General features: G+C 42.1%; 24 protein-coding genes across 63 annotated transcripts in view; 10 read left to right on the top strand and 14 right to left on the bottom strand.

Moving 5' to 3' along the window:
- Positions 1–1,992, bottom strand: part of LOC144204405 (uncharacterized) — a 2,181-nt gene extending 189 nt beyond the window's left edge. The window contains exons 1-8 of the mRNA XM_077728391.1: positions 1,622–1,992; positions 1,395–1,513; positions 1,148–1,208; positions 1,007–1,074; positions 801–903; positions 535–653; positions 307–455; positions 1–107 (exon numbers count right to left, since the gene is read on the bottom strand). The exon at positions 1–107 is cut by the window's left edge and continues 189 nt beyond it. Of these exons, the coding sequence (XP_077584517.1) occupies positions 1–107; positions 307–455; positions 535–653; positions 801–903; positions 1,007–1,074; positions 1,148–1,208; positions 1,395–1,513; positions 1,622–1,682 (787 nt within the window). The 5' untranslated portion in view covers positions 1,683–1,992. The remainder of the gene's footprint in view (positions 108–306; positions 456–534; positions 654–800; positions 904–1,006; positions 1,075–1,147; positions 1,209–1,394; positions 1,514–1,621) is intronic.
- Positions 1,993–2,271: 279 nt separating this feature from the next.
- On the bottom strand, positions 2,272–13,407 carry med14 (mediator complex subunit 14). Its single transcript, XM_077727406.1, has 29 exons — positions 12,967–13,407; positions 12,248–12,274; positions 12,071–12,176; positions 11,823–11,996; positions 11,592–11,721; positions 11,367–11,495; positions 11,178–11,285; positions 10,456–10,588; positions 9,971–10,121; positions 9,787–9,898; positions 9,549–9,674; positions 9,403–9,481; positions 8,781–8,940; positions 8,509–8,703; positions 8,165–8,299; positions 7,989–8,065; positions 7,505–7,665; positions 7,286–7,432; positions 6,927–7,171; positions 6,337–6,606; positions 6,025–6,268; positions 5,219–5,341; positions 4,851–5,027; positions 4,543–4,781; positions 4,072–4,251; positions 3,851–3,958; positions 3,637–3,762; positions 3,371–3,560; positions 2,272–3,232 (listed from the first exon to the last, which is right to left on the bottom strand). The coding sequence occupies exons 1-29, from the start codon at positions 13,140–13,142 to the stop codon at positions 3,159–3,161; spliced, it is 4,302 nt and encodes a 1,433-aa protein (XP_077583532.1). The 5' UTR covers positions 13,143–13,407; the 3' UTR covers positions 2,272–3,158.
- Positions 13,408–14,821: 1,414 nt separating this feature from the next.
- usp9 (ubiquitin specific peptidase 9) lies at positions 14,822–33,997 on the top strand. The gene is made up of 46 exons (XM_077727405.1): positions 14,822–15,333; positions 18,291–18,554; positions 19,542–19,687; positions 19,796–19,875; positions 20,207–20,319; positions 20,424–20,642; positions 20,744–20,859; positions 20,943–21,194; positions 21,275–21,407; positions 21,484–21,636; positions 21,755–21,859; positions 22,095–22,301; positions 22,421–22,557; positions 22,648–22,781; positions 22,859–22,949; positions 23,016–23,129; positions 23,208–23,436; positions 23,738–23,833; positions 23,932–24,143; positions 24,224–24,464; positions 24,677–24,826; positions 24,996–25,116; positions 25,195–25,325; positions 25,439–25,717; positions 25,793–25,918; positions 26,031–26,168; positions 26,259–26,425; positions 26,513–26,621; positions 26,692–26,838; positions 26,917–27,063; positions 27,254–27,461; positions 27,614–27,834; positions 27,914–28,101; positions 28,170–28,343; positions 28,494–28,635; positions 28,709–29,465; positions 29,671–29,794; positions 29,878–30,103; positions 30,177–30,306; positions 30,386–30,571; positions 30,943–31,163; positions 31,245–31,333; positions 31,406–31,562; positions 31,705–31,917; positions 32,128–32,226; positions 32,310–33,997. Exons 2-46 carry the CDS (start codon positions 18,459–18,461, stop codon positions 32,562–32,564), a joined length of 7,779 nt encoding a protein of 2,592 aa, XP_077583531.1. The 5' UTR covers positions 14,822–15,333; positions 18,291–18,458; the 3' UTR covers positions 32,565–33,997.
- A 253-nt stretch (positions 33,998–34,250) lies between these two features.
- rpl8 (ribosomal protein L8) lies at positions 34,251–36,002 on the bottom strand. Its single transcript, XM_077728506.1, has 6 exons — positions 35,847–36,002; positions 35,284–35,427; positions 35,070–35,211; positions 34,781–34,999; positions 34,597–34,712; positions 34,251–34,522 (listed from the first exon to the last, which is right to left on the bottom strand). Exons 2-6 carry the CDS (start codon positions 35,419–35,421, stop codon positions 34,364–34,366), a joined length of 774 nt encoding a protein of 257 aa, XP_077584632.1. The 5' UTR covers positions 35,422–35,427; positions 35,847–36,002; the 3' UTR covers positions 34,251–34,363.
- A 467-nt stretch (positions 36,003–36,469) lies between these two features.
- On the top strand, positions 36,470–47,393 carry ddx3xa (DEAD-box helicase 3 X-linked a). 4 transcript variants are annotated; one of them, XM_077728502.1, is made up of 19 exons: positions 36,470–36,803; positions 37,904–37,955; positions 38,147–38,194; positions 40,026–40,130; positions 40,380–40,518; positions 40,701–40,805; positions 40,882–40,981; positions 41,043–41,178; positions 41,250–41,347; positions 41,413–41,511; positions 41,594–41,754; positions 41,841–41,985; positions 42,296–42,440; positions 42,607–42,657; positions 43,169–43,350; positions 43,734–43,851; positions 43,923–44,076; positions 44,149–44,270; positions 44,645–47,393. In XM_077728502.1, exons 1-19 carry the CDS (start codon positions 36,759–36,761, stop codon positions 44,728–44,730), a joined length of 2,091 nt encoding a protein of 696 aa, XP_077584628.1. In that variant the 5' UTR covers positions 36,470–36,758; the 3' UTR covers positions 44,731–47,393. The 4 variants fall into 4 exon arrangements, with proteins under 4 accessions (XP_077584628.1, XP_077584627.1, XP_077584630.1 ...); XM_077728501.1 differs by having other exon boundaries at positions 36,471–36,803; positions 40,026–40,133; XM_077728504.1 differs by lacking the exon at positions 40,026–40,130 and having other exon boundaries at positions 36,471–36,803.
- Positions 47,394–47,891: 498 nt separating this feature from the next.
- On the top strand, positions 47,892–51,175 carry nyx (nyctalopin). The gene is made up of 5 exons (XM_077728505.1): positions 47,892–48,805; positions 48,901–48,965; positions 49,209–49,501; positions 49,616–49,920; positions 50,052–51,175. Exons 2-5 carry the CDS (start codon positions 48,944–48,946, stop codon positions 50,860–50,862), a joined length of 1,431 nt encoding a protein of 476 aa, XP_077584631.1. The 5' UTR covers positions 47,892–48,805; positions 48,901–48,943; the 3' UTR covers positions 50,863–51,175.
- Positions 51,176–51,339: 164 nt separating this feature from the next.
- On the bottom strand, positions 51,340–83,031 carry caska (calcium/calmodulin-dependent serine protein kinase a). Of its 18 annotated transcripts, none has more exons than XM_077727753.1 (29): positions 82,380–83,031; positions 69,473–69,585; positions 68,712–68,817; positions 68,484–68,561; positions 68,334–68,406; positions 63,396–63,498; positions 63,102–63,277; positions 62,317–62,424; positions 62,163–62,246; positions 61,778–61,877; positions 61,532–61,549; positions 61,302–61,423; positions 60,773–60,850; positions 59,025–59,075; positions 58,532–58,612; positions 57,783–57,971; positions 57,448–57,526; positions 57,282–57,367; positions 55,720–55,788; positions 55,087–55,155; positions 54,687–54,722; positions 54,081–54,122; positions 53,715–53,911; positions 53,521–53,636; positions 52,955–53,035; positions 52,807–52,887; positions 52,542–52,744; positions 52,381–52,464; positions 51,340–51,894 (listed from the first exon to the last, which is right to left on the bottom strand). In XM_077727753.1, the coding sequence occupies exons 1-29, from the start codon at positions 82,436–82,438 to the stop codon at positions 51,718–51,720; spliced, it is 2,859 nt and encodes a 952-aa protein (XP_077583879.1). In that variant the 5' UTR covers positions 82,439–83,031; the 3' UTR covers positions 51,340–51,717. The 18 variants fall into 18 exon arrangements, with proteins under 18 accessions (XP_077583879.1, XP_077583875.1, XP_077583876.1 ...); XM_077727749.1 differs by having other exon boundaries at positions 62,317–62,460; positions 82,380–83,030; XM_077727750.1 differs by having other exon boundaries at positions 52,955–53,020; positions 62,317–62,460; positions 82,380–83,030.
- gpr34b (G protein-coupled receptor 34b) lies at positions 64,800–66,624 on the top strand. Its single transcript, XM_077728533.1, has 3 exons — positions 64,800–64,945; positions 65,460–65,994; positions 66,090–66,624. Exons 2-3 carry the CDS (start codon positions 65,483–65,485, stop codon positions 66,622–66,624), a joined length of 1,047 nt encoding a protein of 348 aa, XP_077584659.1. The 5' UTR covers positions 64,800–64,945; positions 65,460–65,482.
- Positions 83,032–85,263: 2,232 nt separating the features above from the next.
- Positions 85,264–94,826, bottom strand: mao (monoamine oxidase). Its single transcript, XM_077728698.1, has 15 exons — positions 94,700–94,826; positions 92,081–92,175; positions 91,857–91,994; positions 89,754–89,858; positions 89,605–89,696; positions 89,381–89,522; positions 89,142–89,291; positions 88,915–89,074; positions 88,589–88,685; positions 88,336–88,389; positions 88,204–88,261; positions 88,019–88,116; positions 87,833–87,944; positions 87,242–87,304; positions 85,264–87,171 (listed from the first exon to the last, which is right to left on the bottom strand). Exons 1-15 carry the CDS (start codon positions 94,752–94,754, stop codon positions 87,013–87,015), a joined length of 1,578 nt encoding a protein of 525 aa, XP_077584824.1. The 5' UTR covers positions 94,755–94,826; the 3' UTR covers positions 85,264–87,012.
- A 1,103-nt stretch (positions 94,827–95,929) lies between these two features.
- On the bottom strand, positions 95,930–97,549 carry ndp (norrin cystine knot growth factor NDP). Its single transcript, XM_077728462.1, has 2 exons — positions 97,339–97,549; positions 95,930–96,175 (listed from the first exon to the last, which is right to left on the bottom strand). The coding sequence occupies exons 1-2, from the start codon at positions 97,546–97,548 to the stop codon at positions 95,951–95,953; spliced, it is 435 nt and encodes a 144-aa protein (XP_077584588.1). The 5' UTR covers position 97,549; the 3' UTR covers positions 95,930–95,950.
- Positions 97,550–102,230: 4,681 nt separating this feature from the next.
- efhc2 (EF-hand domain (C-terminal) containing 2) lies at positions 102,231–108,518 on the bottom strand. The gene is made up of 15 exons (XM_077728604.1): positions 108,474–108,518; positions 107,932–108,117; positions 107,704–107,854; positions 107,404–107,627; positions 107,069–107,320; positions 105,870–105,977; positions 105,650–105,788; positions 105,204–105,369; positions 104,897–105,039; positions 104,621–104,817; positions 104,414–104,547; positions 104,153–104,347; positions 102,911–103,003; positions 102,578–102,677; positions 102,231–102,356 (listed from the first exon to the last, which is right to left on the bottom strand). The coding sequence occupies exons 1-15, from the start codon at positions 108,513–108,515 to the stop codon at positions 102,231–102,233; spliced, it is 2,256 nt and encodes a 751-aa protein (XP_077584730.1). The 5' UTR covers positions 108,516–108,518.
- Positions 108,519–108,720: 202 nt separating this feature from the next.
- fundc1 (FUN14 domain containing 1) lies at positions 108,721–111,359 on the bottom strand. Its single transcript, XM_077728043.1, has 5 exons — positions 110,876–111,359; positions 110,300–110,453; positions 109,829–109,904; positions 109,621–109,749; positions 108,721–109,317 (listed from the first exon to the last, which is right to left on the bottom strand). Exons 1-5 carry the CDS (start codon positions 110,892–110,894, stop codon positions 109,240–109,242), a joined length of 456 nt encoding a protein of 151 aa, XP_077584169.1. The 5' UTR covers positions 110,895–111,359; the 3' UTR covers positions 108,721–109,239.
- A 256-nt stretch (positions 111,360–111,615) lies between these two features.
- Positions 111,616–142,217, top strand: kdm6a (lysine (K)-specific demethylase 6A). Of its 8 annotated transcripts, XR_013327847.1 has the most exons (33): positions 111,616–112,144; positions 112,296–112,359; positions 114,011–114,119; positions 114,216–114,265; positions 114,445–114,503; positions 115,382–115,502; positions 118,420–118,474; positions 118,841–118,875; positions 119,737–119,830; positions 119,982–120,108; positions 120,232–120,330; positions 120,491–120,710; positions 120,961–121,101; positions 121,857–121,949; positions 122,058–122,129; positions 122,517–122,624; positions 122,695–123,045; positions 124,131–124,927; positions 125,012–125,141; positions 125,252–125,357; positions 125,836–126,041; positions 126,153–126,205; positions 126,287–126,355; positions 126,489–126,637; positions 126,719–126,833; positions 126,906–127,093; positions 127,180–127,321; positions 127,422–127,548; positions 127,626–127,796; positions 129,135–129,217; positions 133,401–133,518; positions 133,737–134,049; positions 142,130–142,217. XR_013327847.1 is itself a non-coding variant. In XM_077728035.1 (30 exons), exons 1-30 carry the CDS (start codon positions 111,957–111,959, stop codon positions 128,134–128,136), a joined length of 4,263 nt encoding a protein of 1,420 aa, XP_077584161.1. In that variant the 5' UTR covers positions 111,616–111,956; the 3' UTR covers positions 128,137–128,805. The 8 variants fall into 8 exon arrangements, 7 of the variants coding, with proteins under 7 accessions (XP_077584161.1, XP_077584159.1, XP_077584158.1 ...); XM_077728035.1 differs by lacking the exons at positions 129,135–129,217; positions 133,401–133,518; positions 133,737–134,049; positions 142,130–142,217 and adding an exon at positions 128,113–128,805; XM_077728033.1 differs by lacking the exons at positions 129,135–129,217; positions 133,401–133,518; positions 133,737–134,049; positions 142,130–142,217 and adding an exon at positions 128,075–128,805.
- LOC144204207 (uncharacterized) lies at positions 135,349–150,505 on the bottom strand. Of its 4 annotated transcripts, XR_013327848.1 has the most exons (5): positions 150,316–150,505; positions 146,176–146,295; positions 140,608–140,725; positions 136,694–136,751; positions 135,349–135,719 (listed from the first exon to the last, which is right to left on the bottom strand). XR_013327848.1 is itself a non-coding variant. In XM_077728042.1 (4 exons), the coding sequence occupies exons 2-4, from the start codon at positions 140,643–140,645 to the stop codon at positions 135,507–135,509; spliced, it is 309 nt and encodes a 102-aa protein (XP_077584168.1). In that variant the 5' UTR covers positions 140,646–140,725; positions 150,316–150,505; the 3' UTR covers positions 135,349–135,506. The 4 variants fall into 4 exon arrangements, 3 of the variants coding, with proteins under 3 accessions (XP_077584168.1, XP_077584166.1, XP_077584167.1); XM_077728042.1 differs by lacking the exon at positions 146,176–146,295; XM_077728040.1 differs by lacking the exon at positions 150,316–150,505 and having other exon boundaries at positions 146,176–146,681.
- Positions 150,506–165,619: 15,114 nt separating this feature from the next.
- On the top strand, positions 165,620–177,143 carry ccdc80 (coiled-coil domain containing 80). 2 transcript variants are annotated; one of them, XM_077728025.1, is made up of 11 exons: positions 165,620–165,634; positions 168,463–168,602; positions 171,167–171,364; positions 171,516–172,018; positions 172,305–172,598; positions 173,521–173,677; positions 174,307–174,443; positions 175,313–175,464; positions 175,835–175,938; positions 176,117–176,200; positions 176,374–177,143. In XM_077728025.1, the coding sequence occupies exons 3-11, from the start codon at positions 171,178–171,180 to the stop codon at positions 176,682–176,684; spliced, it is 1,929 nt and encodes a 642-aa protein (XP_077584151.1). In that variant the 5' UTR covers positions 165,620–165,634; positions 168,463–168,602; positions 171,167–171,177; the 3' UTR covers positions 176,685–177,143. The 2 variants fall into 2 exon arrangements, with proteins under 2 accessions (XP_077584151.1, XP_077584150.1); XM_077728024.1 differs by lacking the exons at positions 165,620–165,634; positions 168,463–168,602 and adding an exon at positions 169,594–170,969.
- slc35a5 (solute carrier family 35 member A5) lies at positions 175,598–183,207 on the bottom strand. Of its 6 annotated transcripts, none has more exons than XM_077728029.1 (15): positions 183,139–183,207; positions 182,441–182,580; positions 182,276–182,374; positions 182,059–182,192; positions 181,807–181,874; positions 181,476–181,664; positions 181,220–181,390; positions 181,025–181,152; positions 180,681–180,934; positions 179,298–180,554; positions 179,158–179,212; positions 177,381–177,503; positions 177,092–177,132; positions 176,027–176,266; positions 175,598–175,934 (listed from the first exon to the last, which is right to left on the bottom strand). In XM_077728029.1, the coding sequence occupies exons 2-10, from the start codon at positions 182,556–182,558 to the stop codon at positions 180,489–180,491; spliced, it is 1,227 nt and encodes a 408-aa protein (XP_077584155.1). In that variant the 5' UTR covers positions 182,559–182,580; positions 183,139–183,207; the 3' UTR covers positions 175,598–175,934; positions 176,027–176,266; positions 177,092–177,132; positions 177,381–177,503; positions 179,158–179,212; positions 179,298–180,488. The 6 variants fall into 6 exon arrangements, with proteins under 6 accessions (XP_077584155.1, XP_077584153.1, XP_077584154.1 ...); XM_077728027.1 differs by having other exon boundaries at positions 176,027–176,236; XM_077728028.1 differs by having other exon boundaries at positions 177,092–177,503.
- Positions 183,208–186,200: 2,993 nt separating this feature from the next.
- On the bottom strand, positions 186,201–201,093 carry map3k13 (mitogen-activated protein kinase kinase kinase 13). Its single transcript, XM_077728048.1, has 15 exons — positions 200,988–201,093; positions 197,777–197,851; positions 191,517–192,211; positions 190,644–190,827; positions 190,380–190,571; positions 189,693–189,851; positions 189,464–189,622; positions 189,267–189,375; positions 189,062–189,171; positions 188,688–188,804; positions 188,435–188,578; positions 187,564–188,308; positions 187,420–187,490; positions 186,987–187,278; positions 186,201–186,869 (listed from the first exon to the last, which is right to left on the bottom strand). Exons 3-15 carry the CDS (start codon positions 192,148–192,150, stop codon positions 186,771–186,773), a joined length of 3,015 nt encoding a protein of 1,004 aa, XP_077584174.1. The 5' UTR covers positions 192,151–192,211; positions 197,777–197,851; positions 200,988–201,093; the 3' UTR covers positions 186,201–186,770.
- Positions 201,094–202,040: 947 nt separating this feature from the next.
- Positions 202,041–211,122, bottom strand: trpm2 (transient receptor potential cation channel, subfamily M, member 2). The gene is made up of 32 exons (XM_077728697.1): positions 210,788–211,122; positions 210,553–210,721; positions 210,222–210,402; positions 209,572–209,735; positions 209,330–209,507; positions 209,089–209,150; positions 208,829–209,029; positions 208,662–208,764; positions 208,169–208,290; positions 207,732–208,097; positions 207,340–207,477; positions 207,107–207,236; positions 206,887–207,032; positions 206,361–206,473; positions 206,054–206,152; positions 205,757–205,973; positions 205,559–205,677; positions 205,365–205,497; positions 205,125–205,296; positions 204,871–205,051; positions 204,611–204,792; positions 204,357–204,489; positions 204,191–204,278; positions 204,019–204,106; positions 203,788–203,933; positions 203,653–203,708; positions 203,548–203,577; positions 203,387–203,473; positions 203,240–203,318; positions 203,044–203,145; positions 202,638–202,751; positions 202,041–202,559 (listed from the first exon to the last, which is right to left on the bottom strand). The coding sequence occupies exons 1-32, from the start codon at positions 211,000–211,002 to the stop codon at positions 202,443–202,445; spliced, it is 4,431 nt and encodes a 1,476-aa protein (XP_077584823.1). The 5' UTR covers positions 211,003–211,122; the 3' UTR covers positions 202,041–202,442.
- Positions 211,123–211,465: 343 nt separating this feature from the next.
- Positions 211,466–213,938, top strand: tmem41aa (transmembrane protein 41aa). Its single transcript, XM_077728228.1, is given in 6 exon segments — positions 211,466–211,699; positions 212,154–212,304; positions 212,372–212,424; positions 212,426–212,519; positions 212,585–212,723; positions 213,243–213,938. Coding segments are annotated over 6 exon segments (819 nt in total). The 5' UTR covers positions 211,466–211,541; the 3' UTR covers positions 213,467–213,938.
- Positions 213,939–214,383: 445 nt separating this feature from the next.
- igf2bp2a (insulin-like growth factor 2 mRNA binding protein 2a) lies at positions 214,384–243,021 on the bottom strand. Its single transcript, XM_077728386.1, has 19 exons — positions 242,924–243,021; positions 242,229–242,557; positions 241,932–242,103; positions 240,393–240,637; positions 239,428–239,488; positions 224,989–225,037; positions 224,532–224,583; positions 224,380–224,443; positions 223,873–224,166; positions 223,671–223,805; positions 223,098–223,220; positions 222,121–222,256; positions 221,076–221,213; positions 220,679–220,747; positions 220,069–220,185; positions 219,912–219,986; positions 219,666–219,797; positions 219,486–219,599; positions 214,384–219,133 (listed from the first exon to the last, which is right to left on the bottom strand). Exons 3-19 carry the CDS (start codon positions 242,057–242,059, stop codon positions 219,035–219,037), a joined length of 2,031 nt encoding a protein of 676 aa, XP_077584512.1. The 5' UTR covers positions 242,060–242,103; positions 242,229–242,557; positions 242,924–243,021; the 3' UTR covers positions 214,384–219,034.
- Positions 243,022–244,041: 1,020 nt separating this feature from the next.
- Positions 244,042–245,233, top strand: LOC144204580 (uncharacterized). Its single transcript, XM_077728638.1, has 5 exons — positions 244,042–244,160; positions 244,357–244,457; positions 244,667–244,810; positions 244,891–245,012; positions 245,098–245,233. Exons 1-5 carry the CDS (start codon positions 244,146–244,148, stop codon positions 245,148–245,150), a joined length of 435 nt encoding a protein of 144 aa, XP_077584764.1. The 5' UTR covers positions 244,042–244,145; the 3' UTR covers positions 245,151–245,233.
- Positions 245,234–245,542: 309 nt separating this feature from the next.
- On the top strand, positions 245,543–250,246 carry ankzf1 (ankyrin repeat and zinc finger peptidyl tRNA hydrolase 1). 3 transcript variants are annotated; one of them, XM_077728414.1, is made up of 16 exons: positions 245,543–245,654; positions 246,022–246,175; positions 246,247–246,341; positions 246,418–246,520; positions 246,780–246,994; positions 247,089–247,198; positions 247,394–247,547; positions 247,637–247,859; positions 247,948–248,049; positions 248,174–248,365; positions 248,430–248,537; positions 248,673–248,940; positions 249,058–249,169; positions 249,246–249,413; positions 249,485–249,555; positions 249,631–250,245. In XM_077728414.1, exons 2-16 carry the CDS (start codon positions 246,049–246,051, stop codon positions 249,755–249,757), a joined length of 2,175 nt encoding a protein of 724 aa, XP_077584540.1. In that variant the 5' UTR covers positions 245,543–245,654; positions 246,022–246,048; the 3' UTR covers positions 249,758–250,245. The 3 variants fall into 3 exon arrangements, with proteins under 3 accessions (XP_077584540.1, XP_077584538.1, XP_077584539.1); XM_077728412.1 differs by having other exon boundaries at positions 248,670–248,940; positions 249,631–250,244; XM_077728413.1 differs by having other exon boundaries at positions 245,553–245,654; positions 246,040–246,175; positions 248,670–248,940; positions 249,631–250,246.
- il7r (interleukin 7 receptor) lies at positions 249,633–264,395 on the top strand. 2 transcript variants are annotated; one of them, XM_077728417.1, is made up of 10 exons: positions 249,633–249,775; positions 260,144–260,277; positions 260,714–260,837; positions 261,041–261,195; positions 261,302–261,453; positions 261,519–261,675; positions 261,744–261,849; positions 261,923–261,995; positions 262,209–262,293; positions 263,999–264,395. In XM_077728417.1, the coding sequence occupies exons 2-10, from the start codon at positions 260,181–260,183 to the stop codon at positions 264,139–264,141; spliced, it is 1,092 nt and encodes a 363-aa protein (XP_077584543.1). In that variant the 5' UTR covers positions 249,633–249,775; positions 260,144–260,180; the 3' UTR covers positions 264,142–264,395. The 2 variants fall into 2 exon arrangements, with proteins under 2 accessions (XP_077584543.1, XP_077584542.1); XM_077728416.1 differs by lacking the exon at positions 263,999–264,395 and having other exon boundaries at positions 262,209–262,861.
- Positions 249,662–253,869, bottom strand: glb1l (galactosidase, beta 1-like). Its single transcript, XM_077728415.1, has 16 exons — positions 253,655–253,869; positions 253,277–253,446; positions 253,057–253,207; positions 252,723–252,780; positions 252,565–252,659; positions 252,309–252,489; positions 252,173–252,231; positions 251,955–252,076; positions 251,840–251,880; positions 251,641–251,759; positions 251,484–251,558; positions 251,273–251,359; positions 251,074–251,187; positions 250,885–251,016; positions 250,587–250,805; positions 249,662–250,516 (listed from the first exon to the last, which is right to left on the bottom strand). The coding sequence occupies exons 1-16, from the start codon at positions 253,724–253,726 to the stop codon at positions 250,313–250,315; spliced, it is 1,899 nt and encodes a 632-aa protein (XP_077584541.1). The 5' UTR covers positions 253,727–253,869; the 3' UTR covers positions 249,662–250,312.
- Positions 264,396–275,294: the final 10,899 nt, after the last annotated feature.

Genomic DNA, 275,294 nt, shown 5'->3' with positions numbered 1-275,294 from the left:
AAGACGCAAACTGTGACATGAAAGCCATGGCCTGATCAAGGTCATCAGTCAACTCATCCGGAAGAGACAGCACTGTGGATGTCAGCTTGTGAGTAATGTCCAATATCCTACAAAAAGAGAAAGAAAAATCAACGTTTTACATTTAAAATGTGTTGTGTTCAGGCCGATCACGTGAATTAGGTTTTTAAGATGTATTTATAACACATTCAAACTGGATTAAACTAGCTGTTTGTCGGACGGCCATTGGACACCCCTGCTTTCAGTGGTGATGAAGATTTGTGTTTTACAGGAAACAGTTGAACTCACCAGTGGACATAATGCGCAGCCAGTTGAGGTTCGTGCCTGGAGCCTTCCTCCTCCACCACCAGAGACTCTTTCATCTGCTTGAAGTTGGCCTCAATGTTCTTTTTTATCTCCGAAAAGACGTCGACGCCTCGGAAGGAGCACACCACTTGCTGTGTGTGTGAATTACGAAGGGAAAAAGTCACTTTATTAGCCAGCCTCTGGAAAGTAAAGCAGCGTAAGCCATCTTACGTATATGACAGAGAGTTGGTGGGCGATGTATTTGTGACTTCCGAGGTGGCGAATGTCCTCCTCCAGCTGCTGAGTCAGCACAAGCAGCTGATTCAGTTTGGCGATGTGGGAGAAATAGTCTGCAAAGGAGGAATCAGTTTGCCCTTACTGACTGTATTTCCATGCTGCGGCGACAAGACACTACAAGGTGGTATCAAATGATCACATTTTGTATCAAGCAGTTATTAAAAAAAATACAAACGTTTATTCTATAGAGAAAAACTCACCATCCATTGGCGGCCTTTCCAACATGTCCACTGGGCTGCCTTGAATGAGGAAGACCTCTACGCGAGGAAACATGGCGGACAAACCCACCATGTCCAGGTAGTCCTGTAAAGGGAACACAAAGATGAATTCATATCCTTTATTTTTTTTCATATCTAATAACTGCATTGTTAAAAAAGTAATTCTTATAGCATATTTGATATGATACCTCGAGTTGTGGCATGGGTTTTGGTAGATGTTCAAGGCACTGCAGCATTTGGTCAAGAATTTCCGATCCTGTAGGACAGCAGCGAGTACATTTAAATACAATGTTCATACAAAATATGTAAAATATGGAGTTGATACCGACCTTGGGCCTGAAAGGCGTCTGACTCCTCTGGGCTACAGCCTCGTCTTAACTGCTCCTGAAACTATCCAGAAATTGAAACACGGTGACAATATGTGACTTGATTACACAGGGAAATCACACGATTTCCTGCAAAATAAAACTTGCAATATATCTTCAAAACTAATCATAAACTTGCACACATACAGTACAAATACATGCAGCACTGCATCCACAACGATGCGTTCACGGCCAGTCGGTGATTCAATACCTCCTGCATCTGTGCTCTGATGAGGAGGTCCAGCTGCCCACAGAGACACAGCATCTCCACAGCCACCTGTTCTGGACTCAGTTGGAGGGGCATCAGGGGTCTTTTCACCTGTAGCTCCACTAATAAAACAGAATAGAATATACGTAAACATCAGCAATACAACACAACACAATTGGCATCAATGGGATCAGTGAATGCATGTTTTCTTTAAGCTAATGTTGACTCACCTTTAAACGCCTGATGGTAGACGCACGGCTGACAAAGTGGCTCTGATAAACATCCTGCCATCTTCAAATTCACTTTAGTCAAAATGAAAGTAGAGCCATAAAGAGGCTCGCAAAACTAAGATGAAGCTTCTATACTTAACGCATGTCTGGGGCGGTGATGGTGCGTTCCGGTGTGCCACCGTCGAAAAAGCCTCGCGTTTTTTTAATTCTTGACAAAAGTCTCGATTTGGTAGTGGAAAGGCGATGTTCGGTGTTGCTATACAAGCAGTGAGAGGGGGGATACATTGAAGCGACACCCGGCTAACCCACGCCCTGCGATTGTCAGCCTTCAAGCCGCAGTCTCTCAATGGGGACCCTGAACGCCCCTCCTCGCAACCAATGACGTAATGTTTAGAAAGAGACAAGCCCTGTTTGGATTTTATGTATAAAATATATCATATGGGGCAAAAATCCATATTTGACAGAGAAAAATACTCTGAATTTAGTCAAAATGAATATTGCAGAAACGTTGATTTTTTTGGCATGTTGGAAGTCTTATTTTTTCTCCAATAAAGAAAAATCTGAATTTAAATGAAATTTTTGTAAAAAAAAAAAATGTTTTCCTAATATTCCTATCAAAAAGATATCCAACTCACCCTGGGATAATCCTGTAGTGCAGAAAAACAGATTTATTCCAATTCAAAAAGGAACAATATCATCAAATATACTTTATATACAGATGTACTGATTTATTTTGACATGCTGAACTCATTCACTACCAAAGAAGCATGAACAATTGTTTATAATGCTCAACGGCTTATAACTAAAGGACAAAAAAAGAGTCAGGGCCAACTACTGTTTATAATTAAAGATGAAAATGTGTTCCTATAGATATAGAACACAATACTTGGAGACGCCTGTAAAAAAATGGTGGTCTGGAGACATTTTTGGTAGTGAATGACTTACTGAGGGAGCATCCTCCAAGAATAGCAAGTCCATAATTTTTGCTGGTACATTATTGTAAACAGGAGTAAAGTGATCCATTTTTATGTGGCGTTGTCTCAAAATAAAATGCGTAACTAGCGGTGGAAGAAAGCGCCGCAAGAAATGCGCTTTTATAAACAAAAGATGATCTGGATTAAAAAAAAAAGTGTAGCTCAGAATTACTGACAAGTAATCAGGCTCCAGCAGTGGAAGACAAAAGTCAGCTTTTAAAAAGCAAAGTTCCAAAGTATCCCTCAATCTTGATGAAACATGGTCAATTTATAGTGCGTCGCCATTGTGAAATAAACATGAAAACGTCTCTATACGAAAGACTAAGAAATCGACTGATTCGAGATCAGAATGTCGCGAAAACAAAAGGGCCTAAACTGAAATATACAACCATGTACATATTTTGTGAACAAACTCCATTTCAATACATAATATTCTGTTTGCCCCACGAATAGGGGAAAAAAATAGGACTCATATCCAAAATATACCTCATCTGCTCATCTTTAGTCAAGTACCGAGAAGAACAAACCGGGTGTTAAAAGCTGAGCTCCGATTGCTCATTTGTTCAATGTCGGGGGTCCTGGGGCAAAGTAAAGTTGGCCATCAACTCGTGGACCGATGCAAATATGGTGCATTCTCCTGGAGGAAAGAAAACACATTAGAAAAGTAGAGTGACATAGACCTGAGAGCCACTTAAGTCTGTAAAATAGAAGTTTTTTTTAAATGGGCAAAAATAGTCATGCAAAAAATAAAAATAAATTGACTAGGAGGACCTACCTGGCCTGGCAGGATGTATTTCATTAAACCTCTTGAGGATATTGGAAACCATGAGCGCCGCCTTTCCCGAAGAGCTGTGCTGCCTGGGAATATCAGCCTGCTGGGTGAGGCCAGTGGCCATGTCGTACACTATAGGTACAATGATGCTCGATGGTTCCTGCGGCACGGGCACGCGCTGAGTCAGCTGCAACTGCGTTGGAGAGGCAGACAAAACAAAGAGTCTCAAGCGCTTTCCAATTTTTCGCATTAATCTGGCAAGGACCTACAAAGAAGAGCATCTTGGTCTTGAGGACCACAGCGATGGTTCCAGGGGGAGCAATGGGGGGAGCGCTGGGAGGTATGGTGAGGCAGAACTGGACGTTCCATTTGAGTTGGCCGGCTTGATCTGGAAACTGCAAGAGAAAGATGACCAGAACGTAAGATTTAATCTAATAAAGTACATCTTTTTAAAAAGGGGAAAAAAAAGAAATTTCAACCAACCAGTTCAAGCTTCATGATGCGCACACAGTCCCGGAGTATATGTGTATGTGCCCCCAGAAGCTTAGTAAAGGCATTCAAAGTGTTGTACTTGAAGGGAGGCCCGGCGACCTTGAAGAGAGAACAGTGTGAGTCCATGCTCAAGGGTCGCTGAGGGTGCTGTTTTTTTTTGCCTCGACACAAATGCAAATTCATCCCTCTAAGAGCAATGTGAAGGTACATACCCTGGTTTCAAAGAACCTCTCGAGCACCTGAAGTTCCTCCTGGGACCAGGGACCCGCATTCTCTGGCGTGACTTTGAGCTGCAGGGTCTGGTAGTTCTTTGGGTTCAGAGCTACACGGCATTTGAGCACGTCCGTCTTGAACATGATGACGCCGGGTTCGTTGGAGTTGACGACGGATAGCTGCATGGAAGGCAAATAATCAGTGTGAGCAAGGAAAAGGTTTTTCTCTCTTATTTGTTTGCCAATGGAACTTTCGCAAACTCTGCTTCTAATCATATTAATCTAACAGCAGGAAAAGAACATTCATAAAAATGGATAAAAGCTGTGGTTACTGTTATTGAATATTATATTTTACTATCGATACAAAATTTAGCTAAGACATTAGCTTAAGTTAATTGACATGTTGTTGTTAGCAACTGCTTTGCTTTCAGTTCTATGAGTGCGCTATCATTGGCTCAAGCCCAAACTCACGTTGGCTTCCTGCTGGATGATTCTCAGCAGGTGCCGCCTCATGATGACTGAACCTAAGAAGCGCTCTAGTGGCGAGCACAGATAGCTGCCGGCCAGACCCGGCACCTGGCACGGTGTGGGTGAGGGCAGCAGGAGTACATGGAGGGCATTGTGGGTAAGGATGGTTGGGATGGAGGCAGCCCAAGAGCGTTGAGGTAGCTTGCGGGGAGGAGGCATACTGCTGGGCATGATTTGGGAACCTAAAACAAAAAGAGTGCAAACAAAACTGTATTTTGGACAAACTACTTTCTTTCACAATGGCTATTTACCAGTTCCGGCACGCGGAGAGTGGGGGTCAGGGATGGGTGAATGCAGCGACGGGTTTCCAGGCGACATGCCGTGGATCCTCGCCCCAGGCGAAGGACCTGAGACCTGGGGAGAGCCCGGCCACTGTCCCCTATGGCTCGGAGACACCATGGCATAGGGTGAGCTGGGATCCAGTGCGCCTGGTGAGATGAATAGCCACATATTAACTGCACATGAAAAGCAAACAACACCAAATAAATGCACAACTGTGGGTGCCTGTTTTTTTTTTTTTTGAAGCCTTGTGCGTATCTGTCCTCTACACAGCCTAATCGAGAGCTGGGCAAAAGGAGATTGGTGTTCAGACAGGCCCCCAGATCTGTGCCCGTCTTACCGTGGGGGCTGGCAAAGCTTGTCTGACCCATGGCTATGCCCAGAGAAGATGGAGACGGGGTGGGGCCGAAAGGAGAGGGAGCCCTCAACGCTCCGCTAGGGGAGCCAGAGGCATGGATGTTCCCTGCACATACATACACCACATCTGGTCAAACTGAGCAGCTCACACACATACACTCATTCGCTCACTCGCTCGCTCACTCTCTCATACATAGTGTTGCACTGACACCAAAATGAGCATTGAACTGGTTTCTCGAAGCAAAGCTAATCTGACGTGTGGTGTTTTTGTATTATGCACATTTACACGTCATATTTTCATTGCAAGCACCTATACTTGAAATGCTAGATAAATGTTAAACAGTGATACCAGTCAGATTTAACATACTACAAATAAAAGATATGACCAGCCTTAAAAACTGGGAAAAGTAGGCTAGCGAATTTCTGGCTCAAGTGATTAGCAATTGAGCTAAGATAACATACTAATGTGGCATAAAGCATTCTAAGCAGGATCTGACATTCAAGTGTATACACAAATTTAGTATTTGAAAAATATATTTATATTTTGTACTGTCTGTCAGAAAACCCGCTATTGGCCATCAGAACACAGTCAGGTGTCGGTGCAACACTACTCATATGCACACGCTAAAGCTCGGCAGCGCGGTCGGAGGGCTGTGATGGGGCAACATGGCAGGGGCGGACTTCTTGCGTGCATATTGAAACAGCAAATCAGCATGGTGGTGACAATTCATGTCGCGCCAAGGAAGCTAGCGTGAATCAAACAGCCTGCACAACTTTCTCTGTGAATACCTGGCGATTGCGTGGGCATCATAGAAGGCGAAGGGGCGACGTTGGCATGGTAGTTGGGTGGAGGCGATGTAAGTGGTGGGTACACGCCGCTGCCAGATGGCCTCATGGTTTGCGGCTGAGCCTGCAATTGGCTCATGAGCGTGTCCATAATGTCCACAGCAACCGGGGATGGCGGATTGTCGTCTTCGTTGACGGACCGCCGACGTGCATCCTGGGTATTGTCTACAAACATGCTCAAGAATGTCTGAAATGGGAATAAAATGTTTCTTTTAGCATTAGATCATTGGCTGCCATTGATGGCACTTATGTTACCTTGAGCCCAGGGGCCGGCTGAAAACCCTCCACAATCTTGGAGTTGTCAAAGAGACTGTAGGCGCCGTCCCGGATGGCCACCACGCCACGGCTCCGGCAATAGATGTCGATGCAGTATGTGTTGCGGAACGCTAGGCGGATGTGCGTGGGCGACTGCGGTAGGATGGAGAAACACTGGTATGCGGTGTTGGTACGCTGGGTAAGGCCCAACATGGGCACGGTGGGTAATTTGTTGATGGCATTCAGCGGGGCCTGGGTGTCGTAAAGCACCTGCAAATAACAAATGATCAGTCAGAACAATGGATATTTGGAATGGATTTGAAAGGAAGCCCTCGAGATAGGCTTTAATGCGCCATATTGTTGATTTATTGATTAGATATATAAATAGTCAACACTGAAGAAGGGCTCATATTATGACTTCTTAATAACAAACCAATAGCGCCCCCTCGCGGTTTATTAGTATTAACATTTTGGAAGATGTAAAATTTAAAATTTTTACATTTTACAAGCCACACCCGAGTATAAGTCGCAGGCTTGGCCATAGTATTAAAGAAGTGGGACTTCATGTCCAGAAAACACCTTTAAGCTACCTGCAAAAGTTGAATGACATTGGGGTTCTTGTTGAACATCTCCTGCAGCTGATGGAGGATGATGTTGTGGCAGTTTGAGCAACCCGAATTGGGTCCCACTGTCCCGAGGGACAAGTGAAAGCGTTGGCTGTTGGAATTCCACTGGATGGTGACGGAACTTCCCTTGGTGGTGCCGTAGCACAGCACCAGTTTGCGAAAGTTATACAACCGCACCTCCGAGAACAAGCTTAGGTACGAGGGCAACTCTGGGATGTCACAAAGAGAAGATAGGAGGTTTATAAAAGACATGAATTTTGGTTACATCACTACATAGTTGCAACGGATTGTGCTGTAGCCATTTTGTGAACAGTTGCTGGTACCTGGCAGTGCTCGAGAGAAGTGAAGCACACATTGATAAAGCTGACTGATGGCGCTCCAGTCGTTGAGAAACATTTCAACGACTTTGCGTCCACCCACGGGTTCAGACAGGGGATTTTCGTAGGTGAGGTACACATGCCGTGTGGAAGCTGTCAATGGAAAATTCAAGGATTAGGGGTATGCAGTATTAATCATAACGTATGGGAGAATATAGTGTGTACCTTGCTCTTTGCTACTGGTGCTGTTCAGGGGGCAGTTGGCAAGCACAAGCTCGGCCACCCATGTCCGGTTATTTCTGCCCTGCAGACGGAAGGTGCAGTCTAGAACAGAGCGCTCCAAAGCTCTTCTGGTCTCCTCTCCGACACTTTTGCAAGGAGGGATCCTACAAGAATATGACAGTTATCTTCATGTGTAATATTGACATTTAATGTGCTCTAAATGTATATGGTGTGTTCGGGTAGCATCCAAAACTATTATTTGAAACTGGTGTGTAAAATGCAGTTGTAATTAGAAAAAAAATACATTTTCCAATGAAAGATGAGACTTTAATCTTTCTTTTTTTGGATTATTTGTCTTGAATGGGTTTAAAGTAAAATAAAAAAAAAAAATCTATTTAAATTGAATTTTATCATTTACTGTTATTTCCTTGTGAAAAAAAGCAGTGTATAACTGTACATGCATGTTTGTGATGTGTGATGGTTTTACTTAAGCAAGCGGATGGCGTGACTGCTGCCGTCCCCTTCCACTTCAACACCTTGGTTGGGAATCTCCATGTTTGACAGCTATATCACAACAGACACGTAACGAACGTCGGCAAGGAAAGTGAGTTTGATTGAGCAAGACGCGGGAATAAATTGAGCTCTCAAGTCGCAACAACTCACCTCAGTCCTGAGGCCAACAAAGGGCATGTTGGTGTCACACATAGCGACGAGGTGTGCCAACTCTTTGTTGAAGGCACTCATCTCCCCTGAGCGCTTGGGCTTCTTTGGCTCTGTTTCTGCAGGCTCTCCGGTCATCTATGCAAAATTATGGTTAAAAATAATAAATAAATAATACATTTAATTATTTAGAAGCAGGAAAATGTGAATAATAGTTGAATTGCTGTTTTGTGTTTTTTTTATTTCTTGTCAAGAATTAACTATTGAAAAAAGCATTAGAAAATGAAATAATATTAAGATTTATTTTGTACGCCTCACTGGTAAATGTCACTAGGAAAAATCCTGACCTTTCTCTTAGAGGCAGCTCGGTGTAAGCGTATCGACGTGGCATCTTGAACGAGATGTTCCAGATTAGGCTTGAAATGCTGCAAAAGCTGAGCACACATAGGCCCGTCGTCGCCTTCCAGCTGGGTTACAAAAAGGAAGGAGTATTTGTACTGCAAAGCTGTGGGATTGCTGGGCATATCAAGCATCTCCACCACCTGAGGGACAAAGACAAAAATTAATATGTCATGCCGCGGAAACTTGATGCGTGCGTCAGGGAGAGAAGGGGCCTCACAATGTAGTACTGCGGAAGACGCGTGAGCTTGATGAAGAGCTTGTGCTTGCTCAAATTTCCCACTGGGTGTGAAGCAGTGTTGGAGAGGTGGAGGACGTCGGTGCACACGGTTGGAAGATGCTTCACGGATTGTCTGCAGCGCTGCTCACCCAGCCAGAATCTAGTGACCAGATGAAGATATTCTTTAATTCATTGCTATCAGTCAACCAATCAGTTTTGTGTTCACAAAGACATAACGTTGCTAAAATAAATTGCTTTTTATTCGGTAGAGCAATAAATTTGAACAGTTTCATTTAACTTTACGGGATTTTAGTAATAGTACTCCAATAAAACATTCTTTTAGATTTTTTTTCCATAATATCACTATGTATGACTTTATTCTAGTAGTATTGTGAGTTTTGTCTCAGTACTTCAATGCATGATTTTATTCTCATATTGTGAATGTAATCTTGTAATATGTCATAACATGCGCTAAATAGTCTATTTCCATAAGGTTATGATTTTTTTCATAACCCTTAAGAATTTAATCTAATAATATAACAATGTATTACTTCATTATTGTGATATTGTGACTTTTGGGTTCTCTTCATAATACAATATATAACTTCATAGGCACACTGACTTGAGTTGTTGAAGCCAAGACAGGATACGCTTCATGTCGTCGTTGATAGTCTTCTCAATGTCGTCCAGCATTGATTGTTCTAATGGAAGAAAGCGCACCGTTGAGAAAGCACAGTGGGACGAGTTAGGGGGATGGCTTCCGCTCACCTAATCCATACAGCATGGGTTGCAGCATGCCAGAATGTAAATCCACAAAGATATGTAGGCACTCCGAACGACCGCATGGCTCCAGTATGGGAATGACGAGAGTGGGTAGAGCTGTTTCAATGAATGCTGCAGTAGAAAAATACAGTTATCATCTGGGAAAGTACAAATGATAAATACTCCCAAAAAAATTTAAATTGTATTTTCTACTTCAATAAGAATCTACGAATGCAATACATACAGCTGTCAGTTGGATTGCTGCCCTTCAAAACGGCTTTCAATTCCAGCAACTTTTGGTGAGAACGTGCATGTACGCTGTCAATCAGAAGCTTCTCCACAGACAAATGGTCAATCTAACGACAGAAGAGTTCAGCATTATTAATGTATGACATGTAAACTGCCATTAAAGGGGCAGTGCAACTGACTTTCATTGCCCTCTCCATCAATCTGGAGTCGCACGCAGGTAAAGGCGGGTCGTGGGAGATCTGCAGCGGCTTCGATCCATCTGATTCGTCAATCTTGATTGTGACTTTATGAACAGAGGCCGTCCCTGTTTTCCTACCCAGCACCTGTTGGCTGTGGCAAGAACATTTTTGCTATCATTGAAACTGAATATGATGCAACACATTTAATTCAATGACAACTATCCAAACTCTGCCCCAATGCCCGGATTTAATTGGCAAATGATGAAAATATCATTGCATTGGGCCGCACAAGACGCTTGAATTCAGCCTACATTATAGCTTTCATGCTATACGGAGCTAGTCACTGCCGCTCCATTACTTGAGGGATCAAAACATGTTGAAACAAATGTAGAACACTGCAGAATTTCAGTATTATGTCTTACATAATACTTCTCCCTCAATTCTAAAAATCACCCCGCCTTAGTTGAGGCAATATCAAGGCTTACTTCCAGACAGTGAGGATGAGGTATTTTGCAGGCATATATTGCTCCTCTTGCACCAGGTCCCCCCAGCGCTCCCTAATGAGCATCAAGGTCTGTGAGTGGAGCACCTCCAGCTGCAGTGAGAGACAGAAGGAGTCTGGACGCAGGGCCAGTTAAAGAAAATGCAGGCGGTCAAGTTAAGTGTCAGGCACATTTTCTCATTGGCATTCAAGACGTGCACTCGGGCACGTAGCCTTCGTCACAGCGACGGTAAAAAAGAGGCGTTTGTCCACAGTACAGACTGCTCTTTGATGTGCCGAGATGCAATGCTCGGACGGCTCGCAGGAAAGGCAGAGCTGAGATGCACTCATTTGCATTGATTAGTGCAGTCATGCAGCACTCTAAAAGCAGATTAAGGCTACTTCATTTTTTTTCCTCTTCTAATTTATTTCAGCTGTTACAACACATTTGGTCCATTAACATAGTATATAAAAAATACATTTTTGATGTTGTGGGACAGAATTTGTTAAAATGGTATCTATGCAGTGATCATAAACAAATGGGAATTTTCCGCCTGTGCTGGCAGACATGAGCAAGATAGCGACCTTGGGCAAGGACCATTTTTTGCAGACCATGATTTGCAATTTTTTGAATGCCTAAAAATGATAAACTCATAAAAAGATCATTCACGTCTCTTAGCAAAATGGCCTAAATATTAATAGGGTGTACACATTCAGAAAGGATACGCAAACAGTTGTACATGTCTTGCAGTGGTTTCTCATCCGCACATAGACGTGCTTGCACGAGCTCGTGGATATAGTTTACTTGAAGACTGTGTACCAAAGCTCGGCCATCTGGTGTCAAAAGAGGTGCAGTCAGCAATTGAGTGGGCCAGAAAAGAAAAATCTATCACAGTACCCTTTATCAAGCCTTACCTCCAGTTTCCTTATCCTCCACCAATATCTCCAACTTCAGGAGCCTCCAGGGGATATCTGGATCATCGCCCATCACAGTAAGGGTGGCCTCAAACTCTCCCTCCACTCGAAACTTCACGCGGCCGTTAGCTGCATGCAAACACGTGATCAAAACAATAATAGAAGAATCATATACAATAGAATGTGGATCACTACTAAACACATTGACAGATTATGGATGCTTACCGACTGTGAGGTTGGCTAACTGCGGAGGCAAATCTGTGGTGACCAGGCGGTGCCGTAGAATCTGATTCAGCTGGTTCAAGGTTGTCAATTTCTCAACTTTAGTGATGGGGTCAGGTGGAATGATTTTATCCTATTAGAAAAAAAAGGCAAAAACAATCAAAGTCATATGTTGTCAAAAGTCACATCATTAAATGCATTACTACAATGTGTATTCGTGTGAATCCGATTTACTCGTATGCAGGTGGGCAAGCGTGGGTAGGAACCAGTTGTGAGGACATCGATGGCAAATGGGATGGCAAAGCTGGGCAAGCGTGCATGCACCAGGGCGTCCCGTGCCAACGACGCCAGTCGGTCTGCTGTGTCCACAAATAAGATGGTCTGCTGATCCAAGAAGCTGGATATCATCTGTGGCCACAAGACAAAAAGTTACAAAAGTGCAGTTTCACAGCTATATTTAGAAAATTTTCAAGCACACTTACAGCACATTTTTCCACCTTCCCTGCGTTACTGGCCCACTTTACCAGGGCCAACAGGCGTACAAATAGCTGCCTGGTACGACTGGCAAACTGGACAATCTCGATTTTCCTTTAATGGAAAGTGACATCAATATAAGATGTGAGGTGCAGGGTAAAAAAAAATAAAGATATTCGGCATACCTTTCCATATCTGTTTTTCTTGGAAGCCTAAAAGAAGAACATGGAAACTGTATTACATACCATGTAAACAGTTTAAACTCTTTCATCTATTCCATAATTAAACAGCTTAACTCAGCCCAGGTTACAGTGTGTGTGTGTGTGTTATTGAAGGACTGCACCTATATTATGTCAAAGGTCAAGTCATCGAACAAGACAAGTATGTAGTACATAAAATTCACGTGTTGAACATTATGTACCGATCACCATATTTAAAAAAAATAACATTTGGAGTCCTTATATCATATTGGTTAGGGCTTCATCATTGTCTCAGTGAGCCAAGTAAAAAATTAAAAAAAATCCTAAATAACTATATTTTTTTATTTGGATTTATTTTATGAAATAAAAAGGGTTATTAATATTAGGTTATTGTTGAAGGTGTAAAATAAAATACTTCTGGAAAATTAATGTCGATTAAATTTTCCATATGCTTCTACATCACAAGTATTTGTTGTGAATTTAAATAAGACTATACATTTCTCCAAACGTAAATACGAATTGGAACATTGTCCGATCTTAATACCAAAAAATAGGATGGAAAAGGTCGCCCACACTGCGTAAAATCTAAACTTTTGATGTTGCATTTCATTCAATGTGAGCTGTCAAATGACTTATATTACTCCTGTTATGAGGGATGGTCTTATCCTAGCCTAGCTTAGCATCGGAGGCCTTAGTCTACTTACAGCTCTGCCAATAGGGTGATCTCATGGTAGGTTCTCTGCAGAAGGAAGTCGATGAGCAAGCTCAGGCGTATCCCATGCGTGGCCAGGGTACCAGGGGCCGGAGGCTGAGGGCCCGAGACCACCGGCCCCCCAAGTGGCACCAACTGCCCGTCAGCGCCGATCTGCACTGGAGCCATTTTACAGTACGGAGGTAGCCACGAGAAAGCTAACGGGGACCGGCGCGAAAACGCAGGACTGTGGGCTTGTTCCGGCCAAAATGCTGAGCATGAAAGTGTCAGGCTGTTGGTTAACTACATTCCGATCCGCGGAAGAGTTGAATTAGTTCATCGGAAAAGTCTGCACAGTTCACAAAGAAGTGCAAACGGGGTAAGGGAAAGTAATCAAAACCGCTCGGCAGCCATCTTTGCTAATGATGGTGCTCATTAATAGAGAACCGGGAAATGAGAAAACCAAAACAAGAGTCTCGAGGAACAGGAGTCAAAATACACATCTTTCATCGCTTTAATACTTGCTAAATTTTAACTGTCAAATGAACTGTAAGGGCTGCTTTTAGATAAATCAAAGGATGCAAAACCAACTTGAAATCCTTTTCACTTTCATGTTAAACAGAGGATCAGAATTGGCCCCAAAACATTGTGAATAGTTTGAAATGTCAGCCACACTGTATTATATTTAAGTACTTAGACTATTAAACCAAACTTGCAGAATAAAGACAAAATGACTTGTTTAATGTATCACAATGGATCATCTTTTAATACAAATGTATTTATGTCAAACTGAAACCTACATTGATATTAACATGCTGTCACATGAATAGGGAGAAAAGTGTGCAGCCAAATGAGATTGCTCCAACACACTCACATTTGTAAGGGTATTATGTTTATGTTTTGGCATTTCTCATCACGCAAAGAGGTAATTGTTTACATTTTCAAAATATACACTGTACAACAGTCTGAATGATTTGCATGAAAACTTTTCAGAAACGAGAGGACGCATCTAAAGAAATCCTGTTATATAATAGTTTGTCTATTTTCGAATTAGATTGCATTGTATAATTTCTAGTGGTGCGACGTTCCATTATCCTGGGAAAACAAATATTCCTCTTTCACATACACACGCACACGAAATAAATAAATTATTAACGGTTTCCATCAGTATTTCTGCTCTGCACTTGATAAAACTCCACTGTATCCGTGTGCGTATGCAAATATCCACTTATCACAAAATAGCTGCAGAAAAAAAGGGAATACGGGGGTAAGGCCACAATCACGTCCGCGTTATCACCCGAATACACATAAAGCGAATACGCAAATGAACATCACAGGCTTGAAAGAATTCTACTACGGCTTGTTGTAGTCGCTGAGCATACGAGGGTGAGCAAACAAATGACACAGCCGTTAGGCATCAACACTTTTAGTTGGAGAGTTGAAAGTGCTTTTATTGTGTTTCGTTTGGAGATCTTTAAAGTTTGGTTTTCATTATTCTCCTACGATCATTACGCTGGAATAGCGGCGACTTGACAGGTAATAACGCGTCTTTTACAAGTTAGGCATTGAAACACAACAGGTGCATGATTAATTCTGTATGATTTGATTTATTGAGACAAAATCAACAAGATAGATTCGATAGGGTTAAAAAGAAAAGGAAACATTATGGCTTGGTTTCACTTGCGCTTGAGAGGATCTGTGGCCATTTTGCATGTTAACTTCAAAGTCCCTCCGTCTTTTCAGAGTTTCGTAATGGCTAAAGCCGAAATAAAAATGAAATTGTCTACTTTTCCTATGTCACCAGAACGCAACGTGAGTGTGTTTAGTGGGCGGGGGTCTTCTTTCGCGCAATGACTGAACTCATCGTCCGGGTTTAGCCAAACCACGGATAGAGAGTATTTTGGATCCGGACTTCTTGAAGCTATCAGACGGCAGAGCAGTTAAATGCACTTCCAGTTCAGCTGATGTTGTGTTGACTGGGCTGTCCTCCTCGGCTGCGGCGGAATCGCTCTTAACAGACCAAGGCCGGGGCTGACTCGTCTGGCCTATTTTACAAACGGAACACCGCTCGCACCCAATTGCGCTTCCGCCATGTTGAACTGATTCAAGTTGTGTGTGAGTGACTGCTGCTGGGACCGAAGTGACAAGCCCCAGAAATTGGTCGAGAGTCAGGGGGCTGTGACTGCACCGGTGACGCAGGGAAAAACACCCAGAAGCGTGAGGGGGGACGTCGGCTTTAGAGATCTTTCTAGCAGCGGGTCGGGGTCTCCTGCGAAAAGCCGTCACCGATCCCAGGCCGCGTTTAGATAATATACGACGACATCGCCGCTCAGCGCTGGACGTAGCCGGTGAAGAGAGGGGAAGTCATATCAAATTCCTGGTGAGTTGCTATCCAACTAGCTCCCTGGGCTAACGCTAGAGGGGATTGTTAGCCGATCGGCTAGCGAGTTACTAGCGTCAGCTGCTGTGTTGAACGGCAGGTAACTAACTATTGCATTTGTGCGTTTCGGTGGCTGACACGTTGTCCGATCTCGGCTATTGCTTTCGGGTTGTACGATCGTGCATTGGATGTGGCTAAAATGAATTTTGATGTCCTACCATCACCTTAGTTCCCACGAACTCAGCCGATTTCACTAACCAGAATCAGGCTAATGCTTGCTTGCTACTCCGTCAATTGTCGACATCGTCTACCGCCTGAACCGTTTCTAGAATTGTTATGCCTTGCTGTGTTTACTATCTTTGCTTGATCGCACCGAAATCCACAATGTAAAAGACATCTTTATAGCCAAGTACTACAGTGTATGTCTTCCCCTTTGGATGAAACGTCTGAAGGACTATCATTGACCTACATTAAAAACTTGGATGATAGAAGTATGAACTCTTGTTTCGGTTCAGGAAATAGACGACTCCTGTGTTTAGTTTTTAGCTCTTATATTCGAGCAGTGGATGCTTTTTCCCCGATCCGCGAAACTACGGCCCTCCGATTGTTCACCAGATCATATGTTTGACGTACGATTTGGTAAAAATTGTTAAATGTCGAGTCATTTGAGCCTATGTGCTTGTCAAAATACAACGGCGTTAGCGAACTGCACCAACTTGGGATGTAGAGCTAGCGGCTAACATCGGCGGCTAACCCCTTCGTTCGGATGTTCCTAACTCTAGCTAGAAATGGCGACTCGGTCAACTGAGAAGGCCCGGTAGTCCCACCGAGCCTTGTTTGCGAATAGACGGGGGCGATCGTCAAATTGACTTACTTGTCATTTCAATTGCATATCAGTGCATACGCTATGGGAGCGGGGAACGTAATGTCAGGCCGGGCCGAGTGATGATGAGGCCTGCACGTCTCAACGCAATTCGCTTTTGACGACAAGGCCTTCCTCCACAACTCGGCGGAGGATCGGCTTTTTTGGGGTGGATATCCTCGCACGTTCGCTAACCTCGACCTCTAAAGTCAAACGTCAAATATGCCAGGCATTTGTAACAAGTCATAATTTTGATGCAGGCTTAGCCTCCCACCATTGTCGCTGTGGACTTCTTGGGGGCTGCGCTGCGTTCGATCGCTAGCAGTTCGCGCTGTGAATGTTGTAAAGCCGGTTCAGTCCAAAAGGCCGGCCGACATCAAGTGTATTCTAGAATGGGCTTTTAGCATGCCAATTGCCGTGTCAGGTGGGCTACCAACATCGTTGGATGGTGAGCAGGTGCGTGGTTTTTGCTTTGGCACTTGTTTGGCTTTTAGTATTTTTGATGAGCCGTAATGTTACTTTGGAAAATGATGGGTCAACTATTAAGGTCATTACAAAATGTGTCTTCACATGTAGATCGGTTAAATTTGGAAATTGGGATTCGACAAGTCGGCAATTGCAATTACAGTTATGTTTGACAATTTCAGAGCGAAAAGTACATAAACAAGAGTAAACTGATGCCGATGTTTATATCACTGAGTTAAAATGCATTACATAGAACATTGAAAGATCACTATCAGAGGTATTTACGTTTCTTATCCGACTGGAAGGGTTAGATCGCTCTCTTGCCACGAACACATAACAATACAATTCATATGACTGAGAGGGCGAAAACTTTTACCACAGGCATAATTGTACAATTTGAAATTGTGCCCAATCCAAAAAAAATCTAATCAAAGTTGACACTGGATTTATCTCATGTGCATCATAGATTATGAAATTATATTTATTTGGTTAATTTGGGTGCCATGGGTTGGATGGCTGACAGTCTTTCTGACATTTAAACACGATGTCTTGTACCTTGACAGTGATGTTTGGGACAACAAAATCCAAGTCTAAAAGTCATCATCGATTGTTTCTTTGTGACACGTTTGTTTCATTCTCGCTGCAGACAGATTTTAGACATCACGCTCTTTATGTTCCCCAAATGAGCAAGAATGTTCAGTTTAAGCATATAATAGCAATGATAACATCTCACCATACATTTTTGTTGGGGATATTAAATCGTGTTAAACTTGAAAGTGTCACAATCACAAAAAATGCTGTGTAAGATGCATAAACCCATTTGTGTTTTATATATATACACCCCAGTGTACATTGGTTTCAAACACTTAAAATCAACTGATTTGTTTCCCAAATGTGTTGCAGGCATGCAGGCTGTCTATGAATGTAATCAAGTGTTTGCCCTCAATAAGAATAAAAGCGCAAGTTTTAGCTATTTACCCAAAAAAAATCACCCTAAAATACTGGCTTTCCATAATAAAGATTTCAAAGGGGTCTTTGAAGTTGGTGAGCACAGTCAACTGAACATCCAGCTATATTTGCCTAGGCTAAAGTTGACTAATTCAAGATTAGAAGTGCGCTTTGAATACGGCTACAAAGCGACGCTGTGATTGGACGAAAGTCAATACAAATGTATTAACACTTGGAACTATGAAAATTGTCGCAGGGATTGCATGATTATGGTAGAAAATATTTCCCCTTGCTATGCAGACCAAACTATGTACCAGGCAGTAAACAGGTTTCTCTGATGGTGAAATCAGGTAATTTTTAAATACAAGTGAATTGGGGCGTTGCTCTGTTTTGAAGTCAGCCTCCAGTGGCAATATCTGGTACTGCGAGGTTTTGAGTTGTTGTTTTTTACTTTCTTTTAGTTTCTGTTCAGCTGAAGTAGTTTTATTGTTACTGGGTGAATATGTTTTAAAATAACAAAATAAATACTATTGTAAGTCTCTTTTCCCCTCTCGGTAACTAATAGTAAGCTGGACTCAAAGTCTCAAAATGTACATTTTTAGATGGTCTTTTTTTGCATTTTTATTATATGTGATTTCTCGTCCCCTACTGACTAATTTCAACCTGGATCTCTTCTGTTCAGGTTATGCAATGGTCTCAGCGGCACTTCCAGATCTTCAGGTGCTTGTGTCCCTCTCTCGCTTGTTTGGCCTCTCTTCCCTCCGCTCCACGGCTGAGGCGGCTCTGATTTCCATCCTGGTCAGCGCTGTCTAAAGAGGCCAAGATTGCCAAGATCTGCCCCGTGGCGAGCATGACGGCCACCACGCGTGGCTCTCCGGTGGGGGGCAATGACAGCCAGGGCCAGGCACCCGATGCTCAGAGCCAACCTCCGTTGCCACAAAACCAGGTGAGCATTTCAAACAACAAGTCTTAAAGAAGCAATTTATTAAATCCTGTTTATGTCTTCCTCCCTTTATCACTTATCAATAACAGTCAGGACAAACACCACCATTTTTTAAAATCAATTACTAGCCGAGAGCATCTTGTTGTTGCTAATGTTTACTATAAGATCAGCCAGTATAAAACATTTCAGAAGATTTAAAGTGATATTTGAACATAATATAAGTTGCTCTCAGTAAAAGTATTAAAAAGGTGAAAATCTAATAGCTTTAATTTAGTACTGAGGTCTTGTTGCAATTGCACCATATACATGTTGCTCTAAGCCCCCCACCACACACACACACACACACACACACACACACACACAGATGCCCAAGAGGATGAAAAGAGAGGGGTGCCGGGAACGGAAAGAGGGGGGAAAATGAAGACAAGGCATCAATGAACAGAGCCTCCTGAGTGATGGATGAGGGATGTGATGGTGTGTGTGTGTTGTGAGCTGTGGTGATACGTGAGAGGCAAGCTGTATATGTAGGTCAGCCAGGCAGGAGTTTGCACCGCATTTCATATATTTCACTTGTGTATCTATTGGTCGTGCCGGCTGTCACTTCCTTGTTTGACACCTGGGTCCATTTTTGCTAACATCCATCCTTGACCATATAAACTTGCTCTTTAACCACCATTGATGGTGATTGATACCCAATCCGTTTGACATCAAGCCTCTCGCTACTTTGTAACTGGTCGGACTGCATTTTTTCAGGTTATTTTCTATCAAAGATGCATCTGTGCCCATGTTTTTTAACTTCCTGGCTGAAGTCTTGAGATGTTTAGCAATTACACACATTTCTTTTCCTCATGATGCAATTCCAAAGCACTCCAAAGCATGATGGTGCTCTATCCACCATATTTTGTATTTGTGACCATGTTCTTAGGCTTGCATACCTCCGCTCATTATAGCCAAATGCTAATTTTGTTGAATTTGTTTATCATATTTCAGACTTCATCTCCAAACTCATCTAATGAGAACTCTCCTATGAGCCCACCGGGTGAGCACGGGCAAGGAGATGGACCACCTCCGATGGAGGAGGAGGAGCCAGCCTTCCCCCACACTGACCTAGCTAAGCTAGACGACATGATCAACCGGTACACAAAAAACTACACAACATCTTCTCTATTGTCATCATTGTCTGTATTAGATATTTCCATTCACCATCTAAATTGTATTTTCAATTTTCACTCTGCTACTTCCAGGCCTCGTTGGGTGGTTCCAGTTTTGCCAAAAGGAGAGCTAGAAGTCCTCTTGGAGGCTGCTATAGACCTTAGTAAAAAGGGTAAGAATCTTTATACTTGGTAAGGCCATTCCAGGCCTGGAATGTGCACCCGACTATAAGCTTGAAATACAAGGTAAAAAAACATCCAGGCCTAGTTCTTCTGTAATGGAATCAAGCATCAGATGGAAACAAGCTTGACATAATACTCCTGAGTACTGCACTACGCACTAAACATTTTTGTTGCATGAGCTGAAATGACACAGATCGTATGAGGCTGACTGTAAATTGTGCAGCAGTTGAAAGCGTAACATGTAACAGACGCTTCCGAAACTCCTGCAGTTGATAACACTTCTATGTCTGGTATTTCAGAAATCATGTTTTCTTCCTGCAGGACTGGACGTCAAGTGTGAGGCATGCCAGAGGTTTTTCCGTGATGGGCTGACGATCTCGTTCACCAAAATCCTGACGGATGAGGCAGTCAGTGGCTGGAAGTTTGAGATTCATGTGAGTAACTTATTGAAAAGTTATATGTCATTTGTTTTGGCTGTTATGGCAAAAGTAAATGTGAACCATGTTTGTTTCTCTTATCCCACAATTGCCGATTTCAGCGGTGTATCATCACGAACACGCACCGTTTGGTGGAACTTTGCGTGGCCAAGCTCTCTCAGGACTGGTTCCCCCTATTAGAGCTTCTGGCTATGGCCACCAACCCTCAGTGCAAGTTCCACATTTACAATGGCACACGGCCGTCAGAGACCGTCCCCGCCGTAGCGCAGCTGGCTGATGACGAGCTCTTCGCCAGACCACCAGACCCGCGCCCCCCTAAGGTTGTCTATGATCTCCATGATTGCCATGAAAGCATCTCAATGTTCGTTTTTTTTAACCCACAATATTTGACGTTGTCCTGTCGCTCTTGTGTCAATTGCAGGGCTGGTTGGTGGACTTAATAAATAAGTTTGGCACGTTAAACGGGTTTCAAATGTTGCACGATCGCTTCATGAGTGGCGAAGCACTGAACGTCCAGATTATCGCCGCACTTATCAAGTAAATGTTTGAATGTTCTTGAATTGTTCTCCTCATTGGCTTTTCCCTCACTCTTGACTCTGCTTTTTTTTTTTGCATTGCAGGCCTTTTGGCCAGTGTTACGAATTCCTCACCTTGCACACAGTGAAGAAGTACTTCCTCCCCGTCATTGAAATGGTTCCCCAGTTTTTGGAGAACCTCACGGACGAGGAGCTTAAGAAAGAGGCCAAGAATGAAGCCAAAAATGACGCACTGTCCATGATAATCAAGTCTCTGAAGAATCTTGCGTCCCGTGTTCCAGGGCAAGAGGAGACTGTGAAGAATTTAGAAATTTTTAGGTTAAAAATGATTCTTAGGTGAGGATAATGCATTAAAATGGGCAATGATTTGAACTCACCCCCCTCCCTTTTTTAACTTTGAGTGGATCTTTCACCAGGTTATTGCAAATTTCCTCTTTTAATGGCAAAATGAATGCACTAAATGAAGTCAACAAGGTGATCTCCAGTGTCTCCTATTACACTCACCGGCACCCCGAGGAGGATGAATGGCTGACGGCAGAGCGCATGGCGGTAAGCTCACTACTCGACCCCGTTAAGGCTTCCTTTTGCCAGATGCGCTTAACCCTGTTTATTTTTGGGGCTTTAGGAGTGGATCCAGCAAAACCACATCCTGTCTATCGTCCTGAGGGACAGTTTACACCAGCCTCAGTATGTGGAGAAACTGGAGAAAATCCTTCGTTTCGTTATCAAAGAGAAAGCTCTGACCATGCAAGATCTTGACAACATCTGGGCAGCACAGGTGGGGATTTCTGCATTGTTTTATAAAACTATTGTTGAACTGTACTGTCAATTTTCTGGGTTAAATTTTGGAGCCTGTTTTTGTTTTGTCCTCATTTTTCTTTTCCCTCTCTGTACAGGCTGGCAAACATGAGGCCATTGTAAAAAATGTCCATGACCTCCTGGCTAAGCTAGCATGGGATTTCTCACCTGAGCAGCTAGATCATCTTTTTGACTGTTTTAAGGTGAGTTGGAATCTTTATGTTCTTGTGGCATTGTTTTTTTAGAAATTATTTTAATTTAAGAATATTGTGTTTCCTATTTTGTCTAAATTTCTCATTACATTCACATACAACAAGGCTCTCTGTACCAGGGTGGCTAGTGTATAGGTTAAGCTAATGGTAACTTTTGTATAGATGGAAAGGTTAATGCGAGGCTCATTCTCGTGGTAACCAGCTGTCATCACTGTTTTCCATGCAGGCAAGTTGGACGAATGCCAGCAAGAAGCAACGTGAGAAACTGCTGGAGCTTATCCGCCGCCTAGCTGAAGATGACAAAGACGGTGTGATGGCCCACAAGGTCCTCAATCTGCTGTGGAACCTGGCCCACAGCGACGACGTGCCTGTAGATATAATGGACCAAGCTCTTAGCGCGCACATCAAAATATTAGATTACAGCTGCTCACAGGTATGTGCATTCTTTGTCTTCATATGTAGGCAGACCAAGCCAAAGTACGACAAAGCACATAGTCACTTTTGTATGAAGCTTGACACGACTGACAGTTTTTTCCCATTTTCTATTCACAGGATAGAGACACGCAGAAGATCCAGTGGATTGATCGCTTCATAGAAGAGCTGCGAACCAATGACAAATGGGTGATTCCTGCCTTGAAGCAAATCCGAGAAATCTGTAGCCTTTTTGGAGAAGCTCCGCAGAACTTGAGGTCAGATTACTGATTGATCAATTGGATTACTTATCATTACCAATAAGAAAACAGCCAATTTTTAATTTGCTGGATATTTTCTTCTCTCAGTCAAACCCAGAGGAATCCACACGTGTTTTATCGCCACGACCTTATCAACCAGTTGCAAAACAACCACGCCCTGGTCACGCTAGTGGCTGAAAATCTGTCAGCCTACATGGAAACGATGCGACAGTTTTCCAAAGGTATACATTGTAGAGACCAAGATGATAAAGTGAATTAATCTGAAAAACTCATATTGTTATTTTTGTATCAATCACAGAAGAACAGGCAGAGTTTGACCCTCAGATAGTTCGACCGGGAAGCCGTTACAGCCACGTCCAGGAAGTACAGGAACGACTGAACTTCCTGAGGTAATGAATAGTATAAGGGTGGCGTTATTTCCGGTTGCCATTAATGATGATTTTTGTTCATGACAGGTTCCTTCTTAAAGATGGCCAGCTGTGGCTCTGTGCTCCCCAAGCTAAGCAGATCTGGAAGTGCCTGGCCGAGACTGCGGTATTCCTCTGTGACCGAGAAGCCTGCTTCAAATGGTGAGACCTGCGCCAGTTCTGTTTTTTTGCCTGCCGTGCGCATTTCTGCTAAATAGCATTCCAAACGCTGCCTTGAAGGTACTCCAAACTGATGGGCGACGAGCCCGACCTGGATCCAGACATCAACAAAGACTTCTTTGAGAACAATGTCCTGCAGCTGGACCCATCCCTGTTGACGGAGAATGGCATGAAGTGTTTTGAGAGGTTCTTCAAGGCTGTCAACTGCAGGGAGGGAAAACTGGTGGCCAAACGTAGGGCTTACATGATGGATGACCTGGAACTCATAGGCCTAGACTATCTATGGAGGGTGAGAACTGTTCTTTTTGTCTCAAATAATGACTTTTAAAGCCATTGGCTGAACTACACGAGTCTAAGGTTATCCAGTTTCAATGGTCCAAATGGGGGTGTGGCTTATATGTGGGTGTGGCGTATACGTGGGTGTGGCTTATACGTGGGTGTGGCTTATACGTGGGTGTGGCTTATGCGTGGGTGTGGCTTATACGTGGGTGTGGCTTATACATGGGTGCGGCTTATATTCAAGAAAATACACTCTGGGTCCTCCAATGTATTTTTAGGCTTAATAATCGCTTTTTATTATTTTGCCTCAGGTGGTAATTCAAGGAAGTGATGACATTGCCAGCAGAGCCATAGACCTTCTGAAAGAGATCTACACCAATCTCGGACCAAAGTTACAAGTCAATCAGGTACACTTGATCACTGATCCAGCATTATTTTTTTTAGGCTAGATCTACTGTAAATTTTTGCAATGACTAATTTGCACTTGACCTTGTGCCGCTGGCAGGTGGAGATTCACGAAGATTTCATCCAGTCGTGTTTTGACCGCTTGAAGGCATCCTACGACACCCTGTGCGTGTTGGACAGAGACAAAGATGGTATCAACTGTGCACGGCAGGAAGCAATTCGCATGGTGCGAGTTCTCACTGTGCTCAAAGAGTATATCAATGAGTGTGACAGCGACTACCACGAAGAAAGGACCATCCTGCCCATGTCAAGGTGGAAAAATGAAGACTGGCACTACATCCATTTTGCTGTCTTGTGTGCTGTTTTTCATTGAGATTCCATTACTCTTTCAGGGCGTTTCGTGGAAAGCACATCACGTTGATTGTGCGCTTCCCAAACCAGGGTCGTCAGGTAGACGACCTGGATATCTGGTCGCACACCAACGACACCATTGGCTCGGTGCGTCGTGGCATCCTAAACCGCATCAAAGCCAATGCCGCGCACACCAAAATAGAGCTCTTCATTGGAGGCGAGGTGGTCGACCCTGCTGATGACCGGAAGCTGATTGGACAGCTCAATTTGAAGGATAAAACTGTAATTGACATATTTTCTTTTCATTTAGTTTGATATTGCCTCTATTAGAGACCGTAATGAATTGAATTGGAATTGATAGCTGTTTTGTCATTGTATGAGTAGAACAACATAATAGGAATGAGATGGTCGACCGCACAATAGTAAAAACAACAAGTTTGATGTGGAATGTTCCGACTGAATGCCATTATTAATGATGTCATCTATTTGTGTAGTTGATCACGGCCAAGCTGACTCAGGTGAGCGCTAATATGCCCTCCAGTCCGGACAGCTCATCCGACTCATCCACCGGGTCGCCCGGTAACCACGGCAACCATTATGGCGATGGCCCTAACCCTGAAGTGGAAAGCTGTCTTCCTGGCGTGGTGAGTTTGTATTTGGTCACTTTAGAAAAAATCTCTCTATATATAAATATATATATGAAATCAATTTTGAGATGTTCATTGAGGCTACGCCATATAGTGCGGAAAATACGGTTCTTTAAATCTTGGCTTTTGAAGAGCATTTCTAAAGATAACTTTCCCTCTTTTACAGATCATGTCGCTGCACCTGCGCTACATCTCTTTCCTGTGGCAGGTGGCTGACCTGGGATGCCAACTCAATATGCCCCTCCTTAGGGACGGAGCCCGAGTTCTAATGAAACTCATGCCTCCAGGTACTTGCTGTTCATCAGTGCTTTTGTTGTTCAACTTCAAACTTTCAGTGGAAAGCTAACTTCTTCCTTCCATTATAGACAACACAACTGTGGAGAACCTGCGTGCTGTGTGCTTGGACCACGCCAAGCTTGGGGAGAACAGCCTGAGTCCATCACTGGACTCTCGCTTCTTTGGCCCATCACCCTCTCAAGTGCTCTACCTCATTGAGGTGCTGCCCCCACATTCATTCTATCCACTGCACACTACTTGTGTGTGTGTGTATAGCTATGGTAATTGTAGGGGCCATTCCTGTTTGAGACGATCCCACTGCCTGTTTTCCAGGTTGTGTATGCTTTGCTGATGCCAGCCAGTGCCACACTGGGTGAGGATGCGAGCGACTTCCAATACAACTTCCTGAAAAGTGGCGGCTTGCCGCTGGTGTTGAGTATGCTCACGCGAAACAACTTCCTGCCATCGGCCGACATGGAGACGCGGCGCGGGGCTTACCTCAACGCGTTGAAAATCGCCAAACTTCTCCTAACCGCTGTTGGCTTCGGGCACGTGAAGGCTGTGGCGGAGGCCTGCCAGCCCAATGCTGAGGGAAATATCCCAGTTTCCCCGGTGAGGAACCTAAAGAAATTCAAAGTACTTCCTGAATGTTGAGTTAAAATTTTGACTTATGATCTTTTCTTCCAGATTAATCAGGCTACTCACGATCAGGCACTGGTGCTGCAGAGTGCACTGCAAAACATCCCCAATCCTGCCTCTGAATGTATGCTGCGCAATGTAGCCATACGCCTGGCACAGCAGATTTCTGATGAGGTAACTTCAAAATAGTCAAATGTGTCCATAATGTATTTGGAAACTGATACTTCAATATGTATGTACGATACATGTTAGTGACGATAATTGTATTTTGTCTTGGCACCATCAGAATTTTTTCCAGACGTCAAAGTCCATTCCTGACATCTGCGTGATCCGGGCCGTCCAAAAAATAGTTTGGGCCTCAGGCTGCGGCACGGTGCAATTTGTCTTCAGTTCAAATGATGACATCAGCAAGATATATGAGAAGGTAACTATCAAACAAACCCAACTGGGAACTTCTCACTGGCAACTGATTTTCATATCTAACATGTGTATGCAATCTTGCCCTTCTCATTAGACGAACGCCGCAAAGGAACCAGACGGCGAAGACGAGCAAGTGTGTTGCGAAGCCTTGGAAGTGATGACATTGTGTTTTGCCTTGATGCCCACAGCCCTGGACACCCTCAGTAAGGAGAGGGCTTGGCAAACCTTCATTATAGACTTGCTACTACACTGCCACAGCAAGTAAGTGCCTCCGTCATACTCAAAAAAATCTGAAAGGGCTGCCAGTGTAGTTTTTGACGGCACGGTTTGTTGCGTTTCCATTGACAGATCTGTACGTCAGATGGCCCAGGAACAATTTTTTCTGATGGCAACCAGGTGCTGCATGGGACACCGACCCCTCCTATTTTTCATTACCCTCCTTTTCACTGTGCTGGGGGTGAGTGACAAAAATGCTGCATGCTTATTAGTTGCCAACTATGTCTTGACATTTATCGGTCGCTTTGCAGACCACCGCCAAGGAGCGAGCAAAGCATGCCGGGGACTACTTCACTTTACTTCGGCATCTTCTAAACTATGCCTATAACAGCAACATCAACCTGCCCAATGCCGAGGTGCTGCTCAACAATGAAATTGATTGGCTCAAAAGGATAAAGGTAAGCTTTTTCCAGTTTAGCATCTGATTTATTTTTGGAGTCTTGGGTGGCTCGGGACTGATAATGTCCGTCTTCTAGGATGAAGTCAAGAGGACCGGGGAGACTGGTGTGGAAGAGACCATCTTGGAAGGCCACCTTGGCGTCACCAAGGAGCTTCTGTCCTTCCAAACTCCAGAGAAGAAATATTATATTGGTTGTGAGAAGGGTGGAGCTAATCTCATAAAGGTACACTGGAGGGATTCTTGTCGTCATTGAAAAGTTTATTTTCAGCACAAATGAAAGGCTATGCAGACCTTTTCTGTCGACTAACCGTATTTTCACAAGTTTTACTTGGAATTTTACAACAAATTATGCTTAGTAGGCAAATATGTTGTTGTCCAACAAGCATTTCATTATTTTTTTTTATTCCCTTCAGGAACTGATTGACGATTTCATCTTCCCGGCATCAAACGTTTATCTTCAATACATGAAAAGCGGCGACTTTCCGCCAGAGCAGGCCATCCCAGTGTGCAGCACTCCGGCTTCTATCAACGCTGGCTTTGAGCTGCTAGTTACACTCGCCGTTGGCTGTTTCCGCAACCTGAAGCAGATTGTCGACACATTGACGGACATGTACTATCTGGGTAATGATAAGTTTTGGATGTATGTCGATGCCAGGTTTTTATAATGACAAAACAATAGAACAGAAGCCATGATTCTTCTACCATGACCCAGTAAAATCCCTTCAAAATGTCTTGACATGTGCATCCCGTGGGTTCTTTCTTCTGCCTTCCAGCCTGTGAAACGCTGACAGAGTGGGAATACCTGCCTCCGGTGGGCCCACGGCCCAATAAAGGCTTTGTGGGTCTGAAAAACGCCGGGGCCACCTGTTACATGAACTCGGTCATCCAACAGCTGTATATGATCCCACCCATTCGCAATGGTATCCTGGCCATCGAGGGCACGGGCACCGATGTGGACGATGACATGTCAGGCGACGAGAAGCAGGAGAACGAAGTACTGATGGCCGATAAATTGTTCGGGCTTGGATGGCCAGGCGACGCTGGGTCTTAACTTTTAACTTTTGTTCTGACAGACAAATGTCGATCCTCGGGATGAAGTGTTCAGCTACCACCACCAGTTTGATGACAAGCCTGCCAGTAAAGCAGAAGACCGTAAGGAGTACAACATTGGGGTATTGCGTCATCTGCAGGTCATTTTCGGCCATTTGGCCGCTTCCAGGCTCCAGTACTATGTTCCAAGGGGCTTTTGGAAACAATTCAGGTATGTCGTGAAAAGTTGAGTCTGGTTTGACTGAGTCTTTGAGGTTCTTCTATTTGTTGGTCTTGCAGGTTATGGGGTGAACCAGTAAATTTAAGAGAGCAGCATGATGCCTTAGAGTTTTTCAATTCTTTGGTGGATAGTTTGGATGAAGCACTGAAGGCTTTGGGACATCCCGCTATGCTAAGCAAGGTGCTTGGAGGCTCTTTTGCTGACCAGAAGATTTGTCAGGGTTGTCCTCACAGGTATGGGTTTTTATTTTCCAAACAAGCACAATTTTTTTTCTTGTCACATTTAATGGCCCACTGTAATGACCAGTGAATGTTTGGGATTATTGTGACTGACACTATTGGTAAGCAACTGTATTATGCCTAAATGTTTTTGTTTGTTTTAAGATACGAGTGTGAGGAGTCGTTCACGACACTCAATGTGGACATTAGAAATCACCAGAACCTTTTGGACTCCATGGAGCAATACGTCAAAGGAGATCTACTAGAGGGAGCCAATGCATACCACTGTGAGAAGTGTAACAAGAAGGTAAGATTAAAAAAATAAAAATAAAAACTTTGTGCAGTTATTGACAGTTTCAAATGCTTCTTGTTGCATTCAGGTGGACACGGTCAAACGTCTCCTGATCAAGAAGCTGCCGCCAGTCCTTGCCATCCAACTGAAGCGCTTTGACTACGATTGGGAGCGGGAATGCGCCATCAAGTTCAACGACTACTTTGAGTTCCCAAGGGAATTGGACATGGAGCCGTACACCGTCGCCGGCGTGGCCAAGATAGAGGGCGACGACATCAACCCGGAGAACCAAATGATCCAGCAGAACGAGCCCTCGGAAGCCACGCCCGTGGGCAGCTCCAAGTACCGTCTGGTGGGCGTACTGGTCCACTCGGGCCAGGCCAGCGGTGGCCATTACTACTCGTACATCATCCAGAGGAACGGAGGCGACGGCGAAAAGAACCGTTGGTACAAGTTTGACGACGGCGACGTGACGGAGTGCAAGATGGACGACGAGGAGGAGATGAAGAACCAGTGCTTTGGCGGCGAGTACATGGGCGAGGTCTTCGACCACATGATGAAAAGAATGTCGTATCGCAGGCAGAAACGCTGGTGGAACGCCTACATCCTTTTCTACGAGCGTATGGACTCCCTAGACAAGGACGGCGAGCTGGTCAAGTGCATCTCGGAGTTGACCATCTCCGGAGCCAAGCCGCATCAGGTCAAGATGCCCGGCGTCATCGAGTGCAGCGTCCGCAAGCAGAACGTCCAATTTATGCACAACCGAATGCAATACAGCCTGGAATATTTCCAGTTCATTAAGAAACTTCTGACCTGTAACAGTGTCTATTTAAACCCTCCTCCAGGTATGTGTGCTTTTGGTTCAGATATCCGATATATTGTCTCTATTAGTGGATCAATTGAAATATTACATTGTCAACTACAACTTGTGCTATTGAGCTATCTCCATGCAAACTGGCATTTTCGCTTTCAATTTGGAAGCTTGGGTCAAAAACTGCTTTTAACCAATGGACAGGTACTTTACAAGCCTTTTGTCTCCCGCTTCGACAGGACAAGAGCATCTTCTGCCGGAGGCAGAGGAGATTGCTATGATAAGTGCTCAGCTGGCTGCTCGCTTCCTTTTTAGCACAGGCTTCCACACCAAGAAAGTGGTCAGAGGTCCTGCCAGTGATTGGTAAGCGCTCTCACTTCTGCCTTGGTTCCCCAGCCCTCTCCATCTTGTCCGCTTCCAAAGCTGATTCTCTTCCTCTTCTCCAGGTATGACGCTCTCTGCATCCTGCTGAGACACAGTAAGAATGTACGCTACTGGTTTGCACACAACGTCCTGTTCGCCTACCCCAACCGCTTCTCCGAGTACCTGCTGGAATGCCCCAGCGCTGAGGTGCGCGGGGCCTTCGCCAAGCTCGTCGTCTTCATCGCGCACTTCTCGCTCCAAGATGGCCCCTGCCCCTCCCCAGCCGCCTCGCCCGGAACCTCCGCTCAGGTTTGGCTCGACATCAGAAAATATGGGCCTGCGTTTCCGGGGTTCCAATCATTCTCGTTTTCTGTCCCATCAGGGTTGCGATAACCTCAGTCTTGGCGACCACCTTTTAAGAGCCGTGCTCAATCTGCTCCGACGAGAGGTTTCGGAGCATGGCCGTCACCTGCAGCAGTACTTTAACCTCTTTGTCATGTACGCCAATTTGGGTAAGGAGCCGGCATGCTTTGATGGCATTGATTGGCATTTATTTCATCCAAATCTATGCTTTCCCTTTCCGGTGAGCAGGCTTGGCCGAAAAGACCCAGCTGCTGAAGCTGACTGTGCCTGCCACCTTCATGTTGGTGGCTCTGGACGAAGGTCCTGGGCCCCCCATTAAGTACCAATACGCTGAACTGGGCAAGCTCTACACAGTGGTCTCCCAGCTAATTCGCTGCTGCGATGTATCCTCGCGCATGCAGTCCTCCATCAATGGTGAGTGGGTTTCTAAAGTTGCCTACATTTGGTGTGTTTTTTCCACCCTTGGAGACAAATGGATTTTTTTTGGTTGAAAAATGTGTTTTTACCACAACCATATTTTTTCTTGGAAAGCAACTCTCATTGACTGAATGTAGTTTTGACTTGACAACCCCATAAATCACACAATAGGAGTTATTAGAGAGCCCAATGAAGAGAATCATCCTTGCTCAGGATGTGGTGACTGACAAGCTAGCCACTTTGAGTATCTGTGCTGTTTTGCCGGATCTTGAAGCTGAGGGCTCTATTTAAGAGGAAGAAAAAAAGGCTTTTCCATTTTTTTCCCTGCCAAATTCAATGAATTGCTTCCCCATCCTTCCTCGACACAGGTAACCCCCCTCTGCCCAATCCTTACGGGGACGCCAACCTGACCGCCCCAGTAATGGTGGTGCAGCAGCTGGTGTCCGAGATCCTATTTGTTCGGACCAGCTACGTAAAGAAGATCATCGAGGACTGCAGCAATTCAGAGGAGACGGTCAAGCTGCTCCGCTTCAGCTGCTGGGAGAACCCCCAGTTTTCCTCCACCGTGCTCAGCGAGCTCCTATGGCAGGTAACGCTTGCTCGGCCATCATCCAAACCATCCACCCCATCGACTGGACCGGATCTAAAAGTGGGACGCCCCTGTGCGCAGGTGGCGTACTCCTACAACTATGAGTTGAGGCCTCATTTGGACTTGCTGCTACAAATTCTTCTCATTGAAGATTCCTGGCAGACACACAGGTCAAACTCCATTGCCAAACTAATGACCGTAATGGCAACCAATGACAGAATCTTGTTGTTTTGACCATGTAGGATCCATAATGTGCTGAAGGGAATTCCGGATGACAGGGATGGTCTGTTTGATACCATTCAGCGTTCCAAGAACCACTATCAAAAACGGGCCTACCAGTGTATCAAGTGCATGGTGGCACTCTTCAGCAACTGCTCGGTGGCGTACCAGATCCTCCAGGTAAACATAAATAGGTGGCTCTAAATACATGTTCATGCCCTTAAAGTCCTACAAACAAGTGGCTGTGGTGGAAAATATTGATTAAGGCCAGCTCAAGAAGCTTCAATTTAGCCTTTTTTGACTCCACGTCTCCTCACTACAGAGCAACGGCGACCTGAAACGAAAGTGGACGTGGGCCGTAGAGTGGTTGGGCGACGAGCTGGAAAGGAGGCCCTACTCGGGCAATCCGCAGTACGCCTACAACAATTGGTCACCGCCGGTCCAGAGTAATGAAACTTCCAATAGCTACTTCCTGGAGCGCTCGCATAGTGCACGCATGACCCTCGCCAAGGCCTGCGAACTCTGTCCCGAAGAGGTACAAAATGTGACTTTCTTGTAATATTTCATACACAGCTTAAGTATACTCAGGGAAGGTCAGTATTCCTGGCACTGCAATATAAGGAGAGAAAATAAAACTGGTTATTTCATGATAAACTGACCTCCCACACTGTGGACAAACATGCATTTCCAGTTGTGCAAACCCTTTCCAAAGTTGATCTCAGTCAATGAATGTCTATTTTGGCAGGAGCCCGATGAGCAGGAGGTCCCCGACGACCATGACACCTCCCCACCCGAGGACACGTCTCTGTATCCAAATTCTTCGGGAACGGTGCCGTTTCAGCAGGTAATAATCGTCACGGATACAAGACGAAAACACCATCCCTCGTAAAAAAATAATAGCCACCATCTCATTCCCTTTCTCTGCAGAACAACCACCCTCACGGTCAACCGTACACCGGACCCGCCGCGCAGCACATGAACAACCCCCAGCGCCCCGGCCCCGCACAGGCCCCCGCCCCGGCGCAGGGCCCCGCCCCCGCTCCCGCTCCGGGCCCCAAGGCGCAAGACAACTGGGAAAGCCCAGAAGAGACGGTCACCGCCCCGGCGCCCGCTCCAGCTCCGGCTCCGACTCCAGCTCCGGCGCCCACCTCCGCCCCGACTCCCGCCCAGCCCGCCGAGTAGCGCCGCCCTCCCCTGAAAAGCCCCCTTTGCCGCCGCCGCCTCCGCTCCGCCCGGACGTCGTCGTTCCCTTTCTACTTTCTTCTCTGTTGGGTTCTCGGAGCGCGGCTGGCGAGGAGCGAGCGAGCGGACGGATATCGAGTTGTGGGGGAAGGGGGGAGGAGGTCCAACAACTATTAACCCAGACCTGGCCAAGATGGTGAAAGGTGTACATAATATTGACGTCGGGACGGCCCGGTAGCATCGCCGGCGGGGAAGAGTTGGCTGGCGCTTGATATGGAAAAAGCTCCCAAAAAAAAGGAAAAACCCAGTTTTGCTTGCCCACCTTCGGCCGTAAGAACGGGACGCCATGACTGCCGTTCTGCCGAAGAAGGACGCCGCCGCCGCCGCCCTCGTTGTTCTCACCATTGTTTTGTTGTTAGAATCGCTTCGTTCCCCGGGTGAACTTTAATGCTGTTTGGCGTGGAAAAAGCAGGAATACAAAACATTTTGGGTCGGAGATTCATTGCCTTTCTTTTTTTTTCCCTTTTTGTTTCTTTTTTTTTTTTTTTTTTTTTTTTTTGGAAGCTCAGTCAGTCAATATGCTGTAACATTTAGCATGGCTTGTCATCACAATAGCATAGCCCGAAGGAAGGAATTGCTCTTACTCAGCTCCACAACAGGGGGGCATGTTTTCGTTTTGGTTTTTCTACTCATCTACAACCGGGGCAACTTTTTTCAGCCAATGTATGACAAAGTGGCTTTTCGATTGCACACGTAATCCCCAGTGGGATAGACGGCTTTGATAACCATACTCCTCTCCATCCTCTGCCCCTGACCCGCCTTAGGAAAAAAAAAGAAACATATGCAACAGAATTGCTGCGCCGGCGGCCATCTTTGTGGTGTATCATAGAGCACGTGGTATCTTCCGTGGACCCTCGACGCGCCCCGTTTCAGACCGGGGGCTCGTCACTTGGCAGAGTGGCCACTGGGGGTGTTTAGTAAGTCACGTTGCAACTTGAACTAACTTGTGATTCTGTAGTACAAAGGTAAACATCAGTAAATACTGTATTTAATTGGTAACTTGAATACGTGTTTTTTTTTTTTTTGTCTAAAACATACCAAATACTCCTGCAAATGAAAATATTCTGCCCACCGTATTTAAATATTTTGCTCTTATTTTATAGAATTTATTTTGTTGTATTTCACTAAAAAAAATAGAATTTGATTTAAAAGGAACATTTTTGTCCTTTTGTTATTTTTAAAGAAGATATTGACTGTACAGAGTTCTAATCTGCGCCCTGTTTTTTGCCGACTTTTGTTTTGGCCATGGTGAGACGTCGAATTCTGGAGCTACAGTCGCGATGTGGACTTTCACTTTGTGAGGTTTTTTTGTGCACAGAAATATAACAAAAAAAAAGCATTGCGCCCTTAGCAAATAAAGAACGTTGAATCTTTGTCTGTCGATGTTCATCTCCACCCCATTTGAACCGGGAACTTCAATTGTACCCATTTAAAAGTTGACCCTTCAGTCAATTAAACTTTTACAAGGCAAAAAACTTATTAGTTGTTTAAGTAAAACTGCTTAAGCCTTTGATGCTTGATTTTTCATATGTATAAGAAAAAAAATACTACTATGTAACTCTCTAGATTTGATTCTGTAGTATATTTAGTTAATCATTCAGGAAATAATTTATGGCAGATAGAGAGTAAGTTAATATCCATTGAGTTATGTTTAATATGAAAAAGCAGTCTTGACATTTGAATCCCAAGAAAAATAAGCAAGTATTTTTTTTTCAACTTTGTATTTTATTATGAACAACTCAGTTCTCCCTCTCCTGTACGGTCTTGGTTCCACGCAGCCTTCCAGTACGTCTGGCAGCGATGAGACCGACTTTGCGACCAGCTGGCGCGTCTCTCCTGATGGTGGAGGGTTTGCCAATATGCTGGTGATTACCACCACCGAAGGGATGCTCCACAGGCTGAAATAGGGAAAAGGCATTAAAAGACAGCCAGCACCACTTCGGCGGAGGGTCGGCACCGAGCCGCTTCTTACGTTCATGGCCACGCCTCTGACGCGAGGCCAGCAGTTCCTCTTGGCCTTGTACTTGTGGTAGGCACGACCGGCCTTCAGGATGGGCTTGTCGATACGACCGCCTCCCGCCACCACACCTGTCAGGAACGCACGTTCAGACAAAAGCGGAAGGATTGGCACAGGCGGGATTTTGCCGTTTCCTCACCAACGACAGCCCTGTTGGCCGAAGCGATGACCTTCTTGGAGCCGGATGGCAGCTTGACTCTGGATTTTTTGGTCTCCGGGTTGTGCGAGATGACGGTGGCGTAGTTGCCAGAGGCGCGCGCCAGCTTGCCGCGGTCGCCAGGCTTCTCCTCCAGGCAGCAGATGATGGTTCCCTCGGGCATGGTACCCACGGGGAGGACGTTGCCGATGTTCAATTCAGCTGGAAGGGAAAGTGGGGTTGCCGATTTAAAAAAAAAAAATGATTTGAGGGAGACCGCTCTGCTGCTCACCTTTCTTGCCACAGTAGATGAACTGGCCCGTGTGGATGCCCTCGGCAGCAATGAAGAGTTCTGTCCTCTTTTTGAAGCGATATGGGTCACGGAAAGCCACTTTGGCCAAGGGGGCACCACGACCAGGATCGTGGATGATGTCCTAGGAGAGAGACAGGGTGGGATTGTCAGGTCAAATTGTTCCACGCAGAAAACTGAAGATTCCAAGACTTACCTTGACGATTCCCTTGATGTAACCATGGCGTTCAGCAAAGTCAATGTGGCGGAGTTTAGCGGCCCCCTTCCTGTGCTTGACGTGGGCTTTGAACACGGAGCCCGCGCCTTTTCTCTGTCCCCTGATCACACGTCCCATCGTGGACTGAAAAACCAAAGACCAGTCAGTCGTATAAATAGGACGCAGTAAGCAAGTTAGCTAGCTAGTTAGCTATCGGTCTTATAGCACAACACCCCTACTCCCCTTGTCACAGATCAACCTAATTGCCAACTTGGACAAATATCACCTTTTTATAACACTATCGATTTGACACCGGACGGAAAATTATACACTTTTATTACACTATAAGATCGATCAGCATACGGATACGCCATGTCATCTCGGGGACACACATAGCTCTGAAATAAACATTCAATTTATGGTTTATGCTTCTGAAATAATCTACCAGATCGCTTTGCGGACAAGTAAAGCATATTTTGAGATGTTCGTTTGTGTCGGATGATTTGAGAAAATCGTGGGTTGAAACAGATTTAAAGACGACAGTTGTATGAGAGTTACCCTACCTAAACTCCGTTGACGGAAAGAGGAAGCAATAGGCACGAGCCGGGGTTATTTTCCGGAGGATTCCGCGAAAAGGCTTATGGGAAATGCAGTCATCGTGATTGGTAAAATAAGAGCTTTTATTGAGAACTATCTTCTTTTGCCAACCATTTGTAAAATATTGTTTTATACTTGTTAAAGGAATTGCTATTCCCTATGGGCATGCCATTGACTGGGCTAGATGTCCAATCGGGGTGGCAGCAAATGAGCAAATGAAACTAGATCTCGAAAAGTAAATATTGCACTGCATCCACAGATTTTAATATTCGCCAATGTGGATGGGATTTTTTTAATTGGCTTTTTGGTCATATACCAATTAGCAGCCTTTATGGAACATGCAGTACCGCATCAGCGTTGACTGTCAGTCTCTCTCCCGCATAATCACAATTATATATGAAAAAAGATCAACAAAACATTTTTGCATTATATTGATGCATAGATTGTGAAATTGTGGACATTTTGTAATTAGGTTTTTTTTTCTTGTTAGCGGTTACTCACATCGTTTTTTGTTTTTCTTGAATTACACAACCCTGATGACTCGTACAAAGTCTCGCGGTATTTCTCTTTTGCCAAGGAGCCACGCCGATGATATCTCGCGTTACCTGAACGAACAGCGTCTCATTCCAGCACGGTCAACCCCGCCGGCAGCAGCAACAGCAGCCGCTTTTTTTTCCAAAACTCAAGTTTAGACCTAATAAAAGCGTCGGCTTTTTATTTATTTTTAAGCAAACGTCTTTTTTTTGTCTTTTCGTCGACTCTTGAAACCCGATCCGCCCTAAAACACCAGGAAACAAAGTTGTACCGTAGCCCGATCGCGCTAACAAAGAAAAAAAATAATTTCTTCTAAGAAAATAATCTCCAACTACTCTCTAGTTATGAGTCATGTGGTCGTTGATAATCCACACGGTCTAGATCAGCAGGTAAGTGTGTTGTTGTAGTGTCTCTTTGTGATTTTATGCTTTAAAACATCCCGATTTGCCGTCAAGCGCGTCTGGCGTCGAGCCTCGTTGCTAGTCTTGCTCAAGCTAACGTGGCGACGGCCAAAATGGAGGCGCCGATGTCGCTCTCGGGAGAAGGCTGTGATGGCGGATAGCGTCAGACGAGCCGTCTCCTCCAATTTACAGTCAGATCCTACTCCGTAGCCGTCTCGGATGACATCGGGGTCACCCCTCTTCACATTCGTAGACGATCGGGCGTTCATCTACTGTTCAATTATTTTTCTGAAGGTAGGGCGAACATGTACCGGCCGGCAGAGCAGGTTAGCTAACGTCGGGCCTTCTCGATCTGAAACGTGGCGCAGAAGGGAAAAAACAGCATCGTTAAGTGTTTCTAATAGCAAACCCTGAATATCTTTAATGTTAACGTAAGGCTAATTGGAGTATGTGTCCCGATCCTGCGATTTCGCGGCATTTCCTGGTTTCGATGGACGTCTCCCGATTAAATCATGGACGATTATAGCCGTCCGAATTATTTAAACTCTATTGGGTGTCTTTCAAAGATCACGGATTAGACATCCATAACCTTCAATGTCAACCAGAGAGTTAGATGAGTGCCCTCTAAAAGGTTAAACTCGAGTTTTCGGCATTTACTAGCTGCTAATTTCGGTGAGTCATTCAGAATGTGTCATTTTGCCAATTAGTCACAATGGGCAATAAAGGAATTGGACGTCCATTGCCGTCAATGGCAGTCGATTACCTTTGGTGAGGGAATGATCCTGGCTATTACTGCACAGATCCTTAACTTAGCTCCTGATGTCAAATCCTGGTGTTCCATTGGCTGATATTGTACAACACTAATTGCTGCATTTCCATATAAAATAACATAAATTTGCACCAACGTTCATTTATTTGTTGCTAACTGTCTGACTTCAGTTGAAATGATTGTCTACCCCTGCTGAACTCTGCATTAATGGCTAGATGGAGTCAAAGTAGCTTTCAACTCTTGGATGGCTTGGTTTGCTAGTCTACTAGTGATGAACACATTTGTTAACGTTCACTTTATTCTTTTGTTTTCTTTGCAGCTTGCTGGCCTAGACTTGAACTCAGTTGAGGGACAAGGCGGAGGAACTGGCAGTAAGTATTGGTTTAAAATCAACTTTCGTCAGACCGAACTGTGGTGACTATTTGGTATTGGGAGATGTGCCCAATGTATACATCTGTGTCCTTGATCTACCATGTCGTCTAATTATCTTTTTCTTTACTCTTGAATTTTATGGATAGGGGAGTACTTGTAAAACTTGTAACATCGACTATTCTTTCCCCAGGACGTTACATTCCACCTCACCTGAGGAACAAAGAGGGTCCCAAAAATGGTGAGTTCTTGTGGTAACCTTCATATACACCACCTCATCTGGTTGCCTTTGCTTTAGGTTGGCAATAATAAAGGAAATGCAATTTTCCCTGATACCTTGGATTTGGCGTCAACCAGTGTGCTTTTGATATTAGGTGATTTTGACTTTGCAGTGGCAAACTCAAAATAAAGGCATGTTTATTGACTATTTAAAGGGTATACACTATCATTTCACTGAATTGTCTTCCTTGGGTTTATTAATGAGTTTAAAATAAGTCCAAAAATGTATTGGCAATTCTTGGAAACTGTACTGTGTATTTAAGAAATGGGGTTCCCCTGAAGTTTTTTTATGTCCTGCAGGTGGCAATATTTAGTAACAGAATTGGGAATTCATATTTGTCCTAGGCATTCGTGACACTTCATCGACCCATCGCAATCATTTAGGGGAAAAGGGGACTTTTTTTTTTCTTCCCAAGACCATCATACAGTCCTCCTGTGTTCGCATGGGGTATTTGAGTATGGCCCGTAGGACCATAGGCGGTAGTAATTCCCCAACTTTCCACAATCTGTCACTTGCTGAAGAAGGGTTTTCAAGACAGATATTAATGGGATAGCCCTGAGATTGTTCATTTTTAGTGTCGGGCAAAGGCCCCCCTCGCTCATATTACAGGAGTGGCTAGTACCACGTGAGTCTTTTTATAGCCCACGACCCCTACCTTTGCTCAGGTTACCCAAGACTGGCTCCTCAAGAGCCCCTTGCCCTTAACCATCCTTACAGTGGGGGTGGGAGAAGGACTTGTGGTACACTATGGCAGGACCTTTTTATTCAGTAGGCCGTGGTGTTGTCAGAAATGTACTATTTAGTATTTTGGTTCATGGAAACTACTATTGCACAGGTTGTCCATAGTAGTTTTTAGTTCATTAGTTATTTAGTTGAGCCAGTTTCTTTTGCCATTGTCCAATCCTAATGCAAGAGTGTATACTGAGTAGACCTTTGTTCCTCCACTGATGGTGGCAGCTCTCATCAGGTCTTGTTGATGAAACAGGTACACACACTAAGCAAAAGTGCCACAGTCTAATCACTACACTTGTCCAGTTGTTCAATGATGACTTTGTGGAGCTCTCCAAGTGCTGATTTGTTGGCCTTTTATCGAGAAAACCGCTGATGACAAAAGGCCCCATTTCACTCTGGTGGTACATGTAGTTATTGGACATATTATTATGGTTTTAACAATTTCAGTGCCATTGAGAACATGGTACGAGCAGCTCAGTCTACTTTGAATTTCAAATCTCTTGCTTTGGCTAATGTTGTGTCCAACTCAACCCCTGTCGTCCAAAGTGGTTTTCTTTCAAGTTTCGAGGTTGTTGAAGGAATCCACCCAAGTTATTAGCAGTCTCCTTATTGTTGTGAGTCATTTTCGTGCATGATACCATCTCACGGATTCTTCCTAAATTGCCGCGGGAGAAGTTGCCGAGCAGGGTAATCCCACAAATGCATTCTAAACAAAACAGTTTTTACGTAAGCGGCATCATGTTTGAGTGACACTTGTTTGCACTTGACAACCACATTGGGTGCTGGGCGTCGAAACGTGGTAATGGAATGCGGAAATTCCTTTTTTTATTTTTTTTTGCTATTGCTTTAGTGCTGCTACCACTGATTAAAGCTCTTTGGGGAAAAGGCATTGCAGAATGGCCACTTTAATAATTGGACTAAAACTTTTTTTTGGCTTGTTTTAACATTTTTGGCATCTATAGAATAGACTTGGGTTTGGCCTCCTAACTTACATATGCAAAACGTCAGTAAGAAGGTTATCTTCAAGACTACATATGTCTATTTTCTTTATTCTGCGTAGATTCAGCTGGTTGGGATGGTGGGCGCAGCAACGGATTTGTGAACGGCTACCACGACAACCGCACAAACGGGGGCTTTGGAGGACGAGGACCACCTCGCCACGATCGTGGTAGAAATGTTTTTTTTTTTTTTAAGCAGCAGGTGGGAAAACCCTTTATTGCCTTTAGAAAATATTTCATGGCAATGCTGTTTTTTAGGCTCATATCAGCAAAATAGTCCCAACGACACTTAAACACGTAGAACTTAACACGTAAGCGTTCAAGTTTATTTGGGTTATAAGTGGGTGGTCCGAAGCTTAGATTTCCAGGAAACACCTGTCTTGAAGCTGATGGCTTCTTATTTCTCTCACTTGTAGGTTTTGGCGGCTACGAGCAAAAGGACGGCGGCGGCAACTGGGGCGGTCAGTCCAGGGACAACTACAACAGCTTTGGTGGCCGTAATGACAGATCAAAATCAAACTTCTTTAATGACCGCGGAGCAGGCTCAAGAGGACGGTAGGAACCCCAATTCTAATCATGAACTGTCAAATCCAGATAGACTTATATTTCTATTAGTACTTTTCAGTAGAGCGATGTGAATGAATATTGTTACCTTGAGTCATAGTTCTAATTTTTGCTATCTGGTCATATCTGGCAACCCGATGTGTTAAATTAAAGTGTCTTTTCTGCTTGGTCAGGTACGAACGTGGTGGCTTTTCTAGCGGTGGAAACAACCGTTGGGCAGAAGAGTCCAGAGATGAGGATTGGTCCAAGCCTACTGCTCCCAATGAGCGTCTAGAACAGTAAGTTGCACACATCTAATTGAAATTGTCTGGTTTTTGAGGTTCACCTTGGAAACTTGTTCATCTCGTCTTCTAGTGAGCTCTTCTCCGCCAGCAACACGGGTATCAACTTTGAGAAGTATGATGATATTCCCGTGGAAGCCACCGGAAGCAACTGCCCGCCCCACATTGAAAGCGTGAGTTATTTCAACCAGCGCCGTGTGTTTCCGCGCCACTGACACTATTCTCTTTCTGTAGTTCCACGATGTGGACATGGGCGAGATCATTATGGGCAACATCGCCCTGAGTCGCTACACGCGTCCTACTCCAGTCCAGAAGCACGCTATTCCTATTATCAAGTCCAAAAGAGATCTCATGGCTTGCGCCCAGACTGGTGAGATTTATCTTGATCGTATCGGCGGAAACATCGTTCAACGCATGGCTTAATTACGTGTTTTATTTTAGGATCTGGAAAAACCGCCGCTTTCCTGCTGCCCGTCTTGAGTCAGATCTACACAGAAGGGCCTGGCGATGTTCTACAGGCTGCCAAGAATAGCGGACAGGTAAAGCACATGCTGTTTTATACTCTGAATGCCATACTGAGCTGTGCCTTTTACACATCCAATAGGAAAATGGCCGATACGGTCGCCGTAAGCAGTACCCCATCGCCCTGGTCCTAGCTCCCACCAGAGAGCTGGCCCTGCAGATCTACGATGAGGCCAGAAAAGTGAGCACGGCGCCATTATAAGTAACGCACGCCACAGTCGGTGCGGCTTTTAACAAATATACTTATGCGAATCCCACTCTAGGTTGCCTACCGCTCTCGCGTACGCCCCTGTGTGGTGTACGGCGGCGCTGACATCGGCCAGCAGATCAGGGAATTGGAGAGAGGCTGCCACTTGCTGGTGGCCACTCCGGGTCGCCTGGTCGACATGATGGAGAGGGGCAAGATCGGGCTGGACTATTGCAAGTCAGTGTTAACGCCATGGCTTGTTGAAAGCGGGAGCATTTCTGAAAGCAACCATTTTAAATGCAAGTTTTTCAACCATTTTTCAGCTACTTGGTGCTCGATGAGGCCGATCGCATGTTGGACATGGGTTTCGAGCCACAGATCCGACGCATTGTGGAGCAAGACACTATGCCACCCAAGGGCATCCGGCAGACGATGATGTTCAGCGCCACCTTCCCCAAGGAGATCCAGGTAAAAATACAGAGTACAAATTGTAAGCCAGTTAGCACTTTATAGGGCAAGTGACTATTTCTCCTCATTTAACAGAGCTTGGACTCTAGTAGACTTTAATGGTCAGCACAGTTGTATAACAATTTGTGAAAGCCAGATGTCTGTTCTCTAACTCATGTTTATGAGCTGCTGCAAAATGTTTAAGTGTTGCAGTTTTAGTGCCTTTGGCGCACTATGGCTCCCAACTTATCGTCAATTTGGTCGAGCACTGCAAATGATTTAATGAGTACCTTTAAAGTAAATGAATTGGAATCCTGTTTCTTTTGTAAAGATTCTCGCACGCGATTTCCTGGAGGATTACATTTTCCTGGCCGTGGGCCGAGTGGGCTCCACCTCGGAAAACATCACCCAGAAAGTTGTCTGGGTGGAGGAGACCGACAAGAGGTCCTTCCTCTTGGATCTTCTTAACGCCACAGGTGAGAGAAGCCGTTCCCTCCGCAATCCCCTCCCCCTTACGGAATTCCAAAGTCTCGAAGAGTCCGTTCCGCGGTGCCCTGTCTTAAGTCGGCCGTTTGTATAAAATCTGAACGCTGTATACCGCGCAGGCTGACATTGGCCTGGTTTTGGTTTTTTATATCTTAGTTATGCCCAATGAGGTTCAGGAAAATGGGACAGATGCCCCAGAAAAGCCAGGTGAGTGTGAAAGTCCCCACCCCCCGAAAAAAAAAACATCACATCCCACAACTCACCCCCCACCCACCTCTTTTATTTGCCCCCTTTCTCCCCAGTCGACATAATGCTCACTTTTTATTTCCGAAAATGATGACGTGAGCGGTTGAAAGATGGTTGTTCGCTTGGGTTAAGATGAGAATGTGTTCACGCTTGAGGAAAGACAAAGTGCAGCTTGGTTTTTGTATTTTTTTGTTCTCGCAAGGGAGCTGGCTGTAAATGTGAAGTCAAAAGTCCTCTCCTGTCATTACGAGCCCCCCCATCCTCCTCCCTCCTTTCGGCTTTTTATCCCGACGGCCCTTTTTTTGCCAATTCGAGTCTTTTGGAATTTGTTTTACTGTGCCTCTTTGTCTTTTCTATTTCGTCATTTTGATTTCTTTTTTGTCATGACCTACAAGAACCAGTTCCGGGTACAAAAGGACCAAATGGGAATGTTTTTGTTTTTTGTCTTTTTCCCACGACTCCATCTTTACAGGCAAGGACTCGCTGACTCTGGTTTTTGTGGAGACCAAAAAGGGGGCAGATGCATTGGAGGACTTTCTGTATCGCGAGGGATACGCCTGCACTAGTATCCATGGCGATCGCTCACAGAGAGACCGAGAGGAGGCGCTGCATCAGTTCCGTTCAGGACGATGCCCCATCCTTGTGGCCACAGCTGTAAGTACCATATTTTTCACTTGTGTTTGGGTAAATATAGTCTAATTAATAATACAAATATATTCTTGAAAAATTTTGAATTTTCCCCTTTTTAATTTTTTGGCCTCAATTTGAGGTCCACTAGTACATGTGTAGTATTAGTTTTGCCTGCACATATTTTGCTATGGAAAATATATATATATTTGTAGGGTCCATTTTGAAGTAAAAAAAAGTATTTAATTTGCAACAAAAAAATTAAAAACTTATAAAAGCCCTAAGTAATAACTAGTATACATAAATCTAAATTGCATGAAAATATTCTTGTTCAATAAGGTTTCTGAAAATGCTATGACAACTTCAGTCCTTGAAAGGGATCGAATAACGAAATAATTTTTGTTCACCAGGTGGCCGCACGAGGTCTGGACATCTCCAATGTCAAGCACGTCATCAACTTTGACCTGCCCAGCGACATTGAAGAATACGTTCACCGTATTGGCCGTACGGGACGTGTGGGCAACCTCGGTCAGTGACAATGTCCTCTGTTTGCAACTCTCGTTTGGGCACGCCTGACCTAACTTGGCTCTTTTATGCAGGTCTGGCCACGTCGTTCTTTAACGACAAAAACAGCAACATAACCAAAGACTTACTTGACATTTTGGTGGAGGCCAAGCAGGAGGTGCCCTCCTGGCTGGAGAGCCTGGCCTACGAACACCAGCATAAGAGCAGCAGTCGCGGTCGTTCCAAGAGGTGAGTTATATAGACACGCACATGAAACCTGCTGGAAAAGATGCTAAAAAGCCCTATTTCCCACCACTCTAGATTCTCTGGCGGTTTCGGAGCCCGTGACTACCGACAGACACCGGGAGGATCCGGAGGCTTTGGTGGGAACCGCTCGGGCCGCAGCGCCGGTGGACACGGAGGCAATCGAGGCTTCGGCGGAGGTAGGTCATGTGGCAAGTTGTCCGTTTTGACGGGTTTAGACCTAAATCGCTCGTAGTCAAAACCAAATTTGCGTACGCCCTACAACGTCGCCAAAAATACTGAAACAAACCTGGTTCATGTAATGACAAAGGCGTTTAGCTAGTGATATAATGCAAATAGTCTCAAGACTTTATTTTTGTCATTTTAGGCTGAATGAGATAAGATTATGACTTTTTACTTGTAAGAAATAGAACAGTAAGGCCCTACAAAATTGAACTTTCTTCTAACATTACGTCTTATCTCTTAAAAGTGACTTTAATTTCGTTATATTACAATATATGGGTTAATTTGTAATAGTAGTTGCGTGGAGCTAACAGACTGTTTGTGCCTCCAGGAGGCTTCGGTGGCAACTTCTACGGCAACGATGGCTACGGAGGAAACTACAGTCACTCAGGAAGTGTGGACTGGTGGGGCAATTAATCAACAAAGGAGTAGGTTGCCATGCCACCCTGATGGGAAACCACATGTTTAAAAAAAGAAAAAAAAACACCCGAAAAATACAAAAAAAAAACGCCAGACCATAAACACCCTCCCTGTGTAGCATCACTGACGCACAGTTCATACGCAAGCCCAGTTCTCGACCAGGCGCTTGTCTCTAAACAATCACACGAGCGCGGCGTGACGCTATGGAAAGTCGGCAGCAGCGTGCGCGGAAGCAGAGAGCGCGCCCGCCATCCCAGCGCCATTTTCCGAGGAGGAGAAAACTCCTCGAAAATGGCAGCGTTCTCTGCCTTTTCCAATCATAGTGGGAGGAATCTGTTCTCGTTTCACCAGATGGAAAAAAAAAAAACAGCCAAGAGCTCTACATTTTTGGGTTGATGGTTAAGTTTGGTGGGTAAATTTTAGGAAGGTTTAAAAAAACAAACGAGAGCTCGTGTGTAATCAAACCTTGGCAAAAAAAACTGGTGTTTTGTGGCTCTCCCGAGTCACGATTCCATTTGAACTTGAAATTTTCTGGCAAACAGCTGACGGGCCCACCGCGCCGCTCTGAATTCTCCGTATTTTAATTTCTTATTTTGCTCACTCTATCCTGGACCGGCTCCTTTTCCATTTTTTGACACGGAAAACGAGCGTCGGCCGGTTCGGTGCAGAAGTCGAACGAACTTGTCACTCCGCCCGTTTTCTTTTTTTTTTTTTTTTTTTTCAATTGACTTGACAGTGTTACGGCAGCTACCACGTTACCGAACGCATCTGCATTAAGTGGGCGCCTTTTTTATTTTTCCACTTTTTTTTCATTTTTTACACTTAAACATTTTCAATGTAGGAAATTTTTTAGAGATAAAAAACTTTTTTTTTGTTCTGCGCACGCATCCATAAAAAAAAGGGCCTGCGTCCATGTTGAAAGCGAGCTGCATTAAAAAGGACCAGCGCACGGGGAGGGGCACCGATCTCGCGTCGACCCAATTTCGCACCGCGACGATCCACATGTGCAAGTGTTATGTTTTTTGGTCAAGGTGAAAGGTCACGTGAGTCGTAGGCTTAAACATTTTCTCTTTTTCAAGCTGCGTTTTTTTTTTCTCCAGGGGGCGCAGTTCACGGCTTTAAAGCGGCGGTTCTTCCATTGGGCCGAAAAATTTAAAATCAAATAAATACGTCCGTCGCCTCTGCTTTATAAAAGGGGATCGATTCAAGTGGTAGGATGAGGAGGCGGGCTCTAGTGCAAAAGGGGGCGTGGCCGTTGGTATAAGCACTGGATGGAAAAAGGAGTAGGGGGCATCTTAAGTACTGTCTGCACATCAGCGCGTGCTCATCAGGGGTGTTGTGCCTTGAAAATGTTTTATAATAAAATAAAAAATTAGCAAATGAACGCAGATGCACTGATCGCGCGTTGAAGCCGAGGTCGAATGGTGCTACTTGATTTTTGCCGCGTCGTATGGAGGCGCGTGCACGTTTGTGCCCATCGAGTTTTACTAACGTTCGTTTTATTGCACATCAGTACAGAGTTTTATATAGATGTCTGGCTCATGTGTCCTTAGGCTTCCAAATACGGTGCGAGGAGATTCTCGGTGGCTGGGGGGGGGGAGCGGGCGGGGGTACAATACGAAATTAATAAAAACGCAGCTTGTTTACAAAGGGGGATGGGTCGTCAAAAGTTTAAAAGAAAAAAAGGAGAAAAAAGAAGAAAAAAATAGATATTTGGGACCAGGGGTATTTAGCAGTTGGGGGGTGGGAAATTTAGCCATTTGCACAGATTTCTAGATTCTACTTTTGCTGCTAGTTTTTGTGTAATTTATTAAACATTTCTGACGAATATTTATTTTTGTAAGCCTCAAAAGTGATTCTTTGAAAGTTTCAGAAAACTTGACCAAAAGACAGTACAAAAAAAAAAACACTGGCACTTGAATGTTGAATGTCACCTGTGTGCGTGAAATTTCTATATTCCGGGTAGTGTGAGCTTTTTAATGTTAAAAGTAAATAAATAAATCGGACTCGGTACCTACTCGGTAATGAAACCCACCGCTGCGTTCAGGGCCTCCGCCGGGCCGGTCATCTGATTAATTGAAATTCTCCCTTTTGGGCTGCAAAAACAAACTAAAAGAAATTAATTTCTAAAGTAAATATAAGAAAGAAAAAAAAAACATGCCAAGGTTTGGGATCAAGCTGTCAAAGAGCAAATCTATTTCCTAAAGCGTAGCGTCAAAGTGTTCTGATTCTCCTAGCGTGTGCATAATAACTCTTGATTTGGTCCGATTATTTTTCTCCAGCGAGAATGTCTGGCGCGTGGCCATCCCAAATGAACATGTGGTTTATTGTCATTGTCGTATTTGCATTATATAATGGCGCTCTGGCCTTTGCCGCTGGCATATGTCGCCGGCACGCCGAGCTCTGTAGACGTAGGACTTTGCTTTCTGTACTAGCTTCCGGGCTCTTGTATTATTTTATCAGAAGAAATATTGTTCCAATGCAAAAGTTTCAGGAAAGCCAACTCTAGCATGTTTACTGTCATAGTTTAAAAAAAAATGCCTGTAGCAATGCAGCCCCTCGCCTACGGTGGGAAATGGGGGCAGCAAACTTTCTAATTGGTATTGATTGGATGGGCTCTGTTTTCTTTGGAAGAAATTATATAAAGATTTCATTTGTAATTGCTTCATTTTTGTGTACTTATTTCCCATTTAAATTAGAAAATGTTGGGTGTTTTGGGACTTGGGAAAATATTTGAGTGTGGTAGGACTTGGGAAAAGATTTAGCAATGTTGGGACTTGGGAAAAGATTTGGCAATGTTGGGACTTGGGAAAAGATTTTGGTGTGTTGGGATTTGGGAAAATATTTGTGGTAGGATTTGGGAAAAGATTTAGCAATGTTGGGACTTGGGAAAATATGTTGGTGTTGTGGGACTTGGGAAAATATTTTTGTTTGGAAGGACTTGGGAAAATATTTAGGTGTGGTGAGACTTGGGAAAAGATTTGGTGTGGTGGGACTTGGGAAAAGATTTGGGCGTGGTGGGAAAAATTGGCAATGTGGGGACTTGGGAAAATATTTTTGTGTTGGTACTTGGGAAAATATTTTTGGGCATGTTGGAAATAGGGAAAATATTTGGCAATCTTTGGACTTGGGCAAGAAATTAGGCAAGTTGGGAAAATAATTGAGGGTTATGGGACTTGGGAAAACTTTGGGTAAGTTAAAAATCAAAAATGAATGTGGAAATGTATAGTTTCCTATCTTAATTTCAATGTGTCAGGGTATCTGATAAGTGCAAAGCAATGTAGGCCAGACTCAATTTTCTCAGGTGGGCCATTTTCAATCTCATTTGCTTCCAGCCACAGTTAGGACAGACTGCATCCACTTTACTGTAATGGGTGGGCTACTTGCCCCAATTTTGCCAGCTTTTGTTGTTGGCGTCGTTGTGGTCACGTGGCACCCGAGGCTCAGTGATGCTTTCATAACTGCTGTTGTTCCACTGACACGCATTCAAATTGTCTGCGTCACATCATTTTGCATGCCGGTCAGAGTCATAAAATTTAGGAGGGATGACATCGAAGTGATGGAATGTTCATTCGGATGTCTATGGGTGCTAAACTCGTAGGTGGGAGGGTGCATCTTGGCCAGGGGAAGAAGAAAGTTTCATTTTGATCAAGTCAGAAGCAAGGTTTTTTTTTCATCATTGCTTTCTGGAGCCATTTTTTCATCCACAGGCGGTAATATACAAACGTGTGTGCGTACACAAGTTAACGCTGTGCCTCGCCCGCTTACTTTGATAATCCCGGCGCCGACCTCCCATCTCCTCGCGTTAGAACATCAAGAGGGATTTGCTTGCCATTAAGAGATGGATTTTTACACCGTGTATGTGTGCGCAGTAGGGGTGTTTGTATGTGTGTGTATTTGGAGAGACACATTAAGCTGAACATTGTGAAAGACTCACGGGGAAATCGCCGTTGAGGCTCGATTAAGCAAATGGAACAGTCGCCACTGGCGCGTATTTGCAGGATGATGACGACTTTCACTCGCTTTCTTGGTCTTCCCACACATGGATGCGGACATCAGGAAAGATCTACAGGTAATGCTTCTTTTTATTTTTGAAATGCTGATATTAATTCTTATTTGAAGAAGACATCATTTTTGTTGATTGTTTTTATTTGTTTTCCATTACAGAAATGCGTTAATCCTGGCATGTCCTCGATGACAGACGACAGTCATGATGGTCTTTGCATTAACTGGTAGGTTCCCTTGCTTTCCTTTTTTTAATGCTTTGTGTGGGTGGACATTTATTTTTGCCGTAAGATGTAAAACATTGACTTTTTTAACATGCATACTATGGCTAAAATCATCTCTTGGGAAGTTCCCGAATAAATCACGTCTTATTTTTTGGGGAACTAAATTGGGTCTTTAAAATGTATTTTTTTTAAGTATAAATTAATTGGCTGTCATAGTGAAATTTAATCCTAATTGTAATTCCTCAGTGTCCGTGCTGTTCCTGCTGGCCGGGTCAGTGGCGGCAGGGGGCCGCTGGGCTTGCGCTCGTGCCTGCCCCCGTTCCTGTTCCTGCACGCAAGAGAAGAGCTGCAGCGTGCTGTGCGACCGCTCCGGCCTGGCTGAGCTACCCAAAGAGTTCCCGTGCGAGGCCTCGGCCATCAACCTGGACAAAAACAGCCTGAAATTCCTGTCGGAGAGGGCCTTCGGCACCTTGCCTTCGCTCAAGTCCCTCTCCCTGGACCACAACAACATCTCCTTCATCACCCCCGGAGCCTTCAAGGTTAGCCATCAGCGTTTCTCACTCGTACTTTGATTGTTGTCTAGCTCTATCTAGCGTGCAAGACAAGGCAAACCCGTATTTAAGATTCCACGTCCAATCATAATTGTCCCTCAGGGCCTTTCCAACTTGGTGGAGCTGAAGATGGCTCACAACGAGTACATCAGCTACCTGCACACGCGGACCTTTACAGGGCTGAAAAAGCTGGTGCGCCTGGACCTGTCCGACTGCAACCTCTTCAACATCCCGGACCGCATTTTCATCGAGCAGACGGCTCTCAGGGAGCTGCTTTGCTACCGCAACAAGTTCCGCAGGATCCCCGGCGCCATCCGGGGGATGGAGAACCTTACCCATATCTACCTGGAGAAGAGCAAGATTGAGGCGGTGGCCTACAACTCGCTGCTGGGCCTGGCCAACCTCAAGTAAGTCGCTTCGACTTGTCCTATTCATGATGCTTTTGGGCCAAAATGGACAGTGAGTGACCTAAAATGCCATTGAACAGCCATCCATCCATCGTTGATTCATTTAGATTGTTTTTGCAATTTGCTCACAGGTATCTGAACCTTCAAGAGAATCGCATCAACGTAATCCACGACCAGGCCTTCCAGGACCTGGCCCGCCTGGAGAACTTCTACCTCAACGACAACCTGCTGTCCGACCTACCGCGCCAAGCCTTTAAAGGCCTGTCCCGCCTCAAGATGCTCAACCTAGGCGGCAACCGGCTGACCAACATCTCTGGCACCTGGTTCGCCGACCTGACAGAGCTGGAGGTCCTGTACCTGGACAGGAACCAACTGCTCCACATCCAAGAAGGAGCCTTTGAGAATCTGACTGGTCTGATGGCGCTGCACCTGAACAGCAACCGACTGAGCGCCCTGCCCTTGCCGGTTTTCCGCCCCGTCTACTTCCTGGCTCGCCTTTACCTCTTCAAGAACCCTTGGGAGTGTGACTGCTCCTTAGAGTGGCTCAAGGAGTGGATGGAGAGCTATGGCCTGGTACGCGACGTGCCCTGCGCTTCGCCATCTTCTGTAGCCGGCCTGGATCTAGGCCAGGTGGTCTTCGCCAAGATCAACGGCACCTGCGTCGACCCCGCCGAGCTCAACCTGACCACCCGGTCTTCGGAGCTGGCAGCCCCCGCCACCGAGGATCGCTTCAACAGCCTCATTTCCAGGCTCCTCCAGCAGGAGCTCCGCGAGGAGGCCGGCAATGGGACGGATAGCGCCTCTCGCAACGGGACTGAAGCCGAGGGCGAGAGGCTCGGAGCAGGAGGCGGGGGGCCGCTCGCCCTGAGGTGGCCGATGGCCGCCTGTCCTCTCTTGACTTGGCTCATCTCCTCGTGGAACAACCGGAATCCACTTTTCTAATTGACACATTTGGTGGAATCTAGTCAACTTTCATCTGTAGTGTTAGTTTTAAATTTGGGTTTATAGTTAGGATTACAGATAGTGTTGAGCTGGGGGTTCCATTTACAGACAGGATTAGGATTAGAAATGGCCGTATAGTTAAGATTCTGATGGGAAGATATGCTAACGTTAAAGCTATTTTTTCTCATGTATACTGATATGGCACTAAAATTATGTTGTTGGGGAGTTTGAAGAAATAATGTATGGATGCTGGGAAATATGTATTTTTATTTTTAGATATAGTTTCCTAGAATAAACGTATGCGTACCCACAAGTCAATTTTCTTCCTTTTTTGATGATTTTAAAGGGTTGTAGTGGGTTTTTTTGTTTTTATAGAGGGAGAAATGTTTTTTCTTTGAGAAAAAAGACCAGGTATAGTAAGGCTATTTTTTTGCAAAACAATGAAATGCAAATGTTGTGAAAGAGCTGCAAAATGACTTAACCTGGAACGTTTTCTTTATTCTTTTGAGATGACCTTGCAGAAGGACACGAGGAACACTGACCAAAAATCGCCCACATGCATGTGTCCATCATCATCATCTTCTTCATCTTCATCATAACACACAAATGGGTTGATTGAAAGTCCGAGAGTGGAGCGAGAGGATTTACAAAAAGAAAAATCAAGAAAGGTAGGAGGCGGCATGAATAAATAATGTCTGTGCTTTTCCTTTCCAGTCCGGTTGGTGGCTCCGTCCAAAGAACCATCTAGTAAAAAAAGGTCCTAGACTGAGTGATGATTTATTTTTTTTAAGCAGAACTCCACGGTGACGATGGCAGAGGGGTTGGTTTGGGAGGTAGGGTCTCACTGGGGGTGCTTCAGTAGACCCAGGAAACGGGCACCCACTGGCCACTGTTGCAAAGCAGCTCCACCGCCTCCTCTAGGTGGCCGATGGTGTCATCGATCTCGTTGTTGATGATGGTCTGGTCGAAGTAGTGAGCGTAAGACTTGCGCAGGATCTCCGACTCCTTCTGGAGGCGCTGCAAGGACTCGTCCTGGGATGAAGAAACCCAGCGAATGAGTGAGTGACATCATTCTTTCTCCCACTTTAAGAAAGCCCTTTCCATTGAAATATATCCAAATGAACTATTTGGTTAAAGCAACTTAAATGTTGGTTTTAGAAACAGTGCCACTCTTCTATGCGAAGATACATTAATTTAAAAAACTACTGTATTCTCCGGACTATAATTTACACCATTTTTGGCCAAACACGTGACAGGATAAATAGCCCCTTTGCTCTACAAAAACACCACATCATGTCAGTCTGCTCTAGAGCGGGACATTGACAAACACACCAAAAAACACAAGTAGCTATTGGCTAGTGGGTGTCAGGTGGTACTTACTGGCAATGTGCGACACCACCTGGGCGTCTGTGGGGGGCGCCAAAGAAACACATGCAATTGTGCGCAAAGATAAAGGCGGCCAGACACGTGAGAAAGAAACAACACGTGTGCGGAGAGCCGGTAGGGTGACGTCGTTACCTCGTCGATGCCTGGCGTGACGGTCGGCGCGGCGATGAAGACCACGTACGGCGCAAATTCGGCCGTTCGAAGGACTTTCAGCGCCTGTGTGTGACAATGTGAGGTCTCAAATGTTTGATATTTTTGGATTATTTGGATTTTCTCCAGAGTGACAACCAGACCTGAGGCTCCACATCCAGGATGGCGACCAATCCCTGCTGGTGGATCTTGCGAATGGTCTCCAGGCGTGTGCCGTACATGGCGTCCTCGTGGCTGCCGTACTCCAGGTACTCGTTGTTGCTGATGTCCTGCATCATCTGGTCGTGAGACACGAAGTAGTAGTTCTTGCCGTTTTCCTCGTCCTTCTTGGGGGGTCGCGTGGTATCTGCGGGAAGATGGGATTAGAGCCCGCTAGAGCCCCGCCCCACCGCCCGCCGGCCATCTTACGTGGGATGGGGTAGGCGAATCTGTCGGGGTGTTTGGTAATGAGGGTGTTCTTGATGTGTCTCCTGCCCACGCCGTGAGCACCTGGCAAAGAAAAAGGCATCAGTCCATAAAGAACCAAAACAAACAGGGCTATATATTAACATCTCACCTAACAAAACCAGCGTTTTTCTCTTGAAGGCAGGCAGCTTGACCACTTCTTCGTAGGTCACCAGATCTAATCGGTCGAACACTGATGGGATGGAAGAGGGAAAACAAAATTTAGTCATGGTTTTCCCTCAACAAGCTGACTTTTAAAAATGGAGGTCTAACTGAAGCACGCTTTCGTCTGCTGTTATTCGGATGACGATAGAGAGTAAAGAGGAAGCTTTCAAAGTAAAAGGCAGTCAGCGTGATTACTTACGTGCACAGTGGCCGTTCAGTATGAGCAAGCGAGAGAAGATAGATAGGAGGGTTATAATGGAACTTATTTTTAGACACATTTAAACAAAATAGGCAGACAGACACACGCGTTGCTTATAATCACAACATTCATGACAGAGAAATAATTGATGGTATGCATTTGAATGGAATAAGTAGTATAAAATACCATGTCATTACGATCTGACATCATATGGTAAATACTAGTAGTATAAACTCTAAATTTGTTGTCTTTGTATAACATGATTTGCACGACAATAGGGAAATTGCAACTGGAGAATACAAATTTTGTCATACCGGCGTTGTGCTTGGCCAAATACTTGTCTTTGTACTGCTTTTTCTTCTTGCCAAACCAGGTGCAGCTGGCTTGTTGCTCCTGTTTGGTCTTCTCCATGGCCATGCACGCCACCCGCCTGACCAGTAACATTCAACAAAAGTGGGTGAGTTGACGACCATGATGATGATAAAGCTCCAAACAAATTTGTGCTTACCACTCCTGCAGCTCGGGTGATGGGATGAGGCCAGCCGTGCCGTTCTTGGTATTCTCCAACTTGCCCTGCCACCAGTTGTGATCGTCCTTGGAGATGATCTGGATCACGTCGCCCACGCCAAAACGGATGCCGGCCTCCTTGCAGGGTATGAGTTCGTCTTTGGACGGGTCGTACTCAAATTGAGCCCTCACGTAGATCTGTGGGGAGCCGGATCGGGGGTGGAGGGAAGGGGGGAAGGGTATTTAGCGGGGAGGTTGTGGAGGACACAGAAAGTGATGGAAGGAGGAACTAGGCTAGGTGTCTGTGGTAGTCACGGCACAGGGATTGGCTCGATTGTACAAAGAGGCCTTGAACATTATTTCTTACCTTGATTGAAAGTTTGTCCTTGATTGGAGTTCTAGGTACAATCTATGGATTTCAAAGTGTCACAAATATCATGCAAAAAAATAAAATGGTGCCTGTTTAAGAGGTTGCCAATTGTCAAGTACTTTAGGTTTCACAAATAGAGGCAGAAAATAGACTGCCCAGCTGATTTTGGTATGGTGATACATGACTGGGAAGGAATGAGATGTTGATTAGCGGGGGTAACTTTGCTGGTTTTCAGGTCAAAGTGGAGCATTTGATGCTTAACTAAGTGGTGAAATTTTATGGGAATGGATGGTGTTAATCATGCCTGTGCCATTAATACCACAGAGGAGGGATGGGGGGCTGTGTTATTTTACAAAAGCCAATGACTGGATTGCAAAAAAATCCACTTTTTGCATCAATTGTGGTCAAAACTTAACATTGGATGAGAGGAAAAAAATAGTCAAAAATAGAAGTCTTTCCACCAAGCAGGATATCCTCCAAAATAATCTGTTCTAATAGTGACAGACACATTTCAGGTCACATCAGGTCTGTATTTTTTTTTTTATACATATACTGCTGGGCGGAAAGGTGGCTTCTGAGAAGCCAGGGTGTTTTTGCATTCACCTGTCGACCTTTGGGCTGGATGGTGGAAGGCAGGTCCTAGGGAGGTCCAAAAAGTGTGTCCGAAAAGAGGAGAAAGAGAGAGTGAAATCAGTCAGCTAAAAAAACATTGGCAATGCATTGTAAAACAATCTCCAGGGGGGAGGAAAAAAGAAAAGTTGCAGTAAGCAGAGCAAAGCAGGATTGATCGAGGGGTGTTAAATAGGCACACCAATTTGGGAACTCAGATATTGGACCTCCTGCCGAAAATGTTTTGCTTGCAGCCTAAGGCTGTACAATTTGGAAAAAAACATCTGGAGGAATGGTTGAAAGGGTATGCCTCAAATTTGGAAGGGTTGCTTGTCTTAGATGTGTTTTTTTTGTTGTTGCTTTTTTATTTTTTATTTTATTTTTTTATCCTTACCAAGATAGAACTGTTAATGCTGGAGCGGCCATTGGCAGGTGACAGCCTGGATGTGGTGGGTGACTCTTTCTGAAATAAGACACACAAAACACACACACACACAGTTGACAGCGCCGTCGCTGTTGACACCATCACGACAGCCTTTGGCGCTAAACTGCGAATGGGGTTCCTGGAAAGTCTACCAGTCAGTCAGTTTCAATGTTCCCTAAGCCCCCCCTTGTACTTGGTGATGTTCTAACTGTCTGGGTTGGTCTATACCTGGAATAACAAATTCCAGCAGCCTAAGCTGTGTGCTTATCCAAGAACACTCTCAACCGTTTTTTTTCCCTTCGGTGACAGGTTTTGAATCCTTTCAGGGACGGTGGTTGTCTATTCAAAACTTGACAAAGTGTATTGTGGTTATTGCAGCACTTTTTGGAAAATGGCAGTCACGCGGGTGGATGACTGTTTGCCAAATCCTGGAGCACAGGGTGACAGGATTGGGGAAGTTTTGGTATCTTGGTTGTGAAATTGGTGTGCTGGGTATTAAAGCCTCCAAACATGAAAATACACCCACACACAAAATCCACCCAGCTCAAAGTGACCAGTGGTTAGTTGGAAGAAGAAATACAAAATCAGGAGAAAATGTTTTACCTCGCAGGACGAGCCATGAGTCCGGTAACTTGGCACTATTTTAAATGTGATGCTGCCTCGCATCTCCTTCTGCAAACACACACACACACACACACACACACACACACACGTGGGCTTCTGTGAATGTCATCAAATGATACGGAAACAACAAAGGTGGACATTGTTTTTTTTTTTGTCTGAAGCTGTTGTAATACAATCCTGTTAGCTATGTATACAACGTGTTCCAAAATGCTTGACTTCATTTCGTAAACCAATCATTTTGGCCAATTCGTTGGAATGACTTCAAATTTTCACAGCTTGCGTAGAAATATATTGTCTGTAACGTTGGGCAATTCTATCTTTTCAGGTTAAGAAATTATGTTCACTTCAAAAGAAAAAATATACTGCAAATGACAGTATGCTTGTACTCAGTCACATAAGAAACTGCAATGTGCCTTTTTTACAAGTTTTGCAAAGAATATTTGTTTCTGAGTAGTAACCAGGATTTGAACCCAGGACCCTGGAACTCAGAGGCAAATGCTCTAACCACTCAACTGACAGAGCTCTTAAAGGTTTCAGTAAAAACTTGTACAATGTACCTTAAATCTGACGGGCTCTAAACCCATGTCAATTTTTTTTTTTTTACTTAAATTGCTGTGTGCTCTGCTGGCTGAGTGGTTAGAGCATTGGCCTCTGAGATCCAGGGTCCTGGGTTCGCATCCCGGTCATGACTTGGAAAATATATCTTGGTGTCCCTGCCTCCGGTGGGAGGGGCCAAAACACTTGGTCCCCTCCCACCAGAAGACACTTGGTCCCCACCCACCAGAGGTGGGAGGTGACACCAAAGGCCAAAGGCGGATGAGACCAAAAACACTTATACTTATACCAAAACACTTATACCACTTTTTAGCAAAAGGTTATTGGGTCCCCTCCCGCCTTCGGCGGGAGGGGACATTAAGACACTTGGTCCCCTCCCGCCTTCGGCGGGAGGGGACCCTAGAGACACTTGTCTTGGCCCACCCACAACACCCTTGGTCCACCCCCGCCTTCGGCGGGGGTGGACCGACGGTCTTGTCCCACCCGCAACACCTTTGCCCCCCTCCCCTGCCGTAAGCCGAGGCAAGACACTTGGTTCCCTCCCGCCGAAGGCGGGAGGGAACCAAGATTTTTGTTTCCAGGTAGCGACCGGGAAGCGAACCCAGGACCCTGGATGTCAGAGGCTGATGCTCTAACCACTCTGCCGGCGGAGCCCCCAATAGTTCTAGTAAAAAAAAAAAAATTTGACATGGGTTTTGGGTGCCCTAAACCCATGTCAAGTTTTTTTTTTTTTTTAACAAAAAATTTAAGTGCTCTGCTGGCAGAGTGGTTAGAGCCTTAGCCTGTGACATCTAGGGTCCTGGGCTCAAATCCCAGTCACTACCCAGAAACAAAAATATTTTTCACCATGACACTTTGATGTGTTCAGTGCACATTTTTCATTGAGTTTGTTCCCCAAATATACATATATCTATATATTTAGCTGGGCTGCCAAGATCAGATATCAGGCAATATTTTTATGGTGGCATTGATCCATGCAGACTCACCAACATCTTCTGCAGCTGCTCGACCGTCTGGTTGGCGACGCTGATTCCGTTGATCTCCCTGATCTCATCTCCAACGTGCAACGTGCCTGATAGAGCAAACCATTGGTTTATTTGCCTTGCCATTCCTTCCCACCCACTTGTTATTTGCCAAGTTTTGGCATTCTACCTTGTCTGTGGATCATTCCCCCGTGCATGATCCTGGCCACGATGCAGTTGTTGGAGTCATTCATTTTCAATGTTATGCCCTGAGTACATCAAAAACACACTGTGAGCATATTTTCTGGACTATTAGCCGTACTAGTATGGCTAAGTTATAGTTATCTGAAAAAGAATAGGAATATACAATGGTAACAGCTGCCTATTGAGACTGTTGAGGCCATATTGAAAATAAACTTTCACACTGTCAATTCAGAACATCATCTGTTTGCTCCTTTGTTTTCTCTCAATGTAAAAGATGCACCCACTTAGTACATTCCAAAAAAATGTCGAGCAAAAGCGCACCATAGGCTCGTCCGTGTTCTTCTGAAACTGCACCAAGCGAACCCTGGTGACATTTTCCAGGTCCACGTCACCGTTGGCGCTTTCGGGCGAGTCGCCATTCAGGTAGGGCGAAGTCGGCGGCGGTGTCACCCTCAGCGCGTCGTCGCTGTACACTTCGTGCGCCACCACGTCGTGGGCCTGCAGCAACGCCTGCAAATCCCCCCGACGTTTTTAGCATTTTCCAACACATGATTGCATTTATCATAAATTCTTCACATGTGACTTTCAATCAGGACTTTACAGCTTTGGCAAAAATAAAGCCAAATCGTTGTTCAAACATAGGAATGACCATCAAAATGATTGTTTTGAAAAGTGTCTGCTTGAAGTGAGGCATTAATCAGTAACATTGGGATAGGATTAGAGGTTGGAACAGATAACACTTAAGTGGCTTTTTCATTCAAATTGATTAACTCTTACAGCTCACATGCTTAAAATGACATTTTGGCCAGAGGCCTTCAAACTAGAAATGTATGCAATCTTATGGCACATCACAGCCGGCTAGTTAGCGGAGTGGTTGGTGCCTTGGCTTTGCAGTGGGAGACCTGGGTTCAAATCCGGCTCGGTCCACCCGTGTGGAGTTTGTATGTCTAAATATTGGATTTTATTTATTTTGTGTCTTATTGTGGCACTTTTGAGCCAAACAAACAACTCTAACAAGAGAAAGACTTTTGAATTGACCCGGATAGTAATCCACAGGTTCTCCTACTCACCATGAAATGCGGCTGAGTCAATATCCGTCGGAGTTCTTTGGCGTCGTGGTTCTCTGGGTAGCACGAGATCTCTTCCAGAACCTGAGACAGGCAAAAAAAATAAAAATAAACATGCTTTGTAAAGCAATAGTCTCCACAAAACCACACAGGGAAAATCTTCCGTCTACCTCGCCGACAATCCCCCCCCAAAAAACAACAAATTCCCAAAACGGTCAATGCCAAGTTGACAAAACTCCTCCTTTTCCGCCACCACCGCTCAGATGGAAGTCAGCTGCAGTTATGTTGCGCCTGACTGGTGAATGTGGCGTCGCCGAGGTGAGGAGAGCGGACGGTTAGGAGGCACGGAGAGGGGCGGGGCCACGCGGTTGCCTTTGAATCCGAGCCATTGTGATGCAATCACGCGCTGGCGTAAAAAAAGCCTGCTGGACGGTTGCCCCCCGCCGACAGATGGGGGGGAAAAAAGTGTCGGTAGAACGTGTGATGGAGCGCTTACATATTCCAGATGTTTCAAAGCGTCACTGTCTTCCTGGTGCGAGGACAACGTCTTGAGTGGAGGAAGACACAATGAGACCAGGTTATAATAGGAACATTCCTCAAAAGGTGGTCTTCTCACTAGCGGAGCGAGTGGATGAGTGCCCAGAGCCAAAAGCCAATCTTTCATTCATTTTAGTCAGTAGTTCCACAATCACACAAGTTTTTTTTTTTCTTTTTAGGGATGTCCACAATCACGTCAAGTGAAAATTGGGCCTGGTGACCTTATGTTGGATTTGTTAAAAAAATTAAAAATAAATGTTACTATTTTAATCCAATAAAAAGTCAATATATTGTTTTTTTCTAATACAAAACCTGAAATTTCTGCTGAGTTAACTTGAATTTTTTTGTAATTTCTTGATTTAAAACAAATCTTAATGGAAGAAAAGCCATTAGAAAAAAAATATATAATATACTATATATATTTAGGCACAGTATATTGTTTCAGGAAATAAACTTTGCCGAATGGAGAGAAAATGTCCATTCGCAGCAGAATATTAAAAAGTAAAAAATAAATAATATACAATCACAATCAAAAGGACCCAAAATGAGGTGACAGGGACACAAATACATGATCAGGACATCCCTAGTGATTCCCTTGTCATTAGTGCAGAGTGTCCAAAGCCAGAAATGTGAGAAGAGAAACAGCAAGTAGTTGAGCCTGATGGTCTCAAATGAGTTTGAAGAAAGCAAGACCCGGCCCTGACCCTCTTTTCCTCCTCAACCACAGCAGCAGATGTCTGCCATCTTTTGGTGCCAAGAACCAACTACACGAGACGCCACTTTTGCCGTCAGCCGTGTTACTCTTGGCGCTTGGAGAGTTCTTTCATCCAATCTGTACAGTCTACAGGAAAAAAAGCGTATTTTCCTACCTCTTCCCTTTATGCAACAGACGCAAACGCCAATCAAAAGTGATTTGACGGGAGCAGGGCGAGGCAGACCATAATACGACTCTGTGTAGATACTTGTTGTGTGTGTGTTGGTGTATCAAATGAGGGAGGTCAAAGAGCTTTGTGAGGAGAGCCCAACGGCGGCGGCGCAGCTGCTCGGACAATGAGCGCGAGTCACTGGCGGCGCGCGCAAAAGGTCACCAGAGTTCATGACCGGCCAGGCTCCAAAACAGAGGAAAAAAAATAATGTTGACCAATCCTGACATTGACGCTACAGGCGTGCTGTTAGTAAGCAAAAGGCTAGAAAGATGAATAAAGGTAGTGCTAGTGCAGACAATTGATTGGAATGAACATTTTCCACTGCGAAGTACAATGTGACAGCCTCTTTGTTTTGGCAAAACAACAAACCGCATTGAACACATTATTAATAGTAAGACGTGCAGATCAAAAGTAGTGCTGGTACATTATAGTACAATACAATTATGTTTTGTATTTTTTTCTCCAAAAAAATGTAATATTTGGCACCGTGTCATCAAACAGCCACATTTTGTAATGCCAAATACGACATTAATATGCCAATTTAATGACATTAAGCAGAACAAAAATAGCTGTAAACATTTGGACTGCAGACAATTCCCACAATCAAAATGTAATACAAAAATGTCATTGTTAAAAAAAACTGACATTACTTTTATATGGAGGCAGCATTTAAAAAAACAGAAAAGAGCAATTAGGGGCCAAAATGTAAGTACGGTGCAGTGGAAAATGAACATGAGGCAAGAAATGTCACAAGTGTATGTGTTTTTTCTTTCTTTTGTACCTCTTTTGCTCTCTGCACACCATCACTGGCCGGATTCCTGATCTGCGGAGACGACTTGGTGTTGATCTTATCGTAGAGCTGCAAAAGACAAACGATCACATCCGTTCATTAACATTGTTCACTCACGCCACTGAAGTCGCTCCCAATATTTGAATAGCATCAACTCACTAACTGCCCTTGAAAATCCTCAAACAAACCAGATATTTAGGCTAGAGGACTGCACATGTTGCCGCCCTCCCTCCGTCTTGTACGTGTCGCACTGCGCGTAACTTTCAGCTGGCTTTCCGACACAGCCGTGTTTCTTACCCACGTTCTCACAGTGGACGCCATTGTTTTGACCCGCCGAAATGAGGGAGGCGCCCACACAAACGACATGACGTCGACTACCGTATAAACTTGGATGTAAACTCAGATTTCCGACTAAAATGAAGGAGCTGACGTGTTGACTTTTTATGAGAACCCATTGAAAAATGGACCGCAAGCTCGCCATTGGCTTAAAAAACATTCAAGGCCTAATTGAGGGACTTACGTCGAGAAGTGTGTGTAAATGTTGGTCCTGAAAAACACTGTGTAAGAAGTCCAGATCCTTCTCGCTGCAGTCGGTCAACGCGTGGATCTCCTCTAAACTGTCCAACACCTGAGAAACAGCTCCTGCAAAGTACACAATACGTTAGACTGAAAAGAGCCAATCACAGAACTCCATGTCGCTGGCAGGCGGAAGAGCACGGCGGCCTGAGAAGAAAAAAAAAAGATACATACGTTCTGCTGCGAGCAGCCCTGCAGGCGGGAAGCATTAACAGAAGCAGAAAAAAACATAACGTAAAAACAAACTAAAAATTATAATAACTCAGGTTTTCCTTCGAATCGTGGCAGCGCTTTCAGAATAATATGATTGGATGCCTGGCGCTGTCAATGGCAGCCTAATAGTTAACAAGAAAGTGGACCAATGGAAAGTAGAGCATCCCCACATGATTTCTCCTGAAAAAGCATTTTTTTAGCGTTTACCTGAGGAGGTGGGGTCCTCTGAGAAGTCGTGGAGTTCCTCTGGGGGGTCTCCATAGTAGGAATTAAACTTGTGACTGGAAACCGCCGCCAGCACGGCACCCTGAAACCATGAAAGCTGGTGAAAATCCTTACTATGTACATATATCTGTAACTTAATCGCCTTGAAAGAATTTTTATAATCCAAACATGCAAAAAAGAATTAAAGAATGGATAGATTCTGAGTCAATGTAGTTAGACACCAAGTTTTAAGCCAATCGGTTCACAAATGACGGCAGAGTGGGATTTCAAAGTTAGTGTCCACAAGAACAATAACAAGAGTGTCTAAAGACTGGGATTTACGATCGTGAGAGCTATCATAAATGTACTACCTAAATTGCTTTTATACCTTTAACTTCCTCCTGGCATTGAACTTTCTTAACTGCTCCACCGTCTCTGGCAAGTGGATTTTGTAGGCGTAGCGGTCCCTCTCCTGCAAAAGACAAATGGCGCGAGAAATGAAATGAGTGGACGACTCCAAAGTGGGATCGGGGGACCCCTACCTTGAGCCAGGGATGGTTGAGGGCCTCGTAAACGGTGATCCTCTCGGCGGGATCCAGCATCAGCATGCGGCGCACCAGGTCTTTGGCGCTCTCCGAGATTTGAGTCCACTGCCGCGGGTTCATCTGAGTTAAAATATTGTACCACTACACAATTTCATCATCCCTTGTAAACTAGATGACTTACAGTCAAATGTCAAAATTGCAAAGGCATTTTATAGACTAAAGAAAATCAATACGGTCGAGAACACCTTATATTAAAACACGTCATGTGACTCATGAACATTTGGAGAAATCTATAGGTAAAATAATGTATATTTCCTGCCTAATAAGTGTATAAATTTCCTGATCTATGTCTATAATTGTATCGAAAATGTTGTCAAACTGTCTTCCTTGATTCTGACTGCGAGTGATTCATGGCATTGGCCAACTGAGGGCAGTAAAGTCAGGTAAAGAGGTGTGGCTTTATTGTATTGGACTTTTTATGATGACGGCAATATTGGCTTTCTTTTGCAGCCCAGCAAAAAAAAACACTTTCATGTTCTATTATCCTAGATGGTCCGTTTTTTGGTGCATTTTTTGCTATTTGGGCTTGTCAAAAATAGCATCTTTCAAAGGATGAGAGTATTGAAATGCATTTTTTAGACTAGATTACATTATTCATCCCGTATTTGGTTAATTCAATGCCGAGGTAACAAGAGTGAGAATACAGACACAGAAAAATACATTTTAGACATTATTAAATAGGTGGTAAATAAGCATGTCCAGACTTTTCTTTTGATCCTCACCTTGTACTTTCCCTTGCAGATGGCTTCGAAAAGGCGTTCTTTGGTACCGTAGAAGGGCAGGCACCCCGACAGGAGGATGAAGAGGATGACGCCGCAGCCCCACACGTCCACCGGTTTCCCATAAGGCTCCCTCTTCACCACCTCGGGCGCCATGAAGTGAGGCGTTCCCACGCGACCTGCACATACGCTACAACTTAATCATCTGCTATAAAAATCTCGACTCCTTCATAATTGAGTGATATCTTTTTCCAAATTGGATTTATGCAGCAAGAATGTATGATAATATTTCAGTACCTCCGGCCACCAATCCAGACTCTCCCAACTGAATGGCAACGCCGAAGCCTCCTAATTTGACGGGAGCAGAGTTCTCCTTGGATGCCAGCAGCACGCAGTGAGGCTGAGGGACAAACAGACAGATGGAAATCATGTGGCGTTCCACTCCTAAAAATATGCAAGATCGTTAGCCCCAACAAAAAAAAAAAAAAAAAACATACAATGAGTGTCTAGAAAAAAAGTATAGTGGGAGGAGGCCTCACTTAAATTGGAATTGATCACATTATAATACACAAAATTACTTTTTAAAAATATTTGCAAAAGTTTTAGACACTAATCTTCAATTTTGGCCATCAAAAAACATTTAGAATTATATTTACATATATTTATAGATCATTGGTGTATTTTTATTTTTTTGACATTGATAAATACATGTCTAAATTTATATACAGTATTCAATTAAATTAAAATGCACAAGACAAAACACAATTACAGCCCCAAGCAACACTTTTTTTTTTCCATAGTCCTCAATTTTATATATTTTCCGAATAAATACGGCAAGGCTTCGAGGTTGTTTAGTACAAGACATTGTCAAAATGTTCTTGGAACTAAACCAGCATTTGTATGTGTTGATGTTCAGTCGGTCACATTTCCTCCTTAAATATACACAACCTGTTTGATAAACACAAATGAATTCTAGGGAATTGCCTTTTTGCGCTAAATGAGTGCATTGAGCATCTGCTAAATGAGCCGCAAATAAAGCAAAACACCCGTTCGGCCTTGCCTGTTGATTTAACTGAGGGACTGATGGCAATAGTCTAGTTCTGTGACTGAAAACTACACGCAACTATGATGACTCTCGGTTAGGGGAGAAATAAGTCCAATGTCCAGCCATTTTATTGCCGCTTTCCCCGGTTGTTGCACATTAAAAGTCCGACCTAAAGTCAACAGAAAGCATCTTAGCCTTGCAATGGCAATTGGACTGGCTCCTATTTAAAAAAAATATAAAAATCTTAAGAAATTGCATTGGAGGAACTGGTTGCAACTGCTGCTAACTATGGCTGCCCTTCTTTGTTATATTTTCTTATATTTGCTTTTGAGGGACAGTAAAAAATAAAGCATACAAATCAACAAGTACATACAGCGTAGAAAATGGATAGCTGGGTATTTATAACTCTGAGAAGCCGGCCCATAGTTGTTTTATATTAAGAAGCAAGAATGGAAAATGTATTGTATTGTCCAAGTTGCGCCTGCAGCCACTGGCACCCGAGCATGGAACCACTACCAGCAAAGTGCCGCCCCTCCCATCCCTCTCCAACTTTCTCTCCGGCTTACAAGTGGCGAGAGGCAGAGAGAGAAAAAAAAATAAAAGAGGTGGACCACAACGTAGCGTTTTCATTGCGTTTTGCACGTCAGCGTTTCTCTGTTGACTTTGCGTGTCTTTGGAAATGGATGGAAAGAGAACAAAAGATTTGGAAGAAGATGTTCAGAAGTTTCTTTCCCGAACGCTGAAGGACGGAGGAACTTGTTTTGTGTGACCGGCACCAATGTTCATGGACTTTAATGATTGGGTGAGTTGACTGCTTTAAAATATCAATAAATGTATTATTTGGCTTGGATGGGTTTTTTGGGCACCATCATCCCAATGAGCAAATAATCTATAGAAAAGAGATTGATAGAATTGGATTATCCCAGCATGTAAAAATACAATAGTACAGGGCTGTCTTTATTTTTTTACTATGAGGGTCACTTTACAAAAGGGGGTAATATAGACAATTTGAATCAGTAGTAAAAAGGGCTTATATATGTATTTAAAGTATTAATTCAATAGCTGACATTTCCAAGTTCAAATGGAAGTTAAGCCTTAACCCATTCTCTTAACGATAAAGGGCAACCAAATAATAGTAGTAGTAGTATTTCCAAAAATATACATTAGTAGTTTTTCCCATATTTTTACATGTTCGCTCATTCGCTGCCACACTCCTATTTCAAATCAATTGGGCGCCTATAGTGACAAACTACTTTTCAACGAGTTTTTTTAGTGAGATTCACCCAAAACAATCCCCCTTTTTGACCCCTTTTCAGCTGACCTCGGGACACCTGGGAGGATGAATTTAACCACAGCGACGACGGCCAATCCCATGCCACCTTGCGTGGATGACGACGACGCGCTCCAGTACCCCCTGGCGGTGCTTTACTCCATTATCTTCGCTCTGGGTCTGATAGGGAATTTGGCTACCTTGTGGGCCTTGTTTCGCGTGCGCTCCAAACGCAACTCGGTACAAGTGTTCCTCATCAACGTGGGCTTGGCCGACCTCCTGCTGGTGGTCTGCCTGCCGTTCAGGATTCTGTACCACAGCCGAGGGAACGTGTGGACGTTGGGCGCCACGCTGTGCAACGTGGTGGGGAACTTCTTCTACATGAATATGTACATCAGCATCACTCTGCTGGGGCTAATCAGCGTGGATCGCTACTTGAAGATCCAGCGGGGTGCCAGGCAGGCTCAGAGCCAAATGCAGTCCGCCAGGTGGAGCGCCGCCATTTGCGTCGCCATCTGGATGGCGGCTTTCGGCCTGGCTTCAGTCTTCTTCGCGCCCAGGACGTCGGCGCCAGAAAACAGGTTGGCCGATATTCCATTTTTTCTTTCTTTGGAGAATTTTGGGTTTGATGGGAAAAAAAAGCTTCTGGTGACTTCTCCACTTTGAATTTGTTTAGGTGCTTCCATTACAAACATCTCCGAGATGAAAAGTGGAAAGCCTACATCAACATCTGCATGTTGGTGGTCTTCTGGGTGGTCTTCATTTCCCTGGTGGTGTCTTACATGAAGATCGCCCTCAAGCTACTGAGAACTTCGCAAGACAAGCCGGACCTGCCCAACGCTCAGCGCTACTCCAGAACTGCCCGCAAATCCTTCTTCATCTTGATCCTTTTCACCATCTGTTTTCTGCCCTATCATGTCATTAGGGTCTTTTACATCAAGACCCAGATTACAGAAACGCCCTGCTTCTGGAGAGGCGTGGCCGACTGGGCCAACGAACTGGCCTTGCTCTTTTCGGCTCTAAACACCTGCCTGGATCCTGTTTTGTTCTTCCTTTTGTCGTCCGGTGTGCGGAAAGAGATGCGGCGCTTGATGGCCAACACGTTCCGCCGGCAAAGTACTCGAGTGGGATTTAGCGCCAGCAGCTCCACCGTGGAAGTGGAAGGGAGGCCCCAAAGAGGGCGAGTCGACGTCAATGCAATTGGATCATAATTAGACTTCTGGACTCAGCTACCATGGCCCCGCCCACTGACAAATTTCCCAATAGACGCAAACGTTACAACTAGAATCAGATCCAGATTCTGGATATCTGGTTGTGATGTCACAACCAGAATTGCTGAAAAGAATTGTGTACTATGATGCATATTTTTGGGTGAAATAAGCATCACAAGGTCAAAAACGGCTAAAAAATGTATTGCCAAATTAGTTTTGTCCATGTAAAATGACATTAGAATGGACATTTTGGACAGTATTTCCAATTTGTAACACGTATAAATTTCCTGAAGCAAAAATCCACGACTCGGCTGAAAAAAATTCTGTTTGTTGTATTACATGCGGTTTGGGGAGGAGGATTAAAAGACTACAATCGAATTGGGACATTCCGTCATTCCTGGAAATCCAGTCATCCAAAAAGACTTTGGGTGATGGCGCTTGGAAAGAACAACAATGGCCATCCAGAAACAGACGGCGTTCTTCCATTTGTTATTGCAGCGCAATTGCAGACGCGTCAAGACGGAGAGGACATCAAAGCCCAACTTTGACGCAGAGTGATTGGATTTTTTTATAGACTTGAAAGCGTGAGGTTGAGCTCTTAAAACATAATGTCCATGCATTTACAGCTGTAAAGTGCATGTTTTTTTCCCTTCCTTTATTTAGTCATGCTGCTTTCTAAGTGTAAATGTCATTGAGGCTGACTATTGGGTGGGGTGACACCAAACTATGCTTGTTTTCAAATTACAAGCCAAAAAATAAATAAGAAGTCACGGACTAAAAATCTACGGGATTTTTTTGAGTCTCACGGACGGACTAAACGTCTGATTCATTTTTAAGGCTTTCAGGGAGAAATGTCCAATGACACATTTTTATTGGTATATCGGGTCAGGAGTCATTTCTTTTGTTGAGTCACTTAAAAACAAAAAAAAATGAAATTAATATGAAGAAAATAGGAATGGCTGAAAGTGCATTGACTTTTGCTCTTTGCCATCACATTAGATGCCACACTGGTTAAGAGTGAGTCAATAGCGCCTGGTAGTGTACTCCATTATGGCTTCAATGCCTTTGGAGCACCATTAATCAACCTTAATTAATGTTAAGGATTAAATGATCACAATTATGGCCATCTCTCTTTTGCTCAAGGTAGTCTGAAATTGGGGGGTTGCATCTGATAAGAGACAATGGCTTCTGTTATAGGGTGATAATAGTAAGGAGGCTATATTTAAACCTGATTAAACGCCTTTTAAGCGTGCAAAGTAGTTAAAGGTGAGGCCGGGAGTTATTTATGCGCTTAAAATGGGCTGCATAGTTAAAGCCAATATGGCAATACTACGGAATTCCATTCAAATTGCACAATTTACTCTTGACATTTTAGGCTCAGAAATGTCAAACTCAAATTGGAGGACTTTTACAAGAGCATCATTACAGGAAAAAATAACGCAAAGAGGCTAAAATGGATGGAAATGTTCCTTATGAAAACAAGCTATAAGCAAAAGAGGGAAAAAATAAGAAAAAAAGTGGTATGGTCTCAGCCAACTGGCTACAGATGCTGAGAGAACCCCATCTACAGGAAAAAAGTCGCAATCACAGTTCTCTGCCTTCAAATGTTGACAAAATTATACCTCAGCTACTTCTAAACTCTTAACACATTGCAGTTGAAAGCCAAAAAAAAAATATATATATATCGTTTTTTTAAAATAGGTAAATACCTTCACATCTCTGTGGATGACGTTGTTGTCATGGCAGTAGCGCAGCGCCTCCAGAATTTGCCTCATGTAGTGACTAAAAAAAGGCATCAGTGAATAAAATCAAGTCAAAAGAAATATTACTATAATTTTGAATAGTGGGATGCACCTTACCTGGCCACGGCTTCGCTGTAGACAAAACCGGCATCTGCCCTCTTGACGATTTCAAAGCACAGGTCTGCTCCATCCATGCTGAAATAGACAGAAACCGACAGGTCACCAGACATTTTTGACGTTTGGCAGATTCGCTGCATTTAAATTCCATCCCTCAGCGCCCATGACATCCAAAAAAACAAAAGGTTGGCGCTAAACTCTGTTTTTGCAGCTTCCACCGTGACTTACAATTCAAAGACCATGTAGAGCATCCCATCGGAACTGTACGTCTCCAGGAGCTCCACAATGTGCGGGTGTTTGAGCATGTGGCAGATGCTGGCCTCCCTCTTCAGGTCTAAGAAAGACAAACAATCAAAATATTAGTGGAGAAATCTTTTCACATCAGTCTGCAGAAGGACTTCTTTTGTGTGGCTCCAGTTTTTTTAGCTAGGTCTACAATGTCTTGTGTGTCTGTCCAAAGGAATTTCCCAAATACGAGATGAAATAAAGTTCTAATCTAATCTAATACAATCTTAATGATAGTATCGATGTATCAATATGGCCTGACAAAACGTCGCTAATTACCTTGAGATATGAAAGAATGACTTTACATTCCAGTATGCAGAAATTTTGCATTAAATTATTTTGAAAAGGGGCGGAACCAAAAAACAACAATACATTATCAGTTTCTTCCGATGTCCAAAAAACTAAAAAAATGGGGGTATCAAAGGTGACAGTACAGGAGATGAATGCGCGTAGGAAAAAGGGAGCCCAACAAATCAATATTCCGACAAAGGGAAAGCTGTAAAAAGGAGATCAATGGTGGCGCTTCGGTAAATAAAGCGGGACGACGGATGGCCTGCGTCTTTGTGAGGAGGAAAAAAGGCTGTCGATTGATGAGTTGCCGTTCAAAGACGTTTGGCGGTAACCATTTTGGCCGTTGATCGAGTAGGACGTAGCAGGGGAAGAACGACTGTCAGATGCAGTTGGCATTAAATCCAAAATCTTACCCTCTGTACTGAGTCCTGGACTGGAGGTGAACTGGGCCACATCCACAATTTTGACAGCAAACTGCTGCCCCGTCTCCCGGTTCATGCATCTCCTCACCACACTGAACGGACCCCTGGAGAGAAAAAAATACACATAAAAAACGGTTGAACACACTCATTTGAAGTCCACACAAATTGCACGTAACCCAAAGACAGTCCCCATGGCTATATAGCAGATTTAACACGGCGGTAGGCAGAACAGCCGGCTACTGCCGCAACGAAGCATCCCACAACCCCGCAATTAAATTTAGTCGACGTCTGGTGTGACCTATAAAATACTTGCGGGACACCAACCATTGCTTTTAATACAACAGAGTTGGAAAAGTCAGGTCCAGGTGCACCCTGCTTCAAACACAACTCCAGAAGTAGACCAGGACTAGGGAACCCATGGCTCGAGAGCCACATGTTGCTCTTATAATGGGTGCCTGTGGCTCTCCGCTAACCTGAGAGGTAAAATATGTAAACTGCTGATAAGAGAGCTGAACCCTAAGAGACTTTTGTTTACTTTAGAAGTGGTGAAGTGACTAAAATGTATTTTCACTTCTAAATTCAGTTTGGCTTTCAAGGAATAATATTCCAAAATATGAATACGCCTGGTCATTTTATTTTTTTCTGTGTTTTAGCGGCTGGGGACACGGTAGTGTTGCCTTTGTAGAAAAATACCACTTCTACAACAGATGGCGATCCAGCTAAAGCTGCTTAGCATCAGAAGGGTGAGGTGGCATGGCGTCATGCGCCAAGATGCACCCCCCACACACACCTAGTCACCGGTCAATTCATTAAGTACACTTGTCAGCTGGGTACTGGGCCAAAAGAGTAGTCATGGGGGAAAAAAAGATTATTATATGTCGGGTGCTTTGCTTTGAAGAGCCTGGCCAACATTTTGAGGGGGCGTGGTCACAATATGGTTGCAGTATCCAATAGACGGATTCATGCTGACGGAGGATTGTTGAAAGGCAGTTGGGAAAATGAGCTCGTCTGTCTGTGTGTGGTCTTTTTTTATGGCTTTCTTTCCACTCGTTGGAGGCCATGTAAGACTTGCTTGATAATGTACTCCGTCCGGGAGGCCCACTGAAAGCCACATCTCAACATCCAGCTGGAGAGAGAGTAAATTAAGGGGAGGGAGATGTCAACCAATCCAAAGGCAAGAGGAGCGAGAGGCGGAAATGGCCTACTCGGAAGAGGTGGTAACGGTCGAGAGCCTTTTTCTGGCCTCAGCTGCTCTCGCCGCCAAGTCATTAGAGCTCTGAATGGATGTCAGCTGCCCCCCGTGGGGCCGTTCCCAGGACCCTCGCACTTGACTAAGTGACAGGGAGAGCCGAGTCAAACATCGGGAAAGTCCTCTTTTTCTAGTCCTTTACGATTATCGCGCCAAGAGTCAAGGGGGTGTTATACCTGGGACAATATACACTAATAATGGCAAGAATACACTTGTAGAGTGTATTTTCTCGCATTAAAAATAGTTGTAAATTAATTATGGCAGCCTAGCTGGCAGACAACAGACAAAAAATAATATAAAACTACAAAAAGGCAAGACAAAAATGGATTCCTGCTCTTGTGGAACATTCCTTTCTAAAATAACGACATCTTTTTCAACCCATTTATCGATTCCTAGGTGAGAGTGGCGACATTTTCCCTTTGAACGAACGCTAAAAGGTCGGAAGGAGATAAAAACAGATGGGGCGAGCAGAAAGGCGAGATGATAAGGCAGAAAGGAGCAGACGGCAGCTGCCAAAATGAGGGGGGAAATAGGAAGCAAAAAAAAAATTAAGAGGGGGAAAAAAAGGCCACAGGAAGAGAGGGAAAAACCTCTGAAGTGTGTTTGGCTTTGGAGCCAAGTGTTAGATTAGCCTCCAGATGCTTTTTCAAGACAGTTTGCAGGCAGCCACGATTCAAAGCGGCTCATTTCTTGCTACGGAGCCAACACACGCTAATTAAAGCCAGACTTTTAAACGCTATTATTTTGCCATCCCGATAAATTTGCTCATGTCGGATAGTACGGAACAAATGCATTTGTTGGATTTAGCCAAAGAGTGGAATCTTTCCCAATGAAAAAGGCAAAAAGTATTGAAAAAAATTAGAGAAATTAGACCACCCTCCCCAAGCCACTTCACCCAATTCTTCTGGGAGGACCCCAAAACCTTCCCTAAACATAGCCCCACCCCAGCATCTCCTCCCAACAGGACCTGCCCGGAACACCTAACCGGGGAAGAGTCCAAAAAGTGTCCTAAACACATGCCCGAGCCACTTCGCTACAGATTTTACATTGGCTTTCCACCAATCTAATAAAGCCAGACACGGGAGGTTGTATTTACTTTGCGTGTCGGCAGTATCCAAACGTTTTGACTGTCCCCTCCCACTCGTTCTCGTTACGTCCTTTTACGTCTCCTTGTCCTCTTTTTACGGGCAGTGTTGAGAATTAAAAGTGCGGGACGTCTCCTCGGCCAGTGATTACTGATGAGTGAAATGATCCTCGTAGCACAGTGAATCACTCTCTCTCTCACACACACATAAATACACACAAACGCACACATCGCTGGCGCTTGCAGCGGAAGTTTGGGAGCAGTGTTACGTAAGACTATTCGCCATTTAAGTGTGTGTGTGTGTGTGTGCGTGTGAAATGTGAGGAGACAGCAAAAAAAATATAAAAAAAATTCTATCACCCATCTGACTCACGTGAACCTGAAAGCTTTGCGGTCGGTGTGTGTGTGTGTGTGTGTCGCTGCAAAATGAAGTCAGCAATAAGGACTGGGCTATGCCACACATGCAAGGAAGGTGAAGCCTGGAGGCTTCTTTATGCATCTAGCAAAAATTGGAAAAACTTTTTTTTTTTGCCCTCATAATGACAAAAACATCCTTCAGTTCATTTCCAATGGGAAAAAAAAATTACCAAACAAGAAGAGGCCTAAAATAGACTTGAAATCTATCGGTGAAATGACCATAAATGTCTGAAAATCAATGTTAAACCCCTGCGAATTCCACCAAAAAAAATCTCACTCACATACATACATAAATGAAACTTGAGATGGTGATTTTCCTTCCCAGTTAGTAGTACTGTACGCCTTTTGCCCATTGGCGCAGAACGTTGTTCGCAGGGCCAAGCAGATACGATCCATTTTATTTGATTTGCCCTTCTTCTGAATCACGCTGATTTGAGCGGCGATGACAGCTTTGCAGCCCTCTCGGCCTCTTTATTACTGGCATGCTTTTTAACGATTTCCCTCTTCTTGGGCCGTAATGCGGCACTGGACTGGAAATGGGAGAAGCCCAGAGCCAACAAATTAGACAAAGTGAAGAATGCTATGCTTGTAATCAGCACTATTTTCTTCCCAGATCGTACCACTTCATTCATTATGTCGAGAGCTTTGCAAGCAACGTATAACATAGACATATTTTTCATTAACGTTCCAAAAATAGCCATTGGATTTCTCCTGTAATGTTTACCGTTGCACCAAACATGCTATTTTTAAAGTGCAAAATGCATCTGGCCCTACATTATTCATCTAATTCCTATAATTTACTCCCGAGTCCATTTCTCCACTTCCACTAGCGTATGTGGGTTTCCTGCACAGGTTGGGTTGGCATTGATCCGCACGTCAGGGAGAGTGTTTGAGCAGCCAATCTATTCCGCCCGCCGTAAGGAGTCAATTGTCTGGCCGCTGACCAGAATTCAATGCTCAGCAGCTGCTTTCTTATGCAACTAAATCCAATGCTTCCTATACTAGCAAAATAAATCCAGATTGTAATTATGGTGATGTCCCAGATCTGTTCATGTGATCAGAAATCGACCATTCTTTTTCCATAAGTATCGGAATTGGCTTTTTTTTGTTGAGTAAATTGATTATTTACGTAGAGTCATACACTACAAATTTATACAAACATTTTCGAAACAGACTTTGCAGAACAAATCAGAAAAGTCAATAAAAATTGGAGTATTTAAACCTAATTTAATGCCAATCTGATTAGCCCAAATTTTTGGGCTTGTTCTTGCATCTGTCGCATATATTTGTGCACTATGTGGTGAAAGATTTGAATCTCTTTATACCTTTAAAATAACAATAAAAGCATTCAATTCATTTCAAATCAAATGGCCACTTCACAGGTGTATTTCAAAGTCACGTGGCGAGCCTTGAAGCCAAATGAAAGAGGCGACCTTTTCACCTCCGCCACGTCCATCCGAGAAGCCAATGGGGCGTTACGAGGTCTCAGTCAGTTCAAGGCGCTAACGACGAGACCACTCTCTTTAAGGCTGCGCTCGCCTGTGAGGGACTTCTAATGTAATCCGTGGCTGGCCGACAAGCGACGACGGCCAGACGGCAGAACGAGGTCATTTATTTCGTGCTTCCTTCTCCATTTGTCCGAGTTATTTCTAGAAGCCACCTGATATGGGATTACCAAAGGCAGATGCTGATTTTTTAAAAAGGGACAAAATTATCATATCTAAAGTCAAATTTTGAAGCCAATATGTCATTGAACAAAAACAACTCCTAACTACATTTTAAATTTTAATTCAATTTTTAAAATACTGTAAAGACTGTCTGTTTACGGCAATACAAAATAATCGAGAGAGACGTCAAGTACAGAAGCCACATTGAATTGTTTCTACTTTGAGGTGACAGAATAGTGGTCTACTTTTTTTCTAAAGTCATAAAAAGTGAGAGAAAAATGGGTGTCATCCTTGCAGTTTTTCCACCATCTCTTTGTTAAAACGCCTTTAAAAAAAGGTGGATTTGGTGAGAGGGAAGTCGCCATCTGTCACGCCTTTGCTTTTGTCTCCTCAACAGCGCTCGTGCAAAACAAAAGATTATCGGCCTTTTGTTTCGCTCTATGAATTGTCATTTGACGATTTGCAATGTTTGCACGTCAAGTGTCAGAATGTAATGGTTTTATTCACTGCGGCGGAACTGCAGTACTACTGCTAATAACGAGAAGACACAACTTCCCCAAAAATGCTTTGCTTTCTGTCACTTTTTTGCACATATAGCAATCTTTTTACGGCATTTTCTGGCGACATACTTGTTTAATCATTAACATTATCAATTGCGGTCAATGAGTGGTCTGTAAAGACCAAAACTAAATGTATTTTGGGGCAATTTTGTCTCAAATTTTAGCCTAGTTTTTTTGCATATTGTTTTTTCTTTTAGAACTTTTGCAATTTTCTGATTTTCAACATTTATTGTTATTATTGCATAGATCTTAGGGCATTTTTGGGTCACTTTCTATGGATTTGGGGGGGCTTCAGCTCACTTTTTTTAAATGCTTGGAAATGAATGGGGCCATTAGAAATTAATTGAAAGAGTGTCTGGTAATTAGAAAATACTTTTAGTTCATCTATAGAAAAAAGTCCTGTAAACTATGAAATACAACTATTATTACATTCTGGAAGTCTTAATTAGGATGGGTCATGTGACTTTCTCCCGTCCCTCCCGGACATCTCAGGTTGTCGTGCGCTTTTGTATCTTAATCCTGGTGGTTGGCCGGGGTCATCGCTAAAGCTAAGATTAGCCCACATAAACACAAACAGTAGACACACACAAACGCTCGCATGCATGCAATTCTCCAAACGCACAAACACAGACAGACATATTAGAGCAGGGCTGTCCAAACATTTTTTTTTCTCCCAAGGCGGCTTTCAGAAAAATCTAAGGACACGAGGTCTGACTTATAATCCTTCCATTGTTGTTGCTTAAAAGAAAGGATCGGAATCCGTCAGCGATTGGACGCCTCAAAAAAAAGTGAAAAACCCCAAAAAACAACTATTTATCCAATTGGCTATTTATAAAACGTTCATTAGCCCATTTAAAGTGGGTATCTTTAATATTACAGCTGGGAAATGCAACATAAAGTAGGCCTAACTCCAGCTTCTTGTGTGGGCCATATTCAATGCTAATTTTATGAGAAAACAATTGAGCAGCGGCGAAAGCAAGCAGGAGACGTCTCGCCGTGTCGGGCCGTTACGCCAGCGCAAGAAGAAGAGAGCATTCATTCATTCGGGCGTTCGGCAAGGAGCGCCGATGACGTTTAACACCGCCGGGCGGCCTCACTATTTGTCACCGTCTCACTGGAGCTAAAAAAAGACTTCTTCATCTATCTTCTCGCTTTTGGCCATTTTTCTGTGCTTTTAAAGCCAATAAGTAAAACTCCCCCCAAATTCTATGCAGAGTGTGAAAATTAAGCTTCAGGGAGACAAATATCTAGGGCAGGGGAGTCAAAGATGCGGTAGGCGGGCCAGGAGTGGGCCGCTAGGGGGTCGGATTCGGCCCCCTGTTCTGCCTGAAAGAGGGTTTTGTAGCCAATTTGTACAGAATAGATACAGAATGAAATGGTTCCATTTTTTGGACAATGGTGTCTCATAATCAATAGAAAATTATTGAAAATTTTGCAAACGTGACCTAGCCTAAAATGGAATTGGAAAAAAAATGGCATAAAACACAAAGCTTCTCTTCTACTGCAAAAAAAATCCAACATATTAACAAGTGCTGGCTCTATAGGTGACTGTGTATAGTTCCCTTCAAAAAAAGTGGATTCCACCAAAGCGCCTTCACCTGGAACTCAAAACCAATTAAAATATGTGAACTCAAGTCGCTGAACCTCTTGGCCAATCATCTTTAAGCAGGAAAAAAATGTGATCACAACGTTGACTAAAACTATGCTACGTGCGTGTCTAGTATGTGTCATCGTTTATCTTTAACGGTCTAAAGATGGAAATTAGCCCTTGGCTACAATCTGACATATTTGCATATTTATGTTCATTAGGATGAATATAAATAGGTACATTAATATGTGCTGTCCCTCATTAAATAAATTAAAGTCATTGACGGGGCTATAATTTCAATGTGGAAAGAAGCTCATTTGTCAAAATGGTCAAGAATAAGCACGATTTAGAGTTCAATGACAAGAAGTCTGTGGTTTGCAATGGCTTGAAATCCTGTTGATCTTGAGACTGCGTTTACATTTTATCAACAGTGCACACAGAGCGTCTGTCACCGTTGCAAAGAACCCAAGCCGTCTGTGTAACAGTGCTATAATCCTCTGGAAGGGATAATGCATCAGATCAAATAGCAATGATAAACACTAATCACATAATCTCCAGTTTGCCTGACAAAACAACGGTATCGATTTGCGTGGCGGCCGGCTAACTTTGGAGGAGAAAAATGTCTCCCAGACGACGACAAGAAAATAAAAAATAAGAGTTAAGTGACTAATATTTCACTGCGTTGTGGTTTTATGGTTGCCATTAGGATCAGATTGCTCTAACTTTGTTTGAACAGATATCGTTTATTGAATATTAAAATGATGGAGTAGTTTTCTCAGTATATTGATATATATTGCCATATTTTCTATCCCAATAGTTTGCATCAATTTTGAAAATAGACCTCAGGTTAATAAAATTCAAAAGGGAATTTTCCACTAGATTAATCTGTCTATGTTTACTAATTACCTGCCACCGATGGCACAAAAATTCTAATTTGTTTTGACTGGCAGCAGACGAATGAACAATTGTTAAATATAAATGTCACTCAAACATTACAATTGAAAACCAGTCCTCCCAGTTTAAATGATTTCTTCATCTACTATTGGCGATGGCAAGTAACAAGTCAAGGAAGTTGCAATAATATTATGAAGTTGTATTTTCTTTGCAGAAATACTACACTTGAATATTACATTTATCGATAATTGTTGTATCGCCATATTTTGAGATAAGAGCAAAACGCAGATCTTGGCGGCCAACTAGTTTGCGTGGGTGAGACGGAAGGCGGCTTCTAAATCATTCATTTCAACCATATGTGTGCATGCGCACGTGTCAGGTTGCAAGCGAGTGTTTGCACACGGAAAAGACGTTTGCTAATGTGCAGCTGCCTATGACGACAACCCGCAGAGGCGCCACCCGCGCCAATAGCGAGCGGACGAAAGACGAGAAGGCCGGGAACACAATGGCGAGCGGAAGGCCGCGCGGCTACATTTAGTGAGCTAGCGTTACCGCCGTGTTGACATTCTGTCTAACAGATGGCGTGCACGTGCACTGTGGCGGAAGTGGTAAAAGGGTAAGAGGCTTGCGGGGGTGCTGGATCCAAATATCGTGCAAAAGAAAAAGTGCTATTTTGGCAGGATTTTTAAATGTTGCATTTATTTTGGGGCTTTTAAGACCTTCCCTGCATACCGCCATCCTCACTTGGGTCGTCAGTGTGCTGGAGCCAATCCCAGTTCACGCTGGCGTTATACACAGCCAAGAGATGTTTTTTTTTTTTTAAATTGCCTTTCCAGACGTCAGCGAATCAACACGGCAGTTACGCCGATGACGGCTGAGAGAGAAGAACAAAAAAAGCAGAGATGCTGTCCAAGGACACGAGTGGGAGTGACACAATGGAGTCAGAGTGAGTGTGCTGCTACTTACAAATAGAGCGTTTTGCATATTATCGGTTGGAATGTCGTCAATGTTGTCCAATCTTTGGCAACGATGACAGTCAGTTTCCTTCACAAGTCATGGCTTGTCTTACCAAATTATTTCGTTCCAGAACGTAAAATTAATTTTTTGATTTTTACAAAATGCATTTTGAACCAAAATCACAAAAGATTTAAAAGATTATTGCAAAAATTAAAGCAATTATTGACTTTTTAAAGGGCAAAAATCAGGAATCATAATAAACATCTATAATCTTCATTTTAATTTGACCCTAAAACACGAAGTCAGCCCTCCTGATTGACTGTCTCGGGCCACGCAAAATGATGCACAGGGCCAGATTTAGCCCCCAGGCCGCCACTTTGATACCAGTGTTTATTTTCAGGTTTTGATTATGTGACATAATCAAGCCCAATTTCCATATCAGGGACATCCCCAGTGTTAATAAAACACTAAATGTTTATCTTAACTGCAAAGTCCAGCAAAAAATAAATAAATCAAATTTAATGATATCCCACGGGAGAGTTTCTGGCCAAAGATTGTGAATTTGTCATCTTGAAAGGCCCATCGCTTGTTTACAATCTCCGGCGCCAACACAGAGATAAAACACACACACACACACACCTAACGCACATAAGGCTAGTAAAACTGGACACGTCCCACCGTTACGCTACCCAGTTTCCTTTCCCGTCTTCCGCCGCCGCCGCCATGTATAATTTATAACACTGGAGGCAATATCAGGCTAGGTTGGGATTGATTGAAGTCTCGCTCCGGGAGAGGGGCCTCATTAATTTGCAGCGGATGCACCCCGGCTCAACTTTGGCACCGCAGCATGACATCATCGGTCGAGTACCGCAGTGGTCAGTGGAACGCAATCGGCCTTGTGATCACATATCTGCCAATGATCAGCGTTTTGCACCGTGATTCCATCTGAGCGCGTCCGCCATTATGGATGTCCCAATCGCCAGTTTTTTGCTCGCGAGTGCGGTCCGAGTCGCCAAATTTTGCGGATCTACCAATGCTGGAAAAACATATTTTTTGCCGAATTTGAACCAAGTGATCCAACATTAAAAGTCATATAGATGAGGGTTCTTATAGATTTTTTTTTGTTAAGTTGTGCAGCATAAAATAAGATTCTGAAAAAAACATACTTATAAATATTTGGTGATCTGGTTCTCCACCATATTTATAATTTTGCATTTAAACAGGTTTGGATGAAAATTGCTTTGCTAAAAACTGAAAAAAAATTATACAAATAAAGCCATTTGCTGTCCAAACACAAAATTTGTAACTTTAGTGCCAAGTGAGGTTTCAGAAATGCACTTTTCTGTCTATTTTGATTCGCCTTTTCCAAAGCAATGTACAAAAATGGCAATCATCGTATCAAAGTGTCATATCGGGATTCCTCGTGACACCAATCGTATCGCTTACCAGGCAACACATGGTCTGTCTAACTTAGGAATTGTAACACAGCATGAAGAGGTTTGTACACATGTTTGTTTTCCTTGTTTTTACCCGCTGAGAAGAGCAAAGGTCTGGTAGGGGTGTTTGTTCCGGCTTCATGCGAATGCATAAATATTTGAAGTGGCCAAGTGTGAGATCTCGCCGCTATATCATGTGTGTAATTGCGCGTGCCGGAACCAGCCTTTCAGCACTTTTTTTTCTTTGCCCACCCCGACGGAGTAGCTTAGATGATGTACTACTAGCCGCAGACGCTCCCCGGAGGCAACAACCAGGCACACCAGCTTCCCCCCCAGGAGACCGGGGACCCCATTCAGTCAAGGCGCACTAGCCCAAGATTTTTCTAAGGGTGATGACGATGTGATTATGAAGCCATTCCCATACATTTTAATACATTGCCGCTAGCTTACCACAAAAATGGTCAAATCATGCGCTTCGTCATTAGTCCTCGCATCTAGCCTGGCGTAGTTTTGTAATCCAGTCGAGTTATATGCATACCTGTCAACTTTGGCCAATTGCTTCCCATTATTAATTATTGCAATTTTGCTCACTAAGCGATAAAAATAAAAATGCACGAATACAATGCAGCACATATTTGCTCACATTGGGTGCATTTATAAGTCTCAATTTTTCTCTAAAAAGTGGACGGGGTACCCAATCAGTATGCACTAAAATCAAGATTCTGCGAATAGTTTGGCTGTCAGGGTACATTGCTTGCTGACAAGCTATATTTATTTTTTTAAAAAAGTTGTTTTATGGTGTTCGCAATTTGAAATGATCTAAATAAGTATAAAATACAGGAAAAGGGTATAAATTGACAGGTATATGTCACTCTATTTTGCAAGTATATGAAAAAATATATCACTATATATTGACTTCCACATTAAATGACATAAGAATACTCTTGCAATGTCAATCTGAATGAAAACCCATTGAATTTAAAGACGGTAAAGTTTACTGCCATGCCAAGAAGAATGCAAATGAAGGGAAATGCCTGGCCCTCCTATTGGAATAAATCATCCCTGAAGCAATACAGTACATTACAGGCCAGCGAAAAGTGTTCAATCTTCAGCGTGTCCATTCAGATGGCTATCTTGCCTCTATTAGCGGCACATGGAGACAGATGTTGCTTGGCCTTGTAATTAGCTAATGGATTTGCGGGCACTGGCGTCAACACTGTGACAACTGCATTCTAATTGAAGCCGGATCATCACTTCTCAATCTTGTGCAAATCTTAAACCACAAAAACACTGGAGAATACATTTGAATTTTTGCATGCAACTCACCTGATTTGGCGCAGAGTGCCGATAAATTCCACAAAGATATTGAACATACAAACTAATGTTATATTAGCTATTATTTTGACTGATCTAAAAATACAATGGGCACGAACATGTCTTGGGAATTGTCTTAAGAAAAATCAGATTGGATGTCACCAAGTCAATATTGGGACATTCATAACACACAGTAAAACGGAGAAGGGAAACACAGAGTGGTTGACTTGTATTGGAAGATTACAGGCTATAATTCACTTAAATTAGCAAGCCAACTGGGAATGTCTGTTTGTACAACTGGCATGAATTGGACTGTTTCTGCTGGCCTGTGCGAGCTTTGGCGCTGCACACGTCCAAAGCGTCCTACGCAAAAGGCCTCGAGTAAGCAAATTTCTGGCACGCGTTTAAGACATCCTTTTCAGGCCGACCTAAACACACGCCGGGGGGGTCTTATGGGCCCGTCGAGCATCTCCAGACGAGGATCCACCCGGATTTCGACCAACCATCATCTTACCTCGTCCAAGACGGGCGTCGTTCCGATGACGCTGACGTATTGGCACGTCCGGCGGTCTTTCGTTCCTCTGGTGGTCAGTGAAGCTTATTTTGCAAAACGAAAAGGGTGGGCTAGATGGACGTGAAAGGGAGTAATAGGGCCGTCGAAAAATAAACGTGGCCGTTCATAAGCAGTTTGGGTTATTACTCATGGCGGTATTAGCAGCACGGCAAAGTTAATTGCGTGCACCGTTTTAAGAATATTGCAGCGGTGCGGTTAGAAGCATCTTACCATTAAAAACATGAATGCAGCAATAACTGGCCACTTGGCGACCTGACTATTGCGGATTCGCTGCATGGTGCCTTGGAATCGGCAAATAAATATGAGAAGTTGATAGCGTAGGAACAATAATACAAACATAAAATGGGAGAAAAACACCAGTCATATTTGGAGATTATTAGACCGACAAACAGAGGGCAATTACTTACCTTTGGGAGATGAATAATAGGAAAGAATGGGTTTTAAAAGTCAAAATAATATTGAACATAAACCACAAAAACATTTTTTTTCAAAGTTCAATTTGTCTTTTGCTACCCAGTTGGCTCCAAATAAAGATTATCATCCAAGCAATGAATATAACAGTCGTCTTTTAAGTCAAAATCAGTCTATTGTTGTCAATGGCAGGCAATGATTTAGGAATGGTGATCAGTAATAAATATTTTTTTTTTCAAACAGAAATCTGCATTGGAATATTCTCCTAGTGTGAGTAAGATGGGTTTCAACCCCTTGAAAACAATTTATTTTCCCATTTGAAAATACAATTTTGTGGCTTTAATTTATCGTGGATTGATTTCATGACCTATGTACCACCAATCGTATCGAGTGGGGAGGTACCCACCCACCCCTAACTCCAAGTGACCCATCACTCCATAACCATCACCAGATGTGCATACTATGACTAAGGCTGGGGGGTCGTGAAGGGGGCGTATTGCTTCTTTCGTCGGTGCAGAAAGTTACCAAAGTGAGATGAGATCACATTGTGCACCGGGCCGAACGAAATGCGAATCAAAAACTGTTCTCCGTGCGATTTCTCCCAAATGCGTAGTACTCTTGCAAGCCAGTTCAAAAGGTGCAATAAAAAAAGACAAGTAGGAGAGCGTAAAAGACAAGTAGGAGAGTAGGAAAAGAACCCCATGAATGGATTAGACGCCCCGATTGGAAAAGCGAAACAACACTTACTTCCCGATCACCTCGCAGAGCTCGTACACATCTTCGAAGAGAACGTCGTCGTCCGCCATAGTCCCGAAGGTGCAAATCCGCCTTTGGGCTCCAAAGGGCGAGGGGAAAGGGCCACGATCAGGTGACCGGAGAGCGACGAGCGTCGCCGGCACCGGCGCCCGATGGCGACGGTGGATAATTCCCGGTTACCTCCCCCGATCACGCCCGGCTCCCCCCTTTTAGGATCCCCGCTGCGTCGTCGGGTACGAAGCGACGTAGGGGGAGATCGGTAATCCCGGTGTGGGAGATCGCTAGTCCGGCCCCGCCTATGCCAGTTTTTTTTCTCCCGAAAACAAGCCTAGTGACTGGCCGTCTAGCCTAGCCGGCTCTTCTCGTTTACTTTGATTTACGTCCAGGTGCGTTTACATCCCGGGAAGCCGTTGACTGACAACCTTCTTGGACGCCAGCCAGACGGCCAGCCAACCCCGATCGGTCGTCCGTCCCCCCCAGAAGGAAAAAAAATGAAGTTGTCGGTGGATCCAGAAGAGTGTTGTCACCTCGCGTGGCGTTTTGACTTCGCTCCCCCTCTCCGATTTCGCTGGTGTTTTCTTCCCCTCATCAACGTCTTTCGTTCGGCTCCACAGAGCAAGACTGAAGGCAAAGCTCCGCCCACCGCACCACTGCTTATGAAACTGAGCCCCACAGTCTTCCATGTTGGCTCAGAGAGGAATTCCCAGAATTCCTTGAGGCCAGCAAGAGCCAACATGGCGACTCCATGGCGCTATTGCATCTCTGTGCAATTAGTGCATGTCAATACTGGACCAATACCACTTTTTGTAGAAATAAATAAATGAAGACATATAGTATTTTGAAAATCCTAAATTATGCATGCTCTCCTCAACTGATGGTTTGCCATTGACAGCACTAGATGTCCAATTCATTTGAAGTGGGAGGTGTGGCAGCCAAGGAAAAACATGAGTTAATGTTGCACCCTGGCCAGAGAAAGTAAATAAAATGTTTTTTCCTTTTCTGAGAAAAATAAAATGTGTTGTCCTTCAGCCATCCCCAATATTATCCAAATCCAAACACCCCATTTCAAGGTGCTCTCCAGTACGAAACCATTTGGCACAGGAATTATAGGAATCAGGACATCAGAGAAAATCTTATCTCCGACCAGCACACTCCATTCTCGACTCAGCCGGTGGGCCAAGCTGCTGTGTGTGTGTATTAGTGTGTGTGTGTGTGAGCCTGTTCTTTGGACTCCAACACTCCCAAACTAAATTTATAAGCACATTGGAAGGTACACAGACCAACTGCTTTCCCCCAAGCCTAAAAAAAATACAAAAAAATAGTACTTTTTCAAGAGTTAGAGGGATCAACCAGCCGGGAAGAAACCAGACTACCCGATTAAAACCCACTCGGGCACAGAGGAAGGGATACAAGGTGTATATATGGCTATGGGCATTTATGATTAATATTCAAGCAACGGTCGGCTTACTGTAATTAAAGCCAAATTGCATTCCACGTCTTCTGGTAAGAGTAAACAAAAGAGGAGAAAAGCGGCTCTTCTGCTCCTACTAACAAAGCACAAATCGATGCCATTTAGCATGTATCTGATCAATGGACTCCGCAGACAGAAGAGATGAATCACGAGCTCGGTTGCGGCCGACACGCTCGCCTGCCGAGTATCCCACGAGGTGTCTGTTTAGCAGGCGCGACCAGAGCAAAGATGAATGGCGCTGTAAAAGCTGTCGTTTGCCTTGTGTACAGCAGCAGACGCCTCTTTATGGATAATACACTCGCTGGATTGTGACCTTCCTTCCCTTTTCGCACATATATGAGGCTTTTTCTTGGGTACATAATTAAAATACTTCCAGCCACTGCCAAACTACTACCATATTTTCTGGACTATAAATTGCACTCTTTTAGTTGGGCCTATGACTGATAGTGCCACGTAAATATGGCCCTCCGGAATATATTGGACATGGACATTCATTGACGGCAATTCATTTTGACTGGGAATCGGCAGAGGCCGCCGCAGAGTGCCGACTTGAATATCAAAGTGCGTTTTAAAAAGTTGCTCTTTTACCCGTAGGCTAATGACTTTAAGAGCAAATAAAGGAATGCTAAACTTGAAAGCGGATTCTGGCTGCCACTGACTGACACTTCTTTAAAGCCAAAAGCAGCGGGGATGAGAGGGAATATTTTTTAATCCGGCGAGCGCTCCCTCGCTCGTCAGAAGCTTCGTGGCGGAGAGCGAGCCGCTTAAGATGAGCTCACCGCCCGGGTCGGCGGAAACACGTCTCCCGCAGCTGTCTAACCTGTCTCAAGGTCGCTTATGGGAACATATCAGGGTAATAATGCTGTCACACTTTGCACTTCTGACATCATCCACGATTTACCCACTTGAGAATGTTCTTTATTCTGACCATTTGTTCATTATCTTAGTAACAAATGAACCCACATTCCCCATCACGATATATCGCAATTTTGATATACTACTGTCACACCCCTATTATAAATATTATTCCATCAATAAGGCCTAACTCACCTTAACAAAGGCCCAACAAATAAATGACTCAAGCTACAAAACATCTACACATCAACTGTCATTCAAATGAAGACTGACTTAAATACAGTTAAACTTGTAAGACACATTTTCAATCCAGAACTATTTAGAAAAATATTAATGTTAATAACAATTATAAATTTTATTGCTAGTTTTGAATGCATGCCATTTTACAAGTGGCAAACTATGGCCCTCTAGGGGCCAAAATGATAACTCCATATAGAAATATGACTTGTATTATCAATATAAATCTAATCTGCAATGTCTGATTTGAGGTAAGTCAATTGCTCTTAAAAGGTGCAAAAAAGGTCCAATACATTCCTCTAAAAAAAAGTGTTCCATAGTACATATTTAATGCACAATTTTGACACTTTCTTCACAACATATTTATTTAACAATAGTGCACAAATGTTTATGACAAAGCCTAAGCTGTCATTCTAAATAATGGACAAGCAAATCCATTCATCTTAATTCACTTCAGATTTGTTTTAGAAACTCAATTTTTTAAATGCATATATGCATCTTATCAATATCCTATCAGTAAAACAAAAAAGTTACTATTAAGGCCAATATCAACAAGACCAAAACCTCCAATGGTACTCAAATATGAGCATTTCAAGCCAAATCTCCTGCTTTAAATATAACACCACTGTATTTATTCACAGAAATGCTGATATATTCTCAATTTTTGCGCCATATCCATAATGCTAAATCAATTTGTATGTGAGGGGGGAGGGCACTACACAGGCACTTAAGAAAACCCCAAATATTCATAATAAAAACACCACAATTTTCCCAATGAAGGCACAACAGACAACTTCATTAACGACAACAGATACATACAGTACACATATTTGTATCATTAATATTTCTCCAAGTCACAACCACTCATCCATAATTCATCATTAAGACTTATGACAGTTAAAAACAGTTTAAAGATAAGCTCCATTTGTGATTGTTATGCTAACGCTCCTTTAAAAAAAAAACACTTTTGATATAGGATATTAAGCAATGTGTACAAATTTGCGCAATTACAGTGAAGGATATACATTCAGATGCTTGCATCACATTGAACAAAATGCAAAAAAAATAGTATTCTATTTGGCAATATGGTAAAAATCTAGTTTATTTAACCATTCAGCGCTTTTTTGTTACTTATTAATAATTTTTTTTGGGGGGGGATAGATCATATTATATTATATCGGCACCTATCATGAATGGAAAATGATGTTGTACACTAGTACACACACACACACACACACACACACACAAAATGCACAACAGCTCAGATATGCAGATTTGAGCTGAATCGGTAAAAAAAAAAAAACGCGTTGTGTCATTGGCAGTGATGATTCATGGGAATCGGGTTTCTGTACATCAGGTGTGTCCAACGTACAACCCACAAGGCCAACTGACTAGATTTTATCAACCTGCAGCAAATTGTGCAATAGAATATGACTTGCACAAAAAGCTGAAATCCAGCCAAACGTATGTCTGACTTTTTAGCTTTAACACTAGATGGAGTTTGTCACTTAAAACAGCACCATTGAAAAAAATAATGCAATAAATCTTAGTTCGGATTTTTACCGCAGATATACTATACATATGTTGATATACACAATTACTTGTTTTTCTTTCACTATATCTACTTTGGGATTATTTGCTTAGAGAGCCATTAGCCTTAATTGTAGACCTCAAATGTTTTACACCGCTGTTGACGGGGATAGACGTCCAATCCTATTTGACTGGAGGGTTGGCAGCAGATTTGGACGTCTATTGGCATGCCAATGAGTTAATAGTGGATTTCTTTTTTTTTTTTTTAAACTAAATCCATTTTAAAAAGACCGTCTTTCTTCTCACCCAATTTCGATCCTCTGTTTAACAGATGAAAGTGTAAAGATTACCTTTGATTTGGTGGGAAACGTTTGGACACCACTGCTGTAGATGGACACACTTTATTCTAAGAGGTATTCCGTGTGGTTTAACAATTGGCGATTCCATCTGAAAAGCTCTATTAAAGACAAAAGACAAAAAAAAGAGCTTGGAATCAACAGTCGTAAGTACGCCAGGGCGGTGATGGCCATTTTAACATCGTGGAACGAGGCCCTTTTTATGCGCCACGACGACGCCGGCCGCCACAGCCACCGACAAAATGGTCGACGCGCCCAAGAAGCGGAGCAGGCCGCCCACCGAAGGAGAGTTCCTCTCCCAGAAGGTGGTAGTAAAAGGTAGAGGCGGCACATCCTTTGGGAAATAGGCAAAGCTTCAGAAAAACATCCAAAGTAAATTTTTCCCAGAATCCTCTCTGTCTTACCTCTGACACCGGCTCTGGCTGCCAAATCTGGTTGCGGTGAATTTTTCCCATGGTGCACAGAATCTGTACCACAGAAAATAGTAATATTAATATCACAATATCATTTCACTTGTTTTTTTTAATGGTTGTACTGTAAATAAGTAAATAAATATACATATAGTCAAATAGCACACAAATGCAGGTTTTCAGACTGAATTGGTTCACTAGTGACTGTCATGAATTAAGGTGGGGACGAATCAGGAGAAGAAAGACAAAGCCATCCCCGCTGATAGCCAGCCAATCTTGTTATGTGGACAAAGCAAGAGACTCTCTCATCGTGCTAATGACATTTGCAGACGAGCAGGTGCTCCTCTGAAGACAGAAGAAAAGCCATTCTGGCAAGACACGACAGATCCTAATTTCATCTTCCGTAGATCTTAGGACTCCTATCGCGGCATCATTTGGCAAATCGACCTGGCTTTCGTCAAAAGCCCTGTGGCCTCGGTTAAAGCGGGGACCAGATGCAAAGTTTAGACTGTCTCCAGTTATCGGTAAATTGATCCAATATATGGACTTTTCTTGAATCAACAATGGAATTAAAAATGTTCTGACCTCTCTGGCCGCCCTTTCTCCAGCCTGTACGGCACCTTCCATGTAGCCACTCCACTCGGTGGCCGTCTCAGTACCCGCAAAGTACAAGCGTCCTACCGGCTCCCTCAGAACCCTGCACGGACACAAAACAGTGATCGCCATTAAGGTCCGCCCTCTTCTCCTACCTTTTTTCTATCCTTTACTCACTTTCCAAACTGGGTAAGGATACCCGGTGGGAAATAAGCAGTGTAACACCCTCCAGAGTACTCCTCTTCGCACCAGTTCTTCTCCTCATAATGGATGGCCTGGCAGACACATGACAGTTACTTACTGTAATGCATGGACTATAAGTCGCAAGAGACAAGAAACTCAAAATGACCAAGTAAACTTACATCCAGAGCTTTTTCAGTGCCCATCACTTTGGCAAAGCTCTCACAGATCTTCTTGAATCTAGATGGGGAGACATTTAATTTTTTTGTATGGCGGTCAAAGTGTATTTATTTTTTGTTACTATAGAAACACACCTTTCTTCTTTTGTGAGCCCGCAGAGTCTCCTGCTTTTCCGCGCCAGGATGAATCTGCCAGAAAAAAATTAACATAGACTATTCTGGCGGAAAATTGGACTCGAGTGAATATTTTGTGGATTTGCTTTATTAGTTGGAACATATCAATAATCTACAGTGATAGAACATATAGTGATAGATCACTATAGGGTCACGTTCTTAGTTCTAAGCATGGCTGTTTTCATTTTTAATCCATTAAAATTTCTATATTTACCCCATGATGGCTGGCACGGATCCGTCAGGCTTGGTGTCATCTAGCGTGAGGCCAATGGGGGCGTCCTCCTCCTCGATCATCATGCTGCCACAAAAACCTGAAGAAGACAAACCCAAAAATGAAGAAAGTCCATACAGATCAACAACCATTTAATATACAAGATCTAAATACATACTCTTAAGAAAAACCAGTACATCTTAAAAAATGGCTTTTTTAGATAGAGAGAGATCAGCAATTTTCAGCTTTGTTATTTTTTGGCCTTTGTGAATCCCAAATCGGTCAACCTCGACCAACTACAAATTTGATCCCTCCCTGGATTGAGTTACCCATTTTCCTCCAGAAGTTTTCCTTGTAGTACACCATGCATTTAATGACCGAGCCCATGGGGACGCGGTTGATGAGCTGGTTCCTCAGTGGGGGGAGCTCGGGGTTGAAGTGCATCTTCAGGTTGAGACAAGGAGGCGTGGCCACGATCACATACTTTGCCTGAGGGGGAAAAAAAATAATAGAGCAACTGAAGGGTTTCAGGCAGGTGCACAAAAATGTCAATTACCGTGTAGGCCTGTTTGTCGATGGTCTCCACCAACACGGCGTCGCCACTCTGGTCAATCCTGACGACGGGCGATTGGAGCTTAACCCGATCGCCCAGTTCTCGCGCCATGCTTTCGCTGATCTGACCTGACCCCCCCATAAACTTCCTCTCCTTTAAAAATGGGTAAGATAACAAATAAAGGCAGAAATGTTGAATTTTAACTACAGAAGGAGTTATGAGTTGACCTTTGGAAATCCTACCTGTCCTCCATTGGAGGTGGAGAAGATCCTCATGGTTCCCCCCGCCTGCTTGACGTACCACATGAACCAGAGGGCTGACACCTCGTGGGGTTCGGAGGTCACGTTGACGTTGACGAACAGAGTGGCGAAGCGACGGGTGGCGCTTTAGAAAAAAAATATATATATAATTAGTTTAGTTTACATTTACTCTCTTTCATTCATTCATTCTATGGAAGAAGTCCTACCCTGTCCAGCAGATGCTGTCTATGAGTTGCTTCATGCTCATATTGTCCCACTCTTCAGCATGGGGGGCTTTCCAGGGGGCCTCGCTGGGTATCTGAAATCAATTGCTCCGATTAGAAAATAGAAGAGTGCCAAAAAGTCCAACACTTACTTCCTTTCCCATCTTGTCAAAGGTCCTGAATAGATTGATGAAGTCCAACTTGACCAAGGGGTTCCACGTGGGTGGGAAGGAACCCGTGAAGGCAGTAGATTTCCCCTAAAAAAAAAAGAATTTGGCAAAATTTGATTCATACTCTTTCTCCGTTTTGCTATATTAACTACTCCCACGCGTCTGACTGGTAGTACTCTTTTTGAAATAAAATGGAAAAAAAACTCCCCTAGATGGGAAAAACATCAAAAAAAAGCAGTTATGGTTGCCAGGGGTGTTTGTTTTGCTTCCTTTGTTAAATTCAGTTATGTTTTTACAATTTGTATACACATTTTAATAGTTTTCCATTAAAAGGGCTGTAGATGAAATTCAACTGCTAGGCATAACTTAGTTAATTGATGCAAGTTGAACTAAAACGACTTTTTCTTTCCAAGAATCGGCTCTTGCTACTGTCACATTATTATTACATAAACGTACCCTCAACAAATGAGTTATTGACCATTGCTGTAGGAACAGAGATCGGGTACGTTATGCAAACAATGACATCTGCACTTTTAAGGTCATGACTGCTATAAACATTGGACTTTTATTGTTTGCATATCGTGCGGGAGGATTTTCCCTATCTGAGGCCTCAACATTACAACCACTAGTGACCTGAAAATGGCCAAATATTAATAGGGCGTGAGCAAAAAAGCTTCAAGAAATCAGAGCAAATTCTCCAGAATCAATTTTTCTACTCAATGTGCTCGCCACAAATACATGAGGCGTCTAAAAGAGCATTTCCCGATTTACGAGCACGCTCATCAACGCGTGCTGCCGCCGAGCCACGGTTCGTGACTGTTTCCACGGCAACGGCGGCACAAACCAGCATCTGCTTTCGCTCCATCCTCAACCGCAAAGCCCTCTGTGGCGCTAAACTAAACAAAAGCGACGGTTTAAAACAATGTATACAACCTTGACAGTGTTACGCTTTGGCCCTTTCTGCAACAATTACGCAAACGGTACTCTTTGAGCGACGTACTGCAATAAGGTGATAAAGAGTCTAATAAAAAGTGGACTGGCCAATGAGTGTGAGGAAGGATTGGACGCCTTCGGGCTGCAGAAGCTCGCCGATAAGGAAAGCCAACGTCGGCCTTTTGGATTACAATCTGCCGAGGAAAAGCTGATTAGCAATGTGAGCTAGCCCCGATTACACAATGGCTGTGCATACGTACGCTGAAACGCTATTAGTCCACTGACTTTCCACGCCGTGTCTGCTTGCTTGTTAGTGTTCTTGTGGACACTACATTTAAAGTTCTTCTCATGCATTTTGGTCAACAGATCTTCTTGAAACTTGGTAGATATCTGGACTGAACCAGAATCTCTCAATCCTCTGAGGTTTTTTTAATTTTTAATCAAGGCGAATTGGTTAATTGCAGAATAATACAAAAGATGGCTGGTTGATTGAAATCTTCCCTAGGTTTTCCAATGGTGTGGATTTAAAAGTGAAGGCCCCTTGGTATATTACTACTACAGGAAATGTTGTAGAAAACTAACAAGGAATCGGACTAAAATACCCGTCAGACATACCGTGAATGGCATGCTGAGGCTAATGGAGTCCTATTGAATGTTGGCATGGCGTCTCAAAGCCTTTCCCAGACATGCGGATTCATTGACCTGAACAAGATGGCCTACATCCAGATAAGACTCACATGCTGGAGTCAGTGGTGTGATTTAGCACTGGAGTGGAAACATGGCAGCGGCACAATCGAATCATGCAGAAGGCAGAAAGCAGCGTTACAGACATCACAGCGCCCATTGCTAACAAGATATGGAGGAAAGGAAAGGCAAAGAAAGATGGCATCTCTCTTCACTGAGCGCTTTTAGCAATCCTTAAACATGATAATTCCGTCTGCATTTTTTGCCTCAAGGCTAAGGTAAGCATCTTGGCTATACTGGTAAAGAGGATTTTTTCCCCCAAGATGGCTGTTGTAACCTTCCATTTTTCAGAAAGTGGGTCTCAGAGAAAAGGGTTTCGACAGCCCTAGGCTACCTGAACCACTATAAGTGTTCCATCACCCAAGACCACGCCCCCCTCAGAAATAAAAAAAATGTGCAGACACTCACATTGACATAATGCAATAGCTTCTCTTCTTCATTGACTTTGTAGGTCTTGATGCCGTACTGCTTGGCCAATCGGAGAAGGCGATTTTGTGTCGGGCCCACGTAAGCCCCGCCCAGGTCCACCCATTTGGTTTCTGGAGTCTGAAATAAAAATACAATAAAAATAGATTCTACATTGGTTCATTAATTAGCAATGGTAGTCTTCAGAAATAATATATCTCCCATACCCGTGCAGTAAAGGTTCGACCACCAACTCGATCGCGGGCCTCCAAGACCACGGGATTGAGTCCACTCTCTCGCAACAGCTTAGCTGCACTCAACCCTGAAAAGAAAAAATGAGTCAATAATCTTTAAAATAAATAAAACTTAAATGTGTGTCTAATGAAAATAAGGCATTTTCCTGACTGTGATCCACTGACAAATTCTGCAAAGCCATCCTCCGCCCCAAAATGTTGACAGAACTCTAAACACGATTTAAACCGTGCCTATACAAACACGCTCCACCCGTCCTGGTTTTGCAGAACGCATAAACTAACACGCTGCAAATCCATGATGTGATTATATACGGATGCTATTGCCTGCACCACAAAGAGCATCTATCTGAATGTTGTTGTTTTTTTATGCCTACATACAAAGAACAAATAGAAAAAAATGACCGTTTGATGATTTGCTTTGAGACGAAAGCATTTTTGATTAGATTCCAGCTTTTTCCTACTTTGTTTTGATTTGACATGAGTGCAACTTGGATGTTATTGTATGGCAGGATCAGAGCATTCCGAATAATTGCGTCGAGAGAAAAAGACAATTGCAGGAGCTTTGAACTTTCGGGTAATTTGAGCAAATCCGTGACCCGGATAATTGTGTGCTTTTGTAAATTGCTAGGCCTCTTTTAACCTCCTGCTGAGTGTGTTTTTTTGGGTGGGGGTTCTTTCAACTCTAGTGTGGAGGGGTGATATTTATTTTTTCAGAAGAAGCTTTCTCTGCAGAGAAAAGACGAAGAAGTTGTTGCTGCCTGTTTTCGTCTTCCTTCTCATGGTGATAGGCGGCTGTCACAAGGCTTTAACGTCGGGTGAAAAAGTCATTGTGCCCCCCGGGGAACCGAGTAGCAAAAGGACAATTGCATTTCAAGAAGCACAGCGGGATGGACAAAAGGAGGGAATTGCTCATCGATCGGACCCTCGATGTTTACTACCTGCAAATAAATGGTGTTGTCACAATTCTCGTTTGGGGGCGGGGCTTGAAAGAAATCTTCAATTAGCTTGGGGTGCATGTTTAATTTAAATTTGAAGACTAATTGGAGGGAGGGTGCAGCTTGGCCAGAGGAAGAACACTTTTATTTTATTAACAGAATTAAGTTGACAATAGTCCTCCATTTAAATAATGCAGTGAGGTTTATATACGAATAAAACATATTTTTGTAGTTTTGTGGGTGCAGTTTTTTTTAGTCAGGATGACCTTATAATTAAAAAATACAGTATATACAAAGTTTTTTATAACAGCAAGATAATTTAGTAGGAAAAAATGCCAATATTATAACGTTTAGGAGTGATATTTTTATTCAGTATTTTGTATTTTTATGAAAACCTCAATTCAGTTTTAAAGTGTGAGTACATACAATAATCTATTGGTTTGCTGGAGGAACAAGAAACAACTCCAGATCAATCTCAATTTTCAGATGCGCCAAACAATGTTTACCCGCCATTTATTAAATCGAGCGGACTGTTTTGTCTCCTTTTGTCGTGACGGAGAATTGTCTGGAAGAATAAAAGAAAAAAATATTAACAGATAGCTGCAATTCCTGATAAATTCTGTTCACCAAATAATGTGAGAACAAAACTATTACTATTCATGGCCTGTTTCATCAGGTTGTGCTATTTTAGCAAAATAAATCACCAATTGACGTCCTATCCATTTCAACTGGGAGGGGCTGGAAGTGATCACTCATTGGCTGCCAAGGAGTCAAGTTATTTTGGATTTGTTAAACAAGACCAAAAATACATATATGTAGATATATAGATATGTATATGAATGAACCGGCTTTATATTATTATTTACTATCAAAATACCTAAAAGCAGGGCGCTCAAAGCCAGTGTCTGTGGATTAAGGGACATTTACAGCTCACTTTTTGCTCAGTTACCCAAAATCAACAGGAAATTACCAGGTAATGACCCTAAACCAAAAGGAAGTGACCAGAAAACTGACAAATTAACCCCTTGGCTGCCATAGACCACAATCCCCAGTCATATCAATTCAAAATACCAACATGACAGAAAAAATGTTTGTTTTTACTCATTAGTAGTATAGTAGTATAATACAAAACAATTCCCTGGCCCTGTTATATCTACGTTAAATCCCCGATCTGATCAATTTCGTATCGCAATTCTTATGATGAAGCCCCCACAGATTTCTGCCCCTAACACCATCGCACTATTACGCTCAGTTGTCAAATATTCTGTGGCCAGAAATGGGGAAAAAAAGAACGCTAACATGGGCGTAAAAGGGTTAGCGGATCCCAGCACCCAGTAGTCAGCACCCTTCCTTTCCCTTCCCCGACTCTTATGTAATGCAAAGTGTGCTGTCGGCGGACGGATGATTAGCTTTCATTACAAGCTGCTGCTCGTCATCCACCAGAGCTAATGTCATATAACGCCACGCGGTTATTCCTTACAAAGTAGTAGTAAACGAGAGAGACGGCCGATTGGGTGCAACAGTTGTCACCCGTCAAAGTGGCTGGCACGAGTCCCGTCTGTCTATTTGCTTTCCTTCTCCGAGCAAATGTGCAATGCAACTACTATTCCTGGCGTATTCAAAAGGGGGATGGTGGTCAAAAGGGTCTGTTTCTCACCTGATATCCCCCCGCCGACCACGATCACGTCGTAGGTGTTACCGGGCGCCGTCATTGTGCTCCGAAATGGTTCTCGTCGTCCCGCTTGCCGTCGCCTTCATGGCAGGGGCGCATCTGGATTATAAACGGACTCGTGTGGGCGGGCGCTGGCGGCGGTGTGTCCCCCCAGAGGGCTCCGCCCCCCCAGGAAAGCAACTTTTTCCTTTTTCTTTGGAATTCACTAGCAATGACATCAAATCAACCAAAACAGTGTCTCATCACATTTTTACACATGTTACACCCTTCCGCAGAAGAAAATGCTACTTCTGCATAATTCTAAAAAGTCATAATGTGAGGTAAATTTACATTTTAAAAGTACTGTTAATTGTTTTACGTCATAATATTACAACAAAGTCAAAACATTACAAGAATAAAGATATGATGAGATAAAAATAGGATTATGAAGACAATAGTTCTGATATTTTACTACTAATATCACTAGTTATTTTCAATTTGACTCTTTTCTAACTACCACAACACAAAGTATTGACTATACTACTAGTATTCAAATAAATACCAATTGACAATTCTTAAGCAAAAAGTGCATGTAGGTACAACAAATAGCCACTTGGTAGAGCTGTTTCCCTTCGTTAATGTTTAGAAAATAAAAATCTATTTTCACCCACATTCATTGCCCCTACTAACATATGGCCTCTGGGCGGCCATGTTGGTTGAGGTGACGTTCCCATCAGAGTCAATGTAGTGATAACTGAGTTGTTTCTCATCCATCTTGTACAATATTGCGGAAATAATGGGAGAGGTATACATTACTAGCCAAAATGCAATATCATCGAACATGGACTGAAAGGACTAATAAAGACAATCCAACAGTTTAACAACACACTATTTTAATATCTTAGTCAGGGAGGAAAGCCAGGAATGGGACAAGAGAGAGATATAGTTATAATATATTCTTCAAAGTGGATTAGCGAGAAGAGCGCGAGGGAAGGTTGGAGTTCCTTCCGAGTGACACAATACAAAACGCTAGTATAAATCCGGCGTGATATTACGGGAACCTCAGATTCAAATAGACGACATTTAGCCAGCGCCTCAGGCGGTCCGTTAAGAGTCCAAAACTGGCCGGCCGACTTTTAGCGTTTCCCCTTTTTGTCCGTCACCTGACATCTTTGGTGATGACGTCGCAACCGGAATGAAATCATGGTGTCGAGTACAGTATGGAAAAGCTGTAGATTAGGGGCAAAGAGAAACCTGTTAGCTGCACTCTACACAGTGGCAGGCCAAGATGTAGCGGTAGGTGGCCGTGATGCGGGTGCCGCCGGCGCAGCGCAGGCGCACGGCCTTGAGTTTGGAGGTGTGCGGGCGGCAGCAGGAGCAAGTGTTCCTGAAGGGCTGCTTGAGAACCGAGCTGAAGGAGACCAGCGGGTCGGAACGCGTGCTTTGGCCACAGTGGCCTTCGCAGCGTGCCAGCAACACCATCTGCCAGTGAGCAGAACACACACAGAAGTTGGACAGTTGGAGGAAAAATGGCCTTTTTGGGACAACAAATGAGAAATCCTCTCCCTCACGCTTGGGAGCGCTAATACCGACCGATAAAGTACTTCAATGACGCTGCCAAGACGATGATAGTCCAATTTGACCATTTGAAGTAGGAGGCCCGGCGTTTCCAATTCAAATGCAAGTGCCACCATTGAAGGCCACTGGGTGGATTGCAAATAAAAACTATTTAAGACTTTATTTTTCATTTTCTTAATTGTAATTAATATATTTTTTTTAATTTTGATGAATATTGCCCCTAGAGGCCCTCTTTAATGCCAATGAGGTCAAAGGTCAATTCATGTTTCTGCTATCAATTGAAGAGTTTATCACTAATAGATATCCAATCCAATTGTAGTGCGAGATATCAACATTTGTTTTCTTAGCTCATTGGCTCCTGTTGATAGGCGTCAACAACCAATCCATGTGAAGTTGGGATGGGTGGCGACTAATGATTCACTGCCATTGCTCTTTTTTCTAGTCTTGTCAAAGACTGCCAATGAGTTAATCTGTCAACCATGATAGCGATGACTTTAGATTCATAAGGTTGTCTTTTTTGTTGTTGTTTTTTTTTTTTTTAACAAGCATATTGCATTGGCAGGAATCGGTATCAGGTATCGGCCGACGCAGTAGTAATAAAGCTCCGAGTCTGTGCTGTCATTTGAGCCAAAGCCCAGCGGGCAGGCGCCCGATTTCCAGCATGAGAACTGCATTGTGTTTGACCGCATTCCATTGGCCTCCCTAAACAGACTCCTGTGTCATGTTTGTCTGTCAGCTGCTATGTGTCACCCCCCTTGTCCGTCCGCCCGTCCGTCTGGGACACACCGACAAACGGGCCAGGCTCGTTGTCGCCACATTAAGACCGGGCGTCTGAAGCTCAGGCTGTTAAAGAGAAACCATTCTTATTTTTTGCTTCCTCGTTCCAATGACCACGCCTGGCTTTATTTTTCTTGTAATATTAATTTAAATGGATTGGACATCAACTCGTGATAAACTAAGGTGGCCAGAGAAAAAAACTATTCTTTTTTTCACCCCCTTGGTACCTATTGGTGACTGGCAGGCTCCCACTTCAAATAGATTGGACGCAAAGAAACAGTTTGTCCTACCTTAGAGTTGCACTTGTAAATCGGGTGGCTGATGGTCTCCACAAAGTGATGCCTCATGCAGCGCTGCAAGTCCGAATTGCTCACGTAGGAGAAGCGTGCACGCTCCCCGGCCTTGCGGTTGGCGGCCGATTGCGCCGAGCCTAACAGGGGGCAGCACATCAGGACGAGCAGAAGGCCAGAAGGCGGGACGGCGCTGACGGAAGCTCTCATGGTCGGGCCGTCCTCGGGAACAGGGTCCTCACGAGTAGTGGCTTTTTTTCGACTTTGTCCCAGAGAAGTTTTCAGTTGGACTTCTGGATCTCACTTTGTTTACTTCTCGTATGGTGGAGCCTCAAATGCAGCGCGCCATGGAGCCCAACTCGGATTGGGGCTTGCTTCGTCAAGCCTCTCCATCGCCCTCGTCCGCCGCAGCCTGTTTTCAAAACAAAAACGTTAATGTGTATTGAGTACTTTTTTTGCATCACTTTTCTGTAACAAAAACAACAACATGGAATATGATTATATTTACACGTTTTACCCAGTTCCTTTAAAAATCAAGCACACTAATGTTGAATAGCTATGTATTATTTTTCGGTATTAGCATGTGCATGAATAATGCAATGCGGTGAGCAGTTTTGCCACTCCAACAGTTTCTTCCCAATAATCTGAAAATAAGGGAAGCATATTATCTCGTCATTTTGATTGAACTAAGTGTGTTTAACATGATAATTGGCTGGCAAAAATCTTTCCCATCTGGCAACCCTCCCCTTAAGGCTCACATTCATGTTTTTTTATGGTGGAGAAACCTAAACCATGCACTTTGCACACCACGGGAAGGATTTTTTTCATTAAAGTCAATTTCTCACCACTATTATGAACCACTACGAGTAAAGCAGCATATTTTCACATTATTATTTACTTAGCTTCTATTTCCTAGCTGGCCATTTTACAGTCCTCCAGACAATAGTTTTAAGAGCTACAGTTCATTCGGTTGAGGCTGCTGTGATAATAGGCAATGTGTTAAGAATTAAAAAGTGTACGTCTCAGGTCGAGGGTACATAATGGCGGAGGTTGTGCGAAAAAATCACGGCCAGTGATTTTAGAATAATAAAAGAGCCTAATTTAACTAATGCTATTTTTGTTTTCTACATGTAAAACTACATTTAGTGCCTGGAATTTTCATTATTTTGTTTTACATTGTCCGAAACATGCTCTAATCATCTATTTTCAGAGTGTAAATTAAAGTTAAGCCCACTGGAAATTTCCTACTCGGCTTGATTTGACCCCGGGTGCCCACCCAGAGTGCATAGCTTATATGCCCGATGGGCGTAAAGTTCTCATTAAGACGACAGATGCAGAGAGAAGTGGAGATCAAACGGTGCTCTGACTAACACTGGGCGACCTCTGCTTGTCTGTTGACCGTCGTAATTGGACTCATTTTAGCATTGTCAAATAACTACGTCATTTTAAAAAACGCGAGCCAGGTTGGAGGTGTCAAGGCTGAAGGCGGTGATTCGCCTTGGCTGGAATCAACCTTACGGCTCGGGTTCAAACATCCACTTAAGAGACCGCACGACGATTCTGTTACCCCAAAAGCGGACGGCTTAAGTCAAAAACAGTTGAAACTGCAAGATTTCAGCCGCAAGGTGTTGTTAAGCTTTCACGTAAAGTTGCTGGAAAGGGAAAAACGATGAAAATCACAGCAGGGAGCGTCCATAAAAAAAAAACGCTCTGCCATTCAGTTGCCAGACGCTCAAGTTCTCGCACTCTGTTTAACATGATACGTTAAGTACATTTACACAGGCGGGAAAAGTACACAAGAACTTGATCATGTACCACAATCGTTTTAAAAAAAAAACCTTTAGGAGCAAGAAACCTAGTAGGTAGGGGCCTGGAAAACCACAAGACCACTGCAAACTCTGAAATGATCGCATCAGACAAAAAGTGGAACAAAATGGTCTTACCCAGGGGTGACCAGAACCAAAAAAATGGCCGGGTCACTCCTGAGTATCCAACTAGTGGTCTTTGATGACATATGGTGTAATATGAGTGCCTAATATGTATCCGGGGGTCCTAAAAAGTCATCCCAAAAGAGCGAGCGCACTTCTCAGCCGGGCGATAAACCTTAGCGAAGATCTGAGTGGCCATCCGTCAGCATCCCAACAATGCGCGGGGCAAAAAAACTTGCTCCTTGACATGTGCGGCTTTGTAAATGTGACAACACAAAAGCCATAAGTTAAGAGGGCCAAGGGTATTTTTACACGCACCCCCGCTGTGTGGAACTCACATTATGTGTGTTTGTGTGTCTTAACGGGACGTCATGGTGTCACATTTAGATATGTTATGTCTGTGTTACACTTGGCTTTTGTTGCTGTTTTATTTTATTATTATTATTTTTATTTATGGTGCCTTTTTTACCTAATACAACACAAAAATACAGAAAATTCACCCTCTTACTTTTGTTACAGACTGAACATTTTGACCTATTTTTAATTTTAATTTTCTTCTTTCAAGACACCGTTTTGTAGCCAAATTTGAGGCAGCCACTTGATTTCTCTAAAACAAGTAAAACCTCCAATCAGATATTTTTTTCTCCTGTTAAGGAAATGAGGAAAATCATTATTATTATGGGTGGGAGAGTGCATCTTGGCCAGAGGAAGAACAATTTTTATATTTAACTGGCGTTAACGTCACTAGATGTCCAATGCGTTTGAAGTGGTAGGGACGTCTAGTAAGGATAATCTCTTTTCTAAGGACACCATCTCCCCTGCTGTGGCAAATGTCCCCCATTTACGTCATGATGTTCTCTTCACCTCACTCCATTGTTTCACTGGCTTTTAATAAACTAAAGGGCAGATTCCTGGCTGGAATGGGGCGGCGGGCGGGCGGGCGGGGGGATTGCACCCACCCGTAGACCTGTCCTACACACACACAAATGCACACCCACACTGGGTTTGGCATGTGGGGTGCCAAGCTCCTCAACTGTCTACTGACGCCAGCTTGGACCGAAGTCTTTCTCGGCACGCTCACCTCCCAAAAACGAAGCTGCTCACTAAATATAAAACCCCCTCCATCCACCCAGTCTAAAAAAGACAAATGACCGGCACCCCTGTGTTCTAAGCTTTTGTTAGCTCAGCGCTTTTTTTGTAAAAGGTAACATATCATTGGATGAAACAGTTTCAGTATACTTTTGTTGTTGTTTTTTTTCACTGTTGCCTATACTGATAATGATGTCAGTATCGGTAGTGATATGGCACGGATATGACATCATCCCTATTAGGAAACACTAAAAAACCCAAAAGATGCTGACATTGCACTTGAATAATGATCACTTAATGCCTGCCTTCCCAGTTGAAATGGATTTGAGGCCTACAATTGTCAATGGCAGTGAACCAGTGGAATCCAATCCTTATAAGAATATTGCAATTTTTAAAAATATTTTTACGTCACTTAGTTAGTAGTTTGAAAAAGGTCGAGACTGGGAGGGCTACCACATTTGGATGCCCCTTCCTTTCCAACATATTGGATCACAATACATTTTTAAAGCCCACAAGGACGCAACAAACCATCCAAAATAGCAGCATAAAAGACAAATTTGAATAAAATGGACACAAATCTTACCTTTCCAGGAGTCTGGTTATCCCGTCCATGCAAGACTGGAATTGGTGTTCCCCCTACTTGTGTGCCTCTCCACTTGTCTCCCTCTCTTTCGCACTTTCTCCCCTCATCGATCTGGCTCCGCCCCCTCACGGCTCACTCCCGAAAGAAGGCAACCACGTCAGCCTGGGCTAGGGGGACGTTGATCCCTCAAAAGCCACCAGGCTTGGTTTTGCAGGGGTCTTTGGGCGAAAAACTCCCCGGGGTAACAACGGATTGGTGGTCTAGGGCCGTCAATGGCACTGAAAGATGAGCATCAACAGACAGTGAAAGGAAACTAGACATTTATTGTTGTCAATGGTAGGCAAAAAGTTAAGAAAGTGAAAGATCCACCATTGAATTTTTTTTGCCGGTTTCAACTATGCAGAGGCCAACCACTCATGCCAAATCCAACTTTGCCTTGCTCACCCTACAATCGCCCTCTCACTGAGCTCCCAAATGGGAATTCCAATCTGTTAGGAGGGAGAGAACAACATTTTCTTTTTTTACGAGGTCGGGGTTATAAAAGTGTTAGGTTTATTTAGAAACAACTGCTTCTTCAGCAGGTGGGGGGTGGGTGAAGGGGGACAGGAGAAGGATTTCAGTAGCGAAAAGCCGGGGGATTACCGTCTACTTAATGAAGTGTATTTGACAACATGCATTCTGGAATGATGCCTCGAGAACATGCAAATGTAATGAGCTCATCCGTTACCCTCCCGTGGCGCCATGTGACGAGAGACACCCTAAAGGAGACTTTCAAGCCAGACAAAAGATGATAAATGTTGGCAATGAAGGACACTTAACGGCCCTCGCAGCGCATTTTCTCGGCGCATCCCAGAAAAGAAAGTTTGGCACCCAGAGGTGCGTCGGAAGGAATCCAGAAGATGAAGAAGAAGAAAGCAAGGCCAGACTCATAAGTCACATCGTCACAATGCAAATGTCCTCACGCTGAATTGTTTTAAAAAAGTTGCCCAAAAGCAGTAAAAGCTCAACAAATGCACACCCAATCTAAAACTACAAGAATATATTATATTATAAATGTCCACTACACCGCTCAACTATATCCTATGATACAACTATTAACTATCAAAAGTATACTACTTCTAAATGGGTTTTTTGGGGGAAACAATCCATCTAAAAATGTTGTCTTCCTCACAGATTAGGAGAATATTCCACTGCAAGATTCCTGTAAATGAATAGAAAAACACATCATTCTTCGCCCTTCCCAGGTAGAAATGACTTGGACGTTATATGGTGTCAATGGTAGTCAATGAGAATTACTTGGTGGGTTCCTCTACGTCCTGGTCGACCAGATCGGGACCGATGGGGAACGCTTCCTGAACTAGAGATGAGTAATTGATGTTTTTCACTCCGCTGGCTTCATGACGGAGCTTCACGTCGAACTGGAAATGATATCAAAACATAAAAGTGAGGAAAAAAAATTCTGTATCTTCTTTAACCTTTCCTGACTTTTTTTTGTTTTTTTTATGCCTATTGTAAAGTGCTGATGATTAGAAGGGCCTGATTAAAGTCAGGATAGTATCTAAAAATGAGACTTTCATTAGAAAATAATGAAAGAAGGATGAAATCTATTTTTTGCTTAGGTTAATAGACATTTATTTACCTTTATTGTGTCATCAGGTAAGACAGGGGGAGCGGGATGTTCCAGCCAATTGATGCCAGCCAGGAAGGCATGATGGTCTATCTGCTCTCCATCTGCAAATCTGTCCATCACATGTGCCAGTGCATTGTTAGGTATCGAGAACTGGATCTATTCTGGAACTTTTGGGGGCGTTTTTTTGTTTGTTTTGGATGCTGCAATTTTTGCAAGCAATCCAGAATTTGACAAATGTGTGTAAATATTGTTCAATTATTGGGCAAAACAGTCGACATTTTGCCTTTGGTTAGGACCAAACAGGGCAAGTGTGAATGCGCTTTTAATAAAGAAGAGTCCTACTTCTCCAGCAGACACGTGAGCAAGTTGTCAGACAGGGGAAGCTGGAAGGTTCTGCAAATGGCCGTCGCTTCTTTCATGGACGTGTGGCCCGTTCTGGACAAGCAAAGAAACAACCTCATCATACTTTTACAAACAACAACCCCAAATGAAATTCACTAAATACCTCCATAAAATTTCTGGTCAACATAACATACATAACGTTGATTCTGTGATTTAATGACTTTTTTCTCCTCATATGATTTAAAATCCCCCCAAATGACCCCCAAGGTAGTTTTGTGTTGATACAGACCTTACGTCGCCAGAGCAAAACCAAAAAATGTGTCTTTTTATGTACTAAACACTGCCTTTTTAACTAAGAGCGGAATGAAAAACAGCTAAATTTGCCAAAAAAGCAAAAATGCATCTACCAGAAAATCTGACATTGGTCTGAATGCAAATTTTTGGGAGAAAAAAAATGCAAGTCCATCTGGTTCCAATGCTCTCCTCCCAAACCGGAACGAATGCGTGCTCAGAGATTTGGGAGCCGTTGACCGCACAATTGATGCCTTGTTGTGACGCCTGCATTTCGTACGTGTGCGCACGTGCTTGTTCATCCGCGATCTTCATATTGGCGCCATTTGGGAAAGAAATGGCGGAGCGCTCACCGAGGACTCGCAAATCAGCGTCCGTCTGTCTGCGCGCTCCGTCGGAAGACTCGGGCCGGGCCAAGTGGCGGGCGGGCGGTCGGGCGGGTGGACGGACGCGTCGCCGACGCATCCCAAACACGTGGCTGAGTTACAGCCCTGAGAATCCAGGGGAGTTGACCATTTGGCATGCGTGAAAACATCTCCACCGTGACGCGGGAGTCGAAACTAGCGTCGGCCGGACATTGAAGAATTGCCGCTTAGCCTTTGATTAACGACGTCTTGAAGCAATTGAGGCAAAATGGAGCGTAAAACTTGGCCGAGATGTTGACTAGTGATGAACTAATTGGTGGGAGGATGCACCTTGGCCAGTGGAAGATAACATTTTAAGTCATTGGCTCCCATTTTAAATGGATTGGACTTCAATAAGTGATAAGAACATTGGTGGGTTAGTGCATCTTGGCCAGAGGAAGAACTTTTTTGAACTCAAGTTTCAATTGGATTGGATATTTACGAGTGATAAAGTGGTTGGCTGGAGAGAGGCTGCAGTATTTGTATTGATGTTTTCATAACTTGTTTGTTGCCTAATGAATATATGTATAAGATATAAACTTCTTACTTGCTGAGGTCGCGTTGCTCAAAAACTCGGGCCATGTCAGGGAGCTGGTCAAAGTCCTTCTTCTTCAGGACATTCTGGGCCACAGCCAGCATCGAGCCCAAGTCAGCTTCAGCCTGTTGCCGCTCGGCGAAATATCGGCCCAGGACCAAAATCTCGTGCTCGCTTAGGCCACACTCTGATCCCATCAGCAAACCCCTAGACAAGCACAGAAATAATAACAGTTACGTTCTTTCTGTATGAACATTTTGACTAAACTTGTACCTGAATGACTCAAAGGGGACAAAACCAGTGTTGGTTGGATCACTGAGAGTCAGAACGTTCCTGATCTCACGTCGCTTCATCTCCGGAATCAATCGGAGTTTCCCCAGGATGGCGCCGATGTTAGCTTTTGGGAACTTTGACATTGACACAAAAAAAACGTGTTTGCAAATTGACTACACCGCAATAGAACGGTTGCCCCGCAAAAACCTGCTCGGCATGTTGCTCCAAGTACTTGAATGTGTACTCGTCAGCATCCAGCAGCTCAAACAGACGATTGTTGAGACTAAGGACGGCACCCACATGCAGATCTTGGGCGGAAAAGTACTCGGAGGGCTCGCTCTTGAATAACTCCTGGCCCGGCTTCTTGACCCGACCCCGAGCTAGAAACATCCCGCCGAGCACACCTGAAGGTCCAAGAAAGTGCTCAGTTCAAAATTCTTTGATTTATCTAAAGGGAAATTGAATGCCTGGTTAAAAGCTCACCCGAGTTCTTCTGCGTGCGCTCAAAGACGCTGATGGAGTCGTCGCTCAGATAGAAAGACACGATAAATTCCCTGTCGTTGTCCACTTGACTGGTGGTCACCATTTTAGCGTAGAACTTGAGCACATTGCTCTCTAGGCCACATCTGTGGGCCCATAACAAATCCTATTCATTCATCTCGTTCTCTGGCTAAAATGCACCCTACAACAATGATTTTATCCCTATTAGTATAGAATTGTTTACCTAGTTACCACTTCAATTAAAAATGAATTCGATCAATAGCCAGTAATTTAATATGAATTCACTAACTTGTCATATTCCATGAACTTGTGGAGGTTTTTCTGTGGAGGTTTGGGCAGCAGACGCTGGCAGGAGCTTAGAGAGTCCTCCTCTGAACCAAAGCCGTTATAAGGAGGCACGAGCCTGGGGGGCTTGGGGGCTTTGGGGGTCTTGTAATGCACTGTCTCAAATGCCTCTGGGGGGAGAAAAAGAAGAAAATAAGACCAGAAAATAGACTCACATGATGTAAAAATGTACCTAAAACTACTACTTTGTGCAATTTGCAGGCAACCAATTCAAGGCTCCAGCACCCCATGACCCTGGTGAGGATAAGTATAATGTAAAATGAATGACTAGTAGAAATGCCTTCTATATGTAAACGCTTACTGCCCCTAGGTGGTCAAATGTAGATATTACAAATGATAAAAGTGTTGTGGAAAACCAATAATAAATGAAAAGTATGAATTATTGTGTACCTATGCCATACTTGGAGCGGTAGTAGTCTTTGGTAAAATCATCACAGTCAGCAATAGTCACCTTCCTGCCATACACATTAAGATGGCCTCCTACTTTTAGATCAGAATCACTGTAAAATTCTTCTTCGATGGCTCCTGTCTGCAAGAGAATATAGACAATTGATTGGTTATGAATGTGATTAGTTCATGTTGGAATATGCTGATTTGAGTGGTGAAGTACTTTGAGGCTGTCCAGTAAGAAGCGCTCTCCTTGTCTGGGGGAGGCCAGGACGTTGAGGATGGTGCGGTTGCTCACTTCTCCGGGCAGGTTCAATTGCTTAATAGAATGCTATGGAGAAATAATTGGATTATTATGAATCATATATGTATGATCTGGGATTGTGTGGTTATTTACAAAAGAGCACAGTGGTTGCAAAAAGTAGAATTTTATTTTTCAGGGTTTGTTTCATTCAATTGAATTTTTTTTTTCAGGGTTTGTTTCATTCAATTGAATTTAATTTTTTTGGTCTTTGCAGAAACATTTTTTAGCTATTGCTTTATTTATCACCAAATGTAATTTTACAGATAGAACGACTTTGTGGTTTTCCACTAGATGGCAATCGTGTGAGCACTGGGACATTTTGTCTAGAGGTGGACCATTGTCATCATTATTACCTATATTATGTTAAGGATTGGAAATCAGGATAGGACTTGGGTAAAATGTTTTCAATTGTATTTATCTGTTTGTTTTTCAAGTTTTAACTCAATGACTGTAATAGATATTTATTTATTTACTCATTTACTACCTATTTATGTCTAAAATGTATTTTCCTGTGTCTGTATTCTCACCCCCACAATGAATTTCTTGAATACGAGACAAATCTCAATTTTTTTGTTTGCATTTTGTGACAATGCTCTTCCTATTGGTAAGATAGCTTTGTTCAAGTCATCCCTGATAATAACACTTAAAAAAAAAAAGAATCCATTTGATTGCAAGACTGTGCTGGCATGGCAATGAGAATAGCAAAATGAAACGGCAGCCTCTTCATTGGCTAGCATTTTCCGCCCAACTTTTGGAGGGCTGTTGACATTTAATAACAGGCAAACAAGGTTAGTGGAGTGAGCACATGACGGAGGCCTGGCTGTCTTTCAAGTTGAATTAGGCGCTCGGCCGGTGGAGCCAAAATGCTGCAGGGGCTGCTGTCACAGCGAATGAGCTCGACTACAACCATCGGAAGAGCTCAGCCAACCAGAACGCAGGACATTGGAAGCCTTTTGTCTTGTTGTTATTGCACACATTAAAACAAGACAGAAATGCATGCCTTGAAATAAGGTTCCGACCTTTCTGTGTGGAGTTTAGATGTTCTCACCAGGCATTTGTGGGCTAGGTTCGGCTCCAGCACCCTTTCGCCCCTCCCTTAACAATACTTGAATTTGTACCTTTGGTAGTTTGCTACGACGCAGGAATTTGGACGCTGCCGATCTCCCAGAATTTGGCAAGACGACTTCCCTGATCTCCACGGTGTCGTCGGCCAAGAAGTAGTGCAGCACGAGTTCTCGTAGATCTCCGTGAACGGCCTCGGTGTCGTCCCAAAAGCAGAAGAAGCGTAGAACTTTCCGGTCGTGTTCCAAAAACTGCCTGAGAGAGTCTCGTTTCTCATATGGACGAAGTGGACTCATGCTTTTCTCCATCTGAAACGAACATAACCTTTTAAAGCGTCCAATCAACTACAGGGAAAAAACAATCGTCAATAATAATGGCAATGTGGCGTAACCTTTTCCCGAAGGCTACGGTAAGGGTCTTCTGGCACAGCAATGGGCTCATTGAGTATCACCCCACATTTAGTGAGGAAGTTTCTGGTGAACTGGTCACAGTTGGTCAATGTGAACGTATGGGAAAATAATTCCATCTGCTGGTTGAGGTTAAAGTGGAAGACATTGTAGAACTGCTCATGTCTGGGCGGCGGCAATGGAATGCGTTGGCGACGAATCAGAGTCCCTACCAACGTAAAATAAAAGGCTATGGTTATATTTTTAAAGACTAAAAATGTAGTTATGGAAGGAAATGTGGTCACCTTGAGGAATTCCACTGTTTTTGTATTCTGGTTCAACCACCTGTATGGTATCATCTTCCAGGTGGAAGTAGATTTTACATTTGCGGATTCTGTTCATCTCATTGGGAGCACCTGACACTGCTTCTTGAAAGTACGCCTCAAAACACAGTGCCTGCACCCATAAAAGGATGAGAAATGTGTCAACTGGTATTTTAAAGACAGTTGCAGAATGGGACTTGGTCTCCAAACCTGTTTGTCAAAGGCAACCCATGATGGCAAACCGCCAGTCGCTGCTTGTGGATAGACAGAAGACTTGGGTTTGATCCGTTGTCCCGGCAAGATTCCGCCCCCGATGCCCGGTTTCTCAATTCCGGTCAGCAGAACTCCGTCAGAGTAGTCGAAATGCTGAGATTTGTGGAATTTATCCTTCAGCAGCTGGTACACAAAACAGGAAGAGTTGAGTTTGCAGCAGCTTTCTCATTCTATTGAAAACATTTCCAAGGACAACATTCATTTGAAACCTGCTAAAGATGTTGAAAACTGGAGAATTTTAAGTAAAACTAAAAAGTCCAACCAAATGTGGGCACACACAAACGCACACGCACTTTATCGACTTCCACTATTTGAAATGTCAGTCACATAGATTAGAAAATCGCAATGTGCGTTTTAATACTTTTGTTAGCCTAACCTAAGCCCTAACTAAACACCCTGACACACATTAATCTCGATTTAGTAAAGGGAAACTTTAAATACAATTAGTACATACATTGAAACATATAGTATACACTTACGTGTACATTGGGAGAATTTCCTGGCAGAAATGGTGACGCCATTGCAGAAATCAGCTGTTTTTGTCGATTGTTTTACCCCTGAAAACGTGCGTCTGGCGTATCCGCCCAGTGTTGACGGTATCCATGGTTACGTCGATTACTTCACTTACTGCAGGCAATGCAGGAATTGTCTACACTTCTATCACATGTTGTGCAAGCATGTAAAAATAAAATAGCAATAACAAAACATACTAAGTAACAGAAAAAAAAATCTTCAAATGTATTTTATTTCATACAGCATCTTAATGAGCATCTTGTGATATTACACATTAACTTAAACATTTTGATGCATAAAAAAATAAATGCAGGGTAAAAGACATCCAAATCAATCAGCATGAAATTCACTTTCAATAGAATCCAATGTTATTGACCGCATGTGCTAAATAGAGCAATGTCAACATTTCACTGGTAGTAACAATAAAGCTGTAACAAAATAACAGGTTTTCCTTTTTATCACTGCATGATAATATCCAGTCTGACATTTGTGTATATATTGACATTGTCTACCATGATGAACACACTTGGACACCCCTTTAATTCAAGTGCAATAGTTTGGTTGGCCTGTTAGAACTTATGTATTCTTCCATTGTGACAGGAGGTACAGTTACTTTACATAGAGAGGAGAGAAAGGGTGCCGGAAACGTGTTGCCGGCGCATTGAAAAACATTTTCATCCTTTTTCCCAAAGCGTCAAAACATAATAGGAGTGTTGAGTCGTTCTTTCGAGTCTAGCTAGCCAGGCCAAGTAGGAAGCCCCCGACAAATCCGCTTGTGACAACAATGTTTTTCTTCACAAACTCTGTAGACTGAAAGAGACAGAAAACTTAGTATTGCATATTGGCTACAACCATATAGACAGTGGGAGTGGTTAATAACTAGGCATTCCACCGATACTAGTATCTGTAAATTATCCCAATTCACATCTGAAAGGGGCTTTAAAAAAAGGATGTCACCCTTTTTTTGTCCTGCAGCAAATGATGAAAATATGACAGCAGAGGACATTAACGACAACAGGCATCCAATCAATTGACTGGCAGTGATCCTCGATGGCAGCCAAATAGTAAACACAAAAACATTCATGTTCCAAAACGGATTTTTCTGTAACTCACCCTCTCAACTAATGTATTCAGTTCTGGAGCCGCTTTATCCGAATTCTTCTTAATCTGCTTCTTTGCTTTGTTGACATCTTTTTCTACCCTCTTCCAATCCACTTGGATGTAACCGCTATTGTTAGCTATCTATCGGGCAAAAATGTTAGAAACTGTCAATGATATGCTTAAGAAAGGCTTAATTATTAAACAATGAATGAATGAATACCTGTAGCAAGAGAAGCCCTCCTCCCACAGAAGTAGCGGCAACTTTGCCAACCTTCTGGAAGAGATAACCTGCACACCTAAGATGGATAGAAGATTAATGAACGGCGAGGGGGGTTAAAAACATCATACTAGAGGCAAATGTTAGCTTAATTTGAGGATTGGTTTGGATCCATGATCAATAGGCCCGAGGCAGGGTAAAATTATTGTCAGGCAATCACAAGCCATGCTTAAACAAACAACCCCATTCAGATTCACATTGAAACCTAATGACAATTAAGAGTACTCAATTCACCTAGCAAATATGTTTTGGGGAAAATGGAGACAACCAGAATACAAGGAGTGTGTGTTGGAATCCCTCATCAATTTTCCCCATCTTCCATGACAACCAGTGAGGCACAGTTGCAATGAGAATAGAATGACCTGGATGAATGACCATAACAGCAAATTACATAAAAATGTTTTTTCATCTTACCATCCACTAACACCTCCTATGGCTAGCTGTGTAGCCACGGAGTATTTCTCTGCTAAAGGCCCAGACGTCTTGCCAAAGAAGCGGTTCCACCATCGCTGTCTTTTGGCGTACTCAGTCAGGTCCACGACCTTGTCGTAGAGCTCCTCTTCAAGATCTACAGATTATTTCAAAAAATGGAGTTCAAAACATGCATGGGTTGAACCAGTATACGAAGGCAATACTGGGTGGGACACTCGTCCTGAAGGTTGAAGTCTTTGTGGCGTCAAATGACAACACATGGTAACGTTACCGCTACAGAGTCTTTACGCAAACTTTGGGGTGCAAATGAATTCAATATACTGAGTATTTTAATTTACGATTTAAAGTTCTGACCTCAAAGAACCCACGTAGCATCCTCACGTCATGCCATACGTACGGCTATGAAGTTAGCCAGATCGACGTGAAACCCGTACGGCAAAATCGATGGAGTGCGTTTATCAAAAGGATGGAAGATGTTTAAGCCAAAATGCAACGATTATTATTGCACCCCTACTCATAAAATGTATTATGATCTAAATGACTTGACAGCTTGCTTACCCTTGTTGTGATTCGCCATTTTGGATTTCAGTTGCCTTCAAGTCCGTTGTCACTTGGATAACTTTTGTCATGTAAAGTAGGGGGTGCCTAGTCCCAAAATTGATCAAATTTTTACGCACAACACTGCCACGCTTTTAATTATAAAAATATATTGTCAAAGAACCTTTCAAGGTTGCTTCCATACGTTGTGATTCACAAGAGCTAAAAGTCACCGAAAATGCCAAAATTCTCATTTCAAGTAAAGGGTTCAAACATTTGACGTCAGATAAAACCCGAATGAATTGTGGTTATTGTAGGCTTGGCTATTTTTGCATATCGGTTTGCTCGCTTTGTCTACGAAACGACTGTCACAAATACAAATACATCATTTGAACCATCACATAACAGTACAGTAATACTTGCACAACATTTTTGGACTGGCGTTCTGGCTCATTCTAAAGTCATTGTTAATTACGTCATCGCCTAACTGTCCGTGAATCGCAAAAACTACAAAATGGTTTCTACATCGGAAGGGACTTCCCCCTTTTTAGGCCCTAATGAACGACGTATATTTTGGCCAATTAGACACATTAATACTAGATTACGTAACCACAATAACGAGCGCGCAACCAATCGCGGGGGTTTGTGGGAATCAGGGCGGGACCATTTTCATGCCAGAACGCGCGTGTTCGTTTGCGTGCTCGCCAAACGTCAAGCGGGCACAGTCACGTGATAATGCACTCCTGCAGGTGATTGGACGCAAAGCGCGGAGGGCGTGCCGACAGCGGCGGCGTGCGTTTGCCAATGTGACACAATTACAACAACTTTGAGCCGATGGTTGGGGAAGTTTACGATATTATCAAATTACACCCCGTCGTAAAAAGCCAACGTTGCATGCACTCCATGTACACATCGGCGCCGGGAATAACGCTGTTAAAATGAGGCGGGTGGACGCTAACTTGAGGATCTCGTTTCCTTGAGGATTTTGGAAAGAAAACTACCCAACGCCCCGCGCAAAAAAAGGTGTGCAACTCTTCCGTTGCTCGTTTCGTTTGGCCGTGGTGGGGGGGCTCGATCGCCGTTGAGCTTCAAGTTGTCCACCATGAAATCGTGCGGAGTGTCGCTCGCCGCTGCCGCCGCCACCGCCGCCTCCTCTTCGGCTGCTACGCGGAGTCCGAGCGCCGCCGCTAATGACGAGGAGAAAATGGCGTCGGCAAAAGCGAGTGAAACCGAAGAGGACTTTCCGACGCTTACATCGCAAGAAAAAGAGCGATTGCTTGGAATTGACAGGTTAGAACAAGTGTGGCGTCAACTAATTTTGAAGAAAACACATATGCGCTTCGTTCCTCATGCGTGGATTTCGCGCAATTTGGAACAAGACAACACGAAGGTCCCCTCAAGTAATACGGAACCGCCTGTGTTGTGTGTCCTCTACTTGCAGTTCCCTGTTTGGATTTCACAGGCTTCAAGAAGATGGCGCCAGAACGAAGGCCTTACTGTTAAAGGTATGGCACCACAGTGCATAAGATCAGAGTCGCCTCTTTCCATTATTTCCCTCGTTTGTAGTGAACATCTCCCGAGATAAAGTGCCAGCGACCCCTCAACGCCACACGTCTAGGCTAATGTTGTTAGCAGGGATGTGCACCGTCGCGAAATTTACCCAACTTTGACACTTAGATCTCTATTTTTTTTTATCACCTCACGGTTGTTTTCTTGCATTTGAACATCAACTGCACAACTCGATCTCCATGAAAGGCCGAATACATTTATTGACACCACGCTCGATAGTGTCACACAGCCCCAAGGCAGCAGACAATGTGCAATGAGCAATGTGAATTTCCACTGTTTAGTTGCAATCGACATGAGATCGGGGCTTCAAAAGCAATAGAAACTGTTTATCTTTTATTTGAAATAATGTAACAATTAGTGCAAGCCAGAAACAAACGAGGCAAACGTAACATCGCCTGCTAATACTTTTCATGTTGTCTCATGAGAAGTCGATCAAAGCTTGCACATCAATTGCAAAATACTGAAAAAGAACGTTACTAAAAGCATTTAAACATGCATGCAACAAATAAAAATACAATTTAAAAATAGATGCAACGCTGCAAGTTGACAGCTTCGTGCGTCAGCTCAATTATGCTAACGTGTAGCCGCTACCGGTGTGTACTTTAGGACGTTCCTATCTTCGTTATGAAGACAAACGGCGTAATTTTGAAAGTATTAGCCAAAATAATGGTCGCATGATTGCAAGCAAAATGGCGGATATGAGATGAGAATAATTGGGGAGCGCTACACTAGCTAACTAGCCGCTTGTTGGGCTAATCATGTTAGCTAAAAAGACGGACGGAGAGAGAGCGAGCGATCGCTACAAAGTCGCCTTGTTTATGAGACATTACCGATAGTCTCATGAGTCAGCAATATAGTTTGAACAGCGTGCTGATGTTTTGTATAGCCCTAACCACAATGTGCATGTTAGATGGGCTTCAACATGTGGTTTGCAGTCTGCGCTGGAGGGTAAAGATGTGATGTTGATAACTTGCTGCAAGCAATACATGGCAATTTGTGATCAAATTTTTGACAGTTCTGCCCTGATGAGCGTTTAATTTGGTCCTTCACCTCACTTGTAATCAAGCATGTCCCGATCACATATTTTTGCAATGTGAGTAACAATCCCAATTTGCCTGATTTTTGAGGATCTGCCAATACTGAGTCCAGAATTTGAACAAAGCTATGACAACACTATTGGCATATAAAGGGTTAACCGTTAAACTGTACAGCATTGATCTCAATAATGTGAATAAAAAATATAAATTCATTTTTTGATTTCTTGCAAAATAGTTGTGCCATGCAATGTTATGTATGTGTTGTTTTGCATGAATAAAAATTTATAAAAAAATAGTTGGCCATGCAATGGGATGAATTGAGCTTTCTTTGTTGGGGTATTTGACATTCTTTTTTTGTGATGCAAAGTTTGTTTCTGTGGTATACGTATTATATAGTATAAAACCTACTGTCTATATATTATTTTTGCAAAATCACTAAATCTGGCATTTAATTCATTCACTGCCATTGACAGTTATAGACGTCAAATTCATTTAAATTGGGAAGGCAGGCATTGAGTGATTTTTTCCCCTTGTTTTTCCTCCTTATCAGGCTGTTAGCTGCTATAACGCTCTCATCCTGAAAGCAGAAGGGAAAGTTGATCCTGACATTTTCTGTCAGATTGGCCATTTCCACCTCCTGTTGGAGGACTATCCTAAAGGTTTGTTTTTGTAATGTTTTGTACTCAATTTTACTTTGGACAATCAACTGTTTTTGTCTTGTTTTTTTACCCATCGGCTATGTCTCTTGTTTTCAGCATTATCTTCATACCAGAGGTACTTCAGTTTACAGCCAGAATACTGGAAGGTGAGTTTATATTGAATCATTTTGCATATATTTTTAATGACCCTTTTTGCACTTGTGGGTGTCTGTTATTGAAAGCATTGTATACAATTCCCCAATTTTTTTTATAGGTTCTGACATGTTTACATGGGTCATAACTCCATCACCTATGATCAATAACACTTTTTTTGTTATCCCTCCAGAATGCTTCCTTTTTATACGGGATCGGCTTGGTTTACTTCCATTACAATGCATTTCAATGGTAAGTACTTGCAACACTAACCTTGGGAGTACATATTCTTACCAATATGGCTATCTGCAAATCTATTTTGTCATATGAATTGGTCTCTTTCAGCTTTGGTACTTTATCTGATTTTAAAATTTTGGCGGAATGTTTAGCCCCCTAAACACACACATGCATCCACCATTGTATCTTTTAATGGGCGCTATTATTGTTGCACACTGTTTTGTTGAGGTAACTGCTTTTTATCGGAATATCAGGCAGGACGTTAAGTGCAATAGTGGCGACCATGTCGCACACTCACGGAGTACCACATGCGAAGCAGTCCCCATTTGGTAACTGGTCACAATCTCTAAAAGTCATGGCTGAATTCTACACCACAGTTTGCAGTGTGACTGTGAACCTCATCCCCGCTCCTGCAATCTTGTCTCATGCTTGACATCACTGAGCTTTCGCAGCATTCACTTTGGTGTCCGCCAGCGTGGGAGGAGAGGGCGATAGCGGAGCGCAGTGACGGAGAAATGGGAGCGGCAATGAAGGGGAGATGAACAGAATGGGAGCAATGAGTTCAAAGCGCATGTGTGTGTGTATGTGTGTGTGTATGTGTGTGTGAGTGTATGTGTGTGTATGGGAGCTGCCTGAGAGGGGTTTGGAGGCAGTATGAATTTGTTATTGCAGCGACAAAAGTGAAGGACTTAAAAATGTAGCACTTTTTATTTGATATATGCTACCGAGAATGCTAGGATATTTCAAAATATGCAAAACCCAATTACAAAACATGCCTGTAAAATAAAAAAATATTTTTTGTTCACATTACTAGTTTATTTTAAAAGCCAAAGTTGAGTATGTGATCACTTGCTGTTTACCGTTTGATAATCAATCCAATGTCATTTTTGCAGGGCAATCAAAGCATTTCAGGAGGTGCTCTACATCAACCCCAGTTTCTCCCGTGCTAAAGAAATCCACCTGCGACTGGGACTCATGTTTAAAGTTAACACAGACCACGAGTCCAGTTTAAAGGTACAATCATTCTCCCAACCTAACTCATAATTGTTGCCATCTTTGCTTTAGATAGCCCACATTTTTGGACAATTCAAATGCTTTGGGTCACATAATCTATACCTGTCTGTGAGAACTACTTGGGGGGTCATGTGCCTCATCTCACCGACCACATTGACAAAGATTGTTTGATCACCTGTGTGAGGGGGACGACGCCCCCTCTTTGTGACCTTCCTCTGATACCTGAGTCCAAAAAAGTCCAGACAGTCTCTAAGAGCTGTCTGGATATATCCCTTAGGGAACTATCTGATCTCAGGCCTCAGATTGTACTCCAGGATTTACATCTAGCCGGCTCACCAATCATTTGTTTTTGTTGTGCTTTGCTGAAGGAGTTGAGAATGGGTCGCCAAGGGTTACAGCAACGGATGCAAATTACAAATGTTTTGGTTGCCAAGACTTTTATTGATAATGTGGACAAGATTGCTTCTTTTCTTGTAGCAACATTGTCTAATGTGATGCATCAGTACACTTGCTGGCAACCAGTGCCAATGCACTTGATTTATTTGTAAACCAAGGGTCACCCACTAAAATCTACTTGCAGGTTGCTAAATGTTGCAAAGGGCTACCAATTTGAAACGAACTCAAATGTCAACTGCAATTCAAGTAGGAAAAAAAAGTTGCCAAACCAGCAGCCTCGTAGTAATGTTGACATCTTTGTAGTTTGCTTTTATTTAAAATCATTGTCCATGTTTTAGAATGGGGAAATTAGGTGTAACAATGTTAACGCTTGGCATCGGCAACACTTTTTTTTTTCTTTGCACTCAAGCATATTGGCACGTGTTACACATCCTCCCTTGCCCGCTTTGGATGCAACCCCCCCTTGAATACTGGTTCTTTGCCAGCATCACACACCATTTAGATCAGGCTCCTCCACGCACTGTGCGACTGGTCCGTTTATCTAGCTCATGGGATGCAAGTGCTTCGGATGGAAACGAGAGAACTAGAGAAGACTGCACATGATGAGCTCAGGGACAAAGGGAGTACAGGGATTTATTTTCAGGACAAAAACCCTAGACTTTTTCACTGATTCTGCAGGATCAAATTCGAAGGTGTCAACTGACTGCCATTTTTGGAAGCATTCACGACCGGGGTGTTCAAACCTCAATGACTGTTAAAGACTACAAATCCATTTCAAACAGGACGACTTGGATTTCAGTGAAGGAGATCGATGTCCAAACCAATTTGTCTGGGATGGTTGGCTCGATGCCAACCCTCCGGGTTAAAATGCATTGGATGTCTAATGGTCATTAAAGGTAGTTAATGAGTTATGACCTTAAAAAAACATTGTACAAAAATACAATCGATTCTAATGAATGATTTCAAGTTGGCTCTTGGTTCCTTTGATTTTTTTTCCAAAAGTGGCCTTTGGAAATAAAAAAAAAAAAAACAAGTAGAGATACATACCTCTGATCTGGCATAATGGAACTCCAATAATTTTCCATATGCAATTTTATAACAGTGACAGAGCAGTTCCAAATGATTCCAACTATAAATGACTTGAATGCTACATTGAAGCATCCAGTGGAGCTGCTTTGAGATATTATTGTCTCATGCCTTTCTCTTTTTTTTGCACCCACCACTGCAGCCATCTGCTGAATAGTAATCAGTGACACCAGAGTAGACGAGAGGAGGGGGCAGAGGCAAGGCAAGTAAGACGGCAGGCAGCGAGTGAGAGAAAGAGAGAGAGAGAGAAAGGCAAAGATATCAGAAGGGAGGTGGAATGTCAAGCTAACAGCCAGTGCCGCATTATCAGCCAAAGTGCCAAGGAGGAAGGTGAGGATGGGAGGGAGCCACCAGAGGATGCGCCAAGGCTTCTAGGAGGACGCTGACCGGGCGCCCGTAACGTAGGTAACGAATGCCTTGAGCGCACCACGGATTGCGACCGCTTATATTTCCTCCCGGGCGTCTTATCAAACGCTTTATCCAGAACCGGCGCGTGTGTGCGTGAATGCTTCTCTGCACACGTGCTAGCCGCCTGCCGACTGTCAAACCCTCTGATCATCTTAGGCCCACGTTGTAGAAACAATGCATTTGTATTTTCAAATAAATAGTTCAGAGGAAGTGTGGGGACATCAAGCCAGGACAATCTCGTCGCTTGTATTCAAGTGACCCAGATACAGAGCCAATGTTGCTTTGTGTCTAATGCAGTGGTTGGTGGGCCATATATGGGCCCACAGATCATTGGAGCCTAGTCGCCATGCAATTCTATTCCGAAATCTGAGAGTGGCAGCGAACTAGACCTCCATAACCCCGCGTCAAAGTGGAACAGGTGCATTTTCCATCACGCTATTTTTTTAACGGGTGACCTGATTTTAGGCGTCTAACGATAGAGTCCCAATCTGATCCATTGGAAATCTATTGGGGAAAATTTTTACATGGCTATTCTGACGCGATAGCTATATAAAAAGGTTATTAGTACAGCAGTGGTTTCAATGGATAAAAAAATGGTAGTTTTGCAATACAAAATAGGTTGTAAAGATTTTTTTTTAATAGTTGGGTTGACATAGATCATCCTAAATAGAAATATAGCATTTGGTCATCCAGTGTGATGAATTTAACTATCTTGGATGGGATATTCTTGACTTTTTTTATCCTGTGCTCTTTGTTCTGCAAAGTTTTTTTTCAATGGTGGTAGCCCTGAATTTATTCATGGTCATTGACTTTTTATGAAAGCAGTCTTCAAAGAAAAAAAAAACTATGGGATCTACAATGGTTTACAATAATGTATGGAAACTCGTCAATATTTTGAAAACAGGGAAACAGAAATCAGTGTCAATTTTATACAACGTCCAATGTCTTAATGCCACCCTTTTTATGTATCATTGCATTTGGGCATGATGATACTGAATTAATAATTTTTACCTATCTTGTTTTGCAGCATTTTCAGCTGGCTTTGATCGACTCAAACCTCTGCACCTTGTCCAAGGCTGAAAGTAAGTCTCTGAACACTCACCATACATTTTAAGCAGTCTCTGAAAAAGGTGCAAACCGTCTTTAACTGTGTCAAAAACACGAGAAGGTTGGAAAAGCATTCTGCTCTCCTCAGCCATGGCCCTCCCTAAAAACAGCGTTGCCGTGGAGACAGGCGGGAGGAGGCTGCTCCATCTCAAATGCTGATGATTGCTGCCTTTTAAACATAACATGCACACGTACCCAGACTGCCCCGCTCTATTTGTCCTCCCTGTTCTATGCACTGCATACTCACTGAAAAGCCTTTGGGGGAAACGTGCAATATTGATTTTTCAACATGAAGATAGTCATTCATTTGTTCTGTCTTTTTTTTCTTTTCTCCCTCACAGTTCAGTTCCACATCGCTCATTTATATGAGATCCAGGTAAGATGTACATTCTCTCTTCTTTTTCCCTAATCTTAATGTTATGCTCTAGTGAGTTTTATCCAATAGAAATATGGTGCAGTCATGGAGAATATTTTAATGCAGGCAGTCAATGGCGTTGATGCAAACACCCTTTGACATATTTACATTTTTTTTGAGTGGGCCGTCCCTCATCCCACAATTTGGAATTCAAAATTATTGGCGGCCAATTTTGCGAGTCATTCAGAGTGAGTGAAATCGTCCTGCTCAGTTGAGCGTGGTAAAAAGTAATTTTAGGTTTTAATGGCAAACACGGGAGACATTTAGGCGGCGTAAAGAGAGAAGAATTTAATCTGCTGACGCGCTCTCCTCCTTTAATTGGATTGGACATTTTACTAGTGATAAACTATTGAGTGGGTGGGTGCATCTTGGCCAGAGGAAGATTACATTTTCTTATTTTTTGTAGCTCAATTTAAACGAAACTATTGGAAATTTGACTTTTGCTGGATTCTGAAATTGAAAACTCTGCTTTGGGGTCATTTTTGTCATTACTCTGTGTTTAGTATTTTGGGAGTATTTCAGAGGACAGGTTCATGGGGTCAAAAAGTCCAAACAAATAGCATCTCATGTTACACACACACACTCGTATTTGGTTTGGTGTGACGGCCACCCAGCACATGCGAGCGCACACTTTAATGGACTTTAACGTGTTGAGTCTGGCCTGTCCTCTTCCTTCATGACCCTCCCCCTCCTGAGTTTTGTGTTTGTCCAGACAGTCATTACAAGTGTGTGGAGGTCTTTTGTCTGCTGGCCTCGTCTCGTAAAACAAGCCGTCCCGTCTTGACCGGATCGCCGTGTCTGTCTCTGTCCGTTTCCCTGCAGAAAAAGTACCGAGCGGCGAAAGAAGCTTATGAAAGCCTCTTGCAGACTGAGAATCTTTCTGCTCAGGTGAAGGCAACTACACTCCAACAGCTCGGTAAGTTTCACCCAACTTTCAGTGATATTTGTTGTTGTTGTTTTTTCTTCCTCTCCATACTTGTTTTTATTATTGTAAGTTTCACTACTCTTGTGTCTGTAATGGTTGTGACACAGAAGCCCTTAAATATGTTATGTTTGACCTCCTTTAGGCTGGATGCATCACACAGTGGAGCAGTTGGGGGATAAAGGCACCAAGGACAGCTATGCCATCCAGTGTCTGCAGAAGTCTCTAGAAGCAGACCCAAACTCTGGCCAGTCTTGGTATTTTCTCGGCAGGTAAGTTGATTGTCTCAATAATAGTTATATTTCATGCACCTTGTTTAAGGCTCTAAGTAAATCCCTGAGCACTCACTATTCTTTATTTTAAACATTGCTATTATTTGTCATTTACTCTTTCAGGTGCTACTCCAGCATTGGCAAAGTGCAGGATGCATTCATCTCCTATCGTCAATCCATCGATAAATCGGAGGCCAGCGCGGATACCTGGTGCTCCATAGGGTGAGGAAGAAAAAGTTGCCCCAGATCGATTATATTATAGATATAAGATATATCAGAGCAAGTGATTCCAAAGTAGCACTTTCAAACGACTACCCTACACCACACCACTCCATCTACATTCCAAAAAAAGGAGTCAAATGAATCACCTGTCTGTATCCAGGGTCCTCTACCAGCAGCAGAACCAGCCTATGGACGCACTGCAGGCCTACATCTGCGCCGTTCAGTTGGACCACAACCACGCCGCCGCCTGGATGGACCTGGGCACGCTGTACGAGAGCTGCGGCCAGGCGCACGATGCCATCAAGTGTTACGTCAACGCCACGCGCAGCAAGGCCTGCGTCAACGCCGCCGCCCTCGCTCAACGCATCAAGCTTCTGCAGGTAGCCCGTGTTGCCCGAGTGGCCCGCCCAGCTTTACGCAGCCCCGTTATCTGTCGAGTATTTGCCGTGGTGAAATCCCTTTTCATATCTGATCCCCGAGATATGAATTGCTTCATATTTTGACGCTTGTGTAATGATCAAACACCTTCATTCCATGAAACATTTGTGATACGTTGCTCCCCCCTCCCTTTTTTTACGTGTTGTCTTGTTGGTTCCGCACTAAAACGTGTCTTGGCACCATTTCTCCTAGGCTCAGTTGTGTAACCAACAGCCAGGTAGTCTGCAGAATAAGAGTAAAATGCTCCCTAGTATTGAGGAGGCGTGGAGCCTGCCCATCCCTGCTGAGCTCACTTCCAGGCAGGGGTCCCTGAATGCTGCACAGGCACAGCAGGTGAGAGATCCGGCTTCTAATCGAGCCTTCTGCCAATCCAAGACGCTTCTCTGATCGTCTACTTTTGCGTATTGGCATGGAAGTGAGACCCTAAAAATTGGGACGAGGTGCCAGGAACAAAAAGGGGAGGGAAAAGTGAGAGGTGTTGCTCTTTTAAAAGGATTCTAAAAAATGACGTCAAGCAGCAAGTATATTTTAATGGCTCAATGTGCTGTTGTATTACTATTGCTCAGCATTGTTTAAACTTTTTTTTATATACTTACATTTTAGTGCAGTATTTTTCTCAAGAAATCTCTATATTTTCCAGGCAGAAACGTACTACATATTCTAAAATGAGTATTTGGTCAAGTAATTTGGCAGGTTAACCCAACAAAGACCCGACTGCATGTTGTTTTTACACACTAATGCAATATTGATGTTGCATTATTCCACAAGTACACCTTAAAGACACTGATTAAGAACTTAATCAGTAGTTCTAATTAAGATTTTTAAGGCATGAAATCAGCTGTATATTAATCAGTGTTCAACTATTCATACATTCTTTATTTGCAAGCATGTAAATGTAGTGGTTGTTTGCAAAGGATCCATTTCTTCTCCCAACCCCAGGCTCCAAACCCTTCCTTTAAAAAAAAAAAAAAAAAAAAAAGATTTCAGTGGTCACTTGACGGCGTAGTGTACTTTTTTGTGGTTGAATTCTTTCTTTGCCAAAGCACAGATGGCCGTCATCACAAGCTGTTTCTCTGCTGGGTTTGTAGGCTTGTAAAGGGGAGGCGGCCCAAAGCACCAGTAATCACAGCGACCCAGAAGGCAACCCTGCCAAAAAGAAACGCACTGCCAGCCCGGCCAAAGTAATGCCAAAACAAGTGCAACCCACAAACATTTGACATTTTAGTGGGGGGAAAAAAGGATTTCTAAAATGTTGTTTTTCTTACCTTTCTTTCTTTGCTTGGATGCAGAGTGCTGTGGATGCAAACAGCGCCAATCAACAGCCGGCTCCTGGCTGGTATCTTACGCCACAAAATCTTCAGGTATGACATATCTACATATTGCTATTATTTTTTGGACTATAAGTCGCATTTTAATGTTTTTTTTTTTATTGAGACATTTTCAACATAGATTTCTGACATTATAACTTTGTGAAAGGGTTAATAGTACAGCTGCTTAAATGGAAAATCGCCTTTCAATAATCAGTCGTGCAGCACAAAATAAGGTTTGATCCCTGCCAGCTCCTCTGACAAAATGGATTGGATGCCTATTGCTGTCAATGGCAGCCAACGAGTTAATATTTAAAAATGATTAATTAAATTTTAAAAGGTATTTTCCCCCCTTCGATTTCAGCATTGTCACAACCAATAATATGCTCATTATTTTTCTGCATATCCCATTGAAATGAACTATTATGCATTCTTTTTCAGCTTCTGGATCACTTGCGTGCAAACAGAGCCATCCTCAAGCCCATCCAGGTGCAAATGCTGGATCAGCTGGAAAAACAGTTCTCACTTATGCAGCAGCATCAGCAGCAGGTGCGAACTCTTGACCGGAAAAAAAAAAATATATATAGACAGAAAATCCTAAATTTTTCCCACGTTTCAGACGAGAGTGGGCGCCCAGCTTCGGCCCGGCCTTCCCAACGGTCCTAAGGTCGAGTCCCCTGACTGCCACGACGGCCTCCCCCGCTCCTCCCCGTTGAACCGGGCGGCCCGGCCCACGGCCAACGGCTCGTGTTCGAGTCCGTCTTCGGGTGCGCTCGACGCGGGGTATCCTACGGGGGAGCGCGCCTCGGTGCTGGGAGGCGGCAGCGCGAGCAACGGAAACGTGCCTTACGCACAGCAGAACTCTCTACCTCACAACTGCACAGCCGTCAGTCAGCCCAGCACCAGCGGCGCCAGTCCCGCTCATCCTGACGAGAATTGGAGGAGCCCGCTTAGCAACTCTAACACTCAGGTAAAAAAAAACAAAACTTGCATTTATTCCCTGTCCGTTAAATATATATTTTCTTAAATTCTGGGTCGCTGATCGCTTTGACTTAAACTGCAAAGTCAGCCATTTGTGTCATTTTTTTATTAAGTGGTTTGCGTGAAGTGGAAAGTTAAATAAATGCATGGCAGGTTAGCGTGTTTGACAATGGCATACTTAGTCACCGTGGCTCCGCCCGGTTTGTAGATCAGCTTTCACATCTGTTTTTTAGCAATTAAGGTTGTTTTTGCATGTGCACATGGTTGAATTCTGATAATAATGGCGTGTTTGTGTCTGGATGACCCACAATTTCATTTTTGGATTATTCTTAATAGCACCACTCAGTTCCGCTTCATGCCTTGCAAAAGTATGCTTTTTGAGAGAAATAATGTTCACTGGCCAGACAACAGTAAGAAGACTGGCACGACTGAAAAAGCACTGACATGATTATCCCCTGTAAAATCCACATTCCTTGGCAATCTATCAATTTTTGATGAATGTGGGGTTGTTTCCATTCATCTATTGAAATTATAGACATTTTTTAAGATCAATAGGGGTGGGTCTGTGTACCTGTGGCTAGATTTTGAGTCCTTTCATATTTTCGAGTAAGGGATGCCATAGCAATTCTCAAATTGCACGCGAGTAGTGTTACGCTGTACATTTTTCTTTGGCCACAGTTTTAGGGATGCGGAATCCTATCCAGCCGACGTAAAGGCTTTGTGACATTATCACACGTCATGGAAAATGTAAGCAGATTATTTCAGTGACATGACGGCCACAACCCCCCAATCTCCTGACAAGTTGAGGACCAATGCCACGTCTGTCGTGCTTTAACAGTTAAAATTTTCAGAATTGCTACAGTTTTGATGTAGATGTAGAAGCACACATCAATTGTATTATTTATATGTGCAGAGAGGGTGGTTTGCTAGGCCATGAGTACATCATAAATGAGATAAATATGGTGATGGGGACGCCTGGTGGTCGAGGGGGAAACAATTATTATTTTTGTATTGATATATATTTTCACTTGAGGCTTCTGTTGTCCTAATGTGTTTCATGTCTTCTTTGTCCAGGGGCTTCACAAAGGTCCAGGTTCCCATTCGGCAGGTCCCAATGGAGACCCCCCTTTCTCTTCTTCCTCCTCCTCCCCTCAGACCTCATTTTCTTCCTCGGCTATTCTCAATCAGGTGGGACATTCTGGGCCCTGCACCGCCTCGTCGTCGGCCTCCTCTTTGTCCCCGGCCTCTCCCAGGTCCACCCCCAACCACTTTTCCTCGCCCCCCCATTCCGCCACTACCTCAGGGCTCCTCACCAAAGACAACGCGCCTTCCGGCGGTAGCGCGGGAGCAGCTACCGCTCCGTCGCCGGGTCCCGTCGCTACCGCCGCTACAGGGACGACCCCGAGTTCCGGCAGCACGCCGGCACCGGGGTCGACTAATCACGTCCAGTCGGAACCCGGCGCTCCCGCTTTAGACAATCCTCCAATCTCAGCCTTGCTCAAAGGAAAAGCCACCCCGACCAACAGAAATGACGATGATAATAATGACAAGAGTGACCGCGCAGGGCCTTTCTCAGAGAAAATCAACAACGTCCACGCGGGTAGCGCTGAAGCCGAAGCCGCATCGGAGCAATTCTCCTCCTCGTCCTCGCCCACGTGCTCCACCACCGCCCCCGCCGATAGCCTCCCCCGCCTTAGCGGCCAAATGGACAGTCAGGGACCCGCCACGAACGGGACGGAGGACTCTCGGAGCCCGCAAAAGGCGGAAAATCCGGAAGGGGACGTGCACAGACATTCGGCCCCAGCTGGCCTGGCTCCCTGGTCTTCTGTTTCCATCTACCCAAGCTCCAGTGAAGTGCTCAAAGTGTGCAGGTAAGATGATTCCTACTCCTTGTGTGTTTTTCGTCTTTTAGACTAGAATTTCCAAACTATGACAATTTATTTTGGCCTGCACAGGAACCTTGGCAAGAACGGTCTCTCGACAAGCAGCATCATTCTGGACAAGTGCCCGCCACCTCGACCTCCAATCATCCCGTCACCTCCTTTGCCCAAGGACAAACTCAACCCACCGACGCCCAGTATTTATGTAAGTCTGAGTGCGCTGGTACAGTTTTTATACTCTAACATTGGAAAAACTGTTTCTTATTAGCCTCTCTTAATGCAGTCCTAAGTAGTTGTGATTCCTTTTAAAAACAGTTGGAAAACAAGAGGGATGCCTTCTACCCTCCTCTCCATCAGTTCTGCACAAACCTCACCAACCCTGTCACCGTCATCAGGGGTCTGGCAGGAGCCCTAAAACTGGGTAAACAAAAAACTGCTTTCCAAAGGCTTTTTTAAATGTATTGTATCTTTATGAATTAGTTTTCCCCGGGACATTGATTGCATTACAGCTGCATGCATAGGTCTCCAAATAGTTGTATTTGATCCATTTGGCAACAGCTCCATCTGCAAGCAAAACATGTTACTGCATGGTAGAAACAATGAGGTGTTCTCAAAATCTCATGTTCACCTCGGGATCCAATATAGGTTATCCATCGGACCCGAGCTTGCCAAAATAGAAAACTACAGTAATCCCTCGATTATTGCGAATTTCTCTACTTTGCGATTTTTTATTTTTTTCGGTTAATAATTATTTTTTATTTTTTCAAAGTTTATAATGTGAAAATCCGTGCTGAAACTTGTAAGCGAAAGCCACTTTTGCTACTAGGACTCAGCACTGAAGAAAAAAAGTGGTAGTTGTCATAGGGGTGAAAGCTCAGTGTTGCATCCTTTCTGCGCAGATTTGGGCCTCTTCTCCACCAAGACCCTGGTGGAAGCCAATCCCGAGCATCTGGTGGAAGTGCGAACGCAGTTGGCTCAGCCCACCGACGAGAACTGGGACCCCAGCGGCAGCCGCAAGATGTGGCGATGCGAGAGCAGCCGTTCGCATACCACCATCATCAAGTACGCCCAGTACCAGGCTTCGTCCTTCCAGGAATCGCTTCGGGTGAGTAGCACAAATGTCCCCTTCACCGAGTTACCTACATTCTGAGCATCTGCAATCTGTAGTGTAACCCAATATGGTAGACATTAAAGTTGATTTTAATGTTTCAAATAGGAGGAGAATGAAAAGCGTAAGGAGATGGAAGCAGAAGCAGCTTCATCTGACAGGTGACCGACATGTTGATATTGCCTTTCTAGAATCAAATTCATTTCTTTTCCCAATCGCTAAAACTGATTTTCTTTTGCCAGCAGGCGGAGAAGATGTCCTTTCAAGCACATCAAGTTTGGCACCAACATCGACCTCTCAGATGAAAAGAAGTATGCAATCTATTCTAAGTACACAGTCAGGAAATCATGATACATATTGTTGTTTTCATCCCACTGGAATACAGCGAATCATTTTTCCCAATGTATAGCCATCATTGTTTTTGTGTGCTCCTCCCAATTCCAGGTGGAAGCAGCAACTCCAGGAGCTGACCAAGCTTCCGGCTTTTGCCCGGGTGGTATCGGCCGGCAATCTACTCAGCCACGTTGGACACACCATCCTGGGCATGAATACAGTGCAGCTCTACATGAAGGTCCCCGGGAGCCGGACACCAGGTAAACCGAATGCCAGAATAAGGAATTGGAAGTGTTCTTTTTTTTTTTCCTTCCCTCATGACTTCTGATGGTCCCGTTTAGGTCACCAAGAGAACAATAACTTTTGTTCGGTTAACATCAACATCGGCCCCGGCGACTGCGAGTGGTTCGCTGTTCCCGAGGCCTACTGGGGCGTCATCAACAGCTTCTGTGAAAAGTGTGTCCCCAGCTCGTTGGTCATATGACTCTCTTGATCCTGAACTCGGCGGGTCATGTTTTGTTTGCACAGGAACAACATCAACTTCCTGATGGGTTCCTGGTGGCCAAACCTGGAGGACCTGTACGAGACCAACGTGCCTGTTTACCGCTTCATCCAGCGGCCCGGGGACCTGGTGTGGCTCAACACGGGCGCCATCCACTGGGTGCAGGCTATCGGCTGGTGCAACAACATCGCCTGGAATGTGGGGCCCCTCACGGGTGAGGAGGTCACGTCGGCAAGGGGGGGCCGCTTATTTCAGACGGCGTGCTTACCAAGGTGTGTTTTCTCCCGGGGTTGTCGCCAGCCCACCAGTACAAGCTGGCAGCGGAACGCTACGAGTGGAACAAACTGCAAAGTGTCAAATCCATCGTTCCCATGATCCACCTCTCCTGGAATCTGGCCAGGAACATCAAAGTGTCTGACCATAAACTCTTTGAGATGATCAAGTAAGAAGCCTTTTATTAGCCAACTTGGCCAAAGCCCAGTTCCTGGTATTTAAATTCAAGAGTGCATATTTTCTTGCTAATGCATCCCCCCCTCTGCCAGGTATTGCTTGCTGCGGACTCTGAAGCAGTGTCAGATGCAACGGGAGCTTCTGCTGGCTGCTGGGAAACAATTAGTCTGGCATGGACGAACCCAAAACGAGCCTGCACACTATTGCAGTATTTGTGAGGTAAAGTTGGAGTCTCTCCTCATTTCGCTCGATTGGTCGGTCGGTCTCTGGCTCACTTGGCCTTGTGGCCCACACAGGTGGAGGTATACGACCTCCTCTTTGTGACCAGCGAGAGCAACAGCAGAAAGACTTATGTGGTGCACTGCCAGGACTGTGCCCGCAGGGGGAATCCTGACTTGGACAACTTTGTAGTGCTGGAGCAGTATAAAGTTGAAGAGCTCATGCAAGTCTATGACCACTTCACTCTGGTAAGCATCTTCTAGCTGCCAAATTCGGCCTTTTAATGTATATATTTTTAATGGCAGTGAAAGGAAATGTATTCAACTGGGTAGTTTAAACACTCTTGCATCAAAAGGGATTATACATGTATTATACATTTCTTGAACAACAATTGTGCAATCATATTGTCGGGAGTTTTGTATTGAACATTTTCTTTTGAACAGGCGAGTCCGCTGCCTTCCTCGTCTGGATGATGATGATGATGATGATGATGATCATCCTGATTTTTTTTTCCCAATTCCAACAGAAGATCCACGTATCTTTTCACTCTTGTTGACATTTTAGGAAGTAAGCCGTCAGTCCTATTGAAGCACGCTCTGTAGCGTTCCGCCAAGGCAGCTAGCTGTGCCTGAGTCTATGCAACTGGCCTCCCCCCCTAGTGGACTGGAGGGGGGAAGGCAGGTCCTCCTAAAGACTTCCTTTTCTGGACTCCTAACACAAACCCCTGAAATCAAAGCATTGTACAAATATGGTTTGGAGTCCACTGACTACTGACTCTTTTGATCTCCATTCTTTTAGTTCCATTTGCCATCACCTAGCTGGTCTTATTTCTACCTTTTGTTAAAACAACGAGATCATGTTTGTAATGTGAGCAGTAGAGTCATGCAGTTTTTTGCAGCATTTCCCTTTTTATATATCATTTTGCTGGAACAATGTTAATAATAATTTGTAGACACAAGGCCACGTCACCAAGAAGAAATGGTTGCACAGAGTTCTTTAGTGTTTTTTAATGTAAATGTATACTATTTATAAATGCATATTTATTGCTTGAAAATATTTGTTGATGGAATCATGTCTCTCTTTTTTTCTCTCTCCAGAAGACCTGCCATTAAATTTGAAGGAGCCTTGTGATTGCTCTAATTATGTTTGATATAGAAATAAAAATGCTTACTAAAGCATTGTGCAGAGACCTGATTTTCAGTCGGGAATTGTTGTCTGAAGGATGTTTTACGCGTCAATAAATGATTTGTCTCTTAAGTATAATGGGATTTTTGTTTTAATTATAATATCGCTTTAATTAGTCGAACATAGTACACGTTTTTATTATACTAATGTTCAGTACGACTTTTTTCATATGGTAAGAGGGTTTACATGATTGACTTAATGTCAGTCATTTTTTTTGATGCCAAATAACAATCAAATACTCCTTCATATATGTGTTATGTTTGACAAGCCTTTTTTATCCAAGAGCAGCTAAGTGCAAAAATCCTGGCGTTTTGATTGATTGGCTTATTATAATTTCTGAACAGGAGCTTTGAGTGTGACATCCCACGCTTTATTTTATTTCCTTTCTTTTAAATCTGCAGGTGTGAGTTTTGGGGACATGCATTGTTCCGGCCATCATTGTGCGTCAGCTTGAGGGAACAGAAAAAGAAAAAGAAAAGATAAGGTAAGGTAAAGAAATGTAATTGATGGCAAGACCCCCTGTTCCCCCGACCCTTGTCTAACCATGACTGCTAATTTATCCATCATTCCTTTTAAATGTTCCACATTTTTTTCTTTTAAGTGAGACGCAGGAAAAGATCGACATTCTAAAAAAAGATAATAAAAAAATACATATATATTTACATACATATACATATACACACATACTTGTATACATACATTTACACGTACGGATATACACACATATACACATGCAAGTACATATACATATATATACTATAATATATACATACATATATACACATCTATCTCAAATTTACAGTATTTTCTGCACTATAAGCCGCACATGATTTCATATTTTGGCTGAGCCATATACTCAAGAAGTTCAGTTCAAAAAGAACAAAAGAAGTTACAAAATAATTTTCTTCCTCTAGCCAAAAGGTGATAAAATGCCACCTTTGCAGGATATTTTCCACATAAAGTACCAGTAGATGTCACTATAGTTATTAAGGAAATATAACACACACATAAACACACTTTTATTTAAAAGTGAATATTCCAAGTGTGTTAGTCACTCATTTGACTCATGTAGTGATTCGTCCCCATCAATTTGTTTTCACTCTCCAAAGTGTCTGAGTCAGACAAGATTTGACCAAAAAAAACATGCGGTTTGATTTACAAGAGGAAATACAAAGTTTTCATTCTTGAGTCGCACGCCGTCAAGTGTTTCTTTTCATTTATTTGGATTTTTTCAGCCAAGGAAACCGCAATTGTGGAAGTGATGGATTGTGTAGGAATGTTGCGACTGGCTCTTTATATTCTGACTCATTTCTTTCAAAAGCATTCCACATACATTTTGACAGACTCTTCATTTTTAAATGTAGTTTGTTTGTTTATTATTTTTGGAACTAGTCAGCCCTCAATACATGTGTATATATATTGTTGATCATCTGGATATTGAAGTGTTTAGGAAGCTGAAATTTTTGCATTTTGAGGTATTTGTAAGTAGAGGCATACTCGTAATGTATGAGATTTTTTTTGCTATGTACAAGTGCTCTAGTGTACTGAATGAGAAGAGCATAACCTCTTGGACAGGAGTCACATAGTGGCATTGACACACTGTGTATTTACATGACTAACAAGCGCTTGTCCTCGTCCTAAAATGTCTTTTTGACTCATTCATTCACCCGCCCTGTTGTTTCTCATATGAACCGCTGGCAGTGAGCCGTTTTTTTTTTTTTTTTTTAGCCAACATGTCTGTATCGTTGCGAACGTGGCACCACCAAAGTAGGGGAAAGGTCACTCACCACCAGGGATTATGACTATGATGACTAGGACTTGACTCACAAATATTTTGGAATTGAAAAAATCAAAATTTACGGAAATGTGGTGGGTCCGGTTAATGTCGACCAGACATGACCGCGATAAACAAAAAACCGCAAAGTAGGGTCACCCCTATATATTATATATATATATTTTTTAAAAAAAAAAATGTCCCCCAGAAAAAAAAACGTGATGTAGCAGATTGCAAACATTGGCCATTCATTCTGGTTGTGACGTCATCATTTGTTTGTGGGCGGGGCCAAGGCAGTGGACAAGGTTAGACTGCTTAGGGTCTCATGATTAGATGTTCCAGACCTGTTTTTTTTGTGTGAGCGCAATGGAAAGTTGACTTTGTGCTGATGATGCAAACAGCCCCCAGTGGGTGGGAGCACAAATCGCCACTAGCCCGCACCTGACTCCCGCGTGACGTCACCCGTGACAGGTGCTTGTGTAGATAGAGCGAGACCTGAGATAAACAGGATCGTGTCGGCACGCGTTTGTGCTTCTTGTTTATTTACACAAAACAGCCGTCGTGGTCGCCGATGATGTCACGACACCACGAGCCGGGAAAATGTTGCGCAACGCGTGCGTCAGAGAGGACGACAACCGGTAACTAACCCACCGACGAGGCCCAGACCAAACAACATCTGCCAGGAGCAGATGAAAGATCAGTCAAAGGTCAGCCACTCCGCATTGGCTATTCCAAAGACAGTTGAAAAATATCCCAATCCAAGAAAATTCAGTTCGTTTGAGTTCCTCATTTTAAATTGTGTGTTTACGTGCACATATTAGTATGTTTTGCCAGTTTCCAAATGTTCCCTTTTTACCTGCGTCCTTCAAGAACAATAGAAAATGTTTGTTATTCATTTTAATGGCTTTAGTTTAGTATCTTTTTTTCTCTTTGTGTGATCCTCACATTCTTTTTAAAGGGTTTAGTTGATGTTGTTGGAACGGATTAGGGCTTTTATATTCAAAATGCGTTTCTACTTTGGAAAAATTCAAGTTATGGAACCACTTTTGGAACCAACTCATTTTGTAAGTAGAGGTCCCAATGTAGTGTTTTCAATTGAATGAATCCCTATCAATGTCTCGATACCCTTTTAGCATTGGTTATGCTTGTATACCATCCAATGAAGGTCCAGATGTGGACGATGTGTTTGTTGTTATTCTCAATCGTTGGGTCAGACGGAAGCTAAAATCTTGTCGACGCAAATTCATTTCAAATGACTCAGTCTCGCGTTCGGGCGAGCCGTCGCTAAGCTTGAGCGCTCCCTCTGCCTTTGGTCAAACCGACGGGAGTCACTTGTTCCACTCCCGGTCGCTCGGCGGACTGTTTGAGGAAGGAAGCCAGGCGGGGGAGTGAATGGGAGACGAGAGAGAAAGAGAGAGGGAGAGAGAGAGAGGCTAAATCAGTTGGCAGGCCAGAGGAAGCGCTGTCATGTCCAGGAGGAAGTGTGAGTCAGTGCTCGTACATTCTTGGTGGCTGATTCAGCGCAGCACGGGAAGTGGGAAACGCTTACTGCCGGCCTTTAACGGCAGGAGAAAGAAGCTCGTCTGTGGTCGCCTAACCGTGTCATCAAAAGGGGAAAAAATACCCGCTGGCTTGGATGAGCATTTGCTAACTGTGGCTTGCACAATGTAGTGTCTTTTCCACACCTGAGTAGAAGTCTGTCCGGCCAAAAAATGTACTACTGAGAGGAAAATCGTAGTATAAGTTGTAGTGGTTAGTATGTCCGATTATTTTAAACATGAATACTCCTGGTTGAGCCGCAGTGACTGGACGTCATATCCAACTCACATACCCTCATTTCTTTCTTCCAGCCTGTACTTTTTTTAATTCAAGATGGTTATTTTGTATAACTTGAAAATGCAGCAAATATTTATCAGTAGTCATTCAGTCTTGTCGTGCTTCCTCACTTCACTTTAACCTTGCACTTTCAAATGAAGAGAGCGGCCCTGTCTTTGTGAATGTGGATTGGAATTTTTTTTGGTCGCCTAGCAACAGGCTGCACAATACAGCACGCTTTTTATGCAAAGCGAGTCAGTTGGATGTATACGTACGTACAAGTGTGTGTGTGTGTGTGTGTGTGTCCACTAATAAGCTGAGTGCACTTTTTCCACTGTTGTACATTTGCTGTACTTTCATGTGGAAACCTGTCACGCATACACACACACACACATACACACACACACACACAGCATGCACATACTTCATTCACAGAGGACAGCACTTCCTGATGTTGCATAAGCGCGGAGAAGATGAAGAAGTTGAATGGAAAGTGGCGATAAGCATTTGGGACACGAGCAGTGACCGTGAACGTTCCACGGGTGCTAAAACAGGCTCGAAACATCCTGTTTGCACACCGGATGAAGTGATGTCATCCTTGGCGCCAGGTCAAGGCCTTCTCTGCTGACCTTAATGCTATCATGAGCACCGACCTACATTTAGCAGACAAATACCACAAAATCACGTTATGCTAGCCTTCATCTTCCAACTGTCCTTCAAAAAATGCAGTCGTTTTGATTTCAGATAGAAAAGTACTGCATTCTGCATACTTGGGCTCCAGCACTCTCCGCAACCCTTGTGAGGATAAAGCGGTTCAGAAAATGAAATGGAAAAAAAAACGCTAATGTTGAATATATGACTGATAATTGGAAGACTAAATACTTAACACTAATGGACTTAATAATCATTTTCCATCAAAATCAACCATGTTTTATTACATATAATATGTCCTGCATCATTTTTTATCTTTCACTGCAGCCGATGCATATTTTGACAATATTATTTATTTCCATGTCCTTGCAAAACTTTGACATCGTTTGCAATTAAAAAAAAGTGCAATGTTTTTCGGCCCTTTTAGCAACCCGTATTGCAGAATTATGCACGTACAGACATGCATTGGAGAGAGGATGACTTGACCCTTATGCAGCTTCGTTTTGGGTTTTAATGGCCAAAATAAGGAGCATCAAATCGGCGAGGTAAGCACGAAACCACCCGGCCGCTTGTTGCAACCAATTGTTGTTGTTTTTGCGCATGTTTGGATACAAAAAAAAAAACCCGATGCATTTAACGGCGTTCTGCACAGATACCATGCCCACCTGAGATTAATTGTAAGCGGCTCCGCGCACAAGGAAAACCGGCGTGTCAAACAAAATGTAACTTTGGATTTTTTTCCCCAATAATGTGTGATTCCTAGGTGGATTCTGGCATTAATGAGATGCATGACAATAAACTGATCATGGATGTCTGGAATGGAGAAATCTGAACTTCATCGGGCACCATAAAAACCTCCAGCCGTGGGGGAGTTGCCCCGTCTCTCCCGGCCGCCCGAAGCTCACCCTTTTCGGGCTGAAGGACTCAGATGACCGGGGCGATTTCCCCGTTCTCTGCAAAACCCAACGTTGTCATTTCAACCCAAAATATGGCACTTTGAGGTGGATGGATTTGATTGATCCTTCCCTGAAATGCACTGAGAAGCGATTCAACTCTTTTGGGAGACAGCTGTATTGGTGAGTACAATATCTCCATCTCTTTTTTCATATTCATCATTTTGTCTGTTTATCAATCCATCTGGTTCATTCATTGTTGGAGTATATGCAATGCCATTTTATTTCACAAATAATATTAATCATATGATACCAAATGTTATATTTAAAGTATATACAGTACTACCTGAAAAAATGGAAAATTAAGTCATAATATAAGTGAAAATTGTCAAATATATGTAATTATATATGTATACTATGTAACCCCATTCATCATTTTTGCATTTAAACTATCAACAAAACTATGCAAAGTAAGTAAGTGTGTGGCCCATAGTGTTGACAGTTTATATTTTGAGGATTGAGGAATTTTTGTCATGCATTTAATTTAAATCAGAAAAAGCCCAAGTTTAGCAATCCCAAAAGGCTTTTGGTCAAAGCGTCTGTCAGGCGGTCGACCTACATGGCAACGTTCCACTCGTGTCATGCGCTCCTCATTGCGCAGTCAACGCAATAGATCCCCATGACGACCCCGCCGTGTCACACGTCACTTGACGCCGGGTCGCGGCCTGTCCGTCCACCTGTCTAACACTGACGGCTGACGTGCCGCCTCTTTCGCTCACAGCCCCGCTGCGCCGTCAGCGCTTTCCCAGCCAGCTCGGGGGGGGAGCGAGACGGATATAACAGTAGTTTTTAGGTATGATGGATGGTTGGAGTGCATGTCTATTGTTGATAAACTCAGTTAAATTCGCAGCACAAGGATGATTGGACCTCAAGTGGGGTAACATGGGATGGAAGAAAATATATTCGTGATGCAGTAGTTGTAAAATGTACACAGTCTCAGAAAATTGTCTTGGTTTGATTTCCCTGCTTGTGTGTTGGTATATGACTTTGTAATTATTTTTTTTATTATTGGTGTCGCGCTGAGACAACTCCCTGCTGAACGGACTCATTTTCATCATCTGTTGTTGTTCTTAGGCTCGGTTTTTATTGCTCGTCCACTGTTTTTATTTTCTGAGGACGCTAGAAACACTACTGTAATACAACTAAGCAAACAATAGGTTATATTAGTGCGTGAAATGAAAAGGTGATTGTTTCGGACAGAACGCTCGTGTTTCATAAAGTGCGCGTGCTGTCATTGTCAAGGCGCTAATAAGTAGAAGAACGCGACGACGGTCTGGCAACCTCCTGATAGACAAACACTGGCTTTTGTGCTCCCCATTTGACACGCATTGTCGGATTTTGCCACTGAAGCTTTTTTTCTGATAGACAGGTCTATCCATTTATACTACATTGTCAAATTTCAGACAAAAAAAGCACCAGTCATTGAAGTAGTTTAGCAGCTTTATTGAAGTACTTGTTCATTCAAACAACATCATAACATCCACCTTACCTTGCCCAACGTTCACCCATCGGGGGCCGATTATATTGCTAGCCAGAAACCCAGCAGACAATGTAGCTGTAGAATTGTAGTACACAGAATTCTACATTGTATGCCAGGTCCAGGACAAAGCAAAGTGGCTTTCAGTCTCCAACGGCACTCCTGAGAGGAAGGTTGCCTGGTGGGCCAGGTCGCCAGAGACCCAGTAGCCAGATGTAGCTGCTGATGGTAACACAGGATCTACACTGCCTACTGAGCAAGTGACGACGGCCAAGTGGGGGGGTTTGCGGACCATCCGGTCGGGGCTGATGGGGTTCTGCAAGGGAAGAACATGGTGGTGTTAGTAAAGATGATTTGATAAAAATGCCACAGTAGAAGCTTAAATGCATCCTACAATCTGCTGCACATCTCATCTTGGACGCTAGGTGGCGCTAGTCCCCCAAATGGCTCTTTGCTGTAGTCTCAGTTCTGACTAAAGCGTGTCGAATTTTAGTCATTTGTTTGGCTTGAATAAACTTGGATAGAAAAATGAAGGGGGTGGTTTAAAAACATTTTTTGGGGCTAAAAAGATCAATTTTTGCCATATCGGTAGTTGTGGTCTGCGATAGTTAATCCCCCCCTGGACCTGGCCATAGAGTTTGATTTTTTCCGAAAGTTTGCACACCCCTACGCAGCTCAACGAGGCTCCCGGCCCGAGGGCGGGGAAGGAAGGATATGGGAGATTACCCGCCGACCGACATCTCCGAGCGCGGCGGTATCGGCGGCGGATTCCTGTCATTCTTTCCCATTATCTCCGGCCTGGACGCATAATGGAAGCGCTGAGCCGTGCTTAATAAAATATTGTCGGCGAGCGAAGGTGAGGAGCCCCGAGCCGCATACCTGAGAGCTCGTGACCGGCCGTCAAATGACCGAGTGACGGTCACTTGACTCCAATGTCGCTTTTTATTAAGCGGGGGACGTCTCCCTAAATGACGCGCATTCCACCCATTCCTCGGTCACGTTGTGGTTGTCGCGCGAAGGAATGTCCGAAAAAGCTTATCGAGGAATGCTTTTATGCCGGGTTTGGAGCCGACCCTCTTTTTTTTTCCCTGTTCGATCCTGATACTACACTTTTGCACATTAGAAATTGAATCAAAATTGACATAAAAGTACATTTATATCAGAAACTGAGACTTAAATATATGTATGTTTCTGCTTTATGTTTGAAAAACATTTGCGTAAAAATCCAAATATTGGCTTGAACCACCACAGGGCCCAAAGACAAAAATTTATATCATTGTTATTATTCACCTTTTCTGAAGGCCGAGACCAATCATCGGTTCTCTTCACTGGACTTGACTGCTTCAACCTGCAACAAAAGACAAACGATTGGTCATTCTAGAGGCCAAATGTGTCATAACCATCTTTAAAAAAATGAATAAGTCAAACTCAATTGAGCCAAAGAAGAAACAAGTATAATTTCATATCCACTCCAAATATTTTGATTTGAACCTATTTCACATTTACTAAAAATCCTAAAATGGATCCAATGCGACCCATAGTTGTTTTGTCCAAAGTATAGTCAACATTATGAGTTCAGGTGTGATATTAACTGGAGCAGTTTGTGGAGGCTGAGTTGGCTCACAGGAAGGAAAGAGATAAAGTTGCTAATCTCTTGGCAAGTCTTATCTGGGATTTTTCTTTCCATGCTTTGGTGAGGCTGACACCTCCGTTGTGCCGGCACATGAAACAATCCTATTTTTTTTTCCCAATGGAAGTGCCGCGTGGAGTTATGATAGCGGGTAGAGGTCGAGGTTCAACCCTGGGCGGCAGGCGTGGAACTAATATACATGTACAAAATTATATGCTAAATTTGGCGCTTACAATTTCTCACATATAAGCCACCTCCCATCTACATATTCATGGTTTTAATAGGGAGTACAAATGTTTTACTTTGAAGTGAAAATCTTAAGAAACAACCTTACACATGGTATTTCTAAAATACTGTATCAATCAAAAGCACATTATTAGGGTCAATATAAGGAATTTAGTCTCTGGGTGCAATGACAGCATGAGATACACATTACGCAGTTTCTTGCATATAGTTTTTTTATGCGCATATAGGCCGTACCCTCACCTTGGCCAACCTGTAAGACCCCATTTTCTGTGGAAAAAAAAAGAAGGGCCCAAAAACTCCATCATGATTGGAAAGCCAATCCATGATTTTTGTTATCTCCACTGCATAAGGACAAACGAGTGAGGCGAGGCCAGGCGTGCCATTCCATTCCGTTCCGTTCCATTCCATTCCTGCCTCCACTGGGCAAGTCTATTCCTAGAGTGTGGTGAATGGCAGTTGATGTGGGTTTCCTCTGAGCTGCCTGCAAGATGACTGGCCCGACCACATCCACCATTGGCGCACACCCGTTTGCAAAGTGACAACTGCGATGGCGTGCGCGCCCGTTTGCGGGGGGAAGCAAAGAGGAAGTGAATCATTACCCCGCCTGAGCCTCAAAGTAGGGGGCCAGCGACCGCCCGATGGGGATGTGCGCGCGCAACCTACGGTGCATTTTCATTGCGTGGGTGTCTGTGTAGGATGTTCGAACTGGGCGTGGATGCATTCCCTTTCTCCGCTACAAATTGAACGTATTTGTAAACCCGGAAGCGACATAACGACTTTTAGACACTCATAGTTAAAATGGCTTTGAATATAATTGGATGGAAGCAGCCAATTCCAATTTGCCCTGCCTAAAATTAATTAAAAATGTTCAGGAATGGAAAGAATTCCATGCCTGCCATTGACAATTGAGGTCCAAAATTGCCATGGAATTCACTTCATTTTCCAAAAATAAACCCAATTGAGATCTATTGGCATAAATGCGGACCACCAACCTACTAATCTGACTTTAAGAGGAAAAGCCTTTTTTTATCATGACTATCTTATTTTTTTTTAATGATTTTAAAGCCAGCCGTGTTAAATCAGCAACTGTTGAATAATCGACCCGACTCTAGTCCAAGCTGTTCACTGATTACCTTCCCAAAACAAAAGGAACACCTTAAGAACAGGCCGCCTATTCTCACGGCACTTTTCCATGACGCGCATTCGCCGCAGTACTTATTGGAATTTAGAGTCGGGCCCAGGTAAGGGAAGCTATGCCCATATATGAGCATAGGAGGAATCGGGCCAGGTGCACGCCCGCTCTAGCCCAGCCCGAGACCGCCATCGCCGACTTGTTGCTGTATAAACAAGGCAGGCGTCACGCGGCCGGCAGAGTGGGAAAAAGTCAGCGAGGAGGGCTCTCGTATCATCGCGTCTCGCCATTGTTCTGCCGCTGAGCACACTTTGACTTGCGTAACGCCACTTTTTTCGGGAGGGAGGGGGGCTCAAACAAACTGAAAAACATTTGTCAGGAAGACTTGACCTCCGCACGGCCTTCGACGTGTGACGTCGAGTTAAAAAATGTGGGTCAAATGAAAGGCCGCCGTCGGTAAGTTACGGCTCGATTGTTGCTATGCGATGACTCATCAAAGTCGACAGAGCAAATCGCGATGGTCTTTTTTTTTTTTAACAATGTCATGGTTAAAATAAAACTCCCCATTAATAGGTCACCCCAAAAAAAACTGACTTCATCTTGGTCCTATTCTTAAATGTTCTTAAGGTTAAAATTGAAGTACTTAAAGTACCTAAAAAAGTGGAAACAGACTCGCAGGATAATTGGTTAAAGAAAACATCTCGTACTACATTTAAACCTTTCCCCCCCAAAAAAGAAGGGAATTTAAGGACACTAAAGTTGTTTACGTTTTTTCCCTACAAAGGTACTTTCTATTTTTCATCATTTTTCATTAACTGAAGCAACATTAACGCCTAAAGCCAACTGTGTTTATGGTACAAAACACCAATAGATGTCCTTTTCTCTCAAAGTATCAAATAATCATTAGGTATCACTGAACATAAAGCTTATGTATTTCCTTATTATCTGTTTCTGGTATTAGTTTTAGGCCCATTCATTTAAATGGAGATTTCCCTTAACCCTCCTCCCGTCATGTGTGGCTGCAGGAAGGCGTCAAGCCTGCTTCCTGCCAAGTAGGACAGGACGGGACAGGACAGGGCAGGACAGGGCAGGGTTCATTCCATAAGGCCATGTTGATAAGGCAAAGGGGGGTGGGGGGCAGATTCCACGCTAATCTCACGGAGATTCCCGTGATTTGTCTCCCCTCCAATTTGCCATTGCGAAGTGCTCTGACAACGGATTAAACGTGGCCAAGCAATCTGTTGAATTCAGCAACCAACGCTAATCCAAGATAAATGATGGACTCGAGTCAATCTATAGGAAGACAGCTTGACATTCCAGTTTTTCCGGATGACGTTGACATAAATCAGCAAATGCTGAAAATATGAAATATGGCCGCACAAGAAGCAACTGCTGTTCTCACTAGAAGACACTTGTTGAAATCAATGTAGGAACAAAAACTCAAGAAACCTTTCATTATATATATTTTTTTAACAAAATACCAAAATTCTGCACACTATGAATTAGAAATATTAGAGATAAACTGTTAAAGTGCAATGAAGGCTTTATTTAAGCTTCTTGTGCGGGCCATGTTCATAAATATTTTTATCATTTGCTGCAGGCTATTTCAAAGTAGCCCACAGGCCGCAATTTGGACACCACTGCCATAAAGTTGCAAACCGGCGCTCAGCTATCCCCCCTCTCCAACCCTCGCACAAACACAAACGTATCGGCCAATCACACGCTGCGTCCATTCATAAGTAGTCGGAGCTGTGTGATATGACCAACGTTTGCCCCGCCCCCTACTCTGGTCGCTTCATTCATGCCGGAGAATGAACGCTAACGTGTGCCAAATGTGGGATAGAATGAGACAGGGGGTGGGACAGATTTTTGGGGGAGGAGGGGGGTGGTCATGGCTGCTTAGCGTGACCGAGAGAGGAAGCGACACCTCCTTCTGTCGTCTCCAAAGTCCGAATCAGCTCTTAGGCTCAATGTCAAACCGATACGGTGGTCACATGACAGCGGATTCCCCGAGACCAAAGTGAATGGCAAACCCTCTCTGTGGCCCCTCCGCCTTCATCTTGAAGACCCCTTGCTCTCAAAGTTTAAGCCTAACTTAGAACATATGATAACCATCAACAGCAGCATGCATGCATTTTTTTTTCTCCCTCCGCGGGTACTTTTTGAAACCCCCTCCCCTCCATTTCTCGTACTCACCCAAGCTTCATCGTCCATTGGGGAAGGAGACCACCCATCCTTGGATTTCCCGTCGCCGTCCCGTGCGCCCCCCCTCTGCCTCCGAGCGTGATTCCGGCGTGGCTCTGTAAACTTTTGCCTGATCCATCGGTGGGCGAAAGAGAGAGAAAAAAAAGAAAGAGAGAGAGAAGAGACGCCATTGGGTAACAAGTTCTCACCCACATCCGCGTTTGGACAAATCACACGCGCTCTCTTAAAAGGAGAAGAAAAAAAAAAGAAGCAAATCTTCACCCGTCTGCCTTTTATTCCTGCTCTTGCATTCTTCTGAGTGTAATCAGTAACAGACAGACACACACACACTTAGAAATATATATCTATATATTCTGTGTGTGTGTGTGTCCCTCTGGGCTAAAGGTGCTTTCCCAGCGCTCTGGAGACGTCGCAGCCGTTAAAAGTCTCCCAAGTAGTGCTATCACATGTTTCCTTTCAAACTCCCTTACTCGGCCCCCCGACACACACACACACACTCAGTGGCTCTCTCACGCATACACACACGCTTCAGCACTCTTTATAGCGTGGCTCTTCAAATGAAAAAACAAAAAGGGGGGCAGGCCGAGGGGAGTGTCCTGTTACACGGCTCTCAATCGAGGTTAGAGAGAGGACATCCATTGAGGAAAAAAAAAAGAGAGAGCGACGAAGGAAGCCGAGGAGAGGAGAGGGGAGGGGAGGAAAGGGTTGGAATGGGCGGGGGGGGTTCAAACTAGCGGCCCGCGGGCCGTCGGGGAAATTTCGTTGAACATGGCACGCACAAGAAGCTACAAATTAGATGTACATTGTCACACTTTGCAGGTTTAACACTAGAGGGAGTTACTCACTTAAACAGGGCCTCTAGGGTCAAAATCATGGTGTATTGTTTTAGCACCGTATTTTTCAAAATTTCTCACCACAAAGGGGAAAAATATATAAATTGCATTTTTGTAAATATGATTTGACACTCCACAAACAAGAAGAAATGAAATGAGACGACTCGAGTGAAAAGGAAGTAGCAAGCGATCCAGGCGTTGACCTGAAAACAAGCCGGGGTCCCCCGACATCCTGCACCCGGCCTTCACCTACTTCCTGCCATTCTGCGGACCCCGCCTATGGAGTGGCGCTGGGCCGCGCCCTTCTCCACCCTCTCGGGGGCCGAGGGTGGGAGCCTCAAACCTCCAGGAATGACATAGCTGCCGGCTTACTCACACAAGGCCGCGTGACTCATCAAAGGCGGGCGGCCTTGCTGCTTGCTGCACCCATCTTACACACACACACACACGCACACACACACACACACACACACACACACACACACACACGTTGCCACGCATGCATACACACTTCAACGTTCATTCATAACTTTCAAATCCAAACCCTGAGTCACTTCCCAGACCATTTGCCCCAAATAACTACAACTGTATTTAACTATGTCCCCAACTATCCATGTTTACATTGACATTCCCCATTGAGGAAGACAGATTTAATTTCATTTTTTTTTTTATCCTTTCAGGAAGGGTGGTCACTTCAGTGATTCAAAGTCATTCAAAAATGGACTCCTAAGACCTTTCAGCCCTTTATGGAGAAAGCGACTATTTTGGGTAAGTTAAAACTGTTTTTTAAATTTTTGAGCTGAAAAAATTGTCTAATGTGGTAAATGGAGCTCTCTTGATTTTGATTTTCTTGACTTGTACATTTCATGAATAGTTTGTTTTATTAGTGTACGCATTAAATTAAGTTTATACTTAATTTAAGTTTATAGTTAAGAATGTTTTTTTTTTACTTGATTCCCACCCTCTGAAAATGACATCATCCCCCCTAATTCTAGTAAATGTTAATCAAGAGCGATAAGTTTCAGTAATTGTATCTTTAGCTGAACATCTTCCACAAAGACAATTGATACCCCAAATTAACGTGGATTTAGGCAAAAAACCCCAACCTCCGGCGCGTGATGACATAAAAGCAGCGGGTGAATCACGGCCCGTCCGCCGCGTGTCCGTCCAATGAATGAACGGGTCTGTGCGCGCGTGCGGCTCGGTGGCGGCGGCGCGTCGGACGGCGTTCCGACGGGGGATGACATGAGTGAGTCAAGACCGCAGTGGCTCAAATGACTGCCAAATAACATCAGGAGTGCAATAAACACTCGTCTTGTGCCTCTCATTATTCGCCATTCAGTCGCCAGGCGGAAAATTTTGTGCAAAAAAGACATTTTTTTTTGGGAGGATTTCTACTCAACATTTGCCAGTCGGTAGATAAAACGGGTCACGTGATCGGAAATCGGGCTCAATCAGATCGTTTACAGAGGATGGGAATCATGTTTTTATATTGTAATTATTATTATTATTATTTTTAATTGTACCATTGGCTGGCTTCCAATCCATTTTGCCTGGGAGACCTATCAGTGGCATTAAACCAGTTAAGGGCTGTAAGTGACAAAAAATGTGATATTACAGAAATATGAGATTTTTATACTTTTAGAAATTGATACAAGGTATTTTTACGCTTCCACTCGGAATTGGAATGAGTCCATCACTCGTTGACTCAATTTTAAAAACAATAGGCGTTTAAATAGAATAAAACGAGGACAAAAAGAACACTTGGCTACCAGCCCTCCCACTTCAAACAGATCAGACAGATAGCAGCTAATGAGCTAAGCATTCCCTGATCATGCCAACATTGCAATTGAGTAGGAGTATTCGTTTAACCCCTCAAAAAATTAAAAATAAATGCCATTTCAGTAGAGTATTGTCATTGGCCAGACAAGCTATTGAACGGGAGTCGTTTTAGAATAAGAGGCATTTTTTCCCCCTTTTGGAATGTGAGTATCAGTCTGTTGTGAGAGCTGCCTGCTTGCATTCTCGGGTGGTTACAAGGGTGGAGATGTGCATTTCAACAGGCGGGGGCCCTTCCTTCATCTTACCACACACACAGACACACACACACATGCATGCACACACAATAGAGAGGAAGTTGGGGATTCCTGAGATTCCTGTGGACAAAAAGGTGTGAACCCGGGCAGCCAAGAAGCCTGGGAATTCTGCGGCCCCGCACTCGGCGGTTCGCCGTTTAATGGGCAACAGAGGTGTTGGTGACATCGCTGCCGATAAATGAGACTTTCAAAGATAAGGTCAAAGAATTTATGGGGCTAAATGTATAGCAAAATTCAACGTTCATATTTTTGGGAGCTGCCAAAGTAGTCACAAAGTAAATAATCAGTCAAAAATGGATTCCACCCCATTGAATCGTCCCTATTTAAAACAACTTAGCAACTCGGTCCAGTCCGAATTAATGACGGCAACGTGACTGGTGTGAAGGAACGACACCCCGCTTTGTCCGCCCCCTTTTCCTCTTCCTATGGGAGGCTCGCGAGGGAAAACATCCCCGGCGAGTGAATGAGCGACTGTGCTGCCTCGCTCGCGGGACGCCAAAGCGCCGAGCGCTGCCAAGGCGGTGAGGGGTCACGCCGCCAGGAATGCGTGATCTCCGTGGATCGCGCCGTCGCTCTCCGGCACCCCCGCTCCCGCGCAGATGCCCCAGGGCCACCCTCATTTGACTGATGTGGCGTTTAGACTGGTGTGGGTATAGAAACTGCTCCAGTGTGCTATGCTTGGAATTATTATTGCAGTAATCCCTCAAATATTGCGGACGATGTAGACCAAACATGGCCGTGAAAATTGAAAAATTTTAAAGTAGGGTCACCACTGATTTAAATAATAATAATAATAGCGGAAAAGGTTGTGTATTTACGATAATCTAGGGATTTTTGTATTTTGCAATGGACAATCAAAATAATTTCCAATAAAATGAATTTAGGAATTCATAGTTGGGGTCTTTGATCGTCATTTTTGGTCTTTTTCAAAGAACATTCCAAAGTTTCTTTGCCCTTATGTTGAAGTCTATTTTCCCCAAATGCATTGTCACTTCTTCCAAACCGTCTTAACAGAGCTGCACTTGTTTGAGCCTCACATGAAAGTCACGTCGAGGGTGCTCGGGACGGGAAACGACTTGTGAAATTAGCTTTTTGCCGATTTCAATCCTCTTAAATTAACGTGAATGCGCTCAATTCCCGATAAATTCCATCCAATTTCTGATTAGGTTCTCCCCAAAATTCTAACATATCGCACTCGGTATTGGGACGTTAATTTTCAACATTTTGGCTAGTAACGTAATTCCGAGGACTCCCCCGCGTTTTGGATGGAATCGAACGCTTGCCATGTGCCTTCCTCATGACGGAAGAATGTCGTAAACGCTTGGCATTTGCATTCCGAGGCGACGCAAGCGGGAAAAACGACTTATTTTCCTTCAGCGGCATCCTCTTCTATTGGGATTCGGGTGGGGGTCTGACTCACTAGTGGCGGCCCACTCCACCATCACAAACACAGGAACACCGCCACTACAAGCGCACACCTCTCCTCCTCCTCCCACTCTTGGGCTCGACCCCGGCGTGGGAGGCGGCCCGGGACCGGGAGAGAGCTCTGGGCGAGACGCATGGGCAACTGCGCCACATCTTTTTTTTTTTCCTCTTTTCATTTTTTTCCCATTTTTTTTCCTTTCCATGTACCCACGCAGGCATTAAGGCACTTCCAGCCCACACGCTGATTTTTAAAGCACCTCTTCAATGATGTCATGCGAAGGGAGCACGAAGGGGAAACACGTGGGTGTGTGTGGGCGCTATACCGGCTGACTGCTTAGCTACTGTTACATTTCGCACTTACCCACTCCAAAAAAAAATAGGACAAAATGTTGCATGCATTAGGAACACCTGCATGACCCATGTGCTAAATTATGCCTTATTTTAATATGGCTCGCCCTGAATTTGAATTATTGGGGGGGCTAAAGGTGTCATTCAGGAATAATTCGGATTTTGGGTTAAAAAAAGGGAAAAGCTCACTATGCAGAAATGGGTAAGCAGGGTTATTCTCTGTATAAGTTTATTTATGCAAGATACATTGTTTAAGTAGTTAATACGCCAGTTTATTTAGGTGCTGCACAAATGAAAACATTTTTTTTCTGCTTGGTTGAAATCATTGGACTTTTGTTGCTATAGCTCTATTGAAATTGTGTGGAGGAATATTTTTTATCTAGTACTTTCCCCCCCTTACTTAATACATTTCCTGGATAGCAAGTCAGGCCACTTGAACCCAAGGTCACATGCAAATGTCAATGTCATTTGAATACGAGTGTCAACAAGCCCGTTAAATGGATTGGTGGAGCATGGGGGGGTCACTAAGTGAAATATTTTAACACTGAAATACTAAATTGTTGCTCTATGCATCATCTTACGTTTGCTTGACTCAACCACACCCTCTTTACACCCTAAAAGTGCACCCCATATAGGCCTGGGAACCCGCAGCACCCCCAAATTTCCCTCCCTGTCCATAATAAATATGGTAAGGAACAAGGTGTTCAAATTTTGTACCATTAAGATGGGAACACTAGCATTTGAGAGATCATGTTTCATTGCCATTGATTGGTTAAAAAAAATGCAGTTTTTCTGTACCTCATTTTGATTTTAAGTATGGCGCGTGAGAGTTTATTTAACTTGCGAGTGACACTTACCAGCAGACGAAGAAGAGGCGGAGGAGGGGCACGGCACGGAGCGTCGCCTCGCTTTGCATCCCGTCCTGTCTCGACACTGTGATTGGCTGGATGTCACACATTGTGGGAAGGATGGCAGCACTGCGAAAGCGGCCAGATTGCTCATTAGAATATCTCACATTTGCGCGTGGGCGAGTATAGCGCGGCCCCGCCCCCTCTCCAGGAACACTGTGCAACGCCGCGCCAGGTTCCGACCCTCCAAGTCTGTCCACTACCCAGCCGGTCCAAGTTGCCAAAGTACGCAATACCATCAATTTTTTGCTTTTTGCAGATATAGAGATTTATTTGCTGTTGCACAACTGATTTGCATCTTTCTAACTTTTGCCCAACTCCGAAAAGAGAATATTCTGGTGCAACACTTCCGTAAATACAGCAATTATTTTAATATTTCAATATTCTTGTACACAAATGTTGTTTCGCACATTGCCTGTCATTTCCAATGGGGAAAAATATGACCCAATATTGACAAGGAGCCCTAAAAAGTACAGAAAGTGACAGAAAATGGAAGTGAAAGGAAGTGTCCTCAGAGTGGCCCGAAATATGCAGGAAGTGACCCGGAAAGTACCCGAATGATTGCAACTCGAATTGGACGTCGAGTGTTGTAAAATGACACCCGATGAGTTAACTTAGACACGATTTGATTGGAAATCATTTTCTCCACATGCTTCATCATTTTAACGGTAAATGAGGACATATGCAGATTTTATGTAGTCGCTCACTCACAGCGAAAGCCAACAATGACGGAGATGACGGCAAAAGGGGAAATCCACCCGTGAGGGGGCTTTACCATCCCTCCGCGCTGAAAACTTGGGGCTTTTCCACGTGCCTTGCTCTATTTTTGACACTTTTCACACGCCTTCGTAACCAAAAAAGAGATTTTCTGACATTTTGAGCTCCGTCCCTTTTATCTGGTCGTCTCGCAAGGACATGTTAATTAATAATTACATTTTATGAATATATTTTTTTAAAGATAATCAGACCAAAAATCTAAAATGTCAAATTATGAATATATCAAAAGGTTAACAAAACAACACCACTTAGAAGCAATTTTATCCCAAAAATGAATCATTGGCGATTCGACCTTGTGCTTGTTTCGCAATGGCAGATTAAATACAAGAAAAAAATGGATTCCGGACATAAATCAATAATCGAATGTGTTCAGCGACTGGTTATTTCATTCCTAAAACAAACAGCAATATGAAAAAGGGGATACAGAAGTACTAGCGTATAAGAACTAAAGAAATAGAAGACGCGAAGAATCATACCAATCGATGACGAAAAATCCAGCAAATAGAATGAAAATTGCATGGCATTTTAATCAAGGATTTGTTTGAAATGTAGCAAGAGATCAAGATTGAAGCAAAGAAAGATGACAATTTCATAAGATTGGACGCTATGATATATAATAAAAATAAAAATTAGGCTGGAATGACAGGTCAAAATATGAGGTTTTTGGAAAAATGATGACAAAAATTCTATGATGATAATCAATAAAATAAAATTTTCAGGGATTTAGATACTGATTTTTGCTAAAAAAATTATAAAAATAAAATAAAATTAGTGACCGAGTGCCTACTAAAAATATTATATGCAATGAATGACATGCAAGAGTTTAAAAAAAATATATATATATATATATATTGGAGCAATTAATTAGAAAAAAAGCCCATCTCAAGTATTCACTATGTTTTTAATTATTATTATGACTGCATTTCTTTTCTCTCCCATTCTGTTTCCACCCAAGTGTCATACAATTCATCTTAAATAATCTCCATTCCTCTCTGACATAAATGTTGACAAATGAGCGGTTTGCGGGTCACCAGAGTGCAATGAACTAACTCGTGAATGCGGGAACACCTCTTATGACGCTGTTGTTTTTATTTGTGTGTTTTGCCTCCAAACACTTTGAAAAAGAATATGAGAAGAGAAAAAAAAAGGGCGCATGCACGAGTGTACAGTGGCTCAAATGATTTTCCTGCCGGCGCCGCTTTCCAACGCTTATTTGTCAACTGGCTTCCTATCCCGGGAAGAGCATGTGAAGAAGGCAGGAGTGTTTTTTGCCATGTCTTTGCCTGGGAATTCCCCTTTCGGAGCCGCAGCTGTACATTGGCCCAATGTGTGTGTCCATGTGTGTGTGAAAGTGTACGATTGCGAGTGTACATACACGGGTGTGTTTCCTCCCTCATTCCCAGGCTTCGGAGTTAAAGCCTCTTAAATGTCCGCCTTTGCCTTTTGTCCTCACGTTTCAGCTGAAGTTTCCCCGCATTCATCGGGGCTCCGTTCCCCCCCGCGTACTGCGTTTGTGTGCGTCTGTGTGAGAGCGCCAGCTCTGGAATGCACTTTTAGTTTGACAGGCGGCTCAACTGCGTGCGTGGAAATGAGCCCATTAACCCTTTCACTCAAGTTAGAGTTGACCCTTTTTAAAATGGAACTCTTTTTATATCAGGATTATTTCATTTTTTTAAAATAATTATGAATGAAGGTGGAAAATGGGATTAATACACACAAAATAAATCGGAAGGAATGAAGAAAATGCAAATACACACTGACTACGTACTACTTGAAAGTATTTTTTTTTAACAGAATTCACTCTTGTCTTTCAGTGCCATTGACGGTCACAAATGTCCAATCAGAAAGAGCGGTTGCCACAGTGGACCAGCTCAAAAGTAAGTTTTTTTAATATTATTCATCATGACTATAGTCATAAATACATGCATAAATGAGTATAATGTTAATACAAACTGAAATGAATGAGTATGAGGGGAAATACACACTGATTGCCATCACAAATAACATTTGAATGTAGATTTTAAACAAAAAATAGTATCCGTTCATTTAAACAGTCTTGGAACATTGGTCTTTGGGTACCATTGACGACCCGAATGACCACGCTAAATAGATTGGACCCCTAGCACTCCCTATATTTTCATTGCGTGCCCACTTCTCCCTGTCAAAATGAATTGGATATCCATCCCCGTCATTGCACTCCAATGAACAAACAAAAAACAAACCACCTAATTTGTACCAAGGCCCCCAACCAAAAAAAATTGGACATCCAAGCCCGTCCATGGCAACCAATAAATTTTGCAGCGGTTGAAAAACACACCCAATTTGCATTTGAACGCCTCAACAAAACAACAACAAAAAAACAAAAAAATTAGCCCAACAATTTGGATGCCTTTTCACCTATTTTTTGTTGCCATTTGACATGCTGCCTTTAGCCAATTGCGCAAAATCAACATATAGAAAAGCACACACTCACACACACACACACATACACACACGTGTACACACACTTCAAATATGTGTTCTGGCTCTGCACCCACACACAGCCAGCCAACCAGCCAGCCACCCACACACTCACGTGCACCCGGCCGCCTACCGCATCCCCTTCCCTCGCCACCCACGACACACACACATACATACACACATACATACACACATACATACACACATACACACACATATTCACACACACACACACACACACACACACACAATTCACACCGGGCATACGCCTGATCTGGTTTCCTTTTTAAGGGGAGGAGGGGGCCACATTTCCTCGGCGATAAATCAAACACAAATAAGTGATAATCACATTCCCTACATATCTCTTACACCAGTGGGAAGTTGTGACTGGTTTTCTCAGTGTGCGCGTGGGTGTTGTGCAAGAAGAAGAGAGAAAAGGCAGAATGGGAACAAAGAGATCTGGGGCCAAGTCTCGCTCGCACATTCCTCAGCCTTGCCAATAACCTACCGAGCGCCCTGCCGTCTTTCCCGACGGAAACGCCGCAAAAAAACAACCGCCACTTCACTTTGAACCAAACATATCCAGCGTAAAAGGCCACCACTACCATATTCTCCTGACTATAAGTCGCACCTGAGCGTCCATCGCAAAAGCTAAAAAAAAGTCGCACTAGATTATAAAACACAGGCTAGGAAAACTGTCCCCCCCCCCCCCCCCCCCCCTGCATCTCATAGTCCGGCAAATACGCCTCGACAACCGCAAAACGACAAGCAAAACTCACACCAGGACGCCCCGCGACGTGCAATGGTGTCATCCATCTTAAAGGAGCGCTAAAAGTTTGGCATGCGACTTACCGCCGATCGACGACGGACGCCGCCGCCGCGTGTTATTCGGCGTGGCGGAAGAAGGGAGGCGTTAAAGGAGAGAGAGAAGAAGGGTGAAAAGGGAGCGCAGCAGCACGCGTGCCGTCCTTGCGGCGGTCAAGAACGCAAAGTACCTGAGCACATGGCGCGGCGCGACTTCCTCCACGCGCTTTTGTCTCTCGCCGCCGCTTCTCCATCTGCCTGTCGCTCAGCCTCTCTCCTCATGTCTTGCTCCCTCTCTCACTCCCTCCCTCCCTCTCTATCTCCCTACCTCCCTCCCTCCCCCTCTCTCTCTTTCTCTCTCTCGCCCCACATCAAGCCACCCCCCAGTTGTGGAAGCAACTTGTCTCAATTGAAACAATTAAGTTGTCGCACTTAAAAGGCTTTGATTGCGCAATGCCTCCAGGCCATGGGGTGTTCAGACTTTTTCTTCCCGGCGCAAGGTCAGGGGTCCCGAAGCTTTTTTGGCATAAGGGACCAGTTTTATGGAGGAAAATGACTGTCCAAACAATTTCTATAGAGCTATTGGCAACCACATAATCATACAAGTATGCAAATATATCACAAATCCCATTTTTTAAAAATTGTGAAGCACCAAAATAATGGTTGCAAAAAATAATCTATAGAGCAAATAAACAAAAAAATATCCTATTTTTTAGCCTTTTAATAGCAAATATTGTACTTTATATTTCATTATAAAAAGGTGGAAAAGCATGAGATTTCTTCCTTTTCATTTAATATGCAGTAGATATTCAAATAGCTTTTTAGTTTGGTTTTTTTGCAAAATTTTACATTTTTAACAAGAAATTTGGGGATGAAAACATTTTTAAAACCCATACTTTTGATTGAAAAAACCCAATTCAGTCTAAATTAATATTTGTAGCTAAAATGTCACTATATGGAAGTTGTCTCTAGTTCAGCATATATTTGATGTACATAAATCCTTTTATATATATATCTACGTGTTTGAACATTAGACAAAAACAAGTGCTGGTAGAACCAAGAGAGAGAGAGAGAGAGAGAGAGAATGGGGGAGAGCGAGAGAGAGAGAGGTTGAAGGCCTTGATGATGGATCGCCCACACATATTCCTTCCACTTCTCCATCACTCCATTACCTCGGCGCAAAGGCTTCCGCCGAGAGAGGCCTATTAACGCGGCGGCGGAGAAAGCCCGAGCGCTGTTCAGCCCACGCCGAGTGGTCCTCCTTCACCCTCGTACTCCTACACATGCACACAACGGGTGCGCCAGAAGAGGCGGTGGGCGGTGGGCGCTCTGGCCGACGTTCAAGTGCAACCATTTTCCCCCCCAAGAGGAACCCAAGACGATGCCACCCAGAAGCCTTTTAGTTTGGCGAGCCCAAGAGGCAGGAAGTGGCTGACCCTCACGCCACTCGGGTATTACCTAGGGATGCCATATTTGGAGATCAGTCGCTGGTTTTTAAGGAAATTTCGATATTCAGACCCCATCCGAGACCTCCGAAATGTATGAAATCGCTATGATCTAGACTTTCAAAAATCCATAACTAGTGAAATTGTGCCATAAAAATAATTCTTCTGAAAGTTATGTATGACCCAATGGAAAACGGTAGTGAAGAGTCGTTGTTCTTATGGTGTGTTGAGTTGAAATACAAAATTGAAAACGGGTCAGAAGAAGAAAAACATTGATTTTTTAAATTAAATTCAGTTCAAGTACACTTTATATGCAGTATAAATGCAAAATATCCTGTGAAAATGCAACTGTCCTCTTGTAAACATTATCATTACAGCAAGCGAGCCGCTATTACAAAAAGCACATTTGAGATGTATTAATTCCAGCATAGCAAAAAAAAAAAAAGCTCAGTCTGACACCCTAATTAAGCACAGTCACTTTCCTCGCCATTTGCCCGACGGTATGTTTTCAACAGGCGTCTTTTCCATTTAAGAAGTCACCATCTATCATTAATCTTTCACTTAATGCGGATGACAAGTTTGAACTTCTGTATAATGTACAAAAACAAAAGCCGAAGCCATTTATGAGCAATTCTATTCACACGCAGATTAAAAAAGGCGGCCTGCTGGAGAAAAGGAAACATTTTTTTTCCACCCTGTCTTTGGCATGTTTCTCTATTGTGGACATAATGTGGTGGACTTACTTGTCTTTCGTAGAGGCGTCTCTCTCTCTCTCCTTCCTTCGTTCCTTCGTTGGTTCCTTCGCCAGCTCTTTTGTCATTGGGAAAGTTTGTCGACGCGATGACAGGGAGTCGCTCGCACAAAGCACCCGTCCTTGGCTGCATTGTGATGATTTCAACGGAGACAAAAGCCTTCCAAAGTGGGAGAAAAAAAAGATTTGCTATTGTAAACAAGCAGTGCCGCCACTAAGAAATACAGAAAATTCATTTTTTTACCCCAGAGGGCATTGAACTATCCTTATAATTGTGAGAATATAATGTGAGGTGTCATATCCCATATTTTAATTTTCGGTACTGCTTATTTGCGGGGGTGCTGGAGCCTATCTCAGAAAACTCAGAAAATGGGAGGGCTGTAAAAAGACAAACAGCCAAATTGCTCACTCCTCGAGACAATGTAGCATCCAATTAGCCTAGCATGTAGGTTTTGAAAAGTGGAGTACCTAGAGAAAACCCGCACAGGCCCAGGGAGAACATGCAATTAGACTGTAGGTTGGATTTAGGATTCTTTTGTAGGCTATATCTTCACTTTGTTTATTTTTAAATACAATGTTTCAGTGACTGTCATAGTTCTCTCTGATCAAACTATTTAGTCCAAAAATATATTTAGAAAATATCCCTGTTTATTTATTTTCTTATTATTTTTGCTTGCACATGCACAGTACGCACAGATGGACTGGGGCGCTATGCCTGAGCCGGTGGATTAAGACGGGGGGAAAAAAAAGTCTTTATTTTCACAAGTAAATAGCAGCAGACGAAAATGAATGAAATGAAAACAAAGGAATGTCGACCGCTTGAAACGTCCATACGTCACTCGCCTAAAATCAAAGGCGGGGGTCTTGAACATGTGTATTTGAGATTTCCCTTTACCTTGACTGAGGAATTCCCCTGCTGCTTTTCCCCCGTCTCCCACTCCTTTCTCAACCTCTGACAGTAAAGCGGCCATGATGGCCAAAAAGCTTCTGGGATGTCCAAAGGAAGAAATCCAACTCTAATATGTTCATTTTTGAAGGGAACACAAGTGTACATTTCGACTTGAAATTGACATTGAGCAAAGCCACTTGAGTAACTCAAGCCCATTGGCATCGAACCCTGCATCTCAGAAGTGTGAGGCAGACCTGCTAACCATTGGCGGCTTAGTAACGAGCCTCCAAGAGTGAAAATAACAACAGGTGAGGAGGAGGAAGGGGCCTCTGCGGAAATGAAGGCCACTCCACCTTTTTGTGCCAGTTTTGCCAGTTTTGCCTGCCGGCCTGCCAACCTGCCTCCTCCCAGCTGCTTTCTCCACCTACGTTGTCCTCCGCCTTCCCACTCCATCTTCCTCCATCCTCATCCTCGTCCTCCTCCTCCTCCTCACATCAAAGACACCAATGCCCTTAGTCTAAATGTGACTTTTTCATTGTTTGACTGAGCCCAAGCGAGCCTTTCAAAGTCCCTTTCCATTTTTTTTCTTCTTCTCGAGGACTGCATCAGTGTGCAGAGCATTCATTTCCAAAGGCCAAAGTACTTCAGATTTTAAAAGCGATCACATCCTACGTTTTACATGATTTATGCATATTTTAAAAGAACCAGGGAATCATGCTCCATCAACCAAATTTGAACCAAAAGACCTTCATTTATAGACAATGGATGCATTTCCAATGGGGACAAATGACCCAATATAACAGCAAAATGACCCAGAAATATCATTCATTCATCTCCCATTCTGTTTATCCCCACTGGGGTTGCAGGGGTGCTGGAGCCAAGCCCAGTTGACTGTGGGTGAAACTGTCCAACTAACTGACAATTATGAGAAATCAGGGAAAATGGGAAAAATTTGCCCCAAAGGCAAAACAAACTCCAAAAACTGAAGAAAACCTGCACAATAGGTCTCTGAATGCCATTAAGAGGACCAGACGTCCAATCCATGTGGACTGGGAAAAATGTTCATGGCTCATACCCCCATCATTTTCTTAACATTTATTTTTAATGTAAAAAAATGCATACGACAGAGGAGAGGAAAAATATAGTGGCTTATAGTCCAAGGAATACGGTTATCCAAATGAAAAAATGGCTTCTCTGGCCTCGTGAAAAAAGCTGTCCGATTACAGTGCTGCAGGAGGGGCGGCGCCGTCCGGACATTTGGGTAGGGGTCAGGTGGGTCACATTCCCCAGGAAGAGAATGTGGAGACCAAGGCGGAAAAGACGGGACCCAGCCCCGCCCCTCGCCGCGGCCCGGTCGGTGTTGCCTGTTGCCTGGAAACCAAACAGTCGTCCTCACTTTTTCTTCTCTCTGCGCCTTTCTTTGCGCCGGCAAAACCTTGGGCTTTCGTAACCGTGTGCTGTTAAAAGAAGAAGCCTTGAACTAGGGAGGGGGGGGTGTGCTCACCCGCAAAAACACCCGTGTTGGCCTCGGGCGAGGTTGCCGATAACCACGCGACAGCGAAATGGATCGATTTGACGGTAGAAAGCAGAAAAACAAGCTCTTTTTATCCTTTTGACGTCCATTAAAGGAGTTTATCACCTGTAGACGACCAATCCCGTTCGCTTGTCCGACTGCCGCCATCCTCCGTTTTTTTTTGTTTCTCATTTTATCAATTTTTCTTTATCCACGCCATTTTTGTGGTCCCTTCCTTTGGTTTTAGTCCCAATGGGCAATGACGGATTGTGATACGAAGCGTTCATTGTTGTACGAAGGACACTGGCGGCGACTGCGCGACGCCAGGCGCTCGCAGGCCGCCCGTGGTGGGGTGAAATACCACCACCAGACAGAAGGCCACGATACACGCTCCATCTGGACACGCGCTGTAAGTGAGAGTGCGAAAGAAGAAGAAAAAAAAACATAGAAGCGTGAAAATTAAAGCATTAAAGCAATCCTTCAACAAAGATAAGCAAGTTTGCCAATATGCAAAATGAGCTTCCATGAGAAGATCCACTTTGATAAGGTGGGGATGCTTTGCTCTCCATGGCCTGGGGTCACTCACTACCTGAAAGGGTAAATGAGCAAAGGATGGTCTAGTGCCGTCAATGGGGGAAAGATACAAAAACTATGTGTAATGTTTGCCCCTTTTCTTCTCTTTTGTTAGAAATTTTTTTGGATGGTGTTTTTGCCATTTTCTGTTGGGTTTTTATTTTTTGGTTTTCACAGGTTTTTGGCTTTCCATGCCTTTTTGTTTTAGTTTTTGGGATTCCTGCTTACTGGTCACTTTGTGTAGAGTTTAGGCTTAGTTTATCATATTCAAGTTGTTTTTTCGAATTTTGGTAGAACCACATTTTTGCCGAATACAACTTTTGTGTATCTATGATTTGCTGAATTCTTTGTATAAATTCACACATATATATATTACCCCAATCCGATCTAAAATGGAAGAAGACATTCATTTTGAAAATTGAATTGTCCATGCAATTGCAATTGGCTTTTTTTTTTGCAAATCCCACAACCGTAAATGTCAGGGTTTCAACGCAAAATATGCCTTTTCGGAACGTTTGGGCTGTGAAGTCCAGAAAAAAAACCCAAATGATGTGAGAACTTTGCAGAGTGAAGCATCCCTACGACGAGGTGTTAGTTTTCATTTTTTTTCATCTTCTGTGGGACGAGTAGAGGAACGGCCCCCGCCTAAAATCCTGCAAAGTCACACATGCGCAGGGTGTTTTTTTCAAATTGACCCGCGAGCCCTCGCTCATCTGCAAACGTTATGTAAAGGCAGCGAGAGCGGCCGACGTCCTCCCACGGACGGACGCACACACGCCTGCACACTCACGACTTGTTCTGCGCGGTGCATACTTCATGTCTACATTTTCAGAATGCAAGTAGGATGCAACACATGCTTTTGCGACCGCGGGAATGGCATCTCTGACTTGTTGACGTATCTTGCCGTTCAAAAACACTTTTTGAAATTACAATTGCAATTTCAAAACAGATTTTTTGGGAACCTGTGGCTGTGTGTGGGTTTAAATGGGCTGTACTTGCATACTTATGTGACCACTTATTCATGCTCACTACTTATCTATGTTGACTACTACTTATCTATTATGTTGACTACTTTCTTTTTTGTTTTTATTTGTGCGATTCTCTACTTATGCTGTTTACTATTTATTACGTAACTACTTATTTATTCCTAACTTATTCATTGTTAGTTATTATTTATTTGTCTGTTTCCATTGAATTGAATGCTTTTATTGTCATTATAAAAGTATAATGAGTTTTAAAGCTTTCACCGCAAAGTGCACAAGTAACAACAACAAACAGACAAATAAATACTCAATAAATAAGTAGTCCAAGTGAGATCAGCAGAGCAGAGCAGCATTGTTCCGTCTGAAGTCCAGGATGAGTCTATAGACTCAACAACAAATGCATAGAAAATCAATATATAGTAATGATGAACAAATAATCGATAACTAAGTGGTCAACCTCATATGTAGTACACACAGTAGTCAACATGGATAAGTGGTGGAAAGTGATTAAAGCAAAAGTGGCTAGCAAAAAGTCTTAATTTGATCCTAGCTGCTGTTGTTGTTATTTGTGCAGCTTTAAATCTACTTATATATTGACAATAAATGCATTCAATTCAATTCAATTCTTGCTCTTCCAGGTGATGAGTGCCAATTCCTTGGAAAACACCCCTGCTCTGCTTCTCCTCTCAAGGGGACCCCATTGATACCCCCTGGTACCCGGACCCTCCTCACATTTGTTCCACCACTGCCCGGTAAGTAGACATTGGTATGTTGGCGTTTTTCGGTGTGTATGTGGGTGCAGCCACGTAGACAACACAGCATACAACTAATAGATTAGACCGATGCACATCCCTTAGGATGGAGTTTATTTTTATGTATTTTCTTTCCTCGCTCCAAACGTAAATGTGACTTCACCAGGGCCGCCTTTCGGGGGAGTTAGTTTACAGGCTGCGACCGACCGAGAATAGCAGGCGCTGCGATGCTCTTTGTTTGAAACCAGATGAATAAATATGAGGCTCACCTAAGCCTCCACCGCGCTTTTTTCACCAAATTCCCGCTCGCCGTATGCTTCCACAGAAGACGGGGAAAAAAAGCACACCGGCCTCTGGCGATGACGCTCGGTCGGTCGGTCGGTCCACGTATTGGCGTGTTTATTCTCCCCTCGCCATCTGACTTTGCGCACGGCGGTGTACTTTTGCCACGGCGTGGGCGGCAACGCGTAGGAGCCAGCCGAGCGCCCGGGCTTCTCGACAGTAGCGCGCCGCACGTTTATCAATCTTTTGTTACGCTCTTCTATTCAGTTGAGCCGGCAGCGGCGCGCCGCTCAAGTGTTGCGTTGCCCTCGGGCGATGGGGAGGCGGGGAATCCAAGAAAAAGGGGTATCGGGGGGTGGCCGGCCTCGCCGATGACGAGAAGACTGCAAAACAAAAATGGCGCCAGATCGATGCAAAACGGGAGATTTCAGGAATATGAACAAGCATGGTTTGGCGGGGAAAAATTCAATTTAATGAATATATGATGCCTCAAATGTTGAAATATTGATTTGGATGTCATTGTATTGACTTGGATGGCAACTTTGCCCCATCCAACATGGCCACACTTGATAGGAAGCCTCTTTTCATACTTGGTGAATCAGAATAAGATAGATGTCCTATCCATTTGAGGTGGGAGGTTGGCCTCCCATTTCCAATGGCTTGGACGTCTAGCGCTGTCCATGGTAGCCTTTTTTTTATTTCATCGCACCAATTAGTTGATGGCCAGTGAATGTCCAATCCAGTTGAAACCGGGTATTCGGCAGTCCATTCATTGTCTGCCATTCCTCCTGCTTGCAATGGATTGCATTTATAGGAACATTAAGCAAAATAAAAGCTGTCCTCCATGACTATCAAGCAGCGTCTTGACAATGAAATTCAGTCTTAAAAGACAAAAACAGAGCATGATTTATTCAAAATGAATAAATAAAATAAACTCGCTACGGGTCTGGGCTGATACCAGACAGCCAAGGATTGGAATCAGCCTCGGGAGCCAAAAACTGCGATCTCACCTTTGCTGCCAAAATGGAGAAAATCACAGCTTGTCTCAGCTTTGATGCTTAATGTACTTGATTGTCAGATGTAGCTTCATTCCAGTACTTGTGTGTATTTATGTGTGTATTTTTGTGTTTGTTTCTGGAGAGCCTGTATTGCCTCTGAGAAAGAAAAAAAAGTCTCTAAAAGCCATCGCGCATTGAATTGCGGGGCTCAAGGTCGAATCGGAGAGCATCGCGTGGGCGCCTCGTTCATTCGCTCGCCCGCTCGCTCACTCGCCGTACGGAGAGACGCATTAACCACACGACAACTGGAGATGGTCAATTACCTGGACGTCTGTACTGACGCTTTTCCTCTCGCCCGCTCGCTCGCTTCCAGTCGAGTAGCATCCAGGTCGAAACTCACGCCCCAGCACATCAAATTGAATAAAATCCCAGTTGGGGCGGAGCTACTGCGGCATTTGTACCTCTTATGAATTTGGGCCCATATTTTTATTTTTTCATCATAATATTACAACTTTTTCCTTCTTACATAGTGACTTTCTTTCTATAGTATCTCCATGTATGACTTTATTCTCTCAATATGACAAGTTTAATCCAACTTTTATCTTATTTGTATTGACCTTTTTCCCCATTACAATATACTACGTAATAGTGCGATGTAGTATTCTTCTCCGAGTATATCTGACTTTATTTTGGCGGTGCTACATTTTGTCATTGTTGGCGTAATCGGTCTTTGGCGATGGCGATGGCGTAGATTCCGAAACTGGGCTTTTTCTGGCAAGTAGGCAGTACGACAAACGCTCCCCGACAAGTTCCCGCAGAGCATTCTTCCAATGTTTTGACACGATCCCCGTCAGCGTAGCCTCATTCTTTTCATTCCTCCTCACGCCGCCACTCTCCTTTTATCGGCCGCCGCCACGTTTAAGAGCCGGTGCAACATTAGCGGCCTCCGCCATCACCGCGGCTTTTATTTGTATTTACAATGGCCTTTTTGTATTTACAATGATGATTTTCTTTTCTCCATCATGAACGAAAAGCGCTTTTCGGCGGGTTGTCATCACGCCCGCCCTCGTCCTCGCCTCGGCGTAGCCCGATGATGAATCTCTCTAAGCGTCCGGCCCCTCGGCTTTTAAAACAATTCGCTTTTACTTTTAAATGTTTTTTTTTTCTTTTTTTCCCGTTTTGAGCGGCGACAGAGGTGAGCCATTACGAAGATGTGTCGGCGGAGGCTGAAAACCAGCCAGTCAACGACGAGCGAGCGAGCGAGCGAGAGCGAGTGGGCGCATTCTTTTTGCCTTATTCACTCGGCGAGCGTGGGCGGCTAATTCGTGTTTGCGTTCGGCGGGTTTACCTAAGGGGGAAATGTTTTATCACACGCCGTCTTTGAAATCCAGGATTAATGGTGCTGCCTTTTTTTTTTTTTTTTTTTTTGTATTTTCTTTTTTTTTTTCTGCCCGTACATGCCCAGGACCCCCAACGTTCAACATAGGGGGAGTCACGAGAGTTCATATTTGCGGGGGTTCCGAACATGAGCGTATACATTAATTTGTGCAGAACTAAGTACGGTTTTACTATATTATACTCATTAATTCATTTATCTTCTGTATCGCTTATCCTCATGAGGGTCGTGGGGTGCTGGAGCCCATCCCAGTTAGAAAGCATATACTACAAAGTATACGCACACAACATATTAAATATCGTAAAAGTACTTGTACAATTTTCTGGTAGTATGACATATTTCGACTTTAGTTTTGTAATGTTACGGCTTTGTTCTCGTAATATTGCAACATTAATTGAATATTTAAACATTCACGATTTATAACTTCATTCCCAAAATACGACAACTTCATTTTTTTTCATATAAAAACTTCAATCTTGTCAAATGTTGATGACCACTTGACTTTTTCTATCAGGACGACTTTATTGGGGTAATCCGATTGGACGTTGTCATTTGTTTGACTTTATTTTTTGAGCAAATTTCAAGTGAATTAGCGACTGTGTTCCAAAATGTGCGTCTTTTTTGGGGGGGGGACTAACCTTTTCCTTCGCTTTCTTCCTCGCCATGTGTGGCTTAAATTACAAAGCTTTCACTGAGAGGTGACTCATGTCGGGAGAATGCACTTCTTTCTCTTTGCGTTTTTTTTTCTTCTTCTCTTTTTTTTTCTTTTTTTTTTCTCAACTGTCTCAATCCCACTCTCTTCAAACCTCAGAGTATTTTGTTCTCGTCAGTTCCCAAGGCCACGCAGGCGCTAGTCTCTCCCGGCCGGGCTTTTGTCCGTTTCACTCGGAGGGTTTGCGAGGATGGAATAACACGTTTCTTTTTTTTTTATTTTTATAATAAATATTTCCGAGAAATGTACATAGTTGTGCCTTTTTTAAAGGGTACAATGCATCAGCTCTAGGCTGGCATTCTCCAAGGTACTGCGTCAATACTTTAACAAGATGGTCATGAACTATTGGTTGCATTGATTTTAATCACTTGTGCAGATGATGCACTTGTCAATTGTACAACATTTTTCTACTTCAAGTTATGGAATTCAGTAAAAAGGAAGACCTATTCGTTTGCATTGGTAAAAACATTGGAACATTTACAAATCAAAGTTGTAAACACATTTTTTGAGCGGTTTATCGGGATCAAAAATGGACGGTTCCATTAAGATTTGACCAAATTTGTCCCCATTTATTTCCCACTAGCAAACAATTAGGCAATACTAACATGAAGTGACCAATGGGAAGGTGATAAAATAATACATTGGTTCTTGTCAGGGAGAAAAATATCACAGTTTATGATACTTTGTGAACCCGTTTTTAAGGTGTATTGAAGGGGTCACGCCCACCTTAACTTGGGCCTTCTGGAAGCCAAAGTGGCAACTTGACAGCTGGTGTTTTCCAAAATTGAAGAAAAAAAAAGGCCAGTCGGCTCTACTGGTCTGTTTTTTTCCCTTTCCTCTTTTGCTCTTGAGGAATAAAAACAAAGACACATGTCGTGAGTCACCGCGTTGTGTCACCAGGAACTGTCAAAGTGAAAAAAAAAAAGCCCAACAAAAACACATTCACTTGTTGGATTTCAACAATGTTGTTTCATTGTGCTGGGACAGTAGAAGGAAATGAGTTTTATTGTGAAATTCATATTGAATGTGTTATGAAATGCTACAATTGACAATTATAGCTTTATTTTGCATATTCCAGGGCCTAATTGTACAATTTCGTCCTTAATGAATCTTCCTTTTTGTTCCAATAAGTATATGCCCCGCCAACCAGAATTATTGGAAAAAAAGTGACTCCAGAGGAATTTGTTTGGGATGAAATAGCTTTAAAAACACATTTTCACGACCAAATCAGTTTGTAAGATGAAATCAGTGCAGTCATTTTTATTTCTTTGACATGCTTGTCGTTTTAATAACTCCTTTTAACGCTCATTTGACCTCCGTTAGAAAAGAGAAAAGAGGCATTGGGGGGAGGGTGGGTTCATTTCAATGAAATGTTCATCTGATAAATTAGAAGAAAAATGAAATGGAGTCACTGCGGGTAGCAAATGTTCTACCAAATGGTGCTCCAGCTGGGAGGAGAGGCTCGACAGAAGCAGGCTAGCAGATAAACACTCCAGTCAGCAACACCTTCCCAAGAGTCCATGTCACGTATTTTCTCCTCTTTATTTTCATCGTGGGTGGATTTTTCAACAAGAAAAATCGTTTTTTTAAATGTATTATTATTATCAAGATGGATCTTTGTTATCCCATTTACATGATTTACAAAGTGTACAATTTGGGACATGCAAATTTGTTTTTTCTTTGCTAAAAAAACACTTGCTGCAGAATTTGACAAAGACATTCATTCCTACTTAATTTTAATGGCAATACATTGTTGTTATTTTGCTCTTTTTAGATGTTTTGAATCTAAAATGTGATTTTTCTGGCTCTGATGCAAAAATCATCCTTTTCTTAGTGAGTAAATAGATGCAGTGATACTTCAATCACGCTAGGGGGAAGGCAAGGCTTCATCTGCAAACTGCTGTGGTCTACGCCACAATATGATAATCAAAATAATATTAATTATAGTCTAGACAGTTGCTAATATCATCAGGAACATTTTTTAGTGCATTTGTGCCTTTGGTAGTCCCCTACATTGCTTATAGCAAAAAAGCAGGTAAAGCACCCCCAAAGTAGTTCTCCTGTCTTCTAGTTTCATGAATCTTGCAGGTGTGTGTTATCATAGAGCTAAAAAAAAAAAACATTCAAATTGAAACCTTTTATTGCCATCATTTCCGCTCGTCTTGTGATGTTTGCGACCCCGATAAGAAGAAGAAGAAACGGCCACCGGGCCACTTTTATGACCCGCCTGCACTCTGATACGTTTTCCCCGAAAAGACGCGTGTTAGCGTAAATGTTGTCGCGTGGGAGTCGGCGTGATCACAACTCCGCCCTGTTGGACCTCAACCTGCCTTTGGACTTGAATCTCCTCCCCCTTTATAGCGCAGGGGTGTGCTCACTTTTGTCTCCTAAGGCCACTTTCTGAAAATCAAAGTACTTGAAATGCTTCCACGGGATTAAAAATATCAGGGTTTTTTTAAATATACCCTCAAAGTGTCAACCCATTGATAGCAATAGGTGTCCAATCCGTTTTGACTGGGAGGGATGACAGTTAAGCCATGAAATAGGCCACTTTAAATAAGGTTGAAGAAAAAGATCCGTGGCAAACGGCGCTTTCGTAGTTTTTGCTCGCCATCTGACGTCAAATGTTGTCCGTGGGCAAACGTGACCCGGCGTCGGACTTTGACAAGACGCGCCCGTCGACGCCATCGACCCGACCTCCAAAAGCACGGCAAATAACAACCGGCGCGCAGATGAAAGCGTGACACGGCTTTTCAATGGGAAATCGGCCCGAGAACGCGTCGAGTAAAAAAAAGGTCGGAGCGGATGAATGAGGAAAAAAAAAAAAAATCAAATAGCTTCAACTCCATCGGCGGAAAACCTTTTCAATGCGGCGGGACCTTGAAAGCGCGCCAGTGTTTCGGAAGCCTTCCTTTCACGGGGACGAGGTCTCTCTCCGAGAAAGAAAAAAAAAATTCCAATAGAAATGCAACCGACAGAAAAGTCACATAATGGTGAATAAAAAACAACAAGGCTGCAATCATGTCTCTCTGTAAAGGCTGACGACCTTTGCCCTCGTATATCTCCCTCTCTCTCCTCCACGAGTGAAGGAAAGAAACTCATAACGAGCATATTTTCAACCATAACCACCCTTTTTTTCCATTTCTCTCCACCATTCTTTTTTTAGACCTACCTTTGCATCTTTTACTTAACGCAAAAGTCCCTTATGCGATACCCGTCGCCATAAAGTTGACGCAGCAAGCTAGTTAAGCGCCCAATCCCAAATCAAACTTCCTTTCAAAATAAAGCACCATATGTACGGATTGACTTTAACCAGGGATGCCCCAATCCTAATTTGTTGACTTCCTCTGTCTGATTGCTGCAGATGTTCTCGACCTAGAAGTTCCGGTAGAGATTGTCCCGTATTGTAGTGGTGACGCACGGATGGCCTTGGGAGCCGCGGTCATTTCTAGGTCAAGGCTACGTAGCAGTGTCGCCTGTCCGTCCCTTCGTCTCAGTTTTTTGAAGTAGAATGAGGGTTCCCACGCTGAACATTTTAGGGTTAATCTAGGCGTAGGAGTAGTTTCGATCCGTCAGGTAGGTCAGGTTTCTTTCAACGCATACCTGCCGATGTGTGGCAATTCTGTGCAAACTGTGGCAAAAATAATTCACTGCCATATTTGTATCAAATTCATTAAAAAACCAAAGGCAATCCAAGATTGTTTTTCTCAAAGCGTATGGTTCCAGAAAGCTCCCTAACATAGTACAAATGCAATGTAAAGAGTTTTTATTTGTTGTTGTGGTGGTTGTTTTTGGTGTTTTGTCAACATCGAGTTCAAAACAAACATTCATGTTCAGTTTTGTATACATCTAAAGCAATGTTTATTTTAGCTTTTTTTAAAATATATTTTTAGATTTTACAACATGAGTTTTGAACTAAAAACACACAAAAACGATTAAAAAATTACAATTAATTATTTAAAAGGGGGAAAATCGGGGAATTTAATATCCATCTATACTCTTCAATTAGAATTTGTTCCTAAAACAGAAAGTCATTAACTTTCTCGGGCCACACAAAATGACGTAGCGGGCCAGATCTGGCCCCTGGGCCGCCACTTTGACACCTATGATCTATTAGATATCGATAGAAATAACGCAAGTGACACGTAACACCAGTAAAAGCAGGAAGCAGGAGGCTATCAAAATAAAAGGATTTTAGGAGAAGAGAGCCTAATACCTGGCCAAAGGCGACATTTTCTTTCCAAGCGTGCGCACGCACGCATCTCGTCGAATCTTTGGCGGATGCTGTTTTAAACACGGCGGGCCCTTGACGCGGGGGGCCGCGCTTTGCGTGCGTCTCTCCTGGTTTTCTGCTCCTGGGAACAATGGGCCTTTAGAATGCGAGGTTAGTGGTGCGCTGACCCCTGGCAAATAAGAGCCATGTTCTGGCATTCCAGGCCTGATTGGCACTTTGAGCCCGCAGAGAGCTCAAAGGAGACACAGGAAATGTGACCAGTGTAATTGGTTATATATTAGCCCAGCGCACTACACCCCCCCCCCTCCTTTTTTTAAATGATGGAACATTCTTCAGTGACACTTTAGGTGGATGAAGCTGACATTCTGTAAAGGAAAAATGGAGTTTCAATGAAAAATCATTTGCGTGGCGAAGCAAAATAAGGTTGACTTTTGAAAAGATTCCGTTAAAACGCTATAAAAGAGTTTATCCATCCTTTTCAAGTAGCAGCCCAGGAATGGATGGCAAAAATCATTACAAAACAAAGTGCCACATTAAAAGGAATTGGACTTCTGGCGACATCCATGGCAGCCAATTAGCTCACATGGACAATATTCTATTCAAATTTTGTACTATTTAAAGAAAAAATACTTTTTAAAATGACATTCCAATACTTGGTATTTTCCGGACTATAAGTTGCATTCAAGTGTATGTTATTTTTAGGCTAGTTATTCCAAAACATGTTATTTTCCAGTTTACTAATGTGATTTTACCATGTTTTTTTTTCAGATCAAATCCAAAAAGGCCACTTCTTTTCCATTCTTCATGGTGTATTCTCTGGAGGCGGGACTTTAATTCAGGTGAGGCTTCTATTATGAAATATATACAGTATAATGTAGGACGATATGTTAGCATATGGTCACGCCCTGTCAGGTGAGCGTAAATTCCTTGCATTACTCGTACAGGCAACGTCAGGTCTCAAATGTCGCCGTCTCTCTCTCCGAAGCAACCTTTTGGGAGCCGACGAGTTGATTCCCATCCTGACTCGTTAGCCCGGAGAAGCGGAAAGCATTCCTTAGCATTAGCCAACATGGCGGTTTTCAGGGAAAGCCACGAGCAAGATGGGTCAAGGCCCCCCCGGATCCCCCGGGCGACCAGTCGGGGGCCTCCACTTAAGTGTATTTTCCGAGGTATATGCGGACGTTTCTAAGCGGCCCTTTACGCGGGTCAAAGTTGAGCATGGGCCCCCCCTTGGGGCGCCGGGGAATGCGTTTCAGGAGATAAATCTTGAAGCGACAGCAGCACCGTTCGCAATGCGCTGCCTCTGAGAAAACGTGCAAAATGGAAGGCATGCGCATAACTCGCGTTCGTGGAACATCCCTCCCGTCTTTGGCGAGTGGACGACCGGGCGTGTTTCGTCTTGTCAAAGCATTTTTGGAAGAAATAGCTGACACGAACATCCATTTCAATGTGATGTGTTTGGTTTTCAATATTGGATTTTTTTAAAAATAGCAGGTCAAATTCAGTTGGATGCGTATGAAATTATAAGAAAAAAATGTGCGTTTATTATTCATTCATTCGTTCGTTCGTTGTCCATCATGGGGGTGCTGGTGCCTATCTCCGAGCCAGGCAATATATATAGAGCCAGGCAATATATATTGATAGATATTAAAATCATTTTCTGCTACAAAGAAGTATATTTTTTGCTTCATTAGGAAACCACTGATATGCTAATCTTGCTTTAATATGGGTATAATGTCAGATTAGCTTTGTTCACATTTAATGTATCGGATTGGATCTGGACATAAATGCTAAAAGATGTGATATTTTTCATGAAATATGACAGACATTTAAAAAAAAGAGGGTTACTTCAGGTCAGAGTGAAATGAGAATTGCCTGTCCAGTAGTGCCCTCTTGTGGTAAATTCAAGGCAACGTTTAGCAGGAATTTTCAAATGGGGGAGTAAGGGGAGGTGCATAAAAATAATGAATACACTTATTAAAAAAAGTCACTCGAAGTTCAAAAGGGCAACATATGCCAGTGTGAGAAAAGTACCAATTTACCAAGAGTACCACAAGAGGGCAGCCTTGTATTGTTACATCCTCATGAATTAGCCTTAAATGTAATTTTTGCTCATAATGGCAAAGTTGTGGAACAATGCAAATTACAAATAGTACAATTGATCAGAAGACAAATATTTTTATTGTATTGAATCTTTAAAAGTGCACGCTATTTAATACAGCTATTTATTTGTTCTACAGTATACAATTTGTATTAATGACTTTGCATTTATATTTGGATTTACAAGTACTTTGCTACATTGCTTGTAATACTGCTTGTCAATCAAGTGACTAACATATATTTTTTATCTCCCTCTTTCTACCAACATTCATATGTGCTACACGCAGCCACGGTGGCTAGTTGTCATGGTAACAAAACCATTACTTACCACAGAGTGTCTATCTGTGTGTATCCAGTGCACTAAATTGACACCACTATCTCAAACAAGCTGAAATCAGACAAAGGAAATATAAAGAAAAATCTAGCCCTTTCCCACCCATTTTTTTTCTGGCTGGACCTCCATCACCGAGCTAAAAGTAGACATTCAAAACCTCCAAATCTTTTTTTCCTCCTGATTCCGATCTCTGGAAGAATTTCAAGTCGGCCCTCACGTCCTTGGGTTTTCCTGTCGGAGAAAAAGGCTTTTGGCTCGTGCCTTTTTCGGCTCAGGTTCAATGCTGACGACAAAAAAAAGTCCGCCCCGAATTTCTTGGCTTCTTCCAAACCTCGGCACCCCCTCGTAAATGTATCACGTCTCTTTCACAATGGAGAAAAAGCCTCTTGCCAAAATATAGCCACAGATTTGCGAGCCAGTATAGGACGCCGTGTTTATTTGTATAACTTTAACACGCCCAACCATCTTTTTTTTCTAGCATGCAAATCAATAATCACACACTTCATTGGCCCAACTATTAATTATGCAAAAAAATAAAAGAAAAATCATTTAAAAGTGCTTATCATGGTCAGGGTCGGGCGAGGTGTTGGAGCCCATCCAGGTTGAAATTCTTCACCCCAACAGAGAGCGCCAACGTGAGCGATTGCTCCCACGGCCATCTGCGCCGCTCGGCGCTTTTGCAGCCTGCCGATGAAGCGCCCCCCCCCCCACTCCACCCGGTCGTCCTCTCCCATCTGCTCGGCCCCGTGTTACAGATGCCTGGGTAGAGAAGAAAAAAAAAGGGCGAGCTGTCCAAAAACGTGACCTCCCGTACCTTCAATTATGGTCCCTCGGAAAACTAGCCGCTCATTAATCGTTGCCGTTCTTAACGTGCGCGCTACAATTTTGCGGCCGTATAAAAAGCTGACGTCTTACCAGATGTCGGCTATAGCCAACGCCGCCGCGCCCTCAACTCCAGTTTAGCCATCAATTAGTATCACGCGGCCTCTTAAACTACATCAAAAGTTTTCGCCACTGGCAATGAATGTTTACCTGTTTTTTTATTGTTTCAGTGAAGCAAATCAATGCAATATGCAGAATTGCTTGATTAAAAAGGGCTTATTGTTGTTCATAATATGATGAAAGCCTACTTAAAATAGGACTTTTAATGGCACATCAGCTCAACATGATAGAAATACTGTTATCTTCTTTAAGTTTTTGTTTTGATTGATTTTTTTCTCCCATTTTTGACAGATGTGCGGGGGGATTTCTGCCAGTACTGAGTGAGGAAGGTCCATCTTGTAGTGTTTGAGCAACGCATTCCACAGAGGGCCTTTTACAACAACATTCCCTTCACGCACCTCAAGTGTGCCCTCAACTACGGCTCGACAAAGGTAAGCAGGAACCCACATTCATTCCAAAGCCCCCATCAACATCACATATCTTTACACTAGGGTTGGCTACCTCCCCGTATCGTTCCTATCTCGCCATCTGCAACTATTGTGGTTACACGTGTTGGGAAATGAGGCTACACTGTTCCACAATACAACTATTAAATAGAAAAACATGGCAATTTCTATGTTGAAAAAGTAAATGTCAAGGACTTCCCTGTCCAAATCATTTGTTTTCACCATCTGGCATTGCGATTATTTTCGTTAAATGGGTCAGAAAAACAATTTCCCGCATTCTAGGATACAAGTATCAATTGTCAATGAATGTCTAAAAGGACGAAAATCATCAGATTATCTGGCTTTCCAAGTATTCTTCTCACATGGGTCATGAAATCCATTTACGATGTTCCCCTGAAGAGGAAAAAAAGCTATTTCTAAACTAAAACAGAAATGTTGCCAACAATATGTCCAAAATTTTAGTCTTCCCTGCAGACGATGAGAATTTTGCTGTATTTAAATCTAAATAGAAGGTTCTAATCGTACTGTTGTGGGAAAGTTTTTGCTCCGAGTGGAGAATTGTCTATTATTGCACAGGAGTGTCACCTTTTTTTTGAAGACCACAATATCCTCCAACAAACATCTGCTAGGTTTCATATATCGACCTACAGTCATTTACTGATTCTTCCCACGTGTTTTTGGGTGTCCAGCGCACATTCCTTTAAAAAAAATGTTACCCCGAGCCAAATGGAAACGCACTTTCACTTGATGTACAGGTCTGTCATATCGGAATCGGGTAAGAGGCTACTTAGCTAAGCAATTCAGAGGATTTGAATCATGCGTAAAAGATGTTTGTGCGTGAGGGAGCTCTGGGGGGTTAGAGGGTTGTCCGCCCATGGTGCAAGATTTCCCAGGACCGCCTCTGGTGCAAGATTTCCCAGGACCGCCTCTGGCTGTACTCTTAACTCTTGTATATGCCAATATTGTTTGGATCTCAAATTGGGATGAAAATGTGTTTTCAACAACAACAAAAACATTAAACTACGTTGCGATGTGACTCCCTCCCCCGAAACGCAGTTACATACAGATGTTCAAAAATCGGCTCATTCGGACTCGCATGCATTATCATGTGATCGGGATATCCTTAGTTTGCACGTTAGGTAAAAAAGGAAGGAAGGGAGGAAGGAAGTTGAGGGAGAAAGAAGAAAGATCCGTTGTGGAGAAAGAAGGAAAAGAAAGACGCGATGTTTTTCAAGTACATCTTAAGAACTTGAAGACTGCGGCTCGAGCTGGTGTGAAGTTCAAAGGCGACGGAAAGGGGAGTTTCACACCGAACTGGCGGAGGGGGAAACACATCTCCTGAGGAGTCCTCATTTTAGGACGGCCAATTTCTTCCTCGCACTTCCACTGGAGGATCTTTGTTGGGAATCCGATACGACGTCCGTGTCATGATTGAAAACTTTTCTCGGACACGAGACGTGGATCATCACTTTTCTTTTTCTGCGTTTTGTCTTTGAACGCGAGACGCTCTTTTTTCGGGATCGGGAGCACATTTGGATTTATAGAGTCGGCCAATGCGGGATTTTTCTACTTTTAGTAGATCTTTGGCTGTATTCGGCCCTCTTTTACGCAGGGGAATCTCTTTTTGTTTTTGTTTGGGGAAACTTTGAAACTTGGCCCGTCTTGACTTGAAATCAACCCACTCGATTGCAGATGCGTTAACAGCTGCGCTCCATTTCCGAGTTTGGCGTCATCGGGGCACCATGAGGCGGCTTTTCACGCTCGTTTGGGCCCTAACGTGTCTCCTGCTCATCTGGCCGAGTGAGGCCGACAGGGTTAGACGACCGATCGGGGCGCGTTTGCGTCGGCGACCCGTAACGGGGCGATCCGTAACGGGGCGACTGCGGGACGGCCGAGCGTCGCGCGCGCGCCCCGGTTTGGCGTCCGCCGTCTCCGTACACAGCTCCGAGGCGAGTAACGGCTGGCAGGCGGATGAGGGCGTAGGCCTGCAAAACACGAGACCCGGGACCCGCCCCGGGACCCCACGAGGGCGATCTCGGGCTAGGGTGACCCGGATGCCCAGCTCACCCGGCTCGCCCAACTTGCTGGCCACTTTTGCGGGAAAAAATCGAGTGTTGGTGATCTCTGCGCCTCACGATTCTGACGGCTATTACCGCCTCATGATGTCCCTGCTGAAGGACGATGTGTACTGCGAGCTGGCCGAGAGGCACGTCCAGCAGATCGTCATGTTCCACCAAGAGGGCGAGATGGGGGGCAAAGTGCGGAGGATCACCACTGAAGGCAAAGTGATGGAAGAGCCGCTGGATACTGCCCTCATTCCCAGACTCATGAGCTTCCTCAAACTGGAGAAAGGTACAGCTCGACTGCCAATGCAATTTTTGCTTTCCTGGAAAACTCAACTATTCGCTGCCACAGGATGATGCCCGTAACAAATGTCATGGGTCACTGACGTTGACATAGATACTTGTGTCAGATAATTGATTTGATAATGGCAACTTATTCAGAGCTAGATTTGATGGGGCTCTTTTGTACTTGTGTTTATCCTGCAGGGAAGTTTGGGATGGTGCTGCTGAAAAAGACCCTGCAGGTGGAGGAGAGGTACCCATATCCCGTTAGACTGGAGGCCATGTACGAGGTCATTGACCAGTCACCCATGAGACGGCTGGAGAAGATTCGCCAAAAAGGCTTCGTCCAAAAGTGCAAAGGAGCCGGTGTGGAGGGCCAAGTCGAGGAAGGCACGCTTACCGGTAAGAATCGTCACGCCAATGCTGTTGTTGTATTCCATTAAAAGTGCAGGCCGGATCTGAAAAATGGCATCGGTGCAACATCGGTTTAAATCCTGCAATGAAACCGTGTATTTTTCCAATGTGGTTTTCCTCATGGGCGTTGCACGGACAGTCGGGCCACCCGCGGAAGGAAAACCGCCAAAGAAAATTCTGAGAAAGCCGACGACGACTACAACGGCGACAACCACCACCGTGACAACAACCAAGCCTACCACGACCCCCACGACAACGACTCGGGCAACAACAACAACAACCAGGCCAACAACAACAACCAGGGCAACAACAACAACAACTACAACCAGGCCAACAACTGTCACCACGACAACGAAAGCCACCACCACACGTAGAAACACCGCCAAGCGCACGACTACCACCCTGACGCCGACCAGAGGCTACGCCCAGTCGGCGCTGCTCCCCGCCCCTGGAACCACTCAGGATCCATACTATCACAGGAGAAATGAAAAGCAGCAGCAGCACCCGGCAAAAACCACCCCGGCCGGGGACAACCAGACGCACGAGGACGACAGCCAACATCCGCACGTCCACAAAGCCGTGGACGTCACCAGGAAGCCCTCCAAGTTGAAACCTGGCAGGAAAAAAAACAGAGGGGAGAAGGTAAGTACTACTGTAAATTCAGTCTTCTTTTGAAATGCTGGTGGAAGCCATAATACCCAGAGAAAAGCCACTGGCTCTGGCTCTGGCTCCAAGTCTGGTTTTCTTTATTGGCTACTTTATTTGAGGTCACCTTCCAACATCTTGAAGGACTTGACTCGCTTACTTGTCCGCAAGTCATGTAAACATGAAGTCTATGACAAAGTCCTTCCCAGAATTGGCACACTTTAAGTGACTTAATCATGGAAGAATCCAAAGAAAAATAACATAACAAAACTGTTGTGTGCAGACGCAGACGCTGACGAATGAGTACGAAGTGGAGCCCACCGTGGTGGCGTCCCCGGAGGAGTCTGACGCATCGGCCGACGCCGGTCCCACCAGGAAGGTGAAAACCAAGCACGACAAGAAGAAGAAAAATGATAAGAAAGCTGAAAGGAGGGGAGGCAAAACGGGAAAGAAGGGCGGAAAGAAGGCGTCCAAGTATCCGGAAAAGGAGGACTACCCCAAGCCTACCAAGAAGACTCCTCCCAAGGGGTCGCTGACCTCCTTCCTGGACTACTTTGAGAATCGGCGCCGATTGCTGGTGAGAATCTCCGCGTTGCTTTCAAAACAATTCGTAACCGTCACAAATTTTAATAACAATACATTGGTAACATCAATCTATATGTTGTATGGTATAGGATAAGTACCTTCATATGTTGAAGTTATTTGGGAAGTTATTTTTTAAGGCTAATGTCAGTGTAGCCAGTGCTTGTTCAGGCTTTTTTTTCCTGGAGGTACTTTTACGTAGCGGTTCACTTTGCTCAGCTGTGTGCGAACAGACTTTGCGTCTCTGTAGACTTTAGATTTGTTGGCAGACTGGGAAGGCATATGTTATGCCCCACTTGCATGTTGATGTCAGCATTCACTCTACAGCTGAACTGTAGCCCTTTAAAAAAATGCAATATATTTTTATTTTGGTTTCAAGACAGACAATAGACAAGTCATCCAAAATGACAATAGCCACTCAAATATAGTAAGTATACCATGTAATATATACATTTTTTAGAATGGATTTTTATTCAAATTTAGCTCCTATGAAGTCATCTAAAATAGATACACTATTACATGAAGTATACATTTTATTATGGTTTGTTTTTTTAATCAAATTTGTCTGCTTCATATAAAAAGATTTATTGAGTTACATTCAGATGGCATAAAAGCACCAGCACAAAATTATAGACAGTAATTAGAAATATGTATATTAGTATAACATGTAGTATTTATATTATGGATATTTTCAACTAGAGGCTTCAGGGCAAAAAAAACAACCTAAAAACATTGGAATCGGTGTTAATTTTTTAATTGGTTTTATTGATTTGAGTGTGTAATCCAATCCTAATGGAAAGAATGTAAATATTATTGCGGAAAGCTGTTTGCAAAAAAAATACTTGTAGTAAATTGAACTTTGACGGTAAAAAAAAAAAAAAAATCAATGTGTAATGGCCTCCCTCATTTTTTTGCAGTTGGTGACGTCCCCCAGCGAGGACGAAAAGATGTACGCCCAGCAGAGGGACGAATACCTGGAGTCGGTGTGTGAGATGGCAATCCGCAAAGTCTCCATCGTCACCATCTTTGGCTCTCTGGCCAACTCCACCATGAAAATCGACCACTACCAGTTGGGTAAGAAGCAACAAAACGTGATACTTTGTGACTTGGCAAAAAACTGTAAACGCCGTGTTCCCACACAAGCCAAAGTTTCATGCACGTGTAATTTTGGTTAGAAAAGCTCGGAGGTGATGTCATCCGCCCACGGCGCACGCTGGGGGGGAATTAAAAGCTGTGTGCGTGTACAAACCAGTACTTTTTTGGCTCCCCTCTCTCTCTCTTTGTGGCTCCACTCCCCGGTGGTGGTGGATTTAGATGATCTCTCCATCTGGAGACGGGTTCGTCAGTTGATAGATATGCTTCCCAAAATAGCTTTGTCTCCTTTTAAATCCGTTTCCAGTGGCCTTATTTTAAAGGTTTTTAAAATGTATTTAATGACTTCCATTGATGATGCTGGTGAATTTATTGGCTGCCATTGAGTGAGTCCAAAGTGATAAATCATATAATTTTTTTTTAAATTTATTTATGTGTTGCATGCTTTAAAGTAGTTTGTTAAATAATCTAAAGGTCAAAAGTCAATGTGGAAGCTTATTTCATGGCTGCCGAGGAGTAAAAAGGGGCTCTTTGTGGCCTTTTTTTTGTCCCAGAGTGTCCGCCAAATATTTGCTCACCGGTTCTGAACCGCAAAACTTTGTGTCGTTTAGAGAAGGACAAGCCCATGAAAGGACTTCGTCAGGAGGACCTGGTTAACCAAGATCTGATCACCCAGCTGAGGAAAGAGTTTGGGATGACCCATGACGACTTCCACATGGTCCTCACGGACACTGACATGAGAGTCAAGGTGAGAGAGATCTTTGCACTTTTTGAGGAAAAAAAAACAACATTTTTACAATTCGTGTTAGTGTAATGTTGAAATCTGGCTTATTTACACCTAAATTCCATCGAAGAATGCACAAGTAGGCAATGTATCTTTTTGGAACGATTCAATAATTGTATGTACCATTGATTTTTGTTGATTTTTTTTACTTCCTATGATGTCTTTTTGGAATACAAAGTATGGCAATCTATCACTAGTGTTACTCAACTACTCTTACTATTTTTAAGTCGTCCTAGATAACGCCATTTTAAGATTCTTTGCTCACGCACATCCTCTATTTTTCCTGTCCCGACCCGCCAGACCACCGCTGTCCCGCCAACACGCCGCCGCCGCCTTTGCCGAAAACACTGTTTTAATTCAGGCGGCGCGGCATTTGCCCAGCAGACGCTAGCGTGCTCACCTCAGGGGAAAAAAAATGTCAGGCTTGTTTTTGGACACGGGCATCAAAGGGGCTAGTGTTCACTCGCTCAGTTGACCTGCGAGGATGTGGCCATTGGGTGGGTGGGAATGGTAAGGGGTGCGGCGGAATGAGTGCTGGTTGTGGTTTGGACGCATTGGTTCGCGGCGCTCGCTATTCCCGGGTCTCGCTTCCCAAAAGAGCAGATCAAGTATGCAAAATATGCGCCTGGCCGCACCACAACTACAGTAAAAATACGCAAATATGCTGGAAAATATACCTCTTCCCAGCTGTCCTTATTTTTTTTATTGTGTTAAACTGTTCCAATGTGTCTCAAAGCCATTTTGCTAGAGGCCAGGAAAGGTATTTTGCCACAAATTTAAATTAGATTAACGTTCGATGCCTGCATTGATCTGGCCTCCATTCTTTTGTGCAGCAAACCTATGAGGTCCCCATCGCCATGAAATCCGTGTTCAACTACATGGACACTTTCTCATCACGTATTCGAGAGATGGAGCAACAGAAGCGGGACGGTGTGCTTTGCAAGAAAGAAGACAAGCCCAGGTCCTTGGAAAACTTCCTCTCCAGGTAACCACTTCAATACCCAGCAATAGGGGTATCAAATCCGACAGACTTCTGTCAATGGCAAGGAAATTGATGTGTAGAAGTGGCAATGGCAGGAATCATGGATTTGAAAAAGAGAAACTATTACACTGTGCGCTTTGCTGAACAACATTTATTTTAAAAATCACAGGCATCTTAACATTAATGCACTTATTGATGGAAATGTTTCAGTGTCATCTAGTGTTAAAAGGGAGAAGTGCAACAAAACATAGGTTGTACTCAAGCTCTTTGTGTGGGCCATATTGTCCATTATGTTTGTCATTTGCTGTGTGACAACGGGCAGCGAGCCTTAAGTTTGAATGCCCCAACTTGAGATTTTTTTTGGTGACGGCAGGTTCCGCTGGAGGCGACGTCTTTTAATCATCTCCACCCCCAACGATGAGGAGTGGGCCTATCAGCAGCAGCTTTATGGCTTGGGCAGCCAGGCTTGCAACCTAGGTGAGAAACTGTTAGATTATGCTTTTTCATCTCATTTCACTTCGAATATATGCCATTTTATTCATTTGTTACACTTTGATACTCTTACCTCTAATGTTGAACATTTCTTCTCATTGGTTGAATTTTGGTTGTAGGCAAAACAATGTGCATAACATTCCAACTTTTCCCATTTTTGCAGGATTAAGGCACATCTCCATTTTGAAGCTGGTTGGGACAGAACTGTCAGATATGGGCGGAGTCCTGGAACTTTATCCATTTAATGGTAAGATCTTGGAGAATTCAAAAGTCTGGATTCGACCTGCAAAATCAGCGATCCGTTACTATCCATCTGTGAACACACCCCTACTTGTCACCACACAATCTAGATTATATGGCTGTAATCATTTTTTATCATATGTCATGTTGTGAATTTTTTTGTGTGTGTCGTCTATCCAGGGAGCTCCACAGTGGATCGTGAAGGCCTTTCAGCCAACCTGGTCAAAGACATAAGGAACTACTTCCAGATCAGCCCAGAGTACTTCTCCATGCTGCTGGTGGGCAAAGACGGCAACGTCAAGTCCTGGTACCCCTCGCCCATGTGGTCTATGGCCATCATCTACGACCTAGTAGACTCCATGCAGCTGCGCCGGCAGGAAATGGCCATCCAGCAGTCGTTGGGGATGCGCTGCCCCGAGGATGAGTATGGCGGCTATGGCTACCACCAGCACGGCTACCAGGACGGCTACCACCAGGGTTACGGTTACTAGAGTGCCGTGCTGTGCCATTGCGTGTTCCCCCCCTCCCTCTTTGACATTTTGCGTTTCCCAAACCCAAGCAGATGAGCTCATTGGGCGGTATGTGGTGCCTTTTTAATCATAGCTTTTGGGCTAGCCACTTTCTCCGTATATAGCCGCTCGTTCGCTCTTTAATATCCGCCAGTAAAGGCAGAGATGAGCCTGCTGGCAAATGTATTTTAAACTTCAATACAAACATCTCACATTATCGCCGGTTCCTGCTCCAAAGATTTTATTTATACTCATGGCTGTTTGTATGCTCGTTGTCGTCATTTGATATATGTGTTGCAGCCAAACCGCTAGGGTGTTGGGGCTGTTCTCAATAAAAAATGTGCACTAAACAGGTAAAAGTTTGGTTTTGAGGTAATGTGCCTGCTTACCATGCAACATGTAGTCAATCCTCCATCTTGTCACTCTTCAACTGAAATGAAAAATAGTGAGCCATTCCATGCCATACTAGGGAGGTGGGTTAAAAAAAAAACTTTAGAGAGAGAAACCAGTTGGCTGCTAAAAGACTAAGTTTTTTTTTTTTTTTTAAGTTGCAGGTTTCAAACCTACAACCTCTCTCGCATGGTGAATGGGCACTCTACTCATTGAGTTAAGTGCCCAACCCACCACCCAAATTTCTCTTTCTTTTTTTTTTTAAGTTGCAGGTTTTGTACCGATTACCTTGCATAGAAGGAGAAACCAGTTGGCTGCTACATGTGAAGGTAGGATGGTGGTTTGGGAACTTGGCTCAATGAGTAGAGTGTCTGTCCACCATGCGAGGGATAGCAGGTTTGGAACCTGCAACTTTAAAAAAAAATTAAAAAATGAGTGGGGGAAACCAGTTGGCTGCTCAATGAGAAAGTAGGGTGGTGGGTTGGGCACATACCTCAATGAGTAAAATGTTATTATTAAGTATGATATGGGAGTGAAAAGAGACAAAACAATAAATACTAGTGATTAATCTTGGAGAGTGGTGGCCCAGTGGATAAGTCATCAGTCTCCCACCTCTTTGGCCTTGGGTTCAAGTCCTAATGCTTGCAAAAGTTTTCCCAATATTATTCAGGTAAATGAAAGGGATAAGAGTACAAGTACTAGTACCTACTCTCACAGGGTGGTGGCGCAGTGGATAAGTCATCAGTCTCCCACACCTGTGGATCTGGGTTCAAATCTAAGTGCATGCAATGATTTTCCTAATATTATTCAGGTAAATGAAAGAGTTAAAAGTACAAGTACTACTGCTTAGTGGATAAGTCATCAGTCTCCAACCTATGGGTTCCTGGGTTCAAATCCTAGTGAATGCAAAGATTTTTCTAATATTATTCAGGTAAATGAAAGAGATAAAAGTACAAGTGCTACTACTTTCTCTCATTGGGTGTTGGCCCAGTGGATAAGTCATTAGTCTTCCACCTATGGGGTCCTGGGTTCAAATCCAAGTGCAGGCAAAGATTTTACCAATATTATTCAGTTAAAAGAATAAGTTCTAATGCCTAAGTGTTTAAGTATTTAAGTCTTCAGTGGTGGATGAAGCATTTTGTCCAAAAAAATGACTAAGTGTTTCAGGTAAATGAAAGAGATAAAAGTACAAGTACTACCAATTACTCTCACTGGGTGGTGGCCCAGTGGTTAAGTCATCAGTCTGCCACCGGTGTGGTCCTGGGTTCAATTCCCAGTGCCGGCAAAGATTTTCTAAATATTCAGTTAAAAGAATAAGTAAAAATGTCTAAGTGTTTAAGTGTATAAGTATAAGTATTCAGTGGTGGATGAAGCATTTTGTGAAAAAAATGACTAAGTGTTTCACCCCATTTCCTTGGATAAAACGTTTCAACACCCTTGTATAAGTGGGGCACGAGTTGGTGTAGTGGGTTGCACACTCGCCTTTGCACCGAGAGAACGTGAGTTCGCTTCCCGGTGTCGGCGGTTCACTGACCAAGCAAGCGGTCGAGGGTCGGCCGAAGGCCGACCCGAGAACGCCTTTCGCACATACAGGTCCATCAACATTCTTCCGAACTGCCGAAGGCAGTTCGGAATATAACCTTTTGCTGAAAAGTATGACTAAGTGTTTAATATAAATTAAAAAGTTTTTTCTTTTTTTTTTTTCCCTTCTTATTCCATTGACCAATTCTTCTTCCCAAGTATTTTCAGCCAAACGACGGCAGCGGGAATCGAACCCAGGTCTCCCAGATGGGAGTCCAGTGCTCTAACCTCTGCGCCACCAAGTGGTTACACTTTCCTTAGTAATCATTTGACTTTCTTGACAAGAAGTCCAAAGAAACAACTAAGTGAAAAGTGTCCCGACCGGGAATCGAACCTAGGTCTCCCAGACAGGAGTCCAGTGCTCTAACCTCTGCGCCACCAAGTGGTTATACTTTCCTTTGTCGTTATTAATACTAAAATTGAAATGAGTGAGGGGGGGAAACCAGTTGGCTGCTCAATGAGAAAGTGTAAAGTATTAACTTACCACACAAGAGTTCATTGGATCTTATCCTGTCATGCTCCAACTTGTCACACTTCAACTGCAATGGAAATGTAGTGAGCCATTCAATGCCACAGTAGGAAGCTGGGTGGCACAATAGCTCATGAGGTAGAGTAGTGACTTACCACACAAAGGGTTGTTGGATCGAATCCCGGCAGGCAACCTCCAACTTGTCACTGTTCAAATGAAATAGAAATATAGTGAGCCATTTCATGCAATAATAGTGAGGCGGGTGGGAACATTTGCGCACTTACTAGCTAGGAGTTGTTGGATCAAATCCTCCATACATTTCTGTATGCAAGTTATTTACAAAAGATGGTGGACTGGAATAAATAGCGGTGAAGTGTAATATCGTGGAGAAAAACGACTTTATCTGAATAATGTAGAAAAAAAATCTTCAATTATTAATATTATATGTGGCCTTACAAATATTTTTATTTCTTTTTCCACCTCCCACCACATTACAACACAGATGAGCAGCAGTTTTTGGCCAAGTACACATACAGCAGTTCATTGGCCTTGTAAAAATACTCACAGTTTGATGCCAAATAGTAGCATAGCATTGTGCCTGTAAAAAAACCCATTTACAGTCCGCGGGGCTTTTCTCTAGTTTGTGCTCTCAACTTAACTCTTTCTAGGCCACTCATTTCATGTTTTGCCTACCATTAGAAAATGCATGTTTATATTTGTCAATGGTAGCCAACTTGAGTTCATTATTAGAAGCCTGATTCTGTTTATTCTTACTTTCTTTTGCTATTTAATTTGGATAAGGATTCATAGTGGGAAATATTGCGATTTTAGGCAACACCCTCCGTGTAAAATAAAAAAATAAAAACATTCACGCAATACTAAAAGCAGATTTTGTACAAATACTGAATCATTAAAAAATTAAGTGCAGTGCCTTCAAAAGGCAGCCAACGAGTTAAAAAGACAAATACAATACCTTTTACAATCAAGTATTGTATGTGGACATTTCTGCATCAATACTTTTGAGCCCCCGAGGAAGGATATACCTTTTTAATGGGCTCATTAGGCTATTGCAGTCCAAAAAGCCCAGGAAAAAAAAGGAGCTGCTTACAGTCCAGAAATTACATTCATTTTAAAGCCCACCTACCAAAGAAACAAGTAATTGGCCCCTTAGAGGACAAATGTTACATTTGTCGAAATGGTTAAAAATCCTTACCAAGGGGAAAATGACAAATATGCTAGTTCGCTGCGATAAGAAAAGGGGGGAAAAAGGTCACATGTTTCAGAGTCAATCTGACCTGTCCAGCAGCCAGCTGCTAAAAAATAAATCCTGCCTTTTTTATCCTGCACTACAAAGACTCTTCCGAGTCGCTGTCTTGGTGGGCCTTGGTCAGCAGTTCCAGCTCCTCGCCATCCTGGGACAAAATACAGTACATTTAAATAAAGTCACATTTTAAAAGAACTGACGACCACTGCTACAGAGCTTTTTCTGCTTTTTACCCCCTTCCTTGACAACCTGAAAATGTGGGAGAAGCACTCACCCCTCTGGACCGCATCAAGGGCTCCCCGTTGGCAAGCCGCGGCGGAAAGAGCCGGTCTCGGGGGCGGCTGGCGTTGTAGATAAAGATAGCCAGCGGCACGACGGGCGCCTTGAGGAAAAAGTCCGGGGAGGGCCGGAAGTCCCAGAGAAAGAGCGACAGGCCGATGACCAGGACGCTGGTGATCTGGTTCGTCAGCACGTGGAACATGTTGTCGCGGAATTTCAAGATGAACGCCACCGAGAGGCCCAGGCATGCTAACGAATAGGAAACGGCAAATTTTACAACTTGGATAGATTTGTGCATTGTTCTGTTGGATGAGATTGGCGTGTATGCATGTGACTGACCCGTGACGAGCACCAAGGCCAGAGAGTAGACGTTATGTCCATAGAAGAGGCCGCAGTGTACAACCAGGCCCCGTGACTCTCGTCTGCTAAGCAGGGTCAGGCCGTTGAACGCCACGCCGAAGGCGTACCTGCAAAGCGACAAAAGTTCGGACCACAGGGTGGTGGCGATGGCGACTCGTCTTCGGCGGGGCTCACAATTTACTGTTCTGAATGAAGATGCTCTCACTGAGCTGCTGGCCTTCCTTCAAGATCTTTTCATTGTAAATGTTGGCCATGGATGAGATGAAGCACTGCAGGAGGAGTAGCGCATGACCCGCGCCCAGCCAGCCCCAACCGGGTGACGCCGTCGTTGGCAACGGTGAGCCACTGAAAATGGCCAAAGATATATTAGCTTTTTATTTTTTTTAAGCCCTGGACATGGTAAGACATTGTAATATAGCATTACAAATACCTGCTGTTCTTCATCTCCTCCAATAGTTGAGTATAGAGCAGGCAGGAGTTAGAGGGTGCGGAAAGGGGTCTTGGGCGGCCTCCCCACACCAAACCCTCTGACTTCTGGCTCTCTGACTCCAAAGACAATGAGACAATGGACAGAAAGAGGATGAGCAAGACTGCCCACTGGACCCAGGATAATTGTCTCCTGGTGGGAGATAAATGAAAACACATTCTTATTTTGTTAAATGCCAAACTTACAAAAGTGGTGGAGTCAAATCAATGAAAGTGGGGAATATTTTACATTGAATACTATATACATATATATTTATGAAAAGTAAATGGCTTACTTTAGAACAACTCTGAAGAGAACAGCCGTGGTTAAAATCACAAAATTTGAGAAGAGGACTGCCATGACCTGAGGGAGAAAACAACATCAGACACGATACTTAAAAGAAAAAAAATTAAATAAAAAGTCACACAAAAATTACAAAAAACAGAAAACATGCAGTCAACGTAAAATGTTTTCAAACTTGTGTCAAAATTTCAATGGCTGACAAGCTGTGCCACTCAATTTAAAAATACATATTCTGATGACCTACAGGCTGCAGGTAGGTCATCACGTAGAAAATGATGAGGTTATCGAGAAAGTAGAGGAATGCAGGGACGGCCCACTTGAGAGAACTGAGGAGCGACGAGGCAGAAGAACAGCCCAGATCTTTGCAGGAGCGGCCCTCTGAGATGGCAAAAATCACATTTATCATCATATAATCATGATAATTTCTACTTTGTTGACTAAAAACAAATGCCCAGGCTTACCTCGGATGAACACCCTGACTGACATGACGAGGCAGAAGAGCAGTTTGAGTGCCTCAGCCAACATGTTGACAGACGCCGGGAGGAAGTCATACTTGTTTTCTGCACGTAGATAAAATTCAGCCACATTAGTTGTTGGAGAATTGTTCATTATAAGGATGGCATTACCTGCGTTGGCGGCGAATTTGAAGAGCAGGATCCGACCGGTGCCCAGAGAGACGAAGGTGATGCCCAGGACTAGCGTGTAGGCCGACGAGGGGCTGCAAAGGGGCCGCTGGCACACCATGATGCCGTCAACCTGAAAAGATCTGCAAATGTATTACAAGGATATCTTTAGCTGTTAGTGAATGGTAATAATGCAATTTGGTTGGCACTGGGAAGGCACCTAAATTCAGGTTTTCAAGTCAGATGTCAAGTATATATTAAGGTCATGTCGTACTGAACATGTGATTTAAAAAAAAATACTAATATATGGCTTAAAACATTTGGGACTACACAGTAACTGATCCTTCATCATTAGGTTTTATAATTATTTCAACGGGCTAAAATCTTTCACAATTTCCCCAATAACTTCAGATCTACTTGGAATTTTACAATGAAATTAAAAGGGATACCAGTAGTTGTGAGAAATTTGTAGATCGCAAGAAAATGAGAAATACGCTCTTTTTTAATCAATCAATTAAAAGGTGCACTACTCTTCCTCTAATCGGGAAGTCTGTATTAAACATATGTTAATGGTACGGATTTATTGCCACACACTTGATCACGAGCGAAAGCATAAAAACATAAGATCAGACGTTGAACTGATCAAAGTTTAAGCACAGATCATTTAAAATACAAACATTTGGAGTCAAAAAAACACGCACCTCTTCAGCAGCGTTTTAACGTCGCTTCATTTTTCCGCAGCTGTCGTTTTTTGTGCGCAGGCGCGTAAGTATCTTCATCTCTGGTGATTTGTAAACTACAACTGCACACTATCGCTACCTATCGACAGAAGGGCAATTTACATGATGCAGATTACTATTTTGTCACATCAGAATATCTATATTGGGTGTGTAAATTATGTATACATACATATACATACATCAGTATATATACATACATATACATACATCAGTATATATACATACATATACATACATCAGTATATATACATACATATACATACATCTGTATATATACATACATATACATATATATATACACATGGCATTCCAGGAAAAAAAGGTAAAAAGAAACATAACTACTAATAAGAGCAGAACAACATGTTTGTTACAGTACATGAGCATTTATTCCATGCAGTTGCTTGCTTGGATTATATTTCCCAGATAGCCACCATACTGTACTCTGGAAAAAAGGTCTTTATCTCAATGCCATAAGACAATAAGGGGATATGGAAAACGAGCATTGTAAAGAAATACTTTGACACACATGAAATGATATCCACAATTTGAAACTACTTCACAGACACGAGTTGATATTAAATACTGTATGAGAGAAAATGACAGAAAGTACGGGAGAAGGAATATCACAGCATCACAGATGCTTTCAGACCGGTGGTCTAATTGCCCCCAACTGGTTATTTATGAAAACAAAAGAGATATGTTGACTAGGAGTAAGCATTTGGAACCATTTTTGTCTTCATCATAAAATTTCCATACTTCACTTGTAATGATGATGAGATGATTTGATCCACCAAAACATAAAATTAACACTGTCCTCATTTCTGTTCATTGTGCTTTAAAAAAATACTCCTGCAAAAGCTGCCTGGAAATTAAAAACAACACCTACTCGCTATTTGTAATAACTTAATTCCATAATCATGTAGGCCAGCTACAAAGAAATAAAAAAAATCTTCAATCATATTTCACCGGATGAACGCTAGCTATTATTAACAGATTTGAGGTTAACATTTCAGTGTAAACATAAAGGAGGAGTTGGGGGGTAAAAATTGGGATGGTTTGAGCTAATGCAGCAGCCTGATTTTGTAAGATAAGATGACAAAGTCGCACAGATTTAACCCTTTATAAGGCACTCCCTTAATTTTTTGGCTGCCAATGATTCCCAAAGTATTTTTGAATTATAAATGGAGTTTTTATACATGTAAACATTTAGGAAAAAATATCTAATACTAATAAATCAATAAAAAAATAGAGATACATAATTTGTAAGTAGATGCTCAGTTTTTATGGGGTTAGGACTTTTTGAAATGACCCAATAGTCACTTGCCCTATAAAGGGTTAAACTATAAATGATATATAAAAGCATTGAAGTTCAGAGAAACTACTAGTTTGATCTTGATCCGGTTCAAAAGTGATATTTTAAACCAGTTTAGCAGGTCAAGGTGCATTTGTTGTTGGCTTAGGTATTCCTAACAGCCTTTTCACATACAGTACACTAAAGCTGGCATCATTTCTGTGAAATTAAACCTTCAAAAATGATGAAAATGAGAAACACGAAAGAAAAATGGAGGGATGAATTATTCTCCTACAGATGAAGCATCCCTTTTGTAAAATACAGTTTTAGCGAAAAGTGCAATGTCCGGTCAGGGGAAAAAAAAATAGGAAAAGCAGCGAGAGCCACTTACATTAGACAAATATTGGTTCCTAACCAACAACATCACACTAATGCGGCAACAACAAAAATAAAATCTTAAAGCAATTCATGAAATGCCATTAAAATACAAGCTTCACTAGTCACCAGTAATTGAGTCTAGCCAGCTAGACGCTCTTGATCCTGAGCAAGCAACCTAGACTCATCATTGCTTTTGTTTTGTTCACAAGCACAGGGGGAATGATTTGCTGCTTTAAGATGTACAATAGTGCCATTACATATTTCTATCTTAGTGTTATGTTGGTAAAAAGTAGTACCCTGCTAGAAATTGTTACATGAGATGAGGTGACTGAAGTTTGGAAGGAAAAAGTAGATAGTGTACCTGACAAATGCTTCCTCAAACAGTGGCCAAGTTAATGATTAGTGAAGAGGCCTTTGGGAATTGGATAAAATGTCACAATGTGTTGCATTGGAGGAATTTAAATTTCAGGTCAAACTAGTTTCACTTGAAATGTCAAGTTTTGATGGAAAACCTAAAAAGAAAAGTTAAATCATATTTGCAGTCAATCAGGATTAAACACATTGTTGTTGACTACATACTATGTTGATTACTAAATTATTGTTAGTTATGTTTGTTGGTATTTGTGCATTTTATGGCAAAGCTTTAAATTTCATTATACTTGATTTGCAATTCATCACATTTTAAGTTAAATTCACTCTAAAATTTAAGTATGGCCCACATTCTATCTAATGCAGGTTATTAGCTGCTATTTGAGGAAATGGGAAAAAAAGCAATGGTTGTTAGAACAGGGTTTTAAGAGTGATTGGTCCGGTCCAGTTTGTCAAACAATCCTGAGATGTGACTTGAAAGCGTAAATGTCAAATGATGATTTTGTGTGCTCTGACTCACTGATAGCATCACTTGCTTCATGGTGGAAGAAGAAGAAGAAGGATATGCTATTAGTTTTGTCCATTTCAGCTATTCTCTTCAGTTCCATCTTGCCATTGCGGTCACATGCATACTGGGCCTGTTCACACACTGATGAGTAAGTAGTAAGACATAAGGGAGTCTGGCTATGAGGCAGGTTGGTCATGCTGGTGTTTATAATGCTAGATTTGTAAGACGGGGGATCTTGTAAACTCATAGGAAAGCCAGTTGAAGATGTAGAAGGTAGAAGTGGGGAACTAAATCAGCGCACCCAATCATTGTGCCGTGGAAGATATTGAATATGTTGGAAAAAAATGACTTCATTTGTTGGCTGCAAACAACCAATTTTGACTGAGAGGGACAAATGAATGAATTTTTTGGGGGTGTATAATATGTATCTTGGCTCAAAAAAGATTGGGAGACACTGCATTAGAGATTTTTGGGGGATTTTGTCATGTAAACAAATAAAATGAAGAGTGACGGCAGCCAGATAAAAGCAGAGAGATCCACATCTGGGTCACCTGAGAGATTATGATGATGTAACTCATCACCACTCGCTGTCAGCATTCAAAACAACCATGATTCCACACGTCCTTTTCACTCTTCCCACGTGTGTCTTGATCACAGTATCACTCTCACCACCCCAGAACAGTTAAAATGTGCGTAAATTTCAAAAACAGCTCTTCATAAGAGTCTTTTTCTTCACTCAAGAGATCCTGAATAGTCCTTCAGAATTCAAAAATAAATCATGAACGTTACTCTGCCTAATATACATACATCTTCATTCTAAAAAGGGAATCCCTGCCATGAGTTGCATGGGTTGCTGTGCTAAACGAAGAAATGAAGGCCAGGGGGAAAAAGGGGGGAGGTCCTAGGAGAGAGAGAGATTGCTATATATTTTTTGACATCATTGTCCTCTTATTGCTGTATTTTCTGCAGGACCCATTGAGACGCTAATGTTTCAGGCAACAAGAGAAGAAGAAGAGAGAAAAAAAAGATAAATGCCTGGTAGTTCATTCACCACGAAGATGGGGCTGCTTTGTTGTTTCGGATTGTGGCATCTGAGCACTCGGCGTCGGATGAGTCGCAGTCCGAGTCCCCAAACTGGAGAGGATTCTACAGAGGGAAACAGATTTTTTTTTTTTGTGTAATGAAAGCTAACAATAAAATGAAAACACCATACTAATAGTGGCATTTATCAGCTGTCTAAAAATGTCATTTCAAACATCATACCTCGTAGCTGTGCTCATCCGAGCACAGTTTTCCCAAAGAGATTTGGGTTTTGACCCTGCGGACAGCACACTCCTTGTCAGACAAGCCGTCCGACTGGGTGGATATATCGATGGGGATGTCCGGGGTGTGCGACAGCAGCTCATCAAGATGTTCCTCCTGACTGGCGCTAAGCCTCTCCAGCGGTCCGCTGTGGGAGTGGTCGCTGGTGTTCCCTTCTTCGCCGTCAGACACGGACAGGTTCTCTGAGCTGAACGTGGAGTACGATTGGAAGCTGCTCATGCAGCGATGAGGTCTGCCAGGATGGATATTGAAAGGAGAGTTGTTGAAAATAAAATGTCTTTTATGCTCGCATATCAGTTGACCTGCAAAAAGAACCTAACTCTGCACTAACTACAGCACCATCCACACCAATAATTATTAATTGTCTTATTACCTTTGTCTCCTTGGAAACTCCACTTCACTATCAACCTCTCCTTCTTCCTCTTCTGAGGACTCATCTCCGCCCTGGTAGAGATAAAAATCATAGTGTCATCGCAAATTTCCTCTAATTATCGTAATCAAATCAATGGTAGCTCACCTTCCTCAGAGGTCTGAGTGTGTGAGGAAGTGCGCTAGGATGGGAGTGTTTATTATGGAAAGGCTCTTGTCCCTGAGCCTCTGGTTTCTTCAAGGCCTCCCCACTTGATCCAGAATGGTTGTCTGGAGCTCTCAAGGTGGACTGGCTGCCTTCTTGACTACTTTGCAGTGACAAAATGGGCAACTCTGGTTGGCTAGATGCAGGAGTGACCTCCTGACAGTGAAGGCATCCGGCGAGGGGGTGAGTCTGGCAGCTGGGACAACTGGGACCGGTGCTCGGGAGGGGATTGGAACCCGTGGATGACGTCCGCTGACGTGTGTTTGCATCCATCGCCGTGGAGATGAGGTCGGGACTGGATCCGGAAACGAGTCTTTGCAGGTGATCGGTCTGAGGGCTACGCAGGGCGGCGGCGGGGCCAAAGTAACGCAGGTTATTGGCACAGTTTACGACAGCCTCTTCACGGCCCTTCAATGGGAGTTGGGGTCCGGGTGGAGGAAGGGGCAGGTGGTGATGAAGGTGGTGAGGTTGCTCCTGGAGAGATCGGGTATCATCGAGTACCCCGCTAGATTTCAGGACCCCGAGGAACTCGCTATGGCTTCCTTTACTATTGGCGCGGCGGTGGCGAGGCTTGCTTCGGTAGCGGGTTTTTCCCGGGGGCGTGGACACCTTTGGGCTGGCGGATAGCGGTGAGGGGGAGGGGAGAGGGTCCGCACTAGAGATGCCGTCGGAACGAAGTAAGTCGGGCCTGGAAGAAATGCACACACACAACACTGTGCTATTAAAAATGCTTTTGCAAATATTGGCTACTATAACTACTAATATTATTTCTACATAAAAGATTTTGTTGTCCTTTTAAAGGTGAGATGCTGACCTTTTAACAGTGGGCATTCCAGGTTTGTGAGAAATGCTCCCTTTTTTCTTGATCAGCTTTTCAACAGCATTGGACCGAACGATGGGTCTAACCAGGTGACGTTTGTAAGTACCAGGGTACTTCTTTTCCACAGCTTGCTCTCTTCTGTGATTAAAATATAAATACTGTTACTGTACTCAATATCCAAGAGCAAATATAGTAATAATATTATACAAGGAAGCCTGCTACTGAGATAAGAAGCTTTATTACTTACTTCATGAGGTCTTTCTCTCGAACCTCCAGTTGCAGCATGATAGCACTGAGCTCCATGTATAGGTTGTTGGCTCTCTCCAGCTTCCTCTCGTAGTGTTCCCGGATGTCCAGTGCATGCCTAAGAGCAGTGAAAACACCCACAAAAAAAATCAAATCTTAAACTATCTACACTATCTGCATTGGCATGTCAAAACCAATTAAATAACAAATTACTGCTAATACATTACTAGTGGCCGACAAGTGAAAACATTGACATTTCAATGGTTACTGCGATTGTGATAAACAGTTCATTTTTGGAGCAAATCTGTTTTGTCTACTAAGACCAATGAATGTGTTAAATTGTCTCTTGTTATGCAAGTGGTGATTAGCCAGCACCTGAGTTCATCCCGCCTTCGTCGGATCAGCTCTTCATCCAGTCGGTGAATGCACGTGCCTTCACTTTTGATTTTCTCAAAGTGTTTCTTGACTTCTTCACGCCATTCAGCCTAAATTTTGAAAGAATGGGTAAAATTATTATTTAAAAAACAAATCACAAACCCCAGTCTGACTAATTTTAGTGCCTCTTTGAAAATAAACAGACCTGAGACTTGAAATAGGTCTCCTGAGGAGCTCCCAGAACATCAGCCGAGGCAATGTCGAGGTGCAGGAGGATCTGACGGAATGACGGTCTATTTCGAGGTTTACCTTGCCTAGGAAAGAAATATTGTTATTTTGTGAGCTTTTAAATCAAAAAGTTGACCTACATATATATTTTTTTTAAAACAAGCAACTGCAAACCATGTTTGTTTCATGAGGATTTTAAATCCATCCGGGCAGGTGGATGGCACGGGGAGGTGAAGACTATTACTGCCGACGCCCCAAATGATAGCGGAAGAGTCGACATCTTTGTAGGGGATTTCTCCAGTCAGCAGTTCCCATAAAACCACTCCAAATGACCTGGAATAATACACAATGGGATTTTTACAACCAAAAACATCCAAAAATGTCTAAATCAGGCAGAACTTACCAGATGTCCACTTTTTCAGACACGGGTTCATTTCGAATGACTTCCGGGGCCATCCAAGCAACCGTGCCGGCAAAGGACATCTTTGTACTTTTGTCGCTGAGCTCTTTTGATGTGCCAAAGTCAGATATCTTCACAGAATCATTGTGGGTGACTAAAACACTTTGCATAACAAAGAGAAAGAAGGGAAGTTTAAAAATCCAGACTTGAGCTCCAAAGTTTGTTAGCAGTGTGTGATAACGATGTATCTATAGTATATATATATTACTCATGACTATGCAAGAGATAGACAATTTTCTATAAAAAGCTTCAAAACACGAGTATGTAAAAGCATATCGTAGCATTTTGCATGTGTCCAATTAATCAAATGAGAATGACCTTTCTAGAAAACTCATGCTGAAATCTCTCTGCAGTCTAATAGCATTTGGAAAAGCTGCGGCACGCCAATATTGATTAAAAGACACGGAGGATGCGGATGTTGTGCACAGGATGTTCAGGGTGGTCGACTTCACTCACATGAAGGCCACACCATTATTAACAACCGGAGGGTTAATGTCACATGACTTAGAACTAGTCGGCTGAATAGCAGCAGTGGATAATATAGTACGAGTCAACTAAAAATATAAAGAGATGGAAGGAGTAAGAACCCTTCAGGCTTTACAATATGGTCATGAAATGTGATCATCTTACTTGGGAGATTTAAGATCCCTGTGGATGATCTTGTGCAGGTGAAGGTAGTTCATTCCACTGGCGATGCCCGAGGCCCAGTCCACCAATAGCCTGGGGGTGACTTTCCGTCCAGCCCTCAGTACTTCATAAAGCTGACCTTGAGCGCAGTACTCCATGATGATGCAGTAACAAGGTGCCTGAGTGCATACCCCCCTAGATGAAATGGAGGAAATATATGAGAAAAGAAGCAGCATGTCCAAAAACAAACAAAAAGTGGAGACTTACTTGAAGCTGATGATGTTGGGATGCTTAAGTTTTCGCAGGTGCTTGATGTCCGTCTCCTTCTGCTCGCGTACCTTTTTTATCGCCACTTCCTCAGAACGGAACTTCCCCAGAAAGACGGCTCCCTGAGCACCGCTACCCAACCACTGCAACTCTGAGATTTCCTCAAATGGAACCTCCCACATATCTGTAAAGAGAAATAGAAATTTAAATGCAGTGGAGTAGAAACAAATATAAAACCATAAGATCTAAGTAAAATAGATATAAAATATGAATCACACCTGCCAAAAACAATTGATTTCATAATGACTAATCAGGATTTATTTTTGTGACGAGTCAACAATTTGGTTTATGCACAATTTGCATTATTTAATGCTTATATTACAAATGTAGCTGCATTTTTATTTTTATTCCACACTGCTCAGAGGGAGGGCTCCAGATCTCACTCACTTAAAAAAATGGCTACTCTTCCATTAGTCTTGGACAGGTCATAATAAAATCTGGTAAGAAAATTCTAGGGATGTACATGCATTGATCTTTTGTCTGCAAGTGCAGTCTTCCTGTGTGCTTGGTCATCTATACTCATCAATACCAGTAAATTTACAGGGGAGGGGGGTGAACAACAGTATGAGGTCAACAATGTTCCGAAAATAATTATGAAAACGTTTTCAACTGATTAGAATAATCATGGCAGTCCTCATATGAACCGAGTTAAACAACTAAAATAATCTGGTATGCCAACTACAAGACTCAAGCCCATTCCATCTGACTGCTCTGGCACACTGTTGGCCCTCAGCACGGTGAGTCTACCTTCCTTCTGACCTTAATTCAAACAGACAAATATCACAACTTTATGAAAAGCTGCCATAAGCTCACCTTGTTGTTGTAGCTTGTATTCTGTGGAGTAGGTTTTCCCTATAATGTTCCAAACCGGCCGTAGACAGCCAAAGAGTCCTTCCAGAAATCCCCCAGATCCAGGCCCAGCTCTTTGGAATTGTAGTTTGATATCATCCGGATTATGCGGGTGTTCTTGTCTCTCCTCGCCACTACGGTCCGTATTACAGTCCCTGTCTCCTTTCTGGTCCTCCATTCCACTTCCACATCCCCCATGTTCACAAGAGGCCGGTGAGACCAGTTCTTCGTTCTCTTGCAGTTGAAGGACACTGTTTTCAAAATGTCCGCCCTCACTTCGCGTAGAGTCTATACTCAAGGGCGCGTTGAGGGGACTCAAACCCCCTAGTGCCGTCTCCTCGTCGTGGCCCGGCGGCGCTAGAAGCTGTGGGGGTACGAGCAGGTGCGTGGGCGGAGCCAGGTCCGTAATGATCTGAGGAGGAGGGGGTGGAGGGGATGGGGGATGCTGAGTTTGAGAATTTGCCATGTTTGATTTCTTTGTGGAGTCCCCGACGACAGTGAATTTGAGTTCCTCCTTGAGCTTGCCCACTAGCATACTGGGGCAAGAAGTCCATGAGAGAACTTCAGGGGAACTTCCCATGATGTCATGCATGAACATGGGCTAGGTAGACCTGGTGAGGAGGAGTCTTAATACATGGCCTCACCATTATTTCCGTAACCTAAGGGTTAAAAAAACACACAAAGAGCATGTTAAACATTTAAAATCCTTTCAATACTTTAAAAAAAGAATTGGATTAGGATGAGATTAATATAATGAATTGGCTGCCACTGATTGAGTGAGATATTTAATTGTCAAATTGAAAAAAATGATTAAAAACTGCATATTTATGAGTTTACTTAATATTTACTTTAATAAAATTAAAAGGAAATAAGATCAAATTGACTCTTATCATTATATTTCTATTTTTAAATATTCTAATATGAAGAAAATCTCTATATAAAAAATAAACAGCAGTATTTCTAAACTATATAGGGTGCTAGCAATCCAGGCCAGTGGTCAAATTACAAACAAACACTAACTAGGCTTTAAATCAAGAGAGGACTATATCACACTGGCTAAAAATAGTCCCATTTCTGGGAAAATTCCGGCAAACAGTTGGGAATAAACCGATGGCACACACCAACCGTCGGGGCTTTGCGATGGTGCTTGTCGAATGTTATATCAGTAGAGCGGGGATTAAAACTGTTGCGGTGTATTAGGGAAGCTCAGAGCCAAACATCTGGCATGCATGGACCGAGGTCCAAGCAGGGAATGGTGTACATCGTTAGCTGCGGCAGCTACCTTCCTTGCATTTCTACATTTAATCATTCTAGAGACACCTCGAAATATTATTCTAGTTGTGTGACTGAAACTCTGTTCAATACAAGACAATTTCTCAAAATTACAATGTAATATAGGCCAATGTCTAGAAATATGGGGGGAAAAAAATTGGGAGAAGGTGGAAATGCATCAAATGAAGTACTCAAAGCAGAACATTTATGGCTTTAAAAATGGAAATTTTCCTGTATATTAACAAATGTAAAAACACCTATCACAGTTCCTAATAGAAATTTTACTATATTAGGAAAAATACACACAACAACAGAATTCCTTCCCAAGAAAAACAACATCATTTAAGATAAACTTTCTTTTTAACAACCTAATGAAAAATTAAGAATAATTTGTGGAAATGACGGCCACAAGTTAGCCAATTAATTTCAATGCAATGAACACTTGTTATGTTTAGTTCCAACTCTAAAACAGAGGACAAATAAGTGTCCTGCTCAAGGCTATGGGGGACAACAGAGATGTTCAAATGAAGCACAGTCCTCCCCGGAGCATAGACATGAGGCTTGTGAGACAAAAGAGAATCTGCTCATTCTGCCACTGCACTGTAGACTTGTTGTTTCGATGTTTATTGGATCGCCGGCACTGTATCTTTGTGCCTTGAACTCCTGGAGGGTAACCTGAGTGCTGTGAGAGTCTAGCGCCTGCCAAGAGCTCATCTATAATGCAGGCCTGACTCAAAGCAGGTTACCGAGAGTGCAGGAGGGAAGGAGAGAATGCTCTCTCGGGTATCCAATAAATCCATCCATTCCGATACAGAGATCATCGAGCCGTGCTAGGAGAAGTACAAGCTGAAATTCCACCCTACCAAGAACTGGCTCAGACGGGACACCATCGCAGGATATGGTCAGAGTTGGAAGGAACTCATGCCAAGACTGATGGCGCCTCACATGTTAAACCCTCTGACCCAATTTAAAGCCAAAGGCTTGAATAATGACTGTGAAGCCTCGAGTCGATTCATTCATTTTACCAGTTCATGCAATCTGGAACCAGCACTTACATTTGACAAAATAGGGATCTAATCTTTAAGTACTAAAAGGAAGACCTTTATTGACATTGAATCGCATAAACAATGTCTGTCCCTGTTTTTAAAAGGTTTAAATTACACGAAAAACGATATATTTTCTAAAACGTTGAACGGATTGTCCTTGTGATCTATGAAAGAAAAACTGGGGGTGGAATAAAAACGGCAAGAGTGGAATAGTGAAAACGGATGATCCTGTAATCCCTTCAAAGGAAGCCTTGTACAGAAGATACACACTTCAGTCTACAGCTTTAATATTACACAAATGTAGAATTTTAATTTGAGTGGATCAAACCTTGTGGTGGTTTTGAGAGACTAGATTTGCACAAAAACCAGAGACCTGCCTGAAGAACCAATAATGAGACTTTTCATAGTGTGACAGGAGAAGAAGCACTCATTCACAGCACATTGAACTTTGATTCAACCGTAGCATTTCCACCTCCATAAAGAAACCCAGCATCGTCATCTGTGTCTCCATCACTGTGCCGCTAATTAACGGGAGAACCCGCTGCGTCCCAGGGGGGATCCTTCCTTTGCAGACAGCTGCGTGGCCAACAAAGAACCAATTTAGATGTATCTCACTTCATCATTAACACGATGCCATTTTGACACTATCAGAGCCAATGTAAAAAAATAATGGCTGCTATTGACAGGGCCTAAATTTTGAATCTATTTGGACAGGGAGGAATAGCAGTAATCATATAGTATATATAATTTAAATAAATTTTAGAATTTAAAGAATTAGGAAAGAACCACTGATCTGGTTTTGATCCCAATTGATTTATACTGGGGAAAACACCCACATGAACTGTAATCTGAATATGTGTTGTCCATATAAATTTATGACTTATGAGTTCATGAACTGAAGTGAGTTTGTGTTGGCAAACAGATAATGATGCAAGCACCAAGTGAAATTGCAACCTGGATTTCCCAATAATTTGTGCAGTAAACAAAATAAAAACCCTTTCTAACAACCTCAGCCATATAGATTTCCCAATTACTGTTTTATCTTTACTTTAACTTTAGCACAAAAATAGGCAGTGTGTTTTCACACTTTAGTGACTTAAAGGCAATCAATCCAAGGGTGTACGCAAGCACAGGGCTACTTAGTCTCCATTTTTCCTCATGACCCTGAACATAATAAGTGGTTGGTGAAATGGATGGATGGACAAACACAAAGCGACAGAAATGGGAGAGAGAGAAAGTCTCAAAGGCAAAGCAGATTAGGCAGACAGAAAAGCATGAAGGGCGCCCAGAGATATGATGGCAAATTCTAGCTTGGAAGCCATAGAGAAAATAGTCTGAAAACAGAAGTAGAGGACCAGAAAATTGCAATGGCTGCTTGCGGCAAGATACAATAGCGACCCGGCTCTGATTGGAAAGACGACCAGGAGCGACAACAAAGGACACAAGAGGAGCCGGCACCATGCGAAGCGTCTGCCCTGCACGGCCAGGAGACAGCTAGCGCACACATTGGACACTGAGACCAGAGCAGCTGCTGCCACAACAATTCCCCTTGTGCTCTTTAACTAGGCACAGACAGACTGGCCCGCTCACAACAAGGACGGAAAAACATGTACCAAATTGATATGGAGACAAATATGCTCCTTGGACTGACACCGTTTTGAGGGGGATGACTGAAGCAACCGCAGCAGAAAACCAGAAATAAATATGCATTAGTGCTTCTATTAGATGCTGCTGGGTTTATTTTATCATAATTGTGTATGAAATAATAATTGTGGCAGGATGAAATAAGATGCTCTGCATTTCCAAATACTTTAAGATCAATGGAACGTGTAGTAAAAGTAGAAAAATATATAAGTCATGGTAGTAGTAGTAGTAGTTTACATGTTTTTGACTTTTAATGCCATCAATGGTAGTGAAAGATGAAAATTTACTGCAATGTTGAATTAAAATGACTTGAAATGTTAGGACTGGGCCAAATTGTTCAGAGGGAAAAAGTAATGCAGCGATTTTAAGTCATTTTCTACTGTCCATAGTTGGAGCAATACATATTTATAGACCAAAATGAAATGGTAATGTATTTAAAGGTTGAGTTTGATGGCATTACTGAATTTGGTAGACTGGACTCCTTAGCCCTTTATGTAAAATAAACCACATTACTGTAACATGCTGTTGTAATCCTAATTTAAATTTTTCACTGTTTGCCATGTGTCCAGATTCAGTAACCGTGAACTAAGAGGCTTTTTTGCAAGGTGACTGGTGTTTTATGTAGTTGCATTTTTTACCTCAAGCAAGTCAATAGTTTTTATTGGAAGAATGCGAGGTGCCTAGGTAACGATGTTTATTTAATGTGTGTTGTGTAGGCAATTGTTAACCACAAATACTGCAGATACAAGTCTTTATAAATTACAGTCGAATCAAGCTGATTCAGTCAGTCTTGCGTAGCACTACAAGGAGCACACGCAGCACATTTTGGTTTGGATGGACTACACACTGCATTGATCACCACTGAATCACATTGCACAATTGGTATCAGTCCACAATGACAAATACGAACCCCAACCACAATTCTGCTGCTAATGGTATCCCTTCTAAACCTTCATACACTAAGCCAAACAACCTCATAGGTGTAAATGTTTAGTAGGGAAAGAACATCATTATGATGGCTCCTCTCAAACCCGGCTGCCGGCTACACATCCAGCGCAGTTACATAAACACGCTTAGTATCAGAGGACAAGGGTGGGCGCTACTGTTCCTGTTACCAAGCAGGAGGGAAATAAAGGAGAGGGATTAAGTCGCAGGAGGGGGGTCAAAGTTCCACCATGAACGGATTGAAGGCACGTGCTAGAAGGTTAAAGCTTCTAAAAAGACAGTACTTTATTGTCTTCTAAAGTATTCTATTGCAGTTTGTTAACTGGAGACACATTTTGGTCTTTCCTCCATCTCTACCTGTCCTTCAGAGGACGCAGAGTCGTACTGCATCACAAAGCAGCAGCGGCAACTCCGCCACAGAGCCCAAAATAGCTCCCGCGTGCACGTACCGGCGCACCACTGCATAGCACGCACGCTCCTGCGCCAACAGCTGATTCACACACAAACACAGGCATATGAAAACAGACAAAACACAGACCAGAAAAACACTAAGTTTGAGCTACTCACACTGAAGAGAGATTGAATTCATTATTCTTGGGGAAAAATCAAGGCAAGGGATGGAAGAACGTGGCGGTCCGGATGGTGAAAAGGCAGGAGAATGAGAGAAATAGTCTGGAGAAGGCGAGCCATACGCTGGAAAATGACAGGGATCCCGGTAAGACACGGACTGTGAGTGGGCGGGCGACGGCGTCAACCGGCCCGTTCACGTCACACTTTTCATGAATGGAGTCGGCTGACGCAGAGAGCGCGACGCTCACAACCCGGAGGAGGAGGGGGGGGGGGGGGGGGGGCTTTCTGGACCGACTCAAAAGAGGAGGAGCAAAGATGAAGAGAGGAGAGAGGATGAAGGGGGAGGCGGATGTGACCAGCTGGGAAGAGCAGGTTGGGCTGCGGTGGTGGTGGTGGCGGTGGCGGTGGCTCGATAAGTAGGACAGAGCTGCTTTTTGTGAGGGTTTTATTTTTTTTTTTCTTTCCAGCACGACAAAATCCCTTTAGAAAACAAATCACGAATCAATTGCGCCTGCAATGCCTATTGTATTACCAGCCCCTACACTTCAGAATTAAATACTGTACTAGTCCATATTGCACACTGCCACAATATTTAAACAATTACACTTCATTCAGAAGATTTCCAAGAACATCTTATTTGAAAAGATGACAACCAACCCTTTAATGTGGATAGTTATTGCACAATTTCATTGACAGCCCGAAAAAATGTGACAACCAACCCCAATCCCTTCTATACTGCAGACTGACCTGTGAGAGACTTTGCAGACATTTCAGTGCTCGGCCATTACACCCTCTGTGCTTCACTTGTGTCTTGACTCCCACCTAAACACACACACACACACACACACACACACACACAAAGCAAAAGTGAAATGATTCAAACACTTAAAGTTTTGACACGCCGTGCCATACGTGGGTGTACAAAAAAAATAAGAATGACCGCAGAGGAGGTTGCCATTTATGAAAGCGTGACATCAGCTCAAAGCTTGAGTCACCGCTATAACTGCAGAGTAGAAGAGGCACGATTCAATGGTGGTGCACAACCACTTCAAAAGGAGACTGAATAAAATGGGAGGAGATTGTGATTAAAAGGAGTGACCCTGCAAACAGATGCTACACCTTGTAGTCCAGTTACAGGCTTAAAACTCTGGGGAAGAGCAGATTTAAGCAGAAAAGGGAGAGTGTGTGGGTGGTTGTGTTTTATCCGTCTGTCTGTCTGTCTCCAATCTCGGCCTTCAATGTGCACCCTACCAGGGGGGAGCCCTCGGGCGGGGCTCTGATATCCCGGGGTGAAGATAAAGAAATCCTCTAAATGGTGAGAAATGGCAGCCAGGATGAATTTATGCACAGATGGCTGAGGGTGATGTCCAAATGGGGCAACCCTACTCCAAAGTGGAGATGAATTAACACACAAATCGGACTAAATATCAGTTAGATCAGTGCTTGGAAATTAAAATCTCTTGAATTATATAGACAGGAACACAGCAAGTCTACAAAATCAATGTTCCTTTTTTTTAGAATCTAGCAATAAATTATTCAATCAGAAAGTGTTTTGCTTTGTTTATAAATCGGGGGAGAGATAAATACTATATTTTGAACAGAGGTTATTGCTGCTGCAATATATCAAATGTCTATGTCTCTCTATCGCAATGAAACAACATGATTTAGTACCAGTGCTGCCAGTTAAACAAGTCAGGTTAGAAGGTATTATTGGATTCTGATTAGTTTCTGATTCAACAAAAAAAGTCCACAGGCATTTGAAATCATGACATTTGCCAAATGGCCAAAACTATCTATTGGAAAGTTAATCCTTAACACTGGTTGGCTTTTCTCTTATTGATGTCGGGGACACAAGAGCCGTCAGTGCGGCTGTTGCGCCGCTGGTGAAATAGTAATGGGTGTGTATAACGGGCCAGCGCCGGTATGGTTTACATCTCCTTTTGCACTTATGTTGTAACTGCCGACTGTCATTCTGTGTTGAAAAACACAAACCGACATGAGATTCTTAACAATTTGCATTGAAGGGAAATTACGTAAAAGGGAATTTTCTAAGGCGGGATTCTATCCAATACAAAACGCTCACCTGAACATATTAAATAGGTTGTATTATCCTCCATTATTATACATGCAGTCCATATACTACAACAAACAGCAATTGTGAGTTGTAGCGCCAAGAGGCTGGAGTGGCCTGTGTGACGAGTTTGCGCGCTCCGATTCTCCACTCGTGTGTATTAATATGCTCCCCATGAGGCACTCCAGGCTGTGTTAATTATAGAAGTCAGGCTGGCAGACACATCACAAGAGCGCAATATATTCAAAGCAACGTGCCCTTGCATAAATACAGCAGACGTAGGCATGCGTACATCAAGACTGGAGTGCTCATGCTCTAACACAACTGTGTAAACAGCTGTAACGACAATAAGGGGATTGGGGAGAGTGTATTTAGTCACAATTTAGAACGGAACATGCATCAAGGTTGTCTAAATACCTTCTATATTTTTTCCATTATATATATTTTTTAATAGGGGAATCAGTAAATATTCTATTTTTTTTAATCAGTCATCATCCAATCTCTCACATTTTATTTAAAAAAAAAAAAAACAGTGGATGAGTGGTTAGTTTGTCAGCCTCACAGTTTTGAGATCGAGGGTTCAATCCCAGGTTTGGACTTTACTGTGTGGAGTTTGTGGGTTTTCTCCGAGTACTCCGGTTTCCTCCCACATCCCCAAAAAATGCACACTAGGCTGGTTGAAGTCCCTAAATTGCTCCATTTGGCTAATTGTGACCACTGACCTGTAATTGCACCAGTGAGGGATAAGCCAAGGCCTTTTGCGACACACGTAAACACTTGCTCAGCAACACACAGGCTCGCATTCGGTGGACAGAATCCAGCAGTCACTACACACATTAGCTGCTGACTGCGAACATACGCTGAAAATGGCAAACAGTCAACGCGGGAAGTGTTTATGATATGACAATGGCAGAGAGGAAAGTTGGATGAGCTGATGTCAGGCGGCAGATTGCAAATTATGATGTTTAATGACTATATTAGTGAAATAGAGCAGAAATGAAGTAGAAATGTCCGATCAATCTGATTTTTTTCAAGATATAGTTTTCCTGATACCGGTCCGGTGCCAAATTGATGCCCTTTTTTTCATACATAAGTCTTTACCGCTTCTCTTAACAAGTTAACAGTTTGGTTTTCCATTGCAAAACGTATGATGTTGGGATGTTGAGCGCTTCAATATTTTGATCCTGCCTGCAGTACCATTTTTGGCCTCCAACCTTACATATTGCTCCTTTAAAACAAAAAGAATCACAATCATGCATCTGTTATTTTTTTGTTCAAATTACACATGCATTCCTATAATGACGGGTATCCCGTTGATATATTGCATGGAAGATTTCATTTCATAATATATATTGAAAATAAAACTAAATATGGCATCACAAGCTGCATAACTAAAGGGCGTTATCCAGCATTTTAGCAGTGAAAATACTATAAACCCAGGCAAAATATACACAATGCATGACTGTAACAACCTCCCATTTCTATTCTGTTAGTCAAAACAAATGCCGAAAAGGTTAAATTATTATATGGGCTTTAACGTGGACGCACTCGGTTACATAATGATGGCGACAATGAACTCTAACCCTTTAATTCTCCTATCCCTTCACCAACGACGCCTTATCGGCCGATTTTGAGTGCAAACCACACAAAAGGGGCAAAGATCTGCGCATTTAAGACTAGAAAAACAAACATCAGAGTATTCCAAACAGTAAATGTCAGGTCCCTGAAGGCAACATCGGCTAATTGACAACTGCCCAGGCGCAGCACTTTTGTGTCCTCGTGTCCAAAGTACCAGACGATCGATCGTAAAACAACAACGTTAAAATGTCAACGTTTATCGTGTTCAAAATTCAAGATTCGTGCATATAAAGGAGTTCTTTTCGTTACCTTTTGTCGCCGTATAAGCTCTGTCGATGGGCGCGGGATGTCAGCGAGCTCTTGTGTGTCGAGCTCAGGCCACGGTTTAACTGTCCAATCAGATGAGCCGCCTCTGTTTGTAGCGTCACTTCCGGACTCCCCACACTGTGCACCTGTAAATAAACCCAGTCATTACGGCTGTTGAAAGATCGACTATACAGTGAAGAAGGCTTCCTCCATCAAAAAAATGTGGACTTTTTTTGTTTCAATCATGTATTGTTTTTTTCCCTTTTACTTTTAGTTGAACGATATGTATATACATACTAATTGTGTGCCATTGGCAGAAATAGACACCTGGATGAAAAGCACCACCGATTCTTTTCACAAAAGGGTCGCGGGTGGTGCTGGAGCCGATTCCAGCTTGGGGAGACACACTGAATCAGTGGCCAGCCAATCACAGGGCACAATTAGCATACCTTGCATATTTTGGGATGTGGGAGGAAACTAGAATACCCATAAAAAACCCACACAAGCTCCAACTCAAACTCCACTGACCTGATATCGAATCCTTGACCCCAGGACTGTGAAGCAGATGCACAAACCACTCATCCGAGGGGCTGCCTAACACCTCTAGTATCAAGAAGATTGTCAAATATTACATGCAAATTATGATTGGTTCTCAGGCAATGTATTTGTGCTGAATAATCTGCATGCTTCAAAATATTTGGACAGGAGAGGCAGTCATAGATGTGTATGCAAAAGAGATACCGTGCTTGAGGAATGAGGAAGCTGTAGAAGCCGATACTCCTGCAGCTGAATTGCAGCGTGCCTACTCGAAACTGCTTTGAAGCAACGTGACAAGTGTCGCGTACACAAACAATCACACAAGTGCTTGGTTTGCACAATTTTCCCTTGGGCACAACAGGCCAAAATAGGCACAATTGCACAAGTGAAAATGTTGTTATGAAACGACTCATGTCTAACCTAAGTGTAGCACAGAGATATTAATAATAGAGCTATGTCAAATTCACTCATAGACGGCCATATAGACGTCCAATGCATTTGAATTGGAAAGCCATTTATTAACATTAGGTACATGTTTCAAGTTTTAACAGCGACAAAATACAATTAAATTTGTTAGAATGGCAGAAAGCCATCATTCACATATTGACCATACTTACATAATTTGCATATTTTCTTTTACCTGGCAGGAGTAAGCAAAGCCTGGTGGCCCGGCGGAGTCTAGCAACTACACTTTCACAAAGAAGTAGACATTCAAGTAGTATTTAAAGAGGTTCATATGAATATTATATCCATGTAGTTGTTAGACATCTGTCTATGGGTTCTGGAAAGATGCATGTTATGGAGTAAATTGTGAGGATTTAGAAGTAAGAGCAGTATAGAGCAGAAAAAAATGGAAGATCGTGCATATTAGCTTGAATGACACCTGAGCAACATGTGTGGATTTGCATAGTTTCACAAAGGTTATGAGTTTCTGTTATGCAGCATGGCAACCCGCCTGAGGGAGTCACTTTGGTCAGAGCAAAGTCCGTTTTTGCCGCTCACCTCTTGCCATTGCAGAGAGCCGCGACTACACGTCACCTGGAAGGAAGGGAGAACGGTGTCAGGGGCATCATTTGTCGTCTTTACCTTGTATACATGTTAGATGTTGGCTCTTACCATGTTAATGATATCCTGTGAATCCTCACTTGAGTCTAAGTGAAGGTTCAAAACTGTGCTTTCCACCCAGGCGTTATCTGTGTTCCTGGGGTCGTCTACGTAACCTTCAAAAACCTGAACGCATGACGGAATTGTGCAAATAGTCATTAAAGTGAAAAAGGTTAAGTATTAATTTTACGGTAATCTATTTGTTTGTTTTTGAGAAAGAAAAAGCAATCAAACAATTACAATACTAAATATAATACTATAATAAAAATATTGCACAATTCTCAATGCAAATTGTAATGATACAAGTACTAATGGTCTATTTCTAAAATACATTATGTCATGCTATTCCAAGAATTCCAAAAAAATATCCAAATAGTTCAAAGAGATGTTACAAATGACAGTATTAAAATCGACCTACCAGTATTGCCTCTGTCATCTTTTCATGTAATCTATCAAACAGACTCTTGCCTAAGGTGGACATCAGACACGAAGGTAAACATTCCGAAGATTCAACCGGTCCCTGTGGGTGTTTGTCAAATCAGAGATCTTATCATAATGGCATGTTACCCACCCCAAGCATAACTCTAAAAAGTACACTATAAAGTCACACTTACCCCGGGTAGAACCAACAACTGTTTCTGCTTGTCTTCAACTGCCAAAAACTCCAAAACAGAGCGGCCATTATCCCGCAGGCTAAAAAAATGAAAATAAATCAGTCCAGTTGTAATTAAATCAAGACGATTTGGTCGATGTGGACCCACCGCGTAATCACCAGGTCTACATGTAGATTTGGACCCAGATGTGCAAGTGAACCTTGACCTCTAATGCCACTTCTCCCTCCAGGGTTTCTAGGCAATCAGATTCATGCTGTCAAATTGACTGTGTGATCTAACAGATTTCACCATTCCGCCAAACACCATACCTATAATTTTCCAACATTTTGGAGTCCAATCTGTTAAAAAAAAAACAATACAAATGGAATCAAGTATAGCAAATTAAGCCATATAGCAAATAGTTTAAAACTCACCCATCCACAATGTCCTTTGAGCTATAATACGAAGGCACATATGAGCTGAAACTGACCTAAAAACATTTAAAGAAATTGAGTGAGCTTGGAACCAGAAAAGCATGGATCATAGGGTCAAATCCAAATGTCGTATACCTCCCACGGCACTTTTTCCTCGGGTACAGGGAAGCGAGTGACTTTGCTATCCGGGTATTGGAACTGTCGGGCTTTGACGTGGAAGCCCTCTGTCTCATTCACCGATTCCAGAGGTTCTGAAGAGTCCTTACCTGTCAAAAGTGTGGCTGAAGGAAATTACAAAAACATGAATGAACTGAAATCAAAGCAGTTAAACACTATACTGAAAAGGTAAGAAATATATTAGCAGACAGAATGGCTGCTCTTCTTTCCCTGCTGGATCCGCGATTGACTTCAGACACTCCATAATCCATTGAAGGCCTTTAGCTGACTGAACAACCTGCAGATAATATTCTATACATCATAACAGACCTAAACAAACTGTATCTTATGAGGATCATTGTCCAAAAGATCCAGTCAGAACCTGCTCTTCCAGTCGAGTTAGACGATTAATCAAGATGGTGGAGCGCATCTCTTCTTCCCGCTCCAGCCTATCAGTTATGGAGGTGACCCTGAAACATGACTCACAGGGGTTGATAAATGTAGAAAGGAGGTGGCTAGATTACACTCCAATAGGGCCGATCCCTTACTTTTGCGCTGTGTCCACGATGCAGCGCTCCATGGTCTGACTTTGCTGTTTTTGGGTGGAGAGCAAGTAGCGGTCCTTCATTAGAGCCTCCCAGGACAGTAGCTCTTCCTCTTCAGTGTGAGGCAGCTCAGTTCCTGGGAAAAGGGTAAGAAAAGATCTGCCATATGCTAAAAATGTTAAATTTTTTTTTAAAAAATCTAGCGTTTGATGTGCTCCATTCAATCTTAGTCAAGGGAGAAGTATGAATGCACTCACTGAACTTTCGGGATTGAATTTGTGGCCTCCAAAATACCAATTTCCTGATTAATATGTAAAGGTGGCTAAGGATGATAAAGGGAGGAGGAGCGGAAGGCCGGCTGTGGTACTCCTTAATCAGCTCATATCTTTGGAACTTCCATATCTGATCAGTGTTGTCCTGCACTTCCTGGAATGTGAAGCTGCACCAAAGTAACAGAATGTTTTGGGAAAAGTATTTTTAAAGGAGGGTGAAGGGATGATAAGAAACGATGACTCACTTGAAGATGGCGATCAGTAGGTTGAGGAGAAGTATGTTGGCGAAAAGGAGGTAAACGCACAACATGATAATGGTCAGCCATTCGGGGAAAGCTGGGGTTTGATTCTCATTCAAAACCGGACATTTGGGTTTTAAAGGATCGGTGGCGTTCATGCTGCAGGACTCCAAGTTGAATTCAGAATCTGTTACAGGGAATCTCATGGTTCATTCTTGCAAAGTGAGTAGAGATCAAGTTATTTTGCCGCGTCTACTCACAATCGATGTTGGTGGGGAAATTGCCGAAAATGATGAGGTAAGGCTCATATACGGCGCCACGGAAAATCCACTCTAGTCGATTATCGTTGTGGATTAGAATGCCTTGTTTGGCTACACCGTACGCCACTACCCAGATACTCAGCAGGAACATGAAGAAGAACATGTCCATCATCTAGAAAAATGATTACAATTGTATGTAATAAGTACTGCTTTCAATAAGTCCCTACTTGGTCCTCTTACCATCCTCCTGACAATAATAATCTTTGGTCCAAGTGTCCTACTGATACTAAAAATGGCCATGAGACGCAGGCAGAAGACCACAAAGTCGATGCAGAGGATGATCTTGCCAGGATAGAAGAGCTCCTTTGTTAGCCTTGAGAAAACCAACCATGAAACTCCACGAAAGTCATAAGAAGACCTTTTAGGTATCTCACCTAAACACCAGGCCAATGATGAAGAGGATTATGGATAGGACATCCAAAATATTCCAAAGTTCTCTAATGTACATCTTGGCCTTTCTATGGAACTGTAAGCCATCGGGGTCATAAAACAACTGAAATACAAATGACAAAACACATTGAAAGATGAAAAAACAACCCTGATTTCTCACAAGATTCAGTTATGGTTCCTACCTGTCGAATCTCCTCACTGACTAAAGAGAAGAGCCACACATACAGCAGAAACTCTGCATAGGAAGGCGTAGTTTGAAAGTCCATCATCAGCACCACCGCAAAGAGGAAGAGGAATGCAAAGTAGGACACGATATTCCAGTAGAACTTCACCTGTGGAGACCTATACAGGCAGACTAGTCTGGACCAGCAGTTCAGAGACTTTGTGCTTGTGTGAGTACTATTGGGGTTAAAAAGTAACATCAATATTATGCATCCCAATTGAGGAGGATAACAGTAATCGTACATGTATTTACTGACGTGCTTTTGGGCCTCAATTGGTTCACACATCCTGTCACACTGGCCAGCGTCTTAATATCCTCACTGTTCTCGTTTTGCTTCTGGATTAGTTCATCAGGTCTAGAAAGGATAAAATATGTTAAAGAAAGATGGGGAATGAGATTTTTATGGTCCATTGCCTGCTCATTGAGACGATTTTCTATCATTGCTCTGAATATAGCAGAATTAGAAAAAAAATGCCAAATGCATTGTTATTGTTTGGACAAAAGAATGTATTGTAAATGTATTCTTGGTTGAAGAAAGAATATTCATAGTAAAATAGGGTCACCTATAAGTCAGGAATCTGGTGTAAATCAGTGGGAAGAAAACCATGCAGATGGCCACTCTCCAGACAGAATTGTCCACAGAAAGCTCACCACACCATATTTCAGTCAGCAGTGCCTGGTAATGAACACAGAAAGTCATATTCAACATTCTCAACATTGCTAAATAAAAAATGTAAAAACATTATAGTATCAAAGTGCATGATTAGCTATGACCAGAGCCAAGTGAATCGCATAGACCGTCTATGGTGTCACTGCATCCAGTCTAAAAAGGAGCAATAGACTAGTTTTTCTTTTTACCCAAATTTGTACTAACATTTCTTATGATGATGTACTTGATCATTTCTCACTGCAGACGTCAGAAAAGTCAATTTAATCTGTTTTTGTGCTTCAGGATTGGTGGAATTTACATTTCTGTTTAAATATTGGCACATTTGCACTCTTCTATATGGTTATATTGTTATATATAGTATATTGCATTTACTCCATGTATAACTTGCAGGTATTTTCTAAATGATGAAATAACTCTACCTGTACACCTGACAGCGCCACAAAGCTTTTGCAGTTTGCCTCCAGCGCTAGTCTCAGGCACGTGGTCTTTCCCCAAAATGGCGACACGCGAACCAGCAGCTTCTTAACCCGCTCTTCACAGCTACTGTAACAATGGGTAAATACACCTACAACGAAAACGCACACAGGTGAATCATCTCTGGATAATTTTCTCTCAAAAACGTGTGACATCTACTCATACCAATGGCGTGCATCTCAAAGTAATCGGCCAGCTCTTGCGTTACTGCAGCCTCGTCCGCATCATTTCCTTCCTCTGACATTTTCCTCAGGATTTTACAGGCAGCAAGTGCGGCCGACATGCAGTCTGTACACTGAATACACAATATATACTGTAATTTTAAACATAGTAGCATTCCCCAACCTTTTTAGAAGTTGGATCATTTCCTATAGTTTTCCCACTGGGATGTCGCTTACCTGTTCCCAGAAGATTTCGGCCAGCTCCTTATTTTTCTGAACGACAGCCCAAAGAAAAAGATCTCTGGCTGGGTCTCTTTGGGCCTCAGCAAGCTGCACTCTGAGGGGAGATTGGGAATCTGACAGGCTTCTTGACATCTAGATGGAAAAAACAAGGTGTTTTGGTGTAAGAGTGCTTTGACAACTACAGTAATCCCTCAAATATTGCGGGTAATGCTGTCCAGACATAAGCGCGATAATCAAAAAATCGTAAAAAAAAAAATAACTATAAATTAGCAGTGGAAAAAAAATCTCAAAGTAGTGAATTTGCGATAAATAAAGACGTGATAATTGAGGGATTACTGTATTAACTTTACTGTAAATTTTTGTAGATGTATGAGCTAGCATCTCACCGAGGCATTATCCTCCATGTCAAACTGGAACATCAAGGTGGGCGGCAGGTAGATGGGCTGTGTAAAGTTGCCTAAAAGATGACGCACCTCATCCGATACATGACTCAAGTTGATACCCTGGCTCTGTCCTTCCCGCACCCGATTCCTGGCAGCAAAGACTTTTCTTCTTCCACCGGAGGAGGCGCGGACGCGCTTTGCCAGCTTGCGCAGAAAGAGGCAGTTGGGCAGCTGCTTGTAGAGATCGCAAAGAGTTTCTTCGCTGTGGAGGAACTCCCGCAGACTCACGCCGTTCTCCAGCAGGAGGCTCACAAACTGAGGCTTGTTGCCAGCTAGGGCTGAGAACATGGCCCAGTGGAGCTCACTAGACTGGGGGAATGGGAGGAAATGAAGATGAATGCACAGTACAGTTAAAGTGAAATAATTTCAAGCCGACTTACTTTCCACTGGCTTTCATCAGTGAAAATCTCAGTAGCGGCTATGTCCACTCTGTTCCAGACTATTGCCAGCTCAAGCTGTCGCCTCCATCCCTCCACGACCTGCGATGCGCTAGCCCTCGAGGCTGAAAAGATAACAAAATGGGTTGGTGAAGCTCTTTTCGTTCAAAGTCAGTGTTCTATAATGTAAAAGCAATTAGCCATTAAAATGTAAACCAATCCTTTGTCTGTCGCTCAATGACTTGAGGACCATTAACTGTCTACTTGGCACTAAAGAGTGGATGCGTTTGTCCCGGAGGTTTTCCTAATGAGGTTTTGATGCCGGGCAATTGATGAGAATTAGCTCTCATAAGCATACAGTGGCAGAAAGTCCTCTCTTGCTAAGTCAGCAGATATTCTTCCAGGAAATTGTCTTAGTGATATCAATGGATTTCAAAAATGGAAAGCATTTGGAAGGGCTGTAAAAGGATGTAAAGGCATTTTAAGCAAGACTCACCTTTGAAAAGTGCTTGTAGAATGGCCACATCCACATCTCCATGACTGTCTCCACCTCCTCTGAACACCGTCAGCAGGTGAGACATCCTGATGATGTCCTGAATCTGGCAAGTGGAAAATATCAATATAAAAATTGAGGAAGAATACAAGTGAATTGTGTCTATTCACCTTTTTAGTCCACTCGATGATCTTGAGGTCAGTGAAATTGTCATATTCCAGGCTGAGGAATTTCTTCAGCAGGCGGTGAATGAGGCTGATGGTAACCTGGCTCACGGGTAGTCCAGCCGCGTGAGCGATCACGTCGGCCATTCTCCCGGAGCCCTCCAATACTACGCATGGCGTGTCATTGAGCATTGCCGTGTAGATGGTCTAGAAGGAGGAAAATGTCAGAAATGGATGCGATAATGGCAATATGAGCGAGAACTCACATTGAGAGTGCCTGCTCCGCCATCCAAAACCACCAATACCACAGGGATGGTCACTCCCGCAGCTAATAATAAAGGGAAAGGGAAGAAACAAGATTCAAAAATAATATTCTCAACCTAGCACATTGGTTACATTGATTTCCTACAAAATCAAGTTTCCTTCAAATTGCAGGTTTTGAACATCTGAACTTATAGAATGCTGTTTGCATTGAAGGATGTTTGCAACAAGAGTAACATACGTAACTTTTACAGTGGCCAAGAGTCTTTCCGGAAATGTACTTCTCTAGCTGACTCCTCAGATTGATCTCGACGCCGTAGCGACCATGGGTGCCGTCATCCACTAGTAGAAAGTGGGTATGGTTGTTATCAATGCGGGGTAGTCGACCCATGACATCCATCGGGTAATGAGCGGGAAAACAACCCTACGGACAGAAAACTACTCTTTTTAGAACATGATAGGAATCACCAAAATGATGCTTATTTTACCTTGGGATGTACCAATGCTTCTTTATTGTGAATGACTCCCCATGTTGCCAATCCAATGGTGACAATCTGACCCTGCATGGAGCTGCTTAGGGAGTAATCCCTAACTGCCTGGCCCACATGCTTCATAACACCAGTGTTGGTTCCACCTGTGATAATCCATGCACCTGCAAAAAAGCAGTGGGTTATAATTTTTCATGTCCATGCTTCATTTTTATACTGGTTTTCCCCTTTGCTAACTTCATTACTCATTAAGCCTTACCAGTAGCATTTTATCTGTGCATTGCTACTTTAGTATCAAAATCTGTCTTGGCAATATCGTCAAATTATTTTTAGAAGTGTATTAAGATTGTATTACGTATCATTCTCACTGATGGAGATGTACACCAGAAACTATGTACGCTATCGATCTATGTTTTGTAATGAAGTCTTGCAGGCAGTAACCAAGCCTTTCCCCTAAAAAATGTGTCATACATTAGTTTTAGCTACAGAGTTTACAGGAAAAATTGGAACTGCATTAGGGGCAAGTAAAGAGTTTTTTTACATGCTTAATTCTATTGATTTTAATAACTGCTGTATTTTACGGACCACCAGTAACACTTATTTGATGCAGTAGGTACAGTACAGGCAATTGCAAGCCAGGCAGGGCTTACCTGTTGTCTTGGCCACTTTGATGAGACCTCTTTGGAAGACATTCTTGAGCCGGGTCTTCAAGTAAAAGTTCTTAGCTCCTCCAGTGACCGATATGAGGAGGTTGGGTGGCGTCAATTTCCATTGTTCAGTCATCAACTGGTAAAGCACTTCTGGACTGGTTTCTGTGGACACTCGGGCATACTAACAAAAAAGAAAATAATTTCCTAACTATCTGCCATTGATGCACATAGACAATGAATCATTTAAATCACTGCCAACCTGCCCAGTTCAAATGGATGGGATGTCAATGAGTTATATATGAAGGCATACATTTTTTTTTTTTACACTTACCTTGGTCGTGGTCTGCCTCAATCCCCCAAAGTCGATGTCCCCGAAAGCATCAGTGGGTACTTCACGGACATGTGTGTGAGGGTCCCAAATCCCACCGCTGGAGTCTTCCGTCCGGATGGCGTCGTCTGCATGCTCATTCTTGGAGTAGCCGCACATGCATACATCCTCTCTGCAGCAAGGCAAGAAAAATAATTACAAATTGGTTATGTCCATCACAGTCCAAAAGCCCTCCTACCTGCCGCTTTTTTTAAAGTAACAACATTCTTTCTTGCAGATGTTCTGCCGGATCCAGGTAACATGATGGAAAGTGGGCGTTAAAGAAACCACTTTTAGAGCCGTGCTGGCACTTAAAGTAAGATTTTGAATAAGCTGGGAGCCTCCAGTATCCCCCATTGTCTCGGATCTCAAGTGTAAGACTTCTTCAAGTTCAGCCGGTTTTTGCTGTCTCATCCTTCTGCATCACGGATGTCAGCTAAGAACGAGCCGACTGCCAAACATCCCATTTACGGAAAGTTAAAAGCCGGATCAATGCATTACATTACATCACTTCACATGGGGGCGGGTTAAGTATAGCTTTAGACATAAAATACAAAATTACATTAAAGATGCACCACTTGGAAACCATAACACAGTTTGTTCACATACAGTAAATAATAGTCAAATGAATATCTTGGTAGAGGTCACACAAATAACAAAATTAAATAAAATTAAAATGAACTAATAAAAGCCAAGCATATTAAAATATTTGGTGTTATTTTTTCTATTGTATGTCATACTAAATCATTGCATACAAGTATGAAAAGTAATTATTTTCATTTTAGTGTCATTTCAGTGAAAATAATGTATTGAGCTGCCCTCTTGTGGTCAATATGAGAAACTTTCTACCCCATGTGACAGAACAGCGCGTCAGACACATGACCCGGATATTTTAGCTTGCCAAAATACACTACGGTTACGCGATCCGTGAGTACGGATCGTGGAGTCCGAATATGCGCTCACTCGTCGGACTTGCCTTCGTGATCGTCGCTGCCACCATCTATCTTTATTCACTTTCTCTGTTCTTGCCTCCGGGACCTATTGTGACCCCACATGCAACCTCCGATGGGCTCGATGTGTTTGCCGAGAACGGCGATGACAATCGCAGCAGGTTGGAACGTTTCAGTAGATTTAAAGGGAAGGTCACGTTTTGTCCACTTGATGATATAGTCGTCGGACTAGTGTTATTTCTCATCAGAGTATATGGTACTTGGGTAATTAGCCTATGACAAAAATACATTATAATTTGAAATAAAAATCATTATAATTTGTTATTATAACTGTATTTCTCAGTTGTTTTGTTTTGATAGTATTGCAGTCATTTTATTTATGAATTGGAAGTATTTAAATGAAATAGTTAACATCTGTCTATTGCAGTACTGTAACAAGCAATCAAATGTGAGCATCCCAAATTTATAAAACACATTAACATATGTATAACTGTGATATTAGTGTATTTTGGTGGGTATAACTGACATCACAAAAGGGCTGTGCTTATGAGCTGTCTTTTTTTAATAAATCAATAATATTTCCTCCATAATTAAAGGTGTATGGTTTCTCCTCAGGTTAAAGTTTCCATCCAATTTGGAGGACCTGCGAGAGCTGTCCGATCTTCTTCAATTTTACAAGACGGAGCACACAGCCTACGTGCTGTTGTTGTTCTGCAGTGCTTACCTCTACAAGCAGTCCTTCGCCATCCCTGGATCCTCCTTCCTGGTAAAATCTGAAACAAAACATGTGTTTCAATGGTGGTGTCTAATGGCAAGCCTTTTTGTTTTTTAAGAACATCTTAGCGGGTGCCATATTTGGCCTCGGCCCTGGGCTGGTCTTGGCTTGTGGGCTCCACCCTTTGCTACCTTCTGTCACAAGCCTTTGGGAAACGCTACGTGGTCAACTTCTTCCCTGACAAGGTGGCCATGCTCCAGAAGAAGGTGAACGAATGGAAGATGCAGGAGATGCAAACGTTTTTAGAGTTAATGCATCCTTCCTATTCCAGGTGGAGGACAACAAGGACTGTCTGTTCTTCTTCCTTCTATTCTTGAGGTTCTTCCCTATGACGCCCAACTGGTTTCTTAATATGTCCGCGCCAGTTGTCAATATCCCCGTTTCCTTCTTTTTTGGCTCCGTGTTCATCGGTAAGTAAAGCAGTATTTCGCACATTTCGTCAAATTAATAAAAAAATATTGTAAAATTGCCTTCATTAACAATTATTATTAAAATGTACTCTAAATTATCACAAATATTACAGCAATACTGAAACCATATTCTCGCAAAAAGTAATTTCCTTCTAAAATGTCAGATCAACTTTCATTTTTTATATTTTATATTAATTAAAATCAAAATTTGTCATTCTTGGACAACTTCCCCATTAAATTAAAGGTGAACTTGATTATGAATTTGTTTTACCAATTAAAATACCTTTGCATATGCAGTATGTAAAATTCTAATTTCAGTTCATTTTTTTAAATATAAGTGTCAATACTACTTACCTATATATACTGTATACATGGACCAACAGTGAATCATTTAAAAACTACACATGGACTAGCAGTGAATAAGTTAAAAAGGCAACAAAGTAATTTCCAAAAGGAAAAGGAATGATGAGTATAAAACGTACCACAGTCTGAGTCCTGCATTGTTGAATTGTGCTCCAGGTTTGCTGCCCTACAACTTCATCTGCGTCCAGACGGGCGTCATGCTAGCGGAGGTGTCGACCCTGGATCACCTATTCTCGTGGCAGCATCTCGCCCAGCTTTTAGCCATTGCGGCCACAGCCTTACTGCCCGGTGTGCTTGTCCGCCGCTACAGCCAGCGGCGTCTCAAAGTGACAGAGACGCACCAGCATAATGGATTCACTGCCGATAAGAAGGTCCAATAACTCCCTGTGTGGACTATTAGAAACACCTTATGGTAAAATTACCCTATTTTTATGACTATAAGTCACACTTGCAAAAAGAATGCACAATGAAAGGGAAAAACATACATTGAAGACAAAAGACAAAATAGTATTGCCTGCTTCAGAGGAAAGAACTTTTTATTACCTATACAAAATGCTGTATTGGATATATTTTTCTTACCTTTTTGGTAAATGTGCGGTATTTCTCACCAAAATGGCAGAAAACCTTCAATTATTATTCATTCTATGACATTCTGAAAGCCAAATTTTAAGAGCTGTTTTGAATGCATCACTCACTGTGCAGGTTTTCACTCGCTGTCATTCCCAGAATGCCTTGCTTGTGGTGACCCTTTGGAAGAACTTGTAATTGTAACATGTAAAGTCATCACTATGTGTTCACTCAAGTCATGATCATAACATTTCTATTAAATGTTTATTTTATTTATGCACCATGGGTTTGTGTTGTGTGGTCACTTATCTTACTCCAATTTTTTGTCAATCAAAGTCATCTAGGATCTGAATCTGGAGGAAAAAAAGGACTTAAAAATGTATTTTAACATTTCTTTATGTTAAAACTATTTCAAGTCTGTGCATTTAAGTATTGTTAGAAATGGCCTACCACAATAAGTCACACTTTTAAAAAAAAATATTGACCTAAAGAAAAGTGGTAAATAACAAAAAAAGCTCAGAAAATATAAATAGAGTATTAGGTGAGTAGAAAGTATTTATCGCAAGTCTGTAACAGTGAGAAGGCCAACATTTGTACTTATTTTTATAGTTGCTAAGACAATATAAAGCACTATTGGGCTTCCTGACCACCGAGCAAGCTGTGAAAGTTCTCCGTCAGAAATACTGCTGTCTGCCATTGATGGCAATAGACTGAAAAACAAAATAGTAAACATCTTTCAAATGGTGTTTATTGCTCAGATCCAGATTTGCTCAGCAATACAGTTCACTCACAAGTCAAACAACAGAACGCTCGGAATCATCCGTGACCTTTTGACACGTTGCAAAGACATCGGAGGGGTTTCACTTTGTTGAACACACACACACGCACACACACATACACACAAGAGGAATCTCCCAAATGGCGAGATGCGTAAAACCACTAGTCAAAGTTTAGTGCTATATGAGGTGTCATTAAACAAAACACCGCTGCAATTGTCCTCGTCCAATGTCCTTCTGTTCTATTCTGACAGGCCCGTAACTTTTGGTCAACCCACCGATGCCGCTTTGGACTCGGAACGTCAACAGCAGTCTAACTGTAATGCAACTCTGAAGCTAAGAATCATCTACACAGTGTCGGTGACGCAAAAACCGGATCGACAGAAGACGAAATAAACCTAAAAAAAAAGAAACAAAATGACGACATCTATCCAACCACGGTGGTGATATGACTAAATTCGCTAATAATACATCCTCAGTGATGTGTGTTAAGTGTGTTTTTCAGTTTCTGAGTATTAAAAAGTCTAGCAACACCCCCAAAAACTTAGAAAACAGAGCGTCCAACCTTGGCGAGGGAACGCTGCGCTTAAAAGAGCCCCAAAGAGAGAAGGCAGAAAGACAGGTCGTACCGTCCTCTGCAAAGTCAAAAAACGGTAGGCTAGCAAAGCACACTGGGGTTTCAAGTACCCAGGTTGCCGGATAAAATCGCGAGATTGGAGGCAGGGGCAACCTCAGGTGAGAAGGGTCTGTCTCTGGCCTGCGAGAAGGGGGCATCACTGGCATGTAGTTGATAGCTGACACTACTTATCGACCCACCAATGGGACGATCTAGCTTTCGGTGTATTTTTTGGTCGTAAAAATTGATAACAAATAAAATAGGGCAATGTTAATTATCACAATCAAGTGAGGATGCAGTAATTTAGTATTAATTTGAAAAAAAAATCCAAAAAGCATGGTATTGGTTAGTTCTGGGGTCTCGGGTCGAATTCAAGTCGGTCCTCTTATGTGGAGTTTGCATGTTTTATGTGGGTTTTCTCCGGGTACTCTGGGTTCCTCCCACACTCCAAAAACATACAGTAGGCTGGTTGGACACTCTAAATTGTCCCTAGGTCAGAGTGTAAACGTTACCACCGATTCAGGGTGTCACCCGCCTCTGGCCCGAAGTCAGCTGGGGTAGGCTCCAGCACCCCCATGACCTCTGTAAGGATAAGTGGTTCAGAAAATGAATGAATGGATTCTGGGATACGGCAAAGCTAGTTAGCCAACCATTTTTAAGTAGAAAAACTACCAGTGACGCCCCCATTACTAGTGAAGGCCAATAATTTTCAAGCACAAAATGACTAGTGACGCAGGCCATGGACAGAAACAATTGCCTCAAGCGTTACGTGAGTTGTACTGTTACTGCGTGTGTTCAGCGGGACTGATCGCGAGAAACTAAAAAAAAATCAGTCTTTGAATTGTGGAGGTAATCCTCAAAATGTACACAGCAAAAAAGTCAAAAATAAAAGAAGAGGTAAGGGCAAAACGGCGAAACAGAAAACAGGATATGCCTTAGCGTGAGACGTTGTCGTTATCGTACACGATAGTCTCACATCCACTAGTGTCACCAGCTAAAAGTTCTACATTCTATACTTTTTTTTGTACACCGTATTTAAAAAGTCAGTGTATTTTTGCAGCTCTGTATGTCTTTTTGTCTTTAAAAAAATAATAAAATAAAAAGCACCAACATAATTAGCTGGTGTGTTAAACTATTTCTTTTTTTCACAGGTCGTCCCCCCCCAGGAGTAATAGTAAGAGGAAAAAAAATCTAATGGGATGTTGGGAAGATAGGGTGTGGTCTTACTTCTTTTACCCTTAGAAAGCCTGTTTAATTAATTTAAATTCAAATATTAATTCGCACACAATTTGGATCTGGAAAAAAGGAAGGTTTAGGGTCCAAATTTCTTTGTTTTGACATTTAAGTATTTTTAGAAATGCATTTTACTGCAAAATTTTAGTTTCTTTGAATTACCAGGCCTAATGATGGTAATTTATGTCCATGTTCATTTTGGTTGGAAAGGTCAAAATGTCTTGGTAAAAAAGATAAGGGTTTCTTAAAGGTACAAGAAGCAGAATTCAACAAACCCCCCGCAAACATCCCCAACTTCATTTGATTTATCGGAGGTACAGTCGGTTAGTTTCTGTCGTCAGATTTACAGTTGTTTCTTGTTTTCCTCCCCATTGTCATTAAAGAGCACAAATCTATCAGCAACGGTAAAAACTTCCTCATTCCAAGAGACGGCTCATTTAGTTCAATTCTTTAAAAGGGATCAAAATGATCGATTGACAAGGCATAAAAAAAACTGGAAAAAAAGAGGGCGGGGTGCGTTGAGGGCCAATGAAAGATTGGACTGAGGTACCCTGAAGCCTGAGGTAGATCACAATACTGACATACGCGCACTCTTTACATCCGGCGTTGGTTCATTTTGAAAGTTCTCCCATTTTTTCACCTTGTTCTCTTTTTATTCATTTTTTTTCACGAAAAATAAACACTTCCCTTCAAAACGTTATGGCAGTGTCCCATAGGGCAAATAAAAAAAATTTAAAGAAAAAAAAAAAGAGGACTTTTTGTGTTTTTGTTTCATATCAATAGGTCTCATCACAAAATAGGAAAAAAATAGATTCATAAATATTACTCTCTCTTTTTATATATATATCTATATATCTATATAGAGATTTACACAACACATATAGACGTACGCGGAGGAAGGTGTGGCAATGACCTTAGCGGTGACGAGTGATAAAATAAGGCTTTTTGGGGCACCCGCATAAAACTCTTAAGTTGACAATCACTGCTGAACAAGGCCAGGGTTGCTTTGTTAAGTATTAAAATTCGGTAAAATATCATTTTAAAGGCTGCGTTTGATACATTCACAGCTGTCACGCCTTTTTTTTTTTTTACAAAGCTCCCCCGGACCCTGAGAGAGGGTTCGCGCCTTCACATTTTGCCTCCAAGCAAAAAAAAAACGAAAAAACAAACAAATAAAAAACCCAGCCATCCTCACACGACACCCCCTTAAGGCCGAGTGTGCGCACATTCATTTACGTAGACGCTTTTCTTAGAGGTAAACATCACTTTACTACCTCCGCTAAACTTATTGAAGGACATAGATGTCCAATCTGATTGGATTGGATGTCTTAATGTCCTCAAAGGCAGTGGAGAAAAAGTATCAGCAAAGACGGGTAGAGACAGTGACGTCATACGAAAAGGTTTGCCTAACAGTATTTTAGTCCTTTTTTTACCCCCCCTGGTTTTTAATGTATATCATTAGGACCGTGGAAGTAGTCATTTTTCAACTATTGGGCAATACAGATGCATCTTAAGATGGCTGGAAAGTGGATTTATTTTAGTAGTTCAATTCAAGAAGGGAAGTTCTGACATGTTCTTCTTATTCTTTTAATTTCCCTTTTTTGAATTGAACTACTAAAAAATATTTCTGAAACCAGGTTCTAATTCATTGAAATGATCATATGTGACCTTGCATAGCAAAATGAGTCAGATATTGAACAGATTCGGAAATACAAAATTTTAAACAATATTTAAAGTAAATGGAACTTTGAATCCACGAAAGAGGTGTTTTAATGATACAAAGTTCTATAATAATGAGTTTAAGATTAATTGGCTATTTAGGGGATAAAATCTGCTAACAGTTTGAATGATTTCAAGTTACAATTTGGATGGTGCTTCAAATGCATTTCAGTGGACTCAACTAGTGGTTGTCAGACCACTTCTCTATTTGATCATGCCAAAATATCATTTTTTTTAAATTTGATTAGATTATGGTGACTCATTTTGCTGTGCCTGTTCACATATTCAGATCAGAGAAAAAGAGTGAATTTCACAAGTTCAATTTTTCATTATCCTCCTAAAATAACGTATATATTCTAACGAGAGAGTGATGAGAAGGGGGAAGAAATTGATAAGAAGCATTGGCACACACACACTCGCACACACACACACACACGCACACACACACACGCATATAGAGGCTCATTACAAAACAAAACAAAAATAAACCATATTTCAAAATGGGGCTTACTTTTTGATTATTTTTTTCTCTCCAAAGTCGGGGAACTGCTCGATGTGGTTTCTCCTGTAAATGTCAATAAAGTCGTCTACCCTGTGTTAATACTGCTAGGGATAGTTCATCTCCATCTCGTTTTAATTGTGTCGTTAATCAGTCGCTTAATCCCTGTCAGGCCTAGATTATGTTAATCCAACTAATGAGAACAAATTGGCAGAGTGATGCACTAGTTCCTGTTTTACCTTGTGAAGACGACGCTGGTCCGCCTTTTGTTGTTCTTGCCGTATCAGTATCCCGCCGCGAGTGTTGTTGCGGCGTTGGCGCTGCGCCCTGTCATGGCTGGCCGCCTTTGGCTCTCGCTCGCTCGCTTTCCTCTCCTCGATGAAGTTCTTTGGTTACTTTTTTTTTTTTTTTTTTGATCCCGCTGCTGCCGCCGCCGCCGGTTGGCCCCGCGCCTTCCCTCTCGGGCCGCGGACGCTGTCTGACTAGAGGTCTCTGTCCGTTTTGGGGAGGGCTACATTCTTCGGACGGCGCCCGCGGGTCACTTGGAGTGTTGGGGTGAACTGGCGGCGCCTCGCTGGTGTTTGTGTTCCTGCTGTTTGACCTGTTGAATGATCTCCCGGATTTTCCTCTGAGCGGTCTGTTAAAAGAAGGCATAACACAAAAAAAAAATAGATTTATCTGAAACAGAAAGAAAAGACAGTAGTACCAGGGATGTGGCATATTAAGTGGTGGCAGCCATGAATGAATGCATGGACTATTTCAGCCAATCAAATGCGAGTATCTCAGATTGCAGGCACGTCCTTGTGATGTCATTAATACTCACCATCACATGGGTGTGGGTGTTGTTGACAAGTCAGTTCATCTTAATACATTGCAGTCAAAAGCATAGAAAAAAATCCATATTTTTCATACTATTGCCAGCCACTCCCAGTTCAAAACGAACTGGAACATCTATTGGAGTCAATGGCAGGTGAATATGTTAACTGTACCTGACTGGCAAAGAAGTGTCCACTGATCTTCACAAAAACCTCGTCTTTCTCATCTGGAGTTTGGTCCCGCGGTACGATGACCTCAGCGCTGGTAAGGTTCTGGAGCTCATTCACCTGAAATTTTATAAGAAAAAACTCCAGAAAAGTGATAGATGGATGAAAAGGATCCTGAGTACTCACCGTCTTGCCACCTTTCCCAATGACCCTTCCGGCGGCAGTGGAAGGAACCTTAATGTGTGTCTCCAGTTTGACTTCTTCCTTCCCAGAGAAGAAATTCTCCTCTTTCAGTTTCCCAAATATTCGACCCTGGGCCTAAAATATGTGGAAAATAATGATGTTAGAAAAGAGATAACATCCTATAGTCTTCCCCGAAAATGACAGTGTTTTTTAAATACATTTTATAGATGCATTCTGGTTGATTTTTACCTTAAACTGAGCCTCTGGCGTGCCAGTAATGATCACCATCCTTTCAGTCACGTCGGGGCTGTCGGCTGGTGCAATCTTTTGACCAAAGGGAAAGAAGAAATTTAAGCGTGGTGGTCCCGTGAACTTAATTTGTGTAGTTGACACTTCTATGGCGCACCTTGATTGATGCTCCGGCAAAATGTGCGAGCTGCTTGATGTGCTGGCCCTTCTTCCCAATAAGAGCTCCCACAGACTGAGTTGGAATAAAGAGGTAGACAACCTCCTGTTCTGGAGCCTGTGGACAGAAACAAAGACATTTTCACAAAAGTACGGGTCTGGAAAACACTTTTTAAAAACAGGGTTAAGCGCCATTGACGGACATACACGTCCAATCCATTTATGATTAAGATTGTCTTTTTAGAGAAGATAAAAATCGCTATTCTGAATGATGAAACTTGGGTGTATGTTTTGACCCGACCCCCCGCAAGCAAGACTCGGGTAAGAGTTGAGCTTTTCTTGCAGTCTGGACTCAGTATTTGTGTACTTGTGGTTTATTGAGTGGATTTAATGAGCTCCGGCTCAACTCTGGGCTGGAACGCTCAATCCAGACATATTTGTGGTGTTTTGGTGGTTGTGGTGATGCTGTTACGATGACAAGCGACGCTTTTGGATTTAGCTCTTTGTCTATTTAGACTTAAAGTGAATTCACGTTTTTTAAGGAGCATTTGTGACATTTTTGTGTCAGATTTGTTGAGTTTCTGTGTGGTGCAGCTTTTTGGTGGACATACTGAGTGGTGGTGGGGGGCGGCACTGGCTGGAGGAACCCCGTACAGGCCACTGAGATGTGAAGAGTGACTCTGCAAGTGAAGTGACAAGCAGGCAGATCAGGGTGGTGCATTTGCGCACACATTCCCAGACACACTCACACAGGCTCCGACTGAAGGGGGATTTTTCGACGCATGAAGTCACGCTCTCACGTTTTGGCCAGCGCGGTCTCACACTGTGTCGCTCGGCGTGCCAACCATGAGTGTGGACTTCGTGTCACACGCAAACTGACTCATCTCGGGAGAGTATCCAATTGGGGGGGTTCAAATTTGTACCGTAATGTTGAAGACGGTGGAGATGGAGTTTTTTTTTAACGATGAAATGAGCTCCACATTTATTCAGAGCTTGATCAAGACTCACTAAAAATGGGTTGTATCCTCCTTGTGGCACGGGAGGGACTGAACCGCGAGGTCCGGCAGCTGGGGGCAGCACTGGTAGACCAGAGGAGAAGATGCCCAAGGCATTCAGGTTCAAGCCTGGGATAAGGTTGGCCTGTTGCTAGAATTAAAAACAGAAGCAACACAAAATAGAAGAAATTAAGATCCTTTTGCTGTGAAGAAGAAAAACTAGTTCACCATGAGTAGAAGTCCAATCCATTATAACTATAATTTTTGTCTCATTTAATTTATTATCTGTTAACAGCATTATCGTATGAGTAGAAAAGCTTTATGTAACATCATCATAGCAGCAGGAGGTGGCGCTCACAGCCCAGTGGAAACAATCCAAGAAGCCGACACAGAATAATGTGATTACCACCAAGGGATAAACCCCATGTCTTAAATAGCCATTTCAAATAAATAAATAATAGAATATTATGTCAATTACACAGAGATAGCTGCTATTACTTTCTTATTTGTGCTCATCACTATTCAAGAGTAAATCTAGCAATGACCGGAGGGGTCAAAGCTGACTGATGATGTCACTAGGAATCAGTCGGATGCTGGGAAAGACGCTGAGTGATGGGGAAGTCTCGTAGTAGGGGGGCTTGAGTCAGAAGCCTTGTAAAAAAGCTAAATGACTGTAATTTTTGAATGCTCTCTGGTTTACCAGCAGCTGATGTAGAACAGACCTGACATGATTCATCATCGACTCATCAACAACTTATAAAATATAATAAATAACTATTTTGATACTCAACTATCTCATTTAAGAGACATTGTAACTCAAAATGGTCCAAATCCTCTTTTATTTTAAACCTCATAGCTAAGCAATAAAGTCAATAATAATAAGTTTCCTCATCGACAAGTTTTCATTTTCTATTTACATTTTTTTTAGATATATGAAATAGGAACCATTAGTAAATAATCTTTTTTAATACGGAAAGTATTCATCTACTGTCATCCACTCAAATTGATCAAATTTTAACTTCAGTCACAGAAAGAGTCCATAATTTCCAGCAACTCACATTAATAGCAGCGACGTCGTTCTCATAAGCTTCCCTCAATTTCTTCATAATCTCCGCCTCGGCTTTGCAAAGCGCTTCCAAGACCCCTTTAACCGTGATGGTCCTTTCTGGATTGTAAATGGTTAAGTCTTGTAACCTAGAACAAACGATTACACGCACATACAAAGCAGATGTGTCAAAGCAGTATGCAGACAAAGAAAATAAGCATTTTTTTTTCTCATTGCAAGGGGGAAGGGTGGATTTTAATTGGATTCCTGTGTATCTAGTTCAAGAGTTAATGAAGTTTGGGCCTTTCAAAGCGGGCATAAACATTTGTGCTGATAAGGAAACAACATGAATTTTACGATTACATGTTCATCAAGTCTCAGCCACCCAGCAGTATTAGTTCATTATGTTTCAGTGCAATTGACAGTGTTAAACGTTCAATCCATTTGATTGGACGTCTGAAACTGTCAATGGCAGAAAAGGAGTTAGAGAAGCTATTTTTAAAATTAGTATTACACAAAAAATAGTTTTGGGGTTTGTTGAAATCTACAAATCTTTTTTTCCAATGCAATTATATAATTCAAATGAAAAATGGTAATATTGAGTTCTATAATTTCAGATTTTAATCATTTTTATATTGTGAATAGTTTGTCTTTAGTTATGTATTGTTTTTATGAAAAAAGAACAAAATGACAAAAACTAGATTTTCAATAAAATGATATAAATACTAATGAAAAAGATAACCAACTGAAATGGAAATATGCTTTCACAAGACCACCAAAAACATACGAAAATAAAGACAGCAATCCCTACGTTTTCATTTTAAATCTCCAGAGCCCTTGGTTCATGCATAGGGAAGTGCAATAGTCTCTGATCTGTTTTCAATGTATTTGACTTCTTTGTTGTTTTAGTGTTAAAATACTGAAGAAAAAAAAAACTATCCAAGATCTTGTGGAAAGTTGTAAACTGAGTAGAAGTAAGTGGTGACTCACGAGGAGATGGTTATCTTGGTCTCGGTCTCCTCTTCAATCTTCTTCAAGTTGCGGCCCTCCTTCCCAATGAGGCGGCCTACCAGGCTGTTGTGAGCCAGGAGTTTAAGAGGGATCTCTTCTTGCCTTGAAAACCAAAATACAAATAGTACTTAGATTATGTGAATGCTTATCTTTCAATGACTTAAATCTTTTAATATTACCAAACAACTTCTGATTCATGTTATCATGTTATATTGATTTTTCTCTCTGAATATTAAATTTTATGACTTCTTGCAATTTCCCGCGGCACAGAAACAGTGAGTTAAATAACCCTAACCCTTTAAAAAGCAATAGACAAACAAAGCAAAGGTGTACTTTAAATGCTTCCCAAAGTGTCAAAGCCAATTAGATATGCCGTCCATCTTTAAGCCGTCTTCACGTGTCAGCCTTTGCGAGCTGTGTGTTGTGTTTACTGTGTTAGTTGTCCAACGTGGAGAGAAAATGCACCGAGAGATTAAAAGGTGTACTGGCAGGTTAAAGGATAAGATTATAGGCCGCAGACGTTTATGGCTAATCTCGGCTACGGGGACTCACGCCTTGGTCTCGTTGGCCTCCTTCTGCATGATGTCCAAGATCATTCGGCAGGCCGAGGAGCAGCCCTCCGGAGACGAGTGGATGGTGATGGGTTTCTCGGCCGCGCCTGCGTTCTCCTTTCGATGAATGTCCACTCTGAAAGAGTAGAGAAGGTTCCATAATGCGAAAGTGAGGAATCTCCATTTTTGATGCAATGGCTTACTTGGATTGCGTCTGCTTGGTGACGTTCTTGATTGTGAGGCCCTCTTTGCCGATGATGGCGCCCACAAACTGTGTAGGCACGAGCATACGCAAAGGGAAGTCCTGTTGTTGCCGGGTCCGTGGAGCACCAAAGCCCCCCGAGGGTCCGGGCAGAGGGGGCTCCTGGTCACGTGGCGAGCGGCCGCCACGGCGACCTCGGGCTGCCTGGATGGGCGGAGCGGCGTCCAAGTCCATGATGTACGACACCTTGAAGGAGAGGTCGTCACACTGCTGTCCGGTCAACTTCTCAATGGCTCTGAAAAGGAGACCAAAAATCAAAAATATTTAGTCCTTCTTTTATTTTCTGTACTGCATACCAAGTGTCATTATGATAAGGTTACATTATGTGTAAGTTGTCTTGCATTGGTCCTCTAAAATATGCTACTCTACACATTATAACAGTAAACATCGAAGCCATTTTAAAAGCAAAACATGCATCACATATGCAATCATTATTTCCTATACTCACTCTTTCGCTTCCTCCTTGGTTGCGTACGTGACATTCACCACTGCCGTCTCTGTGTCAGTGTTGACTGTTGGAGAAGAAGCAAGAATTGGATGTTAGCAAATGTCCTGACGAAAGATATCTTTGCATGAATTAATTTTAGAAGAGTTGTTTACCTTGTTCCACATTTTCTACAGTACCATAACGAGCTAGAAGGCCGTCGAAATCCTGGCAGAGCAATGACAGTGTCAGTGAATAAAGTAGTGATGTAAAAAATAAAACAATGACACATTAAAATACTGGAAACTACACACTGAAAGTAGTTGTGATGTCACTTAGGACAATTACATGTTTAGCCACATATCATAATACAAAGTCCTGTAATTTAAAGTTATTTACTTAAAAAACAACAACAATCAAATTGCACTATTTCAACGAGTGAGTTGTTAATCTAGAGAAAAATTCTACAAAAATATGGGTAAAAAAAGAAAAACTTTCATACACATTTGGAACATTTTTGGTTCACATACACTAGAAAAAACAGTGAAACCAATGGACATTGAAACTGATAAGGAATGAACGTGAATGACTTCACGCTGTTTGAACATGCAAGCACACAAACACAAAACTCACCTCCCACTGTAGATGAGGTGGAATGTTCCGGATCTGAATCTTCCGACTCCTGCAGGGATGAGAGGAAAAAAGAGAATGTAACAACCTTTTATCTTTTTCTATCCATCGATTGCTTGCGTGTCAAATTCAGCTTTTTCATATTCCAATATGTCTGCCAATTAAGCCTGCCGTAATTGGACTAACTGACTTATCATCTAATAAATGAATACACAACCATTTTGATAGTCAATTAATCAAGACATTGCTAATTTAATAACTGTTTGGACTCTCATTTTAAGCCAAATAATTAGGAAAATTATCCAACAGATTTTTCTTTTTTGATTAGTTTACATCTTACATCATCTAAACATTTTTTTAGAATTTCAGGGGGTTTTCAACAAGTTTTTCTTGTTATTTTTTTTACTTAGTGTTTTATTAAAATAGTGAAAATGTATTTAGTTCATTCTTTTGGCAAAAAAAAACAGGAAATATTTATTTAACCCAAAAAAGCTGACAGCCTCCCCCAATTCAAACAGATTGGACATCTCTCACAGTCAATACATTCAAATCTAATTATCTAGTATTCCGAGGAGTATAAAATTGCTACATAAAAGAATAAAATTCAAAATTGCCTCACAGTAGCTGCATGTGCATTAGAACAGCTCGCAATTAAATTTGGACATCACGCTGTTTTATTGCAACCTATTCCCCGTTAATAGCTCCAACACAAAAGCGCCCGGTCACCACAAAGTGTGAGAAACAACATGAGCGGCACAGTCAACACCAGATTAAAAAAAAAAAGAAGCCGACGTTTAGTGGCGGAATAACAGCAAGCACTCGCGTAAAACCCTAAAGTCCTTGAGAGCACTTTGAAAAACAATTAGCAGACATTCCAGGAGCTGAAGTGATGAAGTGATGGATTGAGAAAAACGAGGAGGTGAAAGTGGGAGAAATTAGCGTCTGTGGTGGGCTACCACCGCATTCCTCTGAAGAGGTTTTTGCATCTTTCCCTTGGAAAAGAGTGCAGGTTGAAGTTTCCGGGAAGACATGCAGGACATGAATGAATGACTGTTTCTGATTGTGCTCACCCAAGGAAAAAAAGAAGAAGAAAAAAACACTGATTTTGGACATTCCACTCTTCACTTCTTTCATCCGCCAACAGTGCAAATAAATTAATTTAATGTGTGACTATTAAACAAGGTTTTAAATGGATTTTGGTCAAATCATAATGTCATCATGATTAACCAAAAAGCTGTAATATGGAAATGAAGGCTCATTTCAATTGGCTATAATGCAGATTTTTAATGATTAATGATTTTTTTCTCATTCTTTTTTATTGATTATATGAATTAATACCACTGATCACTTTTTGCATTCATGGGTTTAAATATCGGCTGAGCTAAAGTCCAAAAAATGAAGCTCAAAAATAGCAAAGTACATACCCAAGAACTCTAGTCAATCTGCGCAATGACATTTTTTGCCAGTTTTTTTGTGGAAAAAATGACGTTTTCCCCCATTTGATTTCAAGCATGCCTGTGGCCTTACGCAAAGCACCCCGCCTGTCTATCTTAACTGTCTTTCGGCACAGATGGGTAAGAGCCATGACAACACTGTGGCCTATTTTGTTTACACATTGACACAAGGTGAACCCAGAGCCCTTCCTCTGCGCCTCCCTCGCCAGCGTTCCACACCAGAGGAGGATTCATTCAGACTGAACGCTCGCAGCATCTTGCCAAAAACTGGGCGGGAAGAGACTTTAAAAAATCCTTTCGATTTGGCCTTTAAATAGTTGAGGGTGGCCACACTTATTTTGAAAAGTCAATATTTACTGCGCCCACCCACACCAGCTAAGATGAGGAGTTCGGACTGGCCCGCTCATCAAGCCTTTATGAAGATAATGGACATATTGATGGAAAAAGTTAAAAGTCCACCGAGACAAATCATGTGATCACTTCCAGTAGATTGTATATGACTCATGCTTAGAGTATGGCCAGCAGTAATAAAATGTACTTGTAAGAATGTAACAAAGAATGTAAATAAATTGACGTGACGTTGATATTTTGTATAGCTTTTGTCTGTAAAATTAGAAAAATTAAACAAGAGAAAACTAGATTGAATATGAGGCCTTAAAGAATAAATTGTGGGTGAAATGAAAGATCTACTTACATATCTGACATAAGATGAAAAAGTGTAATTTTAAGTTCTACTTTACAATACAAATGATATTACTTGAAATAAATATATTGACTTGTCATTTAAAGGACTTGCTGAAATGTGCTTATAATTATCTGCATTGCTGAAATTCTTATTATGAATTGTACTACATTTTTATCCCCAAAAACATTGGATTGCATTATGTAGTCACATTTGACATTAAATTTGACATTTATTGCAATCATATTAAATTGCATCTTCCCACATGGAGCTAAAATCATATAATATATGTATGTATATATATATTTTTTCCCAGTTTGTGCAGAGGCTGTGTGTATTTAAACCAATTTACAAAGAGAACCTTCCAATAAAATAGTGTATTTGCATTAATTAAAAATATCGCTCCCTCATTTTAAATATCAAGGTATTACAAACTGCTTTCAGTATGATAATAATTTTTAAAAAATCACACTAACAGAACATCTGACATCATGATGGAATTCCTTCAAGGCAAAAAGAGTGAATTCGTAAACCAAAACAATAACTAAGCAGCTCTATTGGATAGAAGAAAAAGTGGACTCTTCTACAGCAAAGGAGAAAAACACGGGTGGAATAATTGTGTTTAATGAGGCCTCTGAAAGCCTTGTTTATATCCTCCCGGTTGTATGCGGGAGCTGTGCCTGTCGATGACGGCTGGCGGGCCCAGCAGGAGGCTCACTTTGGATGAATAAAAAATAGCCTTTCAGTCCACTGGGCCTGTCCACAGCAGATCTGCCTCACTGTTCTTTATGCCAACATAAAATGCTTTTAGATTTGCTTTGGTTTTAATTCCAGGAAGCCTTTTTCTTCTAGGCCAATTCAGATGTCAAAATAAATGTTGAAAGCTAACATTTGTCAATGTCAATGCAAGAACAATGCATTACGACTAGTAATCGTTCCAATACACACCAAAACTTAATAAGAAGTACTGTGAAATTTTCGGATGTAAAAGCTATAATAAGATACTCATTGGCCGTTTACTGTCACAATTGTATTATGCCATGAGAACGTTTTGAATTATTTGATTATAAGATTATGCAATTATGACCCCTCCAAAACAGAATAACAATACTATTTACACTACTAAATATGATATATCAGCCTGCAATTATATGCCAAACTAATGCTCAATTATTTAGCTGCCATTGCCCTTCTGTGTTAAAACGCTTTGGACTGTGGAAAAAATATTTTTGTGACTTTACCCCTGCTCTCATTTATGCACGCATCCTTGAATTTTTCTGCACCTGCAGCCTCAACATGAAAGGACCACACCTTCTCGACACACTAAGACTGCGGCAGTTAGGAAGCGCTCACTCAACGGCCCCACTGAGCATCTCATCTCAGCAGGAAGCACCCAGCCGCCTGTGATTCTCATATCAACCCTCTGCGGGCGAGAGTATATCTCAGCAACCTGCGCAGCCGCTGTATCCTCTCCCTCGGCTTTGCCGGCTTGAGAAAAGAATCAGAATGAGGATGCCCGCACGCGATTGCCTCAAGGGCATATGTATAGTCGACTTTAATACATTAATACTTATAATGTAGCTCCAATTTTTTTACCTAGGTCTATAATGTCTTCTGTGTCTGTTTTGCTACTGACTGAATACGGGCTGAAATAAAATTGTAATCTAATCTAAATATATACTTTCATAATCAAAGGAAACCATTAAAAGACATTTATCCAAGTGTTTTATATCAATATATCTCTCTCCAACTACACGTTTCCAAATTCCAGAGACGCAGCTGATGATGCTCATCCCAAAAGCTCACACCAAAAATGTCAACAAGCCAAAGACACTCCGCTGCAATTACTCATGTCAACTTGACACCATCATTATCAATGTTTTGATTGCATAAACCCAAATAACTAGGAAAGCTACTCTTCACACCGCCTCAGAAAACATCTCTTATGTCATCACTACAAAAAAAAAAAAAAAGGTCCCGGAGCCCATATATAAAACATCTGAATTTCATTAAGGAAAGCTGTCAAAAGCTCCACTTGCTTTTTAAATCAAAACAATCGGGTGGTTGCACCACAGACGCCACGCGACCACGACTCAGGGCTCTGTCGACAGTTTCTTTTTGCGGCCTGTTCTAAATCCATGTAAATTATTGGGGAATTTTTTGACACAGCCACATGAAGAATACCATCATACAGGTAGTATTACCTTCCTGAACACATCATTACTGATTAGAATAAGTATATTTTCTTTTTACTTCTGCAACAGCAAGTGACCTTTACTTCCATTGAGAAAACATTCTCCATTGAAAACAATACAAACACATTCCGAAAACAAGTTCCTAGTGCAAAGTAACACAAAAAACTGTCCATAGTTTTGAATAAGAGTGTAAATTGTAGTTCCTGGATGCCCCACACCTGGCTCAGTCAGCACCCTCGTGAAGATAAGCATTACAGAACGGACCAACAACATTCACGGCCTGTAACATCACTCCACAAACTCCTGCCAGTGTCCGTCACAAAGCACTTAGTCAGCAGTGCAGCGGAGAGTCCGAGCGGCCGACCTCGCACGCGAGCGACCTGACATCCAAGCACACACGCCAACCCCTCGACACGGCACGCTTACCCCTACATCCTTGCAAAGTGTCCCCCACTTGCTGTGCGGGACGCTTGACAGGTGGACAGAGTTTGCAATGTCCGCTGACTGCTTTTTGTCGTTGACGCGTGTGGCTCGTTCCTCAGGTCTCATCCTTTAATCTGCCCACCATGAGCTATTATAGCGGAGGGTTGAGCCTGTCCGAGTGCCTGTCTTTCATAGGCGCGTAGTATACAGCCATACTATTATGGCTACATGTAGTTTAAGTCATCAGCTGCCATTGACAGCGACAGATGTCCGATCTATTCACTGGCAACTTCTCTAGGTCACAGATTGGACGTCTATTGTCGTCAAAGGCAGTTTACAAGTATTAGGCTCGGGTTAATAGAAAGATTTCTCATAATAGAACAGGGCTATTTTCAGTTTAGGTTGCACTGGATATAAGCAATTTTCTTGTATTTTGATAACATTCATGCATTGTCACAATAGGTTGAAAAAGCAGATGATATAGACAAAGACTGAATGTGACTTTAGTGAATATGTTTGAAAAGGTTTATATTAAAAAGCAATTATGCTTCTGAAATTACAGCCATTGAATGCAAATTAATTTAATTTTGAAATGTTTATCTATAGTCCTTGAAAAGGTTTTGTTGGTGTATATGCTGCTTGTGATAACTGAAATATATTTTTGAAAACAATTACCAAATCCAAAGAATTTGAAATAATAAATGCATATAGAATTCAATTTTGAATGAAAAATCTAAAATCATTACAAATTATTATGTCGCCAGCCTTGAATCCAGTAAGGCTCCGGCTTTTAATTTAGAAAAAAAATGGATTGCAATTGCAGTTATGTTGCATTACATCAGTTTCTTCAGCTCAATAGTATCCTACATGAACCCTACAAAGTGTCTCGTGAGTGTAGATCACATATACATGGAAAGAAAAGTGTCAAGTTGCAGTCTTGCGTGGGTGTGTTTTTACATCCGTTTCTTTTTCCAGCATGTTCAACATGGCAGTCAATTCACTCTGAGCTCCCTCTGGCAGGCGAGCAGTTTAGTAAATGTATTTTGATAGGTTTTGCCATAAGAAAATGATATGGCTTCACGTTAAACACCACAAACCTGTGAGAATATTTAGTGTGACAAAATTGAGTTGTTTTGCATTGCAAGACTGGTTTTCCATGATTGTTTGACTGAATAAAGACAAAAAAATGCAGCATGGCCACTTTACAGATGGTCATGAGTCACCGGAGGGGAAAAAAAAAACACATACTAGCTCATTGCGTTCTAGGATCAATACACAACATGTCGTTTGTTCGGCGTGAGAGCATACTTTTGTGGACTCCTCAGTGGGCATTACTTTTCATTTTATAATAAGAGTTGATGGGGAATACTTTAACGTGTTGAGCTAAAACACATTTTAAAAGGATTTTAGAAATGGGATATTGTTATATTTACTCTTTAAGTGTGTATGATGGAAATATATTACTCTGAGGAACTGGGAAATGAGTCGTTCATCATTTTCATGACTTTTTAGATTTCCTTAAATTCGGGTCGCCAGATAGACAGGTCCATGTTAAGGTCTGTTTTTTAAAACATAAATTTCCAAACTTCATGAATGAAGGACGTCATCCTCATCGCCAGAACGCTGGACCACATCACGTGACTGAAAAGTGGCTCAAGTGGCATTATCTCTGCCAGACTTTAATCTCCTGGCTAAAATGGCTCCAAATCCTTCTCTTTAAAATGAGGCTGGGGTTTTAAGAAGGAAGTGGACTGGACATTGCTGGGGAGGGTTTCTAAATGTATCGGTGTCGAGTGAGCAGTGACAGGTGTCAACCCCGATGGGCGCATTTTGTCATATGGTTCTTGTTTTGGATTTAAATAGATTGTGCGTATGTATCTAATGTTGTGTACTACCGGTAGTGCACAGTTAGGAAGCTGCTTAGTAAAAAGGCTGAGTTGTTTCAACACATTTGCTAGCACATGCGTCAGAAATAAATGCGCTTGTTTTACTGTAATGCAGGTAATTGTTCTATTTGTAGACCCGCATGGGCTTTAAAAGCTTCGTCCCCACAACAAATAAATCTGTGCGCATTTACAAGCTGGCTTGCTTTCATCATCATGTTCGGTTCCATGTTTATTTTTCTAAGAAGTCAGTCTGACTCTAAATAAAGGATTAGATTTGAAAACTCATTATTAAAAACAAAGAAAAAAATGCATTGGGGGACTGAGGCGTTACATTCTTGGATATGAGGTCATCACTGTAAAAATACCTGTAAAGTCATACCGTGTCGAATATGATATCATATTTCCAGAAACCGGATTACATTTACTTTAATTTGCATCAAACATAAATTATAAGACTTACTAAAGTTTGAAAATGAAAAAGAAATAAAACACATAAATAGCACATCTGACAGAAAGTGAGCAGCAGGGACTTTTCCTGGTATTTTGCCTACCTATGCGGTTACTCCCCTACCATTTATGTGATGTAAAAATGCCACTAAAGATGTGTTTAGTCTGCCAGCAAATGTGTTTGTTCTGATGTACTGTGTGTGTATTGCCCATGACGTAAATGATGACTTTCGAGGGGGAAAAAAAAGGTTAGGAAATCCCTCACTTGTCTTTGAACAAGCAAGCAGTGCTTTAAAACAACAGTTTCTGTTTTCCGCAAACACAAGTCTTTTGATGCCTCACTTTTTGTCCTGAAAAAAAAAACACCACAGAAATGATGTTTTTTTTATAGATGAACTGCTGCCTGCCGCTCAGGGAATAACATCTCAAAAGATGTTACGGCAAGGATACGGACACGCAAACATACGTGCGTACAGGATGCGTACTACTGTTAAGGAATGTCAATAAGTAAGCCGCTAAGAATAAATCTCCTGTCTCTGTTACAGTCTCACATTGAGCTTACAGTACACGGCATACAGTCGTACACTATTTACACCCACTCATGCACAGCTGGCCTCATTCAGCGCTGCCACGCTGTGCCAGGAAGCGGCGACATTGTTGGAAGGCAGCTGGAGGAAGGCTTTCGAAGGGGGGGCGGGGCGGCGTTATATGCTGACACAAAACGTGCACATGTGAGGAAGAAGAGACGGATGGGGGGTGGAAGAGAATGCTGCAGTGGAAAAGAGGGTGTGACGCTCCCCAGAGAAGGCAGAGAGGTGAAGCATCAATGAAAATAAAGGCCCGCTTCAAATGTTCAGACCGCAAGAACGTATGCATGACCGCGCCGTCATCAAATATTTACCACGGCAACATTCCAGTTGGTGCGTCACGGGGAAATATATCGGCAACTTTATGCAGAGCACGCCATGCACCGTGTGAAACAAGTCACTCGTTTCCTAGCAACGTCCATTTTGACACTCTTAGCGATTCACCTATGATGCAAGAAGAGCAGCTCAAGCACCTTTAGAAACATTTTCAACAGGTTTACACTATTCTTTTATTTTGGATACAGAAGATTTCTTTTGGATTTCAATATGATCTTATACATGATTTTTTTGTTGAAACTGTGACAATTGTTATGGAGAATGAATGAATATTAGCATTATATTGGAATAGGATAACTGGGTTTTTAATTACATCACTTCCGGTAAATGGTTGGCTTTCATAGCTAACAGCAGGGTATTAAAATAAGGTCAAATTTACTAGATCCTTCAATAGAATCATGGCGCAACATAATATTGGCCAATATTGTCATAAAACTCATAAATCACAACATTGTTCTCTGGCACCTGGGCTTAGTAGTCCTCTATTATCAACCAAAAACAACAGATTGAAGAAACATACGGCCTATTAATGCCAAATATCACATGATACTTCTGCAGGAAGGAAAGGACAGACAGCCGCCAAGGTCGAGTCTTGTATAACCTGTTCACTTTGGTGTAGGGATACACGGATATGTGATCTATTTTACAGCTAAACAACCACAATAGGAAGTAAGAGCTAATTTTACACTACCAGACACAAGAACTGAACAAACACTTTTTTTCTGATTCCCTCCTACTACTCCCTCTCTTCTTTCTCATTCCTAGATGTAACTCTCTAGGCTTTGTTCTAACAATATTAATAAAGCAAATGTGTCAAGTCTGCGCAATAAAGAGATTCCACACATTGCATTTAAATGCTTCAGTTAATAAACAAAGTCATAAAAGCCGCCGCTGACACCCATTTAATATAATGTATTCTGTCAACAAAACATTTGATTCTAAAGCTGATGAGTGATCTATCCATCTGTCTATTTATCTACCTGCATCTAAATAGAAGCTGCATTTTTTTTCAATCTCTTCGCATCCCACCCGGGGCTTCTCGAACGAGGGGAGGCAATGCTGCCCTCTATCAGTGGTGCTTAGATGAGCAGACGGGAAAAACGGACACGCACCCACACAAATATTCCCATCTCTGACACTGCCTCTTTCGGAAGTCCCTCTGTGATAACAGAGAAGGCACAATGGCGGGCTTGTGGGGTTTAGATTCAAGCGACTGAAACTGCGGTGGTTCACTTTCCTGCGGTGGGAATGCATACATATGAAATGGGATGAAAACGATGGCTCCAAAGCGGGTTTATGAATAAGAAAAGGTCACAAAAGGGCTCAGACTGTGACACACAATCGGACTCAGCACTTTTACCCCCCTTCGCCATTCTTGGAGGAACGAAATGAGCACTGGTATTTTTACTTTGACTGCTTCCTAGGATATGTATTCAATATGAAATAAAGTCAGAACTCTGACCAGCGAGTGCTCTACTACAAAAGCTGGACCTTCAAGTAGTCAGCACTCTCTGCTGAGAAATGACAAAGGTTGTAAAATGACATCCTCTACTTCGTGCTATACTGCTTATTATCTTCTCGGTCATAGTGAAAATTGGATTTTTTCCTAGCTGATTTTGGAAATATATACCAGAAAAAGTTATATTTGAAAAGTTCGGTTGTTCATCTTAGTATTGAGACCTGAAAATGTCTACCTGACTCAGTAATAATGCATTAAACACAGGTAGAACAAGCACACTTGACCAATGATGTAAGGGGTCAGCATGAGTTTAAAGGTGATAACTGCCATTCGTTCTACTGTGCTATTCTTGTCCTAACATATCCTAAATGGTTATTTGTGGGTGAAGCCTAAGGTTTTGCAGCATGTGTGGTTTTACCACCACTGGATGCTTAATATACTGCAAACCATGAAATACTCTGGTTTCCATGAAAAAGCTGCAGACTGAAGAGGACTGTGGTGCAGCTTCCAAATGTCTAAGGCCTACCGCACACTGAGCAATGCAGCCGAATGTGACTGAATTAGTTTGCAGTATGCGGGATTCTGCAAATAGTTTCCATAAAATGCTAACCATAGGATTGTATATTGTTGTGATTCGACTGTTAAGAAATGACATGTTACACAAGCTTTCTATACAAAAATTAAGTTCCTGGATATGTAAGATCAATTATTTTTGTTTTTCTTTTTGCGTCATTTTGTTTTGGTCCCTTTTATTAATCTTGTACTTAAATATATAATACTCTCTTGTGTTAAACTAAGGAATAAAATTTATATTCTATTCAGTTTTTGACTGATTACAAACAACTTCAATGTGTCTTTTTTGGCAATTAAATTCAATGCCCACACAATTCAATACCAGAACTTGAAAATCACATTATATATATTATAAATCACTACTACCTGCCATTCAATCCGAGACTGAGACAAAACCAAGCTCCTCATGAAAAAAAAAGAGAAAATAATGCCTTTGGGAGTTATCACATTAACAATCATGCCATGTTGGTTGCGTTTCAATTCATAAAAATATGTGGCACCTCTCGAGTTAATTTTCCTGATAAGAATACGAGGGTTTTCTGTTCTTCCTTAAAGTGAGTCACACACTGTGTATTCTTTTCACTCTTCTCCATTTCAGTCATGTTCACCGGCTTGCTTCACCATGCAGTAGCCAATTCAGACAAGACACATGCTACTTTCAGCCTTCTCATTTCACCTGTTAAACAACCATCAGTGCACAGTTACACTAGTGGGTGTTGATAAAGGATGATGGCAGAAAGTATCACCACCTGCTACATGCCCCAGCTGCCCATCTTCTCATAGAGACCACACCCTGGGGTGCCCTTAAAATTCATATCGCGTGTCCAAATGTAACGCTACGGATGACTGTAACTACTGCATTTACTGAAAAAGTGAGTGACACTTTTTCTCATAGCTGTGACTCACATTTAATTTTCTTACACTGACAAGTTGAAGGTTTTGCAGAAGTGTTAATCTAAATGAAGAATAATGGATTTGGTGGGGGATTTGTATTAAGATCAAGAGTTCTGAAAACAAGTTATAATATGTTGTGTTTGTGTGCAGAACAACAATTCATATGATAAATTATTAAAAGAGCATTTTGACTGTTAATCTCCATTTAACTGTCATTATTATAACGTATAATAGTGTTTCTTCCTCTCTGATACAATTAAACTACCACTAAAACTGCAATAAATATATTTTTTTGTATTCATTGTGCATTTTTTGCCCGGTAAGACTTGGACTCGGGTGCAAATCGCATTCAGGAAAACATAATAATTCACCGCCCTGGCATATATTGTTATAGGTTTCCAAGTACTATGGGGGAAAGGAAAAAAACATCTTTGATTCTGACACTATAAGTTATTGGCGTTAAAGAAAAATAGGAGAAAGGTAAGATGAGCCATCTCCTTGCACAATTGGCTATTTTTCCGATTGTTTCACACGGCAACAGGTTGAAGTGAGCCGTGCTGAGAGCGCCACGGGTGTGGAAGCACCAGCCCGGTTAAGAGGAGATTCCAGGAGTTTAAACAGTGATTCCCACCAGTGGCGGAGTAGCACAATTTGAAATTCTCTCACATCTAATCTGAGCTATGTGCTCGACCGCGCGACATCGAGTCGAATAAGAGGCAAAACAAACAAGACCGTGCTTTTGTGGATAAATGATGGTTGTACAAATGACGAGCCAAGAGTTCACATATTACCACTCATTGATAAAGTCCAATCGTTTTAATGTTATTTTAATGGGACTCATGTCAACTTTATGCATTTCAGGTGAGACGAGACTTTAGGAGGGTGGTAGCACCTCCTACTATGTCTCCACCCTTGACCAATCGGGGAGTTTTTATGGATTCAGAATGGATCAACTAATGGCTATCGCCTTTCGCCATTTGGACGTTTAGGCGGAGGTTTATAATTTAATTTAAATTATCTGTAAACATGAAATTGGTCTTGTAAATGATTCAGTTTGAGTCAACAAACAGAATGGCACGTTTTACTTAGCATTGATTAACAAATGTGTTGAATACCCCAAAATTGCGCTCATTCCAAATGAATCGGGTATAATATTGTCACACGCAACCATTTTAAATCCCTTTTGTCCATGCTGGACACATTTAATAGTCAAGCAATGCTGCAGATCATTTAATTAAATAAACAAGAGATGGATTCACAGTAGGTCAAGCTTTGTGGAAACTGTTTAGCCAGTGTAATTAGAGAAAGAGTTGCCACCATAAGAAAAAAACAGACAAACTAACATGTGTATGGATATAAATAGGAGCAAATTAATTAACTCCAATTTCCTCTCCAAATATAATTGCAGTTTTCTAATTAAATTTGGACCATATGGCTTGGAAAAAAATCTGGAGGAGGAAAAAAGCCTTATAAATAAATTATTTTGTGTTATGGCAGGAAGACAACTGACTTTAAAATGTGAACAGATGATTTCTCAAGTAAATGCAAGTCAAAATGTAGTTCAGTAAGAAATGTATACGAATGACAAAACCCAATGATTACAGAATTTTAAAAATGCAATAGTGATTATTCTAAAATGATGATGACAAAATGCAACAGGCTTCATAGATAAATATTGTGCCAAGTTGTACTTGACAGGAATAATACAAAGAATAATACAATTACCTTTTCTGTTTAACCTATAAAGACAACTTTATATGTGAATCCAATTATTATTAAGTCCCTACATGCTAAATAAAGACAAAACTGACAAATCACACACTAATATTATCCCTACTACTCTATTTTATTGTAAATACACATTTATTTATTTAAATAGAATTGCAGGACAAACTGCAAATGCTCATCTCTTTACTTAAATGTACTTCATTTGCTTTCAAATTAGTCTAGTCCTATTTCAATGTTATTTTAAGAATTTGAGGGTGCAATGAGAATCAAAGAGATAATGAAAATATTTTTCCTCAATGTATATTTTCAGCTTGACCTAAAAATTACAGATCATATCATGATTTTGGAGTTCACGTGTCTCGTTTTACGAAAAACCATTTTCGATCTCAAGCAAGTCGAAAAAATCACGATGTGTGGAAAAGACGCATCCTGCCTGCTTGATCTTATAGGATTTCGCCTATACATTCGGCCCCTCCCCTGCAATGGCGAGGACAGAGTTTGGGGGGTTGGGGGTGTTTCTTTACATTCACAAACGTGTTGGCCGAGTAGCTCAATCCGCACACGTTAAATCTTTTTTTTCTTTGCAGATCGCACACATGTATGTCCTTTTTAGGGTGTGTATGATCCCTCCCCATGCAGAAAAAGAGCCATCGTGGCAGCCATTGTGGGGCTCAGCCATCATGGCCTACGTACACGTTGGCTGTGTGGGGAGTGGCGCACCCATTGTACGCCATGTTGGTGAGCTTCTCCAACACGCCGTAACCCACCAAATGGCGTCCCAAAAAAAATCCAAGCAAGACGTTTACGACGCTGATTTGCTGACGTAAATCCGCCCCCCTTTTTAAAAAAATGTATGTGTTGTGCGTGCGCGAAAAGGGGCGGTGGTCGCTAGAAACACTATAGTGTTGGGTCACGTGATCCTCTGCAAGACGGTTGAATATTTACCTTTTTTTGTCATGCAATGTGGCCTCTCCCTGTTGGCGAGGGAGCGGTTTTTCGCGCAATCGAAGGGCTTCGTGGAAGCCTGTAGAATTCGCTAAAAGTGGGGAAAGTGGGCTGTGGTCGCGAGCTATTTGGTAAAAATGCGCAATTGAGTCAGATCAACGCCTGATTGGTATGCAACTCATTGTGCATTGCGTTGATAGGGACTCAGGGATGGGGGTTGGGGCGTAATAAAAGGCATTAGCGTAGTTAGAGTCCAATTCAGGTGTTCTAACAATTAAAATAGACTCTTTTGGAATTGTCAGTGCATACCATTTTGCAGCAAAAAAAAAAAGAATAAAACAAATTTACCTTCACCACAATTTGAGTTGTATAATATATGCAAGTGAGGGTTAGAAACAGAAATACACAGTATTCACACAATTATAAATGTTGATTGTCTCATCGGTTCTCTTTTTGTAAATAATTACCCCAAATAACTATTAATATTGACTAAACATGCTGTAGACATTCCAAACACTTCAACAAAATATACAAAACAACATGAAGAATATCAAAAACATGAATGCAACACAGTTGACAGATAAAATCATTCAAACTGAATTTCAATGCTTGCTAAGTATCATTTTTTGACTTTTAATTGAGAAACACTAGTTCATATAGATTATGTGTGTGTGTATATGTATGTTTATGTATGTGAATGTGTTTGTGTGTACGTGTTTCTGTTTGTGTTTGAGTGTGTGTGTGTGTGTGTGTGTGTGTGTGTGTGTGTGTGTGTGTGTGTGTGTGTGTGTTTTGTGTGTGTGTTTGTGTGTAAATGACAAAAAAGGGCCTACCTAAGCTTCTTGGGAACAGAGTAGTCCACTTCTATCACCTTGCCGTGCAATTCCACTTTTCCTATGGGAGTAGAAGCAACAAAAACAATATATAACATAACCATAAATAATATAATAATAAAAAATAAAACGCTAAAAACAGTCAGAGGGGCAAAAAGACGCTCATGGAAATCATTCGTCAACAATATACATAGTAGTAAGCATGTGGTACCTTCACGTACGAGTGTACATGTGGGAAATGAGCAGCCATGCTTTGCACACAAACCGAACCACGCTCAACAGGAGAGTTCGATTCTCAAGGTAAAGGTGCAAGAGGGTAAAGAAGAATGCATCTTTTGGGGGAAGGGGGTCCTGGGGGGGGCGGTTCCGAGTGGCCTGGCGCAGCAGCCCCGGAATTATCCTCTCACCTCGCCTCCACCCCCTCCCCTTTTCCAGCTACCTGTTTATGGGCTCTTTCCTCCGGACCCCCGCGACCCACCGCCAAGACACCTCGTAAAAACACAGCCAAGCGTCCGGTGAACACGGACGTGACAAGTTTTCCGCGCGAGCGTCGCTCGACCGCCTTGAATAAAATCACGAGAAAAAATAAGTGAAAAATAATTACCCCGAGCATCAAGAGCACCCCGTGCGCACGCATTCCAGCGGGGGAGACCACCACTACCACCACCAGTACTACCAAAAAAAGAGGCGCACTCTATATCGGAATCCTTACGCCTCATGTGGCGACTGCCTTGTCTTAAAGAAAGGGGATATTAAATCGCCTATGTGAAAATAAATAAACAAACAAGTGTCCGGCGATCGATCATCGACTCAATCGGTCTTGACGCGCGCTTGAAACATTCGGGTAGAATTCTACACACACACGCGCATAAAAAGCATCCAATTAATTCGTGCATGTGCTCTAGGTGACTGTGTATGTTATTTTGAAATGGTGTCATCTTCTCAAGCATCACTTCTTTACTCACCCGAGAGAGTGTCGATAGCCCTTACGGCCGCGTTCTGGTCGGGGAAATCCACGAAGGCATAGCCGGATTTGAGTAGGACCTGCTCGGCCTCGGGCAGCTTCCTCTCCCCGAAGAGCTGCTGCAAGTCCTCCACAGTGACCGAAGGACTTAGATTCCCAACATATAGCTTGTTCATGATCTGACAGGAGCGAAGGTTTGGAGAGGGGTCCAAAAGAAAGAAATCCCCCAAAGATCCTGAAGCGAGGCTGCAAAAAAGAAAAATGAAAAATAAAGAAAAAATGAAAATTATTAAAAAAAAGGTGACGAGGAAAAAAGGGGGACGTAGTAGTTCTACCCCCCTTGTAAAGAAAAAAAAAGACTACTAAGCTATAAGCAAAAGCAAGCCCCCCCTTGCAGCAACTCCGGCCCTGGCCAAACTCTTTTTCACGGGGACTCTGAGAGTTACGACACTACTCTGGAGCCAACAAGCACCGCCTCTAAAATAAAAGCGCCCCTCAAAAAAAAGAAGAATGAAAAAAAAAAGAAAGAAAAACGTACGCCTGGTGCATACGAGGGGTTCCCTGCTGCTTTGGACACGAATGGAAAACACCAGAAAGTGGCATTCAGGGTTTCCCCTATTTGAAATTGTACCTCTGAATTGGTTTGATTTGCTTATTTTCCTTCAGTAAATTGAAGCATATGCAATCGGATTAACGCTATGGTGCCTATTATATCTTAATACATTATATAAAGGAAATTGTAAGGTTTGTATACGTTTAATTCACCCCCATAGTATTAGATGTACGAGTTTTGCAATATCACTGAATACACAACTGCATTGTTTATACTCCAAACAATTCTAATTGATAAAATCAAATGGCTTTCAGCTAAATACAAACAATAACATTGAGAAAATAGAGATAATTATTTTAAATAATCAGATTTTTGCAAAAATATATATACATTTATTTTAAAAATAGTCTCTGCTAAATCGCAATTCACTCCCAAACATGTCACAATACATGCGGTAAATAATTAATCCTGAAGTGTTTGCAAAAGCCACAAATCAGCAAAATAACAAATACAAATTTATCGGATTGTGTATTTTGAAAAATCTGTCATTAAACCAGGAACCAGGAAATCTACATTTACAAACGATGCATTTTGTCTCTCATCTCATGTTCTGAACCACTTTAGCCTCATTAGAGTCGTGGGGGGTGCTGGAGCTAATCCCACCGGTCTCCGGGCTAAAGGCGGGGGACACCCTGAATCGGTGGCCATCCGATCGCAGATTGTATGTTGTTCACTTCACAAATACGAATCGACGATGGTTCTACTATTGTTTCCAACTAAGAACCTCCTTTCGCCCTGACCTGTGCCTTGTATTGTGTCAGCCATAATGAAAGCAAGTGGGCCGCCTTGATTGAAAGGCTGGCAGTGCATGAGTAGCTCTTCTTGGTGGGTGTGTGCATGTTCACAAGGTGGAGCTTCTCTGTCATGGGGGGAAGGGATGGGGGACACACAAGAGGGAAGGCCTGTGACTGAGAAAATAGCGAGTACTTTCTGTACTGCACACTGAAGGAAGGAAGGGGGTGGGCGTAGGCGGGCCCTCGACGCCCACTTGGGGTCCTCTCCACGTGACTTTTTAGCTCATCTCTCCCCCACCTCCTGTGCAACATTGCTGCCATCCTACAGCTGCAGATTGACAGGGGGGTCACGACCTCCTGCAGGCCTAGTACAAAAAACAAAAAAACAATGGACATGCATGGGTTCAAGACTGCGGTTGGTTGAAGTCATTTAAACCTGGAATTTCCAGCCAATGCCTCAACATATTCATGTGGTTTGTTTACATCCTACCAAGGACCACGTAAAGGACAAGTAGGTCAGTGTGTTAGTCTTCCAAGGTGTGCATAGTAGTTAGGTTGCCATCTTCTTATGTCTTAAATTAGGGGACTCTGCATATTCTCTACCTTGGTCACAGTTTAAAGAAGTTCCCCATTTTGTGGAAGACTTCTTCTGTATTGTTCCAGTTTTATCCAACTCTACAACGTGTTTTTCTGGAGTCCGTATCCGTTTTTGCTACCGTAACCGAGATGGCGCCGCTCAAGTGGCAGGCGGTGGCGGTAGCTCCGTCCGCTCTTGCTCGCTTTGTGTTTTTGCTGCTTTTCTGTCTTAATTTTGATTTGCTGTCAGACAAAATAAAGAGTAAAATAATGTTAGTTACCTCAATTCCTGCCATTGATAACAATAGGCGTCCAACCGATTTGAAACGATCTATGTCAAGAAGAAAGGCAGACATGAATTTAACTTGAACTACATACTGTGTAATAGATTATTTCATAGATTAAAATAGTGGTATTGTAATTTTACACCATTGACAAATCAAGATCATAGAAGGAAAAATGCCTCTGTACACAAGTGTTTACACTTTGGCTACACAAACGAATTAGATTCTGCTCATTTCCTCATAGCAAATCAATTCATTAAACCGCTGTAAAAATATAAAATTGTCATATTTATATTGTCTTGAATCGATTGTAATCGTGACTCACCTTCAATATATTGTGTTGTACGTTGAGAGGCTTTTTTAAAAGCAAAATCAGTTTAAAAATAGCGCCTCAACCAGACTGGGTCGTTTACAGGGATGACGTCATTTGTTATTGTTTTTTTTCTAACTTGTGCTTTATTTAAAATGACAAAAACATAACAAAATACGGGCGAATAAAAACGGGTAAAATAAATATAATAGCACTCGTAGTATGAGTAATATTAATAGTCTCGATATTGGGGATGCTAAAACAGTTTGGAATAGAGCAAAAGCTGAAAGGAATTTTACAAAAGTGGAATTTTGTTGAACAATTTAATAGAAACTCGTTATGCTGTACAATTTTAATTTTTAAAAGTCTAAATAACGCCAAAGTACACCGATTTTTTTCTCTAAAATGTCAAAACAATTCATTATGAGTTGTTAATCTAATCTGTTCCACTTTTTAAAAATCAAACTACTGAGATAAAGAAGTTTCTGACAAATCAATGGAATTACATAGCGTCCTTGAAAGCCTTTTTAAAGTTTAATAAATTCATGATAGCAGTTTCTAAAAATGACAAATTATTAAGTAGATATATCTATATTGTGCCTTTTCTTTAAAAGGAGACTTTACTAAATCGCCCCTTTCACCCTGGACCTGATCTTCAACTTCTAAGTCAACAAAGAGAAAGTGTTTTTGAAGTAAAGAAAAGGTAGTTTGTATTTTCAATATACTGAATCTTTTGTAAGAAAAAAAATACATAAATAACTGTCTTGGAACTTCCAAACACTCATCATATAATGAACAATGGGGCCCGGTTCACACAATCAGAGTTGTGTCATCTACATAGTCAGTAAGTCTACTAATCACAAGAAGTGGAGTGTTAACAGTCACATGGACATTGAGTCATGTTATAAATTCTTCATAAATTCTAAAATAAAATTCAGAACCCACAGAGATGAATAAGAAATAGACTATGAGTTTGTATTATAGATGTCACATATCTCATTATACTTGTACAATGTCAATAAAAGCACCGAATTCATATCAATTCAATTTTAAAAGAGTCAATAATTCATTTAGTTTAGAATAGAGAGAAAATAACCCACTTAACGCCTCCAGGAGGCTCCAAGAAGCAAGATGGTCGGTATATTTACGCCGCAGATTCCAATTTTAGACATCTAGCCTTACACGATGTCTTTGGCACGTTTAGATTGTAATTAGTTTGCAATATTTTGATTGGGAGATGATGGACTCAGACGTAAGACGAGTAACATTTCAACGTAACATTTTTTCCTCTCTGAAGTGACTATAATTACATGATCCTTTAGCTCTATTATGTTGCAACAATGTTGAAAATTAGGCAAATAATGCAGTTTCTCCGTGTGTTTGTGAACTTTCAGCACTGTAGTGTTGGAGATGTATATACTTACATAATATGTGTCTTTTTTTTAAAGGAGCAAGTGGAATATTTGCAGAAAGCAATCGAAGAAAGTACTCAAAAACTGAATGACATGATTGAACTTAAAAGATTCCTTGATGAGGAAATCCACTGCATGTGTGTTTGTAGATAATTTTATCTAATCTTGCATCTATTTATGTCATTTTAAGTCATTAAAACTAAAATAATACTAATTGCAATTCTAAGTAAGACTATATCACTACTATTCTGATATAAGAATGGTAGTATTGAGTCTAATTTTGACTGGGAAAAAACTATTACTATTGATGAAATTGACCACATTTTTTTTCTCTTTTATTATTCAGGGTTACGGAAACAAATGAGAGGAAAGATTTGCTAGCTCTTTTCCAAGAAATTGGAGTTTTGGAAAGCATACAACAATTTGGTACACTTCTCCAAAAGGAAAAGGCGCTTACTGAGCAACTAAATAATGAAGCTGTGGTAGAAAGGTCAGATATTTCTATTTCATTAAAAAAGTGAATACAAATGAATAAATTGAAATATTCTACTGATCTGCTCTTTCTTCCAGAAAGGAATTAAACGACCTACATGAAAGAATAGAAGATGCAAGAACTAAGAAACAAAGCCTGGTGGACAAAATTGAAGAAATGAAACAGCTTTTGCAAGAGCCCAAGGATCTCAAGACTGCTGGTAATGCAGTGTTTACATCGTGTGATAAACCATTTGTTTTTGAAATTGCTTGCAAATGTCTAAATGTTATTTTCCTTGCCACTAGCCCAAGGATCGAATCATACAGCAAGCACTCGAATGGAGAAAATGAAAAAATAGTTTTTTTAATTTATAGAATACCATTTTATGTATGCAGTTGACCACACTTTTTTTTCTAATAAAATGCAAATATTTGTGAAAAATGTTGCCACTTGGTCTACGTTATTTCAACTGCCTTTGAGTGAGACGAGCATTTTTTTTATATCTTGTGCACTATATACATTAAAAAAATCAATGGCTGTGATTTCTTTTTATTTAAGTTTTTCATATTTTTGAATTGATTAATTGTCAGAAAACATACCGGTGTCATTTAAAACACCATTTATTCATTTAAATAGGTATATATAGTAAGATTATCGATTACATGTATCAATACGTATATATATTATATGTTATATTCAGTATTCCAACCACTGGGGGCACTAGTATAATGTCTGATGTTTACAAGTCTTCTGATTTTAAACAACGAAGACTGCATGTCGTCATCTCGGTGAATGCCTTCTATACAACACGTCAAAACTATCATGTAATAATACCACATTTCTTCGCACTTGGGTAACTAAGGTAAGTCTGATGTTACAAATATGTACAGAATTGTATTAATGATTACACATGCATTCATTCTTTAGTAGTTTCGTGCATTGATTCGAACGTTTAGCCTGGTAAGTGTATTTCTTCATGTGATCTTACACATGTATGTTTTAATATTAGCTCGACTTATTCCATTGAAGATCCACAAACCGCCAACCTTTATTTTTAAACAAAAAACGATCGCCACTCTATTTACAGTGCCTTTTATCGGATACAATCTTTACACTGTCTTTCCAGTTAATAAAAAAAAATACTGTTGCCTACTGTAGCCCATAAAGGTAAAAATGCTGTCTACTTAAATATATATAAAAAAACTTTAGTCATTTTTCTCTCTCAAAAGGAATCAAAACTTCTCCAGGTGTTTAACATGAAGCCAACAAATCCAGATCACCACTCCATATTTGACCTTTGCTCCCAAGATGAAACCTTAACAGGACTGAGAGAAGTTAACCCCTTCCTTAAAAACAGTGCTAACAGGGAGCCGACCAAAGACAGTATGATGAGTAATTCTATTGGCATGCTAAGTATGAATGGTTTGGATTTTTCTTAACCAAATGCCTTTCAGATTTGGAGGATGAAGTTCCCAAGGATGTCAGGGAGATCTCGGATAAGATGTCCTGCTTGGCCTGCAGATGCTCCTTCATTAATAGGGAAGAACAGGTAAACCCTTAGTATAATAAGCCTAATAAACTGTATTGATATGACTTCAGATAACACATCCATTTGTAAAATGTAGATGGAACACTACAAGCTGGACTGGCATCGATTTAACTTGAGACAGAAGATGTTAGGAAGCCTCCCTGTAACCACTGAGGAGTTTGAGAGGAAGACTGGAGCTGGTGAGGAATATTACTGGATAGTACTGGTCCATATGACAATATAGATTGGTAAAATGATACAAAATTATTTAGTGTGATAAATTATTTTAGTCGTCAATATTGATAATGTATAGTAAATGTAAATTGTGCTAGTCTCCAAAGTGCTGCAATTCCTAAAATAATGCATAATAGCCACTAGATGTCGCCAAACCTGGAAATTAAGACTGATAGTAGTTGCAAATGGTACCTTACCTACTTCATTATCTTTTTTTCCATACAGGAGATGTGTCAAGTATCTCAGGTTCCGAGTCTGACTCGGAGGAGGAAGAAGATTCAGACGTGAATCAGGAAGAAACAAGCTGGAACGCAGATCATGGTGATAATGACTGCTCAGATAATATCAATTTAGTGTCAGGAAGGCTCTCCAGCAAAGTGGCTTTCCAAAATTCAGCGGGACAATATATGTTGGTCTACCGCAACATTCTACACGGAAAGGTAAGGCTTAGTTTCAAGCTTTTATGGAAAAGGATCCTGCATAGATACAAATGTTTTTTTGTAAATTCAAACTTTCTTAATATTGTATGATCAGGCAGATAAAGAGCAAGAGTTGGAATGCTGTTTAAAGTCCATCACCCAGAAAACACTGTGGATAATTCTGATGACAGGAGGTGGCCATTTTGCTGCTGCTGTTTTCCAGGGGTATGCTTGTTTTTCTAACTATTGCAATCATGTTTCTATGGCATTAATCGTGATAGATGTCCAATTACTTTTGAAGGGAATTGGTCTGCCGTTAGCCAAATTTTTAATGACCTAAAATTAAAGTCCTGAGAACAGTAAGACTATATTTGTATGTTTTTAGTATGTTAAAGGTCTTGTATGTTTTCACTTTGGCAGGAAAGAAGTCCTTCAGCACAAAACCTTCCACCGATACACTGTGCGGGCAAAACGAGGCACCACCCAAGGACTGAAGGATTCCCAAAACAAGTCTCACGCCCCCAAGTCTGCAGGAGCTGCGCTAAGACGCTACAACGAGGCAGCACTAGTCAAAGTAAGCGTAAATGACTAGTTATAATATTGCAATATAGTTTTGTCATTAACAGAGTGAAAACTTTTTTTTTTACATTTATTTCTTTACAGGACATTCAGGAGCTCTTGGTAAACTGGGAAGAACACTTGAAGGAAGCATCCGCCATATTTGTACGAGCCCCGACCTATAATAGAACAATCTTTTTTGGAGGCCGCACAAGTCCGTTGGATAAAAAGGACAGTAGGGTTCGTACCATACCCTTTCCCACGCGTAGGGCAACATTTGGTGAAGTTCGGAGAGTGCACAATATGCTTTCCACAGTTCTGCTTTACGGTAGATTGAATTGTTATTGTCTTGGTATGTTACAATTTTTTTTTCATATGAATGGGATTTACTTCATATTGCCAATGTCCTGACGCAGGGAAGGATGCTGACTTGTCCACTTTAAGCAACCCACCTAAGAGGTTTTCAAAGAAAAAGACTGTCCAACCTACTGCAGCAGTCAATCCTGAAAAAGATGAAAGTGAGATATTATATAAGAGATTACATGTATCAGCTCTAGTTTTCATTATATGGACCTGCTCCAAACTACAGTTGAAATAATGAATGGACCATCCCTTTTTAAGAATGAATTCTTTGTATTTCAGTGGAAGCCATCCAGAGCAGCTCAGACGAAGAGCCAGGTGCTAAAATCCATCTCGAAATGGTGGAAATGACCATTGCTACACAGGACCTTAAGGAGTTTGACATGCAACCTTCCAGACACAATCAGAAGAGAAGAAGAAAGAAAAAGAAGAAGGAGGAGGAGGAGAAGGAGGAAAACAAAGATGAAGAAGAGGGTGCGCCTTGGCATGAAAAGTCAAATATTTGGAGAATCAATATTAATCTATAACTTTTCTTCAGATGCAGGAGAGCTAAGTAACACAGAAGTCGACGACATTGGCCAGGAAGATGACACCAGTCAACAGCCAAGACCTAAAAGCAAGAATAGGAGGAAGAAACCAGCAAAAAGTAAGGACATCTTAAAAAACGACTACTTTTACATACAGTCACTAATGCAGTCTAAATAAAAAGTCTGCCTGTTCAAATTATTTTAGCGGCACAATTTCAATCTACTAACACACATTGTCCTTTCTATAAAAGCAGTGGATGACTCATGGGAGTACAGCCTAAGGGACGACCTCTTCACAGCCTGCAAAGTTGGGGACCTGGATGCATTGTGTCATCTCCTCCATCTTACTGGGGGGCCTCAAGAGCCATCTCAGGTGGAGGCTATGGACGGCGCCAATCCTTTAAATCTTCTTAATAAGCACATTGACTCCTCGGGGTTCACTTTGCTGCACGTCGCGTCAGCGGCCGCTCAGAAGGATGTCATCAGACTGCTGTTGGATGCCGGAGCTAATCCGGCCTGCAGGTAGCAATATCTATGACGCCAAATAGTACAATATTTTATTAGTTGAACTATTAAGAATGGGGTTTGTGATGTAGGATGTTTCCCACTTATCACAATTGAATATAACCTCCTCCACAGTGATAGAAAAGGGCAGACGCCATATAATGTGAGCCCTGACAAAGACACAAGGAATGTGTTTCGGAAATACATGGGTGACAATCCTGACAAATATGACTACAACAAGGCTCGGGTAAGAGACTCGACAGTCGGTCTTGATGCACAGATGCAAATGAAACAATGTCTTGAAGAATCTATGTTTCTTAAAGGTTCCTGGACCTTTAACAGCGGAGATTGAATCTATGAAAAGTGAGAAGAAGAAAGCTCAAAAGATGCTGAAAAAACAGCGTGAAAGGATAGTGAAGGAGGAGAAACGGAAACAGGAGATGGAACTGGAGGAAAAGAAGAAGTTTGCGTGCTTATCAGACCGAGAAAAGGTGCATAAAATGTTTATCTTATGTTTATGATAGTTACATGTTGTGTCTAAATATATATTTTTCTTTCAAAGAGAGCGTTAGCAGCTGAGAAGAGATTTGCAGCGCAAGTAACTGCATCTGAAGCCAACCTTTCCAATATTAAGTAAGAATATTGTGCCTATACACAAATGGTGTCACTAAAAGTCCATATAATGCCATTTTTTTGTGCTTATGTCAGGAGGTGCTGGCAGTGTGGAGAGTCTCTGCTGGGAAAGACCCCTTTCCACTATATGGACTTTTCCTTCTGCACACCCCGCTGCGTGCAAGAACATCGCAAAGCTAATGTACCAGCAGGAAAGAGCTAGCCGACTCGGAAAAGGAAGGTACCTTTAATATGGTTGTCCTTTTTAGGTTTTCCAAAGAGAATATTTGATCACAGATTGAATTTATCTGCAATGTAAAATACATGAGATTAACTTTTACCCTTATGGGATAAAATCCTAAAACTAAATTGTCATTGCATCAATGTTGGGATTTCAAACACTAAATGTAAAGAAGCATTTGAGCTTCACAAAAAAGAAAATTGTAAAATTGTGAGGGAAAATACTGACATATTGTATAATACTAAATAATCATTAGAGAATAAAATCGCAATAAGATTTTTTTTCATCTTAAGATGTTACCTCGTTGGCTCCCATTGAAGGTGCTGGACTTATAGTTTAAATAGATTTATATTACTGACTTTTGGAACATTATTTGGGGGCAGCAAGCAGAAAAAAACAGTTTAACATTTGCAGATTGTTTTATTTACTGTGCCTCTCATATATATTTGCATATAAAAAACTGGTTAAAAGTAATAAAATCTGTCATGTTAGATACCAAAAACACTCCGCTGTAAATTATTGTTTTTAACCAGATTGTCACAATTTATGGTAGGTTGCTGTGAGGAGAGGTCGGTCCATGAAGAGCACCCTTAAATGCGCTGGTGCCCCTTCAAGTTCTAGCACTGTAATATTATTGGGCTTGTTGGTGCTGAGTAGTGGTCCGGGAACATAAAGGGTCTGCTGTGGGCCTCTTGCTGGCCAGTATCGTCCCAGATTAAAACCATTCAGCCACACTTGACCCTAAAAATGTGAACCAACAAAAAAGTTACGTAAATTGTCAGGAATTATTACACATAAGATCTTGTACTACCTTTGTCCAGCCATTTAGCTTGAGAAATGTGTCCAAAGCCACACCATTGGGCTGCAATGTTCCCGTGTAGACAGTCGGTCCAATTGAAGGTTCATTTGTTCCAAATTGGAAGGTAAAAATATGTGGCCATCCGGCAGCAACAGCCCCATCAATATCCAAGGGGTACATTTTCCAATTAGTTAAAATATCTTGCCCCAGGATTAGATTTCCAACAAGACCCTGCAATGACCACAAATATGGATCTCCTCAAGTACACTTTGGAGGACACGTGTATTAATGTTTTGAATGGTTGCCTTGCCTTATAGTCATTGATAAAGCTCCCAAAGTTAACTCTGCCCATATTCTCCACAAGGATGTCCACAATGTCTCCCTGGCGTCCAGTCACTTTTATTGCCAGTATGGTGTCTCTCTCCAAGACACCCTGGAAAACCTATTCACGCAATTTTTTTTCCAAGATGGGACTTATTAATCGGTGGTGATAACTTACCCCATTGACGGACACATACGCGCGGTCATGAACTCCATTCAGAGGAGATATTAGTGGTGTGGGTTCAGGGAGGTCACGGGGCAATGTGGTCTGATACAGAACGTATCCATAGAACTGAACAAAATAGAAATTATAGTTTGAAGACAAAGTAACAACATGGGAAGTTCTCAGTTTAGAGAGTGCCACTTAAGGATGTCACCTGATTGAGTTTCTCAAAAGTTAAAGGATACTTGGACTGAACAGGTCCAACAGAAAGGGTGTCCAACAGACTGGTAATGTTGCCAACCTGTGGGAGAAAAATAATGGCATTCAAAGATGAACTTATGAAAAATTATAAAATTGTTTAGGCCCAAAATATGTGCTTGGGCAAATTACATCATGTTTGGAACAGGTATATACTAAATATGTACCTTTTTTAATACCACCAACCCATAGGCAAATTTGGGAGTAGCAGGTGGCATGGGTCCAAATGGAACGGATTTAAACTGCAAAGAAAACAAGTATTTCAAAACAGTGCAATATATGGACTTTGCATTTTGTAGACATTGGCGAATTAATGCCTTTTACCATTTTAATGACTTCTCGGATGGCAAATAGCTTCTCTGTTGGGTCCCCTGCTTCTGATAGTGGAGCGTCATAGTCGTAACTAGTTACTACTGGACGAAAGCTGGTGTCGTGGTCAGCACCTTAGAATGGCGAATTAAAATAAATGACAATAAAAAATGGATGTGGTTTTAAATTTGGCAAGGGGAAATTTTAACCGCACCATTCCAGTAGCCAAAGTTGGTCCCACCTTCAAACATGTACCTGGAGAGGAAAAATGGGTGAAAATGCTGATATGACTGAAGTGAAAGAAAATCAAAGTACCTGTTTCCACATACATGTTAACATTAGCACCCATTCTCAGCATCTCGGCTAACCCTTGGCTGACCCTCTTGGTATCAACCATGGCATGCTGATCTCCCCAGTGATCCAACCAACCAGTGTAGTACTCCGAATTGACCTGCAATGGATCAACAAGACTTTTAATGTTTTATTATATTTTAATTTTTAAACCCATGACTAAATACTGAGACTATAACTCTATATTATGACTGACCAAAGGACCCTGTGGTTCAAACTTCCTTTGCCTGTTGAAGGCTTCAGTAGTGTTGTCACCTGTAAAATGCAAATTAACAGATTTCATTTCTTTTCATTTTACTTATATTAATAGACAATTTTCTGCAAATGTCAACCTATGCCAAAGTCCACAGTAGCGTATAATCCATCCAGGGTCCCGCATGTCATTTCTCTGTCCGTGTTGCCATCAGTGGTGAACAAAACAACGTCTTTGCCTAGATTTCCTTGCAACAAAGCCCGCAGATGACGCAGGTAGTTGTAGTCACAAGCAAAGTAGCTTCCATACTCATTCTCAACCTGAAAGTGAAAATGATAATAACCAATAAAATAGATTTGGAGATTCCATCTTAAAATAAGCAGACCTTTCTATACCTGGACACTAATGATGTTTCCCCCATTAACATATAACCAGCGCATCATTTTGGGGAGGAGTACAGTGAACCACTTAGTGACCGCCAGTAAATAATCTGGAGAAGAAAAATCATTAGAAGGAAGACAAACATGTATTCCTTTACATTTTTATTTTGTACCTGCGTCAGATGTGCGTAATAAAATCTTTTTTTGGAGCAACCAAGCCGGCAAACCACCCTGTAACACACATTCATCCTTGGTCAGGTAATAACAATGTCATAAGGTGCTTGTGTTTAAAATGAGAAACATTTGGCATTGGTGTAAAATATTTTGCCTTGTAGTGTATTACTACGCCTCTCTTTACCAATTAAACAATATTAAATATTCTCTTTACCCGACACAAAATATGATTTTTGACCTTGGCCAGCTCTGCCAATGACATCCATCGGTGTCAATGGCAGTAAAAAAAGTTGACCATTTTATGTATCTTTATAATACAAACAGATTTCTCACCATCTCCCATTCAGCACAGATATACGGGCCGGGCCGCAGGATAACCAAAAGGCCCGTCTGATTGGCCAAATCTAAGAAATGTTCCAAATCTCGGTCCCCTGAGAAGTTGTGGACTCCTTCCACAGTTTCGTGGAAGTTCCAAGGAACATATCTGTTCAAAACAACACATATTTAGGGTTAGACTCTGTCATTTTAGTTGTTTGTGATTCTTCAGGATTACATTTGGATAGTGTTGAGCCCCGTCATGTACATCTTCAGCAGCCGATCCTTCCAGTAGAAACGTGGGATTCGGGAGTAGTGAATGCTGCCTGAGATGTACTGAAAGGGTTGACCATCTTTCAAAAAACAATTGTTTTTGTAGTCTATTGTGAAAGATCGCTTGGATAACACCTGCAAAAATAGAAAAATAAGACTTAATGACATTCTGGATTATGGCAAATCATCAATTTTATAAATGAATTGTAAGTCATTTGGAAATGATTAACTTTAAGGGATGCATATTATTTAATACAAGATGAAAACAAAATAAATCAATAGCACAGACAACTAAATGTGTACAGTAAGTATGTTTTAAAGTGCGTTTTATTTTCAATCTTACCCCAGGGGTTGAGAAAAGACAGCTCACTGTTAAGAAAAAGAAGAAACTGGTGTTCATTTCCCTGCTCTTCATCGTTTCATGCGTGTAAAAAAGTTAAAACGTGTCCATCTGGTAGATTGTTTAGCATTATTGTGTGTGTTTCCAGCACTTGGACTCAGTTATTTAAAAAAAAAGTGCGAACATTCCAGTTTGTTGTGAGCGATCGGGTCCATGCGCAATCATGTGACAGACTACGTGGAAAAGGGGGCGTCTTCAGTACACTAAAGCAGAGTGCCTTTCAATGGTACGTCAATGCTACCGCAATATTAGATGTGGCATAGTCCAGCGCCCAGTGCTTTAATACAAACGCGTCTTGCATTTAAAATTGCCTCAAATGGGAAGATGAAAAGGGTTTTTAAATATAGATTTTTGCTGCATTCAGATTACACTTGTGAACTTAAAAAATCAGACATGGCCAATTTAAAAAATATATATTTTAGCTTGTTAATGTATTTTAAATCAACTAAATCATGCAAGAGTGAAACTGCTGACTGAAAAGATTTGTTATGTATGTAGTACCACATTGTTCTGTAACATGGTTGGCAGTACTAAGGTGACCATAAATCTTTGATATATTTTTGCCACATACTCGTACTATGGTAAATCAATATATACAACACCAGTTCTTACACGCTCTCATTGCTGATCAATGAGAAAGATGTCATAATTCTTAACTGTCATTGGCAATCAATGAAGGTACTGACTTCCTTTGCATGCACAGACCATTTCAGCCGTTTATTATTAAATAGGCTGCATTTGCAAGACACTGTGGAGTATTTTTTCTCAGCAAAGCAAAAAATATGAGAGTACATCAATAGGGTAAATCACAAAAAAGTCATATCGAAAGTAGCAGTAAAGCATTGGTCTGTCAATACTACTTACGCCTACTTTCTAGTTTGCTACATTTCATTGGAACCCCTTCAATTTGTTACTGTGAAAAGCACCCAGCATTGACAAAAAATTCAATTTATACGTGTCCATGTTTCACTTTTATTATAGCAGCATTTCAGCATGCATTTTACTGCCAGTGATTGCATTTAAAATATGGTTGCAGCTTCTGTCTTTAGAAGATCTGTGGCTGGGTGTGGTTGTGTTTCACAAGTTCTTGAGCTCTTTGGCAAGGCGAATATTTTTCAGAAAAGTATGGATTAACTTTGACTTGTTGTGCTTCATCATTATATATCATCTTTATTTTAGATGTTATGAAAAATGTCCATGCAAACTTCTGGATCAGAACCTTTAAAATACTGGTTATGTAAGATTATGAAATTGACAATTTCATGTGAGGTTATTTACTCTATAATGACAGATAAGCAGAGAATGATTGTGAAATAACTCATGCAGATGCGAGATTAGACATCAAAATAGGAAGGACAAGGCCCACCATCCCACCAATCATTGAGTCACAAACCATCACTGAGAAATCTTCTGTGTTTGCCTTTGATTGGCATGCTATCATAACAGGAAATTGCCAATATCATCACAATACAACTTTTTACCCTTTAGTTTGTGCCCTCAAATGCTTTCTTGATTCAATCATACTTGGAGATAAAATAAGACAGACATATATTTATATTCTGGGGTTGGCATTTATGCTTTATTTTATCCTTTATATGTTATAAAGTATTTTTCTCCAAGCTATCATCCCTATCCATCGGCAGTTAACTTTACACCCAATGGGTGGCACTGTTAAACAGCACAGAGAAGTGCAAAATCATGGCCTGATGCCTAATTTTCCCATATTTTCTGCTGTCGTTGTAAACGAGCTTTTAAGGTACATTTCTTATGCACAACTATGTTGCATCATTTACTGCATCATGTTGTACTATGAGATTACTTTTTGTTTTTTTTTAGCCACACAAGAATGGCAACCAAATTGTTTAAACTGCTGTGGATGATTCTAATTCTATAGGAACTTCTAAAAAAGTCAACAAGTGCAAAATCATTACAGTCTTTCCCTTAGGAAAATCAGACACGTTGTATTTAACCTCATTAGATTGTTTTGGTTATTTGTATTCTCCAGTTTTTGACCTTAGGGACACGACAGGGTGACATTTTGACCTCCTCACATGAAAAACTCATTTTGTAGATAAACATCCAATTTATTTGAACAGAGATTTGCAGCAGAACGATAAAACAGACAGACAAATGCCAACAATTTTGAAAGAGTTACTTTGTACTATGTTTTACATTCATGACATGGACTAGAGCCAAACAAATTCTTGCTTATGACTATATTATATTTCTGCAATCTAAATTGTTATTAAAGAAAAGCTCCAGCAAATATCTAATTATTTACAAGTATTTTTTTCCAGTTACATTAAAAAAGGGATGACAAATAATAAATTATTCTCACTTGTTCAATCAAAGTACTGCAAAAAAATGCTTGTCCTCGAGAGACAAATAGCTGTAGATTCACCCTCATATATACCAATGGTTATGTCCCTGTAAGACATGCAATTTTGATGTAACCCTGCTCGGTTCCAGAGGTGGCAATAAAGCACCAGTACACGTGCAAAACTCCCGCACTTGGCCATGAATCCCTGACACTCACTCACTTTTCCTGCCTCATAATAATGTGGTAAATATTACCGTCAGTGCAGGCTCACATTGCACATTTACGAGCACTGCAGAGGGTAGCTGTTCACAGCAGTATAGTTTAGTGATCTCCCATTCATACATACGACCTGTTTAAAGTGATCATTGCGTCGCCGCTGCCTCATATGCAACAAAGATTAGGGAGGGAGAGGACAAATGGGTTGTGCTGCCCATAAGCAGAGATGAATATATCAACTGGATATGTTTACAGCCTAACCCTTAAAATATCACAGCACGACTCATACAGTATCAAAGGATTTGATCATTTAAAACAGTTTTTTTCTGAACAGGTTTATTGGTTTCAGTCCTGTCTATATAATTAAATGTATGGGTATATATGTGTATATAACTGTGCAAGTGTATCTGGAGTTTTGCTTGCAATTTAAATTGTTATATATAGAATTCAACATGGACCTATTGACTTCCATTGATGGTGTTAGGCGTCCAATTCAATTGGACTGGGAAGGTTGGCTGTGATCATTCAACTTGATTGAAATACAGAAGGAAAAAAAACATCTTTAACAATTCTTCAAGTTTTAAGTCCATTTACTTGATAAGACACTTGATTAGATCTTGTAAAATGGACTAATGTTGTAGTAATAGATAATTAAATTTTTTTCTTAACCACTTATCCTCACAAGGGTCACGGGGGGTGCTGGAGTAAAAATTATGTCCCCAAGAACTCATTTTTTTACATTTTTTTAAAGCACATACCTCGCCACAATTTGACCGTTTCAATATTATTTTTGTTAACTGTTTACGTACATCAAAACTTAAAACTGGTGCTTCACTTATTGCACTGAATAAATCCCATGTAAAAAAGGGCACACCTGCCACATATCTGTTTGCGTAGGAGAGGAATATTAATAATTTGAAGGAATAATTTACTCAGACGAATTCAGGACAGGGTGTGGCAGAATAGAGAGATGGTGGGGTGATAAAGAGTAATGGAAAAGTGCATGGGTTGCCGAGATGTTACTGGATGGATGGCTAGTGTGAGTAATAATATGTCTTTGAAAGGCAAAGAGAGAAGGAAACCGTGGCCGATCCGGTGTGATGTATGGTGTTGGCTGAAAGTGGAGGAATGGTGCGGAAAGCAAAATGGGGACCAGGAAAAGAAAGAATGCACTACTGACTATCAAATCATGACATTAACAAACTTGCTACTCTTTACAATGACATTTTCTTTGGTTAAAAGGTTTAAAATGTTAAAAACGATATATAAAAAGCAGCTCATCTTGTATTTTTCCACGTATAAAAGTGACGCACAATACCAAAGCCAAGTGAAAGTAGGCACTTTTAATCAGATTGTATTAACTGTATATTACTTTCAAAAATGATCTGCGGGGCTGTCAAGCGGAAAAACTAAATGAGAACTTCATGAATTTATCTTTGATATTATGAAAGCCGTAGCCAAAGACTTATTACTTTCCAGTGATTTCCCTCTTTATCATCAGGAATTGTGATATCAGATTGACTAAGGCAATAATCCACACACCTTTCATCACAGCCTCCTGGCAATAGGCAATCCTTATTATCAAGGCACTCATCCAGAACTCCACCTGATATATGGAAACATTGAAAAATAGAAATTCTTAAACATTGATTTTGCAATACTGTAATATCCAGTTAATAACTTTGCCTTGTATTTCACCTAATGGAGTTGAAATTTCCAAATAAATATTCGTCATACAAAAATGTGCTACATCACACATAGCTTTTCCCTCACAATTTATTTACCTTACTGGAACTACACGAAGGCTAAATATAGTATTTCATTGCAAATGATGACTTCGTACTCCCCCAGTCTGTTGGCGGTATGTTTTCAAGGTAGCAGGTAGTGAGAATGTGTGTGGGAAAGGATTCCCACGATAGGCCCGCTCATGCCAACTGCCTGTAAGCGAGCAGCTGCTTCGCGCCATCCGTGGTTTACCTGTCATCCATGTCCTCATAGCCATTAAAACACAGAACTTTGCTGTAAGACGACAACACATTTCTCCCAACAGGCTTTTGTTTATTCAACTAATTTTTGACATGTTGCTTTTACTACAGTAATCCCTCATTTATCGTGGTTAATAGGTTCCAAAAGGTGCTGTTGTTGCAATAGGTGAATAACCGTGATGTAGGAATAGTGTTTTCATGGTGTCTATTCAATATTATTTGGACTTTTTAAAAACCCTCTCTATATTATTACTTTTCCCCCTTTCATGTTTGTATTATTGTTCCTCTACTATATACTTTTCATATATATTTGCGGCCAAGTTGGGGTGAATCTGCGATAGTCCATCCGCAAAGTGGTGAGGTAATAAGCTCATGGTATGTTAGAAAGCAAAAATGAATGATTGTTATATTAACAAAGCCACTTCTAGCCACTATTATGTTCTTCTACTTCTCTGTTACGGAATATGTCAGCAGCCTGTTAGGCTAATCAGTTTCCATGACCTTTCTGACCTCTATAAGAATCAGTGGTAGAATCAGTGCATAGATTTTAATTGGGTTCCCAATGGAAACTGAATACTCAAATTAGGCCTGTCTTCTCAACTTATTTTTTGGGGGGAATCAGAGCATTGTAATTGTAAAAGCAACTAGCAGCAACAAGTACATCAGCTTGTGGTGAGTTGAAATGAGAGACAAATTAAGCAAGAGGATGTGATGACAATAGTTGAAGTTTCTCGCACATTTAAGGCATACAGAGTTCGAGTCAGACATTTGAAAAAAAGACAAGTGGGGGGATGCAGGATGTGCTTTTTACACATAACACACATGATATGTGCTGTGTGTAAAAAGCATCCCTGATAAAAGTATCTTGTTTAGTAGATGGAACAAACACAGAATTCATACCAAACACCTTAAATATATTTAACAATGATGCCTGCATGGAATTCATTAAACTATAGTCCCTGAAGGCAACATTTTAAAATGCATTAAAGAATATAGTTATGTTATCACTTACAGCTGTAAGTGGTATAGGGAGGAAAAACTTTAAATTAATTATATTAGTACCGCTTTTCTTCTGTAGCTCTAAGGCAAGTCATTAGTTTTTCCGCTTGTTTCGGTTTTACATACAGAATCAGAGATCTGTGAGATTTGTGGTTTTTACTGTAAATAGTACCAATCATGACATATGCCTACCACTACTCCTATCTACCAGATTAAAGATAGTTTTTTAGGGGAAGTTTTGGATTTTCAAAATCCTTGGTCTTGAGCTCCTTGACTCTTCCCTTACGCTCGCAATTCTTCTGTTTCGGCACCTTGAGGCCCCCAACAAGGCAGTAGCAGTCAGCGTAAACAGGTGGTTGACCAGATTTCTATCATTGGAGGCGAGGGGAGGCGAATAAACACCAAAAGCTTTTGCGATGTTGCGTAGAGATGAAAAACCTCAGGCGTGTGGTTGGCGTGGGCGACTTAGTTGAGTCTGTTTACTATACAGTCAACTAAATTTGTCACCTCTTTTCCTCTCTCAATCATTGGCCAACTGACCTGATATTTTAACACAATCTTGGGCTGTTTTTACATTCAAACATGAGTAAGCAAAATGTGTTGCACCATCATTTCCCCTGAAATCATACTTTGGACATCATTTACATGAAAGAAAGTGTAGAATTTGAGGTAGCCAAAACGGAGGCCCTTTGCTGCATTGATAGCTTAAGAAAGAAGATAATGTAGCTAATGCAATGAAGACTAAATTGATTAAAAATAAAACTGAAGACACAGTGTTTGGGGTTTTGATTTTTGACTGAAAGAAGATTCTTCTGTACTTGCCGTTGTGAACATCCTGTTGTCAGAGTAAGATTCACCTCCCATGGGGCGATTGAACTCCTCCTCTTCCTCCCTGATCAAATGATCTGTCAGGCGCGGTAAAATCATCTGAAAAGAAGACGAGGACGAGATGCTGTTCGTCTGCCGGTTAGCCGAGCCCTTGTATTTGCTGCTGCTGTTCCTGGCAACTTGTCTGGCACAGAGCGGCGAAGAAGACACCGACTTGGGTGAGACTCAGCCTGGTTTGAGCTATCCTTTTTAGTGATCTAATGTGATTTGTTCTGATTTCATAGATTATTCAGATTAGGAGATTTCATCGGACAAATCAAAATATATATATATTTTTTCTTTAGGGAAAATATTTAAGATAGTTTTCCATCACTCTTTCTCTTTTCCTATGAATTACCCCACAAATTTAAATTAAATAGGCTAATCTGTTATCAAGATATCATTAAATTACTTTTCTGACCTCTGTGACATTTGACCTCTAACCTCATTCCACTAATAAAAGCAGATATCATCATGAAAAGATAAATTTAAATGTTTTAGTTTTATCAGCATTAAAATGATGATGTGACTCTCCTGAAGTGGGTACAATTCCCAGAGCTCCGTGCAGTATCTGCAAAAAAACTTACTTTTATTCCAACTATCATTTCTCCTTAGAGTCCCGAATCAGTTGTACCTCGCACATCACCACTACAGAACGCAGTTTAACCTGCAAACTGACTGGCTGCATGAACGAGGACAACCCAGATGAGGATGACTGCGTGAAATCAATGAAAATCTGGTACATAGTTTCATTAGGAAGCATACAAGGACTTACATTAAAATATTTTTTTATAATGGTTTGCCTCTGCATAGACAAAACCAATGCATAATAAAATGTAAGGATTCTGGCAGTGCATCTGAAAATATTTAAACTGGGTGGCGTGGCAGCTGGTCCACAATCAGTTCATTTTTTATACTTGTATCGTTTGTTTTTTTCTCCAGTTTCTTTGCTCGCCTGGTGAACAGAAAAAAATGCCTCTCCGTGATGGGTGACTCGGTCACGTCTACTGAACTGCATCCCTTGGCCCAACTTGAGGTGACCATCCACATAGGGAGGGAGGGAATTGTCAGGAAAACAATCCAACTGAAAGAACTTGGTAACCATTCATAAAATTTCACTGGAACTTTAAAAAAAGAAGAAAAAAACAGTCATCTTCTAGTGAAACGTCTCGTAAAAATGGACTTTTCTTCATTTTTCTTCAGTTAGACCTCGAAGTCCTGAGGTCTGCAACGTAACGGTGAAACGCGAGTCCAACCAGGCCGTCTTTCAAATCCGGACACCCTATCAGAACGACTACCTGAAAGTTGAAAATCAGCTTTTCCAGTTGTTCATTTGGAACACCGACAAAAAGACGGTAATAGGCAATGGTGGAAATGCATTTGTCATCAAATGAATCCACATCACGCTCTCTCACCGCAGATTCAAAATGTGTCGTCGTCAGATAGGATGGCCGTCGACTTGGAGCACTTTCGTAAAAACTCAACCTATCGCGTCAAAGTGCGAGCAATCCCGCTCATTTCCTTTAAGGGGAGCTGGAGCGAATGGAGTCACGACGTCACTTTCTTTATTCCTGATGGTTAGTAAATTGGCTCTTTCGACTTTTTGACAAGAAGCAAGACAATAACTAATTTTGTCCATCTTCAGTCCAGACACAAAGTGAGGAGAAAGTGACACCGACGAGGAAGCTATTGGTGTGTCTCCTCGCTTTGGTGGTGATGACTTCCTGCTTTGGGATCTTCTGGAAAAAAAAGTAGGAACCTCTCAATAGATCTGCCCCTGTCAAAAGTTTTGAGAAATTAACAAATGTCATTTTTATTCCTCAGGATATTTTCCTATATGTGGCCCAATATTCCACATCCAAAACCCACTCTAGTGCAGACCTGCAAGCCCAATGTTGTAAGTATTGCATGAAAAAAAAACAAAAAGTGACCTAATTCTCCTAGTTTCAGGTTCATTGTCAATATTCAGGTTTTAAAAGTGGCGAATTTTCAGTTTGTTTCACTATCAAAGTTTTTGGGTTCAAGTACTAGTGCAGTGGAACTCTAGAATTTAATTGCTCATGTATTTACAGGCAACTTGAATCAAAATTCTGGTAAACATTATCTCCAGGTTTCCCTCCTACTCAACCTAAAACCTGAGGAATTCAGTGCCCTTAACATCCACCCAGTGGTCGAAACCGTCGAGCAAGAGCGAGGTATGGCTATCCATTGCGCAACCTTTACGCTGGCCAATGCCCCCCACTCCACTCAAAACTCTGACTGCAGTGCCAGCATGGAGCTTTCAATTTTGCATGATAGCAATTGCTCCAATGGACTTGGCAGTCTTCAGAGCTCCACTGCTGCTGTGTCCGGTCCAGGAGAACCTCTTCTCTTGGAGGGCTCTCAAAAGGAGGAGGATTATGTAACAATGGCCGGTTTCCTCCAGATTAAGTCGATTCGTGGTGGAGAAACAAGGATCTGACATAGAAATAGCCCCTTTTGTGCCCAAATGGCCTCACGTCAGTTCAGAAACGAAAGTGAAATGTTTGTCATGACACATATTCAAAGTGGGCCATGTCACCGTTTAGCATAAATGTAGTGAGGGGAACTCGGTCAGTGTTTTGAACATGTTGACTTTGATTTATTTATTAAGGGACATATTAATGAACATTCATAGCCATGTTTATGAACATATATATGTAAATATGTAAGATAATTTCCATCTTTAGTGCCTTTTGCAGGTTGAAGGTTTTTCCATATGCATATGCTTTTTGATAAACTGGTAAGTAAATGTAAATTAAGACATCAATGGTTTAATATCAATTAAAAAAAAGCATTTTTATATTGAGAATTTGTTGTAATGACTTTGAAATGGACCACACATGCACACACGCTTACAATATAGTAATACAATCCAATACTATAGCAGTATTGAAAATAATAATAATAATAATTAGAAAACAATAAGTGTGCCATTTTAATTGTCTCTGTCCAAAACATATTATCTTAACAGTTAGTGTCACTTTTTAATCATTTTTTTTGCAATGTATTATACTTGCACTCCAAAAATATATAAAAACTGCACACTATTTTGTGTGTGTGTGTGTGTGTAGTCTGTCAAACAGGAAGACGTTAACTTGACTGACGTTTGTGGATTTTTTGTGAATCATCTGTAAAGAGAAAAATTTCCACGGTGATTCATTTGATTTTTTAGTTCTATTTATGATGTGTCAGTATTAGTCATGTAATTTTTCTGTACTGCTAGTTTTGGTGTTTTGTTTGTCATATGTTTCCATTGTTCCTTGCTTCTTTTTATTTCTTTGTCTATTCAACTGATTAGATTTTCTTTCCACCTGTTCTTGTCAGCCCTTGCAATCACTTCAATCATTTTGTTTGTAATTCAGTTTCTTTTTGCAGCTCACACAGGACTTTTTTTTGTAAAATATTGATGTTTTGAGGCTTAGTACAAGAATCTTTTGATGCATGTTAGATTTATTTGGGTAGATGCACATTGAAAAGCAAGTTATTATGTTTAGCATATAGTGAAAATGTTGCAAATATCAAGGAGTATACACATGGGAACGACAGTAGACAACAAGGTTTGGCCAAATTAGACTCATAAAGATAATTTTACAATGTCTAGTTACTCATTTGGAGAAGAACTTGTTGTCGGATGCAAGAAATGGAAAAATAAGGTAAGGAAAATATCATTCTTCATTGAATATGACACTTTTTATCATACAAAAATTAAAATAGGAAGTGTGGTGTATCTAAAAGAGTGAAATCAACAAAAAGCCATACATGGATCCAAAGCTGCAGGTTGCAAATACTATATTTCAGTTATCTATATTCAAGTCTCCTTATTTTTTGGTCATGTTTCACCCCCTAAGTGTCTTTATTTTAATAAAGCTTCTATTTTAGGTGCAGCTTCCTTGAGCATCTGTCCATCGTCCACTACACAATTCTACTGCCATCTGAACTGTGAGTACACTTCTGTTCTCTTCTGGGTTTATTATGACCACATATATTCATATTTAGATACAAAAAACAATGCACAAAAATAGTACTGGTTGCCATAGCCACCAATAGTAATAATATAATACAATATACTAATGGAATAAACTAATGGCAGCTAATCTGACTGCTTTAGACCCCTAAATATGTTTTTTTGAGTTTTTTTGGTCTGTGACGAATTAGAGAAATTATTGTTAGCTCCTTGGAGTGCTGGCACCATGCCATAACTTATTGCTGAAATGGGACGAGGATAAACAGAATCTCTGCTAACCCTGAAAGGTGATAGTTATATATTGCGCTCACAAATCATGTGGATCACAAACAAACAAGCAATAACATTTTGCTTGCCAGTAAATAAGATTTATTTCAACAAAGCAAGGTCATGTCAGACAATTTCTTGACTTTTTACAAGGGGAAAAAGTAACAAGTCCTGGTCTTACATTCTAGTTCTTTTACAGTCATGGTTATTAACATCCTTTTTTTGGACTTTTTTCTTTCCTTTTCTGCTGATGGTGGCTATTAATAAAAGCTATGTCACCCATGGCTGTTATTGATGCTCTTTCATTACTCATTATGCTTGAGTGCCCCTATTAGTGCTGACTGGACAAAAAAAAGGGCCAAATAACTTTTAGCGGCCTGCACGTGTCACACATTGAATTGGAAAGCAAACTAAGATCGTAAGAAGATGGTCCTCTTTGACAACTTTGTGCACCGTCATAATACTGCTTAACCCTTTCAATGCCATTTAAATTGATAGAGGTCTAATGTATTTTTTTTTCATCCTTATAATCAGTTTGACTCTAGTCCAATACATTTTAAATTGAGCAATCCTGCAGACTTTATAGAACATTACCTTTTGTATTAGTCAAGGTAAGTAAAGATTTGAAGTAGAAATAACTCAAATGTTCATGTTCTCTTAGATAAGTTATTGTTTTGATTATTCCTGACTCATTTTTTTATTAAGTTAATAATGAGAAGTACATTTACTAACTTGCATAATCAGGTTTGTGGGGTATACTTTAATTTCTGAAAGAATGGCTCTTAAAATGATAAATACACATATTTTACTATGTACTACTCTTTATCATCTCCTCCAAGAGTGAGGCTGTTTTCACTGTAGGCTTGCGTTTTTGTTTGCAACTTCCTGCTGACAGTTTTTATGATATTATTATAATGATTAATAGGTCTCCTTGCTAGTATGCTTCCATGAAACATTCATGATGTTGTAAAAATGAAAAAAAATCCCATTTCTCATTGAAATTGTTGTGTACAAAAGTCAGTTTATCATTTTAGGTTTATTTGCATAGTGTATGAAGTTGTTAAGGTAGTTGCTTCACTTATTAGTGGTTGAACTTTGTCAAAGAAATACTTAGTATTGTTTTTTTTTTTGTGTTTTGTATATTTGTAGTCGCGAAAGATGCTTTCTCAAAGACTCTAAATGTGCCAGGTATTTTTTTGAAATAAGATAAGGTAGAAAATAATGTATAAACACAGAATTTACTGTATAAATAAAGGATCATTTATTGGTCACCTGACACTATGTGAACCATTTCTGGCACTCATATATGAGAAAAGCATGCCAAGTTGAGAAGGTGAGAAGACATATGGAAGTACTTTCTGTTGTTTGTCCATGCGTTTGACTTTGTTGTTGTAGATCCCATTTGTGCGCCACAGGAAATCACGTTGTACATCCTCTTAACACATAGTAACTTTTTAAGGTTCATCGAGTGGACTTGTCAAGGACGGATATTGTTGGAAAGGATTTCGGATACTTTTGGGGAATGTGTGTTTTAAAAATGTCAGAAGATAGTGAAATATGTTGCTTGCTTTTGTTCGTTGTCAGGAATTATTTTCATTCGTCAGTTGAATTATGTTGAGGGTCGATTCGACTCATTTAAATGTCAAGATTTAATGTGTCAGTTTGTTTCCCTTAGTATTGCAAGATCAAATCAAAAGTACATAAAATATTAGTACATATTTGGCACTGAAATCTGGTTCTTTTTGACCATTTCATAGCCAAAGTAATTTCTCAGGGAATTCCCACTTTTTTTCATAAGTTCAGGTTGTAACTTCACAAGTAGAATTGTTGATCACATGCAGCTTTCTGGTGCTTCTTCTCTTTGGAATTTGTTTTTTTTAAGTGGGTAAAGTCCATTGCTGCAGAGAGAGCAATACTTATTAGGTACTAATAGTTATCATTAATTCTATTATCAAGATTTTCTTTAACGTAACATGTTTTTCTAACCAAAATATGGTCTGTTATCATTTCAAAGTCACTTGCAAAGGACTTTTACACCACCTTTATTTAACTCATTGTCTGGTGGGCTGACAACAAATTAACATTTGTTTATTTAGTTTAAAATGGATTGACGTCTATTTTGAATTCACAGCAAATGGATGAAAATCACCCTCGTGTTTCGACGCCTATCACTGTCAATAATACAGAGAGTTAATTAAATTAGTGAAGTACCATCCATTTGCAAAAAAAAAACCTAATCTTTCATCCTTTACATTGGTGTTACCAACCCGCTGACGTCAACAGACACACTATGGATCTCTAGTGATTAGAGCCGGCTTGAATTGTCAATGATCATCCTTCAAAGACAAGACGACTAAAAAGCATCCGGACCAACTTTAGCTTAATGGTCGAAAGGCTGGGTAACAGCAGACGCCGAAAAATCATCAGGAGACCGCGAGCTTCTTGTGTTGCAAACTAATTGCGACGTGATGAATTTGCCTGGAAACGGCGTCGTCACAAGGCTACCTCGTCTCCTTGACGGATTGCGCACGACCGCCTCGGCCTTCCATCCATCACGTGTCTTTACTGCCTCTTCGGGGAGAGGGTAGATGTGCTCTGTTTGTTCGCCAGTGTAAAACACGCCGTCGAAGAAAGTACGCCAGCTTCGGGATAGGCTCGGTCAGGCAATTAAGCAGCTGTGTTAATGATTCGGGTGGTTTACAGCGCCATACAGGCCTTTACGGCCTTTGTTGTCACTGTAATTTACTGCTCTCGGCTATAATGTGCTGAGTGCTTTGTTTGGCCCATTGAGCTCGCCTTTGCTCATAAACACCCACCTTCACGCGCAAAAATGCAAATGTGAGCTCCATTTTTTTTTACGTACACGCACATTACGGCTTTTTTTTACGGCGTGTGTTTTTTATGATGGGTGTCTGGTGATTCAACCCCGGAGCAATGGCAAGCCATAGATCTGGATGATCGTCAAGTTTGCCATGCAGTTGTGCATTGAGATATCCTTCATGAATATAAAGATGGTGTGCCCCATCTTTCATTTTCTGGATTGTTTTTCATGATTAGTGTTGCGGGAATGCTGAAGCTCATCCCCGGCTGACTTTTGGCAAGAGATGAGGTCTGCCGACCTCGGTTGATTTTTCTGATTTGAGCCGCAGCTGCTGCACTTTGAGCCAAATAAGTCAAATAAATACAAGGAGATGCCCTAGGCCATAGCTCGAATGATCACATGGGGAGACCGATGTGTGAAATATATAAACTGATAATGATCAGACAAAATTATTTTTCATTTGAGAAGTCCGCTTTGTGCTTTGTATTGATTTTTTTTGGGGAATCTAATAATGGCCATGATTGAATTTGCGTATTTCCTGAAACGCAGTCCAGTGGTCATGGTGACTTGCAGCCAATTGCCAATTCCAATTATTTTCTTGTTTTTAAATAAATAAATATAGATGTAAACTAGCAAAAAGGCAATACAAACTAAATTATAATGATTAAAAACAGTAATATACTTTGGCCTTGATAACATTTGTATGTAAGTCATTCCCTACCACTGACAACAATAAACATCAATGGCAGACCTAAAAGAGCCCTATAAATGTAAAAACATCATTCAGCGTCACGTCAAACCCGCTTTCATCGTCACCGCCGTCATTCGACTTGATCGCCTCAAATCACTTGGAAGTAAATGTCAGAAAGACTGTTTTTTTTCTCTCTCCGTGTTTCTCCCGCCTTCACATTTACGTATTGCACGGTATTTTAATTAATCTTTGTCATTAATAATTTAATCATGGCTTTTTGTTTAATAAACAGTCTGGCAGTGATGTATTGCGGCTGGGTCAAGTAATTTGATTGGTGGCGGAAAGGAGCTGGCTATGCATATCTCCTTCTCTTGCAGAAATGATGGCATTCAGTGGCCTCGCCAAGTGTGCTCGCGCAACAGGGAGAGGGCAATTACGCTAAGATGCAATAATGATTAGTGATGGATGTGGAGAGCTTGAGGTTCTTTCACAGCACATTTCAACTAATGGACTAAATAGTATGGCTGGGGAGGCAAAAAAAATACCAAAAAAAATTCTAATTCCAAGTACATTTCCATCACAGGCTCAACATTTTACCTTTATTTGGGGACCCAAAAAAATGGAGTTCTTGCTCTTTCCTAGTGCATTTATCCGCCAACGCAATTGGGCCCCGGGCCAATACTCGGGCTGATAGTTCATCCTGTCTACAGCAGATGGCAATCTTGAACAGCCAGCTTCAAGAAGATCCTGTTGGCAGATTCTCCATTTTTCTCTTGGCTGTCACATTCTAAGAGAATCATCTTTTAGCATGTCTTAGGCAGCCGCCATTGGGATGCATGCTTTCGGAAGGATTGGAATGTAGAAAAGCTTCATTTTTTACCACTTCACCATGTGATTTTTCATATAAGACAAAGCAGAGGCCATCCCTCAGCTTCTTTTTTTTTGCCACGCGCTGGTCTATTAAGGCATAGGAGTAATATTGTGGCTGGGATGCCTGGCATTGAATGGAAATGTCCCAGTGCCACTGTTGTCCAATCCGGTTAGATCATTTGTAAAGTTGTTGGAATAGTGTAGAGGTTGAAAAACGTCCCACTAGAATAACCTAAGTTGGCATTCTGAGTGTGCTTCTGCCTTATCGTTTAGGTCGCGTTCTAATGTTGACTTGATGTATTGTTTCTACAACAGTGTAAGTGCAAGATTGGAGAAAGCCTTTGTCGTAATTATCTCATTTATCATCCATAACAATGATAAAACACAAGCAAGTAGTATGTTTTTGTATGTCTATTGCATGTTTACCAGATATGACTCCAAATAAGAATAGTCTGGCTTTTTATGTGTATATAATTAATTCACATAATGATGGTGGATCACTCTATCAGCCAAATGAAACGTAACATTTGACTATTAATGCAGAAGATACAGTACATTAAATGTATTGTATGTGTGTTGAGCAGTTTTGCATCGCTACAAATAAGCCTCACCTTTCAATTATTATTATTCAAAAGATTCTTTTTCTAACATAACACTATAGAAGCTTTTATGGTAATTCGGTAGCCTAATGTATCAGTCAAACTTTATAAACATTTCAATAACGACACAAATATCTTAATGCCATGTGGAAGAGAAAATTGTAAGCTCGTCCGCTTACTATTATAGGACTCATTCATCGAGTAGAACCAACTACTCTATGAATCTGCTTCTCATACATGACTGTAATTATATACATGTTAAATGAAAAAGCTAATGGGGGCCTCATCCATTTAGGAAGCACTTAGATAGGCTGCATACCAATAAATTGGTTCTCCCCGCTGTTTGGTTTGCATTTTTTTTTTTGCTCTTGGAATGGTAATGTATTGAAAAATCATACATGTTTGCAATTTGTTATGAATACCTATTGCTTGCCACCGAATGTAGGTTATTGAACCCTTATTTATTGGCAGTTTTGCATGAAAAAAAATGGAAAGTAGCTTATTGGGGGCCATTGTTGCCATATTTTTTTGCGTTTTTCTCCCCCGCAGCATCTTAAATAGAAAACCAGACTTGAACTTCACAATACCATAACAAAAACACAATATTAGATTTTTTTCCTCTGTAATTATACATTATATAGAAGCATAATGGGAGATGATGTATTTTCCCTCCCAATTTGAGGTAGTTTCTAGATTGAATGACATGCTTACTTACCTGTAGGCATTGACAAGATATCAGGGGCTTGTGTGTATCTGACAACCTAGTCAACGTACAGTGGCATTGGAGCATTCCCGAACCCTCTCCGCCAAATAGTGGGTGGAGAAACACATTGTGTGGGTGGTTATCTTGTACATCATCCAAACTGTTACTTAACTCTAGGGCCAACGCATGAACAGACAGGCTCAGTCCTGTTTCAGAAATACTGTGGTACCTCTGCTTAAAAAAATAGGTAGAAGTGTAACTTGGATTGTAAATGTAAATGCCAGAATCTGTTTCAACTACATTATAAATGTGATAAAAATGACACGAGTATTCAAATTTGGTCGGGAAATAGGTGTTAAGAGTTAAGGAAGCCGAAGACTCCAATTAGCAAAGCAGTCAAAGACAGAGACATGTTCGTTTACACACGCTCAATTGGTTACCAGCCAATCAGAGGTCCCACTGAAACGAATAACCATTTCTTTAGGAAATCGGAGTACCGGGAAAAAATACACGCAGTCACAGTTGGGAACATTCAAACTATACACAGGTGAATCCACCAGGGATTGAACTCTCGACCTCAGAACTGTGAGATGCCCCCTAACCAGCCTGCAGAATATAATGTAAATTAGTTAACGGCAAACCATATTTTTACTATTATAGTGAGACCTGCAGGTACCTCAGAAAATATTTTATTTACAAATATTACATGATGTTCTGTTACCATCATTAAAAGAGAAATATTTCCAGAAATATCCGTATTGGGCATCGATACCTATACCGAAAAGTTCGATCCCATTAGATTGGGAAAGGGCCTTTATGTTCATCAATGGGAGCCTAAATGTCAATTTTTAATCATGCGTTGAAATCCCAAAGTACTTGTATTTTCGTTGTTAACAACCTGAGTCACAAAAACAAAGCATTTTCAGGGGCAGTTACTGTAATTTATTTCTTTGCACTTGTCACAAACCAAGTGACACATCCCTCCCTTGAGCAAGCTTTGATTAATTAGACATCCTAGCACATTGCGTTGGTGACGCTGTTAGTGGTGCATGTAACATGTGCCGCTATAAACACACTGATTTACCCCCCAAAAGTATATTTACAGAATGCATTAGGGATTGGATATACATGCAATTACTTAGGAAAGTGTGTGTCTGCATGTGTGAAATGGGCTGTTTGTACACACATGAGCATTTCTGGCCTGAATGACATCAGTATGTCTATCAGACGGCCTCATTAGCGAGTACCAGCGCAACATCGGGTACCGAACTGGTCCAGTGCACCACGCGCAAAGGGTTGAACAGATGCTTACTATGAAAGAAGTGTGACGTGACAGGACTCCTACACTACCTAGGGTGCTCATCAGCGCACTTGTGTGAACAATGTCATGATGGTAGAGGTAAAAATGGTAGAGTAATAATTGGAGACTTGTATTATTCCGGAATTGAAGGACATTTATTTTATCTTGATATTTATTTAAAAAATATATATTTTTCCGCACTGTAAGGCACAACTATAGGACTTAAAATATCTCCAATGAAATTGCCTTTAGCACAGCTCCATCTAGTTGATGTACAACACAAGCCCTACTACTACTATTACTATGGCTACTTCTACCACCACCATTACTACTACTATGGTTACTTCTACCACCACCATTACTACTACTATGGTTACTTCTACCACCACCATTACTACTACTAATACTATGGCTACTTCTACCACCACCATTACTACTAGTTAATGAGTTAATAGGTTATTTCATTTTTAAAATACTAAATTTCAAATTAAGCCCCAGAATTTTGAGGGTCTCTGATGTCAATAGCAGGAGAGGATGAGGCTTCTGACCACATTTGCCCCACCTGCTAGCCTCAATTCAGCCTTGTTATCGCAAATCACTTCCAATCCAACAGCTCCAGGGAAGCTTGCAATCAGAATGCAATAAAGAAGCGGCTTTGTTTCTTACTCAAAACATAACAAGGTTTATAGTTGTTTTTTTGTTTCCAATGGAACAAAGGGCAACTTTCATCTCCCAAATTGTAACCTAATTAGGGACAACCTCATTCGAATTTATTTTAGTCAAAGTCAGTCTTGAATTTCAGGAGCACTAACCTTTCAGCAAGGTAATTTCGGTTTACCCCACATCTCGATCTTATTTTTACAAATATACTTTGTAAGCAGGTTATATTTCAGTATATTTTTTATATTTTTGTTTTGTGTGAACGTTCTTTATGTCAGTATTTGCAAAATGATTCACATGATCGCTATAAACATGTACTATAACGTAATTTAATACCTAATTTACATTATTAGTGACATAACTAGTAGACTTCTATTGACAAATGCTCCATTTGTACTGTATAGAGAAAATATATGAAGTGCATACAGATATTATAGCCAATATTATCACTATTGTTTCCATCTATATGCAATTTAACATGGTACCTTGACATCCTAATGTAAAAAAATACATCACCATCTTCCGGCTCCAATTACAATTCACACATGCTGGGTCATGCTAAGAGCTGGTCTGATTGGCTTAATTAGCTGATCAAGTAGAAAATTACATCTTCAATGAGATTGTGTGATTTCTGGCCTCGAGGAGAATGACTTAATCAAATGTAATCACAATGGAATAATTTGGGTATTCATTTACAAAAATCAAACATGCAAACTTGGGAAATATGACATTATAAATGTCCACTTTACGCATGTAAATGTTCTTTCCTTTACCAACCATCAAGTGTTTACATGAAATTTGGTTTAACAAACTTTATAGAGCACACTTAAATAATATTTTAATAATAACTATATATATTAAGGAGTAGTAGTACTAGTATATAAGTAAGCACAGAACCCAGTTTTTATCTCTTTCAATGCCAAATTCTATTATGAATGACATTTTTTCCAATAAGTAGCCATCTTTTTTTCCATCAATGGACACCAATGAGAATCGCAGACTAACGCATCCCATAAAATCTAACTGGATCATCCACACCACAATATTAGGTGCAGTAGACACGATGCCATATCTTCACAGGTTGCGCTGACAACACTGGAAATATGAAGGAACAGGTTATTGAGCCAACCATTGGACTTGCAAACACGCCCGCCCGCCCGCCTGCACATCCCCGTTGTCATGGGCACCCAGCGGACTAAAATAACTTGGTTTCTTTGTTCCAACATCTGTGCAGTGATGGGCCTTCTTCCATTACCCTTTCTTGCTTTTCATCTTATCCTTTCACTCTGAAAACAAGCAAATGTGTAAGGCTCAATAATATTTCCATTGTCACAAAGTGTGTGACAAGGCATTACACGTACAGCTACATTACCTTTCTATTATTTTCTACATTTACTGTACGTCATTAACATGTTGCGCTTCTGCTCTAAGTGGGCTATTTGTTTCATTCAATGTGATTGTAATAATGAGCTAATTGTATATAGCTGTAGTGCTACAAACTCAATTTGTTGTAGTTCAATGGTTCAGTATTAACCATATGTCACAATAGTATTAAGTTTGATGGAGAGGATCGGGAACAACAGCTGTACGTGATTTATGGGGGTGCTGTAATTGTATACAAATCCATATTTCTTCTAACTGGAGGCTACACTCTAATAAATGGTGTTGCCGTTAAAGCCCTGAAGCAAATAAGTACCTTCTCAAATAGACACCCCTTTGGCTTTGTGCTTTTTTCAGTATTTATATGGTAAGTAACATCGTTTTCAGACTATAAGGCGCACCCAAGTATGAGCCTCGTGGACTGGTTTGTCCAACCCAATGTGGGTATGACTTAATTGTGTTTGTGTAATTTGAACTGAACGAGAACTTCAGACGTGTACTTGCTGAAATCCATTTTGTGGAATTCATTGTCTGTCATTGATAACGATAGACGCCCGATCCACTTTGACTGGATTAAATGGATTTGGATGATAATCAGTGTCAGTGGTAGAGGTGTAACGATGCATCATTCTGGATCGACGCAGCAATGGGTATAGTGATGATTAAAGGTCCACTATCACGTCTATAGAATGGACTTTGCTTAGCCACAGTCCTTTTCTTTGGAATATAAACCAAAAAAAGTATTATAATCCCATTTCTCTGCTAGCCAGAAAACTCCAGTTCTTACCAAGTGACGTCATTGCCCGAGTTTGAGTTTAATATTCATGTTAATGAACATGTATATGTAAATATGTAACATTATAGCATACACAATGTCCTTTTCCATCCAAAAAAAAAAAATGGAATTGTGTGACTTGAGCCCGGCCGCATTAATCCGACCGAATAACACTTGTGTGTGCCTTTGTCATGTTCGACATGAGGTGGCATGTTTCAAATTACAAGTCGTTTCGTGTGAATCCACGGTCTCCCTATTATTGCCTGGAAAATCCAACCACCCTTCTTCTCCACACCCTTTTTGGACCCTGCGACACCATCTTCCCTTTCATTTCCCAACACCTCTCAACCCATTGGGGATCTTACCTTTCTTCCTTCCTTCTTTTCTTCCTCCCTTCCAAGTCATAGATGTAAATGTACCTGAGCAAAACTGGGTTAGCTCTCTCTGCCCGAGCTCACACAAAGAACTTCCACACACACAAAAGAAGATCCCACACAGAGCTCGCACTGTGCCAGTCCACTTAACCAAACCACTCTCTTTCTGAAAATGGCTGATTTGAGCCCCTGCGGCCCCTAATCATCCAATCAGAGACAGGCCAATCTCCTCCCCACAGGGCCTATCAGAACCTTTCGCTCGGGTTCTACCTCTCCCGTGGTGATGGCAAACCAAGTTGTGTTCAGAGCGACCCTGCCACTCACTGTGTAAGCTTTTTCCCCCCCACACGCCTCATTTTCCCCCACTATTGCAGGTTATCGGACCACCAGTCCAAAGTAGATATTGGCCGCATCCGCCCAAAGTCACACACGTCCTCTTTAGTCCATTAATGTTATCGCCACTTCATATCGCTTCTCCAATATGGCGTGAGTAATAATACGTGGGGGATATTAGTCATCATTCATTTGCTGTGATTATGATAGCAACCTTCTATAGGATTCCATTGTATTTGAAATGTAATCCGTGCCGCGTCCACTTTTTGTACTCTGATTGTCTTCATTACTGTCAGGAGGAGGAAATTAGCCCTTCAATGAAATCTATGATTTGGAAAGCTGTGAAGATGAAGATTTAATCAAATATAATCACTATGGAATAATTGAGACCTTAATCTTTTGCAAAATGTTATAATAGGACGTTCACAACTTGTGGTT

The sequence above is a fragment of the Stigmatopora nigra genome, chromosome 11 (assembly GCF_051989575.1).
Source record: "Stigmatopora nigra isolate UIUO_SnigA chromosome 11, RoL_Snig_1.1, whole genome shotgun sequence".
NCBI lineage: Eukaryota > Metazoa > Chordata > Actinopteri > Syngnathiformes > Syngnathidae > Stigmatopora > Stigmatopora nigra.
Note: the sequence above shows the minus strand (reverse complement) of the source record. Positions and strands in the feature narration are given on the sequence as shown.

What these genes read in the sequence shown, in the direction of transcription:
- il7r (XM_077728416.1), top strand. Translation starts at nt 260,181, where the DNA reads ATGCTGTTCGTCTGCCGGTTAGCCGAGCCCTTGTATTTGCTGCTGCTG. An exon ending in CGAAGAAGACACCGACTTGG is followed by an intron (nt 260,278 to 260,713) that starts GTGAGACTCAGC and finishes ATTTCTCCTTAG; the next exon opens with AGTCCCGAATCAGTTGTACC. An exon ending in AGACCTGCAAGCCCAATGTT is followed by an intron (nt 261,996 to 262,208) that starts GTAAGTATTGCA and finishes CATTATCTCCAG; the next exon opens with GTTTCCCTCCTACTCAACCT.
- rpl8 (XM_077728506.1), bottom strand. Translation starts at nt 35,421, where the DNA reads ATGGGACGTGTGATCAGGGGACAGAGAAAAGGCGCGGGCTCCGTGTTC. An exon ending in ACATCAAGGGAATCGTCAAG is followed by an intron (nt 35,212 to 35,283) that starts GTAAGTCTTGGA and finishes TCTCTCTCCTAG; the next exon opens with GACATCATCCACGATCCTGG. An exon ending in GGCCAACAGGGCTGTCGTTG is followed by an intron (nt 34,713 to 34,780) that starts GTGAGGAAACGG and finishes CGTTCCTGACAG; the next exon opens with GTGTGGTGGCGGGAGGCGGT.
- trpm2 (XM_077728697.1), bottom strand. Translation starts at nt 211,002, where the DNA reads ATGAGACAGCAAAAACCGGCTGAACTTGAAGAAGTCTTACACTTGAGA. An exon ending in ATCATTGGCCTGGTGTTTAG is followed by an intron (nt 205,498 to 205,558) that starts GTGAGATACCTA and finishes GGTTTTCTCAAG; the next exon opens with GCTAACAAAGGAGCTCTTCT. An exon ending in TTATTATTGTCAGGAGGATG is followed by an intron (nt 205,297 to 205,364) that starts GTAAGAGGACCA and finishes TCATTTTTCTAG; the next exon opens with ATGATGGACATGTTCTTCTT.
- nyx (XM_077728505.1), top strand. Translation starts at nt 48,944, where the DNA reads ATGATGGTCTTTGCATTAACTG. An exon ending in TCACCCCCGGAGCCTTCAAG is followed by an intron (nt 49,502 to 49,615) that starts GTTAGCCATCAG and finishes ATTGTCCCTCAG; the next exon opens with GGCCTTTCCAACTTGGTGGA. An exon ending in CTGGGCCTGGCCAACCTCAA is followed by an intron (nt 49,921 to 50,051) that starts GTAAGTCGCTTC and finishes ATTTGCTCACAG; the next exon opens with GTATCTGAACCTTCAAGAGA.
- gpr34b (XM_077728533.1), top strand. Translation starts at nt 65,483, where the DNA reads ATGAATTTAACCACAGCGACGACGGCCAATCCCATGCCACCTTGCGTG. An exon ending in ACGTCGGCGCCAGAAAACAG is followed by an intron (nt 65,995 to 66,089) that starts GTTGGCCGATAT and finishes GAATTTGTTTAG; the next exon opens with GTGCTTCCATTACAAACATC.
- ccdc80 (XM_077728024.1), top strand. Translation starts at nt 170,360, where the DNA reads ATGAGGCGGCTTTTCACGCTCGTTTGGGCCCTAACGTGTCTCCTGCTC. An exon ending in CGAGGAAGGCACGCTTACCG is followed by an intron (nt 171,365 to 171,515) that starts GTAAGAATCGTC and finishes TTGCACGGACAG; the next exon opens with TCGGGCCACCCGCGGAAGGA. An exon ending in TTGGAAAACTTCCTCTCCAG is followed by an intron (nt 175,465 to 175,834) that starts GTAACCACTTCA and finishes TGGTGACGGCAG; the next exon opens with GTTCCGCTGGAGGCGACGTC.
- glb1l (XM_077728415.1), bottom strand. Translation starts at nt 253,726, where the DNA reads ATGAAGAGCAGGGAAATGAACACCAGTTTCTTCTTTTTCTTAACAGTG. An exon ending in GTCTTTTCTCAACCCCTGGG is followed by an intron (nt 253,447 to 253,654) that starts GTAAGATTGAAA and finishes CTATTTTTGCAG; the next exon opens with GTGTTATCCAAGCGATCTTT. An exon ending in ATGGGTGCTAATGTTAACAT is followed by an intron (nt 251,881 to 251,954) that starts GTATGTGGAAAC and finishes TTTCCTCTCCAG; the next exon opens with GTACATGTTTGAAGGTGGGA.
- ddx3xa (XM_077728501.1), top strand. Translation starts at nt 36,759, where the DNA reads ATGAGTCATGTGGTCGTTGATAATCCACACGGTCTAGATCAGCAG. An exon ending in TCTACGATGAGGCCAGAAAA is followed by an intron (nt 41,512 to 41,593) that starts GTGAGCACGGCG and finishes ATCCCACTCTAG; the next exon opens with GTTGCCTACCGCTCTCGCGT. An exon ending in AGATGCCCCAGAAAAGCCAG is followed by an intron (nt 42,658 to 43,168) that starts GTGAGTGTGAAA and finishes CCATCTTTACAG; the next exon opens with GCAAGGACTCGCTGACTCTG.
- map3k13 (XM_077728048.1), bottom strand. Translation starts at nt 192,150, where the DNA reads ATGTTCATGCATGACATCATGGGAAGTTCCCCTGAAGTTCTCTCATGG. An exon ending in CACTCAGACCTCTGAGGAAG is followed by an intron (nt 187,491 to 187,563) that starts GTGAGCTACCAT and finishes TATCTCTACCAG; the next exon opens with GGCGGAGATGAGTCCTCAGA. An exon ending in GAGTTTCCAAGGAGACAAAG is followed by an intron (nt 187,279 to 187,419) that starts GTAATAAGACAA and finishes CCATCCTGGCAG; the next exon opens with ACCTCATCGCTGCATGAGCA.
- LOC144204580 (XM_077728638.1), top strand. An exon ending in GATGAGGAAATCCACTGCAT is followed by an intron (nt 244,458 to 244,666) that starts GTGTGTTTGTAG and finishes TTTATTATTCAG; the next exon opens with GGTTACGGAAACAAATGAGA. An exon ending in AATGAAGCTGTGGTAGAAAG is followed by an intron (nt 244,811 to 244,890) that starts GTCAGATATTTC and finishes TCTTTCTTCCAG; the next exon opens with AAAGGAATTAAACGACCTAC.
- efhc2 (XM_077728604.1), bottom strand. Translation starts at nt 108,515, where the DNA reads ATGGCGTCACCATTTCTGCCAGGAAATTCTCCCAATGTACAC. An exon ending in GGGTTGCCTTTGACAAACAG is followed by an intron (nt 107,855 to 107,931) that starts GTTTGGAGACCA and finishes TTATGGGTGCAG; the next exon opens with GCACTGTGTTTTGAGGCGTA. An exon ending in TGGAGCAACATGCCGAGCAG is followed by an intron (nt 104,548 to 104,620) that starts GTTTTTGCGGGG and finishes TCAATGTCAAAG; the next exon opens with TTCCCAAAAGCTAACATCGG.
- caska (XM_077727749.1), bottom strand. Translation starts at nt 82,438, where the DNA reads ATGGCGGACGACGACGTTCTCTTCGAAGATGTGTACGAGCTCTGCGAG. An exon ending in TCTGCAAGGGAAAGTACAAG is followed by an intron (nt 62,461 to 63,101) that starts GTGAGGATCAAA and finishes GAAATTGTGTAG; the next exon opens with TGGTACAATATTTTAACTCA. An exon ending in AAAAACGCTGGTTTTGTTAG is followed by an intron (nt 52,888 to 52,954) that starts GTGAGATGTTAA and finishes TTTCTTTGCCAG; the next exon opens with GTGCTCACGGCGTGGGCAGG.
- ankzf1 (XM_077728413.1), top strand. Translation starts at nt 246,049, where the DNA reads ATGAAGCCAACAAATCCAGATCACCACTCCATATTTGACCTTTGCTCC. An exon ending in AAACAAAGATGAAGAAGAGG is followed by an intron (nt 248,366 to 248,429) that starts GTGCGCCTTGGC and finishes ACTTTTCTTCAG; the next exon opens with ATGCAGGAGAGCTAAGTAAC. An exon ending in GAGGAAGAAACCAGCAAAAA is followed by an intron (nt 248,538 to 248,669) that starts GTAAGGACATCT and finishes TTTCTATAAAAG; the next exon opens with CAGTGGATGACTCATGGGAG.
- med14 (XM_077727406.1), bottom strand. Translation starts at nt 13,142, where the DNA reads ATGGCTCCAGTGCAGATCGGCGCTGACGGGCAGTTGGTGCCACTTGGG. An exon ending in GGAAGGTGGAAAAATGTGCT is followed by an intron (nt 11,997 to 12,070) that starts GTAAGTGTGCTT and finishes TTGTGGCCACAG; the next exon opens with ATGATATCCAGCTTCTTGGA. An exon ending in GTCTTCCGCAGTACTACATT is followed by an intron (nt 8,704 to 8,780) that starts GTGAGGCCCCTT and finishes TTTGTCCCTCAG; the next exon opens with GTGGTGGAGATGCTTGATAT.
- fundc1 (XM_077728043.1), bottom strand. An exon ending in ATAGGAGGTGTTAGTGGATG is followed by an intron (nt 109,905 to 110,299) that starts GTAAGATGAAAA and finishes TATCCATCTTAG; the next exon opens with GTGTGCAGGTTATCTCTTCC. An exon ending in TGAATACATTAGTTGAGAGG is followed by an intron (nt 109,318 to 109,620) that starts GTGAGTTACAGA and finishes TGTCTCTTTCAG; the next exon opens with TCTACAGAGTTTGTGAAGAA.
- igf2bp2a (XM_077728386.1), bottom strand. Translation starts at nt 242,059, where the DNA reads ATGGCAGCAATGTTGCACAGGAGGTGGGGGAGAGATGAGCTAAAAAGT. An exon ending in ACCAAGCAGACGCAATCCAA is followed by an intron (nt 223,806 to 223,872) that starts GTAAGCCATTGC and finishes CTACTCTTTCAG; the next exon opens with AGTGGACATTCATCGAAAGG. An exon ending in GAGGATACAACCCATTTTTA is followed by an intron (nt 220,748 to 221,075) that starts GTGAGTCTTGAT and finishes CTTCACTTGCAG; the next exon opens with AGTCACTCTTCACATCTCAG.
- slc35a5 (XM_077728028.1), bottom strand. Translation starts at nt 182,558, where the DNA reads ATGGTGTGCCAGCGGCCCCTTTGCAGCCCCTCGTCGGCCTACACGCTA. An exon ending in CAAATTCGCCGCCAACGCAG is followed by an intron (nt 182,375 to 182,440) that starts GTAATGCCATCC and finishes ATCTACGTGCAG; the next exon opens with AAAACAAGTATGACTTCCTC. An exon ending in GAGGAGATGAAGAACAGCAG is followed by an intron (nt 181,391 to 181,475) that starts GTATTTGTAATG and finishes GGCCATTTTCAG; the next exon opens with TGGCTCACCGTTGCCAACGA.
- mao (XM_077728698.1), bottom strand. Translation starts at nt 94,754, where the DNA reads ATGACGGCGCCCGGTAACACCTACGACGTGATCGTGGTCGGCGGGGGG. An exon ending in CCACCTCCAATGGAGGACAG is followed by an intron (nt 89,292 to 89,380) that starts GTAGGATTTCCA and finishes CCATTTTTAAAG; the next exon opens with GAGAGGAAGTTTATGGGGGG. An exon ending in TCGACAAACAGGCCTACACG is followed by an intron (nt 89,075 to 89,141) that starts GTAATTGACATT and finishes TTTCCCCCTCAG; the next exon opens with GCAAAGTATGTGATCGTGGC.
- LOC144204207 (XM_077728040.1), bottom strand. Translation starts at nt 146,320, where the DNA reads ATGAGCAATCTGGCCGCTTTCGCAGTGCTGCCATCCTTCCCACAATGT. An exon ending in CGCCTCTTCTTCGTCTGCTG is followed by an intron (nt 140,726 to 146,175) that starts GTAAGTGTCACT and finishes CCGATGGATCAG; the next exon opens with GCAAAAGTTTACAGAGCCAC. An exon ending in CAATGGACGATGAAGCTTGG is followed by an intron (nt 136,752 to 140,607) that starts GTGAGTACGAGA and finishes CTTTTGTTGCAG; the next exon opens with GTTGAAGCAGTCAAGTCCAG.
- kdm6a (XM_077728033.1), top strand. Translation starts at nt 111,957, where the DNA reads ATGAAATCGTGCGGAGTGTCGCTCGCCGCTGCCGCCGCCACCGCCGCC. An exon ending in CGATTGCTTGGAATTGACAG is followed by an intron (nt 112,145 to 112,295) that starts GTTAGAACAAGT and finishes CTCTACTTGCAG; the next exon opens with TTCCCTGTTTGGATTTCACA. An exon ending in TGCAGCAGCATCAGCAGCAG is followed by an intron (nt 122,625 to 122,694) that starts GTGCGAACTCTT and finishes CCCACGTTTCAG; the next exon opens with ACGAGAGTGGGCGCCCAGCT.
- ndp (XM_077728462.1), bottom strand. Translation starts at nt 97,548, where the DNA reads ATGAGAGCTTCCGTCAGCGCCGTCCCGCCTTCTGGCCTTCTGCTCGTC. An exon ending in TTTACAAGTGCAACTCTAAG is followed by an intron (nt 96,176 to 97,338) that starts GTAGGACAAACT and finishes GCTCACTGGCAG; the next exon opens with ATGGTGTTGCTGGCACGCTG.
- usp9 (XM_077727405.1), top strand. Translation starts at nt 18,459, where the DNA reads ATGACGGCCACCACGCGTGGCTCTCCGGTGGGGGGCAATGACAGCCAG. An exon ending in AAAGCTGTCTTCCTGGCGTG is followed by an intron (nt 24,827 to 24,995) that starts GTGAGTTTGTAT and finishes CCTCTTTTACAG; the next exon opens with ATCATGTCGCTGCACCTGCG. An exon ending in CACAGCAGATTTCTGATGAG is followed by an intron (nt 25,919 to 26,030) that starts GTAACTTCAAAA and finishes TGGCACCATCAG; the next exon opens with AATTTTTTCCAGACGTCAAA.